General features: G+C 34.2%; 1 non-coding gene across 1 annotated transcript; it reads right to left on the bottom strand.

Moving 5' to 3' along the window:
- Positions 1 to 182,057: 182,057 nt before the first annotated feature.
- Positions 182,058 to 182,164, bottom strand: LOC139869886 (small nucleolar RNA R71). The gene has a single exon (XR_011766464.1). It is a non-coding gene; the product is annotated as a small nucleolar RNA R71 (small nucleolar RNA).
- Between the last annotated feature and the right edge of the window lie 106,194 nt (positions 182,165 to 288,358).

Here is a 288,358-nt window from a genome sequence, read left to right as displayed (position 1 = left end):
ATTCAAAGATGATTAAATGGGTTCGTTGTGGTGTTGTGTTGATGGAGGTGTTCGTTGAAGTTGAAATAGAAAGGGATTATGGCTGCAACATCTTTTCATGAATGAATTAAACTGGGAATTACAATACAACGAATCAGAAAAAATAATAATCATAATCGTATGTAGGTGTGTGTAGTGACCCGAACTTTTCCATGTTTATATATATTAATTGAGATTGATATTTACATGATTAAATCTTTCCAACATGTTAAGCAATCAAACTTGTTAAGACTTGATTAATTGAAATATGTTTCATATAGACAATTGACCACCCAAGTTGACCGGCGATTCACGAACGTTAAAACTTGTAAAAATGACATGACGATTTATATATGGATATACATATGGTTAACATGAGATTATGATAAGTAAGTATCTCCATAAGTATATTAACAATAAGTTATATACATATAAACAAGACTACTAACTTAAGGATTTCGAAACGAGACATATATGTAACGATTATCGTTGTAACGACATTTAAATGTATATATATCATATTAAGATATATTAATATATCATAATATCATGATAATATAATAATTTAACATCTCATTAGATATAATAAACAATGGGTTAACAACATTAATTGAGATCGTTAACTTAAAGGTTTCAAAACAACACTTACATGTAACGACTAACGATGACTTAACGACTCAGTTAAAATGTATATACATGTAGTGTATTTAGATGTATCAAAATACTTTTGAAAGACTTCAAGACATATATCAAAACACTCATACTTAACGAAAATGGTTACAGTTACTTTCCCATTCTTTTCTTTCATCAAGAATTCTAGTCGTATTCTTACCCGTATTATACACAGCTTCAAAACGTATTTACTATGGGTATATACCAATAGGAACTAGCATGAGATTCCACTCTTGATTATGTCATGTATGACTAATCAATTTTAACTTCTACCATGAGCTAGTCAACTAACTAGAACTCCTTTTAACCCCACTCACCACTCACCAATTACCACTCATCATTCACTCAATTTCACTTCCAATTCTCTTTCTAATTCTCTCTCAACACACACACACACACTATTATGAATGTATTTTTCCAGTAGTTAATCATCATCTTTATCAAAAATCACTTCAAGAATCAAGCTATAATCATCATAGGAAGAACACTTCAAGAACACTTCAAAAATCCCTTCAAGTTTACTAATTTACTTCCAAGCTTTCTAATCCATTCCAAGTAATCATCTAAGATCAAGAAACCTTTGTTATATACAGTAGGTTATCTTTCTTATTCAAGTTAATATTCATATTCAAACTTTGATTCAATTTCTATAACTATAAACTATCTTAATTCGAGTAAAAATCTTACTTGAACTTGTTTTTGTGTCATGATCCTACTTCAAGAACTCTCAAGCCATCCAAGATCCTTTGAAGCTAGATCATTTCTTGTCACTTCCAGTAGGTTTACCTACTAAACTTGAGGTAGTAATGATGTTCATAACATCATTCGATTCATATATATAAAACTTGTAGCGACCCGACCAAATCGTCGGTGACGGCGCCGCTAACTTAGGTCCCGTTACGTGGTCGTAGTCCCTATATGAGACTAGTTTGACCAAAATTATGTCGCATTCTTTTGAAACGTATCATGCTTGCAAAGTTTAGTTTACAAAACCGTTTGACGACAAGTTTAAGTTTACAAGAGTATAAAGTATAAATGAAATAACTTGCGACATAATTAGTTTAAAATCGCGGTTGCTATAAATAGCGTAAGTATGTAAACAAAATGTTTGAATCCAAAGGTGCTATCACTAGCGTATGTATGTATGTATGCTTGACCCCAAGCAAGAAATCAGAGTGTATGCATGCATGCTTAACTCCAAGCAAGTATGAGTGTACGCGGAAGCATGTATCAAATAGCCAAGTATGAACCTGAGAAACATATAGAAAACTGTCAACGAAAAACGTTGGTGAAATCATAGGTGTTTTAGTAAACGTTGTATTTGAACCACAAGATTTAGTATAAGATGATTATCAAAATCATTTGCATTCCAAAGTTGTTGTTTGTATCCCGGGCACCCAATTATCAAACTTAACTATTTTGCACCCTTTGCGCAGTGTTAGAACATACACTAGACCCAAAAATATATTTCATCCGCTAACGGTAGCGAACCGTCCGAATGAGGCTCGTCAAGCCCATGTGATCACATAATATAAGTTCACGTTTACACCCTGCAAGTGTAACTAATGATAATTGAATTGAGGCTTTTTGTTCAAACCCGTACGTGGAATGTTCGTTTTCGTACTTGTGTTCAAGTGTAAAAGTATGATACGTATATGTTTCTCATCCCATAGTTTAAAGCATAAAAGTTGTTGAAAGATGGGACTATGATCTCACCTCGAGTGCACTAGTATAAAAGTACTTCACAAAGTAAACGTGTGTATGAAAGTTGCTTAGCCTTGACCTAAACAAGTAAGTTGTATCAATAACGGTAAACACGATAGGTTAAAGATGTTTAATTAGTCATATGGCTCGTTACGACTCGATTATGTAGCATGTGAATCAAATTGTCAAGTTTCATGCAAGATACAAGTACAGAAACAAGTTAGGAAGGTTGCATAATCATTTGGTTAAGTTTGACAAAAAGTCAAACTTTGGTCGGTCAAAGTCAACGAAAGTCAACACGTTCGGGTCGGGTCCCGAACTATTTTTCTGAGGTTTTTATTCATATATATACATGTTAGAACAAGTCTCATGTGAATCGGAGGTCCATAGTGTGCCAAACATTTTTCGTATTTTGACCAAAAAGGTCAGAAACCAAACACGGCTATTGCCGCGCCGCGGCCAGAGGTGTCGCGCCGCGACATTAGGCGTGGCCTGGTACCTGGTCAGTTTCAAAAGTTCAAGTCTTGATCCAAAATTCAATTTAGCACAAAACGCAAACCGTAAACACTTAGAATACGCATCTTATATCATTGGAAAGCTCTTTTGACAAGGAATACAATTAACTACCTTTCACAAGCAAAAACATCAATTACAATAACCGAAAACTCGTCAATTGATCAAGAAAGGTTTATTTTCAAAGTTTCAAGTTCGTAAAACGTATTTTATGATTCGGGAATCCAATTTACACATACGATATGCCGTTTCGAAGGTAATTAAGCATACATTGCATCTAAACACTTACTAACAACATTAACAAGCATTCAACGCATCAAAAGTTCATTTCAAAGTCTATCAAACCCTAACCAAAATTCACAAAAATCAATAATCATGTGTTTGAAGTTTTCTTAATCAACCTACGCATCAAAACGAAGCTAGTGATACTAGTAACACAATTAAAACATGAACTTTAACAATCAAACAACATTTAATCTTCCAAAATGCAAGATTAAGCAAACTCATTTCAAATGTTCAAACTAGTTACTCAAAACAACAAATCGAGCAAACAAAATATATATTCATGTTACACACGAGCCATAGACACTAACTAACACCATTTCAAGTATAAAAACACGAATTTAGAGAAAATCTAGAGTTTTAGAAATGTTACCCAAACTTGATGAAATTGGTACCAAAATGTAGAGGATGAAGAGAGGATCACAAAAATGTAATTTGTTTTGATGTTTGCTTCTCCAGTCGGATTTAGATGATGAATTTGTGAGTTGGGTGTTTGAGTTCATGAAAGGGAAGTAGAGAGAAAAGAGGAAGAAGGTGGGAGGTGAAATGAATGGATGGATAAGGTGGGTTGACTAGTTGACCTAGTCAACTAGTTTGCCCACTTGGCAACCTCGGTCCCTCAAGTTCCAAAGCGGGTGCGGGAATTAACCAAACGAATATTTTAAAAACGCTCGAGTAAACGAGTGATGTTATCATTAAATAACGGGAAAATTAAGAACGTTGGTCAACGGAAACTACGAATTTAAATAACGAAAGGTATTATTTAAAAAAAAAGATAGTGTTAAAAATAAATTTAACGGAAAAACGCGGGATGTTACAAAACTATCTTATTCGAAGGTTTAAACTCGTAATCACTAGAACATAGTTTAGTTAATTCTAAACTTGTTCACAAACAAAAGTTAATCCTTCTAACTTGACTTTTAAAATTAACTAAACACATGTTCTATATCTATATGATATGCTAACTTAATGATTTAAAACCTGGAAACACGAAAAACACCGTAAAACCGGATTTACGCCGTCGTAGTAACACCGCGGGCTGTTTTGGGTTAGTTAATTAAAAACTATGATAAACTTTGATTTAAAATTTGTTATTCTGAGAAAATGATTTTTATTATGAACATGAAACTATATCCAAAAATTATGGTTAAACTCAAAGTGGAAGTATGTTTTCTAAAATGGTCATCTAGACGTCGTTCTTTCGACTGAAATGACTACCTTTACAAAAACGACTTGTAACTTATTTTTATGACTATAAACCTATACTTTTTCTGTTTAGATTCATAAAATAGAGTTCAATATGAAACCATAGCAATTTGATTCACTCAAAACGGATTTAAAATGAAGAAGTTATGGGTAAAACAAGATTGGATAATTTTTCTCATTTTAGCTACGTGAAAATTGGTAACAAATCTATTCCAACCATAACTTAATCAACTTGTATTGTATATTATGTAATCTTGAGATACCATAGACACGTATACAATGTTTCGACCTATCATGTCGACACATCTATATATATTTCGGAACAACCATAGACACTCTATATGTGAATGTTGGAGTTAGCTATACAGGGTTGAGGTTGATTCCAAAATATATATAGTTTGAGTTGTGATCAATACTGAGATACGTATACACTGGGTCGTGGATTGATTCAAGATAATATTTATCGATTTATTTCTGTATATCTAACTGTGGACAACTAGTTGTAGGTTACTAACGAGGACAGCTGACTTAATAAACTTAAAACATCAAAATATATTAAAAGTGTTGTAAATATATTTTGAACATACTTTGGTATATATGTATATATTGTTATAGGTTCGTGAATCAACCAGTGGCCAAGTCTTACTTCCCGACGAAGTAAAAATATGTGAAAGTGAGTTATAGTCCCACTTTTAAAATCTAATATTTTTGGGATGAGAATACATGCAGGTTTTATAAATGATTTACAAAATAGACACAAGTACGTGAAACTACATTCTATGGTTGAATTATCGAAATCGAATATGCCCCTTTTTATTAAGTCTGGTAATCTAAGAATTAGGGAACATACACTCTAATTGACGCGAATCCTAAAGATAGATCTATTGGGCCTAACAAACCCCATCCAAAGTACCGGATGCTTTAATACTTCGAAATTTATATCATATCCGAAGGGTGTCCCGGAATGATGGGGATATTCTTATATATATGCATCTTGTTAATGTTGGTTACCAGGTGTTCACCATATGAATGATTTTTATCTCTATGTATGGGATGTGTATTGAAATATGAAATCTTGTGGTCTATTGTTACGATTTGATATATATAGGTTAAACCTATAACTCACCAACATTTTTGTTGACGTTTAAAGCATGTTTATTCTCAGGTGAATATTAAGAGCTTCCGCTGTTGGATACTAAAATAAGGACGAGATTTGGAGTCCATGTTTGTATGATATTGTGTAAAAACTGCATTCAAGAAACTGATTCCGATGTAACATATTTGTATTGTAAACCATTATGTAATGGTCGTGTGTAAACAGGATATTTTAGATTATCATTATTTGATAATCTACGTAAAGCTTTTTAAACCTTTATTTATGAAATAAAGGTTATGGTTTGTTTTAAAAATGAATTCAGTCTTTGAAAAACGTCTCATATAGAGGTCAAAACCTCGCAACGAAATCAATTAATATGGAACGTTTTTAATCAATAAGAACGGGACATTTCAGTTGGTATCCGAGCGTTGGTCTTAGAGAACCAGAATTTTGCATTAGTGTGTCTTATTGAGTTTGTTAGGATGCATTAGTGAGTCTGGAATGCGACCGTGTTTACTTGAAAAATGATTGCTTAACAAATTTTGTTGGAAACTATATATTTTTAACATGTGAATATTATGTGATATATTAATCTCTTAACGCGTTTGATATTATGTGATAGATGTCTACCTCTAGAACAAGTCCCATTGACTCACCTAATAATAATGAAGAGTCAAATGTAAATTGGAATGATTCGTGGACTGATTCACAAGTTCCCGAAGAGGAACCGGAAGAAGAGTCGGAACCAGAAGAATAATCGGAACCGGAAGAAGAATCAGAACCGGATGAAGAAATAGAACCGGTGGGGGAAATAATAAAACGGTTAAGTAAAAGAAAAACCTCAACCAACCGACCAAGGTTAATTATGGTCAATGGTGTTTCCGCTAAGGAAGCAAAATATTGGGAGGATTACCAATTCTCCGATGAATCGGATTCTGACGAGAATTCCGATGATGTTATAGAAATTACCCCAACTGAATTTAAAAAGGCAAAAGGAAATAATAAGGGAAAGGGCATAAAAATAGAGAAATCTAATTCCAACCCCGATGAACTTTATATGTATCGTCAACCCCCGAAGTCCTTAAGTTGTAACAATGACCCGGGAACCTCTAAAACACCAGGTTTTTCTAAACCAATGTGGAAAACGACGGCTCGTATTAGGAGAACATCATATATCCCTAGAAACTTGGCAAAACGAACCAAAATCGAAGAAGAAGAAACAAGCGAGTCGGAATAAGATAGTTGTATTCGTGTGGTGTAATATATGTAATATAGTGTGCTTATGCTTTATGATATATGTAAAAATTGCTTGTATTAATAAGTATTTTTTTTATGAATCTAACTCTTGTCTATTTTACAGTATAAAAACACAAAATGGATAGACAACCCAATATTTTAAGAGACCTACCCGGAGACATGATTGATGAAATCTTGTCTAGAGTCGGTCAGAATTCTTCGGCACAACTATTTAAGGCGAGATCAGTTTGTAAGACATTCGAAGAACGTTCCAAGAATGCCTTGGTTTATAAAAGGCTTTCGTTCGAAAGATGGGGGATATCACATTGGGAAATCCATAAGTTACGATGTGTTTACTTTGACGCATATATTGCGGGGAACCCAAATGCTATTTTACGCAATGGGTTAAGAAATTATTTTGACTCAATATATCCGAATATTGGACTTCGTGATTTAGAAAAAGCGGCTAACATGCAACATAAAGAAGCATGTTATGCTTACGGATTTGTAATGTTCGCTTCTCACCAAAGTGAGAACAAGAACATCGGCCTACAACTATTAAACAAAACTTTCCCACAAGTGACGGAGTCGGTAATTGGGGTAAGAAATGAGGTTTTTAGATTGTTACGGGACTGGTGGACATTACGTAACCCTCGTCCCTTTGACAACGTTACAACACGCTGTCTTATTAACGGCCATAACGGTTATGTTCCATAAGACCAAGGATGGGAAGTAATCCTAGTAAAACCAGAATGCATGACTTGTTTCTGGACGTATGAATTACGTGTCTTTATTGCCTTTGCTGAACGACTTGTGTACTAGCTAGAATTATCTTCACAACCATCTTGTATCAAATTTATTGTGTGCTATATTTCATGCTATATGTAAAATAAGCGGTATTGTAAGTTTGTAAAATATTGTGTAAAAGTTTGAACGCGAAATATTATTATAATCAGTTTTTCATATAGAATTGTAGTAGTTGAATTGTATATTAGCTACTAAGTATGAACTTAACGGGTAGGTACTATCCGAATTTAAACTTATAAAACGCTAATATGAAGAAAAAGCTTTTATAAATGAGTTCATATTATGCTACGGAATACTATTAACTACTCTTAATATTCTGTATGATTAACTTGTTCCATTTGACTATTTTGAAGGAAATGGCACCGACTACCGACACACCGTGAATATGAATGAAGAGGAATTCCGTACTTTTCTAGCTTCAAACATAGCCGCAGTACAGGCTGCGCTACATACCAACAATAACCTTGGATCTAGCAGTACAGGAAATCGTGTAGGATGCACCTACAAAGAATTCACTGCCTGCAAACCCTTGGAATTTGATGGAACCGAAGGACCGATCGGATTGAAACGGTGGACCGAGAAGGTCGAATCGGTGTTTGCCATAAGTAAGTGTACTGAAGAGGACAAAGTAAAGTACGCTACGCATACCTTCACAGGTTCTGCGTTAACAAGGTGGAATACCTATCTAGAGCAAGTGGGACAAGACGATGCGTACGCACTACCGTGGTCAGCATTCAAGCACTTGATGAACGAGAAGTACCGTCCCAGTACCGAGGTCAATAAACTCAAGACAAAACTTAGAGGGTTACGAACCCAAGGATTTGATATTACCACGTACGAAAGACGATTCACAGAATTATGCCTATTGTGTCCGGGAGCACTCGAAGATGAGGAAGAGAAGATCGACGCGTTTGTGAAAGGATTACCGGAAAGAATCCAAGAAGATATAAGTTCACACGAGCCCACCTCCATACAACAGGCATGTAGAATGGCTCACAAACTAGTGAACCAGATTGAAGAAAGAATTAAAGAACAGACTGCTAAAGAGGCCAATGTGAAGCAAGTCAAAAGAAAGTGGGAGGAAAACGGTGATAAGAATCACCAATACAACAACAACAGCAATTACAACAATAATCGCAACAATTATCCCAACAATCGCAACATCAATCGCAACTACAACAAACGGCCCAACAACAACAACAACAACAACAACAACAACAACAACTACAACAATCATCCCAACAACAATAATAACCGCAACAACAACAACAATCAGAAGCAGCTATGCCAAAGGTGTGAAAAGTATCACTCGGGGTTCTGCACCAAATTTTGCAACAAGTGTAAAAGAAACGGTCATAGCGCGGCGAAGTGTGAGGTCTACGGACCAGGGGTTAATAGAACGAAAGGAACAAATGGTGTCGAAACGAGTAATGGCGGAGCAAGTAGTGTCGGAGCAAGTTATGCCAATGTAGTTTGTTATAAATGTGGAAAACCGGGCCACATTATTAGAAATTGCCCGAACCAGGAGAACACGAATGGACAAGGCCGCGGAAGAGTTTTCAATATTAATGCGGCAGAGGCACAGGAAGACCCGGAGCTTGTTACGTGTACGTTTCTTATTGACAATAAATCTGCTTACGTTTTATTTGATTCGGGTGCGGATAGAAGCTATATGAGTAGAGATTTTTGTGCTAAATTAAGTTGTCCATTGACGCCTTTGGATAGTAAATTTTTACTCGAATTAGCAAATGGTAAATTAATTTCAGCAGATAATATATGTCGGAATCGAGAAATTAAACTGTTAGTGAAACATTTAAGATTGACTTGATACCAGTAGAGTTAGGGAGTTTTGATGTGATAATCGGTATGGACTGGTTGAAAGAAGTGAAAGCAGAGATCGTTTGTTACAAAAATGCAATTCGCATTATACGAGAAAAAGGAAAACCCTTAATGGTGTACGGAGAAAAGGGCAACACGAAGCTACATCTTATTAGTAATTTGAAGGCACAAAAACTAATAAGAAAAGGTTGCTATGCTGTTCTAGCACACGTCGAGAAAGTACAAACTGAAAAAAAGAGCATCAATGATGTTCCTGTCGCAAAAGAATTTCCCGATGTATTTCCGAAAGAATTACCGGGATTACCCCCACATCGATCCGTTGAATTTCAAATAGATCTTGTACCAGGAGCTGCACCAATAGCTCGTGCTCCTTACAGACTCGCACCTAGCGAGATGAAAGAACTGCAAAGCCAATTACAAGAACTTTTAGAGCATGGTTTCATTCGACCAAGCACATCACCGTGGGGAGCTCCTGTTTTGTTTGTCAAGAAGAAAGATGGTACATTCAGGTTGTGTATCGACTACCGAGAGTTGAACAAACTTACCATCAAGAACCGCTACCCACTACCGAGAATCGACGACTTATTTGATCAACTACAAGGCTCGTCTGTTTATTCAAAGATTGACTTACGTTCCGGGTATCATCAAATGCGGGTGAAAGAAGATGATATTCCAAAGACTGCTTTCAGAACACGTTACGGTCATTACGAGTTTATGGTCATGCCATTTGGTTTAACTAATGCACCAGCTGTGTTCATGGATCTTATGAACCGAGTGTGTGGACCATACCTTGACAAGTTTGTCATTGTTTTCATTGATGACATACTTATTTACTCAAAGAATGACCAAGAACACGGTGAACATTTAAGAAAGGTGTTAGAAGTATTGAGGAAGGAAGAATTGTACGCTAAATTTTCAAAGTGTGCATTTTGGTTGGAAGAAGTTCAATTCCTCGGTCACATAGTGAACAAAAAAGGTATTAAGGTGGATCCGGCAAAGATAGAAACTGTTGAAAAGTGGGAAACCCCGAAAACTCCGAAACACATACGCCAGTTTTTAGGACTAGCTGGTTACTACAGAAGGTTCATCCAAGACTTTTCCAGAATAGCAAAACCCTTGACTGCATTAACGCATAAAGGGAAGAAATTTGAATGGAAGGATGAACAAGAGAAAGCGTTTCAGTTATTGAAGAAAAAGCTAACTACGGAACCTATATTGTCATTGCCTGAAGGGAATGATGATTTTGTGATTTATTGTGACGCATCAAAGCAAGGTCTCGGTTGTGTATTAATGCAACGAACGGAGGTGATTGCTTATGCGTCTAGACAATTGAAGATTCACGAGCAAAATTATACGACGCATGATTTGGAATTAGGCGCGGTTGTTTTTGCATTAAAGACTTGGAGGCACTACTTATATGGGGTCAAAAGTATTATATATACCGACCACAAAAGTCTTCAACACATATTTAATCAGAAACAACTGAATATGAGGCAGCGTAGGTGGATTGAATTGTTGAATGATTACGACTTTGAGATTCGTTACCACCCGGGGAAGGCAAATGTGGTAGCCGATGCCTTGAGCAGGAAGGACAGAGAACCCATTCGAGTAAAATCTATGAATATAATGATTCATAATAACCTTACTACTCAAATAAAGGAGGCGCAACAAGGAGTTTTAAAAGAAGGAAATTTAAAGAATGAAATACCCAAAGGATCGGAGCAGCATCTTAATATTCGGGAAGACGGAACCCGGTATAGGGCTGAAAGGATTTGGGTACCAAAATTTGGAGATATGAGAGAAATGGTACTTAGAGAAGCTCATAAAACCATATACTCAATACATCCTGGAACGGGGAAGATGTACAAGGATCTCAAGAAACATTTTTGGTGGCCGGGTATGAAAGCCGATGTTGCTAAGGTCAAAGCTGAGCATCAGAAACCATCAGGTCTACTTCAACAACCCGAAATCCCAGAATGGAAATGGGAAAACATTACCATGGATTTCATCACTAAATTGCCAAGGACTACAAGTGGTTTTGATACTATTTGGGTAATAGTTGATCGTCTCACCAAATCAGCACACTTCCTGCCAATAAGAGAAGATGACAAGATGGAGAAGTTAGCATGACTGTATTTGAAGGAAGTCATCTCCAGACATGGAATACCAATCTCTATTATCTCTGATAGGGATGGCAGATTTATTTCAAGATTCTGGCAGACATTACAGCAAGCATTAGGAACTCGTCTAGACATGAGTACTGCCTATCATCCACAAACTGATGGGCAGAGCGAAAGGACGATACAAACGCTTGAAGACATGCTATGAGCATGTGTTATTGATTTCGGAAACAGTTGGGATCGACATCTACCATTAGCAGAATTTTCCTACAACAACAGCTACCATTCAAGCATTGAGATGGCGCCGTTTGAAGCACTTTATGGTAGAAAGTGCAGGTCTCCAATTTGTTGGAGTGAAGTGGGGGATAGACAGATTACGGGTCCGGAGATTATACAAGAAACTACCGAGAAGATCATCCAAATTCAACAACGGTTGAAAACCGCCAAAAGTCGACAAAAGAGCTACGCTGACATTAAAAGAAAAGATATAGAATTTAAAATTGGAGAGATGGTCATGCTTAAAGTTGCACCTTGGAAAGGCGTTGTTCGATTTGGTAAACGAGGGAAATTAAATCCAAGGTATATTGGACCATTCAAGATTATTGATCGTGTCGGACCAGTAGCTTACCGACTTGAGTTACCTCAACAACTCGCGGCTGTACATGACACTTTCCACGTCTCGAATTTGAAGAAATGTTTTGCTAAACAAGATCTCACTATTCCGTTAGATGAAATCCAAATCAACGAAAAACTCCAATTCATCGAAGAACCCGTCGAAATAATGGATCGTGAGGTTAAAAGACTTAAGCAAAACAAGATACCAATTGTTAAGGTTCGATGGAATGCTCATAGAGGACCCGAGTTCACCTGGGAGCGTGAAGATCAGATGAAGAAGAAATACCCGCATCTATTTCCAGAAGATTCGTCAACACCTTCAACAGCTTAAAATTTCGGGACGAAATTTATTTAACGGGTAGGTACTGTAGTGACCCGAACTTTTCCATGTTTATATATATTAATTGAGATTGATATTTACATGATTAAATGTTTCCAACATGTTAAGCAATCAAACTTGTTAAGACTTGATTAATTGAAATATGTTTCATATAGACAATTGACCACCCAAGTTGACCGGCGATTCACGAACGTTAAAACTTGTAAAAATGACATGACGATATATATATATGGATATACATATGGTTAACATGAGATTATGATAATTAAGTATCTCCATAAGTATATTAACAATAAGTTATATACATATAAACAAGACTACTAACTTAAGGATTTCGAAACAAGACATATATGTAACGATTATCGTTGTAACGACATTTAAATGTATATATATCATATTAAGATATATTAATATATCATAATATCATGATAATATAATAATTTAACATCTCATTAGATATAATAAACAATGGGTTAACAACATTAATTGAGATCGTTAACTTAAAGGTTTCAAAACAACACTTACATGTAACGACTAACGATGACTTAACGACTCAGTTAAAATGTATATACATGTAGTGTATTTAGATGTATTAAAATACTTTTGGAAGACTTCAAGACATATATCAAAACACTCATACTTAACGAAAATGGTTACAGTTACTTTCCCATTCTTTTCTTTCATCAAGAATTCTAGTCGTATTCTTACCCGTATTATACACAGCTTAAAAACGTATTTACTATGGGTATATACCAATAGGAACTAGCATGGGATTCCACTCTTGATTATGTCATGTATGACTAATCAATTTTAACTTCTACCATGAGCTAGTCAACTAACTAGAACTCCTTTTAACCCCACTCACCACTCACCAATTACCTCTCATCATTCACTCCATTTCACTTCCAATTCTCTTTCTAATTCTCTCTCAACACACACACACACACTATTATGAACGTATTTTTCCAGTAGTTAATCATCATCTTCATTAAAAATCACTTCAAGAATCAAGCTATAATCATCATAGGAAGAACACTTCAAGAACCCTTCAAAAATCCCTTCAAGTTTACTAATTTACTTCCATGCTTTCTAATCCATTCCAAGTAATCATCTAAGATCAAGAAACCTTTGTTATATACAGTAGGTTATCTTTCTTATTCAAGGTAATATTCATATTCAAACTTTGATTCAATTTCTATAACTATAAACTATCTTAATTCGAGTAAAAATCTTACTTGAACTTGTTTTTTTGTCATGATCCTACTTCAAGAACTTTCAAGCCATCCAAGATCCTTTGAAGCTAGATCATTTCTTGTCACTTCCAGTAGATTTACCTACTAAACTTGAGGTAGTAATGATGTTCATAACACCATTCGATTCATATATATAAAACTATCTTATTCGAAGGTTTAAACTCGTAATCACTAGAACATAGTTTAGTTAATTCTAAACTTGTTCGCAAACAAAAGTTAATCCTTCTAACTTGACTTTTAAAATTAACTAAACACATGTTCTATATCTATATGATATGCTAACTTAATGATTTAAAACCTGGAAACACGAAAAACACCGTAAAACAGGATTTACGTTGTCGTAGTAACACCGCGGGCTGTTTTGGGTTAGTTAATTAAAAACTATGATAAACTTTGATTTAAAAGTTGTTATTCTGAGAAAACGATTTTTATTATGAACATGAAACTATATCCCAAAATTATGATTAAACTCAAAGTGGAAGTATGTTTTCTAAAATGGTCATCTAGACGTCGTTCTTTCGACTGAAATGACTACCTTTACAAAAATGACTTGTAACTTATTTTTCCGACTATAAACCTATACTTTTTCTGTTTATATTCATAAAATAGAGTTCAATATGAAACCATAGCAATTTGATTCACTCAAAACGGATTTAAAATGAAGAAGTTATGGGTAAAACAAGATTGGATAATTTTTCTCATTTTAGCTACGTGAAAATTGGTAACAAATCTATTCCAACCATAACTTAATCAACTTGTATTGTATATTATGTAATCTTGAGATACCATAGACACGTATACAATGTTTCGACCTATCATGTCGACACATCTATTTGATAATCTACGTAAAGCTTTTTAAACCTTTATTTATGAAATAAAGGTTATGGTTTGTTTTAAAAATGAATGCAGTCTTTGAAAAACGTCTTATATAGAGGGCAAAACCTCGCAACGAAATCAATTAATATGGAACGTTTTTAATCAATAAGAACGGGACATTTCAGTGTGTGTGTCAGGTCACGATCAGAAGCATCAAACAGAAAAGAAAGTAGTGTTAGTATTGATATTTGAACAAAACAGATAGAAGCCAGAAGATAGAATAGGTTCAATGATGGACTGTTGTGGTGGTTTGTAGAAACAGAAAATGATATGGCAGGTGACGGTTCAAGGTGAAAACAGAATTAGGAGGGAAAAAGAAGAGAGAAAGGATGAGAGAGATGGAGGTAAGGTGGTTTTCCTAGCGGTGGTTCGATTGTGGTTGTATAATCATAGTGTTGAAGTGGGTTTCAAGAGGTTAGTGAAGGTGGTGATGACGGTTGTCGAATAATTAAGAAAACACGAGGGTTTTAAAGTTGATCAGTAACAAGAAACATAATTGTTGTTGTAGCTGCAAAAGGAGATCGAAAGTGGTTGTTGACATGGTGGCTAGTGGTGATTCTTGTGGTGTTCGTTTGAACGGAAAAAGAAACGTAGGTTGGTTATGGTGATGGGGTTTCTCAATGGTGGTTCAACATCACAGAAAAACAAACGTAGTAATAATCATCGAGATGGGTTTCGGTTTTTGGGTTTTGTTTGATCAGAAATAGAAATCAGATAGAAATGGTTCGATAGTGATAATTGAGTGGTTTTGAGATGTTAGTCTAATAGAGGATAGAATAAATAAATGATAGATGGTGGGTTTGAAGATGTGTACAGCATATGTAGCGTGTATGCATATATGAAAATTATAATATGATAAAGTAACCAACAGAACTTTTAATCAACTCAATTCACATGTTTCAAATAGTAAAGTATTGTAATTAGTTAATAATCTCAATCATGAAAATTAGCAGCCGGTGTTTGTTTCTGTATTCCATGTTGACATGTTTTCAAATATCATTTATAATTATAATATTATTAATAATTAATAGTAATAATAATCAATAATAAATTAATAACTTAATATTTAAAGAACGTTCAGTAATCATTTTAGTCATAAAATGCGCGAAACATGATCGAATAGGATCGTTTATTATTTATTTTATTATACTTACAAGCTCGCAACTTATTTAATATCAATTAAAATAATGTACATGTGTTATTGTTGTTTACTAAAATAAATTCAAAACAATATATGTACATTCGATATACTTTACATATATATACATATAAATATAAATATATTTATATATATATATATATATATATATATATATATATATATATATATATATATATATATATATATATATATATATATATATATATATATATATATATTTTAATAATAAATTTTATTATATCTTCTTATTATTTTATTTTACAAAATTAATTCTATTAACTAGAGAATATAATATTTTAAATTATATTTCAAATTATTATTTATATATACATACACACATATCTATTTACAATTAATTGTTCTTGAATCGTCGAGAACAGTCGAGGGTAATTGCATACATGATAATAGTTCAAAGGTTAACTGATTCCATGTACACAGTTCAAAAATTTTGGAGACTTAACATTACAGATTTTGCTTATCGTGTCGAAATCAATATAAGATTAAGTTTAAATTTGGTCGAAAATTCCCGGGTCGTCACAATATATATTAACATATATGATTAACAGGTAATAACAATCAATCTCGTTTGTATATATTAATTATATATTACTTATTTAAAATAGTAATGTAATATTTATATAATTATTATATATGTATTTGATATATTTTTATATAAATAACTTTTGGTTTGTTAAAATAATGACCTTAATAATACTAAAATAGTGTTAATAATAATAATAATTATATTTAAAAATGACAATATCAATTTTGATAATAATACTAGTCATTTTATTTGTAGTAATAATAATAATGATAATAATAATATTAGTAATAATGATATTAGTAATAATTTACTTACTATAATCATATTAATAATATTAAGTGTTAATTAGTCACACTAATAATTATAATACTAATAATAATAATCAAATCAAATTAATAATAATACTAATGATAATAATTATAATAATAATAACAATAATAATAATAATAATTACAATAATAATAATAATAATAATAATAATAATAATAATAATAATAATAATAATAATAATAATAATAATAATAATAATAATAATAATAATAATAATAATAATAATAATAATAAATGGGACTACCTTTGAAGAAGCAAAAAAAAATAAATGTCCAAGCCTAGAATCAAACCCGAGACCACTCCTTAACCCAACATACCCTTAACCATCTGCTCCGACCGTCTTATTCTGTTTTAATTTCCTTCCTAAACTATGTAACCCGAAAACTGTTTTAATCTGTCAATTACTCTTGTTTCAGCCCAAGTTTGCAAATCCATATAAAACTTAAGTGGCCCAAACATTAAACCGATCCATTTATCAGTTTATGTTGACCCATGATAAATTTTCAAGGGTTCAGTTCATTATCCTCATCATAATTTAATATCATCGATTCATTATCATTGATCGATCATCATCATCATCTTTATCGTTAATCATTAGTACATCACCATCGTCATTATCATAATCACACTGTATCATCTTCTTCTTCCTTATTCATCATCTTCTCAAATGGGTTTCAAAGTTTTTGGGTTTATAAACCGTAAAAAGAAACAGAAACAGAAAATAACTACTCGTAGCAGCTGTAGTTTGCAGTTTAAAGGGGTGAAGATGTCGGTTGTTTGGGCTGTAAAACAAACGACGGTGGTGGCTGTTATTCTGGACAGAAAACAGAAACGATTTTTAGCTGCACAATGATGATTGCAGTGGTGTTTGAGATGGCTTGTCCGATTAATAGAAACAAATACCGAAATAGTTGGGTGGTGTTTTTAGGTGGATCAAAAACAGAAAAAGAAATCGAGTACTTGGTAGTTTTCGTGAAAGGATAGAAACATATTAAAAGATAGAGAGTATAGAGAGAGAAGGAAAGAGATTGAGAGGTGGTGTATCATGAAGTTGCGGTGGTGACTGTGAAGGTGTAGGGTTGTGATGGTTCAATGAGGATTCAAGTAATCTTCATATAACAATAACCGAAGCAAGAATGATTCGATAGTGATGGTTTCGTGTTAGTAGGAGGTGGTGGTCTATAATGATTTGAGGGGATGGTTGTGTGTAGATGGAGTTGAGGGTTGGTTCACGAAGAATGCAGGTAGAAGATGGTTCGTTTTCGTTGATATGTGAATTCCCTATGGATATACATATATGTTATGTATATATAGATTAAGAGATCTTTTAGATATAGATATTGATAATTGGCAGACAAAAGAAAAACATACTTTAATAATTAATATTAATATATTATAAAAAAAATCATAAATCAACTATCATAAGAATTGGAACGTGATCAAATAGTACAGCATTCTGAATTCTTGTTTTATCCTACCGACAGTTTTCACGGACTGTGTTATATCGTGACCATTGCTAAAAAGTTAGGATATAAAAGTGTTCCTAAAAATCCTAAATTTTTAGATTAACTATATTTAATTATTTCACTCATTAACTGTTTGAAACCTGATCAAAAAGGTTCGGTAATTATTTATTTTCTGTACCAAATAACATGTACGGAGTACTAAAATTTAAACTAAAAAGATAAAAATATTCTTGAAAAATCTAAAATCTTCGTAATCAATTTACAGTCCAACTTTTATTTCAATCCTTCATGAACATATACAATATCTAAATTAAAATTAACAAAACATCAACTGAGTGTTACTGACATTTACTAATTAAGCTCGAAATTATTCATTTTCTGTTATAAGACATAAAAAAGTGGCCGATAAATTTGTACATAAAGTCAAAAAGCAAATCCTATTTGATATCTCATGAATGAATTGTACAGTGAAATTTGAGTAGTATAAATAAGGATCGATGAATGTAAATCAAATGTACCAAAAAATTATAATATACTCTCTCCCTCTCTTTTATCTTCTAATAATCAATAGCCTACAGTCAAGAACCAGACCACTAAAGGTAGTTATACTGCTAAATTATAACACGTTATCAGCACGATTATCTCAACATTTATACTAAATATGGTTGGCCATGCCACCTAACTAATATATGGTCGGTTATACCACCTAAATGATATATGGTCGACACTGTCGCCTAATTTACATTTATGTTATCTAACATTTATTTATGTATACTAACATTTACATTTATGTTATCTAACATTTATTTATGTATACTAACATTTACAGTTATGTTCACTAACATTTATATTTATGTTATATATGGTCGGTTATACCGCCTGAATTATATTTCTGTAATCTAACTCTTATTAACTTCACTAACATTTATATTTATGTTATCTAACATTTATGATTACTTATGCAATTAATCATTATTTATTTCATGCATACTAATGTTTATTTTTATTTGAGCCTTCGGGGTCACACACATATACACCGAGACGTCAAATAAAATATATATATGATGTATATATATTACTCAAGTAACAAAATAGTAAATCGAAATTAATTCATTTACTATTCATATGAATAGTAAATGAAACGAAATTAATTAATTTACTATTCACATGAAAGTGATATGATAAAAATTATTAATTATAAGTTACATAACATACCCCTAAAGTATTTGAAAAATACGACTTTTTAAATACATAAGATTTTCAAAATCAACAAGTTGATAAATTGATCTCATATATATACTCCGTATCTTTTTGAAAGATTTTGTCTTTTGTTTTTTTTTTCTTTACGTATGATATAAAAAAAAATCTTGTCCTTTATATTACTCATACGCGTTTTGATATAGTGACTTTATTCGTTAACGTCAACTAACGACGTTACAATGGTCATATATACATAACGATTGTTAACGTCAACTGACGACGTTACAACAACTATATTTTTCAAATATAAATTAAACATCCCCGTTTTCACATTTTCACAAATCAATCTTCATTTTCTCAAATTACTACTCTCAAATTTTTTTTAAAAAAATATGATTAACTCAAGGATGATTTTTCCTACTGTATTGGTCATAATAGCTATCATCCTTGTTGCTTGTACACCATTAGATGAACCTATATTTTATCCTTCCCTTATGATTTTATTATTTGTAATCATACCATTATTCCTTTGTTTGCTACTTATGAATCTAAACTAATTCTAATTTCATGTTGTTATTTGTCTATGAAAAAATTTGATTATGATTATGATTTATGTTGTTCATCTTTCTGAAAATAGAAAATGTCTAACTTATCAAAGCTTGAGTTTGATGCCTTAGACGTATCGGGAACAAACTACACATCATGGGTTATGGACGTAGAAATAAATCTTGGATCATTGGGTATTCTAGAAACTTTAAAAGAAAACAATACTTGTTCCGATCAAGATAAATTAAAATCAATTGCTTTTATTCGCAAACATATTGATACCACCTTAAAACATATGTTTCTCACTATCAAAGATCCACATGTTTTATGGGAAAGTATCAAGAGTAGATTCGATAATCAAAAGGAAATATTACTCCCAGCTGCGAGGGAAGAATGGAGAAATCTAAGGTTCCAAGATTTCAAAAGGGTATGTGAATACAGCTCGGCCATGTTCAAGATCCGTTCAAAGCTTCAATTCTGTGGTCAAGAAATAAGTGATGCTGATATGATGGAGAAAACTTTCTCCACAATGCATTCTGCAAACATAACTGTGCAAGAAAATTTAAGATTGCAGAATTATAAAACTTTTTCCAAACTTCAAACTTATCTCTTAGTTGCAGAAGTTAATAAAGAATTACTGATGAAAAATCAAGAATCTCGTCCTACCGGTGTGCTAGCATTTCCTGAAGCTAATGTTATTAACAATAATAATAATAAAAGAAGAAATGCACATGGACGAGGGCGTGGACAAGGTCGTAGCCATATTGGCCAAAACCATCATCATGGAAATTACCATAACAATAATAAAAATCATAATTATGTTCGAAATTACACTTATGGTAATGGTCGTAGTGGTGGTCGTGGTCATGGTCGTGGTGGTCGTGGTCGTGGACAAAGAAATAATAATCCACAAAATTATAAAATCCAAACACCATACAATCCCACAAATCACAATGTTGAAGAAGGCTCTTCAAAGAATGTTGAAGATTCTTGTTACCGATGTGGTAAAATTGGCCACTGGTCTAAAAACTGCCGAACAAATCAACATTCTGTTAATCGGTATCAAGAATCCCTAAAGGAAAAAGGAAAAGAAGTAAATCTTGTGGATGACCTTGATACAAAAATCACTGAACCAACTTGTGACTACTTTAATGAATAAATTTCTAATATCTATATATATAGATATCCTATTATATGTTCTCGTTAAATAAATGGTTGTAGATTTTCAATCTACATCATATCTAGTTTACTACATATTTCCTTATTATATGCTATCGTTTGTAACATGTTTTGAATGTAATATATTGATGAATTATGTACTCATTATTTGTTTCTCATATATTTTTTTTAAAGTTCACGATGTATACTGCCGGAGTAAGAAATCAGTCAAATGGGGGATATATTTGTATTGCAGCAGTGGTGCTACTCACACCATACTCAAATCTAAAAAATATTTCACAGACTTGAAAGCAACGGAAGGAACTATACATACTATATCAGGTCCTGTGGACTTAATAAAAGGAATGGGAAAGGGAAAATTCATGTTACCAAATGGTATGAATTTTATGATAAATAATGCCTTATTTTCTCCCATGTCAAAGAGAAATTTGTTAAGTTTCTCTGACATATACCAAAATGGATATGATTATCAGTCAGTGACAACAGAAAATGAAAAATATTTAAGTATCACTGACAAGAATCGTGTAATTGAAAAACTACCAAGACTTCATTCTGGTTTACATTATACACATATAAATGTACCTGAAGTAAATGTGGTAGTTAAAGAAAAATCATGTGATCCTGTAATGATCAGTTTGTGGCATGAGAGATTAGGCCACCCAGGATCAACAATGATGAAACGAATAATACAAAATACACATGGACATCCATTGGCGGATCAAAGGATCCCTCATGATGCACTTATCCCATGTACATCATGCTCACTTGGAAAGTTGATAATAAGACCATCACCTCTTAAGGTTGAAAAAGAATCACCAATGTTTCTTGAAAGAATTCAAGGTGATATATGTGGACCAATTCATCCACCATGTGGACCATTTAGATATTTTATGGTTCTAATAGACGCATCTAGTAGATGGTCTCATGTTTGTCTATTATCAAGTCGAAATATGGCATTTGCAAAATTTCTTGCTCAAATTATTAAATTGAGAGCACATTTCCCTGATTATACTATTAAAAGGGTGAGACTAGATAATGCCGGTGAGTTTACGTCTCAAGCATTTAATAACTTTTGCATGTCTATTGGGATTATTATTGAACATCCCGTTGCCCATGTGCATACACAAAATGGTTTAGCTGAATCATTAATTAAATGATTGCAACTAATAGCTAGACCATTGATAATGCGAACAAAACTCCCAGTATATGTATGGGGCCATGCAATTTTGCATGCTGCATCATTGATTCGCATTAGACCAAGTGCAAGTCATACATATTCTCCCTTGTAACTTGCTTTTGGCCATCAGCCAAATATTTCCCACCTTAGAACATTTGGTTGTGCGGTTTATGTCCCTATCACACCACCACAACGCACTAAAATGGGTCCTCAAAGAAGGATGGGAATATATGTTGGATATGAAACATCTTCAATAATAAGATATATTGAACCCATGACGGGTGATGTTTTTACAGCACGTTTTGCTGATTATCACTTTAATGAAACATTATTCCCTAGATTAGGGGGAGAAATAAAAAATAAAGAAAATGATGTTTCATGGTGTGAACCTCAATTAATGTATCTTGATCCTCGCACAAAAGAATGCGAGACCGAAGTTCAAAAAATAATGCATATGCAAGAACTTGCGAATAAATTGCCGGATGCATTTACAGATACAAAAAGAGTGACTAAATCATATATACCAGCAGCAAATGCTCCAGCTCGAATTGAAATTCCAAAAACTGGCAATAATGTCAGTCTTGAGTCTTTGCCACGCCAAAAACGTGGGAGACCAATTGGTTCCAAAGATAAAAATCCTCGAAAAAGAAAATCAGCTGATAATAAGGTAAAAGAAAGTGTTCAAGAAGAACTACAAATCAATACTCCTTCTGCAGAGGAGATTGATGATGTCAATACGGAATTTTCAATCAATTATGCACATTCAAAAATATTATGGAACCGAAATGAAATGAAAAATCTTGATGAGATATTTTCATATAATGTTGCATATGACATCATGAATGATGATGATGATGATCCAGAACCAAAATCTGTCATGGAATGTCAAAATAGACATGATTGGGATCATTGGAAAGGAGCAATACGAGCCGAATTTGAATCGCTCAATAAAAGAAAAGTTTTCGGATCTATCATTATCACACCTAAAGATGTGAAACCTGTGGGATATAGATGGGTTTTTGTGCGAAAAAGAAATGAGAAAAATGAAGTTACAAGGTATAAAGCTAGACTTGTAGCTCAAGGTTTTTCTCAAAGACCAGGAATTGATTATGAGGAAACTTATTCTCCTGTTATGGATGCAATTACTTTTAGATACTTAATCAGCCTGGCAGTTTCTAAAAATTTAGAAATGCATCTTATGGATGTTGTGACTGCTTATCTTTATGGATCACTTGATAGTGATATATATATGAAGATACCTGAAGGATTTAAGGTATCAGAAGCAACCAATGCAAAACCCAAAGAAATGTACTCAATCAAGTTACAAAGGTCTTTATATGGGTTGAAACAATCAGGTCGCATGTGGTATAAACGATTAAGTGATTACTTGATAAGCAAAGGGTATACTAATAATCTTATTTGCCCATGTGTTTTCATTAAGAAAACAACATCTGGATATGTGATCATAGCTGTTTATGTTGATGATCTTAATATCATAGGTAAAAATAAAGAGATCCATGAAGCCATTCAACTTCTAAAGAAAGAATTTGAAATGAAAGATCTCGAAAAAACCAAGTATTGCCTTGGTTTACAAATTGAACATATGCCTAATGGTTTACTTGTACATCAAACAACATATACTGAAAAGATTTTAAAACGTTTTCATATGGACAAGGCAAAACCATTAAGTACTCCTATGGTTGTTAGATCACTTAATGTTGACACTGATCCATTTCGTCCCTGTGAAGACCATGAAGATATCCTGGGACCAGAAGTACCATATCTTAGTGCAATTGGAGCTCTTATGTATCTTACAAATTGTACAAGACCTGATATTTCTTTTGCAGTTAATTTGTTGGCAAGGTTCAGCTCAGCTCCTACCAAAAGACACTGGAATGGGATCAAACACATATTTCGATACCTTCGAGGAACTACTGATTTAGGATTATTTTATTCTAACGAATCAAAACAAGATTTGGTTGGTTATGCAGATGCAGGTTATTTATCTGATCCACATAAAGCTAAATCTCAAAATGGATATGTATTCCTAAATGGAGGTACCGCAATATCATGGCGTTCTCAAAAACAAACACTTGTTGCAACATCATCAAATCATGCCGAAGTGATTGCATTACATGAAGCTACTCGGGAATGTTTTTGGTTGAGATCAATGACACAATTCATTACTGATTCTTGTGGACTGGAACGCGATAAAAGTCCAACAACTATCTATGAAGATAATGCAGCTTGCATAGCACAGATGAAAGAAGGGTATATCAAAAGTGACCGAACAAAACACATACCTCCTAGATTCTTCTCATACACTCAAAATCTCATTAAGGACAACCAGATTGAAATGAGATATGTGCAGTCCAGCAAAAACTCTGTTGATCTTTTCACGAAAGCACTTCCAACTGCTATTTTCAGAACACACGTTCATAACATTGGCACGAGACATGTTCAAAAGATGTAACAACTGAAGCAATGTCTACTTGAGGGGGAGTCAATTCCATGCTGCACTCTTTTTCCCTTAGCTAAAGTTTTTTCCCACTGGGTTTTCTTTAGCAAGGTTTTTAACGAGGCAGTAACTTATAGTTGATCTCCAACAAAATAAAATTGTCGTCCAAGGGGGAGTGTTATAAGACATAAAAAAGTGGCCGACAAATTTGTACATAAAGTCAAAAAGCAAATCCTATTTGATATCTCATGAATGAATTGTACAGTGGAATTTGAGTAGTATAAATAAGGATCGATGAATGTAAATCAAATGTACCAAAAAATTATAATATACTCTCTCCCTCTCTTTTATCTTCTAATAATCAATAGCCTACAGTCAAGAACCAGACCACTAAAGGTAGTTATACTGCTAAATTATAACATTTTCCATTTACTCTCTCTCTAAATATAATCAATTTTAAATAACAAGTTTTATCACATAAATATATATTATATATTTTTAAACAAATAGATTTAATATTATTTTATATATTTACAAGTAGTATTTATATACATATTTGCATATATATATATATATATATATATATATATATATATATATATATATATATATATATATATATATATATATATATATATATATATATATATATATATATATAATAAAAGTTTTCATTATATCGCATATTATTTTACATATTTATTTCCAACAATTAACTCATATATTATTTCAAATAATATTTCAAATTATTATGTATATATATATATATATATATATATATATATATATATATATATACATGTATCTATTTACAATTAGTTGTTCGTGAATCGTCGAGAATGGTCGAAGGTCAATGAATACATGAACACAGTTCAAAGTTTTTGAGACTCAATATTACAGACTTTGCTTATCGTGTCAAAGATAATGAATCGTATCGAGAGTTTGGTTTAAAATTAGTCGAAATTTTCCGGGTCACTACACACTCGCCAAGTGTACTTTTAGGGGGTATTATTATTATTACGTTAAGTTAGTTACCGGGTGCCCACGGATAAGCATATACTTTTCTTACAATTAGAATACGAAATCTCGTAGTCTACATTACATTACTGAATACAAACTATAGCTCACCAACATTCGTGTTGTCTTTTAAGCGTGTATTTCTCAGGTGCTTAGACGTTGTTGCTTCCGCTATTAGACTTGCAGTCTTGGTGTTATAGACTTGCTGTTACAAAACCGCTGTGTTAGGATTCCGCTGTGTAAGTAACTAGAGGGGGTGAATAGTTACTTAATGGTTTCTTAAAACTTTTTCGAAATCTTTAGTTATTAAAGGATAGATTTTAAGTTTGAAACCGTTCGTGTTTGTTAATGCAAGTATGTAAAGAATGTAAGTGCACAAACATAAGGATTTATAGTGGTTCGGGAGGATGTTAACTAATCCTCCTTAATCCACTCCCCAATTCTACGAATTGAGAGTTTTCTTCACTATGATACCCCAAACCCGGTGGAGTGTCCGAATACAACACTTGCTCCTCGATAAGCCACTACTTATGAACCTTTACGTCCCTTTGAAGAATTCACAAACACCAAATGCTCTTACCACAAGATCCTAATGCTCTAGCCTAGTGAAATCACAACTACCTTCTAGATCCCTTTAAGAAGATAGCTTACAAGTAAACTTATAGCTAAGCTTACAATCACTCATAGTTCTTTAATAAGTAACACCAACTTAATTCCCAATAGAATTGATCAACTTCCTAGATCCCTTTAAGGAAGTTGGATCATTAAGCAAGATGGTGTTTCCTATCATAAGAACTATCTAACTTCCTTGACCCTCTAAGGAAGTTTCTTACAAATTAAACTTAAAGATACAAATGATAAGTACAAAGTTTACATTTCAATTCTACTTAGTGTAAGTAGAATCTCTCTTTCTCTCTTATAATCTCTCCATAGATATGTGCTTGAGGCTTGGGAGATCAGTAGATATGACTTTGAAAGAATGTTGGAAAGAGGTGGTCTTCTAGTTTGGCAAAGAGGTGTATTTATATTCCAAGAAAAACTTGACAGACAAAACTGCGGTCGAAGCACGGTCGACTGTGCGGGTGACCGTACAACTTCTGTCAGCATTTCAACATATCTGTTAGAGCTCCTTTTTCTTTGAATTTTTGGATTCTTTACCCAATATAGAGCCTTTAAAATATGCTTAATACACCTAGAAGTTAACTCCATTACCCCTTTGATCTTGGACATATGCATGGAGGTTGACATGTGCTAGCTAAAGAGGAAAGTCCAACGTCCTTTACCATTGTCATTGATTTCCTAATAAGGTAAATGCAGATTTTTGTCCCTTGACAAACCACTAGCATCCAAACTTCATTCTCCAAAACTTTAAACCCTTGTCTTCATATTTGATGGAAGTATCTTGTCTATTGGAACCTTGTTACAACTCCATTAAACTAGTTTGAGAACACTTTGACTAGTTGCACTAATCACAAAGATACATCACTACATTTCAAACCTCATACCCATGTCTTCACCAACTTGTCTTTTCTTTGATGGAAGTATCTTGCTCTTTGGAACATTGTTACATCTCAAATGAACTAGTTTGAATCTAGTTAGAACTTAATGATCCTTGTAACAACCTTGAATAGCTTGAACTAATTACATTTACATACATACAATGGTACTTAAAACTAATGGGAGAGCACCTCTTTAATTGGGACTTTGATGACCATTATTAGTATGTATTTAAATGACATTTTGTAACACTTGAAAAGTAAAACTCTTTTGTGTTTAATCTTATTTGAGCTTAAAATGTCATTAAGATGTCGTTAGGTGTGATTAGTAAAAAATTAACATCTTTTGGTTCAAAACTCTTTTGAAATCAAAGAAGGCAACTATTATAAGTATGTTTAAAAAGGTTTTATAAATTATAGATGCCTCAAAGTGGTCTAACTTAAAGTGGATGAATTTTGTAACGGAGAAAACTGCGGTCGAACTGCGGTCGACCGTGATGTTAGCCGTAGATTGACAGTTTTAGAAAAACTTAAAATCGTTGGTACAGGACATCCACGGTCAGGTCCACGGTCGACCATGGTGAAACCGCATAGTACTTTTACCAAGTTAATTATTTATGTATTGGTCTTTTGCTAGAGATAGTGTAGGCTTATGAACTCATGTCGTCTTACATATGATTAAGCACTTATCTCTATTGTGTCATCATCAAAACAAAGTGAATAACTTTTGAATACTATAATTGGATTCTCAACCAACATTCTCCCCCTTTTTGATGATGACAAACATATGAGTAAGTGTTTACTTATGTAAGCCGACATAAGTGTTAACATCACTTACCATACACTTTCTCCCCCTTTTGTTGAAGCAAAAAGGTTAGCTCCCCCTGGAAATAAGCGCGTCCTAGAGTAATGCTCCCCCTTGAATCTTACGTAGCGGTAGATGATATAGCTCCCCCTTGAAATGTTCAATATAAGACTCATAGAAAAGAGGATTAGTCCACACATAAGTCATAATATCAAGTAAGGAGTGAAATGAATTCAACGAGCTGGATAAACCTTCAATCAAGGGTTAGTGCACACACATAATAATATATAGTAAGCATAACAATTATTGTGCGTCATACATAACTACGATAGTGGAGCAAGCACTTTAACCAATATATGTAATCGTTAGAGAGCATGTAAGATCCAAAGTGCGTATAAACCACCACATATCAGAGTTAATGAATATTATAGCATGAATGTGCGATATAACATGTAGTGAGCAAAAGTCTTAGTATATCATGCAACATTATCATTAAGCACCAACATTGCTCTACTAGTTCTACAAATTTCAGGCATGAATAGAAGCAATTAGGTTTAAACAAGCATGTAGATCCATATAGCATAATATGGTATACATATTGCACATAGCACAATGTGGAAACATAAGTGAGAGTAGCATGCAAAAGATAATATACATGAGATCATTTTTTAATCAAATATTCATGCATAACAATCATATTTATAAGCTTAGATGCTAGAGCATGTATGAAAGAAAGTAGGTTCAAACAAGCATGTTAAAACATAACATAGCATGGCAAACAAGTAAGAGTAGCTCACGTAATCATATCATGCAACACTATAGATACCGTCATAGTAGTTTCAAACAAGCATGTAAGGTCACAAGCATGGCATACATATGACACATATCATAAGCATAGTATGTCAAACATATTACACATAATATAGGCATAGCATGTAAGAACACAAGTAAGAGTAGCATGTAGTGACCCGAACTTTTCCATGTTTATATATATTAAATGAAATTGTTATTTACATGATTAAGTGTTTCCAACATGTTAAGTAACCAAACTTGTTAAGACTTGATTAATTGAAATAGGTTTCATATAGACAATTGACCACCCAAGTTGACCGGTGATTCACGAACGTTAAAACTTGTAAAAACTATATGATGACATATATATGATTATATATATAATTAACATGATATTATGTTAAGTAAGTATCTTATTAGGTATTTTAACAATGAGTTATATACATAAAATTGAGTTATTGAATTAAGAAACTCGAAACGATATATATAACGATTATTGTTATAACAACGTCTTACTAAATACATATGAATCATATTAAGATATTGATACACTATGTTTAATCATGATAAATGATAAGTAAACATGTCATTAAGTGTATTAACAATGAACTACATATGTAAAAACAAGACTACTAACTTAATGATTTCGAAACGAGACATATATGTAACGATTATCGTTGTAACAACATTTAACTGTATATATATCATACTAAGATATATTAATATATCATAATATCATGATAATGTAATAATTTAACATCTCTTTAGATATAATAAACAATGGGTTAACAACATTTAACAAGATCGTTAACCTAAAGTTTTCAAAACAACATTTACATGTAACGACTAACGATGACTTAACGACTCAGTTAAAATGTATATACATGTAGTGTTTTAATATGTATTCATACACTTTTTAAAGACTTCAAGACACTTGTCAAAATACTTCTACTTAACAAAAATTCTTACAATTACATCCTCGTTCAGTTTCATCAACAATTCTACTCGTATGCACCCGTATTCGTACTCGTACAATACACAACTTTTAGATGTATGTACTATTGATATATACACTCCAATGATCAGCTCTTAGCAGCCCATGTGAGTCACATAACACATGTGGGAACCATCATTTGGCAACTAGAATGAAATATCTCATAAAATTACAAAAATATTAGTAATCATTCATGACTTATTTACATGTAAACAAAATTACACATCCTTTATATCAAATCCATATACCAACGACCAAAAATACCTACAAACACTTTCATTCTTCAATTTTCTTCATCTAATTGATCTCTCTCAAGTTCCATCTTCAAGTTCTAAGTGTTCTTCATAAATTCTACAAGTTCTAGTTTCATAAAATCAAGAATACTTCCAAGTTTACTAGCTCACTTCCAATCTTGTAAAGTGATCATACAAACTCAAGAAATCCTTGTTGTTTACAGTAATATATCATTATAAATCAAGGTAATACTCATATACAAACTTTAATTCAATTCCTATAACTATAACTATCTTAATTCGAGTGATAATCTTACTTGAACTTGTTTTCGTGTCATGATTCTACTTCAAGAACTTTCAAGCCATCCAAGATCCTTTGAAGCTAGAACATTTCTTGTCACTTCCAGTAGGTTTACCTACTAAACTTGAGGTAGTAATGATGTTCATAACATCATTCGATTCATATATATAAAACTACCTTATTCGAAGGTTTAAACTTGAAATCACTAGAACATAGTTTAGTTAATTCTAAACTTGTTCGCAAACAAAAGTTAATCCTTCTAACTTGACTTTTAAAATCAACTAAACACATGTTTTATATCTATATGAAATTCTAACTTAATGATTTAAAACTGGAAAATACGAAAAACACCGTAAAACCGGATATACGCCGTCGTAGTAACACCGCGGGCTGTTTTGGGTTAGTTAATTAAAAACTACGATAAACTTTGATTTAAAATTTGTTCTTCTAGGAAAATGATTTTTCTTATGAATATGAAACTATATCCAAAAATCATGGTTAAACTCAAAGTGGAAGTATGTTTTTCAAAATGGTCATCCAGACGTCGTTCTTTCGACTGAAATGACTACCTCTTAAAAATACGACTTGTAACCAGGACCGGCTAAGGCTATGGGCGAATCGGGCGACGGCCCGGGGCATCACGCTGTTAGGGGCATCATTTCGAAAAAAATTATTAATACCCATAGTTTAAACTTCATAAAGATATATGTTTGCGTAACTGTTAGGGGGCATTTTATAATTATTTCGCTCGGGGCATGCAAAAACTTTGACCAAAGTTTGACCAGCCCTGCTTGTAACTTATATTTTCAACTATAAAACTATACTTTTTCTGTTTAGATTCATAAAATAGAGTTTAATATGAAACCATAGCAATTTTATTCACTCAAAACGGATTTAAAACGTAGAAGTTATGGGTAAAACAAGATTGGATAATTTTTCTTGTTGTAGCTACGTGAAAATTGGTAACAAATCTATATTAATCATATCCTAGCAAACTTATATTGTATTACATGTATTCTAATATATTATGTAATCTTGAGATACCATAGACACGTATGCAAATGTTTTGACACATCATATCGACCCATCTATATATATTATTTGGAACAACCATAGACACTCTATATGCAGTAATGTTGGAGTTAGCTATACAGGGTTGAGGTTGATTCCAAAAATATATATACTTTGAGTTGTGATCTAGCCTGAGACGTGTATACACTGGGTCGTGGATTGATTCAAGATAATATACATCGATTTATTTATGTACATCTAACTGTGGACAACTAGTTGTAGGTTACTAACGAGGACAGCTGACTTAATAAACTTAAAACATTAAAACGTATTAAAAATGTTGTAAATATATTTTGAACATATTTTGATATATATATGTACATATTTGTTATAGGTTCGTGAATCGACCAGTGGCCAAGTCTTACTTCCCGACGAAGTAAAAAATCTGTGAAAGTGAGTTATAGTCCCACTTTTAAAATCTATTATTTTGAGATGAGAATACATGCAGTTTATAAATGTTTTACAAAATAGACACAAGTAATCAAAACTACTTTCTATGTTGGATTATCGAACCGAATATGCCCCTTTTTATCTTGGTAGCCTAAGAATTAGGGAAATGGCCCCTAATTGACGCGAATCCTAAAGATAGATCTATTTGGCTTAACAAGCCTCATCTGAGTTACGAATGCTTTAGTACTTCGATTTATCATATCCGATGAGAGTCCCGGAATGATGGGGATATTCTATATGCATCTTGTTAAGGTCGGTTACCAGGTGTTCAACATATGAATGATTTTTATCTCTATGCAGTTTGCGAAATGCCTGATATGAGATGTGTTATAAAAATAAAATCTTGTGGTCTATTATTATGATTTGATAATATGTAGGTTAAGCCTATAACTTACCAACAATTTTGTTGATGTTTTAAGCATGTTTATTCTTAGGTGATTATTAAGAGCTTCCGCTGTTGCATACTAAATTAAGGACAAGATTTGGAGTCCATGCTTGTATAATATTGTTTAAAAACTGCATTCGAAGACTTATGTTGATGTGTAATATTATTGTAAGCCATTATGTAATGCTCGTGTGAAAAATGCTATATTTTAGATTATCATTATTAGATAATCATCGTAATATTTTAAAGGTTATGGTTTGTTCTAAAATCGAATGCAGTCTTTGAAAAACGTCTCATATAGAGGTCAAAACCTCGCAACGAAATCAATTAATATGGAACGTTTATAATCAATATGAACGGGACATTTCATAGCATGCTGAAGCTAATATACGTAATCATGCATAACGATCTAAATTATATATAAGCTTAAAACATGCATGAGGTACATCTATTTAACATTATGAGCATATTAGTTGAAGCATGTCAAGAAATGGTGATCAATAGGGCCGATATGATAATTCAAAACATTATCCACATGATAAGTTATCATTTAAAAATCATTCACTAAGTTTCAGGTTATTCAACTAAGAGCATATATCTTTGTATACTTAGTGATGAACATATGTATAAACTAAGCATATATATCATGTTAATATTTCACTTATCATGTAATGATCAAAGCTAAATTGGTGTTCAAATAATCACTTATTAGGTTGACTAGTCCAATTTTAGCAAGAGGATGCACACATATATGAGTTTCGGAAGAAGTGGTAACTTAATCGAGGAAAGTTTGTTTCATCATTAAGCCTTGAGCACATGATCTTTCAATTTCTATAAACTCGACTTTGGTAGTAGAGAGAGAGCTACAAGTGTTTGTTCCTTTGAGAGCCAAAAGATTATGCATAAACTAACTAATGCACATACACCACTCTTCTAAATAGTAGCTATCCATCATTACTCGAATCTCCAAGGCACATGATATTCATGATGTATAGAACCCTTTAGATTTCTCTAAAGATCCTTTTAACGGCTCAAAAGTGTGACATATCGGGACTTTCCTTTGCATGGGTGATAAGCTTAACAATGCGTTGAAGTTTCGCATGTATTGTTAGAAATATTTGCAAGCATATGATTCAAGAATAATATTCATCATGGTAATCACATGTCACATCAAAACAAGCAATCATGCATAGTAAGCTCAATTAAAATTCATACTACAAGTGAGTAGCAATCATGCATAACAAATAAGTAATCATGATAGTCAAATATAGGCATGTTCCATAGTATGAATATTGATGAGAAAATGCGTAAACTAAATAACTAGATTAAGTAGGTATTTGACTTGTAAATTACGATCAACATGATATATGTTAAGTCACTACTTATTTAGTCATTTATTCAAATATAGCTCAAGATTGCACTTAAATGATATAGCGTAACAAGCAATCACATAACTCATGGTAAGCTAGCTAATATCAAAGTATTATTTAGCACTCAACAAATATGATTTAAGAGAATTATCATGGTAAGCTAGCTAATATCAAAGTATTATTTAGCACTCAACAAATATGATTTAAGAGAATTATCATCATGTAGAGATATGTTAACTTGACTACTTATAATGTTAACTAGTTAAAATTTTCGATGTATCTTAGTTAACAATTTGGAGTGTTATATTGGATCGTGAGTATAAAAATATTCATGCATAATTTTTCAACATGTTAATAAATCATAAGCATGTAAGCACATAAGCATGATGAAAAATATAAGGCATGTTAGATGTAACAAATATTAAGCACAATGCCCTCACAAATAAGATTCAATTAGCAAGTTAATGAGACTAAAGTGTGTAGTATAACAACTAACAAGGTGATTTTAACCAAAATTGGTTCGAAAGAGATAACTCAAGTTGTCAAGCATGAAGATCATATGAGCATGCGAGTATGACAAGTAGATTTGCATATATACGAACACATAAGCATACAAATATGGTATGTAGATGTTGCATACATACTTATACAAGCAATGAACACATATATGGTACATATAAGAGTTGCAGTTTACACCTAGTATATAATGAGCGGAAGCCTAGAGTGTAAAGTATACCATAAAGCATTTCAAGTATATTTCAAACTTATCATCCATGAGTTCAAAGAACTTGTCACAAGGAAAATGGTTGATTAGATCAATAACCAAGTAATTAACATTTTATTCTCATGCTTCTTAGCAAATAATGTATTGCAAACTTTTACCATTTCACACACATGATCAAGCAAGTATGTCCTAAGTCTATCAAGATTTTCAAGATGCAAAGATATAACCTTTTCATGTATCTTCGATTAATCCTTAAAGCTACTTGGACGTCTATTTAGACCTAGTTAGGTTTTTTTTTTCTAAAGAGTATCCTAGAGATGTACCTACCTTTAGAGTCACACCTACATCTTTGAGTGAAAATCTAGAATTCATTTCCATAGGTGTGTCTAATACCTTAGCACTTATCATACCAAAACTTTAAGTGTATTCATTAGGTTGATTTATAAGAATGCTATCTTAGAGTTACTTTGATTCATGAGTTGAGTAAGGCTTTCAGAACATTCATTATTCTTTCATTAATCTCATTGCGTGTAAGTTTAAGACTTAAGAAGATAGTTTAAATAAACATTTGTGTGGGGTAAGATTATCTAACTCTTTGACGTATAAAAGATTGGAGAAACTTTTCATTTAACTCATTTGTTCGAGGTGTTCCTTTGACACAAACCTAATCCTAGTTTACAATTTAAGAGCACGAATCATTCTTAAAGTTTTCTAACCTCATTTATCCGAATATGTCTAAGTGTGTTTTAAATACTTCAACAACTCAACAAACGCTTATGCGTTTAGCTAACAATTTTTATCAATGACTACTACTCAAGCAATTTGTACAAGAATAATATCTTATAAGTGTTAGCCTAGAATGAGTTCTATCATCAAAAAAAAAAAAAATGTTTCTCATTAAGCGTAGATGATAGAAATCATATACAACCCATTTAGTAAGACTACAAAGTTGAACTTTGTAAATCTATACTATACCTAGAAAAAAGAGAACTTAGACTACATACTTAAAATCTAATTTGACTCCTATTGATGTCTCCTAAGATTTGTTTAACATGATTCTCTTTGCTATCATTGTTTATCAAATATTCACTTTGTTGAAGCAAACTAATGAGAATGATTTTTTTAACACTTTAGCTCACTTAGTGATCATCATATATTGCTTTTAGGTAGATCTCTAATGATTAGTTTCATGATCGCGTGATCTAATCTTTTATGCCATCAAATTGAAAAACATATGTTGACATATTTTTATCTTTTCACCAATTTTACTTGTAAGCATGTAAGACGTTCTATCTAATTGTAACATGTTTTCTTAAATGGAATATGACTTTAACTAGCATGTTAAGATATTTGCATATTAAACACTTATAGAGATCAAATAGCACACTTTTAAGACTATCTCATTTGTAAGTAAAGTTACCTCCACCGATGATCATTCCTCAAATATGTCCATTCAATATTACGTCACCATCATCATGTTCTTTGTGTTTGGTGTGACATATTTATCATGGATATGTGTCATGAGTGCTTGTGATAACATCATCTTCCACCAAACCTACAACTTCTTAGAGACATAAAATATGGCACCCAATGTTTGTTGGGTCCGAGATTATTAGCATCAAATATTCTCACGATAACTCATCTTTGTACCTTTCTCAAAGAGTAGACTATTGTTCTTTTAGACATGTTTATATTTTAAATTTCGACAAACCAATTTCATGTCTTGATTGAGAATAATTGATCTTGTACGCTTATAGTTGTTTAAAAGTCACTAACACTTATGGGTTGAAAACTTAACCTTTTAAATGAGTGTCGTTTAATGACGATAATTAGCTTCACATTAGCAAATGTTTTAATCTTACCAATAAACAATGTAAAACTAATATTGTAATCATTTTAAAATGATTCAACATCTAAAAGTGTCAAACCACGGCCGATCATAAAATTGCGAAAGCACATTTTGATCAGAGCCTATGCAGTCGATCCACGGTCAACCGTAGGTTCGACCGCCTACAGGTTTAACATTATGTTGAGCTTTATCAAGTGTGTTTTCGAAAAACTTGTGATAGGTTCACTCAAGGTGTCTTTCATTTGGTATCTTTAAAAATTACTTTTACTATATCACCACTTTTTGTCATTTTTGAAGAAAGGTAATTCTTTTTCTTGTTCAAAATATTCATAAGCTAGTGATTCTAGTTTCAAATTATTATTATTATCCCTAAGTAACCTTTTGTTTGATTATATGGGTTTCGAGAATGCTTATTAAGATACTTAGAGTCTAATCTTAGACATTATGTCTATCACTTAAGGCTTTAAGATGTGTGACAACCTACATATTCTAGCATGTAAGATTAATTAGTCAAGCATACATCAAGTAATCACCAATGTCATTTTTCATGCAAGGATTCAAGGCACAAGTAATTTCAATTATCTATACATTGCATTGACCTAAGTTTCATGGAAAGTTTCAATGCGCTTCTATTGTGTACACTATAGTTGTGATTTTGACCCAACCCCACATTTTTCTTTACATACTTTATTTTTCAAAAATTAAATTAGTTTAAAAAAATGTTTCTTTGTTCAAGCTTTTCTTTTTAATCATAGTTTTGTTACTTATCACAACATATAGAGTACACAAATATTGAATAGACTAGAAATAAGCAAGCTTACCTCACCATGTGAATGGTGGTATTTTTCCTCAAAGTAATGGATGTAAGTTTGAGTATTCGGGTTCGATTCTTGACTCCACATCACGCAAGTGTATTGAAGTTGCTTCTCATATGTAAATTTTCATCGTGATTCAAGACTAACTCATCCAAGATCTCTTTTGCATTTTCCAAACAAGTAAAGTTTAGTTCCAAGATCTTTGACTCGGGTTTTTGCACAAAATGAGTTTTTGACTCAAGCAAAAACGTTTTTAGAGCAAAGATTCGAGCAACCACTCTGATACCAATTGTAAGTAACTAGATGGGGGTGAATAGTTACTTAATGGTTTCTTAAAACTTTTTCGAAATCTTTAGTTATTAAAGGATAGGTTTTAAGTTTGAAACCGTTCGTGTTTGTTAATGCAAGTATGTAAAGAATGTAAGTGCACAAACATAAGGATTTATAGTGGTTCGGGAGGATGTTAACTAATCCTCCTTAATCCACTCCCCAATTTTACGAATTGAGAGTTTTCTTCACTATGATACCCCAAACCCGGTGGAGTGTCCGAATACAACACTAGCTCCTCGATAAGCCGCTACTTATGAACCCTTACGTCCCATTGAAGAATTCACAAACACCAAATGCTCTTACCACAAGATCCTAATGCTCTAGCCTAGTGAAATCACAACTACCTTCTAGATCCCTTTAAGAAGATAGCTTACAAGTAAACTTATAGCTAAGCTTACAATCACTCATAGTTCTTTAATAAGTTACACCAACTTAATTCCTAATGGAATTGATCAACTTCCTAGATCCCTTTAAGGAAGTTGGATCATTAAGTAAGATGGTGTTTCATATCATAAGAACTATCTAACTTCCTTGACCCTCTAAGGAAGTTTCTTACAAAGTAAACTTAAAGATACAAATGATAAGTACAAAGTTTACATTTTAATTCTACTTAGTGTAAGTAGAATCTCTCTTTCTCTCTTATAATCTCTCCATAGATATGTGCTTGAGGCTTGAGAGATCAGTAGATATGACTTTGAAAGAATGTTGGAAAGAGGTGGTCTTTTAGTTTGGCAAAGAGGTGTATTTATATTCCAAGAAAAACTTGACAGACAAAACTGCGGTCGAAGCACGGTCGACCGTGCGGGTGACCGTACAACTTATGTCAGCATTTCAACATATCCGTTGGAGCTCCTTTTTATTTGAATTTTTGGCTTCTTTACCCAATATAGAGCCTTTAAAATATGCTTATTACACCTAGAAGTTAACTCCATTACCCCTTTGATATTGGACATATGCATGGAGGTTGACATGTGCTAGCTAAAGAGGAAAGTCCAATGTCCTTTACCATTCTCATTGATTTCCTAATAAGGTAAATGCAGATTTTTGTCCCTTGACAAACCACTAGCATCCAAACTTCATTCCCCAAATCTTTAAACCCTTGTCTTCATCTTTGATGGAAGTATCTTTTAGTGACCCGAACTTTTCCATGTTTATATATATTAATTGAGATTGATATTTACATGATTAAATGTTTCCAACATGTTAAGCAATCAAACTTGTTAAGACTTGATTAATTGAAATATGTTTCATATAGACAATTGACCACCCAAGTTGACTGGCGATTCACGAACGTTAAAACTTGTAAAAATGACATGACGATATATATATATGGATATACATATGGTTAACATGAGATTATGATAAGTAAGTATCTCCATAAGTATATTAACAATGAGTTATATACATATAAACAAGACTACTAACTTAAGGATTTCGAAACGAGACATATATGTAACGATTATCGTTGTAACGACATTTAAATGTATATATATCATATTAAGATATATTAATATATCATAATATCATGATAATATAATAATTTAACATCTCATTAGATATAATAAACAATGGGTTAACAACATTAATTGAGATCGTTAACTTAAAGGTTTCAAAACAACACTTACATGTAACGACTAACGATGACTTAACGACTCAGTTAAAATGTATATACATGTAGTGTATTTAGATGTATTAAAATACTTTTGGAAGACTTCAAGACATATATCAAAACACCCATACTTAACGAAAATGGTTACAGTTACTTTCCCATTCTTTTCTTTCATCAAGAATTCTAGTCGTATTCTTACCCGTATTATACACAGCTTCAAAACGTACTTACTATGGGTATATACCAATAGGAACTAGCATGGGATTCCACTCTTGATTATGTCATGTATGACTAATCAATTTTAACTTCTACCATGAGCTAGTCAACTAACTAGAACTCCTTTTAACCCCACTCACCACTCACCAATTACCACTCATCATTCACTCCATTTCACTTCCAATTCTCTTTCTAATTCTCTCTCAACACACACACACTATTATGAACGTATTTTTCCAGTAGTTAATCATCATCTTCATCAAAAATCACTTCAAGAATCAAGCTATAATCATCATAGGAAGAACACTTCAAGAACACTTCAAAAATCCCTTCAAGTTTACTAATTTACTTCCAAGCTTTCTAATCCATTCCAAGTAATCATCTAAGATCAAGAAACCTTTGTTATATACAGTAGGTTATCTTTCTTATTCAAGGTAATATTCATATTCAAACTTTGATTCAATTTCTATAACTATAAACTATCTTAATTCGAGTAAAAATCTTACTTGAACTTGTTTTTGTGTCACGATCCTACTTCAAGAAATTTCAAGCCATCCAAGATCCTTTGAAGCTAGATCATTTCTTGTCATTTACAGTAGGTTTACCTACTAAACTTGAGGTAGTAATGATGTTCATAACATCATTCGATTCATATATATAAAACTATCTTATTCGAAGGTTTAAACTCGTAATCACTAGAACATAGTTTAGTTAATTCTAAACTTGTTCGCAAACAAAAGTTAATCCTTCTAAATTGACTTTTAAAATTAACTAAACACATGTTTTATATCTATATGATATGCTAACTTAATGATTTAAAACCTGGAAACACGAAAAACACCGTAAAACCAGATTTACGCCGTCGTAGTAACACCGCGGGCTGTTTTGGGTTAGTTAATTAAAAACTATGATAAACTTTGATTTAAAAGTTGTTATTCTGAGAAAATGATTTTTATTATGAACATGAAACTATATCCAAAAATTATGGTTAAACTCAAAGTGGAAGTATGTTTTCTAAAATGGTCATCTAGACGTCGTTCTTTCGACTGAAATGACTACCTTTACAAAAATGACTTGTAACTTATTTTTCTGACTATAAACCTATACTTTTTCTGTTTAGATTCATAAAATATAGTTCAATATGAAACCATAGCAATTTGATTCACTCAAAACGGATTTAAAATGAAGAAGTTATGGGTAAAACAAGATTGGATAATTTTTCTCATTTTAGCTACGTGAAAATTGGTAACAAATATATTCCAACCATAACTTAATCAACTTGTATTGTATATTATGTAATCTTGAGATACCATAGACACGTATACAATGTTTCGACCTATCATGTCGATATATCTATATATATTTCGGAACAACCATAGACACTCTATATGTGAATGTTGGAGTTAGCTGTACAGGGTTAAGGTTGATTCCAAAATATGTATAGTTTGAGTTGTGATCAATAATGAGATACGTATACACTGGGTCGTGGATTGATTCAAGATAATATTTATCGATTTATTTCTGTATATCTAACTGTGGACAACTAGTTGTAGGTTACTAACGAGGACATCTGACTTAATAAACTTAAAACATCAAAATATATTAAAAGTATTGTAAATATATGTTGAACATACTTTGATATATATGTATATATTGTTATAGGTTCGTGAATCAACCAGTGGCCAAGTCTTACTTCCCGACGAAGTAAAAATCTGTGAAAGTGAGTTATAGTCCCACTTTTAAAATCTAATATTTTTGGGATGAGAATACATGCAGGTTTTATAAATGATTTACAAAATAGACACAAGTACGTGAAACTACATTCTATGGTTGAATTATCGAAATCGAATATGCCCCTTTTTATTAAGTCTGGTAATCTAAGAATTAGGGAACAGACACCCTAATTGACGCGAATCCTAAAGATAGATCTATTGGGCCTAACAAACCCCATCCAAAGTACCAGATGCTTTAGTACTTCGAAATTTATATCATATCCGAAGGGTGTCCCGAAATGATGGGGATATTCTTATATATATGCATCTTGTTAATGTCGGTTACCAGGTGTTCACCATATGAATGATTTTTATCTCTATGTATGGGATGTGTATTGAAATATGAAATCTTGTGGCCTATTGTTACAATTTGATATATATAGGTTAAACCTATAACTCACCAACATTTTTGTTGACGTTTCAAGCATGTTTATTCTCAGGTGATTATTAAGAGCTTCCGCTGTCGCATACTTAAATAAGGACGAGATTTGGAGTCCATGCTTGTATGATATTGTGTAAAAACTGCATTCAAGAAACTTATTTTGTTGTAACATATTTGTATTGTAAACCATTATGTAATGGTCGTGTGTAAACAGGATATTTTAGATTATCATTATTTGATAATCTACGTAAAGCTTTTTAAACCTTTATTAATGAAATAAAGGTTATGGTTTGTTTTAAAATGAATGCAGTCTTTGAAAAACGTCTTATATAGAGGTCAAAACCTCGCAACGAAATCAATTAATATGGAACGTTTTTAATCAATAAGAACGGGACATTTCAGTTGGTATCCGAGCGTTGGTCTTAGAGAACCAGAATTTTGCATTAGTGTGTCTTATCTAGTTTGTTAGGATGCATTAGTGAGTCTGGACTTCGACCGTGTTTACTTGAAAAATGATTGCTTAACAAATTTTGTTGGAAACTATATATTTTTAACATGTGAATATTATGTGATATATTAATCTCTTAACGCGTTTGATATTATGTGATAGATGTCTACCTCTAGAACAAGTCTCATTGACTCACCTAATAATAATGAAGAGTCAAATGTAAATTAGAATGATTCGTGGACTGATTCACAAGTTCCCGAAGAGGAACCGGAAGAAGAGTCGGAACCGGAAGAAGAATCGGAACCGAAAGAAGAATCGGAACCGGATGAAGAAATAGAACCGGTGGGGGAAATAATAAAACGGTTAAGTAAAAGAAAATCCTCAACCAACCGACCAAGGTTAATTATGGTCAATGGTGTTTCCGCCAAGGAAGCAAAATATTGGGAGGATTACCAATTCTCCGATGAATCGGATTCCGACGAGAATTCCGATGATGTTATAGAAATTACCCCAACTGAATTTAAAAAGGCAAAAGAAAATAATAAGGGAAAGGGCATAAAAATAGAGAAATCTAATTCCAACCCCGATGAACTTTTTATGTATCGTCAACCCCCGAAGTCCTTAAGTTGTAACAATGACCCGGGAACCTCTAAACCACCAGGTTTTTCTAAACCAATGTGGATAACGACGGCTCGTATTAGGGGAACATCATATATCCCTAGAAACTTGGCAAAACGAACCAAAACCGAAGAAGAAGAAACAAGCGAGTCGGAATAAGATAGTTGTATTCGTGTGGTGTAATATAAGTAATATAGTGTGCTTATGCTTTATGATATATGTAAAAATTGCTTGTATTAATAAGTATTTTTTTTATGAATCTAACTCTTGTCTATTTTACAGTATAAAAACACAAAATGGATAGACAACCCAATATTTTAAGAGACCTACCCGGAGACATGATTGATGAAATCTTGTCTAGAGTCGGTCAGAATTCTTCGGCACAACTATTTAAGGCGAGATCAGTTTGTAAGACATTCGAAGAACGTTCCAAGAATGCCTTGGTTTATAAAAGGCTTTCGTTCGAAAGATGGGGGATATCACATTGGGAAATCCATAAGTTACGATGTGTTTACTTTGACGCATATATTGCGGGGAACCCAAATGCTATTTTACGCAATGGGTTAAGAAATTATTTTGACTCAATATATCCGAATATTGGACTTCGTGATTTAGAAAAAGCGGCTAACATGCAACATAAAGAAGCATGTTATGCTTACGGATTAGTAATGTTCGCTTCGCACCAAAGTGAGAACAAGAACATCGGGCTACAACTATTAAACAAAACGTTCCCACAAGTGACGGAGTCGGTAATTGGGGTAAGAAATGAGGTTTTTAGATTGTTACGGGACTGTTGGACATTACGTAACCCTCGTCCCTTTGACGATGTTACAACACGCTGTCTTATCAATGGCCATAATGGTTATGTTCCACAAGACAAAGGATGGGAAGTAATCCTAGTAAAACCAGAATGCATGACTTGTTTCTGGACGTATGAATTACGTGTCTTTATTTCCTTAGCTGAACGACTTGTGTACTAGCTAGAATTATCTTCACAACCATCTTGTATCAAATTTATTTTGTGCTATATTTCATGCTATATGTAAAATAAGCGGTATTGTAAGTTTGTAAAATATTGTGTCAAAGTTTGAACGCGAAATATTATTATAATCAGTTTTTCATATAGAATTGTAGTAGCTGAATTGTATATTAGCTACTAAGTATGAACTTAACGGGTAGGTACTACCCGAATTTAAACTTATAAAACGCTAATATGAAGAAAAAGCTTTTATAAATGAGTTCATATTATGCTACGAAATACTATTAACTACTCTTAATATTCTGTATGATTAACTTGTTCCATTTGACTATTTTGAAGGAAATGGCACCGACTACTCGACACACCGTGAATATGAATGAAGAGGAATTCCGTACTTTTCTAGCTTCAAACATAGCCGCATTACAGGCTGCGCTACATACCAACAATAACCTTGGATCTAGCAGTACAGGAAATCGTGTAGGATGCACCTACAAAGAATTCACTGCCTGCAAACCTTTGGAATTTGATGGAACCGAAGGACCGATCGGATTGAAACGGTGGACCGAGAAGGTCGAATCGGTGTTTGCCATAAGTAAGTGTACTGAAGAGGACAAAGTGAAGTACGCTACGCATACCTTCACAGGTTCTGCGTTAACATGGTGGAATACCTATCTAGAGCAAGTGGGACAAGACGATGCGTATGCACTATCGTGGTCAGTATTCAAGCACTTGATGAACGAGAAGTACCGTCCCAGAACTGAGGTTAATAAGCTCAAGACAGAACTTAGAGGGTTACGAACCCAAGGGTTTGATATTACCACGTACAAAAGACGATTCACAGAATTGTGCCTATTGTGTCCGGGAGCATTCGAAGATGAGGAAGAGAAGATCGATGCGTTTGTGAAAGGATTACCGGAAAGAATCCAAGAAGATATAAGTTCACACGAGCCCGCCTCCATACAACAGGCATGCAGAATGGCTCACAAACTAGTGAACCAGATTGAAGAAAGAATTAAAGAACAGACTGCTGAAGAGGCCAATGTGAAGCAAGTCAAAAGAAAGTGGGAGGAAAATGGTGATAAGAATCACCAATACAACAACAACAGCAATTACAACAATAATCGCAACAATTATCCCAACAATCGCAACATCAATAGCAACTACAACAAACGGCCCAACAACAACAACAACAACAACAACAACAGCAGCAACAACTACAACAATCATCCCAACAACAATAATAACCGCAACAAAAACAATAATCAGAAGCAGCTATGCCAAAGGTGTGAAAAGTATCACTCAGGGTTCTGCACAAAATTTTGCAACAAGTGTAAAAGAAATGGTCATAGCGCGGCGAAGTGTGAGGTCTACGGACCAGGGGTTAATAGAACGAAAGGAACAAATGGTGTCAGAACAAGTAATGGCGGAGGAAGTAGTGTCGGAGCAAGTTATGCCAATGTAGTTTGTTATAAATGTGGAAAACCGGGCCACATTATTAGAAATTGCCCGAACCAGGAAAACACGAATGGACAAGGCCGCGGAAGAGTTTTCAATATTAATGCGGCAGAGGCACAGGAAGACCCGGAGCTTGTTACGGGTACGTTTCTTATTGACAATAAATCTGCTTACGTTTTATTTGATTCGGGTGCGGATAGAAGCTATATGAGTAGAGATTTTTGTGCTAAATTAAGTTGTCCATTGATGCCTTTGGATAGTAAATTTTTACTCGAATTAGCAAATGGTAAATTAATTTCAGCAGATAATATATGTCGGAATCGAGAAATTAAACTGGTTAGCGAAACATTTAAGATTGATTTGATACCAGTAGAGTTAGGGAGTTTTGATGTGATAATCGGTATGGACTGGTTGAAAGAAGTGAAAGCAGAGATCGTTTATTACAAAAATGCAATTCGCATTATACGAGAAAAAGGAAAACCCTTAATGGTGTACAGAGAAAAGGGCAACACGAAGCTACATCTTATTAGTAATTTGAAGGCACAAAAACTAATAAGAAAAGGTTGCTATGCTGTTCTAGCACACGTCGAGAAAGTACAAACTGAAGAAAAGAGCATCAATGATGTTCCCATTGCAAAAGAATTTCCCGATGTATTTCCGAAAGAATTACCGGGATTACCCCCACATCGATCCGTTGAATTTCAAATAGATCTTGTACCAGGAGCTGCACCAATAGCTCGTGCTCCTTACAGACTCGCACCCAGCGAGATGAAAGAACTGCAAAGCCAATTACAAGAACTTTTAGAGCGTGGTTTCATTCGACCAAGCACATCACCGTGGGGAGCTCCTGTTTTGTTTGTCAAGAAGAAAGATGGTACATTCAGGTTGTGTATCGACTACCGAGAGTTGAACAAACTTACCATCAAGAACCGCTATCCACTACCGAGAATCGACGACTTATTTGATCAACTACAAGGCTCGTCTGTTTATTCAAAGATTGACTTACGTTCCAGGTATCATCAAATGCGGGTGAAAGAAGATGATATTCCAAAGACTGCTTTCAGAACACGTTACGGTCATTACGAGTTTATGGTCATGCCATTTGGTTTAACTAATGCACCAGCTGTGTTCATGGACCTTATGAACCGAGTGTGTGGACCATACCTTGATAAGTTTGTCATTGTTTTTATTGATGACATACTTATTTACTCAAAGAATGACCAAGAACACGGTGAACATTTGAGAAAGGTGTTAGAAGTATTGAGGAAGGAAGAATTGTACGCTAAATTTTCAAAGTGTGCATTTTGGTTGGAAGAAGTTCAATTCCTCGGTCACATAGTGAACAAAAAAGGTATTAAGGTGGATCCGGCAAAGATAGAAACTGTTGAAAAGTGGGAAACCCCGAAAACTCCGAAACACATACGCCAGTTTTTAGGACTAGCTGGTTACTACAGAAGGTTCATCCAAGACTTTTCTAGAATAGCAAAACCCTTGATTGCATTAACGCATAAAGGGAAGAAATTTGAATGGAATGATGAACAAGAGAAAGCGTTTCAGTTATTGAAGAAAAAGCTAACTACGGCACCTATATTGTCATTGCCTGAAGGGAATGATGATTTTGTGATTTATTGTGACGCATCAAAGCAAGGTCTCGGTTGTGTATTAATGCAACGAACGAAGGTGATTGCTTATGCGTCTAGACAATTGAAGATTCATGAACAAAATTATACGACGCATGATTTGGAATTAGGCGCGGTTGTTTTTGCATTAAAGACTTGGAGGCACTACTTATATGGGGTCAAAAGTATTATATATACCGACCACAAAAGTCTTCAACACATATTTAATCAGAAACAACTGAATATGAGGCAGCGTAGGTGGATTGAATTATTGAATGATTACGACTTTGAGATTCGTTACCACCCGGGGAAGGCAAATGTGGTAGCCGATGCCTTGAGCAGGAAGGACAGAGAACCCATTCGAGTAAAATCTATGAATATAATGATTCATAATAACATTACTACTCAAATAAAGGAGGCACAACAAGGAGTTTTAAAAGAGGGAAATTTAAAGGATGAAATACCCAAAGGATCGGAGAAGCATCTTAATATTCGGGAAGACGGAACCCGGTATAGGGCTGAAAGGATTTGGGTACCAAAATTTGGAGATATGAGAGAAATGGTACTTAGAGAAGCTCATAAAACCAGATACTCAATACATCCTGGAACGGGGAAGATGTACAAGGATCTCAAGAAACATTTTTGGTGGCCGGGTATGAAAGCCGATGTTGCTAAATACGTAGGAGAATGTTTGACGTATTCTAAGGTCAAAGCTGAGCATCAGAAACCATCAGGTCTACTTCAACAACCCGAAATCCCGGAATGGAAATGGGAAAACATTACCATGGATTTCATCACTAAATTGCCAAGGACTGCAAGTGGTTTTGATACTATTTGGGTAATAGTTGATCGTCTCACCAAATCAGCACACTTCCTGCCAATAAGAGAAGATGACAAGATGGAGAAGTTAGCACGACTGTATTTGAAGGAAGTCGTCTTCATACATGGAATACCAATCTCTATTATCTCTGATAGGGATGGTAGATTTATTTCAAGATTCTGGCAGACATTACAGCAAGCATTAGGAACTCGTCTAGACATGAGTACTGCCGATCATCCACAAACTGATGGGCAGAGCGAAAGGACGATACAAACGCTTGAAGACATGCTACGAGCATGTGTTATTGATTTCGGAAACAGTTGGGATCGACATCTACCGTTAGCAGAATTTTCCTACAACAACAGCTACCATTCAAGCATTGAGATGGCGCCGTTTGAAACACTTTATGGTAGAAAGTGCAGGTCTCCGATTTGTTGGAGTGAAGTGGGGGATAGACAAATTACGGGTCCGGAGATTATACAAGAAACTACCGAGAAGATCATCCAAATTCAACAACGGTTGAAAACCGCCCAAAGTCGACAAAAGAGCTACGCTAACATTAAAAGAAAAGATATAGAATTTGAAATTGGAGAGATTGTCATGCTTAAAGTTGCACCTTGGAAAGGCGTTGTTCGATTTGGTAAACGAGGGAAATTAAATCCAAGGTATATTGGACCATTCAAGATTATTGATCGTGTCGGACCAGTAGCTTACTGACTTGAGTTACCTCAACAACTCGTGGCTGTACATTACACTTTCCACGTCTCGAATTTGAAGAAATGTTTTGTTAAAGAAGATCTCACTATTCCGTTAGATGAAATCCAAATCAACGAAAAACTTCAATTCATCGAAGAACCCGTCGAAATAATGGATCGTGAGGTTAAAAGACTTAAGCAAAACAAGATACCAATTGTTAAGGTTCGATGGAATGCTCGTAGAGGACCCGAGTTCACCTGGGAGCGTGAAGATCAGATGAAGAAGAAATACCCGCATCTATTTCCAGAAGATTCGTCAATACCTTCAACAGCTTAAAATTTCGGGACGAAATTTATTTAACTGGTAGGTACTGTAGTGACCCGAAATTTTCCATGTTTATATATATTAATTGAGATTGATATTTACATGATTAAATGTTTCCAACGTGTTAAGCAATCAAACTTGTTAAGACTTGATTAATTGAAATATGTTTCATATAGACAATTGACCACCCAAGTTGACCAGCGATTCACGAACGTTAAAACTTGTAAAAACGACATGACGATATATATATATGGATATATATATGGTTAACATGAGATTATGATAAGTAAGTATCTCCATAAGTATATTAACAATGAGTTATATACATATAAACAAGACTACTAACTTAAGGATTTCGAAACGAGACATATATGTAACGATTATCGTTGTAACGACATTTAAATGTATATATATCATATTAAGATATATTAATATATCATAATATCATGATAATATAATAATTTAACATCTCATTAGATATAATAAACAATGGGTTAACAACATTAATTGAGATCGTTAACTTAAAGGTTTCAAAACAACACTTACATGTAACGACTAACGATGACTTAACGACTCAGTTAAAATGTATATACATGTAGTGTATTTAGATGTATTAAAATACTTTTGGAAGACTTCAAGACATATATCAAAATGTAGTGTATTTAGATGTATTAAAATACTTTTGGAAGACTTCAAGACATATATCAAAACACCCATACTTAACGAAAATGGTTACAGTTACTTTCCCATTCTTTTCTTTCATCAAGAATTCTAGTCGTATTCTTACTCGTATTATACACAGCTTCAAAACGTACTTACTATGGGTATATACCAATAGGAACTTGCATGGGATTCCACTCTTGATTATGTCATGTATGACTAATCAATTTTAACTTCTACCATCAGCTAGTCAACTAACTAGAACTCCTTTTAACCCCACTCACCAATTACCACTCATCATTCACTCCATTTCACTTCCAATTCTCTTTCTAATTCTCTCTCAACACACACACACACTATTATGAACGTATTTTTCCAGTAGTTAATCATCATCTTCATCAAAAATCACTTCAAGAATCAAGCTATAATCATCATAGGAAGAACACTTCAAGAACACTTCAAAAATCCCTTCAAGTTTACTAATTTACTTCCAAGCTTTCTAATCCATTCCAAGTAATCATCTAAGATCAAGAAACCTTTGTTATATACAGTAGGTTATCTTTCTTATTCAAGGTAATATTCATATTCAAACTTTGATTCAATTTCTATAACTATAAACTATCTTAATTCTAGTAAAAATCTTACTTGAACTTGTTTTTGTGTCATGATCCTACTTCAAGAACTTTCAAGCCATCCAAGATCCTTTGAAGCTAGATCATTTCTTGTCACTTCCAGTAGGTTTACCTACTAAACTTGAGGTAGTAATGATGTTCATAACATCATTCGATTCATATATATAAAACTATCTTATTCGAAGGTTTAAACTCGTAATCACTAGAACATAGTTTAGTTAATTCTAAACTTGTTCACAAATAAAAGTTAATCCTTCTAACTTTACTTTTAAAATTAACTAAACACATGTTCTATATCTATATGATATGCTAACTTAATGATTTAAAACCTGGAAACACGAAAAACACCGTAAAACCGGATTTACGCCGTCGTAGTAACACCGCGGGCTGTTTTGGGTTAGTTAATTAAAAACTATGATAAACTTTGATTTAAAAGTTTTTATTCTGAGAAAATGATTTTTATTATGAACATGAAACTATATTCAAAAATTATGGTTAAACTCAAAGTGGAAGTATGTTTTCTAAAATGGTCATCTAGACGTCGTTCTTTCGACTGAAATGACTACCTTTACAAAAACGACTTGTAACTTATTTTTCTGACTATAAACCTATAATTTTTCTGTTTAGATTCATAAAATAGAGTTCAATATGAAACCATAGCAATTTGATTCACTCAAAACGGATTTAAAATGAAGAAGTTATGGGTAAAACAAGATTGGATAATTTTTCTCATTTTAGCTACGTGAAAATTGGTAACAAATATATTCCAACCATAACTTAATCAACTTGTATTGTATATTATGTAATCTTGAGATACCATAGACACGTATACAATGTTTCGACCTATCATGTCGACACATCTATATATATTTCGGAACAACCATAGACACTCTATATGTGAATGTTGGAGTTAGCTATACAGGATTGAGGTTGATTCTAAAATATGTATAGTTTGAGTTGTGATCAATACTGAGATACGTATACACTGGGTCGTGGATTGATTCAAGATAATATTTATCGATTTATTTCTGTATATCTAACTGTGGACAACTAGTTGTAGGTTACTAACGAGGACAGCTGACTTAATAAACTTAAAACATCAAAATATATTAAAAGTGTTGTAAATATATTTTGAACATACTTTGATATATATATATATATATATATATATATATATATATATATATATATATATATATATATATATATATATATATATATATATATATATATATATATATATATTGTTATAGGTTCGTGAATCAACCAGTGGCCAAGTCTTACTTCCCGACGAAGTAAAAATCTGTGAAAGTGAGTTATAGTCCCACTTTTAAAATCTAATATTTTTGGGATGAGAATACATGCAGGTTTTATAAATGATTTACAAAATAGACACAAGTACGTGAAACTACATTCTATGGTTGAATTATCGAAATCGAATATGCCCCTTTTTATTAAGTCTGGTAATCTAAGAATTAGGGAACAGACACCCTAATTGACGCGAATCCTAAAGATAGATCTATTGGGCCTAACAAACCCCATCCAAAGTACCGGATGCTTTAGTACTTCGAAATTTATATCATATCCGAAGGGTGTCCCGGAATGATGGGGATATTCTTATATATATGCATCTTGTTAATGTCGGTTACCAGGTGTTCACCATATGAATGATTTTTATCTCTATGTATGGGATGTGTATTGAAATATGAAATCTTGTGGTCTATTGTTACGATTTGATATATATAGGTTAAACCTATAACTCACCAACATTTTTGTTGACGTTTCAAGCATGTTTATTCTCAGGTGATTATTAAGAGCTTCCGCTGTCGTATACTTAAATAAGGACGAGATTTGGAGTCCATGCTTGTATGATATTGTGTAAAAACTGCATTCAAGAAACTTATTTTGTTGTAACATATTTTTGTTGTAACATATTTGTATTGTAAACCATTATATAATGGTCGTGTGTAAACAAGATATTTTAGATTATCATTATTTGATAATCTACGTAAAGCTTTTTAAACCTTTATTGATGAAATAAAGGTTATGGTTTGTTTTAAAATGAATGCAGTCTTTGAAAAACGTCTCATATAGAGGTCAAAACCTCGCAACGAAATCAATTAATATGGAACGTTTTTAATCAATAAGAAAGGGACATTTCGTATCTTGCCCATTGGAACCTTGTTACAACTCCATTGAACTAGTTTGAGAATACTTTGACTAGTTGCACTAATCACAAAGATACATCACTACATTCCAAACCTCATACCCATGTCTTCACCAACTTGTCTTTTCTTTGATGGAAGTATCTTGCTCTTTGGAACATTGTTACATCTCAAATGAACTAGTTTGAATCTAGTTGGAACTTAATGATCCTTGTAACAACCTTGAATAGCTTGAACTAATTACATTTACATATATACAATGGTACTTAAAACTAATGGGAGAACACCTCTTTAATTAGGACTTTGATGACCATTATTAGTATGTATTTAAATGACATTTTGTAACACTTGAAAAGTAAAACACTTTTGTGTTTAATCTTATTTGAGCTTAAAATGTCATTAAGATGTCGTTAGGTGTGATTAGTAAAAAATTAACATCTTTTGGTTCAAAACTCTTTTGAAATCAAAGAAGGCAACTATTATAAGTATGTTTAAAAAGGTTTTGTAAATTATAGATGCCTCAAAGTGGTCTAACTTAAAGTGGATGAATTTGGTAACAGAGAAAACTGCGGTCGAACTGCGGTCGGCCGTGATGTTAGCCGTAGATTGACAATTTTAGAAAAACTTAAAATCGTTGGTACAGGACATCCACGATCAAGTCCATGGTCGACCATGGTGCAACCGCATAGTACTTTTACCAAGTTAATTATTTATGTATTGGTCTTTTGCTAGAGATAGTGTAGGCTTATGAACTCATGTCGTCTTACATATAATTAAGCACTTATCTCTTTTGTGTCATCATCAAAACAAAGTGATTAACTTTTGAATATTATAATTGGATTCTCAACCAACACGCTGCATTATTTAGAGATGTCTCAATCAAGAAACTTTTATCTTGCATTCACAAATTATGTTATTTTAATAATGGCTTGTAACGACATTTGTGTCACGTTATCTTTTGTAAAACATTATTCTTTTTGAATGCAAAACTTGTTTTAAAACAGCATGTAGTATTGTACCGTGTAATGGACCTGTTGTTAACGATTCGTACATGATGGTTTTGTACGGGGCGTCACAGTGTTAGACAAGGCGATCAGCTTTCGCCGTTTCTTTTCATAATCGGGCGGAAGGTTTAAATGTGTTGACAAAAAAGGATGTGAGTAATAATAAGTTCATTGGTGTATGAATTGGCACCGATAAGGTTTCTATCTCACACCTCCAATATGTGGATGATACGATATTCTTTGGTGAATGGAGTATAAAAAATCTTCACAACCTCTTTAAACTTCTCAAGTGTTTTGACCTTACATTGGGACTAAAGGTAAACTATCTCAAAAGCGTTTTATTCGGGGTTGGTGTCGAAAAAGCAGAATTTGAGAATATGGCTTCGATGTTTGAATGTAACACTGGATCCTTTCCTTTCACTTATCTTGGGCTTCCGGTTGGTGGTAAAATTAATAATTTGGAATGTTGGAATCCGGTTTTAGATAAATTATCGAAAAAGCTCCCGGATTGGAAGACACATTCGGTGTCTTATGGTGGACGCTTGACTCTTGTAAAATCGGTGTTAAATTTCCGTGTCCCGCTATGTGTGGTAAAAAAAACTTGAGTGTGTAAGGCGTTCTTTTTTTAGGGGGCGGGTCGGGTTCTAACTCTAAAATTTCATGGGTAAAATGGGAAGAAACCCTTCTTCCTTTCAAGAAAGGACGCTTAAATTTAGGGTCATTAAAAAGAAAAAACCTAGCTTTGATTGGCAAGTGGTGGTGGAGGTTTAAAACCGAAACCTCCTCTTTGTGGGTCAAAGTTATTTCGAGTATTTATGGGTCTTCGTGGGGACTTGCACCTTCTTTTGATAATAATGCATTTTCTTATAATTTGGTGTGGACTAATATAATAAAAGCAGGGAAATGTATTGATGAACTTGGGATTACATTTAGGAATATTTTTGTCAGGTATATTGGAGACAGGGCTTCAATATCGTTTTGGAATGATCTTTGGCTTGGGAACGTTGTCCTAAAAAATCGGTTTAAACGTCTTGCGTACCTTGAGACTGATTTGAATGCTTCGGTAGGTTCAAGAATCATGCGCATCGGATTAGAATGCATATTTAACTGGAGCTGGGTTCGAGAGCCATCGGTTCGGGCGTATGACGAGCTTGCTGAGTTGTTAGTGCTGCTGAATTCGGTTACTCTGGATCCTGAAAATGCCGACACTTGGATATGGTCAACGAGCAATAATGGTATACTCAAAACCAAGACTCTTTCGGATTTAATTGATGCAAAACTCCTTCATTTAAGCCCCTCTTCTTCGGGTACTATTCGTAATAATCCAGTGCTAAAATAAATTGAGGTGTTTGTTTGGAGGACATCAAAAGGAAGAATCCCGATTTTGGTAGAAAAGATAAAAGGGGTCTCGACCTACACTCGGTTCGTTGTCCAAACTGTGATGATGATTCCGAAAGCATTAACCACTCCCTTTTATTTTTTGAAAAAGTGCGGGACATATGGGCAAAAATTTTCGATTGGTGGGGTGTTATGCACCCCGCGAATTTGAGTTTGAAGAGTCTATTAGAAGGTAACTCGGGGCAATTTGGGTCGGATGTGGCTAAAAGCATATGACAAGCGGTAATATGGACGTGCGTGTATTTAATTTGGAAAAATCGGAATGAGAAGATCTTTAAAAATAAAAGTTGGACGTTCCGGTTGCGGTGTGCGAAATACAAGTTAAAAGTTTTGATTGGGTTGTGAAAAGATGCAAGGCGAAAGCTATCGATTGGAATAGTTGGCTTCATTTCTCCGCAAATTATTTCATCTTAGCTTTTTATATTAAATTGTATATAGTGCGCTTAATGTTGCCATCTTGGCATCTTTCGTGATTGTAATTGTTGCGAGCATGAGTAGTTGCTTGCATTGAGCTCTACCTTTTCGTCTCTTATAACATAAATATATAAATTTGTTTGCCTTTAAAAAAAAATAGTTAACCTATGCCCTATTAGTAAACATTTTAGTAATTGTTTACTCTGTAGCAAGGTTGCAAAATTCGCTATTCGGGGATTAATCGGTCGAAATTTTGGAAGGATTAATCGGCGATTCGCGGAATAATTGGAGATTAATCGGATTGTACTGTATACATTTAAATATTAAATTTTAAAAATAATATGTGTAACTATAGAAAAAAAATCATAAATATAATAATTTTTAACATAACTGTCCAAAATTGTTTATTTTCCTTCAAACTATAAAATTCTAGTTTAAATTCATGTTAAAATGTTAACCAATTGTTACTTTGGCTGACTTTGATTACCAAATTAAATTTTGATCCAACAATTGATGTTGATCGTTTAATTAAACGGATTTTTGAAAATCGGAACAGATTGCTTATAAAAATGATTAATTGGAGATTAATCGACGAGTAATCGAATTTTTTATAACACTGCTCTGTAGTGTGCACTTTAAATATTGAATAAAAGGTAAAAATTTACTTGGTAAAATAAATAGATAAAAAAACACATATTGACAACATGGTTTGTTTCTAACGATATGCATTTTCAGTAAAATCCAACGTCCTATGACATTCTATTAATAGTCCCTTTGTCTTCTCCTAATGCTGGGGAACAATGAACAAAAAATGATAAGTATATAAAGCCAATTAATCAAACAAAACACGAAAATCATATTCAGACTTCATCTTTATAAAAAGTGTAACATCACATAACACCAATTAGATTGTTCCAAAATCAAGGATTTTGCAGTACGTAGTATTTACTCTTATTTGCTCCCTAACCCCACCCTACACTAGGCCTACTCCCTATTTATTTATGTTGAAAAAAAATATTTTTATCTTTTTTTAAATTTTTTTAAAAATATTTAAAAAAAAAAACTTTTTTTTAAATTTAGTCTTGTCATTTTCAATTCATCTGCCCACACCCAAAACCAAAGGGCCCCCTTACGCTTTACTAGTTGTAACATATATAGTACTACTTGTATTAACAATAAAAATTTCAACAGTACGGTTTAGGTTTATCATAAAGCTTTGATTTTATAAACAATACAATACGAAGATACCCCTTCTTCACTGGACCACCTATTCTGCGTTTTAAACTATACTTCTTTCAATTTGCACCCCAATAAATAAAATTGACCGCTTTAATCTTACGGAGTATCATTCAATAATTTATTGCTAGTAAAAATTCATCAACCATGTACAACAACTATCTTGACTCTTGGTCAAGCTGATGTTGCATTTATTGTAAACACTAAATTAAACTTTGAGACAAGTTATTTAGGTTTAAACATCTTTTGTTATACTATGTTATAAGTTGTATCATATCAATTTTTTTTACACGAGTGGCCATAACATATCATCTAATACAAACTTTTCCTTTTACATATCACAAGTTAATTTAAACACATTGAGTTGATGAGACAATCACATTCAATACGGAGCTTGGATACGATTCCCCGACCATAGATCCATAAATCAGAAGTAGTAGCAAGCAAATATGAGAAGAATCAAATTGGACCACGTGTAGGGTTGATTTTGGATTATAGATTTTTAAACGGTGATGATGATGTGTCAAGCTCGCATACCATCAGCATTCACTCTAAATATCCCAACATTTTATTACTTTCAACTCTATATTACATTTGATTGTCTAAATCTTACCTCTTTATACCTTACATATGTTGAATTGAATATTGTTATGTAACGTATCTAAATAGTAATAATCAATTAACAAAAAATAGTGTAGCGCGCATTCCTTCTTATCGATGTTATCTTTAGTACATAGATCATATCTTACAATCATATCTTAACTTAACAATGGTCCCAAATGTTATAAATTGTTCTGCAACAAATAGTGCAGAAAATAGTCCGTTATGAAAGATATATATACGTCAATTATTGAAAGCTGAGCTTCATAAATAAAGAAAATAATTAAATGGCATTGTTTGGAATCTCACAATAAAACCAATCACGCATGGAATGTGTTGTGATGTTGTGCAATTTTGTTTTCTTGATAATTGACTGCAAATTATACTATCCTGAATTCTTCATGTCTGGTTTCAATCATCATATATTTGCTACACAGATATATTGGACCCATTCACATCAATGCCTGCTTAGCTATCTGGCTTGTAACAGGTGCGAGTTAACGACTAAATGTTGACGATTACTAAATTATTGTATGGATTAATGGATAGGGTCGGACCTATTTGCAGGCTGGATATATGTCCCTGCATATACATACCCCAAGGCCGTAAAAAAAGTTTAAACTTTAGTTATGGAAAATTTTTACATTAAATCTTTGAGTGTGTTGTGTTGAAGATAATTAGTTAATGGGTGTCTTTCATAAAAAATAAAAAAACTAATTTATGCATATAAGTCTGAACATCTTTCTATCACTAATGATTTTTAAAGTATTAAAGAATTCATGTCATTATATGTAGGACATGTCTTTGAACTAAAAATTACTCCGTATAAGACATCTTGTTGGACCACCTATGAAACTATTAAAACTTGTTAAGTAAAGAATACTAGAAAAAAGGCCATAAATGGACTAGAAAAAGGCTTTACCCTTACTAAGATTGTTGGAAGAATAAACTAAGAAAATTATCTCGTTATCGTGGTTTTATTAAAAAAAACTTGTTCAATCCTTTATATTTTTTATTTATGCGGATAGTCCTTTATATAGTAACTTGTTTCTTGTTTAGTCCTTTAAACTACCGGGCGTTAAATAATTTGGTTATCTTTTCTTATTCCTTGATTAGTCCTTTTCTACATATTATTTTCTCACGTAGTCCTTTAGCATGAATGATAATGGAACTACGTACGTGCTTTGTGCTTTGATAAAGTGATTGTAATCGTCTTTTTGGTTTATATATCCAGTTTCCATTTCCTAATCTCGTGCATGTAGCGTACTTATATTACTTTTAGAAAAGCTTGTAAATTTATTATTGTATAACATTTGTAAATTTAATGTACTCCGTGTTATTTAGGACTTCTTTTGGGTAAAAAACCAGAAATTTATATAAACAAAAGGAACTTCAATAAAAAGATGAAGACCTAACACAACAAGATAAAAAAAAACCCGGCAAACAACGCCCGAAACAAACAACCACCTAACTAACTGAAACTAAACAAACGAAACTCCTAACCAAAACAACAACCTACAAAGGGGAAGGAAACACACAACGAGCAAACAAACATACTAACAATCTGATCACAAAAGACAAACGTCCAAACAAAATAAACGGCACACAAGCCAACCAAACCAAAGGAAACAAAAAACCGGACTTCAAGTCACAACACTTCAACGTTGAATTATCTCATCTCCTTCCCGTGAATTTTCCTTCACTTAGTTTTTTCAGGTTTAGGATTCGTCTTCGAACTAATATTCTTTCCATCAACTCAACACTCGTTAAAACCTTTCATAGCCTCTTCGAAAAAATTAATGATACTATTTATTTACTATTAAAAAATTCATCGTTAAATTTTGGTCACTATACGATAGTTGTAATCAAACAAATGGTCACTATAAAGACAAATTTTAATTTTTTTTATTTCTAATAATATTTTGTGACGGATTTATAGTATTTTATTTATTTAATTAATTTTTTTTTTTTTGGAGAGCTGGAATTTCATTATTAGCCTGCAAGAAGCGAGCAACAAATTACAAGAGTAGCAACAAATTAACAAGAAGCAACAAATTAAGCCACTATGCCTAAAGCATGAAACCAGGACTGTAACATACAATGGCCCCTTTCGGATTTAATCTCCAAATATCAAAGTGAATTTGCACCATTTTTTTATCTATTAACCAACCATAAGTATGTCAACGCCTTAAGGTATGCCATAGGATCTTCATTACGAATAGATTGTCTTGACTCCAATGTAGTATGCACGAGTTTGTTTCGCCACTTCCAAATTAACCACATAAGAGTAAACCTTGCAGCTACGAAAGCTTTATTCCCGTTATCGAACCAAGTTGATAACTAGCTGCACTTAGAGCAATATTGCTTAAAACATGAGGAGGTAACTCATTAATCTGCCATCAAGAGAGAAGATGTGACTAACCTATTTTGATCACTAACTTGACTTTGTGACTAATTTAGTGTTATTAGTGAGAAATAGTCTTTGTTACCAAAGCCCTTTTTCTTGTATTGTTATTATTCATAATCACGATGAAAATTAATTATTTTTTGAATATATATATATATATATATATATATATATATATATATATATATATATATATATATATATATATAGAGAGAGAGAGAGAGTATATATATATATATATATATATATATATATATATATAGAGAGAGAGAGAGAGAGAGAGAGAGAGAGAGAGAGAGAGAGAGAGAGAAGCTTGTTTGTTTAATCTAAGAACATACTTACGGAAATTAATTTAGAGGACAAAGTAGATAAAATGATAAGTAGAAAAGAACTAAACAAGAGATAATAGAAAACCTAAATATTCGTCAGTATAAATGATCAAACAAGAAACGGTTTTTAAAATAAAGGACTATCCAGACACATAAAAAATGTAAAGGACTAAACACTTTTTTTGGACAGAACTACAAGGACTAATGACATAACTTTCTCATAAACTAACAAATATATTAAAATTTAGCGCGGAATATTGACCGGCAAATTATGAGGAATATTCATTTGAGTCCATAAATTAAGTTGAGATTCAAGGAACCAATGAGAGCGCGACATGTGTCGCGAAAATCACATGTGATTGAAAAAAAATTCAAAAAATTTTTTTCGAAAAATTTTTTTTTCGAAATTTTTTTTTAAATTTTTTTTAAAATTTTTTTTTTACAATCACAGGTGATTTACCTGCACAATCACATGTGATTGAATTGTACAATCACATGTGATTGGATTTGCTATTCATAATCACATGTGATTGGGTTTACAATCACATGTGATTGACATGCATAATCACATATGATTTAAAAAAAAAAAATTCGAAAAAAAAATTTCGAATAAAAATTTCAAACAAAAGAAATTTTTTTTAACTCTTTTTTTCAATCACATGTGATTTTCGCGCCACATGTCGCGTTCTTATTGGTCCCTTTATTTTCAAGCAAATTTATGGATGCAAGTGATTACAACTCGGCAAATTATACACAAGAACTAAAGAGAAGTTGAGATTCAAGGGACCAATGAGAGCGCGACATGTGTCGCGAAAATCACATGTGATTGAAAAAAATTCAAAAAAAAATTTTCGAAAAAAAATTCAAAAATTTTTTTTCGAAATTTTTTTTTATATTTTTTTTCGAATTTTTTTTAAAAATTTTTTATTTATTTTTTTTACAATCACATGTGATTTACCTGCACAATCACATGTGATTGAATTGTACAATCACATGTGATTGGATTTGCCATGAATAATCACATGTGATTGGATTTACAATCACATGTGATTGACATGCATAATCACATATGATTTAAAAAAAAAATTCGAAAAAAAAATTCGAAAAAAAAATTTTGAAAAAAAATATTTAAAAAAAAAAATTTCGAATTTTTTTTTCCCAATCACATGTGATTTTCGCGCCACATGTCGCGTTCTCATTGATCCCTTTGTTTTCAAGCAAATTTATGGATGCAAGTGATTACAACTCAAGAACTAAAATATCAAACCTTTCATAAACCGAATAAGTAAGAAAAAACATGTACAAACAACATTGTGGCAGAGCTGAACGAGATTAAGGGTGAAAGAAAATTCTTGACGTGTAAAGTATAAACAGGTATATCGATAAAGTTTTTCTTATTAGACTATCCGGAGAAGTATAGTATTACTCAGATGTACGCAGTCTAACCAGATTACTGTATGACAGCTTTCGACCATTTTCCCTTAAACTCCAAAATATGATGTCAGTGAGGTGTGAACCTAATAAATCTTATCAAGTAAATTGTTAATATGCAGATATTACAAACATTCATCTACATTTTGTTAGTATTAAAATGTTATATATGCGGCCTAACTTGATTATTCTTTTACTTATTACGGCCCATTTTTTTGAAATCTCAAGATATGTTACTTGTTAGATTTAAATCTAAGAACTCTCACACCACTCCCTATCTTAACTGAACTTCTCTCTTCTACATCACCACAAAAAACATTAACATTCATTTAAGAAAAAAATACCATTGTTGATCCTCAAAGTTTGTACAAAAAAATCAATATGGGACCTAAAGTTTAAGTCGGTCATGGTTGATCTCATGTTCTAAACACTGTGCACGAATGGTCCCAAAGCTATATGCTCGTTACTCCCCACCAGTTAAGTCTAACATGTGATGTACACAAGCCAGGCTTTGTTTTATCTTTAAGCTTAAAACTCATTAGCCCGCGTAACTCCACATTACTCGATATTTTACCCTGTCCTATTTACTCTAACTAGTTTAGGGTATTTAGGTTAACTTTGACCGGTACTTCGACGCTGATCATACACCACCTAGAAACGTAAGAAAAATATTGTCTACATTACGTTCCACTACAAGAAAAATGAGGACGGGCGACGAAGGCTTTTTGCGGCGATGAGATGTCGCCACTAATAACCCACTAAACGACAAAATTTTCAGTCTTTTGACCAAAGTTGTGGGTCCCCCAAACAATTGTGGCGATGATTTTTTACACATCGCCGTAAATAAATTACTGGATTTTCTTTTTTTCATTTTTTTCACATTAATTCTGGTCAAATGTTGAAAATTCATTCCCGAGGCGTATCGTCCCAAATAGTGCGCCATAAATAGACGTCGTCTTATTTTTAGGGCTAAATTTTCCTTCCGTACTAGTTCCCGCTAAATTTTACCTCCCTAAATAATTCCACCGACACTCATCGCCGCAAATGGTGTGCCGCAAAAAGTGGATTACAGATTCTATATATTTAGAACAACGTACATACTAATGATAAGAATATGAAAATGGTTAGATGTCAATGTGGTAAACTTGATGTTATCAAAACATCATGGTCAGATCTTAATCCTGGTCGACTATTCTATGGTTGTCCTGATTATCCGGTATAATTATATTTATTATAGTTTATGAATATGATTGATTACGAAATATTAATATTATCAACTAATTTCGTTTTTTTATTTATAGTTATCTACTTGTGATTGGATTGGATGGCATGATCCACCTATGTGTGATAGGGCTGTGCAGATTATACCTGGATTGTTAAGGACAAAGAATAATCTTGATGTTGGATTCAAGATTTCACACAATCAAGTTAGAAGAATGAAGCTGATGTTGATTAGTAGTTGCGTAGTATTTGTTTTATTTTTAATGGTAAGTTAGTTAAGTTAATTAATTTAATTAAGTTGTTTTCAGTTTTCATTTGTGTAATGTTGTATTTGTATTAGTTGTATGGAAGTTTTAAGTTATTTTCAAGTCCGTTTATATAATGTTGGATTTATATTAGTTAAATGAAAACGTTAAGTTTGGTATTATTTGTAACGTTTTTATTAGTATAATTAAAACACATTTTAAATAAATACATTGAATACAAATTTCATACAAACGATGAACATTAAATTAATATCATACAAAGTTACTGAATTAAACATACATTTCAACGACAAACATTAAATGAAGATCATACAAAGTTACTAAAATTTAAAAATACTAATAATGACGAGGATGACTACGAGCATCCGACCTAGTCGACGAAGTTTTTGAACTTGAGCTCGATGCTGCAGAAGTTTCAGCAACGAAGGAAATGTCGATAGGTAACGTAGTTATCGGTAGTCGTCCCACAGAACCATCAACCAAACCAATATTAGTAAATAAACGGTTCAGAAACGCTCAGTATGGAAGATGTCTTGTGTAGTGACCCGAACTTTTCCATGTTTATATATATTAATTGAGATTGATATTTACATGATTAAATGTTTCCAACATGTTAAGCAATCAAACTTGTTAAGACTTGATTAATTAAAATATGTTTCATATAGACAATTGACCACCCAAGTTGACCGGTGATTCACGAACGTTAAAACTTGTAAAAACTATATGATGACATATATATGGATATATATATATATAGTTAACATGATACTATGATAAGTAAACATATCATTAAGTATATTAACAATGAACTACATATGTAAAAACAAGACTACTAACTTAATGATTTTTAAACGAGACATATATGTAACGATTATCGTTGTAAAGACATTTAATGTATATATATCATAATAAGAGATATTCATACATGATAATATCATGATAATATAATAATTTAAAATCTCATTTGATATTATAAACATTGGGTTAACAACATTTAACAAGATCGTTAACCTAAAGGTTTCAAAACAACACTTACATGTAACGACTAACGATGACTTAACGACTCAGTTAAAATGTATATACATGTAGTGTTTTAATATGTATTTATACACTTTTGAAAGACTTCAATACACTTATCAAAATATTTCTACTTAACAAAAATGCTTACAATTACATCCTCGTTCAGTTTCATCAACAATTCTACTCGTATGCACCCGTATTCGTACTCGTACAATACACAGCTTTTAGATGTATGTACTATTGGTATATACACTCCAATGATCAGCTCTTAGCAGCCCATGTGAGTCACCTAACACATGTGGGAACCATCATTTGGCAACTAGCATGAAATATCTCATAAAATTACAAAAATATGAGTAATCATTCATGACTTATTTACATGAAAACAAAATTACATATCCTTTATATCTAATCCATACACCAACGACCAAAAACACCTACAAACACTTTCATTCTTCAATTTTCTTCATCTAATTGATCTCTCTCAAGTTCTATCTTCAAGTTCTAAGTGTTCTTCATAAATTCCAAAAGTTCTAGTTTCATAAAATCAAGAATACTTTCAAGTTTGCTAGCTCACTTCCAATCTTGTAAGGTGATCATCCAACCTCAAGAAATCTTTGTTTCTTACAGTAGGTTATCATTCTAATACAAGGTAATAATCATATTCAAACTTTGATTCAATTTCTATAACTATAACAATCTTATTTCAAGTGATGATCTTACTTGAACTTGTTTTCGTGTCATGATTCTGCTTCAAGAACTTCGAGCCATCCAAGGATCCGTTGAAGCTAGATCCATTTTTATCTTTTCCATTAGGTTTATCCAAGGAACTTAAGGTAGTAATGATGTTCATAACATCATTCGATTCACACATATAAAGCTATCTTATTCGAAGGTTTAAACTTGTAATCACTAGAACATAGTTTAGTTAATTCTAAACTTGTTCGCAAACAAAAGTTAATCCTTCTAACTTGACTTTTAAAATCAACTAAACACATGTTCTATATCTGTATGATATGCTAACTTAATGATTTAAAACCTAGAAACACGAAAAACACCGTAAAACCGGATTTACGCCGTCGTAGTAACACCGCGGGCTGTTTTGGGTTAGTTAATTAAAAACTATGATAAACTTTGATTTAAAAGTTGTTATTCTGAGAAAATGATTTTTATTATGAACATGAAACTATATCCAAAAATTATGGTTAAACTCAAAGTGGAAGTATGTTTTCTAAAATGGTCATCTAGACGTCGTTCTTTCGACTGAAATGACTACCTTTACAAAAACGACTTGTAACTTATTTTTCCGACTATAAACCTATACTTTTTCTGTTTAGATTCATAAAATAGAGTTCAATATGAAACCATAGCAAATTGATTCACTCAAAACGGATTTAAAATGAAGAAGTTATGGGGAAAACAAGATTGGATAATTTTTCTCATTTTAGCTACGTGAAAATTGGTAACAAATCTATTCCAACCATAACTTAATCAACTTGTATTGTATATTATGTAATCTTGAGATACCATAGACACGTATACAATGTTTCGACCTATCATGTCGACACATCTATATATATTTCGGAACAACCATAGACACTCTATATGTGAATGTTGGAGTTAGCTATACAGGGTTGAGGTTGATTCCAAAATATATATAGTTTGAGTTGTGATCAATACTGAGATACGTATACACTGGGTCGTGGATTGATTCAAGATAATATTTATCGATTTATTTCTGTACATCTAACTGTGGACAACTAGTTGTAGGTTACTAACGAGGACAGCTGACTTAATAAACTTAAAACATTAAAATATATTAAAAGTGTTGTAAATATATTTTGCACATACTTTGATATATATGTATATATTGTTATAGGTTCGTGAATCAACCAGTGGCCAAGTCTTACTTCCCGACGAAGTAAAAATCTGTGAAAGTGAGTTATAGTCCCACTTTTAAAATCTAATATTTTTGGGATGAGAATACATGCAGGTTTTATAAATGATTTACAAAATAGAAACAAGTACGTGAAACTACATTCTATGGTTGAATTATCGAAATCGAATATGCCCCTTTTTATTAAGTCTGGTAATCTAAGAATTAGGGAACAGACACCCTAATTGACGCGAATCCTAAAGATAGATCTATTGGGCCTAACAAACCCCATCCAAAGTACCGGATGCTTTAGTACTTCGAAATTTATATCATATCCGAAGGGTGTCCCGGAATGATGGGGATATTCTTATATATGCATCTTGTTAATGTCGGTTACCAGGTGTTCACCATATGAATGATTTTTATCTCTATGTATGGGATGTATATTGAAATATGAAATCTTGTGGTCTATTGTTACAATTTGATATATATAGGTTAAACCTATAACTCACCAACATTTTTGTTGACGTTTTAAGCATGTTTATTCTCAGGTGATTATTAAGAGCTTTCGCTGTCGCATACTTAAATAAGGACGAGATTTGGAGTCCATGCTTGTATGATATTGTGTAAAAACTGCATTCAAGAAACTTATTTTGTTGTAACATATTTGTATTGTAAACCATTATGTAATGGTCGTGTGTAAACATGATATTTTAGATTATCATTATTTGATAATCTACGTAAAGCTTTTTAAACCTTTATTGATGAAATAAAGGTTATGGTTTGTTTTAAAATGAATGCAGTCTTTGAAAAACGTCTCATATAGAGGTCAAAACCTCGCAACGAAATCAATTAATATGGAACGTTTTTAATCAATAAGAACGGGACATTTCAGTTGGTATCCGAGCGTTGGTCTTAGAGAACCAGAATTTTGCATTAGTGTGTCTTATCGAGTTTGTTAGGATGCATTAGTGAGTCTGGACTTCGACCGTGTTTACTTGAAAAATGATTGCTTAACAAATTTTGTTGGAAACTATATATTTTTAACATGTGAATATTATGTGATATATTAATCTCTTAACGCGTTTGATATTATGTGATAGATGTCTACCTCTAGAACAAGTCTCATTGACTCACCTAATAATAATGAAGAGTCAAATATAAATTGGAATGATTCGTGGACTGATTCACAAGTTCCCGAAGAGGAACCGGAAGAAGAGTCGGAACCGGAAGAAGAATCGGAACCGGAAGAAGAATCGGAACCAGATGAAGAAATAGAACCGGCGGGGGAAATAATAAAACGGTTAAGTAAAAGAAAATCCTCAACCAACCGACCAAAGTTAATTATGGTCAATGGTTTTTCCGCCAAGGAAGCAAAATATTGGGAGGATTACCAATTCTCCGATGAATCGGATTCCGACGAGAATTCCGATGATGTTATAGAAATTACCCCAACTGAATTTAAAAAGGCAAAAGAAAATAATAAGGGAAAGGGCATAAAAATAGAGAAATCTAATTCCAACCCCGATGAACTTTATATGTATCGTCAACCCCCGAAGTCCTTAAGTTGTAACAATGACCCGGGAACCTCTAAACCACCAGGTTTTTCTAAACCAATGTGGAAAATTACGGCTCGTATTAGGGGAACATCATATATCCCTAGAAACTTGGCAAAACGAATCAAAACCGAAGAAGAAGAAACAAGCGAGTCAGAATAAGATAGTTGTATTCGTGTGGTGTAATATATGTAATATAGTGTGCTTATGCTTTATGATATATGTAAAAATTGCTTGTATTAAATAAGTATTTTTTTATAAAGCTAACTCTTGTCTATTTTACAGTATAAAAACACAAAATGGATAGACAACCCAATATTTTAAGAGACCTACCCGGAGACATGATTGATGAAATCTTGTCTAGAGTCGGTCAGAATTCTTCGGCACAACTATTTAAGGCGAGATCAGTTTGTAAGACATTCGAAGAACGTTCCAAGAATGCCTTGGTTTATAAAAGGCTTTCGTTCGAAAGATGGGGGATATCACATTGGGAAATCCATAAGTTACGATGTGTTTACTTTGACGCATATATTGCGGGGAACCCAAATGCTATTTTACGCAATGGGTTAAGAAATTATTTTGACTCAATATATCCGAATATTGGACTTCGTGATTTAGAAAAAGCGGCTAACATGCAACATAAAGAAGCATGTTATGCTTACGGATTAGTAATGTTCGCTTCTCACCAAAGTGAGAACAAGAACATCGACCTACAACTATTAAACAAAACGTTCCCACAAGTGACGGAGTCGGTAATTGGGGTAAGAAATGAGGTTTTTAGATTGTTACGGGACTGTTGTACATTACGTAACCCTCGTCCCTTTGATGACGTTACAACACGCTGTCTTATCAACGGCCATAACGGTTATGTTCTACAAGACCAAGGATGGGAAGTAGTCCTAGTAAAACCAGAATGCATGACTTGTTTCTGGACGTATGAATTACGTGTCTTTATTGCCTTTGCTGAACGACTTGTGTACTAGCTAGAATTATCTTCACAACTATCTTGTATCAAAGTTATTGTGTGCTATATTTCATGCTTTATGTAAAATAAGCGGTATTGTAAGTTTGTAAAATATTGTATAAAAGTTTGAACGCGAAATATTATTATAATCAGTTTTACATATAGAATTGTAGTAGTTGAATTGTATATTAGCTACTAAGTATGAACTTAACGGGTAGGTACTACCCGAATTTAAACTTATAAAACGCTAATATAAAGAAAAAGCTTTTATAAATGAGTTCATATTATGCTACGAAATACTATTAACTACTCTTAATATTCTGTATGATTAACTTGTTCCATTTGACTATTTTGAAGGAAATGGCACCGACTACTCGACACACCGTGAATATGAATGAATAGGAATTCCGTACTTTTCTAGCTTCAAACATAGCCGCAGTACAGGCTGCGCTAAATACCAACAATAACCTTGGATCTAGCAGTACAGGAAATCGTGTAGGATGCACCTACAAAGAATTCACTGCCTGCAAACCTTTGGAATTTGATGGAACCGAAGGACCGATCGGATTGAAACGGTGGACCGAGAAGGTCGAATCGGTGTTTGCCATAAGTAAGTGTACTGAAGAGGACAAAGTAAAGTACGCTACGCATACCTTCACAGGTTCTGCGTTAACATGGTGGAATACCTATCTAGAACAAGTGGGACAAGACGATGCGTACGCACTACCGTGGTCAGCATTCAAGCACTTGATGAACGAGAAGTACCGTCCCAGAACCGAGGTCAATAAGCTCAAGACAGAACTTAGAGGGTTACGAACCCAAGGATTTGATATTACCACGTACGAAAGACGATTCACAGAATTGTGCCTATTGTGTCCGGGAGCATTCGAAGATGAGGAAGAGAAGATCGACGCGTTTGTGAAAGGATTACCGGAAAGAATCCAAGAAGATATAAGTTCACACGAGCCCGCCTCCATACAACAGGCATGTAGAATGGCTCACAAACTAGTGAACCAGATTGAAGAAAGAATTAAAGAACAGACTGCTGAAGAGGCCAATGTGAAGCAAGTCAAAAGAAAGTGGGAGGTAAACGGCGATAAGAATCACTAATACAATAACAACAGAAATTACAACAATAATCGCAACAATTATCCCAACAATCGCAACATCAATCGCAACTACAATAAACGGCCCAACAACAACAACAACAACAACAACAACAGCAACTACAACAATCATCCCAACAACAATAATAACCGCAACAACAACAACAATCAGAAGCAGCTATGCCAAAGGTGTGAAAAGTATCACTCGGGGTTCTGCACCAAATTTTGCAACAAGTGTAAAAGAAATGGTCATAGCGCGACGAAGTGTGAGGTCTACGGACCAGGGGTTAATAGAACGAAAGGAACAAATGGTGTCGGAACGAGTAATGGCGGAGCAAGTAGTGTCGGAGCAAGTTATGCCAATGTAGTTTGTTATAAATGTGGAAAACCGGGCCACATTATTAGAAATTTCCCGAACCAGGAGAACACGAATGGACAAGGCCGCGGAAGAGTTTTCAATATTAATGCGGCAGAGGCACAGGAAGACCCGGAGCTTGTTACGGGTACGTTTCTTATTGACAATAAATCTGCTTACGTTTTATTTGATTCGGGTGCGGATAGAAGCTATATGAGTAGAGATTTTTGTGCTAAATTAAGTTGTCCATTGACGCCTTTGGATAGTAAATTTTTACTCGAATTAGCAAATGGTAAATTAATTTCAGCAGATAATATATGTCGGAATCGAGAAATTAAACTGGTTAGTGAAACATTTAAGATTGACTTGATACCAGTAGAGTTAGGGAGTTTTGATGTGATAATCGGTATGGACTGGTTGAAAGAAGTGAAAGCAGAGATCGTTTGTTACAAAAATGAAATTCGCATTATACGAGAAAAAGGAAAACCCTTAATGGTGTACGGAGAAAAGGGCAACATGAAGCTACATCTTATTAGCAATTTGAAGGCACAAAAACTAATAAGAAAAGGTTGATATGCTGTTCTAGCACACGTCGAGAAAGTACAAACTGAAGAAAAGAGCATCAATGATGTTCCCGTCGCAAAAGAATTTCCCGATGTATTTCCGAAAGAATTACCGGGATTACCCCCACATCGATCCGTTGAATTTCAAATAGATCTTTTACCAGGAGCTGCACCAATAGCTCGTGCTCCTTACAGACTCGCACCCAGCGAGATGAAAGAACTGCAAAGCCAATTACAAGAACTTTTAGAGCATGGTTTCATTCGACCAAGCACGTCATCGTGGGGAGCTCCTGTTTTGTTTGTCAAGAAGAAAGATGGTACATTCAGGTTGTGTATCAACTACCGAGAGTTGAACAAACTTACCATCAAGAACCGCTACCCACTACCGAGAATCGACGAATTATTTGATCAACTACAAGGCTCGTCTGTTTATTCAAAGATTGACTTACGTTCCGGGTATCATCAAATGCGGGTGAAAGAAGATGATATTCCAAAGACTGCTTTCAGAACACGTTACGGTCATTACGAGTTTATGGTCATGCCATTTGGTTTAACTAATGCACCAGCTGTGTTCATGGACCTTATGAACCGAGTGTGTGGACCATACCTTGACAAGTTTGTCATTGTTTTCATTGATGACATACTTATTTACTCAAAAAATGACCAAGAACACGGTGAACATTTGAGAAAGGTGTTAGAAGTATTGAGGAAGGAAGAATTGTACGCTAAATTTTCAAAGTGTGCATTTTGGTTGGAAGAAGTTCAATTCCTCGGTCACATAGTGAACAAAGAAGGTATTAAGGTGGATCCGGCAAAGATAGAAACTGTTGAAAAGTGGGAAACCCCGAAAACTCCGAAACACATACGCCAGTTTTTAGGACTAGCTGGTTACTACAGAAGGTTCATCCAAGACTTTTCCAGAATAGCAAAACCCTTGACTGCATTAACGCATAAAGGGAAGAAATTTGAATGGAATGATGAACAAGAGAAAGCGTTTCAGTTATTGAAGAAAAAGCTAACTACGGCACCTATATTGTCATTGCCTGAAGGGAATGATGATTTTGTGATTTATTGTGACGCATCAAAGCAAGGTCTCGGTTGTGTATTAATGCAACGAACGAAGGTGATTGCTTATGCATCTAGACAATTGAAGATTCACGAACAAAATTATACGACGCATGATTTGGAATTAGGAGCGGTTGTTTTTGCATTAAAGACTTGGAGGCACTACTTATATGGGGTCAAAAGTATTATATATACCGACCACAAAAGTCTTCAGCATATATTTAATCAGAAACAACTGAATATGAGGCAGCGTAGGTGGATTGAATTATTGAATGATTACGACTTTGAGATTCGTTACCACCCGGGGAAGGCAAATGTGGTAGCCGATGCCTTGAGCAGGAAGGACAGAGAACCCATTCGAGTAAAATCTATGAATATAATGATTCATAATAACCTTACTACTCAAATAAAGGAGGCGCAACAAGGAGTTTTAAAAGAGGGAAATTTAAAGGATGAAATACCCAAAGGATCGGAGAAGCATCTTAATATTCGGGAAGACGGAACCCGGTATAGGGCTGAAAGGATTTGGGTACCAAAATTTGGAAATATGAGAGAAATGGTACTTAGAGAAGCTCATAAAACCAGATACTCAATACATCCTGGAACGGGGAAGATGTACAAGGATCTCAAGAAACATTTTTGGTGGCCGGGTATGAAAGCCGATGTTGCTAAATACGTAGGAGAATGTTTGACGTGTTCTAAGGTCAAAGCTGAGCATCAGAAACCATCAGGTCTACTTCAACAACCCGAAATCCCAGAATGGAAATGGGAAAACATTACCATGGATTTCATCACTAAATTGCCAAGGACTGCAAGTGGTTTTGATACTATTTGGGTAATAGTTGATCGTCTCACCAAATCAGCACACTTCCTGCCAATAAGAGAAGATGACAAGATGGAGAAGTTAGCACGACTGTATTTGAAGGAAGTCGTCTCCAGACATGGAATACCAATCTCTATTATCTCTGATAGGGATGGCAGATTTATTTCAAGATTCTGGCAGACATTACAGCAAGCATTAGGAACTCGTCTAGACATGAGTACTGCCTATCATCCACAAACTGATGGGCAGAGCGAAAGGACGATACAAACGCTTGAAGACATGCTACGAGCATGTGTTATTGATTTCGGAAACAGTTGGGATCGACATCTACCGTTAGCAGAATTTTCCTACAATAACAGCTACCATTCAAGCATTGAGATGGTGCCGTTTGAAGCACTTTATGGTAAAAAGTGCAGGTCTCCGATTTGTTGGAGTGAAGTGGGGGATAGACAGATTACGAGTCCGGAGATTATACAAGAAACTACCGAGAAGATAATCCAAATTCAACAACGGTTGAAAATCGCCCAAAGTCGACAAAAGAGCTATGCTGACATTAAAAGAAAAGATATAGAATTTGAAATTGGAGAGATGGTCATGCTTAAAGTTGCACCTTGGAAAGGCGTTGTTCGATTTGGTAAACGAGGGAAATTAAATCCAAGGTATATTGGACCATTCAAGATTATTGATCGTGTCGGACCAGTAGCTTACCGACTTGAGTTACCTCAACAACTCGCGGCTGTACATAACACTTTCCACGTCTCGAATTTGAAGAAATGTTTTGCTAAAGAAGAACTCACTATTCCGTTAGATGAAATCCAAATCAACGAAAAACTTCAATTCATCGAAGAACCCGTCGAAATAATGGATCGTGAGGTTAAAAGACTTAAGCAAAACAAGATACCAATTGTTAAGGTTCGATGGAATGCTCGTAGAGGACCCGAGTTCACCTGGGAGCGTGAAGATCAGATGAAGAAGAAATACCCGCATCTATTTCCAGAAGATTCATCAACACCTTCAACAGCTTAAAATTTCGGGACGAAATTTATTTAACGGGTAGGTACTGTAGTGACCCGAACTTTTTCATGTTTATATATATTAATTGAGATTGATATTTACATGATTAAATGTTTCCAACATGTTAAGCAATCAAACTTGTTAAGACTTGATTAATTAAAATATGTTTCATATAGACAATTGACCACCCAAGTTGACCGGTGATTCACGAACGTTAAAACATGTAAAAACTATATGATGACATATATATGGATATATATATAGTTAACATGATACTATGATAAGTAAACATATCATTAAGTATATTAACAATGAACTACATATGTAAAAACAAGACTACTAACTTAATGATTTTTAAACGAGACATATATGTAACGATTATCGTTGTAAAGACATTTAATGTATATATATCATATTAAGAGATATTCATACATGATAATATCATGATAATATAATAATTTAAAATCTCATTTGATATTATAAACATTGGGTTAACAACATTTAACAAGATCGTTAACCTAAAGGTTTCAAAACAACACTTACATGTAATGACTAACGATGACTTAACGACTCAGTTAAAATGTATATACATGTAGTGTTTTAATATGTATTTATACACTTTTGAAAGACTTCAATACACTTATCAAAATACTTCTACTTAACAAAAATGCTTACAATTACATCCTCGTTCAGTTTCATCAACAATTCTACTCGTATGCACCCGTATTCGTACTCGTACAATACACAGCTTTTAGATGTATGTACTATTGGTATATACACTCCAATGATCAGCTCTTAGCAGCCCATGTGAGTCACCTAACACATGTGGGAACCATCATTTGGCAACTAGCATGAAATATCTCATAAAATTACAAAAATATGAGTAATCATTCATGATTTATTTACATGAAAACAAAATTACATATCCTTTATATCTAATCCATACACCAACGACCAAAAACACCTACAAACACTTTCATTCTTCAATTTTCTTCATCTAATTGATCTCTCTCAAGTTCTATCTTCAAGTTCTAAGTGTTCTTCATAAATTCCAAAAGTTCTAGTTTCATAAAATCAAGAATACTTTCAAGTTTGCTAGCTCACTTCCAATCTTGTAAGGTGATCATCCAACTTCAAGAAATCTTTGTTTCTTATAGTAGGTTATCATTCTAATACAAGGTAATAATCGTATTCAAACTTTGGTTCAATTTCTATAACTATAACAATCTTATTTCAAGTGATGATCTTACTTGAACTTGTTTTCGTGTCATGATTCTGCTTCAAGAACTTCGAGCCATCCAAGGATCCGTTGAAGCTAGATCCATTTTTCTCTTTTCCAGTAGGTTTATCCAAGGAACTTAAGGTAGTAATGATGTTCATAACATCATTCGATTCATACATATAAAGCTATCTTATTCGAAGGTTTAAACTTGTAATCACTAGAACATAGTTTAGTTAATTCTAAACTTGTTCGCAAACAAAAGTTAATCCTTCTAACTTGACTTTTAAAATCAACTAAACACATGTTCTATATCTATATGATATGCTAACTTAATGATTTAAAATCTAGAAACACGAAAAACACCGTAAAACCGGATTTACGCCGTCGTAGTAACACCGCGGGCTGTTTTGGGTTAGTTAATTAAAAACTATGATAAACTTTGATTTAAAAGTTGTTATTCTGAGAAAATGATTTTTATTATGAACATGAAACTATATCCAAAAATTATGGTTAAACTCAAAGTGGAAGTATGTTTTCTAAAATGGTCATCTAGACGTCGTTCTTTCGACTAAAATGACTACCTTTACAAAAATGACTTGTAACTTATTTTTCCGACTATAAACATATACTTTTTCTGTTTAGATTCATAAAATAGAGTTCAATATGAAACCATAGCAAATTGATTCACTCAAAACGGATTTAAAATGAAGAAGTTATGGGTAAAACAAGATTGGATAATTTTTCTCATTTTAGCTACGTGAAAATTGGTAACAAATCTATTCCAACCATAACTTAATCAACTTGTATTGTATATTATGTAATCTTGAGATACCATAGACACGTATACAATGTTTCGACCTATCATGTCGACACATCTATATATATTTCGGAACAACCATAGACACTCTATATGTGAATGTTGGAGTTAGCTATACAGGGTTGAGGTTGATTCCAAAATATATATAGTTTGAGTTGTGATCAATACTGAGATACGTATACACTGGGTCGTGGATTGATTCAAGATAATATTTATCGATTTATTTCTGTACATCTAACTGTGGACAACTAGTTGTAGGTTACTAACGAGGACAGCTGACTTAATAAACTTAAAACATTAAAATATATTAAAAGTGTTGTAAATATATTTTGAACATACTTTGATATATATGTATATATTGTTATAGGTTCGTGAATCAACCAGTGGCCAAGTCTTACTTTCCGACGAAGTAAAAATCTGTGAAAGTGAGTTATAGTCCCACTTTTAAAATCTAATATTTTTGGGATGAGAATACATGCAGGTTTTATAAATGATTTACAAAATAGACACAAGTACGTGAAACTACATTCTATGGTTGAATTATCGAAATCGAATATGCCCCTTTTTATTAAGTCTGGTAATCTAAGAATTAGGGAACAGACACCCTAATTGACGCGAATCCTAAAGATAGATCTATTGGGCCTAACAAACCTCATCCAAAGTACCGGATGCTTTAGTACTTCGAAATTTATATCATATCCGAAGGGTGTCCCGGAATGATGGGGATATTCTTATATATGCATCTTGTTAATGTCGGTTACCAGGTGTTCACCATATGAATGATTTTTATCTCTATGTATGGGATGTATATTGAAATATGAAATCTTGTGGTCTATTGTTACAATTTGATATATATAGGTTAAACCTATAACTCACCAACATTTTTGTTGACGTTTTAAGCATGTTTATTCTCAGGTGATTATTAAGAGCTTCCGCTGTCGCATACTTAAATAAGGACGAGATTTGGAGTCCATGCTTGTATGATATTGTGTAAAAACTGCATTCAAGAAACTTATTTTGTTGTAACATATTTGTATTGTAAACCATTATGTAATGGTCGTGTGTAAACAGGATATTTTAGATTATCATTATTTGATAATCTACGTAAAGCTTTTTAAACCTTTATTGATGAAATAAAGGTTATGGTTTGTTTAAAAATGAATGCAGTCTTTGAAAAACGTCTCATATAGAGGTCAAAACCTCGCAACGAAATCAATTAATATGGAACGTTTTTAATCAATAAGAACGGGACATTTCATCTTGTTTATGAATAATGAAGCTCATTCATTCGGGAAGCGACCAAATGAGCAATATTTGCTTTAGTATTATGAGTCATGTACCAGTGAAGATAGGTTTCAGTCATTGACAAACGATTGACATCTGGTTCACGATCGTACATGTTACTCCCTGATAATTGAATTTCTTATAGCAATTTTAGGATGAAGATATTCGTCAAGGATGCCCGTACGCACTATGGTATTGTATGGAATACAAGTAGGGTGAGACAACCCGTCCTAATCTATAAGGACGAATACAATAACATATGGTTACATTGCGAGGTAATTGACCTCTATATGATACAGTTTACAAACATTGCATTCGTTTTAAAAGACAAACTTTCATTTACATCAAAAGTTGACAGGCATGCATACCATTTCATAATATCCAACTATAAATGACCTAATCTGTCATTTATTTAATAATATTCTTTATTGAACTCAACGACTTGAATGCAACGTCTTTTGAAATATGCCAAGAGTGACTCCAAGTAATATCTTTAAAATGAGCAAATGCACAGCGGAAGATTTCTTTAATACCTGAGAATAAACATGCTTTAGAGTGTCAACCAAAAGGTTGGTGAGTTCATTAGTTTATCATAATCATTCATTTCCATCATTTTAATAGACCACAAGATTTTCAGATATTTAATTGTACACGTAACCCGAGTACAAAATAATACGCGTAACCCGCGAATTAAAAATTATTCATATGGTGAACGCTTGATAACCGAACTAACAGGATGCATATAGAATATCCCCATCATTCCGGGACTCTCATCGGATATGATAATCGAAGTACTAAAGCATTCGTAACCCGAATGGGACTTGTCAAGGTCCATAGATCTATCTTTAGGATTCGCGTCAATTAGTGGCAATTATAATAAACACTAATTCTTAGGCTACCAAGCTAAAAAGGGGCATATTCGATTTCGATAATCCAACCATAGAATGTAGTTTTGATTACTTGTGTCTATTTCGTAAAACATTTATAAAACAGCGCATGTATTCTCAGTCCCAAAAATATATATTGCAAAAGCATTTAAAAAGGGAGCAAATGAAACTCACAATACAATATTTTGTAGTAAAAATATTCATACGACGATACTGAACAATGCAGGGTTGGCCTCGGATTCACGAACCTATATCATTTGTATATATATATTAAAACATATAATCGTAACTGAATAAATTTATTTATTATATCTTTAATTTTATATATTATGTATATTTAATTTGTGTATATATATTCAAAATGGTTAATATTTATATAGTTATATTAATATATCCATATTTATATACATAATTATTTAATGTTATATTTAAAAATCGATAGTTTGTTATTTGTAAGTATTTATATAAATAATATTAATAGGTTATATATATAGTTATGTGAAATTTAATATAATTATAGTATATGTAATAAGTATATTTTATGTACAAAATATTTATGTGCTTAAAAAGGTAGCTTTTGATATTAATAATGATAATATTAATAATCATTTTACTTAATAATAATACTTATATTGATAATAATATTAGTAATAACAATAATAATTATAATAATTATAATTGTAACTAGGGTTATGATAATAATAATAATAATAATAATTGGTAACTAATACTTATATTAGTAATAATAACAGTAATGACTAATATTCATAATACTTACTAATAATAATACTAATAATAATAATAATTCTAATACTTAATGATAATAATAATAATAACAATAATGATAATAATCCTAATCATAATAATACTTATATTGATATTAATAATACTAATAATAACATTAATAATACTTAATGATGTTACATAATAGAAAAATGATAATAATAATAATAATCATAATATTACTAATACCTAATAATAATAATTGATAATTACTACTTATATTATTAATATTAATAACAATAATAATTAATATACTAATATTAATAACAATAGCAATAATAATCATATTAATAGTAATAATAATAATAATAATAATAATAATAATAATAATAATAATAATAATAATAATAATAATAATAATTAATATTAATAAGTAATAATAATAATAATAATAATAATAAATACATAAAGGCTACCTCAAAGGAATGATTTTCCAAAAAAAAAAAAAAACACAGCCCATGCCCGGGCTCGAACCCTCGACCTCTCGTTAACCGACCCAACACCCAAATCATCCAAGCTCTCCTGTTTTTCTGATTAACTCACTGACCCAAAACAACTTAACCCGTTTATTCCTGTGTTTATATCCTTTTTCTTTCAAAATTAACCAAGGTTCAAATCACACCAATGAATTAATTATGGGATTTGGGTATTAAAAAGAATCATATACATTCGTTTTGATGAATTGAATTAATACAAAAAATGAAACAGACAGCAGAAGCTGTTACGAAGAAAAATAAATAAATAAATAAACTCAAAATCAAATTCGATCTTTTTGAATGTTTTAGGCTATACTTATAACACAAAAAAGTTTTCAAATCATTGTTAGAAACTATCTGAATCGTTAATTTGAATTAAAACATCAAAACGATTACAAATTTTACTATGAACAGATTATTTGACTTTTTTGAAAATCGACTTTGACTCCAAAATTCAAGTTCGTTATAAAGATTTGAGAGTTGAGATTTTGTGGATAGATTCAATAAAAGATTTCTAATCTATCTGCATTTTTACTTTTTGAAATTGAATGAAAAATAGAGTCTTTTGAAAAATCAACCCAAAACAGGGCAGGCGGCTGTTTTTCGAGTTTTTTTTTTGTTTTAATTCAATCACTTTGAAGCTGTAAATGGTAATTGAAATTTTTAGTTGGTAATGTGACATTTTTTGGTGTCATTTACACTGAATGTGATTGAATTTTATAGCATCTTAAGTCGACAGAATTATTAATCAGTAATTAAATAAAAAAAATAAAAGTAGAAAAGGATTGGGAACTGATGATCGAATCTCGACTGGTAATAATATTGGAGACAATAACAAAAATCAGATACAGTTTGACAAGGATGTAAAACAGATTCTGATTTCCAAATCCATATATACGTTTTTTACATATTTAATATTAATAAATAATTAAATAGATTAATAATAATAATAATATTAATAATGATAATAATTTTATAAGTAATAATAATAATAATTAATAATAATATTATCAATAATGTTAATAATAATAATTTATAACAATAAACATGATATTATTAATGAATATATCATAATGTAAATATTGATTTTTATTTTAATGGGTATTATAAAAATAATAATAATAATAATAATCTTAATAATAACTAAGATCAAAATTTTACCCCTAATTACAATAATAATGATATTACTAATAATAACAATAATATTAGTAATTAAATGTATCCTATTTCATATATATATATATATATATATATATATATATATATATATATATATATATATATATATATATATATATATATATATATATATATATATATATATATACATATAATAATAATACTGATATTAATATTACTAATAATAATGAAAGTAATAACAAAAATAATAATATAACAACTATAATTTAATTTGTAATTTCATATATTAATATTACATTTTACTAATTATGTAATATATAATAATTATATTATATATGCAATACATATAATATTTATATCTTTTATATATACTCCAATATATATATCATAATACTTCTTTATAGAAATCATATATATATATATATATATATATATATATATATATATATATATATATATATATATATATGTATATATATATATATATATATGTTTTAATAGTTACTTAATCATTCTATTTATTATTTTACGTCTTTAATTCAAATGTTTATTTTATAATTTCAAATTATTATATATACTTATATTTATATAAATATACATATTTATTTACAAACAATTATTCGTGAATCGTCGGGAATAGTCAAAGGTTAAGATAAATACATTAAAACAGTTCAAAAATTTTGAGACTCAGTATTACAAACTTTGCTTATCGTGTCTAAATCACATAAAGATTAAGTTTAAATTTGGTCTGAAATTTCCGGATCATCACAATACCTACCCGTTAAAGAAATTTCGTCTCGAAATTTGATTGGGATGGTCATGACTGACAATAAGTATGTTTTCATGACGCATACAACCTGAAAATTATTGTTTTATCATCAGCGAGTAATATGGATAAAACAAATTCAATTTTTTTTTGAAGAGTACGAGTGAAGCTATCACAAAAGAGTGAAAATGAGTAAAGGCAGGTTCATCTTAACCGATGACGTAGTCACGGTTGATTTCCGGAATTCAAGGAATTTAGAGAAAATCTTCGTAATAAGATTTGGTTCTTCGGTAATTAAATAAATTAGGATCTCTTTAATTGAATGCGATAATCTGTCTTGATTGCTTTGTCTGATATTTCACTATAAATGAACTTCTTTCGTTTCCTTTATATTTTGGAGATCCATACTTTTGTTTTCTTTTCCCGACTTTAAGTCAAGTGAATAATGATTCAGAATTCGTAGGTATGAAGTTTCGAATGAACATGACTGATGTTCTAAGAGAGAGATTATAATAGCACGATCTTGATTGGTTAAATTACTAGAGTTCAAGAGAAAATATAGGACTATCAGGAAGATATGTTCTCGATATGTTTAGAGATTAGATAGAATGTAAGAGTCGTGTAACATGGCACATGATGACGTTATAGTCTGTGAATCATTACATTCCATTAGTAACTCAGCATGACTTACTGTAATATAATCACGTTGATCAAGTGTCATTATATTATACTAACTCATGCTTCAGTGCCTAACACTACTTCAAAAACATTCATATTTTAAGTTCAAATTTTCAGAATTTAGAAACTAAAACAGTTTCCTTTCTGACGTAACACTGATATCGTGAAGAGATAAATGATTTCAGATATGAATAGTTATGAAAATACCTTCAGAAATATCAAGGATATTTTAATGAAAGATACGATGATATCTTAGAATTTATAATATCGATGGATGATGAAGAAGATTGTCCACAAGGATTTAGAGTAAGGAGCAAGGTATTCGTTAAAGACTTCAGTAGATACTGAATCATTTGGATTCTTTGAAAGCAGGTTTAGTATTTGTGATTTGTCCACAACCTCCTTCATGGTTTGCTCAATCCGTTTTCCAGTTTCAACTTTTCTGAGCTTTGCCAACATATTATTATTTATCATCAAACTTTCGACGGTTAAAGTCGTTTACAGTTTTTGCTGCTTCATTCAGCTTTTTTAACATTCTGAGTATTGATGCGCAGACTGGGTGCTTTTCAGAATTTCAGAATGGAAGGTCATAATTCTAAGAGATAAAGGTTATATTTATACATATAACTATTGATGTAGACATGCTGCGAGATTTCAAAATACTGATTTGCTAATTCCCGGTAATAGATGTGGTGATTCTCGTTATAAGATGTGGATGAGTATATGAATAGGTTTTAACGAACAAATATAATGGTTCTTCGGAGAGACTTAAGCCAATGAGTAATGAAGTTGCTAGTAAGTTTACTGCTAATGTGTTGAAATATAAATGGTTCTCCGGTAACGATGATGAAGGGGTAATCTTTATAATAAGGTTTATTCGAATGAAAAATTGAAGCTGATTTGCTGGAGATGTGACAAAATTGGCTAATTTGACAAAGAATTGCAATGTTATTTTCGGTAATAGCAATGGCAAAGGAGCTAGTACAGATACGTGTTAAACGTTTACTTAGGTTCAGAGTGTTTTCAGGTGCATAACTATATGCATCAATCTTTTCTTGCGTAGATGAAGTACGATTAGTTCATCCTCTCGATTGAGGTGTTTTCAAGAAGCATGAAAGGTTTGAACGCAGATTGTAATCGTCAAGATACAAATGAGGTTTAAGATGAAATCAAGTGGCAAACTTGAAGAAATGTTTAGTTTCATATGTTGTAATCAATATTTTAATTCATTTTAATTGTTCAATGTTAGTAATCCACTGTTAGTAGTCCACAGTTAGTAATTCAATAATTCATATGTAGCTTAATATATAATATTCGAATTAATTAATACGTATCGTGACCCATTGTATACATGTCTCAGACTCGATCACAACTCAAAGTATATATATTATTTAGAATCAACCTCGACCCTTTATATGCTAACTCGAGCATTACCGCGATATAGAGTGACTTACGGTTATTGCAAATAATATATATAGATGACGTTGATATGATATGTCAAAACATTGTATATGTGTCCCGATTTATCCGATGATATTTAAAGTGCGTAAAGTAAATAACAGAAATTAAATGACGATAAATGAAATTGCGAGAATTAAAATTGCGATAAATAAATTGCGATAAATAAATGTAATAAGGAATTAACAGTTAGCTAGGATTTTGTTAGCGTGGTTTCTTAACAAAATTTCTCATAGTTAATTTGTTTGTTGCTAACAAATTTTATTTTTGTCCAATATTTTCTTCATTATGCCACTTGTTGAATTCTGATAAGTCAAAATCCAAATATGAAATTGAATGAAAATGGTTAATCTGTGGTGAACGGATTCATATATCTGTGGATGTAAGTAGGATAGTAAATGACTGTTGAATCAGATTCGAAGAATGTATAGTGTAACTTATTAAAGTGAAATCTAAATATTCCTCGGGTATTACCTACCCGTTAAAATATTTTCACCATTAACAGTTTGTACAAAAGAATTTTTAATTACAATCTTTATGAAAACATATATACATATATATTTTCTTCAGATGTAATCATGGATTTAATGAGTTAATATAATATTAATCTCATTTTCTTTTCGGTTTGAGCTAGAATAAATAATCTCTAAGACTTTGGAGATTACATAATCGCCACAGAATGTTTCTCCAATGATGTTATAGATTAATACTTCATCGGTTGTTGTTGTTGGTACTCCTTGGTATCTATGGTGCGTATGACGTTGATACTCGAGGTACAGATTGTGAGGTTGAGGTGTGGGATGCGGATGTTGCTGTTGGTGGTGGTGATGGTACTGTTGGTGTTGTTGATGGTGGTACTGTTGCTGCCGGTGCTGCTGCTGGTGCTTTTAACCTTTGCACTAAATTCTCCAAAGCTACTACCCGAGCGCGAAGCTCGTTGACTTCTTCTATTACACCGGGATGATTGTCGGTTCGGACGAGTGGATGAATAAGGTCTAGAATTTGAGATAATATATAGTCATGATGAGATACCCTGGAAATGAGAGAGAAAATAGTATTACGAACAGGTTCGCCGGTAAGTGCTTCAGATTCTTCACCAAGAGGGGAATGTGCGGGATGGAAGGGGTCACCTTCTTCTTGTCTCCAATGATTAAGTAGGCTACGAACCCATCCCCAATTCATCCAGAATTAATGATGGCTGGTTGGTTGATCCATTCCGGTTACACTATCTTCGGAGTTCAGGTAAATATCCATATCAGAATAGCTGTCGGAGTTTAAGGAGTTTGAACTAGATACGGAATCCATCTTGTATAATTAGGGAGATGATTTATGATTTGAAATAGATTATATAATTTAGATTGGTACTCTTCAATACATAATTTACATATCTATATATAATACCAAAATTCGATAAATCACGGAGGAATCTTCGGAAGATATCAAGAAAAGTTTATAGTAACAGATATGCTAAGATATGAATTCGTCTGTACACTGTGTATGCAATAAATGCATAAAAATGTGTCTAGACTTAAGGATGATAAGCATGTAATTTCCGACAAAGAATGATACGCAAAACTTTTTTTGATATGCAGACACGGTTGAAGTCTAAACTTACTAATGCATCTTAATAACTATCCGTTAGACACAGTAATGCAAGACCTGGTTCGCTAAGACCACCACTCTGATACCACATGAGACGACTCGTCCTAATCCATAAGGATGAATACAATAACATATGGTTACATTGTGAGGTAATTGACCTCTATATGATACAGTTTACAAACATTGCATTCGTATTAAAAGAAAATGTAACATCCTATTTTTGGTTCAGCATGTGGGACGCCGTCCAAAGGGCTGGGACGCTGTCCAAGTTCAAAAGGCGGGGCGCCGTCCAGATGTTGGGACGCCGTCCAGAACAACTGGCGGGCCAGCTGTTGGTTTTTGATATTTTAAGAAGGGTATTTTTGTACTTTTACACAATGGAACGAGTTTAAGGCCTTTAGATCAGTTTTGGTGGAGCCATTACTCCACTTACACCAACCTCATCTTCTTCACTTCATTATAGAGAGAGAGAGAGAGAGTGATTCCTAGAGTGAGAGAGCTCAAGCAAAGGAGGAAGAAGCTATTTTCGGGTCTTACCTCGTGTGTTAAAGTTGTTCATCTAGTTGCTAGCTACACGGTGATAGTAGTGGTAAATCCTAATCTCCATTTTCTTACTTAATTAGTGTTAAATGGTTAGGGTTTGGGTTAGGGTTGAATATAAAACCCGTATGTGACGATTTTGGGGATTTTGGGTAAAGATGGTTCATGAAAGACTCAAGACTTACTAACCTAGGGTTTTAAAGTCATAATTGGTGTTAAGGAGTCTTAAAGATTTAATAAATCGCTAGCTCACTTGTGTTGTTAGTTGATAGTGTTATTAGGGTTCAGGGTTGACTTGAAATGGGTCAAATGGGTGAGTTTGACCTAGCGGGTTAAAATGGGTATGAAAATACCCTAGTTATGTATGATGAGAGTCTTAGAACCTTAATTATTATTCTTTAGTGATTTGTTGAGGAGTTGGACCTTAAATTGGCGATTTTAGGGCAAATGGGTCATAAATACCCATTTGGGTCATAAATGCACTAGTTAGGCTAGTTGGTGGAAAGTCCGACTTACTATGTGTATTAATTGAGAGTTAATTGTGTTAGGTGACTCGCTTTGAAGGATTCAAGTTGTTATTGGAAATCTCGCCTAGACGACAAGGCGAGTGTGATAATGCTAAAAACGAACATATATTTCATAGCATTATTCCTCAAGAAAGACAAGCTTTTAGTTGCAATTGTTCTATTTACAAGAGATATTCGTTTAAATAATAAAAGGTGAAGACAAAAGACAGATTCGACGAATTGAAGACGCAAACGACCAAAAAGCTCAAAAGTACAAAAGACAATCAAAAAGGTTCCAATTATTGATAAGAAACGTCTCGAAATTACAAGATTACAAGATTCAAAACGCAAAGTACAAAATATAAAATTGTACGCAAGGACGTTCGAAAATCCGGAACCGGGACCAGAGTCAACTCTTAACGCTCGACGCAACGGACTAAAAATTACAAGTTAACTATGCATATAAATATAATATAATATATAATTAATTATATTAATTATATATATATATTATATATATATATTATAAAACCGTCGGCAGAGAAACTCCAAGGGTGTGAGCTGTAAATACATTCTCCGCGACTCGCGGAGTTTGAAGAGGATTTTGCCGCGAGTCGCGGAGCCCCAAAAATCAACTCTGGCTATAAAGCAAACCGAATTCTGATCAAAATTTCATATTCTATTTCTCTCTTCTCTCATATATACGTAAAATATATATATATAATTTATATTTTAATTTTAATTTTAATTATAATTCTAATAATAAGGGTATGTTAGCGAATGTTGTAAGGGTGTAAGTCGAAACTCTGTCCGTGTAACGCTACGCTATTTTTAATCATTGTAAGTTATGTTCAACCTTTTTACATTAATGTCTCGTAGCTAAGTTATTATTATGCTTATTTAAAACGAAGTAATCATGATGTTGGGCTAATTACTAAAATTGGGTAATTGGGCTTTGTACCATAATTGGGGTTTGGACAAAAGAACGACACTTGTGGAAATTAGACTATGGGCTATTAATGGGCTTTATATTTGTTTAACTAAATGAAAGTTTGTTAATGTTAATATAAAGATTTACAATTGGGCGTCCCTATAAATTACCATATACACTCGATCGGACACGATGGGCGGGGTATTTATATGTACGAATAATCGTTCATTTAACCGGACACGGGAATGGATTAATAGCCACTAGAATAATTAAAACAGGGGTGAAATTACATTCAAGGGTAATTGGTGTAATTGTTAACAAAGTAGTAAAACCTTGGTTTACACGCAGTCGATAACCTGGTGTATTCATTAAACAAAGTATTAAAACCTTGTTACAATTCGAATCCCCAATTAGTTGGAATATTTAACTTCGGGTATAAGAATAATTTGACGAGGACACTCGCACTTTATATTTATGACTGATGGACTGTTATGGACGAAAACCAGACGGACATATTAAATAATCCAGGACAAAGGACAATTAACCCATGGGCATAAAACTAAAATCAACACGTCAAACATCATGATTACGGAAGTTTAAATAAGCATAATTCTTTTATTTCATATTTAATTTCCTTTATTTTATATTTAATTGCACTTCTAATTATCGCACTTTTATTTATTGTTATTTAATCGCACTTTTAATTATCGTACTTTTTAATTATCGCAATTTTATTTTATCGCACTTTTATTATTCGCAATTTCATTATCGTTATTTACTTTACGCTTTAATTTAAGTCTTGTATTTATTTTATATTTTACATTAGGTTTTAACTGCGACTAAAGTCTTAAAATCGACAAACCGGTCATTAAACGGTAAAAACCCCCCTTTATAATAATAATATTACTTATATATATATTTGTATTTTTATAAAAGTAAACTAATATAGCGTTGAGCTTTGTTTAAAGATTTCCCTGTGGAACGAACCGGACTTACTAAAAACTACACTACTTTACGATTAGGTACACTGCCTATAAGTGTTGTAGCAAGGTTTAAGTATATCCATTCTATAAATAAATAAATATCTTGTGTAAAATTGTATCGTATTTAATAGTGTTTTCTGCTAAAATTAATAACTATTTTATATACACCTCGCATAATATCAAGTATTTTTGGCGCCGCTGCCGGGGACACTCTTAAACGCCGGAAGCGCAACGCTAATATAAAAAAAAAAAGATTTTTAGTTAACTTTTATTAAAATTCGTTTTTGTAAAAATACGTTTTAAAAATTCAAAAATATAAAAAGAAAAACAAAAATATAAGTATTTTTAAGATTTTGTTAAATATTTAAGTTTTATAAGTTTCTTTATTTTTATTTTAGTTTATAAAAATATAAGTTTTAATATCTTTTATTTAATTAAAAAATTAAAAACAGAAAATAAAAAAAAAAAATAAATAAAGAAAAACGCGTAAAAATTCAAACCTGTCAGCTGAATTCTGGAACCCCGCGACTCGCGGGGTTTGATGCAATAAATGCCGCGACTCGCGGAGCCTTTCTGACAGGCGACAAAAAGCCCTAATTTAGCATTAATTACGGGTATTAATTAATTATTATTATTATTTAACCCTAATAATTATTATTATTATTATTAGTTTTATTTTAACTTTTACTTTTTAATTAATTTGTATTTTTAGTTTAATTAATTTATTTAAATTGTAAAATTAGTAGTTTTATTAAATAAATAAAATAAAAATAATATTTTTATAAAAATTGTACTTTTTACAACTTTTTATATATTTTTATATTTTGTCCCTTTTTAATCGTTGTAGCGTAATATTTGTATTTTTTGCTCATATTTAATTTTAAACTTAGTTTTTGCTATAGTTATTTTTACTCCTAGATTTTTAGGCTTTGCCGTAGAATTCCTTAAGTGCTTTTTCTTTAGACTAAGATTTAGGTGCTTTAGAATTTTGCGACGCCTTTTTAAGTTTTAGTTTCTTTTTAAGTTATTTCCATTTGGGATTTAGTTTTTCCTGTAAGCTTTAATATTTTTTACTATGTATCAATTATCATTCCAATTAGTAATTTCAATTTGCGATTATAATTTTAAGTTAGTTGTAGTAATAAGATTAGGTTAGTTAAGTATTTTTAAGTTGTTATAAGTTTCTTTTATTTTTCCGTCACCTTTTATTTTTCAACCATTTTTTCTTTTTCAACCTTTTTCGACGAACTCTTTTTCTCTCTTATTTCTCGCTATTCTAGTTTTTAGGACATAGATTTTTATTCTACTTCTTATCTAAATTTCTTAAAATTACGAAAATTTATTTTAAGTGGTTAAATTGATAGACATCAAAATTTTCTGGTTCGTAGTAATAGTTGGATTTGTACGTGGACCGGGTTATTGGAGCCAAACAGTCCTCAATTATATTGAGACCAAACGAATCCTGCCCCTCTGCTGCATCTTTTGGCTATTCGAAACGTGGGCAAAATCAGAAAAGTCTATTGATTGGATAACTTATTATAATTTTTCTTTCCTTTTTAAAACTAATAGGATATTCAGTGAATGCACCGAGCAAGACGTTCACCAACTTTTGTACGTTCACCACCTGTAACTAGATCAAGACATTTAGCAAATATAACCGCCGTTGATTTTTCTTTAGAATCGTCATCCAGTAGACCAAGTACTTCAGTTCAAATTTTCGATAATCCATTTTTTGAACCCGACCTCACAATTGAGAATCCGGAGAATATTCAGGAACGGTTCGTAGATCCTGAACCATTAAACTTTCCTCCGGAACCACCAATCATTCAAACAGAGATTGTTGAGGAACGAACCATTAAATCAGAATCATCTAGTGATACCGATTCAACAAATTCAATTATGGAGAATCTGGAACCTTTAAGTATGGAAGACCGAATGAGAGCTAAACGCACTGGCCAAGGTCACGCAATTACTCATCCAGACATTAATGCGCCAGATTATGAAATCAAAGGACAAATTCTACACATGGTGACTAATCAATGCCAATTTAGTGGTGCGCCGAAGGAAGATCCAAATGAACATCTACGTACCTTTAATAGGATCTGCACACTATTTAAAATCCGAGAAGTGGAGGATGAACAGATATATCTCATGTTATTTCCCTGGACTTTAAAGGGAGAAGCCAAAGATTGGTTGGAATCGTTACCTGAAGGGGCGATTGATACATGGGATGTTTTAGTTGACAAATTTCTTAAACAATTCTTTCCTGCATCTAAAGCCGTAAGACTTCAAGCAGAAATTGTTACGTTCACACAGAAACCAAATGAAACTCTATATGAGGCGTGGACAAGATATGGAAAGTTATTAAGAGGATGTCCGCAACATGGTTTAGACACCTGTCAAATAGTACAAATATTCTACCGAGGATGCGACATCACTACAAGGAAAGACATAGATATAGCAGCTGGTGGTTCTATTATGAAGAAAACCGAAACTGATGCTTACAAAATTATTGATAACACTGCTTCCCACTCACATGAGTGGCACCAAGAAAAAGACATCATTAGATCATCTAAAGCAGCTAGAGCCGATTCTAGCCATGACTTAGATTCCATTTCCGCAAAGATAGATGCTGTGGAGAGACGAATGGAAAAGATGACTAAAGATATTCACTCAATACGAATTAGTTGTGAGCAGTGTGGAGGACCACATTTGACAAAAGATTGTCTCAGTATTGAATTAACAATGGAACAAAGAGAGAATATTTCATACATAAACCAAAGGCCTGGAAATAATTATCAGAATAATTATCAACCGCCAAGACCGATTTACAATCAAAACCAGAATTATAACCGAAATATTCCATACAACAACCAACAAGGTCCTAGCAATCAACAAGTATCCAATAATACTTACAACCAGCAAAGACCGAATTTTCAAAACAAACCACCACAACAAACCGATGATAAAAAGCCGAATTTAGAAGATATGATGACGAAGCTAGTTGAAACTCAAACGCAGTTTTTCACATCTCAAAAACAAACTAATGAACAAAATGCTCAAGCATTTAGAAATCAACAAGCTTCTATTCAAAATCTGGAACAAGAAGTGAGTAACCTAGCAAGGTTAATAGGTGAAAGAAAACCGGGAAGTCTACCTAGTGATACAAATGCTAACCCCCGGAATGAAACAGCTAAAGCTATTACCACAAGAAGTGGTACAACACTTAAACCACCTGAAATACCTGTAACTTCTGATGAAACTATTCCTACTCCACAAGAACCACAACCTGACCAAGATAAGGAAAAAGAACCGGTAGTTGAAAAGGTTAATGAAAATAACACAGTTAAGGATAAACCTTATGTTAAACCATACCAACCACCACTTCCTTATCCGAGTAAAATGAAGAAAGAAAAACTTGAAGCCGAGCAATCCAAATTCTTGGATATGTTTAAACAGATAAATGTAAATCTTCCTTTCATTGATGTGATTTCAGGAATGCCAAGATATGCTAAATTCTTGAAAGATCTAATCTCAAATAGAAAGAAAATGGAAGAACTCTCGGCTGTTACTATGAATGCTAATTGTTCAGCAGTGCTGTTGAATAAGATACCAGAAAAACTATCTGATCCAGGAAGTTTCACAATTCCATGTTTTCTGGGTAGTCTTAGTTCAATAGAAGCATTGGCAGACTTAGGTGCTAGTATAAATCTAATGCCGTATTCACTATACACTAAACTAGACCTTGGAGAATTGAAACCAACCAGAATAAGCATACAACTAGCCGATAGATCAATAAAATATCCTAGAGGGATAATGGAGAACATGCTAGTTAAAGTTGGTACTTTAGTATTTCCAGTAGATTTTGTTGTTTTGGACATGGAAGAAGATTCTCAAGTTCCTCTCATATTAGGAAGACCATTCTTAAACACGGCTAAAGCAATGATAGACGTGTTCGGTAAGAAACTGACCCTAAGTATAGAGGATGAGAGTGTTACCTTTTCAGTTGATAGAGCAATGCAACAACCACAATCTGCAGATGATACATGTTATTATATTCAAACTATAGATGCACATGCAGAATTATTAGAAGAATTTCCAGAATTACAAGGAACAGGAGAATGTTCTTTAGGAGAAGGTAATGAACCAATTGATGAAGCTGAAATGTTAGCTACACTTATAGCTAATGGATATGAACCAACAACAGAAGAAATTCAAATGCTAAAAGAAGAAGACAGATATCGATATAAATCATCGATAGAAGAACCTCCGAAATTAGAGTTAAAGCCACTTCCAAACCATTTGGAATATGCTTATTTACATGGTGAATCTGAATTACCTGTAATAATATCGTCTTCTCTTACTGAAAATGAGAAATCACAACTCATTTCTGTGTTGAAAGCTCATAAACCAGCCATTGCATGGAAGATTCATGATATTAAAGGAATAAGTCCTTCGTATTGCACACATAAAATCCTTATGGAAGAGGGTCATAAAACGTATGTGCAACGCCAACGAAGACTAAATCCTAATATGCAAGATGTAGTTAAGAAAGAGATTATTAAACTGCTAGATGCAGGTTTGATATATCCAATCTCTGATAGTTCATGGGTAAGCCCAGTTCAATGCGTACCTAAGAAGGGTGGCATGATTGTCATTACAAATGAGAAAAATGAGCTTATTCCTACTAGGACTGTAACAGGATGGCGTGTATGTATTGATTATAGAAAATTAAATGACGCCACCAGAAAAGATCACTTTCCCTTACCTTTCATAGATCAAATGTTGGAAAGATTAGCCGGAAATAGTTACTATTGTTTTCTAGATGGATTTTCCGGATATTTTCAAATTCCAATAGCACCCGAGGACCAAGAGAAAACCACATTCACGTGCCCTTATGGTACTTTTGCTTACAAACGCATGCCATTTGGACTTTGTAACGCCCCTGCAACCTTTCAAAGGTGTATGATGGCGATTTTTCACGACATGATAGAAGAATGCATGGAAGTATTCATGGATGACTTTTCAGTCTTCGGTGATACATTTAAATCATGTCTAGTTAATCTGGAACGAATGCTAATTAGATGCGAAAAATCAAATCTAGTACTTAATTGGGAGAAATGCCATTTCATGGTTAAAGAAGGCATCGTTCTTGGACATAAAATTTCAAAAGAAGGAATTGAAGTGGATAGAGCTAAAGTAGATGTAATTGCTAAACTTCCACATCCCACCAATGTTAGAGGAGTTAGGAGTTTTCTAGGGCATGCCGGCTTTTACCGACGTTTCATAAAAGATTTTTCTAAAATTGCCACTCCTATGAATAAACTCCTAGAAAAGGATGCGCCATTCATCTTTTCAGATGAGTGTATCAAATCTTTTAATATTCTTAAAGAGAAACTCACTAATGCACCAATCATGATAACACCAAATTGGAATCTACCATTTGAACTAATGTGCGATGCAAGTGATTTTGCAATGGGAGCCGTTTTAGGACAAAGGATTGAAAAACGATTTCAACCTATATATTATGCTAGTAAGACATTACAAGGAGCACAAACGAACTATACAACTACTGAAAAAGAACTCCTTGCTATTGTCTTTGCTTTTGACAAATTTCGATCATATCTCGTTCTAGCAAAAACGGTGGTCTATACCGACCATTCTGCTCTTAGATACCTATTTTCAAAACAAGATGCTAAACCAAGATTAATCCGTTGGATCTTACTCTTACAAGAGTTTGATATTGAAATCCGAGATAAAAGAGGAGCAGAAAATCTCGCCGCTGATCATCTTTCTCGTCTTGAAAATCCCGAATTAGAAGTTCTAAATGAATCAGCCATACAAGACAACTTTCCTGATGAATATCTATTGAAGATAGATTATAAAGAAATCCCATGGTTTGCAGACTATGCAAATTATTTAGTATGTGGATTCCTTGAAAAAGGATTATCGTACCAAAGACGAAAGAAATTCTTCAGTGATATAAAACACTATTTCTGGGAAGATCCACATCTGTTTAAAAGTTGTCCCGATGGAATAATACGCCGATGTGTATTTGGAGATGAAGCTAGTAAAATTTTAAACCATTGTCACACAGGACCAACAGGAGGGCATTATGGGCCTCAACTAACAGCAAGAAAAGTTTATGAAGCTGGATTCTATTGGCCTACAATTTACAAAGACGCACACCTTCTTTGCAAATCCTGTGATGCATGTCAAAGGGCCGGAAAAATAAGTCAACGTGATGAAATGCCACAAAATGTCATCCAAGTATGTGAAGTATTTGACATTTGGGGTATTGACTTTATGGGTCCATTTCCAAAATCTCATAATAATCTATATATACTCGTAGCCATTGATTATGTATCTAAATGGGCGGAAGCACAAGCTCTCCCAACTAACGATGCACGAGTTGTAGTCAACTTTTTAAAACGTCTTTTTGCAAGGTTTGGAACACCGAAAGCTTTAATAAGTGATCGGGGTACTCATTTCTGTAATAATCAACTTGAGAAAGTTCTTAAAAGATATGGAGTAACTCATAAAATCTCCACCGCATATCATCCACAAACAAGTGGACAAGTTGAAAATACCAACCGAGCTTTAAAACGTATTCTAGAGAAAACTGTAGGATCAAATCCGAAGGAATGGTCCATTAAATTGGAGGATGCACTCTGGGCTTTTAGAACAGCCTACAAAACTCCAATTGGAACCACACCTTTTAGACTTGTTTATGGAAAAGCATGTCATCTTCCAGTAGAAATTGAACACAAAGCATTTTGGGCTTTGAAGACATGTAATCTTGATTTACATGAAGCCGGACGTCTACGATTAAGTCAACTAAATGAATTAGAAGAATTAAGACATGAAGCATACGAAAATTCGTTAATCTATAAAGAAAGAACGAAGAAATGGCATGATAAAAGAATCAGAAGTTCAAAAGAATTTAAAGAAGGAGACAGAGTTCCTCTTTTCAATTCACGATTCAAGCTATTTCCTAGAAAATTGAAATCAAGATGGTCTGGACCATTCATAGTCAAAAGAGTTTTCCCATACGGAACGATAAAATTAATAAATTCAAATGGGATTGAATTTAAAGTTAATGGTCACAGAGTTAAACATTACATACATGGTCCGATGGAAGTCGACAACGAAGTTAATCACAATTTCGACACCACAGCTAACTAAGTGTGGGGAGAATCAAGTCTTTAAAGGATAATATATATTTCTGTTAGAGTTAGATTGTCTGTTTTCGTGTAAATCTCGAAAATGGAACCCGAATGGTCTTTCCCTAGCAGACCCTAAAGAACTAGTCTTCTCCCCCCATTCTGAATTTTTATTTTTTTTAGGTTTTTACGAAATGAAGACTGCCTGTGAACTAAACCATGGTCTAATGCTACACGCTTTGATCACTAAACGAAATAATGACATACTACCGAGTGAAATAGTATCAGTAATCAGAGAAAGAATGGACGGAGTTAGAAAAGAATCCAGATGCGAAGATAATAAGTTACAATTTGGTAAAGGAAAATCAAAATCCGCAGCAAAAAGAAGAGCACGACACCTAGAACGATGTCACAAATGCGAAAAATGGTCACATGGAGGTAAATGTTCAAATAATCAAACCTATTCAAATACCGAATTTGTTACTTTATGCAGAGACGGACCGTTCATATGTTTAGAAGAAAAGACACTGAATGCTCGAGGTTACGCCTATGTAGCCATGGAAAATCAATTAAACCGACTATCTTATGAATGGGATAGATCATATAACTAAGAAATCTATTTCACAGGTATGTCTGTACAGTTTTTATTTTTATTTTTATTTTTAACCTTTTGATAATAAACGCTAATTTGTTCGCTAAAAAGTATTAAATTGGTATTGAATAAAATTAGGTTTGGCGACCGAAATTATTGATATCATTCAAAAATTTATTACATCACTGCGAAATTTAACGTTTATTCTTAAGGTATAAATATCTTTAATCAATCAACCCAAAATATTTCAAAAATTCGTCATGAGTTAAATTAGGTCTTGAAACCGAAATTACTTTACCGAAAAGAGGGGCGCATATTTTTGATAATATTTGATTGATTAAAGTGGGATAAAAAGACAAAAAGATTTTTAATTTTATTTTTACCATGTTTTTAATCTTAATATTTAAATCTTAAATTAATATTGTAAACTTTGTAAAAACAATATATTTTAAAATTGTAAATATTTGAAAAATTAATATAAATTTGGAGTGAATTTATAATATGAATTTTTAAATTAAGTTTGGTGTGAATTTTTAAAATATTAATTTTTAAATTTATGCATTTCAAATTTTAAGTTTGGTGTGAATTTTTAAATAATAATTTTGAATTTTATATTTAAGTTGTGTGAATTTAAAAACAAAAAATTTACTTTATCTCATTAAGTTAAAAATATGATTTTTAAAATTCGTCGTAAGTTGAAGACTAGGTCTTTGAACCGAAATTGCTTTACCCAAGGGAGGGACGAGAACTTTTATTATCATTATTTTTAATCTTATTGAATTAAAGTATGCCAAAAACATTGAAAAAACCCAAAAATCTTAGCTTTTAAAACAATCGCTACAAAAAGACAAATTTTAAAATTTTGTCGAAGGACGGACTAGGACATCGATCCGAAACGACCTCGTCCTAAATAACAAGGGAAACAAAATTTTAAAATTAAGTACTTAATTGTTTCAAAAGTTAATGATTATAAAAAAAAAAAAAAAAAAAAAAAACAACTCCGCGACTCGCGGAGTTTGGAGGGTTAATCTCCGTGACTCGCGGAGGGATCAAAACCCAGAAAAAAAATAATAAACACCCGAACTGATCAGTCCACAACCACCCAAAAACACTGCGAAATACAGCTCGAAAAAACTGCGAAAAACCCGAAAAACACTCCCAAAAATCCCAATTTTTAACCGTTAATCACCAAATTTTTTGCTAAAATCATGTTGAGAAGGATGCTATCTAAGAATTACTCAAGAAAAACGGTAAATTTCTACACCTAAACACCATTTAATTCAAAATTTGGTGTTCTTGAGCTATTTTTTCCCCAATTTGATTTTGATGCTTTTTAGTGTAATTAAGCTTAAATTGTTTATGTATTATGCTTGTATAACCTAGATTGATGCTGTTTAACATGATTAGAAGCCTTAAACTTCAAATTTTGAATAATCTAGGGTTTGTGTTCTTGAGCAAATTTGGGGCTTTTTGATATAAACAGGTTATGGCCGATTTTTGTCATGAATTGTTGCTAAATTGAGTAGTGTAACATGTCTAGGTAGTTAAATAATCCAAACTTTGAGCCTAAACATGATTTTGAGAATTAAAGTGGACTTTTTCAAGTCTAAAATTCATAAACTTGATTTTTGAAAAATAATGCCATTTGAGACTTGTTTAATTGCTAGTAATGATTATTTTGACATGTTATTTGAGTTGAATGCTTATGAACTTGGCGAACATTTTCGTATATGCTTATTTGAAAAAGTGTAGATTTGATAAAAATGTGAAAATGAGCTTAAGTTTGATATAAATTGATAATGTCATTGTAATTATTTTGATTGATGATTTTGCTGACACTAATGCATATTTGGATGCACAAAAATTGTGTTTGATGTGTTTTGCAGAATGAAAGGGGTGAATCTTCATCCCAAGCCCGCAATGCTCCTGCTGAGAATTTGGAACAACAGGAGGTGGATAACTACTACAAGCAGGATATACCTCATCCAGTCATGACCTTTTCCGATATGCATTTGGAAGAGTTGCACCCGAACCTGAGATTTGACAGACTTTGGATAGATTATCCAAAATATCAACGGGGTTTGCATACTCTTCATTCTAAGGTTGTTGAGGTACCGAGGGTCATAGAATGGGGACCCTTAGAAGCTGTAGAATTGGCCGGGCCAATTAGGGAATTACTTGTACAGAGGTATGGTAATTCTTCTTTTAATGACTGGATATGTTTATTCACCATACGTAGACCTGTATATAAAGTATGGTGTGAAGAATTGTTATGTAGTATAGAGTTGAATGATCGGGTAGCTAGTTTAACCGATCGTTCTTTTATTAGATTTTTGTTAGGCGGTTCGATGCGCCACATGTCTTTACTGGACATGGCTCAGGCTTTACGTATATATACGCCTGAGGAGTTAGCGTCTGCCGATTGTAGAGGATTGATACTAAACGGTAGAAAGATAGATGAAAATTTTGATACACACGGTGTGTGGAGTCAAATGACAAGCCATCACCGTTTCAAAGGGGAAAATTACTCTTATTTGGATATAGATAGAGCCGAATTAAGAGTGATACATAGGTTTTTAGCTAATTCGATTACACAAAGGGGTAAAAACAAGGAAAAAGTAAATGAACAGGATTTGTTTTACCATATGTGTATTCGAGACCCACAAAGCGCTGTAAGTATACCATATTGTGTGGGTTATTATTTATCAGCTATGGTTCGGAGGATGCGACCACATAGCATAATAGGAGGTGGTATTTTTATTACTTTGATTGGTGAATATCTCGGTGTGGATATAAGTCGGGGGGGATTATTACTAGAAGAGCCGGAACCCCGCGATACTATAGGTTTAAATGTATACCATGGTGCGAAAGTTTTGAAGAGGCGAAATAACGCCGCAGTACGATACCATGGTAGACATCCACAGGTGGAGAGAAACCAGCAGCAAGGTAATGTAGGAGGGGGGAATGAGATGCAAGAAATGCATAGGTTTATAGCTTCTCAGGAATACGAAAATGCTAGACAGAGAGCATTTGAAGATTGGCAAGTTCATCAGAACCAGATCATAGCTCATTGCCAACATATAGGTAGAAACTATATTCCTACACCGAAACCCGTCTTCCCTCCTTGGTCTATAGAGATGCAGCCACCATATCCTACGTATGACCCTGCCGAAGCATTCTATAGCACTTATGGTTTTGCCTGGAACCCCTATTGGTACCAATATCATCCTTAGTTTACTTATTATTATTTTTTTTATTTTGTAATTTGTAATTATTGATACATTTAATATTTTTGTTAATATTGTAATCATTTTTATAATTATCTAACTTTTATTCTTAGATTTTAATAATTTTTGAATGTGGGGTAATATACCAAACTTCAAAAATATGTATATATGTTTGCAGTTTATCTTATGTACACAACAGGGTAAAACAACGCATTTTCAAAGACTGGCATTAAGTTCAGCAAAAGCAACTAATTTTGACGACAAGATGCAAAATATATGTGAAATAACAACAAGACGGAATGAACAAATGATGTGCACCATTTATCATTCAGCAAACAAACGCCAATATATTTGGAAACTTTGGTAAAAATTTAATCATTTTCACACAAATCACCCTCAATAATTTAAATTGTTACTGATTTCTTGCAAATGAGGGCATTGCAAGATCTTAAGTGTGGGAAGGGGTTAAATTCTTTCGGATTTTAAAAATTTTTTTACTTTATACACTTGGTTACCATTAAAAATACTAGTAAAGCAGTAGTTGTATTAGAATCTAGTGCTCTCTGATAAAAAAGAACAGCCCTAGTCTTATATACTGACTACCCAATTCTAGTAAAATTTTTCAAAATTTTCAATTAAATGAATTCAAAATCATGTTTATACATATTTATGAACGATAAAACTAGGTTTTAACACCGAAATTATTGTTATCTCAGAAAGAACATAAATTAAGAAACAAACTAAAATGTCAAAATTAATTTAAAATGGAATAGAGGACGATAAAAAGAAAAATTAAAAGCCAAGTGTGGGAAAATTTACCAAGTTATCTTAAACATATGTCACATATATCTGTAACAAATAACTGAAAATACTTTTGCTTTGAACTAAACTAAACTGTTTTACCCAATGAAAGAAAAGAAGAGATGGATCTACACGATGAATCAATTCCATCATTAAAAGGAAGTAAAGTCTTCCGAAAAAGAAACGCGCTTCTTGATTTAGGTCATGAAGTTGTCGTCCAGACCAGCTGTAGGTTGACGAAAAATCTAGAAAAGTCATCACTAAAATCAGCAGGAAATCCACGGACCTCAGCATTAAACAGGGTCGCCAAGTGGTCAGATTTATCCTAACCATGAGAAGGATTTATCTCGTATAATGGGGGGGCACCATGCAAATTAGCTGGATAAGACTAATAAATCAGATCCCCAGAAAGGATAATCTCCTTAAAGATTAAAAATCAGCTTTTAAGACTGATATTACTCAATCCTAGAGATTGACCTTAAAGATTGAGAATTCAAACTCATGGAATTCAATGATATCTAAACTCGAGCTTAAACGAGAAAATATTTTGATCAAAATTACAAACCGATTTGTTTTCTGAAAACCCTATTTTCAATGCGTTCATTACCATTGAACGTAAAATCCTAGGAATTCACCTGGAATTCATTAGGTCACCTGAACTAAATCGGGTGTCAACCGTAAGAACGGTGGTTGCATAGTGGTCAAAGACAGGACCTTGTGCCAGGCCGAAAAATTATAAGGGTGAGCTTTACTATTGCTCCTACCAAGGATAGTAATTGCGTCCGACACGTTATAGACCATAATCAAAAGCATGTCACGGGACATTGCCTTAACAGTTGCTTGTTCAACGCTTTCCTTTACAACCAGACGGTAGTTTGCCGAAAGGTAATATACGGAACAAGTAAACTGGACGTGTTGCTTTCCTAATACAAGGTTAGCAAGTGGGTGACACAAAACCGCAAGTTTGAGCTAAAATTTTCAAATCTGAAACCCACCAAACCCACAAAAATATTTTGCAAACACCGGTAAAGGGTTATTCCGGAAAACTTATCTAGGGTAAAAACTAGATTTAATTTTCAAAAGATCAAATGTTTTCATAAAGATCCAATTTCCTTAATGGATCTAAATTTTTATAGTCATGTGGGACTGTAAACCATATCGTTACTACCATTGTTTATACCGCCGTATAGAAATCACTGATGTACAAAGTGTGAAGAATAAAGAAGTGATTCTAGTATTTCAAGACGATATTGCTTGAGGACAAGCAACGCTCAAGTGTGGGAATATTTGATAATGCTAAAAACGAACATATATTTCATAGCATTATTCCTCAAGAAAGACAAGCTTTTAGTTGCAATTGTTCTATTTACAAGAGATATTCGTTTAAATAATAAAAGGTGAAGACAAAAGACAGATTCGACGAATTGAAGACGCAAATGACCAAAAAGCTCAAAAGTACAAAAGACAATCAAAAAGGTTCCAATTATTGATAAGAAACGTCTCGAAATTACAAGAGTACAAGATTCAAAACGCAAAGTACAAAATATAAAATTGTACGCAAGGACGTTCGAAAATCCGGAACCGGGACCAGAGTCAACTCTTAACGCTCGACGCAACGGACTAAAAATTACAAGTTAACTATGCATATAAATATAATATAATATATAATTAATTATATTAATTATATATATATTATATATATATATATTATAAAACCGTCGGCAGAGAAACTCCAAGGGTGTGAGCTGTAAATACATTCTCCGCGACTCGCGGAGTTTGAAGAGGATTTTGCCGCGAGTCGCGGAGCACCAAAAATCAACTCTGGCTATAAAGCAAACCGAATTCTGATCAAAATTTCATATTCTATTTCTCTCTTCTCTCATATATACGTAAAATATATATATATAATTTATATTTTAATTTTAATTTTAATTATAATTCTAATAATAAGGGTATGTTAGCGAATGTTGTAAGGGTGTAAGTCGAAACTCTGTCCGTGTAACGCTACGCTATTTTTAATCATTGTAAGTTATGTTCAACCTTTTTACATTAATGTCTCGTAGCTAAGTTATTATTATGCTTATTTAAAATGAAGTAATCATGATGTTGGGCTAATTACTAAAATTGGGTAATTGGGCTTTGTACCATAATTGGGGTTTGGACAAAAGAACGACACTTGTGGAAATTAGACTATGGGCTATTAATGGGCTTTATATTTGTTTAACTAAATGAAAGTTTGTTAATGTTAATATAAAGATTTACAATTGGGCGTCCCTATAAATTACCATATACACTCGATCGGACACGATGGGCGGGGTATTTATATGTATGAATAATCGTTCATTTAACCGGACACGGGAATGGATTAATAGCCACTAGAATAATTAAAACAGGGGTGAAATTATATTCAAGGGTAATTGGTGTAATTGTTAACAAAGTAGTAAAACCTTGGTTTACACGCAGTCGATAACCTGGTGTATTCATTAAACAAAGTATTAAAACCTTGTTACAATTCGAATCCCCAATTAGTTGGAATATTTAACTTCGGGTATAAGAATAATTTGACGAGGACACTCGCACTTTATATTTATGACTGATGGACTGTTATGGACGAAAACCAGACGGACATATTAAATAATCCAGGACAAAGGACAATTAACCCATGGGCATAAAACTAAAATCAACACGTCAAACATCATGATTACGGAAGTTTAAATAAGCATAATTCTTTTATTTCATATTTAATTTCCTTTATTTTATATTTAATTGCACTTCTAATTATCGCACTTTTATTTATTGTTATTTAATCGCACTTTTAATTATCATACTTTTTAATTATCGCAATTTTATTTTATCGCAATTTTATTATTCGCAATTTCATTATCGTTATTTACTTTACGCTTTAATTTAAGTCTTGTATTTATTTTATATTTTACATTAGGTTTTAACTGCGACTAAAGTCTTAAAATCGACAAACCGGTCATTAAACGGTAAAAACCCCCCTTTATAATAATAATATTACTTATATATATATTTGTATTTTTATAAAAGTAAACTAATATAGCGTTGAGCTTTGTTTAAAGATTTCCCTGTGGAACGAACCGGACTTACTAAAAACTACACTACTTTACGATTAGGTACACTGCCTATAAGTGTTGTAGCAAGGTTTAAGTATATCCATTCTATAAATAAATAAATATCTTGTGTAAAATTGTATCGTATTTAATAGTGTTTTCTGCTAAAATTAATAACTATTTTATATACACCTCGCATAATATCAGAGTGGAATGATTATATATGTGTGTATATAATGTATTTACTTGTACGAGATTCGATGTGGGTTTAAGTTCGGGCGGTCGATACCACATCGGGTCAATATATGATATGGATTTAAGTTTGGGCGTTCGATGCCATGTCATGTATGTGTGTGGGCGTGTAGCGTGGGTTTAAAGTTCGGGCATTCGATACCACATTACACGTGACGGGTGGGTTTAAAGTTCGGGCGATCGATACTACTCCGGGATTAGTGTTATAATTTGTTGTGCACTAACGGTTGTTGGGAACAACGATGAGAAATTCGAAGTACCATTCCCGTGTACTATTGGTTAACCATGGTTATGTGTTTGTTATGGGGTATTTATATTATTCGGGTTATATTTGCTATTGTTCGTGCTAGCTTGTGGACTTGGAGATTTAGCGTTGTACCTTACGTTGGTATGTAATTTATAATGCTTGTATGTATATGTATAATTATTGCATTCACTAAGCGTAAGCTTACCCTCTCGTTGTTTACCTTTTTAGGATCCGGCTTGGATAAGGGCAAAGGTATTCGCTTGGACTAGTGGCTCTCGGGGGTTTTAGCTATTGGAAAGTTCGGCCAAGATTTAGGTAGTTTAAAGCCAAACACCATGCTCTAGATGTCGTTTGGTATTTAAACTTTTGTGGTCGAAACTTATATTTTTGGAACGAAATTGTAAAACGGGTCATTGTGGGCCCGGTGATGTAAACTTGGCTTTTATTGTGGAAATCTCTTAGTTTTACTTATATTGATGCGTTGTGATAATTGGTTTGGTTGAAAAGTGTCGGGAAGCGGGTTTTTCGTTCCCGCATAAAAGCAATCAGATCACTAAGTTTTAGTTCATTGGGACGCCGTCCCAGTATTAATGGCTGGACGCCGTCCAGATGGTCTGTCCAGCAAATTTTTTTATTTTTTTTTGTTTTGTGTCGTGTTTTTGGTATAATGAGGGTTGGGTTGTTACAAGTGGTATCAGAGCATTGTCTAAGGGATTTAGGTGCTTTGAGATAGGCGCCTAGACTTAGACTTTTGTTTTGTGGAATTATATGCGGGACTTGTAGGACTACGGGTCGGTGCGGGGTTTGATTAGTTCTTTGATGCATATGTTGACTAACTATGCTATATTATGATGTTACTAATCGTGTGTTATTGTTTTAAACATCGAACAAGATGGTTGTGATACGTTTGAGCATGGCACGGCATGTGAGCGTAATAGTGACTCGCGACCACTATTACGGTTGCAAGTCAAGTCAAGCAAGGATGTGCGACAAGTATCGAGCTAGATGTGGTGTGTGTGCGGTCATATACATAGGTATATATGTGTATTAAATTGTTGGTGATGTCTAATCCATTTTTAATCTTTAGAATGAAGACGAGAAACGGAACGAATACGAATGGCAATGGTGGTCCCTCTCATGTGGAGGAAGATGAGATGACTACCAAGATTGTGACCGCTTTAGAAAACTATGTTTCGGTTTTCTCACGAAGGGTTAAACAAATATTCGAAGAGTCGGTTTCGGAACAAATTGTCGATATGATTCAAGAACGGATGACTAATGCCGTTAAAGAAGAAGTTGAAAGGAGGTTTCCTAGACCTCAAAATGTGGGCGAGTTGGAGTTTAGCTATAAGAACTTCTTGGCAACTAAGCCTCCTCACTTTCACGGGGATCCCGACCCCATGAAGAGTGCGGCTTGGATTTCCGATGTTGAAGGTTGATTTCGCACGACCGAGTGCCCTCCCGAAAAGAAAACAAGGCTTGCTACTAGTTTGTTAAGGGGCCATGCTAAAGATTGGATCGATGGCAAGATTGATATGGTGGGTGATGCGGCTTTTGTAGGGTTATCTTGGGCGGATTTCAAGAATGAGTTTTTCCTTGAATATCATACGCAAGCGGATCTTTCTAAATTGCGCAACGAGTTAAGGAACATGCGTCAAGGGTCTTTGGACCTAAACACTCTCAAAACCAACTTTCTCGCTAAGGCGCGCTTTTGCCCCGAGTATGTGGGGAATGATCAATTGTTATTGGAAGACTTTCATGCGACCCTTAGGGATGATTTGAAGGGTAAAATTAGTATTGGTCATGTTGAGACTTTTGCTAAGCTTTTGGCGGTGGCAAAGGGGTTTGAAGCGCAAGCTCCGAGTCCGGTTAGTTATGCGCCAAGTAAACGAAAGTTTGAAGCTTCTAATTTTTCGAACAAGAAGAGTAAAGGAGCTTCCGAAAGTGTGGGTAGTGTAAAGAAGGGTGCTTCTAGTGGTCACATGGTCACTTGTTTCAATTGTGGGCAAAAAGGTCACTACTCTCGTGATTGCCCAAAACCGCGTACTAATGTGATCACATGTTTCAATTGTCAACAAGAAGGGCACCGAAAGTCGGAGTGCCCCGAACTCCGAAATGATCAAGTTAAGAGAATGGAAAAGGCGGCGGGGTCAGCTAGGGGACGTAATTATTTGATGACCAATGACGAAGCCAAGCAATCCAATGAAGTCGTTTCAGGTACTTTCATGGTTAACTCAAATCCGGCAAGGATTCTATTTGATAGCGGTGCAAATTTATCGTTTGTGTCCCCAAAATTTGTGCCTAAGCTTAATAAACCGTTAGCTAAGTTAAGTCGTCCGGTAGAAGTCGAAATAGCGGATGGCAAGACGGTGCTAGTGGTTGATGTGTGTAAAAATTGTAATGTTGTGTTTGGATCTGAGAACTTTAAAATTGATCTCATTCCGATGACGTTGGGTGATTTTGATATCGTGGTTGGTATGGATTGGCTCGATCATAATAGAGCCGATATTGCGTGCCATGAAAAAGCTATTCGTGTGAAGACCCCAAGTGGGGGAGAGTTAATCATTCATGGTGATAAACGTAGAAGACTTGTACCGGTATGCACTTTTGCACGGGCACGTCGTTTCCTTGTTAGTGGTGGCATGGCTTTCCTTGCCCATGTTGTTGATACTCGTGATGAGCCACCACCCATTCGTGAAATTCCGGTGGTAAGTGAATTTGAAGATGTTTTTCCGGATGAGTTACCGGGTGTTTCAGCGAAAAGACAAGTCGAATTTCGCATTGAGTTGGTTCCGGGAGCTACTCCCATTGCTAAAACTCCTTATCGTTTAGCACCGACGGAAATGGAAGAATTGTTGAATCAAATTCAAGAGTTACTTGAGAAGGGTTTTATTCGACCGAGTGCTTCGCCATGGGGTGCTCCGGTTTTATTCGTGAAAAAGAAGGATGGAAGTATGCGTATGTGCATTGATTATCAGGAGTTGAATAAAGTGACGATCAAGAATCGTTATCCATTGCCTAGGATTGACGATTTGTTTGACCAACTCCAAGGTGCAACGAATTTCTCAAAAATTGACCTACGGTCCGGCTATCACCAAATGCGGGTCCATGAGGAAGATATTGAGAAAACGGCCTTTCGAACGCGTTACGGGCATTTTGAATTTGTGGTTATGCCTTTTGGTCTTGCGAATGCACCGGCGGCATTCAAGGATCTTATGAACCGAGTGTGCCAACCTATGTTGGACAAGTCGGTAATTGTGTTCATTGACGATATTCTTGTCTATTCTAAGAGCATGATGGAACATGAACACCATTTACGCGAAGTATTGAAGACGTTGAGAAAAGAGAAGTTGTATGCTAAATTCTCAAAATGTGAATTTTGGCTAAGGGAGGTTCAATTCCTTGGCCATATCGTGAACAAGGATGGTATTCAAGTGGATCCGGGGAAGATAGAGACGGTGAAGGATTGGGGACAACCGACTACGCCTACGAAAATCTGAAGTTTTCTCGGATTGGTCGGTTATTATCGTCGGTTTATCCAAGACTTTTCCAAGATTGCTTCGCCATTAACTAAGTTGACAAGGAAGAATACGTGATTCAATTGGGAGAACGAGCAAGAAATCGCTTTTCAATTGTTGAAAAAGAAATTGTGCAAAGCTCCGGTCTTAGTATTGCCGGAAGGTGTGGATGATATGACGGTCTATTGTGATGCTTCTTTGAATGGGCTCGGGTGTGTTCTAATGCAACGAGGTAAAGTCATCGCTTACGCCTCTCGCCAATTAAAGGAACATGAAAAGAGATACCCGACTCATGATCTCGAATTAGCGGCGGTGGTCCATGCTTTGAAAATTTGGCGCCATTACTTGTATGGTGTCAAGTGTATGCTTTATTCGGATCACAAGAGTTTGAAACATCTTTTTGATCAACGGGATTTGAATTATCGTCAATGTAGATGGATGGATGTGGTGAAGGATTATGATTGTGAGATACTTTATCATCCGGGCAAAGCGAATGTGGTCGCGAATGCGTTAAGCCGAAAGAGTCACCACCCGGCGTTACGATTGGGATTGTTACGTATGATTATCACTAACGATTTTCTTGAAAAACTCGGTGTGATTCAAATAGAGGCTTACGTTCACAACAAGCATACGGAATGAATTGTGGGGCAATCGGAATTCATTACGATGGGTTCGCGTGGTTTATTGTCTTTTCAAGAAAGAGTGTGGGTGCCTAGGATGGGTGATTTCCGAAAGGTGCTTCTTGATGAGGCACACAAGTCTAAGTATTCTATACATCCGGGTGCGACAAAGATGTACCATGATTTGAAGAAAGATTATTGGTGGCCGGGCATGAAACGCGACGTTGTTAAGTATGTTGAGCAATGCGTCACGTGTTTGCAAGTTAAAGCCGAACACCAAAAGCCGTATGGTAAGTTGCAACCGCTAGAAATTCCGATGTGGAAGTGGGGGCGTATTACCATGGATTTTATTACCAAGTTGCCGAAAACGGCAAGAACCCAATTTGACACTATTTGGGTGATTGTCGATAGATTGACGAAGAGTGCGTTGTTTCTTCCTATTAAAGAAGCAATTTCGTCGGAGGCACTCGCGAAGATGTTCATTAAAGAGGTGATATCGAGACATGGCATTCCCGCGTCTATTGTTTCGGATCGGGACACGCGTTTCACTTCTCGGTTTTGGAAGAAGTTTCATGAAGACATGGGTACGATGGTGAATATGAGTACGGCGTATCATCCTCAAACGGATGGGCAAACCGAACGTACGAATCAAACATTGGAGGATATGTTACGTGCGTGTATTATTGATTTTGGCGGTAGTTGGGATGAACATTTGCCATTGGTGGAATTCTCGTACAATAATAGTTTTCACTCTAGTATTGGAATGCCACCATGTGAGATGTTATACGGTAGGAGGTGTCGAACCCCAATTTGTTGAGATGATGTGGGTCAAAGGGAAGTCGGGAGCACCGACTTGGTATTAGAGACAAATAGAAAAATCGATATGATTCGGGCTCGTTTAAAGGCAGCGCAAGATAGACAAAAGTCTTACGTCAATAAACGTAGGCGACCGATCGAATTTGAAGAAGGAGATATGGTGATGCTTAAGTTTTCGCCATGGAAGGGTATTATTCGGTTTCGAAAATGGGGAAAGTTAGCTCCTCGGTTTATTGGGCCATTTAAGATTTTGGCTCGTATTGGTGAAGTTGCTTATCGGTTGGAATTACCCCAAGAGCTTGCGGGGATCCATAATACATTTCATGTTTTCCATCTCCGTAAGTGTCTTGCGGATGATTCTTCATGGATGCTACTAGATGAGATCGAGTTAAACAACAAGTTGGAGTATGTCGAAGAGCCGATTGCTATACTTGATGAAAAGGTGAAAATGTTGCGTAACAAAGAGGTGAGGACTTTTAAAGTCCAATGGCGTCGTAGTAAAGGTTCCGAGTTTACGTGGGAACCCGAAGAGTTTGTGTTGGTTTATCTTCCTACGTGTCATGTGGCGTGGATTGCGAGGACGCAATCCGGTTCAAGTGGGGGAGAGTTGTAACATCCTGTTTTTGGTTCAGCATGTGGGACGCCGTCCAAAGTGCTGGGACGCCGTCCAAATTCAAAAGTCGGGACGCCGTCCAGATGTTGGGACGTCGTCCAGAACAACTGGCGGGCCAGCTGTTGGTTTTTGATATTTTAAGAAGGGTATTTTGGTACTTTCACAATGGAACGAGTTTAAGGCCTTTAGATCAGTTTTGGTGGAACCATTACTCCACTTACACCAACCTCATCCTCTTCACTTCATTATAGAGAGAGAGAGTGATTTCTAGAGTGAGAGAGCTCAAGCAAAGGAGGAAGAAGCTATTTTCGGGTCTTACCTCGTGTGTTAAAGTTGTTCATCTAGTTGCTAGCTACACAGTGATAGTAGTGGTAAATCCTAATCTCCATTTTCTTACTTAATTAGTGTTAAATGGTTAGGGATTGGGTTAGGGTTGAACATAAAACCCATATGTGACGATTTTGGGGATTTTGGGTAAAGATGGTTCATGAAAGACTCAAGACTTACTAACCCAGGGTTTCAAAGTCATAATTGGTGTTAAGGAGTCTTAAAGGTTTAATAAATCACTAGCTCACTTGTGTTGTTAGTTGATAGTGTTATTAGTTGAAATGGGTCAAATGGGTGAGTTTGACCTAACGGGTTAAAATGGGTATGAAAACACCCTAGTTATGTATGATGAGAGTCTTAGAACCTTAATTATTAGTCTTTAGTGATTTGTTGAGGAGTTGGACCTTAAATTGGCGATTTTAGGGCAAATGGGTCATAAATACCCATTTGGGTCATAAATGCACTAGTTAGGCTAGTTGGTGGAAAGTCCGACTTACTATGTGTATTAATTGAGAGTTAATTTTGTTAGGTGACTCGCTTTGAAGGATTCAAGTTGTTATTGGAAATCTCGCCTAGATGACAAGGTGAGTGGAATGATTATATATGTGTGTATATAATGTATTTACTTGTACGAGATTCGATGTAGGTTTAAGTTCGGGCGGTCGATACCACATCGGGTCAATATATGATATGGATTTAAGTTCGGGCGTTCGATGCCATGTCATGTATGTGTGTGGGCGTGTAGCGTGGGTTTAAAGTTCGGGCGTTCGATACCACATTACACGTGACGGGTGGGTTTAAAGTTCGGGCGATCGATACCACTCCGGGATTAGTGTTATAATTTGTTGTGCACTAACGGTTGTTGGGAACACCGATGAGAAATTCGAAGTACCATTCCCGTGTAGTATTGGTTAACCATGGTTATGTGTTTGTTATGGGGTATTTATATTATTCGGGTTATATTTGCTATTGTTCGTGCTAGCTTGTGGACTTGGAGATTTAGCGTTGTACCTTGTGTTGGTATGTTATTTATAATGCTTGTATGTATATGTATAATTATTGCATTCACTAAGCGTAAGCTTACCCTCTCGTTGTTTACCTTTTTAGGATCCGGCTTGGATAAGGGCAAAGGTATTCCCTTGGACTAGTGGCTTTCGGGGGTTTTAGCTATTGGAAAGTTCGGCCAAGATTTGGGTAGTTTAAACCCAAACACCATGCTCTAGATGTCGTTTGGTATTTAAACTTTTGTGGTCGAAACTTATATTTTTGGAACGAAATTGTAAAACGGGTCGTTGTGGGTCCAGTGATGTAAACTTGGCTTTTATTGTGGAAATCTCCTAGTTTTACTTATATTGATGCGTTGTGATAATTGGTTTGGTTGAAAAGTGTCGGGAAGCGGGTTTTTCGTTCCCGCATAAAAGCAATCAGATCAGTAAGTTTTAGTTCATTGGGACGCCTTCCCAAATCCTTGGACGCCGTCCCAGTATTAAAGGCTGGACGCCGTCCAGATGGTCTGTCCAGAAATTTTTTTTTTTTTTTTTTTTTTTTTTTTTTGTTTTGTGTTGTGTTTTTGGTATAATGAGGGTTGGGTTGTTACAGACAAACTTTCATTTACATCGAAAGTTGATAGACATGCATACCATTTCCTAATATCCAACTATAAATGGCCTAATCTGTCATTTATTTAATAATATTCTTTATTGAACTCAACGACTTGAATGCAACGTCTTTTGAAATATGCCATGAATGACTCCAAGTAATATCTTTAAAATGAGCAAATGCACAGCGAAAGATTTCTTTAATACCTGAGAATAAACATGCTTTCAAGTGTTAACCAAAAGGTTGGTGAGTTCATTAGTTTAACATAATCATTCATTTCCATCATTTTAATAGACCACAAGATTTCCAGATATTTAATTGTACACGTAACCCGAGTACAAAATAATACGCGTAACCCGCGAATTAAAAATCATTCATATGATGAACGCTTGATAACCGAACTAACAGGATGCATATAGAATATCCCCATCATTCCGGGACTCTCATCGGATATGATAATCGAAGTACTAAAGCATTTGTAACCCGAATGGGACTTGTCAAGGTCCATAGATCTATCTTTAGGATTCGCATCGATTAGTGGCAATTATAATAAACATTAATTCTTAGGCTACCAAGCTAAAAAGGGGCATATTCGATTTCGATAATCCAACCATATAATGTAGTTTCGATTACTTGTGTCTATTTCGTAAAACATTTATAAAACAGCGCATGTATTCTCAGTCTCAAAAATATATATTACAAAAGCATTTAAAAAGGGAGCAAATGAAACTCACAATACAATATTTGTAGTAAAAATATTCATACGACCATACTGAACAATGCAGGGTTGGCCACGGATTCACGAACCTATATCATTTGTATATATATTAAAACATATAATCGTAACTGAACAAATTTATTTATTATATCTTTAATTTTATATATTATGTATATGTTATTTCTGTATATATATTCAAAATGGTTAATATTTATATAGTTATATTATATACATAATTATTTAATGTTATATTTAAAAATCAATAGTTTGTTATTTGTAAGTATTTATATAAATAATATTAATAGGTTATATATATATATATATATATATATATATATATATATATATATATATATATATATATATATATATATATATATATATATATATATATATATATATAGTTATGTGAAATTTAATATAATTATAGTATAAGTAATAAGTATATTTTATGTACAAAATATTTATCTGCTTAAAAAGGTAGTTTTTGATATTAATAATGATAATATTAATAATCATTTTACTTAATAATAATTCTTATATTGATAATAATATTAGTAATAACAATAATAATTATAATTATAATTGTAACTAGGGTTATGATAATAATAATAATAATTGGTAACTAATACTTATATTAGTAATAATAACAGTAATGACTAATATTCATAATACTTACTAATAATAATACTAATAATAATAATAATTCTAATACTTAATGATAATAATAATAATAATAACAATAACGATAATAATCCTAATGATAATAATACTTATATTGATATTAATAATACTAATAATAACATTAATAATACTTAATGATGTTACATAATAGAAAATGGATAATAATAATAATCATAATATTACTAATACCTAATAATAATAAATGATAATTACTACTTATATTAGTAATATTAACAACAATAATAATTAATATACTAATATTAATAACAATAACAATAATAATCATAACAATAATAATCATAATAATAATAATAATAATTAATATTAATAAGTAATAATAATAATAAATAAATAAATACATAAAGGCTACCTCAAAGGAATGATTTTATAAAAAAAAAAAAGACAGCCCATGACCGGGCTCGAACCCTCGACCTCTCGTTAACCGACCCAACACCCAAATCATCTAAGCTATCCCGTTTTTCTGATTAACTCACTGACCCAAAACAACTTAACCCGTTTATTCCTGTGTTTATCTCCTTTTTCTTTAAAATCAACCAAGGTTCAAATCACACCAATGAATTAATTATGGGATTTGAGTATTAAAACAGAATCCTATACATTCGTTTTGATGAATTGAATTAATAAAAAAATGAAACAGACAACAGAAGCTGTTACGAAGAAAAAAAATAAATAAATAAACTCAAAATTAAATTCGATCTTTTTGAATGTTTTAGGCTATACTTATAACACAAAAAAGTTTTCAAATCGTTGTTAGAAACTATCTGAATCGTCAATTTGAATTAAAACATCAAAACGATTACAAATTTTACTATGAACAGATTATTTGACTTTTTTAAAAATCGACTTTGACTCCAAAATTCAAGTTCGTTATAAAGATTTGAGAGTTGATATTTTGTGGATAGATTCAATAAAAGATTTCTTATCTATCTGCATTTTTACTTTTTGAAATTGAATGAAAAATCGAGTCTATTGAAAAATCAACCCAAAACAGGGCTGGCGGCTGTTTTTCGAGTTTTTTTGTTTTGTTTTAATTCAATCACTTTGAAGCTGTAAATGGTAATTGACTATTTTAATTGGTAATGTGACTCGTTTTGGTGTCATTTACACTGAATGTGATTGAATTTTATAGCATCTTAAGTCGACAGAATTATTGATCAGTAATTAAATAAAAAAAAAAAAGTAGAAAAGGATTGGGAACTGATTTTGGTTGTTTGTGATGATCGAATCTCGACTGGTAATAATATTGGAGACAATATCAAAAATCAGATACAGTTTGACATGGATGTAAAACAGATTCTGATTTCCAAATCCATATATACGATTTTTACATATTTAATATTAATAAATAATTAAATAGATTAATAATATTAATAATAATAATAATTTTATAAATAATAATAATAATAATTAATAATAATATTATCAATAATGTTAATAATAATAATTTATAATAATAAAAATGATATTATTAATGAATATATCATAATGTTAATATTGATTTTTATTTTAATGGGTATTATAAAAATAATAATAATAATAATAATAATAATAATAATAATAATAATAATAATAATAATAATAATAATACTAATAATAATCTTAATAATAACTAAGATCAAAATTTTACCCCTAATTACAATAATAATGATATTACTAATAATAAAAATAATATTAGTAATTAAATGTATCCAATTTCATATATATATATATATATATATATATATATATATATATATATTATATACATATAATAATAATATTGATATTAATATTACTAATAATAATGAAAGTAATAACATAAATACTAATATAACAACTATAATTTAATTTGTAATTTCATATATTAATATTACATTTTACTAATTATGTAATATCTAATAATTATATTATATATGCAATACATATAATATTTATATCTTTTATATATACTCCAATATATATATCATAATACTTCTTTATATATATATATATATATATATATATATATATATATATATATATATATATATATATATATGGGCAGGATCAATGGGGAAGTAACCAATCGGGGGGAAGCGGGGGGAAGCAAAAAAAAAAATTTCGTTTTTTTTGAAATTTTTTTTCCGGCATCAAGATCACACGAAAATATGAACATTTATGAAATGTCCCGTTCTTATTGATTAAAAACATTCCATATTAATTGATTTCGTTGCGAGGTTTTGACCTCTATATGAGACGTTTTTCAAAGACTGCATTCATTTTAAAACAAACCATAACCTTTATCTCATCAATAAAGGTTTAAAAAGCTTTACGTAGATTATCAAATAATGATAATCTAAAATATCCTGTTTACACGCGACCATTACATAATGGTTTACAATACAAATATGTTACAACGAAATAAGTTTCTTGAATACAGTTTTTACACAATATCATACAAACATGGACTCCAAATCTTGTCCTTATTTTAGTATGCAACAGCGGAAGCTCTTAGTATTCACCTGAGAATAAACATGCTTTAAACGTCAACAAAAATGTTGGTGAGTTATAGGTTTAACCAATATATATCAAATCGTAATAATAGACCACAAGATTTCATATTTCAATACACATCCCATACATAGAGATAAAAATCATTCATATGGTGAACACCTGGTAACCGACATTAACAAGATGCATAAATAAGAATATCCCCATCATTCCGGGACACCCTTCGTATATGATATAAATTTCGAAGTACTAAAGCATCCAGTACTTTGGATGGGGTTTGTTAGGCCCAATAGATCTATCTTTAGGATTCGCGTCAATTAGGGTGTCTGTTCCCTAATTCTTAGATTACCAGACTTAATAAAAAGGGGCATATTTGATTTCGATAATTCAACCATAGAATGTAGTTTCACGTACTTGTGTCTATTTTGTAAATCATTTATAAAACCTGCATGTATTCTCATCCCAAAAATATTAGATTTTAAAAGTGGGACTATAACTCACTTTTACATATTTTTACTTCGTCGGGAAGTAAGACTTGGCCACTGGTTGATTCACGAACCTATAACAATATATACATATATATCAAAGTATGTTCAAAATATATTTACAACACTTTTAATACATTTTGATGTTTTAAGTTTATTAAGTCAGCTGTCCTCGTTAGTAACCTACAACTAGTTGTCCACAGTTAGATGTTCAGAAATAAATCGATAAATATTATCTTGAATCAATCCACGACCCAGTGTATACGTATCTCAGTATTGATCACAACTCAAACTATATATATATTTTGGAATCAACCTCAACCCTGTATAGCTAACTCCAACATTCACATATAGAGTGTCTATGGTTGTTCCGCAATATATATATATAGATGGGTCGACATGATAGGTCGAAACATTGTATACGTGTCTATGGTATCTCAAGATTACATAATATACAATATAAGTTGATTAGGTTATGGTTGGAATAGATTTATTACTAACTTTCACGTAGGTAAAATGAGTAGTTTTTATCAATCTTGTTTTACTCGCCATTTCTTCGTTTCTAATCCGTTTTACGTGATTCCAGTGGCCACAGTTTCGTATTGAACTTAACTTTATGAATCTAAACAGAAAAATTATAAGTTTATAGTCGGAAATACAAGTTACAAGTCGTTTTTGAAAGAGGTAGTCATTTCCGTCGAAAGAACGACATCTTGATGACCATTTTGAAAAACATACTTTCACTTTGAGTTTAACCATGATTTTTGGATATAGTTTCATGTTCATAAGAAAAATCATTTTTCCAGAAGTATAGCTTTTAAATCAAAGTTCTTCTTAGCTTTTAATTATCCCAACCAAAACAGCCCCCGGTTTTACTACGACAGCGTATATCCAGTTTTATGGTGTTTATCGTGTTTTCGGGTTTTAAATCATTAAGTTAGCATATCATATAGATATAGAACATGTGTTTAGTTGATTTTAAAAGTCTAGTTAGAAGAATTAACTTTATTTGCGAACAAGTTTAGAATTAACTAAACTATGTTCTAGTGATTACAAGTTTATAACGTTGAATAAGACAGCTTTTTATGTATGAATCGAATGATGTTATGAACATCATTACTACCTCAAGTTCCTTGGATAAACCTACTGGAAATGAGAAAAATGGATCTAGCTTCAAAGGATCCTTGGATGGCTTGAAAGTTCTTGAAGCAGAATCATGACACGAAAACAATTTCAAGTAAGATTTCCACTCGAAATAAGATTGTTATAGTTATAGAAATTGAATTAAAGTTTGAATATGATTATTACCTTGTATTAGAAATATAACCTACTGTAAGTAACAAAGGTTTATTAATCTTGGATGATTACTTGGAATGGATTTAGAAAACTTGGAAGTAAACTTGCAATCTTGGAAGTATTCTTGATTTTATGAAACTAGAACTTTTGGAATTTATGAAGAACACTTTGAACTTGAAGATAGAACTTGAGAGAGATCAATTAGATGAAGAAAATTGAAGATTGAAAGTGTTTGTAGGTGTTTTTGGTTGTTGGTGTATGGATTAGATATAAAGGATATGTAATTTTGTTTTCGTGTAAATAAGTCATGAATGATTACTCATATTTTTGTAATTTTATGAGATATTTCATGCTAGTTGCCAAATGATGGTTCCCACATGTTTTAGGTGACTCACATGGGCTGCTAAAAGCTGATCATTGGAGTGTATATAGTAAAAGCTGTGTATTGTACGAGTACGAATACGGGTGCATACGAGTAGAATTGTTGATGAAACTGAACGAGGATGTAATTGTAAGCATTTTTGTTAAGTAGAATTATTTTGATAAGTGTCTTGAAGTCATTCAAAAGTGTATGAATACATATTAAAACACTACATGTATATACATTTTAACTGAGTCGTTAAGTCATCGTTAGTCGTTACATGTAAGTGTTGTTTTGAAACCTTTAGGTTAACGATCTTGTTAAGTGTTGTTAACCCAATGTTTATAATATCAAATGAGATTTTAAATTATTATATTATCATGATATTATGATGTATAAATATCTCTTAATATGATATATATACATTAAATGTCGTTACAATGATAATCGTTACATATATGTCTCGTTTCAAAATCATTAAGTTAGTAGTCTTGTTTTTACATATGTAGTTCATTGTTGATATACTTAATGATATGTTTACTTATCATAATATCATGTTAACTATATATATATCCATATATATGTCATCATATAGTTTTTACAAGTTTTAACGTTTGTGAATCACCGGTCAACTTGGGTGGTCAATTGTATATATGAAACCTATTTCAATTAATCAAGTCTTAACAAGTTTGATTGCTTAACATGTTGGAAACACTTAATCATGTAAAATAACAATTTCATTTAATATATATATATATAAACATGGAAAAGTTCGGGTCACTACAGTACCTACCCGTTAAATAAATTTCGTCCCGAAATTTTAAGCAGTTGGAGGTGTTGACGTATCTTCTGGAAATAAATGCGGGTATTTCTTCTTCATCTGATCTTCTCGTTCCCAGGTGAACTCGGGTCCTCTACGAGCATTCCATCGAACCTTAACAATTGGTATCTTGTTTTGCTTAAGTCTTTTAACCTCACGATCCATTATTTCGACGGGTTCTTCGATGAATTGAAGTTTTTCGTTGATTTGGATTTCATCTAATGGAATAGTGAGATCTTCTTTAGCAAAACATTTCTTCAAATTCGAGACGTGGAAAGTGTTATGTACAGTCGCAAGTTGTTGAGGTAACTCAAGTCGGTAAGCTACTGGTCCGACACGATCAATAATCTTGAATGGTCCAATATACCTTGGATTTAATTTCCCTCGTTTACCAAATCGAACAACGCCTTTCCAAGGTGCAACTTTAAGCATGACCATCTCTCCAATTTCAAATTCTATATCTTTTTTTTAATGTCAGCGTAGCTCTTTTGTCGACTTTGGGCGGTTTTCAAACGTTGTTGAATTTGGATGATCTTCTCGGTAGTTTCTTGTATTATCTCCGGACCCGTCATCTGTCTATCCCCCACTTTACTCCAAAAAATTGGAGACCTGCACTTTCTACCATAAAGTCCTTCAAACGGCGCCATCTCAATGCTTGAATGGTAGCTGTTGTTGTAGGAAAATTCTGCTAACGGTAGATGTCGATCCCAACTGTTTCCAAAATCAATAACACATGCTCCTAGCATGTCTTCAAGCGTTTGTATCATCCTTTCGCTCTGCCCATCAGTTTGTAGATGATAGGCAGTACTCATGTCTAGACGAGTTCCTAATGCTTGCTGTAATGTCTGCCAGAATCTTGAAATAAATCTGTCATCCCTATCAGAGATAATAGAGATTGGTATTCCATGTCTGGAGACGACTTCCTTCAAATACAGTCGTGCTAACTTCTCCATCTTGTCATCTTCTCTTATTGGCAGGAAGTGTGCTGATTTGGTGAGACGATCAACTATTACTCAAATAGTATCAAAACCACTTGCAGTCCTTGGCAATTTAGTGATGAAATCCATGGTAATGTTTTCCCATTTCCATTCCGGGATTTCGGGTTGTTGAAGTAGACCTGATGGTTTCTAATGCTCAGCTTTGACCTTAGATCACGTCGAACATTCTCCTACATATTTAGCAACATCGGCTTTCATACCCGGCCACCAAAAATGTTTCTTGAGATCCTTGTACATCTTCCCCGTTCCAGGATGTATTGAGTATCTGGTTTTATGAGCTTCTCTAAGTACCATTTCTCTCATATCTCCAAATTTTGGTACCCAAATCCTTTCAGCCCTATACCGGGTTCCGTCTTCCCAAATATTAAGATGCTTCTCCGATCCTTTGGGTATTTCATCCTTTAAATTTCCCTCTTTTAAAACTCATTGTTGCGCCTCCTTTATTTGAGTAGTAAGGTTATTGTGAATCATTATATTCATAGATTTTACTCGAATGGTTTCTCTGTCCTTCCTGCTCAAGGCGTCGGCTACCACATTTGCCTTCCCCAGGTGGTAACGAATCTCAAAGTCGTAATTATTCAACAATTCAATCCACCTACGCTGCCTCATATTCAGTTGTTTCTGATTAAATATGTGTTGAAGACTTTTGTGGTCGGTATATATAATACTTTTGACCCTATATAAGTAGTGCCTCTAAGTCTTTAATGCAAAAACAACCGCGCCTAATTCCAAATCATGCGTCGTATAATTTTGTTCGTGAATTTTCAATTGTCTAGACACATAAGCAATCACCTTCGTTCGTTGCATTAATACACAACCGAGACCTTGCTTTGATGCGTCACAATAAATCACAAAATCATCATTCCCTTCTGGCAATGACAATATATGTGCCGTAGTTAGCTTTTTCTTCAATAACTGAAACGCTTTCTCTTGTTCATCCTTCCATTCAAATTTCTTCCCTTTATGCGTTAATGCAGTCAAGGGTTTTGCTATTCTGGAAAAGTCTTGGATGAACCATCTGTAGTAACCAGCTAGTCCTAAAAACTGGCGTATGTGTTTCGGAGTTTTCGGGGTTTCCCACTTTTCAACAGTTTCTATATTTGCCGGATCCACCTTAATACCTTCTTTGTTCACTATGTGACCGAGGAATTGAACTTCTTCTAACCAAAATGCACACTTTGAAAACTTAGCGTACAATTCTTCCTTCCTCAATACTTCTAACACCTTTCTCAAATGTTCACCGTGTTCTTGGTCATTCTTTGAGTAAATAAGTATGTCATCAATGAAAACAATGACAAACTTGTCAAGGTATGGTCCACACACTCGGTTCATAAGGTCCATGAACACAGCTGGTGCATTAGTTAAACCAAATGGCATGACCATAAACTCGTAATGACCGTAACGTGTTCTGAAAGCAGTCTTTGGAATATCATCTTCTTTCACCCGCATTTGATGATACCCGGAACGTAAGTCAATCTTTGAATAAACAGACGAGCCTTGTAGTTGATCAAATAAGTCGTCAATTCTCGGCAGTGGGTAGCGGTTCTTGATGGTAAGTTGTTCAACTCTCGGTAGTCGATACACAACCTGAATGTACCATCTTTCTTCTTGACAAACAAAACAGGAGCTCCCCACGGTGATGTGCTTGGTCGAATGAAACCACGCTCTAAAAGTTCTTGTAATTGGCTTTGCAGTTCTTTCATCTCGCTGGGTGCGAGTCTTTAAGGAGCACGAGCTATTGGTGCAGCTCCTGGTACAAGATCTATTTGAAATTCAACGGATCGATGTGGGGGTAATCCCGGTAATTCTTTCGGAAATACATCGGGAAATTCTTTTGCGACGGGAACATCATTGATGCTCTTTTCTTCAGTTTGTACTTTCTCAACGTGTGCTAGAATAGCATAGCAACCTTTTCTTATTAGTTTTTGTGCCTTCAAATTACTAATAAGATGTAGCTTTGTGTTGCCCTTTTCTCCGTACACCATTAAGGGTTTTCCTTTTTCTCGTATAATGCGAATTGCATTTTTGTAACAAACGATATCTGCTTTCACTTCTTTCAACCAGTCCATACTGATTATCACATCAAAACTCCCTAACTCTACTGGTATCAAGTCAATCTTAAATGTTTCGCTAACCAGTTTAATTTCTCGATTTCGACATATATTATCTGCTGAAATTAATTTACCATTTGCTAATTCGAGTAAAAATTTACTATCCAAAGGCGTCAATGGACAACTTAATTTAGCACAAAAATCTCTACTCATATAGCTTCTATCCGCACCCGAATCAAATAAAACGTAAGCAGATTTATTGTCAATAAGAAACGTACCCGTAACAAGCTCCGGGTCTTCCTGTGCCTCTGCCGCATTAATATTGAAAACTCTTCCGCGGCCTTGTCCATTCGTGTTCTCCTGGTTCGGGCAATTTCTAATAATGTGGCCCGGTTTTCCACATTTATAACAAACTACATTGGCATAACTTGCTCCGACACTACTTGCTCCGCCATTACTCGTTCCAACACCATTTGTTCCTTTCGTTCTGTTAACCCCTGGTCCATAGACCTCACACTTCACCGCGCTATGACCATTTCTTTTACACTTGTTGCAAAATTTGATGCAGAACCCCGAGTGATACTTTTCACACCTTTGGCATAGCTACTTCTGATTGTTGTTGTTGTTGCGGTTATTATTGTTGTTGGGATGATTGTTGTAGTTGCTGCTGCTGTTGTTGTTGTTGTTGTTGTTGTTGTTGTTGTTGTTGTTGTTGGGCCGTTTGTTGTAGTTGCGATTGATGTTGCGATTGTTGGGATAGTTGTTGCGATTATTGTTGTAATTGTTGTTGCTGTTGTATTGGTGATTCTTATCACCATTTTCCTCCCACTTTCTTTTGACTTGCTTCACATTGGCCTCTTCAGCAGTCTGTTCTTTAATTCTTTCTTCAATCTGGTTCACTAGTTTGTGAGCCATTCTACATGCCTGTTGTATGGAGGCGGGATCGTGTGAACTTATATCTTCTTGGATTCTTTCCGGTAATCCTTTCACAAACGCATCGATCTTCTCTTCCTCATCTTCGAACGCTCCCGGACACAATAGGCACAATTCTGTGAATCATCTTTCGTATGTGGTAATATCAAATCCTTGGGTTCGTAACCCTCTAAGTTCTGTCTTAAGCTTATTGACCTCGGTTCTGGGACGGTACTTCTCGTTCATCAAGTGCTTGAATGCTGACCACGGTAGTGCGTAAGCATCATCTTGTCCTACTTGCTCTAGATAGGTATTCCACCATGTTAACGCAGAACCTGTGAAGGTATGCGTAGCGTACTTCACTTTGTCCTCTCCAGTACACTTACTTATGGCAAACACCGATTCGACCTTCTCGGTCCACCGTTTCAATCCGATTGGTCCTTCGGTTCCATCAAATTCCAAAGGTTTGCAGGCAGTGAATTCTTTGTAAGTGCATCCTACGCGATTTCCTGTACTGCTAGATCCAAGGTTATTGTTGGTATGTAGCGCAGCCTGTACTGCGGCTATGTTTGAAGCTAGAAAAGTACGGAATTCCTCTTCATTCATATTCACAGTGTGTCGAGTAGTCGGTGCCATTTCCTTCAAAATAGTCAAATGGAACAAGTTAATCATACAGAATATTAAGAGTAGTTAATAGTATTTCGTAGCATAATATGAACTCATTTATAAAAGCTTTTTCTTCATATTAGCGTTTTATAAGTTTAAATTCGGGTAGTACCTACCCGTTAAGTTCATACTTAGTAGCTAATATACAATTCAACTACTATAATTCTATATGAAAAACTGATTATAATAATATTTCGCGTTCAAACTTTTATACAATATTTTACAAACTTACAATACCGTTTATTTTACATAAAGCATGAAATATAGCACACAATACAAGATAGTTGTGAAGATAATTCTAGCTAGTACACAAGTCGTTCAGCAAAGGCAATAAAGACACGTAATTCATACGTCCAGAAACAAGTCATGCATTCTGGTTTTACTAGGACTACTTCCCATCCTTGGTCTTGTGGAACATAATCGTTATGGCTGTTGATAAGACAGCGTGTTGTAACGTCGTCAAAGGGATGAGGGTTACGTAATGTCCAACAGTCCCGTAACATTCTAAAAACCTTGTTTCTCACCCCAACTACTGAGTCCGTTACTTGTGGAAATGGTTTGTTTAATAGTTGTAGCCCGATGTTCTTGTTCTAACTTTGGTGAGAAGCGAACATTACTAACCCGTAAGCATAACATGCTTCTTTATGTTGCATGTTAGCCGCTTTTTCTAAATCACGAAGTCCTATATTCGGATATATTGAGTCAAAATAATTTCTTAACCCGTTGCGTAAAATAGCATTTGGGTTCCCCGCAATATATGCGTCAAAGTAAACACATCGTAACTTATGAATTTCCCAATGTGATATCCCCCATATTTCGAACGAAAGCCTTTTATAAACCAAGGCATTCTTGGAACGTTCTTCGAATGTCTTACAAACTGATCTCGCCTTAAATAGTTGTGCCGAGGAATTCTGACCGACTCTTGACAAGATTTCATCAATCATGTCTCCGGGTAGGTCTCTTAAAATATTGGGTTGTCTATCCATTTTGTGTTTTTATACTGTAAAATAGACAAGAGTTAGATTCATAAAAAAATACTTATTAATACAATCAATTTTTACATATATCATAAAGCATAAGCACACTATATTACATATATTACACCACATGAATACAACTATCTTATTCCGACTCGCTCGTTTCTTCTTCTTCGGTTTTGGTTCGTTTTGCCAAGTTTCTAGGGATATATGATGTTCCCCTAATACTAGCTGTCGTTTTCCACAACGGTTTAGAAAAACCTGGTGGTTTAGAGGTTCCCGGGTCATTGTTACAACTTAAGGACTTCGGGGGTTGACGATACATATAAAGTTCATCGGGGATGGAATTAGATTTCTCTATTTTTATGCCCTTTCCCTTATTATTTTCTTTTGCCTTTTTAAATTCAGTTGGGGTAATTTCTATAACATCATCGGAATTCTCGTCGGAATCCGATTCATTGGAGAATTGGTAATCCTCCCAATATTTTGCTTCCTTGGCGGAAACACCATTGACCATAATTAACCTTGGTCGGTTGGTTGAGGATTTTCTTTTACTTAACCGTTTTATTATTTCCCCCACTGGTTCTATTTCTTCTTCAGGTTCCGATTCTTCTTCCGGTTCCGATTCTTCTTCCGGTTCCGACTCTTCTTCCGGTTCCTCTTCGGGAACTTGTGAATCAGTCCACGAATCATTCCAATTTACATTTGACTCTTCATTATTATTAGTTGAGTCAATGGGACTTGTTCTAGAGGTAGACATCTATCACATAATATCAAAAACGTTAAGAGATTAATAGATCACATAATATTCACATGTTAAAAATATATAGTTTCCAACAAAATTTGTTAAGCAATCATTTTTCAAGTAAACACGGTCGAAGTCCAGACTCACTAATGCATCCTAACAAACTCGATAAGACACACTAATGCAAAATTCTGGTTCTCTAAGACCAACGCTCGGATACCAACTGAAATGTCCCGTTCTTATTAATTAAAAACGTTCCATATTAATTGATTTTGTTGCGAGGTTTTGACCTCTATATGAGACGTTTTTCAAAGACTGCATTCATTTTAAAACAAACCATAACCTTTATTTCATCAATAAAGGGTTAAAAAGCTTTACGTAGATTATCAAATAATGATAATCTAAAATATCCTGTTTACACGCGACCATTACATAATGGTTTACAATACAAATATGTTACAACGAAATAAGTTTCTTGAATGCAGTTTTTACACAATATCATACAAACATGGACTCCAAATCTTGTCCTTATTTTAGTATGCAACAGCGGAAGCTCTTAGTATTCACCTGAGAATAAACATGCTTTAAACGTCAACAAAAATGTTGGTGAGTTATAGGTTTAACCTATATATATCAAATCATAACAATAGACCACAAGATTTCATATTTCAATACACATCCCATACATAGAGATAAAAATCATTCATATGGTGAACACCTGGTAACCGGCATTAACAAGATGCATATATAAGAATATCCCCATCATTCCGGGACACCCTTCGGATATGATATAAATTTCGAAGCACTAAAGCATCCGGTACTTTGGATGGGGTTTGTTAGGCCCAATAGATCTATCTTTAGGATTCACGTCAATTAGGGTGTCTGTTCCCTAATTCTTAGATTACCAGACTTAATAAAAAGAGGCATATTCGATTTTGATAATTCAACCATAGAATGTAGTTTCACGTACTTGTGTCTATTTTGTAAATCATTTATAAAACCTGCATGTATTCTCATCCCAAAAATATTAGATTTTAAAAGTGGGACTATAACTCACTTTTACAGATTTTTACTTCGTCGGGAAGTAAGATTTGGCCACTGGTTGATTCACGAACCTATAACAATATATACATATATATCAAAGTATGTTCAAAATATATTTACAACACTTTTAATACATTTTGATGTTTTAAGCTTATTAAGTCAGCTGTCCTCGTTAGTAACCTACAACTAGTTGTCCACAGTTAGATGTACAGAAATAAATCGATAAATATTATCTTGAATCAATCCACGACCCAGTGTATACGTATCTCAGTATTGATCACAACTCAAACTATATATATATTTTGGAATCAACCTCAACCCTGTATAGCTAACTCCAACATTCAAATATAGAGTGTCTATGGTTGTTCCGCAATATATATATAGATGGGTCGACATGATAGGTCAAAACATTGTATACGTGTCTATGGTATCTCAAGATTACATAATATACAATATAAGTTGATTAGGTTATGGTTGGAATAGATTTATTACTAACTTTCACGTAGGTAAAATGAGTAGTTTTTATCAATCTTGTTTTACTCACCATTTCTTCGTTTCTAATCCGTTTTGAGTGATTCCAGTGGCCACGGTTTCATATTGAACTTAACTTTATGAATCTAAACATAAAAAGTATAAGTTTATAGTCGGAAATACAAGTTACAAGTCATTTTTGAAAGAGGTAGTCATTTCCGTCGAAAGAACGACATCTTGATGACCATTTTGAAAAACATACTTTCACTTTGAGTTTAACCATGATTTTTGGATATAGTTACATGTTCATAAGAAAAATCATTTTTCCAGAAGTATAGCTTTTAAATCAAAGTTCTTCTTAGCTTTTAATTATCCCAACCAAAACAGCCCCCGGTTTTACTACGACGGCGTATATCCAGTTTTATGGTGTTTATCGTGTTTTCGGGTTTTAAATCATTAAGTTAGAATATCATATAGATATAGAACATGTGTTTAGTTGATTTTAAAATTCTAGTTAGAAGGATTAACTTTATTTGCGAACAAGTTTAGAATTAACTAAACTATGTTCTAGTGATTACAAGTTTATAACGTTGAATAAGACAGCTTTTTATGTATGAATCGAATGATGTTATGAACATCATTACTACCTCAAGTTCCTTGGATAAACCTACTGGAAATGAGAAAAATGGATCTAGCTTCAAAGGATCCTTAGATGGCTTGAAAGTTCTTGAAGCAGAATCATGACACGAAAACAATTTCAAGTAAGATTTCCACTCGAAATAAGATTGTTATAGTTATAGAAATTGAATTAAAGTTTGAATATGATTATTACCTTGTATTAGAAAGATAACCTACTGTAAGTAACAAAGGTTTATTTATCTTGGATGATTACTTGGAATGGATTTAGAAAACTTGGAAGTAAACTTGCAATCTTGGAAGTATTCTTGATTTTATGAAACTAGAACTTTTAGAATTTATGAAGAACACTTAGAACTTGAAGATAGAACTTGAGAGAGATCAATCAGATGAATAAAATTGAAGATTGAAAGTGTTTGTAGGTGTTTTTGGTCGTTGGTGTATGGATTAGATATAAAGGATATGTAATTTTGTTTTCATGTAAATAAGTCATGAATGATTACTCATATTTTTGTAATTTTATGAGATATTTCATGCTAGTTGCCAAATGAAGCTTCCCAAATGTGTTAGGTGACTCACATGGGCTGCTAAGAGCTGATCATTGGAGTGTATATACCAATAGTACATACATCTAAAAGCTGTGTATTGTACGAGTACGAATACGGGTGCATACGAGTAGAATTATTGATGAAACTGAACGAGGATGTAATTGTAAGCATTTTTATTAAGTAGAAGTATTTTGATAAGTGTCTTGAAGTCTTTCAAAAGTGTATGAATACATATTAAAACACTACATGTATATATATTTTAACTGAGTCGTTAAGTCATCGTTAGTCGTTACATGTAAGTGTTGTTTTGAAACCTTTAGGTTAACGATCTTGTTAAGTGTTGTTAACCCAATGTTTATAATATCAAATGAGATTTTAAATTATTATATTATCATGATATTATGATGTATAAATATCTCTTAATATGATATATATACATTAAATGTCGTTACAACGATAATCGTTACATATATGTCTCGTTTCAAAATCATTAAGTTAGTAGTCTTGTTTTTACATATGTAGTACATTGTTGATATACTTAATGATATGTTTACTTATCATAATATCATGTTAACTATATATATATATATATCAATATATATGTCATCATATAGTTTTTACAAGTTTTAACGTTCGTGAATTACCGGTCAACTTGGGTGGTCAATTGTCTATATGAAACCTATTTCAATTAATCAAGTCTTAACAAGTTTGATTGCTTAACATGTTGGAAACACTTAATCATGTAAAATAACAATTTCATTTAATATATATATAAACATGGAAAAGTTCGGGACACTACAATTTAGAAGAGACACTTCGTGATGAATGTTATTATTTAGGCGGGAAAACGATCAACAAAAATAACATTCAAGATAACATTGTTCGTGAAGAATATGAACGTTTTTTTTCCATGTTTTGTGAAGTAAAATTTAGCCCGATTTAGAGTTTAGGGTTTAGGGTTTAGGGTTTGGTGTTTTGGGTTTATTCCATAAACCCAAAACACCAAACCCTAAACCCTAAACCCGAAACCCTTAACTCTAAACCGTTCGTGTTAAAAACTCAATCTAAATCCTAAATCTAAACCCTAAACCCTAAATTTCTAAACCCTAATATCTAAACCCTATAAACCCTAATATCTAAACCCTAATATCTAAACCTCAATAGCTAAAACCTCAAAATACGTTCGAAAAACACGATAATTGTTATATATTACTTCTTCGAGCGTTTTTCCGCCAAAATAAAAACATTTATCACAAAGTGTCTCTACTAAATGTTCATATTTTCATCTCATCTATAATGTCCGTGAACAAAGTTTTTTCAAAAAACGAAAAAAAAAAGTTTTTGCTTCCCCCCGAATGGTTACTTCCCTCTTGATCCTACCACTATATATATATATATATATATATATATATATATATATATATATATATATATATATATATATATATATATATATATATATATATACATATATGTTTTAATAGTTACTTAATCATTCTATTTATTATTTTACGTCTTTAATTCAATTGTTTATTTTATAATTTCAAATTCTTATATATACTTACATTTATATAAATATACATATTTATTTACAAACAATTGTTCGTGAATCGTCGGGAATAGTCAAAGGTTAAGATAAATACATTAAAATAGTTCAAAAAATTTGAGACTCAGTATTACAGACTTTGCTTATCGTGTCGAAATCACATAAAGATTAAGTTTAAATTTGGCCGGAAATTTCCGGGTCATCACATACGGCATACAAATATGGTCATTTGATGTGGTGGAATACCCTCAGGAAGAGCTTGAAGTTCTTCACTGGGATAACAGACATTTCTACCACCAAATGATATGCCTAATAGCTCACCGAATATACTGGTGTAGCCATTCAAAGATTAAAAATTTCAGTACTTGTTCATCAGTGAATTCAAAGTTGGAATAGAATTCACACGAGTATAAGAAAAAAGAAGTTATCAACTAAAAGGAAAAAAAGCCAATTCATTCTTCTAAATTCATGCCCGATCTATGGAAATTCTTCCAGATTGACTTCACGACCTTCACTAATAGGTCTATCGATCATTCTAGATCGGTTGTACTGAATGAGTCTTGTTGGATTTCTTGGTGGTGTGTATGGATTATAGGGGATTCATAGTGTAATATTGAGAGAGAATTGAATGGCTAGATATTAATCAAATGGGTGCATGTGGCTACTCTTTAAATAGACATAAACTGCCACAAAGAGTTTCTCGCTCAAGATTTCCCACTAAGAGTTTTCTGCCAAGAGTTTTCCGCCAAGAGTTTCCCGCCTAATTAGTTGATAGGTAGTGTCGTTATTGGATGACAGTTTAGTATAACATAAACATAGATGTTAACTAGATACTTAAACTACTTTAACTTTTCATTTCATCCAACTAGAAACTAGAACTGAAACTAGAAACTGAAACTAGAAACTGAAACACATATGTTAACTGGAAAATTAAACTAATGTTGTAGTATACTAATGTTGTGATGAGTGAAGGTGTTATATAGAAGGGCATTACCCGCCCGTCATTTACCACCAAAAGATTCCCGCTCGTCATTTACCACCAAAAGTTTCTTGCCCGTCATTTCCCATCAAATGACGATGTAATGTAATCGTGATTAGTAATAGTGATATGTAACTAGAAACTGAAAAACGATGTAATTTAATTGTGTAATGTAATGGTGATATGTAACGTCGTAATATAAAGGTTTAATGTGACGGCATAGTAATTATATTTATGTATTATTATCTGTATAACTTATATTAATAACCTTTTTATAATTATATGATGTTAATTTATCTAATGTATATTATTATTTGTATATAACAAGTTTTGAGTTCAGCCGCACGCTGCGGTGACGGACCTCTTATATTATATTATATATATATATATATATATATATATATATATATATATATATATATATATATATATATATATATATATATATATATATATATATATATATATATATATATATATATATATATATATATATATATATATATATATAACTTAATTATTCAACTTTTCGTTGTATACAACTAATGCTTTGAATTAAATACTAAAACGTTAATAAGCATAACAAAATCAAAAAGAAAATATGTTTCTAATTAATAATTAAATCCAACATAATTTGAATATTTTTGTTATTTAATAGTCAAGTGTGGGAGTAGAAAAACAAATGTGTAGAAAAAGAAAAATATTGTAAAGATAATGAGAAAAAAAGAAGGCATATAAATATTATAAAAATGTTATATTAAAAGAGAATTTAAAAATATAAGAATGCAGTTGGATGACTGAATTAAAAATAAAAAAATATTAAGAGTGCATTATGAAATTATTTTAAAAAGAGGGATTAATGTTTAAAAGAGTAAAAAACTAAGATAAGAGAAATAGTAGAGAAGATATGCGGGACTTAAACCATTGACCATTTGATCAATAATAAATGCGTTGAACCATTGCTCCACTCTTTCATTTAGTATAAAACTTATGATAGTTGGTATATAAAGGTTAAAAACATCGATTTTCAAATTAAATCAACTGAAATTTTACTGTTGTAAGACCCGAAACTCGATTGTACATAATATATGTATATATTGAAATGGCTACTGAATTCGTGTCTGGAGGAATGCGCGGCGCACATTTGTCTGCGCGGCGCGCAGATGCTGCTGACATCTCACTTCGTTATTCTTTATTTTAAAGTGGGTATTTTGGTCTTTTCACATTAGATCCGGTTTGAGGCCACAAAACTGATAGGATCTTATCCATTTCTCATTTACACTCATCCACCAACCTCATCCTCATCTCCTTCAAGTAGAGAGAGACTAGAGAGAGAGGTGTTTAGTGAAGCTTTTCAAGTGGGTTTTACTAGATCGGGTTTAATCTTTCGTGTTTCTACCTTCTAGCACCTCTTTAAGTGTTGTGGTAACTCCTTAAACCTAATTTTGTGAATTAATTGTGTTTAGTGTTCATATTTGGATCTTGCAAGTAATTAAACCCTAGATTTGGTAAAATTGGGGGTTTATGGTTTGGGTGAAAGTGTAAGTAACTTAAAATTGGTGACTTTGAATTAGTTGATGAAACTACTAATAAAATGGGTTAATCTTGGTTAAAGTTCACTAATGAACTTGATTAACTAGTGATTTGGAGAATGAGGCTTACAAGTTTAGGGTTTGACCCATTATTAGGTCAAAATGGGTTTTTGGGTCAAAAAGTGCACTAGCATGAACTTGATGACCTAGTGATGTATAATATTGGGTGAATTAAAGCCTTGATCATTAGCTTTAGTGATTATTGCTGTTTAGGGCCTAAGGGTGGCGTTGTTAGTGTAAATGGGTAACATTTGCACTAAGTGTCTAATTGGGCTGGCTGAGATTTCCATTTAGATAGGTTTTGATTTATGTTAATGTAATAGGTGATTGCATTGACGGTTGAGGAGCTCATTGTGCGTACTTTCACTCTTCGGTTAAAAGGTGAGTGGAATATTTATACATGTATGTATATAGTGTATTTATTTGTGTGCTATGGTATGAACCACATAGCCGGTAGTGCTATGGTATTTATTGGTATTTATTTGCGAATGTTCTATGATGTGAACCACGGTGCCGGTAGCATCATGGTACGTATGTTGTAGTGTGAACCACGGATCCGGTAGCACTATAGCACGAGTTGTTAAGGTGTGAACTACGGAGCCGGTAGCGCCTTAGCGTGAGTATGACTCAAGTTGTGATGTGAACCACGGAGCCGGTAGCATCATGACAATTGCGTATGGTGTGAACCATGGAGCGGTAGCACCATGACGCAAGTATGGTTAACCATATGGTTTGTGTGTGTGTGTGTGTTATTTATTTAGCATATTATATTGCGGTGAATATGTGCTATTAGTGATGCTAGCTTGTTGTGAATTGTGAGTAGTGTAGCATTATTCGTTGTTAATGCATGGTTGTAGAATTGCTAGCTCGCATGCGGTATTTGTGTAAGTGTTTGTAAATAAGTATAATATATATGTATATGTATAATTGTTACATTCACTAAGCGTTTTGCATACCCTCTCGTTGTTTACCTTTTTAGGCTCCGGCGTGGATAAAGGCAAGGGTATACGTTTGGATTAGAGATCTCCCACTTTTGCTATGATAGTGGATGCTTTTGTGATTCGACCTAGGTTTGGGGTAGTTTAATCCCAAACACCATGCTCGTCTTTTGTTTGGTATTTAAACTCGTGGGTCGAAAATATTGTTGGTGATTTACCATCGTACCCTTTTCGTAAACTCGTAACCATTTAATTTAGTTAAATTATATTGGTCGGAAACAAATTAATGTCTTAAGTGATTTGTGTTTGGAAAGCTTTGGTTTTCTACATGTAAACCCTTGGCAACTACTTTTGTGTACTAAAGTGCGCCACACAAATATAAGCGTGCCACACAAATGGGCAAATGCAGATGTCTGCTGCCAGTCACAGGTTCTGACTTCATTCCGTGCCTTAGCAGGCGCCGCGCAAATGGATGCGCACCACGCATCTGGGGCTGGCTAGAATTCTTGCTATTTAAAAAACAAAAAAAGAGTGTATTTTCTCGTATAACGTTTTGAGTAGTTACAAGTGGTATCATAGCATGACCTAATGGATTTAGGTGACTTGAGATAGGTGCCTAGACTTAGACTTTAATGTGTGCGTCTTATGCGGGACTTGTAGGATGCGGGTCGGACCGGGATTGGTTAGTGCCTAAGCTTAGGCGAACTAACTATGCGATGATTATATTGTATTGTGTGCAATTGTTGAGCAAAATAGTCGTTGTACTAGCAAGTTGATGCGGCGTGCTCGCGTAACAATGATTAGCTACCATTGTTACGGGTTCAAATCATGTCAAACATGTGATGTACGACGAATGTTGAGCAAGATGAGATGGTGTTATGTGTGAAACGTTTTCATGTGTGACGTTATTTAACCTATTCCATTTATAGCATGAAGACAAGAAACGATCACGATAATGGAAGTACGAGTGAAGAGAGTGACTTCACGGCTAAAGTTGAGTCCATCTTGAAAAGTCACAATGCGGAATTTCTCACGAATGTCAAGAAGGTCTTCCAAGAATCGGTTGATGAGCAAGTGACTGATATGATAAAGTTGCAAATAGGTGCTATCATCCAAGAGGAGTTTGATAAGAGGTTCCCCAAATCGCAAGGGATATATGTTGAAAATGATGCGGGTGATGTGGGAAGGTGGGATTTCCTCTACAAGAACTTCAAAATTTCTCAACCTCCCACCTTTGATGGCAAAAGAGACCCACTCAAGAGTGCTCGTTGGATCTCCGACATGGAGGGGGCTTTTCACACTAGTGAATGCCCTCTTGATAAGAAGACGAGGTACGGAAGTAGCATGTTGAGGGGTGATGCAAAGTTGTGCTGGGACGCAAAAATTCAAGTTTATGGTGAAGATCAAAGTAAGAGTTTGACTTTGGATGAGTTTAAGGTTCTTCAAGCAGTACCGAACTTCGATCGATCTTTCGAGGGTTAAGGACGAGTTGCGTGCTTTGAGGCAAGGGTCAATGGATTTGAACACTCTCAAGTCCACTTTCTTATCGAAGACCTAATTTTTCCCGGAGTATGTAGGTAATGATCATATGTTGATGGAAGACTTCTATCGAACCTTGAATGAAAACTACCAAGAGAAGATTAGTAGGGGTTCGGTAAAATTTTTCGATGAGTTGTTTGATATAGCTAAGGGCTTCAAGTTGCTTGCTCCGAAAAAGAGTGACTTCGCTTTTAGCAAATGAAAGTTTGAAGCTACTAGCCATTCCAACAAGAAGAGTAGGGGTGCGACCGAGAGCGTCGGTAGTGTGAAGAAGGGTGCTTCTGAGGGTTTTGGATGAAATGTCCCGTTCTTATTGATTAAAAACGTTCCATATTAATTGATTTCGTTGCGAGGTTTTGACCTCTATATGAGACGTTTTTCAAAGACTGCATTCATTTTTAAAACAAACCATAACCTTTATTTCATAAATAAAGGTTTAAAAAGCTTTACGTAGATTATCAAATAATGATAATCTAAAATATCCTGTTTACACACGACCATTACATAATGGTTTACAATACAAATATGTTACATCGAAATCAGTTTCTTGAATGCAGTTTTTACACAATATCATACAAACATGGACTCCAAATCTTGTCCTTATTTTAGTATGCAACAGCGGAAGCTCTTAGTATTCACCTGAGAATAAACATGCTTTAAACGTCAACAAAAAATGTTGGTGAGTTATAGGTTTAACCTATATATATCAAATCGTAACAATAGGCCACAAGATTTCATATTTCAATATACATCCCATACATAGAGATAAAAATCATTCATATGGTGAACACCTGGTAACCGACATTAACAAGATGCATATTTAAGAATATCCCCATCATTCCGGGACACCCTTCGGATATGATATAAATTTCGAAGTACTAAAGCATCCGGTACTTTGGATGGGGTTTGTTAGGCCCAATAGATCTATCTTTAGGATTCGCGTCAATTAAGGTGTCTGTTCCCTAATTCTTAGATTACCAGACTTAATAAAAAGGGGCATATTCGATTTTGATAATTCAACCATAGAATGTAGTTTCACGTACTTGTGTCTATTTTGTAAATCATTTATAAAACCTGCATGTATTCTCATCCCAAAAATATTAGATTTTAAAAGTGGGACTATAACTCACTTTCACAGATTTTTACTTCGTCGGGAAGTAAGACTTGGCCACTGGTTGATTCACGAACCTATAACAATATATACATATATATCAAAGTATGTTCAAAATATATTTACAACACTTTTAATATATTTTGATGTTTTAAGTTTATTAAGTCAGCTGTCCTCGTTAGTAACCTACAACTAGTTGTCCACAGTTAGATGTACAGAAATAAATCGATAAATATTATCTTGAATCAATCCACGACCCAGTGTATACGTATCTCAGTATTGATCACAACTCAAACTATATATATTTTGGAATCAACCTCGACCCTGTATAGCTAACTCCAACATTCACATATAGAGTGTCTATGGTTGTTCCGAAATATATATAGATGTGTCGACATGATAGGTCGAAACATTGTATACGTGTCTATGGTATCTCAAGATTACATAATGTACAATACAAGTTGATTAAGTTATGGTTGGAATAGATTTGTTACCGATTTTCACGTAGCTAAAATGAGAAAAATTATCCAATCTTGTTTTACCCATAACTTCTTCATTTTAAATCCGTTTTGAGTGAATAAAATTGCTATGGTTTCATATTGAACTCTATTTTATGAATCTAAGCAGAAAAAGTATAGGTTTATAGTCGGAAAAATAAGTTACAAGTCATTTTTAAAAGGTAGTCATTTCAGTCGAAAGAACGACGTCTAGATGACCATTTTAGAAAACATACTTCCACTTTGAGTTTAACCATAATTTTTGGATATAGTTTCATGTTCATAATAAAAATGATTTTCCCAGAATAATAACTTTTAAATCAAAGTTTATCATAGTTTTTAATTAACTAACCCAAAACAGCCCGCGGTGTTACTACGACGGCGTAAATCGATTTACGGTGTTTTTTCGTGTTTCCAGGTTTTAAATCATTAAGTTAGCATATCATATAGATATAGAACATGTGTTTAGTTGATTTTAAAAGTCAAGTTAGAAGGATTAACTTTTATTTGCGAACAAGTTTAGAATTAACTAAACTATGTTCTAGTGATTACAAGTTTAAACCTTCGAATAAGATAGCTTTATATGTATGAATCGAATGATGTTATGAACATCATTACTACCTCAAGTTCCTTAGATAAACCTATTGGAAATGAGAAAAATAGATCTAGCATCAAAGGATCCTTGGATGGCTTGAAAGTTCTTGAAGCAGAATCATGACACGAAAACAATTTCAAGTAAGATTTCCACTTAAAATAAGATTGTTATAGTTATAGAAATTGAATTAAAGTTTGAATATGATTATTACCTTGTATTAGAAAGATAACCTACTGTAAGTAACAAAGGTTTCTTGATCTTGGATGATTACTTGGAATGGATTTAGAAAACTTGGAAGTAAACTTGCAATCTTGGAAGTATTCTTGATTTTATGAAACTAGAACTTTTGGAATTTATGAAGAACACTTAGAACTTGAAGAGAGAACTTGAGAGAGATAAATTAGATGAAGAAAATTGAAGAATTAAAGTGTTTTTAGGTGTTTTTGGTCGTTGGTGTATGGATTAGATATAAAGGATATGAAATTTTGTTTTCATGTAAATAAGTCATGAATGATTACTCATATTTTTGTAATTTTATGAGATATTTCATGCTAGTTGCCAAATGATGGTTCCCACATATGTTAGGTGACTCACATGGGCTGCTAAGAGCTGATCATTGGAGTGTATATACCAATATTACATACATCTAAAAGCTGTGTATTGTACGAGTACGAATACGGGTGCATACGAGTAGAATTGTTGATGAAACTGAACGAGGATGTAATTGTAAGCATTTTTGTTAAGTAGAAGTATTTTGATAAGTGTCTTGAAGTCTTTCAAAAGTGTATGAATACATATTAAAACACTACATGTATATACATTTTAACTGAGTCGTTAAGTCATCGTTAGTCGTTACATGTAAATGTTGTTTTGAAACCTTTAGGTTAACGATCTTGTTGAATGTTGTTAACCCATTGTTTATTATAACAAATGAGATGTTAAATTGTTATATTATCATGATATTATGATATATAATATATCTTAGTATGATATATATACAGTTAAATGTCGTTACAACAATAATCGTTACATATATGTCTCGTTTCGAAATCATTAAGTTAGTAGTCTTATTTTTACATATGTATTTCATTGTTAATACACTTAATAACATATTTACTTATTATTTAACATAGTTAACCAAGTGTATCAATATCTTAATATGATTCATATGTACCTAGTAAGACGTTGTTATAACGATAATCGTTATATATATCGTTTTCGAGTTTCTTAAATTAATAGTCTCATTTTTATGTATATAACTCATTGTTAAAATACCTAATGAGATACATACTTATAATAAAATCATGTTAACTATATATATAACCATATATATGTCATCGTATAGTTGTTACAAGTTTTAACGTTCGTGAATCACCGGTCAACTTGGGTGGTCAATTGTCTATATGAAACCTATTTCAATTAATCAAGTCTTAACAAGTTTGATTGCTTAACATTTTGGAAACACTTAATCACGTAAATAAAAATTTCATTTAATATATATATAAACATGGAAAAGTTCGGGTCACTACAGTACCTACCCGTTAAATAAATTTCGTCCCGAAATTTTAAGCAGTTGGAGGTGTTGACGTATCTTCTGGAAATAAATGCGGGTATTTCTTCTTCATCTGATCTTCACGCTCCCAGGTGAACTCGGATCCTCTATGAGCATTCCATCGAACCTTAACAATCGGTATCTTGTTTTGTTTAAGTCTCTTAACCTCACGATCCATTATTTCGACTGGTTCTTCAATGAATTGAAGTTTTTCATTGATTTGGATTTCGTCCAATGGAATAGTGAGATCTTCTTTAGCAAAACATTTCTTCAAATTTGAGACGTGGAAAGTGTTATGTACAGCCGCGAGTTGTTGAGGTAGCTCCAGTTGGTAAGCTACTGGTCCGACACGATCTATAATCTTGAATGGTCCAATGTACCTTGGATTTAGTTTCCCCCGTTTACCAAATCGAACAACGCCTTTCCAAGGTGAAACCTTAAGCATGACCATTTCTTCAGTTTCAAACTCTATATCTTTTCTTTTACTGTCCGCGTAGCTCTTTTGTCGACTCTGGGCGGTTTTCAATCTTTGTTGAATTTGGATGATTTTCTCAGTAGTTTCTTGTATTATCTCCGGACCCGTAATCTGTCTATCCCCCACTTCACTCCAACAAATCGGAGACCTGCACTTTCTACCATAAAGTGCTTCAAACGGTGCCATCTCAATGCTTGAATGGTGGCTGTTGTTGTAGAAAAATTCTGCTAACGGTAGATGTCGATCCCAACTGTTTCTGAAATCAATAACACAAGCTCGTAGCATGTCTTCAAGCATTTGTATCGTCCTTTCACTCTGCCCATCAGTTTGTGGATGATAGGCAGTACTCATGTCTAGACGAGTTCCCAATGCTTGCTGTAATGTCTGCCAGAATCTTGAAATAAATCTGCCATCCCTATCAGAGATAATAGAGATTGGTATTCCATGTCTGGAGATGACTTCCTTCAAATACAGTCGTGCTAACCTCTCCATCTTGTCATCTTCTCTTATTGGCAGGAAGTGTGCTGACTTGGTGAGACGATCAAATATTACCCAAATAGTATCATAACCACTTGCAGTTCTTGGCAATTTAGTAATGAAATCCATGGTAATGTTTTCCCATTTCCATTCCGGGATTTCAGGTTGTTGTAGTAGACCTGATGGTTTCTGATATTCAGCTTTGACCTTAGAACACGTCAAACATTCTCCTACATATTTAGCAATATCGGCTTTCATACCTGGCCACCAAAAATGTTTCTTAAGATCCTTGTACATCTTCCCCGTTCTAGGATGTATTGAGTATCTGTTTTTATGAGCTTCTCTAAGTACCATTTCTCTCATATCTCCAAATTTTGGTACCCAAATTCTTTCAGCCCTATACCGGGTTCCGTCTTTCCGAATATTAAGATGCTTCTCCGATCCTTTGGGTATTTCATCCTTTAAATTTCTCTCTTTTAAAACTCCTTATTGCGCCTCCTTTATTTGAGTAGTAAGGTTAGTGTGAATCATTATATTCATAGATTTTACTCGAATGGGTTCTCTGTCCTTTCTGCTCAAGGCGTCGGCTACCACATTTGCCTTCCCCGGGTGGTAACGAATCTCAAAGTCGTAATCATTCAACAATTCAATCCACCTACGCTGCCTCATATTCAGTTGTTTCTGATTAAATATGTGTTGAAGACTTTTGTGGTCGGTATATATAATACTTTTGACCCCATATAAGTAGTGCCTCCAAGTCTTTAATGAAAAAACAACCGCGCCTAATTCCAAATCATGCGTCGTATAATTTTGTTCGTGAATCTTCAATTGTCTAGACACATAAGCAATCACCTTCGTTCGTTACATTAATACACAACCGAGACCTTGATTTGATGCGTCACAATAAATCACAAAATCATCATTCCCTTCAGGCAATGACAATATAGGTGCCGTAGTTAACTTTTTCTTCAATAATTGAAACGCCTTCTCTTGTTCATCCTTCCATTCAAATTTCTTCCCTTTATGCGTTAATGCAGTCAAGGGTTTTGCAATTTTGGAGAAATCTTGGATGAATCTTCTGTAGTAACCAGCCAATCCTAAAAATTGACGTATATGCTTCGGAGTTTTTGGGGTTTCCCACTTTTCAACGGTTTCAATCTTTGTCGGGTCCACCTGGATACCTTCTTTGTTCACTATGTGACCGAGGAATTGAACTTCTTCCAACCAAAATGCACACTTTGAAAACTTAGCGTACAGTTTTTCTTTCCTCAATACTTCTATCACTTTTCTCAAATGTTCTTCGTGCTCTTGATCATTCTTTGAGTAAATAAGTATGTCATCGATGAAAACAATGACAAACTTGTCAAGATATGGCCCACACACTCGGTTCATAAGGTCCATGAACACAGCTGGTGCGTTAGTCAATCCAAATGGCATAACCATAAACTCGTAATGACCATAACACGTCCTAAAAGCAGTTTTTGGAATATCATCCTCCTTTACTCGCATTTGATGATATCCAGAACGTAAATCGATCTTCGAATAAACCGACGAGCCTTGTAGTTGATCAAATAAGTCGTCAATTCTCGGCAGTGGATAACGGTTTTTGATGGTAAGTTTGTTCAACTCTCTGTAGTCAATACACAACCTAAATGTACCATCCTTCTTCTTGACAAACAAAACAGGAGCTCCCCATGGTGATGTGCTTGGTCGAATGAAACCACATTCTAATAGTTCTTGCAGTTGGCTTTGCAGTTCTTTCATCTCGCTGGGTGCGAGTCTATAAGGAGCACGAGCTATTGGTGCAGCTCCTGGTACAAGATCTATTTGAAATTCAACAGATCGATATGGAGGTAGTCCCGGTAATTCTTTCGAAAATACATCGGGAAATTCTTTTGCGACGGGAACATCATTGATGCTCTTTTCTTCAGTTTGTACTTTCTCGACATGTGCTAGAACAGTATAGCAACCTTTTCTTATTAGTTTTTGTGCCTTCAAATTACTAATAAGATGTAGCTTCATGTTGCCCTTTTCTCCGTACACCATTAAGGGTTTTCCTTTTTCTCGTATAATGCGAATTGCATTTTTGTAACAAACGATCTCTGCTTTCACTTCTTTCAACCAGTCCATACCGATTATCACATCAAAACTCCCTAACTCTACTGGTATCAAGTCAATCTTAAATGTTTCGCTAACCAGTTTAATTTCTCGATTCCGACATATATTATCTGCTGAAATTAATTTACCATTTGCTAATTCGAGTAAAAATTTACTATCCAAAGGCGTCAATGGACAACTTAATTTAGCACAAAAATCTCTACTCATATAGCTTCTATCCGCACCCGAATCAAATAAAACGTAAGCAGATTTATTGTCAATAAGAAACGTACCCGTAACAAGCTCCGGGTCTTCCTGTGCCTCTGCTGCATTAATATTGAAAACTCTTCCGCGGCCTTGTCCATTTGTGTTCTCCTGGTTCGGGCAATTTCTAATAATGTGGCCCGGTTTTCCACATTTATAACAAACTATATTGGCATAACTTGCTCCAACACTACTTGCTCCGCCATTACTCGTTCCGACACCATTTGTTCCTTTCGTTCTGTTAACCCCTGGTCCGTAGACCTCACACTTCGCCGCGCTATGACCATTTCTTTTACACTTGTTGCAAAATTTGGTGCAGAACCCCGAGTGATACTTTTCACACCTTTGGCATAGCTGCTTCTGATTGTTGTTGTTGTTGCGGTTGTTATTGTTGTTGGGATGATTGTCGTAGTTGTTGTTGTTGTTGTTGTTGTTGTTGTTGTTGTTGTTGTTGTTGTTGTTGTTGTTGTTGTTGTTGTTGTTGTTGTTGTTGTTGTTGTTGTTGTTGTTGTTGTTGTTGTTGTTGTTGGGCCGGTTGTTGTAGTTGCGATTGATGTTGCGATTGTTGGGATAATTGTTGCGATTATCATTGTAATTGTTGTTGTTGTTGTATTGGTGATTCTTATCACCGTTTTCCTCCTACTTTCTTTTGACTTGCTTCACATTGGCCTCTTCAGCCGTCTGTTCTTTAATTCTTTCCTCAATCTGGTTCACTAGTTTGTGAGCCATTCTACATGCCTATTGTATGGAGGCGGGCTCGTGTGAACTTATATCTTCTTGGATTCTTTCCGGTAATCCTTTCACAAACGCGTCGATCTTCTCTTCCTCATCTTCGAACGCTCCCAGACACAATAGGCACAATTCTGTGAATCGTCTTTCGTACATGGTAATATCAAATCCTTGGGTTCGTAACCCTCTAAGTTCTTTCTTGAGCTTATTGACCTCAGTTCTGGGACAGTACTTTTCGTTCATAAAGTGCTTGAATGCTGACCATGGTAGTGCGTACGCATCATCTTGTCCCACTTGCTCTAGATAGGTATTCCACCATGTTTACGCAGAACCTGTGAAGATATACGTAGCGTACTTCACTTTGTCCTCTTCAGTACACTTACTTATGGCAAACACCGATCCGACCTTCTCGGTCCACCGTTTCAATCCGATCGGTCCTTCGGTTCCATCAAATTCCAAAGGTTTGCAGGCAGTGAATTCTTTGTAGGTGCATCCTACACGATTTCCTATACTGCTAGATCCAAGGTTATTGTTGGTATGTAGCGCAGTCTGTACTGCGGCTATGTTTGAAGCTAGAAAAGTACGGAATTCCTCTTCATTCATATTCACGGTGTGTCGAGTAGTCGGTGCCATTTCCTTCAAAATAGTCAAATGGAACAAGTTAATCATACAGAATATTAAGAGTAGTTAATAGTATTTCGTAGCATAATATGAACTCATTTATAAAAGCTTTTTCTTCATATTAGCGTTTTATAAGTTTAAATTCGGGTAGTACCTACCCGTTAAGTTCATACTTAGTAGCTAATATACAATTCTATATGAAAAACTGATTATAATAATATTTCGCGTTCAAACTTTTATACAATATTTTACAAACTTACAATACCACTTATTTTACATAAAGCATGAAATATAGCACACAATAACTTTGATACAAGATAGTTGTGAAGATAATTCTAGCTAGTACACAAGTCGTTCAGTAAAGGCAATAAAGACACGTAATTCATACGTCCAGAAAAAAGTCATGCATTCTGGTTTTACTAGGACTACTTCCCATCCTTGGTCTTGTGGAACATAACCGTTATGGCCGTTGATAAGACAGTGTGTTGTAACGTCGTCAAAGGGACGAGGGTTACGTAATATCCAACAGTTCCGTAACAATCTAAAAACCTCATTTCTTACCCCAATTACCGACTTCGTCACTTGTGGGAACGTTTTGTTTAATAGTTGTAGCCCGATGTTCTTGTTCTCACTTTGGTGAGAAGCGAACATTACTAACCCGTAAGCATAACATGCTTCTTTATGTTGCATGTTAGCCGCTTTTTTCTAAATCACGAAGTCCTATATTCGGATATATTGAGTCAAAATAATTTCTTAACCCGTTGCGTAAAATAGCATTTGGGTTCCCCGCAATATATGCGTCAAAGTAAACACATCGTAACTTATGGATTTCCCAATGTGATATCCCCCATCTTTCGAACGAAAGCCTTTTATAAACCAAGGCATTCTTGGAACGTTCTTCGAATGTCTTACAAACTAATCTCGCCTTAAATAGTTGTGCCGAGGAATTCTGACCGACTCTAGACAAGATTTCATCAATCATGTCTCCGGGTAGGTCTTTTAAAATATTGGGTTGTCTATCCATTTTGTGTTTTTATACTGTAAAATAGACAAGAGTTAGATTCATAAAAAAAAAATACTTATTAATACAAGCAATTTTTACATATATCATAAAGCATAAGCACACTATATTACATATATTACACAACACGAATACAACTATCTTATTCCGACTCGCTCGTTTCTTCTTCTTTGGTTTTGGTTCGTTTTGACAAGTTTCTAGGGATATATGATGTTCCCCTAATACGAGCCGTCATTTTCCATATTGGTTTAGAAAAACCTGGTGGTTTAGAGGTTCCCGGGTCATTGTTACAACCTAAGGGCTTCGGGGGTTGACGATACATATAAAGTTCATCGGGGTTGGAATTAGATTTCTCTATTTTTATGCCCTTTCCCTTATTATTTTCTTTTGCCTTTTTAAATTCAGTTGGGGTAATTTCTATAACATCATCGGAATTCTCGTCGGAATCCGATTCATCAGAGAATTGGTAATCCTCCCAATATTTTGCTTCCTTGGCGGAAACACCATTGACCATAATTAACCTTGGTTGGTTGGTTGAAGATTTTCTTTTACTTAACCGTTTTATTATTTCCCCCACCGGTTCTATTTCCTCCTCCGGTTCCTCCTCTTCCGGTTCTGATTCTTCTTCCGGTTCTGATTCTTCTTCCGGTTCCTCTTCGGGAACTTGTGAATCAGTCCAATATATATTCGACTCTTCGTTATTATTAGGTGAGCCAATGGGATTTGTGCTAGAGGTAGACATCTATCACACAATATCAAACATGTTAAGAGATTAATATATCACATCATATATACATGTTAATAATATATAGTTTCCAACAAAAATGTTAAGCAATTATTTTTAAAGAAGACACGGTCGAAGTCCAGACTCACTAATGCATCCTAACAAACTCGATAAGACACACTAATGCAAATTTTCTGGTTCTCTAAGACCAACGCTCGGATACCAACTGAAATGTCCCGTTCTTATTGATTAAAAACTTTCCATATTAATTGATTTCGTTGCGAGGTTTTGACCTCTATATGAGACGTTTTTCAAAGACTGCATTCATTTTTAAAACAAACCATAACCTTTATTTCATAAATAAAAGTTTAAAAAGCTTTACGTAGATTATCAAATAATGATAATCTAAAATATCCTGTTTACACACGACCATTACATAATGGTTTACAATACAAATATGTTACATCGAAATCAGTTTCTTGAATGCAGTTTTTACACAATATCATACAAACATGGACTCCAAATCTTGTCCTTATTTTAGTATGCAACAGCAGAAGCTCTTAGTATTCACCTGAGAATAAACATGCTTTAAACGTCAACAAAAAATGTTGGTGAGTTATAGGTTTAACCTATATATATCAAATCGTAACAATAGGCCACAAGATTTCATATTTCAATATACATCCCATACATAGAGATAAAAATCATTCATATGGTGAACACCTGGTAACCGACATTAACAAGATGCATATTTAAGAATATCCCCATCATTCCGGGACACCCTTCGGATATGATATAAATTTCGAAGTACTAAAGCATCCGGTACTTTGGATGGGGTTTGTTAGGCCCAATAGATCTATCTTTAGGATTCGCGTCAATTAGGGTGTCTGTTCCCTAATTCTTAGATTACCAGACTTAATAAAAAGGGGCATATTCAATTTCGATAATTCAACCATAGAATGTAGTTTCACGTACTTGTGTCTATTTTGTAAATCATTTATAAAACCTGCATGTATTCTCATCCCAAAAATATTAGATTTTAAAAGTGGGACTATAACTCACTTTCACAGATTTTTACTTCGTCGGGAAGTAAGACTTGGCCACTGGTTGATTCACGAACCTATAACAATATATACATATATATCAAAGTATGTTCAAAATATATTTACAACACTTTTAATATATTTTGATGTTTTAAGTTTATTAAGTCAGCTGTCCTCGTTAGTAACCTACAACTAGTTGTCCACAGTTAGATGTACAGAAATAAATTGATAAATATTATCTTGAATCAATCCACGACCCAGTGTATACGTATCTCAGTATTGATCACAACTCAAACTATATATATTTTGGAATCAATCTCGACCCTGTATAGCTAACTCCAACATTCACATATAGAGTGTCTATGGTGGTTCCGAAATATATATAGATGTGTCGACATGATAGGTCGAAACATTGTATACGTGTCTATGGTATCTCAAGATTACATAATGTACAATACAAGTTGATTAAGTTATGGTTGGAAGAGATTTGTTACCAATTTTCACGTAGCTAAAATGAGAAAAATTATCCAATCTTGTTTTACCCATAACTTCTTCATTTTAAATCCGTTTTGAGTGAATCAAATTGCTATGGTTTCATATTGAACTCTATTTTATGAATCTAAGCAGAAAAAGTATAGGTTTATGGTCGGAAAAATAAGTTACAAGTCGTTTTTAAAAGTTAGTCATTTCAGTCAAAAGAACGACGTCTAGATGACCATTTTAGAAAACATACTTCCACTTTGAGTTTAACCATAATTTTTGGATATAGTTTCATGTTTATAATAAAAATCATTTTCCCAGAATAAAAACTTTTAAATCAAAGTTTATCATAGTTTTTAATTAACTAACCCAAAACAGCCCGCGGTGTTACTACGACGGCGTAAATCCGGATTTACGGTGTTTTTTCGTGTTTTCAGGTTTTAAATCATTAAGTTAGCATATCATATAGATATAGAACATGTGTTTAGTTGATTTTAAAGGTCAAGTTAGAAGGATTAACTTTTATTTGCGAACAAGTTTAGAATTAACTAAACTATGTTCTAGTGATTACAAGTTTAAACCTTCGAATAAGATAGCTTTATATGTATGAATCGAATGATGTTATGAACATCATTACTACCTCAAGTTCCTTGGATAAACCTATTGGAAATGAGAAAAATAGATCTAGCTTCAAAGGATCCTTGGATGGCTTGAAAGTTCTTGAAGCAGAATCATGACACGAAAACAATTTCAAGTAAGATTTCCACTCGAAATAAGATTGTTATAGTTATAGAAATTGAATTAAAGTTTGAATATGATTATTACCTTGTATTAGAAAGATAACCTACTGTAAGTAACAAAGGTTTCTTGATCTTGGATGATTACTTGGAATGGATTTAGAAAACTTGGAAGTAAACTTGCAATCTTGGAAGTATTCTTGATTTTATGAAACTAGAACTTTTGGAATTTATGAAAAACACTTAGAACTTGAAGATAGAACTTGAGAGAGATAAATTAGATGAAGAAAATTGAAGAATAAAAGTGTTTGTAGGTGTTTTTGGTCGTTGGTGTATGGATTAGATATAAAGGATATGAAATTTTGTTTTCATGTAAATAAGTCATGAATGATTACTCATATTTTTGTAATTTTATGAGATATTTCATGCTAGTTGCCAAATGATGGTTCCCACATGTGTTAGGTGACTCACATCGGCTGCTAAAAGGTGATCATTGGAGTGTATATACCAATAGTACATACATCTAAAAGCTGTGTATTGTACGAGTACGAATACGGGTGCATACGAGTAGAATTGTTGATGAAACTGAACGAGGATGTAATTGTAAGCATTTTTGTTAATTAGAAGTATTTTGATAAGTGTCTTGAAGTCTTTCAAAAGTGTATGAATACATATTAAAACACTACATGTATATACATTTTAACTGAGTCGTTAAGTCATCGTTAGTCGTTACATGTAAATGTTGTTTTGAAACCTTTAGGTTAACGATCTTGTTGAATGTTGTTAACCCATTGTTTATTATAACAAATGAGATGTTAAATTGTTATATTATCATGATATTATGATATATAATATATCTTAGTATGATATATGTATAGTTAAATGTCGTTACAACGTTAATCGTTACATATATGTCTCGTTTCGAAATCATTAAGTTAGTAGTCTTATTTTTACATATGTATTTCATTGTTAATACACTTAATAATATATTTACTTATCATTTAACATAATTAACCAAGTGTATCAATATCTTAATATGATTCATATGTACCTAGTAAGACGTTGTTATAACGATAATCGTTATATATATCGTTTTCGAGTTTCTTAAATTAATAGTCTCATTTTTATGTATATAACTCATTGTTAAAATACCTAATGAGATACATACTTATAATAAAATCATGTTAACTATATATATTACCATATATATGTCATCGTATAGTTTTTACAAGTTTTAACGTTCGTGAATCACCGGTCAACTTGGGTGGTCAATTGTCTATATGAAACCTATTTCAATTAATCAAGTCTTAACAAGTTTGATTGCTTAACATGTTGAAAACACTTAATCATGTAAATAACAATTTTATTTAATATATATATAAACATGGAAAAGTTCGGGTCACTACATTGGACCCAAGTGTTATAATTGTGGACGACTAGGGCGCATGGCTCGTGATTCTACGAACCCATCTTTGACACCCAAAGTCACTTGTTATAACTGTCAAAAGGAAGGGCACCGAAGGACAGAATGTGTGATGTCCCGTACTAAATCAACATGTACGGACCATCAACAACAAGATCATTACAAGGTCAAACACTATATGTTGTTTCAAAAGAAGTTTGCATTCATAAGAAAAGGTGATGTCTTAACCAACATCAAAAGTTTTACAACCCAAAGTATGCTTCTATGAATAGAAACAAGTAATAATAGTACGTGACTCAATGGTCGTTACAAATCATTGTTTCAACAGTAATAAAGTTTGAATGCAAATAAACGTTTCATGCGAAGACATCTCTAATAAGTGCAGCGGCAGTCTACAAAGCATGACAACTACAGCCGAAGCAAGCAAACCTTAAGCACCTGAGAAAAACATGCTTAAAAACGTCAACATGAATGTTGGTGAGCTATAGTTTGTTCGTAATCAGTAATGTAATGTAGCCCACGAGATTTCAGTGCTTCAACCAGCAGTTTAAATCAGTAATTCAAATCAGTATGATAAAGTATATGTTTAGGGCACTTGGTAACTAACTTAACGTAAGTAACACCCCCTAAAAGGACACATGGCGAGTGCGTAAGTTTACGAAGTATTAAACACCCGTTAAATGCTAGCGCGACTAGCCCGAGTGGGGATGTCAAACCCTGTGGATCCATATCTAAGATTCGCATTCACCGGTTCAAAAACCAATGACTAAACGTTACCGAGATAAGGGGAAAGTTTATGCCGTTGTATAACCCACACATATATAAAGTTTAAGTACTCGTGCCTAGTATGTAAAACGTAAAATGCGCATGTATTCTCAGTTCCTAAAATAGTTTAAGTAAAAAGGGAATGCTATAACTCACAGTGAAAAGTAGTAGTAAAGTTGAGTCTGGAAAAGTAAGCAAGTATGTTGTCGAATAGGTCCTCAACCTAAGTCAAAAGTTACTAAGTCAGTAAATCGTTCCCAAAGGTTTAAAAGTATGTAAATTAGGTCTTAAGTATCATCATCATTCATCATTAAACAAAAATTATAAGGTAAGTTTCATTCAAGAAAAGAGTTTGAAACAAAGGCTGACTTCATTCAGTCGCCACGGCCTCTATACAAACTGAATTGAGGTGAAACCAGTGTCCATGGCTCTGTATGTGAGTCCTTTAGTTGCTATAAAAATTCTAGAACCAAACTCGTCTTCGTTTGACCGTGGCGACGGTCTAAGTGCGAGTAGGTTAGAATTTTCAGCACAACGTTAAAAGGACATAGTGACATTCGCAGGGTCATAAATCCTAAACCGTAACTCTTATTAAGATGAGTCTTAAATGAAAAGTCATATACATGAACTAAGAAAACTGAAAATCAACTTTACATTTGCCCAGGTGGTCTGATCAGTTCCAGAAACAGTAGCTAAAGGTGTTCCGGTGGGTTCTTGGTGCTTGATGCTCATCACGGTTCCCATCCTTGATGCTTGTAGCTTCAAGTGTACAACTCGTTGATGTGTTTACATCATCTTTACCAAGTTTTGACCATAATAACACTAGTGTATGTCTAAGGTATGTAGCACAACTCAATTAAGTGTTGTAAGTAGTTTGATGAACCAAGGTTACATCAAGATCTTAGATCCAACACATACATGAGTTCTAATAATAATAATAAGCTATAAACTTGAAAGTAAACTAAATAAACAAGATCTTAAGTTGTAGAACATAGTTCTTAGTTAGATCTTGAAGATCCTAGACCCAAAAGTCTAGATCTAAAGTTCTTAAGTTAGATCCTAAGTTACAACACTTAAATCTTTACTTTAATGAAACTATAAGTTATGAAACTTAGACTTTCACCTTGTAAAGTGTATGTAAGCTCATAAGCTCTTGTTTACAATAACATAAGTAGACCATAAGCTATAGAAACTTAGATCTTTCATAAGTATATGAAGTTATAACTAGAAAGTTATACTTCCATGTTCTTGAACTTACAAAGTTAACTTTAGTTCAAGAAAAATGAGATCAAGATCAACTAGTAATACTTGACCAACCAACACAAGAATCACGAAATTAAACATGTACAAAATGAAGAAATAAATGAAATCTACAAGTAATAAGTTCATGGTTGTTCATACTTTTAAAGATTCAAGCCAAGGCTTTGATCTTTAAGAAAGTAAACCTTAAGTTTACAACATGAACTCAAGTATGATTATAACTCATGAACTTTAAATCTTTTAAAACATTAAGTGTAGAACCATAACTCGAAAGTTTAGGTTCTTGTAAGTTCTTGTATGAACAAGATGATATGAAGAATAAACTAGAAAGTTTGATTCTTACAACTAGTAAGTAAATGATGTTTTCGCTAAGGGGTATAAAATACTATTAAATTTTACAAGGAAATACTATTAAATACGATACAATTTTACACAAGATATTTATTTATTTATAGAATGGATATACTTAAACCTTGCTACAACACTTATAGGCAGTGTACCTAATCGTACAGTAGTGTAGTTTTTAGTAAGTCCGGTTCGTTCCATAGGGAAAAAAAATCTTTAAACAAAGCTTAACGCTATATTAGTTTAATTTATAAAAAATACAAATATATATATATATATATATATATATATATATATATATATATATATATATATATATATATATATATATATATATATATATATATATAAGTAATATTATTATTATAAAGGGGGGTTTTTACCGTTTAATGACCGGTTTGTCGATTTTTAAAACTTTAGTCGCAGTTAAAACAAAATGTAAAATATTAAATAAATAAAAGACTTAATTTAAAGCGTAAAGTAAATAACGATAATGAAATTGCGATAAATAAAAGTGCAATTAAATACAATAACAATAAAATAAAGTGCGATAATTAGAAGTGCAATTAAATATAAAATAAAGGAAATTAAATATGAAATAAAAGAATTATGCTTATTTAAACTTCCGTAATCATGATGTTTGACGTGTTGATTTTAGTTTTATGCCCATGGGTTAATTGTCCTTTGTCCTGGATTATTTAATATGTCCATACGGATTTGTCCATAATAGTCCATCAGTCATAAATATAAAGAGCGAAAGCCTTCGTCAAATTATTCTTATTCCCGAAGTCAAATATTCCAACTAATTGGGGATTCGAATTGTAACAAGGTTTTAATACTTTGTTTAATGAATAAACCAGGTTATCGACTGCGTGTAAACCAAGGTTTTACTACTTTGTTAACAATTACACCAATTACCCTTGAATGTAATTCACCCCTATTTCAACAAGTCTATTAACTATTAATCCAGTTCTGTGTCCGGTAATATGAATAATTATTGGTATTTATAGATATCCCGCCCACCGTACCCAGTCAAGCGTATGTGTTTATATATAAATACGTCAAATTATAAGTTTGTATATTAAATTAACAAGGTATTGTTTAGTTAATATAAAACCCATTAATAGCCCATAGTCTAATTTCCACAAGTGTCGTTTTTTTATCCAAACCCCAATTATGGTACAAAGCCCAATTACCCAATTTTAGTAATTAGCCCAACATCATGATTACTTCGATTTAAATAAGCATAATAATAACTTAGCTACGAGACATTAAATTAAAAAGGTTGAACATAACTTACAATGATTAAAAATAGCGTAGCGTTACACGGACAGAATTTCGACTTACACCCTTACAACATTTGCTAACATACCCTTATTATTAGAATTAAAATTAAAATTAAAATTAAAATATAAATATAAATATTTACATATACATATATAGAGAGAGATTGATTATGGATAATAAAAACGATCAAACTGCGTTGCCTTTTATAGGGATTTGAGTCTAGGGAATCTCCGCGACTCGCGGCCCTTTCCTTCTTCAAACTCTGCGAGTCACGGAGTTTGTTTTTACAGCTCACCAAGCCTTGGCTCCTAGCTTGTCGACGGTTTATATAAATAAATATAATATATAAATAATTTTAGTAATTATTTAAATATTATATTATATTTATGTGCATAGCTGACTTGTAATTTTTAGTCCGTTGCGTCGAGCGTTGAGAGTTGACTCTGGTCCCAGTTTCGGATTTTCGAACGTCCTTGCGTACAATTTAATATCTTGTACTTTGCGTTTTGAAACTAGTACTCTTGTAATTTTGAGACGTTTCTTATCAATAATTGGAACCTCTTTGATTGTATTTTGTAATTTTGAGCTTTTTGGTCTTTTGCGTCTTCAATTCGTCGAATCTGTCTTTTGTCTTCACCTTTTATTATTTAAACGAATATTACTTGTAAATAGGACAACTTCAACTAAAAGCTTGTCTTTCTTGAGGAATAATGCTATGAAATATATGTTTGTTTTTAGCATTATCAGTAAACAACAACAACAAAGAATAAGTAACAAAGCAAGTAAATGATGATGATATGGATGTTTAAGTTTCAGTTTTAAGACAAGAAAAGGAAGAAGAAAGTTCATGTTACTTACAGTATTTGAGAGAAAAGAAATGAGAGAAAGTTGAGAGAAAAGTGTAGTAAGTTGTGTGTGTAAAATGAAATGAAGCTAGTGAATAAGTAATACAAAAAAAAAAAAAAAAAAAAAAACTTGAACCTCCCTCCTCCCCATGTTGGCCGACGGTCAAGGCTTCCCAAAAGGGGAAGGTCCAAATCTACTTTCATTTGTTGGAGAAAGGTGTGAGCTAGAAGAAGAAATAAAGCTAAATGGTTATGAGAACAAGGTGTAAATGTGTAAGCAACTAGATTCCTTACTAATGTTAATTAATCCATGCTTTCATTAATAAATCACTAGCTTAATGATGGGCTAACTAGTCCATTAAGAGAAGTAGAGTGGGCTTCTAAGTCCATGTTCATTAATAAAGGCCCAAGTTCAAGTATGTAATTAATTAAACAAAGCCCAAGTAATTAACTACTAACCTTAGTTAATTAAAAATGATTAATAATAATTAATCATGAATGTAAATAATATCCAAAATATTATTCGTGAAAAGTACGTGTGTCACAAAGACGAGTCGGGACATGTAAAGTCATGTACGGTGTTAAGTCCATTAAGGTAACTAGTAAGCATTAGTAAACACTAAGCCTAATTAAATAAGCCCTTAAGACAAGTAATTGTTATAATAAATAACAATCAAGTTTACGAGGTCACAATATTCCAATTACGACAAAGGTTTAACGTGTACCAAGTACGTATCTCGTTTAAAACGATAAGTGACACCAACGGTCGTAAAAGCATTCGGGGATCAAGTTAAGTGATCTCACACTTAATAGCACATAGTAAGATATTAACGAAAGTAATTAATCATGATTAAAGATCCCAGAGCATAAGCTAGATCAGTACGAACAAATACGCAGTTTCGTGAAAGCACAAAGCACAAAAAGTAAATCGAAAAAGCCGGGTCGTTACAGAATGTCCCGAGTTGCGGAATGATGAAGTCAAAAATCTTGAAAAGGTGGCGGGTACGGCTAAGGGACACAATTATTTGATGACTAATGATGAAGCCAATCAATCCAATGAAGCTGTCTCAGGTACTTTCATGGTTAACTCCAATCTAGAAAGGATACTATTTGATAGCGGTACTGACTTATCATTTGTGTCTCTAAGGTTTGTACATAAGCTTAATAAACCGCTAGTTAAGTTAAGTCATCTGGTAGTAGTCGAAATAGCGGATGGTAAGACGGTGTTAGGGGTTGATGGGTGTAAAAATTGTAATGTTGTGTTTGGTGCCGAAACCTTTAAAACCGATCTTATCCCGATGACTTTGGGTGAGTTTGATATCGTTGTTGGTATGGATTGGCTCGATCGTTATAGAGCTGATATTGTATGCCATGAGAAGTTTATTCGTGTAAAGACCCCAAGTGGGGAGAGGTAATTATTCATGGTGATAAGCGGAGGAGACTCGTACTATTATGCACTTTTGCACAGGCACTTTGTCTACTTAGTGGCGGTGGTATGGCTTTTCTTGCCCGGGAAGAGCCACCATCCATTCGTGATATTTCGGTGGAGAATGAATTCGAAGACGTTTTTTTCCGATAAATTACCGGGCGTTCCATAAAGATAAGTTGAATTTCGCATTGAGTTAGTTCCGGGGGCTACCCCCATCGCTAAAACACCTTATCATTTAGCGCCGACAGAAATGCAGGAGTTGTTAAACCATACCCAAGAGTTGCTTGAAAAGGGTTTTATCCGACCGAGTGCTTTGCCATGGGGTGCTCCGGTTCTGTTCGTACAAAAGAAAGATGGTAGTATGCGGATGTGTATCGATTATCGGGAGTTGAAAAAAGTGACTAATGGTACGTATATCCGCATGACTACGTGGATTACGCATCCAAAGCCCTGAACCGCACACTAATTGCCACGTACAACATATGACACGGGTATAGCCACACTCCATGCGATTATACCATCTGATGTGAGTTTCGTATACTTGCATAAGGGTCCAGTACACTCTAGAAGAATGTACGGTATAATTAATTCGGATTCTTTTCCTTAAATAACAAAAGTTAGCTAGGATGAGATCTTATTTAATTAGGGAAGAGATTCTATCGAAACCCTAATTCGTGAGCCTATAAATACATATCTCATAAACCCTAAAAACAGTCTCGATTACTCATACGTAACAAATAACATATATATCATCATCGTACGAACAAGCTTCATACGATCTAAAATGTAAAGACTTTCAGGTATGTCTCGAACTATAAAACCTTCATGTCTTTGGGCCACTCAACCCCGTATGCTGGGTTGTTGGTGGACTCTCAAATTAGCCACCTTGTCGGAATTGAAACAATACCGATGTGGGTTATCCACGACTAAGTTTTGGAGGTTCGAATATTGTTAGTCCTTAAACCCTATCATGCACTCAAGCGTAGGTTCACCTTGACCTCGTGAAAATATGCTTGATCATTTGGCGCCATCCGTGGGACCGGTTATATAAACAAATAAGATTGACATTCATATTGAATATATAATTCCTTATCTGTCTTTTCCATAAAATGTTTTTGTTTAAATTAATCGGTCAATTTCAGGTTATTCGCCTAATTAAAATCAATGGCGGGCAACAAAGGTTCAAAGCCATCTTTTTTGACATTCCCAGGTCAACGAACACCTGTGCAAATGTCAAAACAGGCATTTACGGTGGAAGGGAAAAAGGTGTCAAAACCCCCTTCAACAGATGCTATCCTAATGGGACTGACAAGCGTTGAAATCACGAAAGCAGTTCCTCCAACTGTGGATGAGGAAGAAAGCGAGTGGCTACAGAACGTTGGGGAATATACATCCCCAGGAGTAGAAACTAGCTACATCCGTTTCAAAGAAACGGAAACTGGACGCATGAAGTCTCCAGAAAAAATAAGTTTCGGATCTCCAGCAAACCCTAGCTATATACGTTCTAAAGAAGCAGATGCTGGGGATGAATCCCCGCAAGGAAATGTCAAGTTAATGGCAAAAACTACGTATGTAGGAACAATCCCAATTATCAAACGATAGAACCGGGAACCCAAACTTTAAGGGTTACCCTGGCAAGCGTACAGGAAGGAATTAGGAGAATGGGTTTGAGAAACCTGGATGGTTCATACATAGCTTCATATGATCTAAAACGTAAAGACTTTCAGGTATGTCTCGAACTATAAAACCTTCATGTCTTTAGGCCACTCAACCCCGTATGCTGGGTTGTTGGTGGACTCTCAAATCGGCCACCCTGTCGGAATCAAAACGATACCGATGTGGGTTATCCACGACTAAGTGTCGGAGATTCGAATATTGTTAGTCCTTAAACCCTATCATGCACTCAAGCGTAGGTTCACCTTGACCTCGTGAAAATATGCTTGATTAGTGACAATTAAGAATCGTTATCCATTACCTCGGATTGACGATTTATTTGATCAACTCCAAGACGCGACTTATTTTTCTAAAATTGACTTACGGTCAGGTTATCACCAAATGCGGGTCCGTGAGGAAGATATTGAGAAGACGGCCTTTCGAACTCGTTACGGGCATTTTGAATTTGTGGTGATGCCTTTTGGTCTTACGAATGTGCCTGCGACATTCATGGTCCTTATTAGTCGGGTGTGCCAAGCTGTGTTGGACAAGTCGGGAATTGTGTTCATTGATGACATACTCGTTTACTCTAAGAGTGTGGAGGAACATGAATATCATTTTCGTGAGGTGTTGAAGACATTACAGAAGGAGAAGTTGTATGCTAAATTCTCCAAGTGTGAATTTTGGCTAAGGGAAGTGCAATTCATTGGCCATATTGTGAATGAAGAAGGTATTCAAGTAGATCCGGGGAAGATAGAGGCGGTAAAGGGTTGGGGACAACCGACTACACCTACGGAAGTTCGAACTTTTCTCGGATTGTCCGGTTATTATCGTCGGTTTATCCAAGACTTTTTCTAAAATCTCTTATCCATTGACAAAGTTGACTAGGAAGAACGTGAGATTTAATTGGGAAAATGAGCCAGAAATAACTTTCCAATTGTTGAAAGAGAAATTGTGTCAAGCTTCGGTGTTGGTGTTGCCGGAAGGAATTGAAGATATGACGGTTTATTGTGACGCCTCAATAAATGGGCTCGGGTGTGTTCTGATGCAACGGGGTAAAGTCATCGCTTATGCCTCTAGACAATTAAAGGAATACGAAAAGAGATATCTGACTCATGATCTCAAATTGGTGGTGGTGGTTCATGCGTTGAAAATTTGGTGCCATTACTTGTATGGTGTCAAGTGCACGATTTATTCGGATCATAAGAGTTTGAAACATCTTTTCGATCAACGAGATTTGAACAATCATCAACGTATATGGATCGATTTGTTGAAAGATTACGATTGTGAGATACTTTACCATCCGGGTAAGGCGAATGTGGTTGCGGATGCGTTGAGTCGAAAGAGTCAATATCCGGCGATACGAGAGGGATCGCTACGCATGAATATTACTAACGATTTCCTTGTAAAGCTTGGTGAGATTTAAATTGAAGCTTTTGTAAACAATAAGCGTGAAGAAAAAATTATGGGGCAAACGGAGTCTATTACCTTAGGCCCGCATAGTTTGTTGTCCTTTCAAGGTAGAGTGTGGGTGACAAAAATGGGTGGGTACCAACAAGTGCTACTTGACGAAGCACATAAGTCAAAGTACTCCATTCATCTGAGTGCGACAAAGATGTACCTTGAGAAGAAAGAGTATTGTTAGCCCGGAATGAAACGTGACATGCTTAAGTATGTCGAACAATGCGTTAAGTGTTTGCAAGTTAAGGCCGAGCACCAAAAGCCGTATGGTATGTTGCAACCGTTAGAGATCCCGAAATGGAAGTGGGAGCACATTACCATGGATTTCATTACAAAGTTACCAAAGCGGCGAGAACTCAATTTGATACAATTTGGGTGATAGTTGATCGGTTAACGAAAAGTGCATTTTTTCCCATCCGGGAGACGATATCGTCGGAGACGCTATCAAAGTTGTTTATTAAGGAAGTGATATCGAGACATGGGGTTCATATATCTATTGTTTCGGATCGGGATACTCGTTTTACATCTCGATTTTGGAATAAGTTTCACGAAGATATGGGTACACAATTGAAGATGAGCACGGTGTACCATCCTCAAACGAATGGTCAAACCGAATGTACGAATCAAACGTTGGAGGATATGTTACGGGTGTGTGTTATTGATTTTGGTGGTAGTTGGGATGAGCACTTGCCTTTGTGGAATTCTCATACAACAATAGTTATCATACTAGCATCGGGATGCCACCTTATTAAATACTTTATGGGCGAAGGTGTTGAAATCTGATTTGTTGGGGTGAGATAGGACAAAAGGAGATCGGGAGTACCGATTTGGTTGTAGAGACGAATATTAAAATTGAGATGATTCTGGCTCGACTGAAAGCGGCACAAGATAGAAAAAATTTTATGCCGATAAACATAGGCGACCGATTGAGTTTCAAGAAGGCGACATGGTGATGCTAAAGGTTTCACCGTGGCAAGGTATTATTCGGTTTCGAAAACGGGGAAAGTTAGCTCCTTGGTTTATTGAGCCTTTCAAGATCTTGAATCGTGTTGGTGAAGTTGCTTACAAATTAGAGTTACCCGAAGAGCTTGTGGAGATTCATAACACATTCAATGTTTCCCAACTCCGTAAGTGTCTTGCGGATGACTTGACGTGGGTGCCGTTGGATGAGATTTTTTGGAACAACAAGTTGGAGTATGTCGATGAACCAATGGCTATTCTTGATGAAAAGGTCAAAATGTTGCGTAACAAAGAGGTAAGGACTTTTAAAGTCCAATGGCGACATATAAAGGGTTCCGAGTTTACGTGGGAATCCGAAGAGTTTGTCTTGGTATATCTCCCTGCTTGTCATGCAGATTGGATTGCGAGGACGCAATCCGAATCAAGTGGGGGAGAGTTGTAAGACCTGAAACTCGATTGTACATAATATATGTATATATTTAAATGGCTGCTGAATTCGTATATGGGGGAATGCGCGGCGCGCAATTGTCTGCGCAGCGAGTAGATGCTGCTGACAGCTCACTTCGTTATTCTTTATTTTAAAGTGGGTGTTTTGGCCTTTTCACATTAGATCCGGTTTGAGGCCACAAAATCTGATTGGATCTTATCCATATCTCATTTACACTCATCCACCAACCTCTTCCTCATCTCCTTTAAGTAGAGAGAGAGACTAGAGAGAGAGAGGTGTTTAGTGAAGCTTTTCAAGTGGGTTTTACTAGATCGAGTTTAATCTTTCTTGTTTCTACCTTCTTGCACCTCTTAATGTGTTGTGGTAAGTCCTTAAATCGAGTTTTGTCAATTAATTGTGTTTAGTGTTCATATTTGGGTCTTGCAAGTAATTAAACCCTATATTTGGTAAAATTGGGGGTTTATGGTTTGGGTGAAAGTGTAAGTAACCTAAAATTGGTGACTTTGAGTTAGTTGATGAAACTACTAATAATATGGGTTAATCTTGGTTAAAGTTCACTAATGAACTTGATTAACTAGTGATTTGGAGAATGAGACTTACAAGTTTAGGTTTTGACCCATTATTAGGTCAAAATGGGTTTTAGGGTCAAAAAGTGCACTAGCATGAACTTGATGACCTAGTGATGTATAATATTGGGTGAATTAAAGCCTTGATCACTAGCTTTAGTGATTATTGGTGTTTAGGGCCTAAGCGTGGCGTTGTGAGTGTAAATGGGTAACATTTGCACTAAGTGTCTAATTGGGCAGGTTGAGAGTTCCATTTAGATAGGTGTTGAAATATGTTAATATAATAGGTGATTGCATTGACGGTTGAGGAGCTCATTGTGCGTACTTTCACTCTTCAGTTAAAAGGTGAGTGGAATAATTATACGTGTATGTATATAGTGTATTTATTTGTGTGCTATGGTATGAACCACGGAGCCAGTAGTGCCATAGCATGTGCGAATGTGCTATGATGTAAACCACAGAGCCGGTAGCATCATGGTACGTATGTTGTAGTGTGAACCACGGAGCCGGTAGCACTAAAGCACGAGTTGTTAAGGAGTGAATCACGGAGCCGGTAGCGCCTTTGCATGAGTATAACTCAAGTTGTGATGTGAACCACGGAGCCGGTAGCGCCATGACGCGAGTATTGTTAACCATATGGTTTGTGTGTTGTTTATTAGCATATTATATTGCGGTGAATATGTGCTATCAGTGATGCTAGCTTTTTGCGAATTGTGAGTAGTGTAGCATTATACGTTGTTAATGCATGGTTGTAGAATTGGTAGCTCGCATGCGGTATTTGTGTAAGTGTTTGCAAATAAGTATATAATATATGTATATGTATAATTGTTGCATTCACTAAGCGTTTTGCATACCCTCTCGTTGTTTACCTTTTTAGACTCCGACGTGGATAAAGGCAAGGGTATAAGTTTGGATTAGAGATCTCCAACTTTTGCTATGATAGTGGACGCTTTTGTGATTTGACCTAGGTTTGGGGTAGTTTAATCCCAAACACTATGCTTGTCTTTTGTTTGGTATTTAAACTCGTGGGTCAAAAATTTTGTTAGTGATTTAAGGGCCATCGTACCCTTTTTGTAAACTCGTAGCCAGTTGATTTAGTTAAATTATATTGGTCGGAAATGAATTAATGTCTTAAGTGATTTTTGTTTGGAAAGATTTGGTTTTCTACATGTAAACCAATGGCAGCTACTTTTGTGTACTGAAGCGCGCCGCGCAAATATAAGCGCGCCGCACAAATGGGCAAATGCAGATGTCTGCTGCTAGTCACAGGTTTTGACTTCATTCCGTGCCTTAGTACGCGCCACGCAAATGGATGCGTACCGCGCATCTGGGGTTGGCCAGACTTCTTGCTATTTAAAAAAAGAGTGTATTTTCTCGTATAACGTTTTGAGTCGTTACAACTGTTCATTCATTTACCAAATGAATATATAGATAATGTATAACTAATTATAATCATAATCGTTTAATTTATATTTTACAACGTATAATTAATATAATTATTAACATAACTTTTGTAATATAAATATTTAAATATTTTTTAATTAATTTTGGTACAATTAAACTTTTATTAATTAAAACTAACGGTGTTAGAAAAGTATACAAATTATATTATTAATAAGAAAATAACGAGTATTAGCGGCGAGCATCGCCTCAAAAGGTGAATTCCCCAACAGGTTGCAAATAGGTTGCACAAAATTGGTCACAAACAGGTTGCGAAGAAACGCCCGAATTACCGGGTGGGAAGATGCAAAAACAGCAGAATCCTACTGCAGATACAGCATGTATCTGCGGTGATGATCGCCTCTAATAGTAATGAATCACCTCAATAAGTTGCACAAAATTTAAGATTTTAGTCTACAAAATACAGCGATGATCGTCGCAGAAACTCATCCCAATTAGTCAACGACAGCAACGACGAAACGGTTCCCACTGTTACATCACCGCAAATGGTCGTCGCAAAAAAAATTGTTTCTTTTTTTCTTTTATTTAACAAAATGTGGGTCCTACTCTCTATTGTCACAAAGAACTGTCGCAAAAGACCTTTCACGGCAAACATTAGGAGTCGAGGTATTTGTGGCAATTTTTAGGGCCTTATGCGGTGCTAAAAATCGCCTCAAATGGGCCGATTCCCTGTAGTGTTAGTAGGTAGTATGGATGATGGCATCGTGCGTGACTTTGCAAGTTTTAACTAGCAATGATATATGATCGGAATTTGCTAACACATTTATGACAACCTTTGTTACCAAACTAAGATATCGCACTATCAAGTATGACCAATATAAAAAAATTATGATCATACCTTGAAAAACATGTCAGAAAAATATTATAAGTGATTTGAGAAACCCAGACCAATTTCTCAAGTTCTTATTGATGTAAAATAGGTTGAAGCAATGATATGTTCCTTGTCTTAAAGTTAAGAGCAAATGAAAATGCAACACACACATGATGAGAACATTAAAACGTTTGAGGATTGTTCACACCATTTAGAGCATGCAGAAGATCGGATTAAGCCTGGTAAATCTCACATGGAGGTGCATGTGGCAACATGCTCTAAAAATGCTTCTGGACATAAGTGTAGTTTTCATCACCATATGTGTTAAAAAAAATAAGTTCAACCAAAGGCCAAACACCAACCATCATGGCAAGGAAACACGTATCTCCAAGAAGGTGAACATTAAAAAGGTTAATGTTACAATTTTGGCAGCAAAGAGCATTTTGCTCATGATTATCTTGAGTCTAAAAAAGTACATTCTTACAATGCTTATGTTAGCAAGATTTGTGTTGCTAATTCTGTTTACTTAACTAATTCACAACCTTTGTGGATTGTAGACTCAAACGCAATAAACCATGTAACATAGGACAAAGACACTTTTGTAGAATTTTATCGGGTTTCAAATGGTGCTATGTAGATCTATTTAGGAAATAACTCAATCGTTGCTGATCAAACCAAAATCGTCTTGTATGAGTAGATTTCGGGTTTGAGTGCTTGATTTAGGAGAAATAGAGAGTCGAATGTTTTAACTCCAATAATTGTGCAAACCCCGATTTAGAATCTGGATTCCAAGGGCATAAAACAATCGATTGAATTAGCCTTATTCGATCGGAATCGAATAAGCTAATATCTAAGAGTGAGGATTAATTCCGACGATGATCGTAGCACTGGCCGGAATTGGTTAACGACTGGAGTGATGTTACCGCAATTGATTTGGGCGGAGTAACATTAATGCATCCAGTGTTGTGTAAATGAAAGATCTTGTTTACGTATTTATAGATGTTTAGGAGGGAATGGTGACGTGGCACATGTCCCTTTCATGGTAGTAACGAACTTTGTCAATCTTGAGGGGTGACGTGGCACCTGAAATGTCCCGTTCATATCGAATATAAACGTTTCATATTAATTGATTTCGTTGCGAGGTATTGACCTCTATATGAGACGTTTTTCAAAGACTGCAATCGTTTTTAAAACAATCCATAACCTTTATTTTATCGATAAAGGTTTTAAAACCATAACGTAGATTATCAAGTAATGATAATCTAAAAGATAACATTTTTCACACGACCATTACATAATGTTTTACAATAATATTACACATTGATTTAAATCTCCGAATGCAGTTTTTAAACAACGTCTCATATAGAGGTCAATACCTCGCAACGAAATCATTTAATATGAATTGTTTATATTAGATATGAATGTGACATTGTATACGTGTCTATGGTCTATCAAGATTACATAATATATGTTAGACTACATGTATAATACAATATAAGTTAGTTAAGTTATGGTTAGTATAGATTTTTTACAAAATTTCACGAAGCTAAAACAAGCAAAATTATCCAATTTTGTTTTACCCATAATTTCTTCGTTATAAATCCATTTTGAGTGAATCAAGTTGCTATGGTTTCATAATGAACTGAAATTTATGAAACTAAACAGAAAAAGTATAAGTTTATTGTCGGAAATACAGGTTACAAGTGGTTTTTGAAAGAGGTAGTCATTTTCTTCGAAAGAACGACATCTTGATGACCATTTTGAAAAACATACTTCCACTTTGAGTTTAACCATGATTTTTGGATATAGTTTCATGTTCATATGAAAAATCAATTTCCCAGAAGAACAATTCTTAAATGAAAGATTATCATAGTTTTTAATTATCCAACCCAAAACAGCCCCCGGTTTTACTACGACAGCGTATGTCTGATTTTACGGTGTTCTTCGTATTTCCTGGTTTTAAATCATTAAGTTAGCATATCATACAGATATATAACATGTGTTTAGTTGATTTTAAAAGTTAAATTAGAAGGATTAACTTAGTTTGCGAACAAGTTTAGAATTAACTAAACTATGTTCTAGTGATTACAAGTTTAAATCTTCGAATAAGATAGTTATATATATATGAATTGAATGATGTTATGAACATCATTACTACCTCAAGTATAGTAGGTAAATCTAATAGAAATGATGAGAATTTAACTTGAGCTTCAAAGGATCTTTGATGGCTTGGAAGTTCTTGAAGTAGAATCATGACACAAAAATAAGTTCAAGTGACATTATTACTCGAATTAAGATAGTTATAGTTATAGAAATCGAATCAAAGTTTGAATATGAGTATTACCTTGAATAAGAAAGATAACCTACTATAAATAACAAAGGTTTCTTGATCTTAGATGATTACTTGGAATGGATTTGAATGCTTGGAAGTAGACTTGCAAACTTGAAAGTGTTCTTGAAGTTTTCTTGAGTAGTTGTTTTGTAAGTTGTTTTATGTTTGAATTTTTAAGCTAGATTGATGTAGATTTTGATGAAGATGATGAAGAACACTTAGAACAATATGAGAGAACTTGAGAGAGAGTAGTTTGATGCATGAAGGTTGGAATCAAAATGTGTTTGGTGTTGGTGCTAGTTCACGTGAAGTATGAGTCAAAATATAGGCTCCATAAGTTTGTAATTTTGTGAGATATTTCATGCTAGTTTTCAAATGATGGTTCTCACATGTTTGATGACTCATTAAGGGCTACTAAGAGCTGATCATTGAAGTGTATATACCAATAGTATGTACATCTAGGAGCTGGGTATTTTACGAGTACGAATACGGGTGCATACGAGTAGAATTATTGATAAAAATGAATGAGAATGTAATTTTAAGTATTTTTGTTAAGTAGAAGTACTTTGATATGTGTCTTGAAGTCTTTCAAAAGTGTATTGATACATCTTAATACACTACATGTATATACATTTTAACTGAGTCGTTAAGTCATCGTTAGTCGTTACATGTACGTGTTCTTTCAGAACCTTTAAGTTAACGATTTTGTTAAATGTAATTAATCCCATTGTTATTATATCTAATGAGATGTTAAATTATTACATTATTATGATAACATGATGTACTAATGTATCTTAATATGATATATGAATATTAAGACGTTATTACAACGATAATCGTTACGTATAGATATCGTTTTGAATTTCTTAAGTTAGTAGTCTTGTTTTATGTATAAGGTTCGTTGTTAATATACATAATGAGATACTTACTTATCATTTCATCATGTTAAACATATATATATGTTCATATATATAATATCATGTCATATACAAGTTATAACGTTCGTGAATCATCGGACAATCTGGATGGTCAAACGTTAACACAAAATCCGTTTCAATTAAACAAGTCTTAAAAAGTTTGATTGCTTAACATGTTGGAAACATTTATTCATGTAAATATTAATCTCATATAATATATAATCATGGAAAAGTTCAGGTCACTACAGCACTTGTCCTTTTCGTGAATAACAGATCCTAACGAACTTCCCTAGATTTGCAGGCTGACGTGGCATGCAACTTACTTGCATGCTCGTTTCATTATCAGGTGATCATTCCGGGACTGAGCATCTTTTCCGGGATAGTGCACTTTCTCCGGGATAGTGCAGTTTCTCCGGGACAACGTGCTTATCCCGGGAGAATATCTTCGTGTCTTGTTGGAATGCCGTGATGGTACTGACGGCAGGTTGATTTCGGTTAAGGCATCACGGTGCTCTCAGTCTAGCTGGGTGGGTCTTTGCCAAACACTTGGGAAGTGTTTCTTCACGGTTATGATTATGATGACTGGCTTCACAACACTTGATTATGATTGTCATGACCGGCTGTATGGTGCCGGTTGTGGGTATGTCATCTGGGTTCTCGGTCTTGCCATTTTCCCGGCGTGGTAAAATTCCCGGGATGACGTCAGACGGATGTCGATAAAAGAAGTACGCATTCCGAGATGCGTAGTACCGGGTAGGATTTTTGCCGAGACGCTTGCCTCTCAAAACAGATGATGGTAGCCTGAACATTTACCGTCATCAAACTTACTAGACAAGGCCACACTTTCTGATTGGATGTGCATTTAATGTTTGTCAGCGTGAAAAGTCAGTTTCTGCAAATGAGCCTCCTTTTTATGCTTTTTCCTTTTATCGATGTCTTGGAACATTTTCCAAGGGGTAATTGTATACCACTTTCATCATTACTTCTTGTTTCCTTTGTGGCTATAAATAGCTTCGCTTTTCTCCTGAGTTTTGCACTTTTTACTTCCAACTATTCTACATTTCTGTTCTTCAATACTACTTCACTTTTGTAAATTCTCAGCCTTCGAAAGTTGCCTTTCGATGTTATGAATAATCCTTTTGCTTGTTTAGTTATTGATGTTGTTGTTGTTGTTGATGCCCGATGGACGGCGTTGCCGCTATTTACTGAGTCATGTTACCCACAACATTGGTGAGCATTTGGGTTTTTCCTTTTCTGTCTTCTCTTCTTGTGCGACCTTCTTATTGCTGTTTTGTTTTGTTTCAGGCTTCGATTTGGATCTGAAGATTTGTTTCGAATCCTTGAATTTTTCAGAACGTATTCCGCCTTTAACTGCGGATAGATTGGAGACAACCGAATGCCGATGGTCGTTCGATGTATCTTATGTCATCCTACTAGTCGCTGGGTTGTTGGATCTTCCGGGCTCGAGGGACACAATTCGTTTGCGCTTAGATAACGATTTGCTATGCACATCTCTTGTGAACGAAAGTTGTTTCGTGTGCTTGCGGTTGATTTCGAGACTGGAATTACGACCTGTGTGGCTATCGGACACTCGCCTGTCTTGCGATCTTCCCAATACCAGCCGGGCCATGTTGGTGATTGCTCGTTGAGAGCTTTTGATTTCTTTCAACATATGTGCCCATTTTTTACTTCTTCTTGGGAACGAGCTTTTGACAGGTTATGCGCGAGAGTTTCTATTTGTTTGTATAAGATTCATTTGATGTATTTGTGTTGCAACCATAGGTTGTTAGGGTTTGCGACTTCTATACGTGTAGCTTTCATGTTGATTAATGAAATAAACTGCGTTTGTCTCTTGTCTTGAAATAAACTTCTATGCATTGTATTGGTCACGTATACGCTTGACGGATTGTCTTTATAATCCATGATGCCTGATGGCTCTTGCGAATTTAATCTTTAAGATTTTTCGAGGGCAAATTTGGGCTTACCGGGAGGGTTGGGGTTGTCCGATCGTTCTCCGAATTTAATGTCAACTATGATGTCTACGGAGTTTTCGTTTCTAAGGGGTTTTTTCCCGGATATGTTGGGATTTATTTCCGCCCTATCTGTCGATTAAAGTGTGAGCTGCTTGGGTCTGAGCTCTCGCAGCTTTTGCCCCTTTATCTTGTCAACTTTAATTAGGGAAAGCAGAATGTCACGACCTGGGAGTCTATTGCTCGGGATTTGTGAGTGACGCTGAAGGCTGCTTTCGGAGAGTCTGACCGCTCGTAGTCTAAGCTTCCATCTTTCCTGAAAAAGATGCATGGTTTCGTCATCTGTGACGGGGCCACTGGGTTCGTTCTTGTAGTGCCTTGTAGCTATCGGTGAGTTTGTACGAACGCACTATCTCGGATTTGACTTTATTCTTAATCTAGGGATGGATAGTAAGGTCAGAGTGGATGCCTTTCAGGAGGCTCGTATGGCACAGGTAGCGGTGAATACCTGGTTTAAATATCGTAGGAATTTGTACACCAAGGAGAGTACGATGGTCAACCAGTTTTTAGAATTCAATTGTGTTATTCTATCGGGCAGTTGCGTTACATCCGGGGCATGTATCGTGGATGTCAATTTTTGTAACAGTTGTCCCGTTGTAGTTTGTGTACTTTTGGTGAAACTTGTAATGAATCATGTATAGCTAATGAAATTTTTGATTTCAAGTATTTTGCATCGATTTTTTCTTGAGTTGAACTAGTTCATATCTTCATATATATGTCTAGAATACATTTGTGTTAGTTTTGGCGTGTACACCGTGCAGTCACGCGTGTTTATGCCATCTACTCATTGGCCGTTTATCAGTATAAACTTGTACCGACGAGGGCTAGACAATCACCTCTTAAGGGAGTATAAAATAACTAGTGTGGGACTTACGTGGATGCCGGAATCCGTCTGCCGCTAAACGGTTATTAATATATGAACATCGTTTGTAAATAACGTACTGAACAAGTTATTTTAAATGGTAAAATGCTTTTATTCATTCCTGAAAATGAAAAACATACATAGGTTCTTTATTAAAAAGAGACATAAACATCAAGATAGCCGTAAGTTGAAGTGATTAGTTTCAGTCACGGTATCCATCTAAATTGAAGTGTAGCATCTAGCCACTTTTGTTTCCCTTAGCGGACGTTCCATCTCGGTTGGAGCTTTCACGACTGTCTGGCCTGGAACGTTTTGGTGCCCGACTAAGGTGTTCAGTTGTTCCATGGTTATTGATAAATTGTTCTTCCCACCCCGACCGATAGCGCCGGCCGGCGCTTCCGCTTCCGTTCTTGTAAGAGTTAGTTGGGCTCTTTTTGTTGGAGTATGATGCTGGAGGGAAGTAACTTAGCCGTTTAAGCACTGACACATGTTTTTCTTCCAAGATGTGCGGTGTTTTACTGGCTTGTGTTCTTCGTGTGACTTGAGTATTGCCTCTTACCGGGAAAGGCTGTTGGGTCGATTCGACTGTAGCCACACCTTTCCGGGTTGGAAATTTAAGCAAGCCGTGAGCAGTGGAGGTTATGGCGCTAAACTTTCTAAAGAAGTTTCTTCCCAAGATCACATTTGTGGTGGTGACAGATTTGACCACATAAAAGTTAATGACCTCACTACGGAGGTAGGGCTGTATGCCTACCATCACTGTTGCTTTGAGTCTTCCTATAGGTTCTTCAGTAGAGCCCACAAATCCAGAGATAATGGGGTTGGAGTGCCTCATTTTTTACCGACATATTTTGGGAGTTGGGAAAGACAATGGGCGTACAAGACATCAACCTCACTCCCAGTGTTAGTGTACATTTCCTGGACACGAAAGCTGTTGATCAGGCCGTCAATCACCATAGGTTCTTCCCGAGTGTATCGTTTCGGTAACCTAGGGAATGTGATTGCCGCATCTCTCTAGGGGTCGAGCTCATCTTTTTCGATACTAATCATGTTGATTACAACTTTATCTTTCGCCTTCTCACGTTTCTTACCGTCTTCCTTCTGCCAACTGAATGTTTTGTTGGGGTCGGCCTTCTTACCACGTGTTCGTGGGTTCGAGTCCCACAGATGGCGCCATTTGATCAAACCAAAATCGTCTTGTATGAATAGATTTCGGGTTTGAGTGCTTGATTTGGGAGAAATAGAGAGTCGAATGTTTTAACTCCAATAATTGTGCAAACCCTGATTTAGAATATGGATTCCAAGGGCATAAAACAATCTATTGAATTAGCCTTATTCGATCGGAATGGAATAAGCTGATATCTAAGAGTGAGGATTAATTCCGACGATTAACGGAGCACCGACCGGAATTGGTTTAACGACTGGAGTGATGTTACCACAATTGATTTGGGCAGAGTAACATTAATGCATCCAGTGTTGTGTGAATGAAAGATCTTGTTTACGTATTTATAGATGTTTAGGAGGGAATGATGATGCGGCACATGTCCCTTTCAGGGTTGTAACGAACTTTGTCAATCCCGAGGGGTGACGCGGCAACTATCCTTTTCATGGGGAATAACAGATCCTAACGAACTTCCCTAGATTTGCGGGCTGACGTGACATGCAACTTGCTTGCATGCTCGTTCCGTTATCAGGTGATCATTCCGGGACAGGATAAATCTGACCACATGGCGACCCTGTTTGATGCTGAGGTCCGTGGATTTCCAGCCGATTTTAGTGATGACTTTTCTAGATTTTTCGTCAACCTACAGCTGGTCTGGACGACAACTTCTTGACCTAAATCAAGAAGCGTGTGTCTTTTTCGGAAGACTTTACTTCCTTCAAATGATGGAATTGATTCATCGTGTAGATCCATCTTCCTTTCAAATATATTACAGTAAATCGAGTAAAATAGTTTAGTATCGTCCAAAACAAAAGTACCTGCAATAATCTTGTACAAAATATGTGATAAATGTTTTAAAGAACTTGGTAAATTCTTCCCACACTTAGTTTCTTTCTTTGCCTTTTTATTCTCCTTTATTCCATTTTAAATGAATTCAAGCGTTTTGGGTTGTTTCTCAATTTATGTCCTCGAGGTAACAATAATTTCGGTATTAACACCTAGTTTTCATCGTTCATAAATATGTATAAACATTATTTTGACTTCATTTAATTGAAAATTTTTCAAATTTTCACAAAATTTGGCAAATAAACCAAGTATAAACCTGAGAGAATTTATAACCCTTCCCCACACTTAAGATCATGCAATGCCCTCATTTGCATGAAATCAGACTATAATTTAAATTCATGAGGGTGATTAGCGTAGAAAAGTGATTAAAAATACCGAGTTTGTAATTACAAAGCTCGTCGAATGATAGATGGCGCCTCATCGTTCATTCCTTCATTTGTTATATCATATTTGTTGTTTTGCGTCTTGTCATCAAAATTAGTACCTTTTGCTGAACTTTAATGACAGTCTTTGAAAGTGCGTTGTTTTACCCTGTTTTGTACATAAGATAAAATACAAACATATATATATATTTTTGAAGTTTGGTTTATAACCCCACTTTTCAAAAATTTATAAAGTATAATATTTTTGGCATACTTTAAATCAATAAAATTAAAAATAATGATAACAAAATTTGTCGCCCCGCCCTCGGGTAAAGTAATTTCGGCTTAATGACCTAGTCTTCAACTCACGACGAATTTTAGAAATCATTTTTTCAACTTAATGAATTAAAGTAAATTTTGTTTTTAAAATCACACAAAAAACTTAAATTTGAAAAGAATATTAATTTCATATAAAACCTACAAAACAAAAAAAAATTCAGAATGGAGGGAGAAAACTAGTTCTTTAGTGTCTGCTAGCGGAAAAGACCAATCGGATTCCATTCTCGGAACTACACGAGAACAGAACAACTAACTCTTGACAGCATTTTCTTTTTAGAACATTTGAATCTCCCCACACTTAGGTAGCTGTGGTGTCGAAATTGTTATTAGCTTCATCGTCAATTTCTCTTGGTCCATAATCAACTTGCATATCCGTGACTTTTTCTTTAAGCCATTGGTCGGATTCATGTGTTATATCCACAATTTCAATTAGCTTCGCCTTTTCTTTAGGCGACAGATTGGATACTAATCGGTTACATAACTTAAAGTTCCCCTTGGTTCTAGCATCGCGAATCCGTTTAATAAGTTTCTTCATTGAACTATTAATAACGGGATCATTTAATTTCGTATCAACAACGGGGTTCTTTGTTATCAAGTCATCATTAGGCATTACTTCATTTTCCCCACACTTACGCGTTTTATTATTGTTAAGCACTACCGTTGGAGTTGGTAAAACAACATGGTTCTTACCAATCGTTTTTGCTGGTTCAACGATTTTGGTTGGTGGAGATTTAGACTTTCGAATCATAAAGGTGATCGATTTGTCACCTCTACTAAGTGTCATTCTATCGTTTCTTACATCAAAGAACGCCCCGGTGGACGCTAAGAATGGTCGACCTAAAATTAGAGGAATGTTTGGGTCCTCTTCTATGTCAATGACAATGAATTCGACTAGAAAGGTTAAATTACCTACTTGAATGGGTAGGTTGTCAGCAATTCCAACTGGGTGCTTAATGGTTTGATCAAAGATTCGAACACTCATATCCGTTGGAGTTAACTCACCTACACCTAATCTCTTATATAAGGAAAGAGGCATAACACTCACATTTGCACCTAAATCTGCTAGTGCATCATACATGACACAATCACTAAGTAGACAAGGAACAATAAATTCACCCGGATCACCTACCCTAGGTGGAGGTTTTGGTGGAACTGTATTCACCGGGTTTATCTTTACGGTTTTTGTTTCTTGTACTTTCTTATTCTTTTTCTTCTTCTTCTTTCCAGAGGTATCACAATCTTTATTACCTATCACTTGCTCATACTCAACTCCTTTTCTTGGAAACGGGATGGGTGGTTTATATGGTGCCACCACTAGCTTTACATACTCTGGTGGTGGTGGTGTAACTTCTTCATTTTTACTCTCATATAAAACCTTCCCATCTTTCGGAGCTGGTTTTTCAGAATTTGTTGAAACCATGTTAACATTCTCATTCCGAGGATTTGCTTCAGTATTACTCGGTAGCTTTCCTTGTTCCCTTTCACTCATCATGCTAGCAAGAGTACCTACGTGTTTTTCTAGATTCAAAATGGAAGCTTGTTGAGTTCTTAATGACTGATCAAACCTCTCATTCGTTTGGGTTTGAGATGTAATAAATTGTGTTTGAGATTCCATTAGCTTTGCCATCATTTCTTCTAGATTTGGCTTTTTCTCTTCGATTTGTTGTGGTGGTTTATACAAGCCATGTCTTTGTTGATTGAAAGTGTTAGTTTGAGTTGGTTGGTTATTTGGACCTTGTTGGTTGTACGAGTTTTTGTTTGGTCCATTTGGATTGTAAAGAATGTTTTGATTTCGATTGAAGTTTAGCCTTGGTAGTTGATAATTATTTTGATAATTATTTCCAGGCCTTTGGTTCATATAGGAAACATTCTCTCGTTGTTCCATCGTTGGTTCAATGTGACAATCTTTCGTTAAGTGTGGTCCACCGCATTGCTCACAACTGATTCGTATTGCGTGAATGTCTTTATTCATCTTTTCCATTCTTCTTTCGAAAGAATCTATTTTTGCGGAAACGGAATCAAAGTCAGGGCTAGAATCGGCTCTAGCCGCTTTAGATGAACGATATATATCTTTTTCTTGGTGCCACTCATGAGAGTGGGATGCTGTGTTATCAATGATCTTGTGAGCTTCGGTTGCGGTTTTCTTCATAATGGAACCACCAGCTGTTATATCGATATCTTTTCGTGTAGCAACGTTGACACTTTGGTAGAATATTTGTACTATTTGATAAGTATCTAAACCATGTTGAGGACATCCTCTCAACATCCTTCCGAATCTTGTCCACGCCTCATATAATGTTTCATTTGGCTTTTGCGCGAACGTAACAATTTCTCCTTGAAGTCTTACGGCTTTGGATGCCGGAAAGAATTGTTTAAGAAATTTTTCAACTAAAACATCCCATGTGTCAATCGCCCCTTCAGGTAACGATTCTAACCAATCTTTGGCTTCTCCCTTTAAAGTCCAGGGAAATAACATGAGATATATCTGTTCATCTTCCACATCTCGGATTTTAAATAGAGTACAAATTCTATTAAACGTACGAAGGTGTTCGTTTGGATCTTCATTTGGCGCACCACTGAATTGGCATTGGTTAGTCACCATGTGTAGGATTTGTCCTTTGATTTCATAATCTGGCGCATTAACATTTGGCTTAATAATGGCGTGACCTTGGCCCGTGCGTGTAGCTCTCATTCGATCTTCCATACTTAGAGGTTCTAGATTTTCCATGATAGGAAGTGTTGTATCCGAATCACTAGAGGTTTCTGATTTAATGGTTTCTTCCTCAACAATCTCTGTTTGAATGATTGGTGGTTCCGGAGGAATAATTAGTGGATCAGGGTCTCGGAATTGTCCCTGAGTATTCTCCGGATTCTCAATTGTGAGGTTTGTTTCAAAAACTGGGTTATCGGAAATTTAAGTTTGAGTACTTGGTCGACTGGATGACGATTCTAAAGAAAAATCAACAGCGGCGATATTTGTTAGACGATGTCTTGATCGAGTTAAAGGTGGTGAACGTATGACCGGCGGCGAACGTCTTGCTCGGTGCATTCACAGAATATCCTATTAGTTATAAAAATAATAAGAAAAACTTATATAAGCTATCCAATTAATAGACTTTTCTGATTTTTGCCCACGTTTCGAATAGCCAAAAGATGCAGCAGAGGGGCAGGATTCGTTTGGTCTCAATATAATTGAGGACTGTTTGGCTCCAACAACCCGTTCCACGTACAAATCCAACTATTACTACGAACCAGAAAAATGTCAACGTCTATTAACTTAACCACTTAAATAATTTTTCTTTCCGTTTGGAGAATTAGATAAGAAGTAGAAAAAAAAATTCTATATCCTATAACTAGAGCGTCGAGAAATAAGAAAGAAAAAGATTGCGCGTCGAAAAGTGTCGAAAAATAAAAAAAAATTGAAAAATAGGCGTCGAAAAATAAAAATAAGAAAGTAGCGCGAAAAACGGCGTCGCAAAACTCTAAAGCACCTAAATCTTAGTCTAATGAATAAGCACTTAAGGGATTTTACGGCAAAGCCTAAAAATCTAAATCTAAACTAAGGCAAATAATAGTAAGGAAAACTACTCTTAGTGAATTTTAATTTTTATGCTAGAAAGTTACTAAGTCTATAAAATTTTTTTTTTTTTTTTTTTTTTTTATAACTGGCTTGGACAGTAGTCTCTTGTCTCACACTCCCCTCTCTAAATTAGATATTTATATGTGTTTGATTCCTAATTGTGTTTTAGCATGTAGAAATACAATTTTTTTTTTTTTTTTTTTTTAACTTACGTTGAGAACTCAACAACTCCAACAATTGAAATTAACTAATAGAGTATGTTTATAAGGTGGTGATGTATCCTAACTACTTTATTTGAAGCCAAAAATTAAGGAAGACCCCATGATGTATTACTCAAATGCGTGATTAGTGGAACAATGTCTAGTCCATGTCATGTTTCCATAAACCATATCATAATTGCTAGAAAAAATCGACTATTGCTCTCGTGTTTTTTTTTTTTTTTTTTTTAATAATCAAGTGGTGATACATGAGTGGAACTTTTGGCCAAAAGACGAGTAACAATCATTTATTTGTGGTTAAAAGCATTATCACTTTGCCATATTAATAATGGATCAAGTTGTAACTTATTTAAACCGAAAGACAAAGAAAGACAAAGAAAGACAATGAGTTTGTGATATTGTGGTTAGGCTTTTTTTTTTTTTATTTTTTTTTAAATACAAAATATTTTTACAAAATTAGATATAAGAAATATAGCGTAAAAATATAGCGTTTCGCCAGGTCCCCGGCAGCGGCGCCAAAAACTTGATGTGTGTCGCGAGGGGTACGAAATAGTGTTTATTTTTAATACGAAATTCGACGAAATTTTACACAAGTTTTATTATTTTTATGGATGGGAAATACCTAAACCTTGCTACAACACTTATAGGCAGTGTACCTAATCGTACTGTAGTGTAGTTTTTAGTAAGTCCGGTTCGTTCCACAGGGACGCAGTGAAGTTTAACACTATATTTTTACACACAATATTTGTAAAAAATACAAAAATATATATATGTACTAGTAGTATTATTATTGTTAAAATGGGGGTTTTACCGTTTAGTGACCGGTTTGTCGATTTTAAATAAAGCGTAAAAATAAATGACGATAAAATAAATTACAGAATTTAAATTGCGATAAAGTAAATGACAGAAAATAAAATGACAGTAAATAAAATTACAGTAAATAAAAGTACGGTAAAAAAATACAATAAAACAATTATGCTTATTTAAACTTCCATAATCATGATGTTTGACTTTTTGATTTTAATTTAGTCCAATGGGTTAATTGTCCTTTGCCCTGGAGTATTTGAAACCTATATGGTTTTTGTCCAAAATAGTTCATCGGTCATAATTATAAATTGCTCGGCAAATTAGCCTTATTCCCGAAGTCAAATATTCCAACTAATTAGGGATCCGAACTGTAACAAGGTCTTAATACTTTGTTAACAATTACCCCAAGTGCCCTTGAATGTAATCCACCCCTGTTTTATTGGTCCATGAATATTAATTTACCCACTTGGCCATAGTGAATAATAAATTACCCAACCCAAATAATTAATTAAACGATTGTAAAGGATGTCGAATAAACGTCACTAAATAGGACATCCATAACCATTTAATAATTTATTCAGATTAATTAATTTGAAGATAGGTTCGACAGGCTCCCCTGAGTTGTCACCCAATTTAGACAATACCCCCCATCTATTAATTGTCCATGGTCCAAAGTCCACAAGTGTCGGTCTTTTGTCCATATCCTAATTATGGTACAAAGTCAAATAGTCCCGTCTTAATTTAGTCCAACATCACGATTACTTCGGTATTAAATAAGCATAATAACGGCTTAGCTACTAGACATTAAATTAAAAAGGAAAGACATAACTTACAGTGGGTATTAATATCGTAGTATTACACGGGCAGAGTTCTGACTTAAAACCCGTAAATAATTTGTATCATAACTAAATTACATTTATTATTAAACTTAAAATTAAAATTTATAATATAAATATATATTATACGTTTACATTAAGAAAGAGAGAGAGATTGAAGATTGAAAATGGATGAATTGAAAAATGGGATGCCTAACATCACGATTAACAAGGCCTTTTATAGGCAAAGTTTAATTTGAATTTTCACTTATGACCCCTGAACTATGCTCAATTAACAACTTTTTATTATTTTATATTATTCTTACTATGAATTATTTAAATATTATATTTTATTCTTGTGCATAGTTGACTCGTAATTTTTACACCGTTGCGTCGAGCGTTGAGAGTTGGTTCATGTCCCGGTTCCGGATTTTCGAACGTCCTTGCGTACTATTTTATATCGTGTACTTTGCGTTTTGTAACTTGTACTCTTGTCATTTTTAGACGTTCCTCATCAATAATTTGAACCTTTTTGATTGTATCTTGTACTTTTTAGCATTTTGGACTTTTTTGTCTTCAAATCTTCGTTTTCGCCTTTTGTCTTCGCACTTATTAAATATAAACGAATATTACTTGAAAATGGAACAATTGCAACTAAAAACTTGTCATTCTTGGGGGATAATGCTATGAAATATATGTTCCTTTTTAGCCTTATCAACCAACTTGATTGTGTGATTAATTATATGCATAATGTAATAGGTACGTTACATTAAAGGTTGCAAGCTTGATCTCTCATTCACCGAAGGCGTTAAGGTGAGTGGAATAATTATATATATATATATATATATATATATGCGTAAATAGTGTATTTGCTTGCGGGCTTGTGGTTAGTGTTATCCGGACGTGTGGATTCACTATAGTGATATCCGAGCGTGTGGATTCACTACTCTTTTGTGCGATGAGACCACATGTACGTGAAGGGTGGTTCGGTAAGTGCGGACGTCCACCTAGGGGGTTAGTGTACACTAACGGTCACTGTGCGAGTACCAACGGTCATTGTGCGAGTAACGTTCCCTTATGTGTGTTATGGTTAACCATGGTTATGTGTGATAGTTTTAGCATATCAAATTGTGAACTATATGTTATTGGTAATGCTAGCTTTTTGAAATTTCGGATATCTAGTTTTGCATTGTGATTGCATAGTTGCTAAATTGCTAGCGCGTGTGCGGTATTGTGTAAATGTTTGCAAGTAAGTAGATTATATGTGTATATGTATAATTATTGCATTCACTAAGCGTTTGCTTACCCTCTCATTGTTTACTCTTTTTTTTAGGCTCCGGCGTGGACAAAGGAAAGGGTATATGTTTGGACTAGCGATCTCCCTTATCGATTATGCTATAAAATAGCTTTTGAAGTTCGACCTAGGTTTGGGTAGTTTAATCCCAAACACCATGCTCGGGTTTTGTTTGGTAATTAAACTTGTTGGTCGAAACTTATATTTTGAAGTGTAAATGGGTGAATGATGCCTGGTGGTCAAATACTTGAACGGGAGTCTTAAAACTTGTAAACTTTGCTTATTTATGTGGCGTGAAGCCCTTTTGAAATGTTTGTTATCGTATTCGCGGAAATTGGCACTTATGTAAATTTTGTTAAGCTGGAATCAGCTCCAGGGTGTTGCCGCGCCGCGACACCTTTGGGGCGCGCCGCGACATTAAACGCATTTTGGTAATGGTCTTTTGATGGGTTCTGACCTTCAAATTACGTTATGGACCGCGCTGCGGCTAATGATGGTGTGCCACGATCAGGCGCAGTCATCAACACCATGTTTTTAAAAAATATATATATATATTTTTGTGATGTTTAACGGGTTGGGTCGTTACAAGTGGTATCAGAGCATGGTCTAAGGGATTTAGGTGACTTGAGATAGGTGCCTAGACTTAGACTTTATTTTGTATGCGTTTTATGCGGGACTTGTAGGAGACGGGTCGGACCGGGATTGGTTAATGCTTAGGTTTATGTGAACTAACCTTGCGCTAATTGTTTTATGTTGTGTTTGCAATCATCGAGCGAGATAGACGTTGTACTAGCAAGTTAACGCGACGTGCTCGCGTAACAATGACTAGCTACCATTGTTACGGGTTCAAATCGGGTCAAACAAGCGATGTACGACGATTGTTGAGCAAGATGGGGCGGTGAGGTGTATATGTATATTTATGTCATGTCTTTTCGTTCATCGTTTAACCTATTCTGTTTTATAGAATGAAGATGAGAAGCGGGCATGATACCGAAAATGGAGGCCCGAGCGAGGACTCCGAATTCACGATCAAAGTTGAGGCCATCTTTAAAAAGCAAAAAAAAGCGGAATATCTCGACGATGTCCGAAAGGTTTTCCAAGAATCGGTTGATGGGCAAATAACCGAGTTAATCAATGAGCGAATGAATGCCGCGATCGAAGAGGCATTAGAAGCTAGAAACATTTATCCTCGGGGCGAAGGGGGTGATGGTAATGGTGGATATGGAAGGTGAGACTTCCATTACAAAAATTTTAAGGATGCTCAACCTCCTATGTTTAATGGGGTAAGAGATCCGTTGAAGAGTACATGTTGGATCTACGACATCGAGGGGGCTTTCCGTACCGCAGAATATCCTCCCGAGAAGAAGACGAGGTATGGTTCTAGCATGTTGCGTGAGGAGACGAAGTTGTGGTGGGATGATAAAATTCAATTGTATGGTGAAGAACAATACATGAGTTTGTCGTGGGAAGTGTTTAAAAAGGAGTTCTTTGTCGAATATCGAACTCAAGCTGACCTAAACACAATCCGGGACGAGTTGCGCGATCTGCGACAAGGTTCGATAGACTTGGTTACTCTCAAGTCTACTTTCTTGTCAAAGACTCGTTTTTGTCCGAAGTACGTTAGTGATGACTGAATGTTGATGTTAGATTTCTATCGCACTTTAAATGATGAGTTGAAACGTAAGATTAGTCGGGTAATGGCTAAGTCTTTTGAAGAGTTGTATGAGTTGGCTCGGGGTTTTGAACCGGAAGTTCTAAAAAGAAGTGATTTCTCTTTCTCTAAGAGAAAATTAGAAGGTTCGAGTCATTCGAGTTTTTCAAGCAAGAAGAACAAGAAGGGTTCCGAGAGTGTTAATAGTGTGAAGAAAGGTGGTTTTAAATAATTCAACCCTCGGTGTTATAATTGCGGGCAATACGGGCATCTATCTCGTGATTGCACGAACCCGGCGATAACCAAATTCACTTGTTTTAATTGTAATAAAGAAGGACAACGGAAGTCGGAGTGTCCCGATTTGTGCACCGATCAGGTTAAAAGGCTAGAGAAAGCGACGGGAACGGCGAGGGGACGAAATTATTTAATGACCAATGATGAGGCTAAGCAATCCAACGAAGTTGTCTCAGGTACTTTCATGGTTAACTCTAATCCGGTAAGGATACTATTTGATAGCGGTGCTAATTTATCGTTTGAGTCCCCGCGATTTCTGTCTAAGCTTAATAAGCCACTAGCTAAGTTAAGTCATCCGGTAGAAGTTGAAATAGCGGATGGTAAGACAGTGCTAGGGGTTGATGTTTGTAAAGATTGTGATGTTGTGTTTGGTACCGATACGTTTAAGATCGATCTTATCCCGATGATTTTGGGTGAGTTTGATATTGTTGTTGGTATGGATTGGCTCGATCATTATAGAGCCGATATTTCATGCCATGAAAAGTCTATTCGTGTGAAGACCGCTAGTGGGGGAGAATTAATTATTCATGGCGAGAAACGAAGAAGACTTGTGCCATTATGCACTTATGCAAGGGCACGTCGTTTTCTTAGTAGTGGTGGCATGGCTTTTCTTACCCATGTAGTTGATACTCGTGAAGAGCCACTATCCATTCGTAAAATTCTGGTGGTTAATGAATTCAAAGACGTCTTTTCGGACGAATTATCGGGTGTTCCGGCGAAAAGACAGGTTGAATTTCGCATTGAGTTGGTTCCGGGTGCTACTCCAATTGCTAAAACTCCTTATTGTTTAGCACCAACGGAGATGCAAGAGTTGTTAAATCAAACCCAAGAGTTGCTTGAAAAGGGTTTTATCCGACCAAGTCCTTCGCCATGGGGCGCTCCGGTTTTATTCGTGAAGAAGAAAGATGGTAGTATGCGGATGTGCATCGATTATCAGGAGTTGAATAAAATGACGATCAAGAATCGTTATCCATTACCTCAGATTGACGATTTGTTTGATCAACTCCAAGGCGCGACTTATTTTTATAAAATTGACTTACGGTCTGGCTATCACCAAATGCGGGTCTGTGAGGAAGATATCGGGAAAACGGCTTTTCGAACGCGTTACGGGCATTTTGAATTTGTAGTAATGCCTTTTGGTCTTACGAATGCACCGGCGGCATTCATGGATCTTATTAACCGAGTGTGCCAACCTATGTTGGACAAGTCGGTAATTGTTTTCATCGACGACATTCTTATCTATTCTAAGAGCATGAAGGAACACGAACGTCATTTGCGCGAAGTGTTGAAGACGTTGCAGAAGGAGAAGTTGTATGCTAAACTTTCAAAGTGTGAATTTTGGCTAAGGGAAGTTCAATTCCTTGGTCATATTGTGAACAAAGACGGTATTCAAGTAGATCCAGGGAAGATAGAGACGGTGAAGAGTTGGGAGCAATCGACTACACCTACGGAAATCCGAAGTTTTCTCGGATTGGCCGGTTATTATCGTCGGTTTATCTAAGACTTTTTAAAAAAATGATTCTCCTTTGACGAAGTTGGCGAGGAAGAATGTGAGATTCAATTGAGAGAACGAACAAGAAATTGCTTTTCAATTGTTAAAAGAGAAATTGTGTCAAGCTCCGGTATTAGTGTTGCCGGGAGGCGTAGAAGATATGACGGTTTATTGTTGATAGTGCTATAAATGAACATATATTTAGTATCAATATCCTTCCAATATGTAAAGTATTTAGTTGTAATTGTTTTATTTTAAGTTGTAATCGTTTATATTAAATAAACGCGAAGACAAAAGGCGAAAACGAAGATTTGAAGACGCAAACGTTCAAAAAGCTCAAATGTACAAGATACAATCCAAGTGGTTCAATTTATTGATAAGAAATGTCTAAAAATGACAAGAGTACAAGTTGTGAAACACAAAGTACAAGATATTAAATTATACGAAAGGACGTTCAAAAATCCGAAACCGGGACCTGAGCCAACTATCAACGCGCGACGCAACGGACCTAAAATTACAAGTCAACTATGCACAAGAATATAATATAATATATATATAATTATATAAATTTTATATATATATATATATATATATATATATATATATATATATATATATATATATATATATATATATATATATATATATATATATATATATATATATATATATATTTATTAAATTATGTCGACAAGCTAGAAACAAAGCAAAACGGCTGGATCCAGGGTGGCCATACGATCGCATGGCTAGAAGGCAGCAATTCCATGCGATCGCATGGATGAAAATTCCAGGCCAGGTCCTATAAATGCAACGAATTCTGGCCGAGTTCTTGACACAAAAATATCAATCTCTCTTCTCTATATGTAATATATTTATATTATAATTAGAATTTTAATTTAAGATTAATAATAAATTATGGTTTAGTTGGGTTATTGTAAGGAATGTTTTACGGGTTTTAAGTCGAAACTCTGTCCGTGTAACGCTACGCGATTAATCACCACTGTAAGCTATGTTCTTCCTTTATAAATTAATGTCTCGTAACTAAGTTATTATGCTTATTTGAGTCGAAGTAATCGTGATGTTAGACTAAAAATTAAGATTGGGTTATTAGATTTTGTACCATAATTAACGTTTGGACAAAAGACCGACACTTGTGGACATTGGACTATGACTATTATTAGATAGGGGGTATTGTCTAATTGAGCGACAACTCATTGGAACCTGTCGAACCTATCTTCAAATTAGTTAATCTAATAACTATTAAAATGATTATGTATGTTCTATTTAGTGACGTTTATACGACATCTTTTACGATCATTTAATTAATTATTCGGGTTGGTTAATTGATTATTCATTCTGATCAAGTGGGTAAATTAATATTCATATCTCATTAAAACAGGGGTGGATTACATACAAGGATAATTGGTGTAATTGTTAACAAAGTATTAAAACCTTGGATTACGCGCAGTCGATAATCTGGTGTAATTATAAACAAAGTATTAAAACCTTGTTACAGTTCGAATCCCTAATTAGTTGGAATATTTGACTTCGGCAATAAGGTTAATTTGACGAGCATTTTATAATTATGACAGATGGACTATTATGGACAAAGACCAGATAGGTATCAAATAAATCCAGGACAAAGGACAATTAACCCAGATAAATAAATTAAGATCAAAACGTCAAACATCATGGTTACGGAAGTTTAAATAAGCATAATTGTTTTATTTCATATTTCATCGTACCTTTATTTACTGTCATTTTAATTACTGCAATTTACTTTATCGCAATTTAAATTCTGTCATTTATATTATCGTCATTTATCTTTACGCTTTATTTAAAATCGACAAACCGGTCATTAAACGGTAAAAAACCCCCTTTTTATAATAATAGTAATAATAATAATAATAATAATAATAATAATAATAATAATAATAATAATAATAATAATAATAATAATAATAATAATAATAATAATAATAATAATACGACTTATATATAAATATATATATTTATACAAATATAATTGTTTAAAAATATAGCGTTAAACTTGGCTAGTTCCCTGTGGACGAACCGAACTTACTAAAAACTACACTACTCTACGATTATAAATGTTGTAGCAAGGTTTAGGTATATCCACTCTATAAATAAATAAATAACTTGTGTAAAATTGTATCGTATTTAATAGTATTTCGTAACAAAAATATAACTATTTGGTATACACCTCCGCTCACACATCAAGTTTTTGGTGCCGCTGCCGGGGAACTAAGTGAAAAACGTTATATTTTATTAAAAATAGATTGTTGTAAAAATATTTTATTTCTTATTTCGTAAAATATTTTGTATAAGTGTTAAAAAAATTAAAAAGAAAAAAAAATATAAAAATATAAATATTTTTAAAATTTTATTTTACATATATAAAATTAAAAAGTATTTTTATTTTATTTTTAGTTTTTAAGTTTGTTTTTATTATTTTGTAAAAATTAAAAATCAAATAAATATATAAATTATATTTGGGCCGAAGCCTGTTAAAAGGCCGGATGGATTCAGGAATTCTTGGGTCATGCGATCGCATGAGCCAGTAGACTAAAATTCATGCGGTTGCATGGATGACTGGTCTGACACACATCCTAGGTAATTAATACGCAGTTAGGGTTTTATATTAATTATTATTATTATTAAACCTAATTAGGGTTTTTAGTTAATTAATATATATTTATTTCTAGTTTTAATATATAATTTGTAATATTAAGTTTAATTATTATTATTAACCATATAAATTAATACTTTTATAAAATAATAATATAAAAATAATATTTTTGTAAAATTTGTAATATTATCATTTTTATTTCTTTTTATAAAGTGTATATTTTAATCGTTTAATTCGTAAAATTGTGTATTTATCGTTCGTAACTAGTTTTAAGATATAGTTTTTGCCATAGTAGCTCTAGATTTTTAGGCTTTGCCGTAAAAACCCTTAAGTGCTTTTTCTTTAGACTAAGATTTAGGTGCTTTAGAATTTTTCGACGCCGTTTTAAGATTTTAGTACTTTTTAAGTTATTGCCGTTTTGGATATAGAATTCCTTTTAAGCTTTAATACCTTTAGGCGCAACTTTTTAGATTTAGTTTTTAGACTTTTAAGTTTCAACGTTTTTCTTTCTTATTTTTATTTTTCGACCTTTTACTTTTCGACGTTTTTCGACGCGCTCTTTTTGTTTCTTATTTCTCGAAGCTCTAGTTTTTAGGACATAGAATTTTCTATTTCTTCTCTAAAATTTTAAAACGAAAGTTTATTTTAAGCGGTTAAATTGATAGACATTCAAAATTTTCTAGTTCGTAGTAATAGTTGGATTTGTTAGTGGCGAGTTGTGGGCTTCCGATTTAAAGGGTCCTAGCTACCTGCTGCATCTGTTGGCTATTCGAAATGTGGGCAAAATTAGAAAAGTCTATTAATTTGATAATTATATAATTTTTATTTTTTTAACTAATAGGATATTCAGTGAATGCACCGAGCAAAACGTTCACCACCTGTAACTCGATCAAGACATCTAGCCAACATTGTCGCCATTGATTTTTCTCTAGAATCATCATCAAGTCGACCAAGTACTCCAATTCAAATTTCTGATAATCCATTTTTTGAACCCAACCTCACAATTGAGAATCCAGAGGATATTCAGGGACAATTCAGAGATCCTGAACCACTAATCATTTCTCCGGAACCACAAATTACTCATCCAGAGATTGATGATGAAGAAACCATTAAATCAGAATCCTCTGGTGATTCAGATTCAACAAATTCAATTATGGAAGTAACAGAACCTCTAAGTATAGAAGACCGAATGAGAGCCACACGCACGGGACAAGGTCACGCCATTATTAAGCCAGATATTAATGCACCGGATTATGAAATCAAGGGACAAATCCTACACATGGTAACTAATCAATTCCAATATAGCAGTACGCCAAAAGAAGATCCAAACGAACATCTTTGAACCTTTAATAGGATTTGTACTCTATTCAAAATCAGAGAAGTTGAGGATGAACAGATCTATCTCATGTTATTTCCCTGGACTTTAAAGGGAGAAGCCAAAGATTGGTTAGAATCGTTACCTGAAGGGGCGATTGATACATGGGATGTTTTAGTTGAAAAATTTCTTAAACAATTCTTTCCAGCATCTAAAGCCGTGAGACTTCAAGGAGAAATAGTTACGTTCACACAAAAGCCAAATGAAACTTTATATGAAGCATGGACAAGATTTGGAAAGTTATTGAGAGGATGTCCGCAACATGGTTTAGACACTTATCAAATAGTAAAATATTTTACCAAGTATGCGACGTTGCTACACGAAAAGACATCGACATAACAGCTGGTGGTTCCATTATGAAGAAAACCGCAACTGAAGATTACAAAATTATTGATAACACAGCCTCCCACTCGCATGAGTGGCACCAAGAAAAAGATATTTTCGTTCATATAAAGCGGCTAGAGCCGATTCTATCCATGACTTTGATTCTGTTTCCGCAAAAATAGATGCTTTCAAGAGACGAATGGAAAAGATGAATAAAGATATTCACGCAATACGAATCAGTTGTGAGCAATGCGGTGGACCACACTTAACGAAAGATTATCACATCGAACAAACCATGGAACAACGTGAGAATATTTCCTACATGAACCAAAGGCTGGGAAATAATTATCAAAATAATTATCAACCGCTAAGGCCAAACTTTAATCGAAATCAAAACATTCTTTACAATCCAAATGGACCCAACAATAACTCATACAACCAACAAGGTTCGAATAACCAACCAACTCAAAACAACACTTTAAATCAACAAAGACCTAGCTTGTATAAACCACCACAACAAACCGAAGAGAAAAAGCCAAATTTAGAAGAGATGATGGCAAAGCTAATGGAATCTCAAACATAATTTATTACATCTCAAACCTAAACAAATGAGAGGTTTGATCAATCATTAAGAACTCAACAAGCTTTCATTTTGAATCTAGAAAAACACGTAGGTACTCTTGCTAGCATGATGAGTGGGAGGGAACAAGGAAAGCTACCGAGTAATACTGAGTAAATCCTCGGAATGAGAATGTTAATATGGTATCAACAAATTCTGAAAAACCAGCATCAGAAGATGGGAAGGTTTTAGATATGAGTAACAATGAAGAATTTACAACACCACCACCCGAGTATGTAAAACCAGTGGTGGCACCATACAGACCACCCATCCCGTTTCCAAGAAAAGGAGTTGACTATGAGCAAGTAATAGGTAATAAAGTTTGTGACGCCTCTGGAAAGAAGAAGAAGAATAAGAAAGTACAAGAAACAAAAACCGTAAAGATAAACCCGGTGAAGACAGTTCCACTAAAACCTCCACCCTGGGTGGGTGATCCGGGTGAATTTATTATTCCTTGTCTACTTAGTGATTGTGTCATGTATGATGCACTAGCAGATTTAGGTGCAAGTGTGAGTGTTATGCCTCTTTCATTATATAAGAGATTAGGTGTAGGTGAGTTAAGTCCAACAGAGATGAGTGTTCGACTCTTTGATCAAACCAATATGCACCCAGTTGGAATTGCTGACAACCTACCCGTTCAAGTGGGTAATTTAACCTTTCTAGTCGAATTCATTGTCATTGACATAGAAGAGGACTCAAACATTCCTCTAATTTTAGGTCGACCATTCTTTGCATCCACCAGGGCGTTATTTGATGTACGAGAGGGTAGAATGACACTTAGTGATGGTGACAAATCGGTCACCTTTGTGATTCGAAAGACTAAATCTCCACCAACCAAAACGGTTGAACCAGCAAAAGCGATTGGAAAGAACCACATTGTTTTACCAACTCCAACGGTAGTGCTTAACAATAATAAAACGCCTAAGTGTGGGGAAAATGAAGTAACACCTAATGATGACTTGATAACAAAGAACCCCGTTGTTGATATGAAATTAAATGACTCCATTATTAATAGTTCAATGAAGAAACTTATTAAACGGATTCGCGATGCTAGAACTAAGGGGAACTTTAAGTTATGTAACCGGTTAGTATCCAATCTATCGCCTAAAGAAAAGGCGAAACTAGTTGAATTTGTGGATGTTACACAGGAATCCGACCAATGGCTTAAAGCAAAAGTTACAGATATGCAAGTTGATTATGGTCCAAGAGAAATTGACAATGAAGTTAACCACAATTTTGACACCACAGCTACCTAAGTCTGGGGAGATTCAAATGTTCTACAAAATAATGTTGTCTTGGGTTAGTTGTTCTGTTCTCATGTAGTTCCGAGAATGGAATCTGATTGGTCTTTTCCGCTAGCAGACACTAAAGAACTAGTTTTCTCCCCCCATTCTGAATTTTTGTTTTGTATGAAATTAATATGCATTTTTAAATTTAAGTTTTGTGTGAATTTAAAAACAAAAATTACTTTATTTCATTAAGTTTAAAAAATGATTTCTAAAATTCATCGTAAGTTAAAGACTAGTTCATGGAACCGAAATTGCTTTACTCGAGGGCGGGGCGAAAAATTTTGTTATCATTATTTTTAATTTTATTGATCTAAAGTATACCAAAAAAAAAAACCCAAAAATCTTTGCTTTTAAAACAATCACTTTAAAAACGACAAATTTTAAATTTTGTCGAGGGACGGACTAGGTAAACATACCGAAACTACCTAAAGTAAAAGGAAACAAAATTTTAAAAAAAAAATATTCGTTTAAATTGTTTTAATAAATAAAGGTTTTATATATAAAAAAATATATATATATAATAAAAAAATATATATATATATATATATATATATATATATATATATATATATATATATATATATATATATATATATATATATATATATATATATATATATATATATATATGTTTATATTTTATGTACAAAACAGGGTAAAACATCATATTTTCAAAGACTGACATTAAGTTCAGCAAAAGCTACTAATTTTAACGACAAGACGTAAAATTTCAAATGTGATATAACACAATATGTTTGCAAACTGGGTATTTTTAATCACTTTTCTACACTAATCACCTTCATGAATTTATAATTATAGTCTGATTTCATGCAAATGAAGGCATTGCATGATCTCAAGTGTGGGGAAGGGTTATAAATTCTCTCGGGTTTACACTTAGTTTATTTGCCAAATTTTGTGAAAATTTGAAAAGTTTACACTTAGTTTATTTTCCAAATTTTGTGAAAATTTGAAATTTTTTTCAATAAAATGAATTCAAAATCATGTTTATACATATTTATGAACGATAAAACTAGGTTTTATTACCGAAATTATTGTAACCTCGGAGAGAACATAAATGAGAAACAACCCAAAACGCTTGAATTCATTTAAAATGGAATAGAGGAGAATAAAAAGGCAAAGAAAAAAATAAATAAATAAAAGCTAAGTGTGGGAAGAATTTACCAATTTCTTTAAAACACATATCACATATTTGGTACAGATTATTGCAGGTACTTTTGCTTTGGACTAAACTAATCAGTTTTACCCGATTTATTGTAATACCTTAGAAAGAAAGATGGATCTACACGATGAATCAATTCCATCATTAAAAGGAAGTAAACTCTTCCAAAAAAGACACGCGCTTCTTGATTTAGATCAGGAAGTTGTCGTCCAGACCAATTGTAGAGTCTACGAAAAACCTTGAAAAGTTTTCTCGAAAATCAGCTGGAAATCCACGGACCTCAGCATCAAACAGGGTCGCCAAATAGTCAAACTTATCCTAACCATGAGAGGATCTGTCTCGTAAAATGGGGAGGGCGCCGTGTAAATTAGCTTGATAAGACTAATGAATTAGACCTCCAGAAAGGATAATCTCCTTAAAGATTAAAAATCAGCTTTTAAGCCTGATATTACTCAATCCTTGAGATTGACTTTAAAGATTGAGAATTACAAACTCATGGAATTCAATGATATCTAAACTCGAGCTTGAACGAGAAAATATTTTGATCAAATTAAAACCGATTTGTTTTCTGAAAACCTATTTTCAATGCGTTCATTACCATTGAACGTAAAATCCTAGGAATTCACCTGGAATTCATTAGGTCACCTAAACCAAATCGGGTGTCAACAGTAAGAACGGTGGTTGCATAGCATGGTCGAAGACAGGACCTTGTGCCAGACCGAAAAACTATAGGGTGATTTTTACTATTGCTCCTACAAAGGATAGTAATTGCATCCGACACATTATAGACCATAATCAAAAGCATGTCACGGGACATTGCCTTAACAGTTGCTTGTTCAACGCTTTCCTTTACAACCGGATGGTAGTTTACCGAAAGGTAATATACTGAGCAAGTATACTGGACGTGTTGCTTTCCCAATACAAGGTTAGCAAGTGGGTGACACAAAACCAAAAGTTTTGAGCCAAAATTTTCAAATCTGAAACCCACAAAACCCACAAAAACAATTTCGCAAACACCGATGATGGGTCAAATCAGAAAACTTATCTAGGGTAAAAACTAGAATGAATTTTCAAAAGATCAAATATTTTCATAAAGATCCAATTTCCTAAAGAATCTAAATTTTCATAGTCATGTGGGACTGTAAACCACATCGTTACTATCATTGTTTATACCGCTGTATCAAAATCACTGATGTATAAAGTGTGAGAATAAAAAAATGATTCGAGTGAAGTGTGATTTTATTTCAAGTTATGTATTGCTTGAGGACAAGCAACGTTCAAGTGTGGAGATATTTGATAGTGCTATAAATGAACATATATTTAGTATCAATATCCTTCCAATATGTAAAGTATTTAGTTGTAATTGTTTTATTTTAAGATGTAATCGTTTATATTAAATAAATGCGAAGACAAAAGGCAAAAACGAAGATTTGAAGATGCAAACGTCCAAAAAGCTCAAATGTACAAGATACAATCCAAGTGGTTCAATTTATTGATAAGAAACGTCTAAAAATGACAAGAGTACAAGTTGTGAAACGCAAAGTACAAGATATTAAATTATACGAAAGGACGTTCGAAAATTCAGAACCGGGACCTGAGCCAACTATCAATGCGCAACACAATGGATCCAGGGTGGCCATACGATCGCATGGCCAGAAGGCAGCAATTCCATGCGATCGTATGGATGAAAATTCCAGGCCAGGTCCTATAAATGCAACGAATTCTGGCCGAGTTCTTGACACAAAAATATCAATCTCTCTTCTCTATATGTAATATATTTATATTATAATTAGAGTTTTAATTTAAGATTAATAATAAATTATGGTTTAGTTGGGTTATTGTAAGGAATGTTTTACGGGTTTTAAGTCGAAACTCTGTCCGTGTAACGCTACGCGATTAATCACCACTGTAAGCTATGTTCTTCCTTTTTAAATTAATGTCTCGTAACTAAGTTATTATGCTTATTTGAGCCGAAGTAATCGTGTTGTTAGACTAAAAATTAAGATTGGGTTATTAGATTTTGTACCATAATTAAGGTTTGGACAAAAGACCGACACTTGTGGACATTGGACTATGACTATTATTAGATAAGGGTATTGTCTAATTGAGCGACAACTCATTGGAACCTGTCGAACCTATCTTCAAATTAGTTAATCTAATAATTATTAAAATGATTATGTATGTTCTATATAGTGACGTTTATACGACATCTTTTACGATCATTTAATTAATTATTCGGGTTGGGTAATTGATTATTCATTCTGATCAAGTGGGTAAATTAATATTTATATCTCATTAAAACAGGAGTGGATTACATACAAGGATAATTGGTGTAATTGTTAACAAAGTATTAAAACCTTGGATTACGCGCAGTCGATAACCTGGTGTAATTATAAACAAAGTATTAAAACCTTGTTACGGTTCGAATCCCTAATTAGTTGGAATATTTGACTTCGGGAATAAGGTTAATTTGACGAGCATTTTATAATTATGACAGATGGACTATTATGGACAAAAACCAGATAGGTATCAAATAAATCCAGGACAAAGGACAATTAACCCAGATAAATAAATTAAGATCAAAACGTCAAACATCATGGTTACGGAAGTTTAAATAAGCATAATTGTTTTATTTCATATTTCATCGTACCTTTATTTACTGTCATTTTAATTACTGTAATTTACTTTATCGCAATTTAAATTCTGTCATTTATATTATCGTCATTTATCTTTACGCTTTATTTAAAATCGACAAACCGGTCATTAAACAGTAAAAAACCCCCTTTTTATAATAATAATAATAATAATACGACTTATATATAAATATATATATTTATACAAATATAATTATTTAAAAATATAGCGTTAAACTTGGCTAGTTCCCTGTGGACGAACCGGACTTACTAAAAACTACACTACTCTACGATTAGGTACACTGCCTATAAGTGTTGTAGCAAGGTTTAGGTATATCCACTCTATAAATAAATAAATAACTTGTATAAAATTGTATCGTATTTAATAGTATTTCGTAACAAAAATATAACTATTTCGTATACACCTCCGCTCACACATCAAGTTTTTAGCGCCGCTGCCGGGGAACTAAGTGAAAAACGTTATATTTTATTAAAAATAGATTGTTGTAAAAATATTTTATTTCTTATTTCGTAAAAATATTTTGTATAAGCACTTATGAGATTTGAATTATCGTCAACGTAGATGGATAGATGTGGTAAAGGATTATGATTGTGAGATACTTTACCATCCGGGTAAGGCGAATGTGGTCGCGGATGCGTTGAGTCGAAAGAGTCAACATCCGGAGATATGAGTAGGATCGTTACGCACGATTATTACTAACAATTTTCTTGTAAAGCTTTGTGAGATTCAAATTGAAGCTTTTATTAACAACAAGCATGAAGAATGAATCGTGGGGCAAACGGAGTTCATTACGTTAGGCCCGCATGGTTTGTTGTCCTTTCAAGGAAGAGTGTGGGTGCCTAGAATGGGAGATTACCGACAAATGCTACTTGATGAAGCACATAAGTCAAAGTATTCCATTCATCCGGGCACGACGAAGATGTATCTTGATTTGAAGAAAGAGTATTGGTGGCCGGGTATGAAACGTGAGGTTTTTAAGTATGTTGAACAATGCGTCACGTGTTTGCAAGTTAAAGCTGAACACCAAAAGCCGTATGGTATGTTACAACCACTAGAAATCCCAAAATGGAAATGGGAGCACATTACCATGGATTTCATTACCAAGTTACCAAAGAAGGCGAGAACCCAATATGATACGATTTGGGTGATAGTCGATCGAATAACGAAAAGTGCTTTGTTTCTTCCCATTCGGGAAACGATATCGTCAGAGACTTTGTCAAAGTTATTTATTAAAGAAGTGATATCGAGACATGGGGTTCCTATATCTATTGTTTCGGATCGGGATACTCGTTTCACATCTCGATTTTGGAATAAGTTTCATGAAGATATGGGTACACAACTGAGAATGAGCACGGCGTACCATCCGCAAACGGACGGTCAAACTGAACGTACGAATCAAACATTGGAGGATATGTTACGGGCATGTATTTTCGATTTCGCTGGTAGTTGGGATGAGCACTTGCCATTGGTGAAATTCTCGTACAATAATAGTTATCATGCTAGTATCAGGATGCCACCTTATGAGATGCTTTATGGGCGAAGATGTCGGACTCCTATTTGTTGGGGTGAAGTGGGACAAAGGGAAATCGGGAGTACCAATTTGGTTTTAGAGACGAATAACAAGATTGAGATAATTCGGACTCGATTGAAGGCTGCGAAAGATAAACAAAAATCTTATGCCGACAAACGTAGGCGACCGATTTAGTTCCAAGAAGGTGACATGGTGATGCTTAAAGTTTCGCCATGGAAGGGTATTATTCGGTTTCGAAAATGAGGAAAGTTAGCTCCTCGGTTTATTGGGCCATTTAAAATTTTAGCTCTTGTTGGTGAAGTTGTGTATCATTTGGAATTACCCGAAGAGCTTGCGGGGATCCACAATACATTCCATGTTTCCCATCTCCGTAAGTGTCTTGCGGATGATTCTTCATGGGTGCCATTAGACGAGATTGAGCTAAACAACAAGTTAGAGTATATTGAGGAGCCGATTTCTATACTCGATGAAAAGGTGAAGAGATTGAGAAATAAAGAAGTGAGAACTTTTAAAGTTCAATGGCGTCGTAGTAAAGGTTCCGAGTTTACTTGGGAGCCCGAAGAGTTTGTTTTAGTGTATCTTCCTGCTTGTCATGCGGCTTGGATTACGAGGACACAATCTGAGTCAAGTGGGAGAGAGTTGTAAGACCCAAGTTCGAATAGTACATAATTGTATATATTGTTGAAGCTGTCGGTAACAGTTCCAGCATGGGGCCGCGGCACAACCAATAGGTCCGCGGCGCAGCCAACGTCAGATGATGATTATTTTGCTTTATTTAAATTGAACGTGGGGCATTTTGGTCTTTTCACTTGAGGCCAGATTTAAAGCCACTAAAAGGCTGGTTGGAGTCTTTAGTTCACATCCACCAACCTTATTATCTCTCCCATTCAATTTTAGAGTGAGAAACACTTTGAGAGAGAGAGAGAGAGAGAGCTCAAATCAAGGAGGAGGAAGTTGATTTTGGGCCAAAGCGCGTGTATTAAAGTTGTTCATCTATCCACTAGCTACGTTTTGATTGTAGTGGTATGTCTTAACCTTGATTTCCTTAATTTAACTTGTTAAGGGTTAGGGTTAGGGTTTGGGTTAGTGTTAAGCATAAAACCCATATTTAGTGATTTTGGGTGTTCTTGAGTAAGATTGAGCCATGAGGACTCAAAAATGACTAACCTAGGGTTTTAAAGTGTTAATTGGTATTTATGAGTCTTAATGGTAGTTAATCACTAGCACACTTTGGGGTTAAAGTAAGTGGGTGTTATTTGGGCATGTTGGCGACCCAAATGGGTGTGTTAACCTTGAAATGGGTCAAACGAGTCTTGGGTGACCTAGGTTGTTAAATATGTACAAAAATATGATAACCTTGTGTTAAAAAGTGTGTTAAGATCATACTTGTCTAGTGTTAAGGTTTTGGGCGAAGTTGACCTAATATTATGGTTAAGAGTGCAAATGGGTCGAAAGTTGCACCATGGATCAAAATGACACTAGGATGGTGAATGAGTTGGTTGACCAACTTGATTGTGTGATTGATTATACGCGTAATGTAATAGGTACGTTACATTGAAGGTTGCAAGCTTGATCTCTCATTCACCGAAGGCATTAAGGTGAGTGGAATAATTATATATATGCATATATAGTGTATTTGCTTGCAGGCTTGTGGTTAGTAATATCCGGACGTGTGGATTGACTATAGTGCTATCAGGGCATGTGGATTCACTACTCTTTTGTGCGATGGAGACCACATGTACGTGAAGGGTGGTTTGGTAAGTGCGGACGTCCACCTAGGGGGTTAGTGTACACTAACGGTCACTATGCGAGTACCAACGGTCATTGTGCGAGTGTCGTTCCCTTATGTATGTTATGGTTAACCATGGTTATTTGTGAAAGTTTTAGCATATCGAATTGTGAACTATATGCTATTGGTAATGCTAGCTTTTTGAAATTTCGGATATCTAGTTTTGCATTGTGATTGCATAGTTGCTAAATTGCTAGCTCGTGTACGGTATTGTGTAAGTGTTTGCAAGTAAGTAGATTATATGTATATGTATAATTATTGCATTCACTAAGCGTTTTCTTACCCTGTCATTGTTTACTCTTTTTTTTGGCTTCGACGTGGACAAAGGAAAGGGTATACGTTTGGACTAGCGATCTCCCTTATCGATTATGCTAGAGAATAGCTTTTGAAGTTTGACCTAGGTTTGGCTAGTTTAATCCCAAACACCATGCTCGGGTTTTGTTTGGTAATTAAACTTATTGGTTGAAACTTATATTTTGAAGTGTAAATGGGTGAATGATGCCTGGTGGTCAAATACTTGAACGGGAGTCTTAAAACTTGTAAACTTTCTTATTTATGTGGCTTGAAGCCCTTTTGAAATGTTTGTTATCGTATTCGCGGAAATTGGCACTTGTGTAAATTTTGTTAAGCTAGAATCAGCTCCAGGGTGTTGCCGCGCCGTGACCCCTTTGGGGTACGCTGCGACATTAAACGCGTTTTGGTAATGGTCTTTTGATGGGTTCTGACCTTCAAATTACGTTATGGGCCGCACCGCGGCCAATGATGGCGCGCCGCGATCAGGCGCAGTCATCAACACCATGTTTTTTAAAAATATATATATATTTTTGCGATGTTTAACGGGTTGGGTCGTTAAAAGTATCATAAATAAACAATATTTTACTAATATTGCAAGTCTATTACATATGAAATGAAATGTCCCGTTCATATTGATTATAAATGTTCCATATTAATTGATTTCGTTGCGAGGTTTTGACCTCTATATGAGACGTTTTTCAAAGACTGCATTCATTTTTAAAACAACCATAACCTTTATTTTATCAATAAAGGTTTCAAAAGCATTACGTATATTATCAAATAATGATAATCTAAAATATACTGTTTACACACGACCATTACATAATAGTTTACAATAGAAATATATTACATCGACATATGTTTCTTAAATGCAGTTTTTACACAATATCATACAAACATGGACTCCAAATCTTGTCCTTATTTTAGTATGCAACAGTGGAAGCTCTTAGTATTCACCTGAGAATAAACATGCTTTAAACGTCAACAAAAATGTTGGTGAGTTATAGGTTTAACCTATATATATATATATATATATATATATATATATATATATATATATATATCAAATCGTAACAATAGACCACAAGATTTCATATTTCAATACGCATCCCATATATAGAGATAAAAATCATTCATATGGTGAACACCTGGTAACCGACATTAACAAGATGCATATTTAAGAATATCCCCATCACTCCGGGACACCCTTCGGATATGATATAAATTTCGAAGTACTAAAGCATCCAGTACTTTGGATGGGGTTTGTTAGGCCCAATAGATCTATCTTTAGGATTCGCTTCAATTAGGGTGTCTGTTCCCTAATTCTTAGATTACCAGACTTAAAAAAAGGGGCATATTCGATTTCGATAATTCAACCATAGAATGTAGTTTCACGTACTTGTGTCTATTTTGTAAATCATTCATAAAACCTGCATGTATTCTCATCCCAAAAATATTAGATTTTAAAAGCGGGACTATAACTCACTTTCACAGATATTTACTTCGTCGGGAAGTAAGACTTGGCCACTGGTCGATTCACGAACCTATAACAAATATGTACATATATATCAAAGTATATTCAAAATATATTTACAGCACTTTTAATACATTTTGATGTTTTAAGTTTATTAAGTCAGCTGTCCTCGTTAGTAACCTACAACTAGTTGTCCAACGTTAGATGTACAGAAAAAAATTGATATATATTATCTTGAATCAATCCACGACCCAGTGTATACATGTATCAGGCTAGATCACAACTCAAAGTATATATATTTTTGGAATCAACCTCAACCCTGTATAGCTAACTCCCTCATTACTGCATATAGAGTGTCTATGGTTGTTCCAAATAATATATACACATGGGTTGATATGATATGTCAAAACATTTGCATACATGTCTATGGTATCCCAAGATTACATAATATATTATAATACATGTATAATACAATATAAGTTAGCTAGGATATGATTAATATAGATTTGTTACCAATTTTCACGTTGCTACAACAAGAAAAATTATCCAATCTTGTTTTACCCGTAACTTCTTCATTTTAAATCCGTTTTGAGTGAATCAATTTGCTATGGTTTCATATTGAACTCTATTTTATGAATCTAAATAGAAAAAGTATAGGTTTATAGTTGGAAATATAAGTTACAAGTCGTTTTTGTAAAGGTAGTCATTTCAGTCGAAAGAACGACGTCTAGATGACCATTTTAGAAAACATACTTCCACTTTGAGTTTAATCATGATTTTTGGATATAGTTTCATGTTCATAAGAAAAATCATTTTCCCATAAGAACAACTTTTAAATCAAAGTTTATCATAGTTTTTAATTAACTAACCCAAAACAGCCCGCGGTGTTACTACGACGGCGTATGTCCGGTTTTACAGTGTTCTTCGTGTTTCCAGGTTTTAAATCATTAAGTTAGCATATCATATAGATATAGAACATGTGTTTAGTTGATTTTAAAAGTCAAGTTAGAAGGATTAACTTTTGTTTGCGAACAAGTTTAGAATTAACTAAACTATGTTCTAGTGATTACAAGTTTAAACCTTCGAATAAGATAGCTTTATATGTATGAATCGAATGATGTTATGAACATCATTACTACCTCAAGTTTTCTGGATAAAGCTACTGTAAATTAGAAAAATGGATCTAGCTTTAAAAGATCCTTGGATGGCTTGAAAGTTCTTGAAGCAGAATCATGACACGAAAACAAGTTCAAGTAAGATTTCCACTCGAAATAAGATTGTTATAGTTATAGAAATTGAATCAAAGTTTAAATATGAGTATTACCTTGTATTAGAAAGATATCTTACTGTAAATAAGAAAGATTTCTTGAGGTTGGATGATCATTCTACAATATTGGAAGTAAGCTAGCAAACTTGGAAGTATTCTTGATTTTATGAAACTAGAACTTGTAGAATTTATGAAGAACACTTAGAACTTGAAGATAGAACTTGAGAGAGATCAATTAGATGAAGAAAATTGAAGAATGAAAGTGTTTGTAGGCTTTTTTGGTCGTTGGTGTATGGATTAGATATAAAGGATATGTAATTTTGTTTTCATGTAAATAAGTCATGAATGATTACTCATATTTTTGTAATTTTATGAGATATTTCATGCTAGTTGCCCAATGATGGTTCCCACATATGTTAGGTGACTCACATGGGCTGCTAAGAGCTGATAATTAGAGTGTATATACTAATAGTACATACATCTAAAAGCTGTGTATTGTACGAGTACGAATACGGGTGCATACGAGTAGAATTGTTGATGAAACTGAACGAGGATGTAATTGTAAGCATTTTTGTTAAGTAGAAGTATTTTGATAAGTGTCTTGAAGTCTTTCAAAAGTGTATGAATACATATTAAAACACTACATGTATATACATTTTAACTGAGTCGTTAAGTCATCGTTAGTCGTTACATGTAAGTGTTGTTTTGAAACCTTTAGGTTAACGATCTTGTTGAATGTTATTAACCCAATGTTTATAATATCAAATGAGATTTTAAATTATTATATTATCATGATAATATGATGTATGAATATCTCTTAATATGATATATATACCTTAAATGTCGTTACAACGAAAATCGTTACATATATGTCTCGTTTCAAAATCATTAAGTTAGTAGTCTTACTTTTACATATGTAGTTCATTGTTAATATACTTAATGATATGTTTACTTATCATATTATCATGTTAACTATATATATATCCATATATATGTCATCATATAGTTTTTACAAGTTTTAACGTTCGTGAATCACCGGTCAACTTGGGTGGTCAATTGTCTATATGAAACCTATTTCAATTAATCAAGTCTTAACAAGTTTGATTGCTTAACATGTTGGAAACACTTAATCATGTAAATAACAATTTCATTTAATATATATAAACATGGAAAAGTTCGGGTCACTACTGTACCTACCCGTTAAATAAATTTCGTCCCGAAATTTTAAGCAGCTGGAGGTGTTGATGTATCTTCTGGAAATAAGTGCGGGTATTTCTTCTTCATCTGATCTTCTCATTCCCAGGTGAACTCGGGTCCTCTACGAGCATTCCATCTAACCTTAACAATTGGTATCTTGTTTTGCTTAAGTCTTTTAACCTCACGATCCATTATTTCGACGGGTTCTTCGATGAATTGAAGTTTTTCGTTGATTTGGATTTCATCTAACGGAAGAGTGAGATCTTCTTTAGCAAAACATTTCTTCAAATTCGAGACGTGGAAAGTGTTATGTACAGCCGCGAGTTGTTGAGGTAACTTAAGTCGGTAAGCTACTGGTCCGACACGATCAATAATCTTGAATGGTCCAATATACCTTGGATTTAATTTACCTCGTTTACCAAATCGAACAAAACCTTTCCAAGGTGCAACCTTAAGCATGACCATCTCTCCAATTTCAATTTCTATATCTTTTCTTTTAATGTCGGCGTAGCTCTTTTGTCGACTTTGGGCGGTTTTCAACCGTTGTTGAATTTGGATGATCTTCTCGGTAGTTTCTTGTATTATCTCCGGACCCGTAATCTGTCTATCCCCCATTTCACTCCAACAAATTGGAGACCTGCATTTTCTACCATAAAGTGCTTCAAATGGCGCCATCTCAATGCTTGAATGGTAGCTGTTGTTGTAGGAAAATTCTGCTAACGGTAGATGTCGATTCTAACTGTTTCCGAAATCAATAACACATGCTCGTAGCATGTCTTCAAGCGTTTGTATCGTCCTTTCGCTCTGCCCATCAGTTTGTGGATGATAGGCAGTACTCATGTCTAGACGAGTTCCTAATGCTTGCTGTGATGTCTGCCAGAATCTTGAAATAAATCTGCCATCCCTATCAGAGATAATAGAGATTGGTATTCCATGTCTGGAGACGACTTCCTTCAAATACATTCGTGCTAACTTCTCCATCTTGTCATCTTCTCTTATTGTCAGGAAGTGTGCTGATTTGGTGAGACGATCAACTATTACCCAAATAGTGTCAAAACCACTTGCAGTCCTTGGCAATTTAGTGATGAAATCCATGGTAATGTTTTCCCATTTCCATTCCGGGATTTTGGGTTGTTGAAGTAGACCTGATGGTTTCTGATGCTCAGCTTTGACCTTAGAACACTTCAAACATTCTCCTACGTATTTAGCAACATCGACTTTCATACCCGGCCACCAAAAATGTTTCTTGAGATCCTTGTACATCTTCCCCGTTCCAGGATGTATTGAGTATCTGGTTTTATGAGCTTCTCTAAGTACCATTTCTCTCATATTTCCCAATTTTGGTACCCAAATCCTTTCAGCCCTATACCGGGTTCCGTCTTCCCGAATATTAAGATGCTTCTCCGATCCTTTGGGTATTTCATCCTTTAAATTTCCCTCTTTTAATACTCCTTATTATGCCTCCTTTATTTGAGTAGTAAGGTTATTGTGAATCATTATATTCATAGATTTTACTCGAATAGGTTCTCTGTCCTTCCTGCTCAAGGCGTCGGCTACCACATTTGCCTTTCCCGGGTGGTAACGAGTCTCAAAGTCGTAATCATTCAACAATTCAATCCACCTACGCTGCCTCATATTCAGTTGTTTCTGATTAAATATGTGTTGAAGAATTTTGTGGTCGGTATATATAATACTTTTGACCCCATAAAAGTAGTGCCTCCAAGTCTTTAATGCAAAAACAGCCGCGCCTAATTCCAAATCATGCATCGTATAATTCTGTTCGTGAATCTTCAATTGTCTAGACGCATAAGCAATTACTTTCGTTCGTTTCATTAATACACAACCGAGACCTTGCTTTAAGGCATCACAATATATCACAAAATCATCATTCCCTTCAGGTAATGACAATATAGGTGTCGTAGTTAACTTTTTCTTTAACAATTGAAACGCTTTCTCTTGTTCATCTTTCCATTCAAATTTCTTCCCTTTATGCGTTAATGCAGTCAAGGGTTTTGCTATTTTGGAGAAATCTTGAATGAATCTTTTGTAGTAACCAGCCAATCCTAAAAATTGACGTATATGCTTCGGAGTTTTTGGGGTTTCCCATTTTTCAACGGTTTCGATCTTTGCCGGGTCCACTTGGATACCTTCTTTGTTCACTATGTGACCGAAGAATTGAACTTCTTACAACCAAAATGCACACTTTGAAAACTTAACGTACAGTTTTTCTTTCCTCAATACTTCTAGCACTTTTCTCAAATGTTCTTCGTGCTCTTGATCATTCTTCGAGTAAATAAGTATGTCATTGATGAAAACAATGACAAACTTGTCAAGATATAGCCCACACACTCGGTTCATGAGGTCCATGAACACAGCTGGTGCGTTAGTCAATCCAAAAGGCATAACCATAAACTCGTAATGACCGTAACGCGTCCTAAAAGCAGCCTTTAGAATATCATCCTCCTTCACCCTCATTTGATGATATCCAGAACGTAAATCGATCTTCGAATAAATAGACGAGCCTTGTAGTTAATCAAATAAGTCGTCGGTTCTCGGTAGTGGGTAGCGGTTCTTGATGGTAAGTTTGTTCAACTCTCTGTAGTCAATACACAACCTAAATGTACCATCCTTCTTCTTGACAAACAAAATAGGAGCTCCCCATGGTGATGTGCTTGGTCGAATAAAACCATGTTCTAATAGTTCTTGCAGTTGGCTTTGCAGTTCTTTCATCTCGCTGGGTGCGAGTCTATAAGGACCACGAGCTATTGGTGCAGCTCCTGGTACAAGATCTATTTGAAATTCAACAGAACGATGTGGAGGTAGTCCCGGTAATTCTTTCGGAAATACATCAGGAAATTCTTTTGCGACGGGAACATCATTGATGCTCTTTTCTTCAGTTTATACTTTCTAGACGTATGCTAGAACAGCATAGCAACCTTTTCTTATCAGTTTTTGTGCCTTCAAATTACTAATAAGATGTACCTTCGTGTTGCCCTTTTCTCCGTACACCATTAAGGGTTCTCCTTCTTCTCGTACAATGCGAATTGTATTTTTATAACATACGATATCTGCTTTCACCTTCTTCAGCCAGTCCATGCCAACTATTACATCAAAACTCCCTAACTCTACTGGTATCAAATCAATCTTAAATATTTCGCTACCCAGTTTAATTTCTCGATTCCGGCATATATAATCTGCTGAAATTAATTTACCGTTTGCTAATTCGAGTAAAAATTTACTATCCAACGGCGTCAATGGACAACTTAATTTAGCACAAAAATCTCTACTCATATAGCTTCTATCCGCACCCGAATCAAATAAAACATAAGCAGATTTATCGTCAATAAGAAACGTACCCGTAACAAGCTCCGGGTCTTCCTGTGCCTCTGCCGCATTAATATTGAAAACTCTTCTGCGGCCTTGTCCATTCATGTTCTCCTGGTTCGGGCAATTTCTAATAATGTGGCCCGGTTTTCCACATTTATTACAAACTACATTGGTATAACTTGCTCCGACACTACTTGCTCCGCCATTACTCGTTCCGACACCATTTGTTCCTTTCGTTTTATTAACCCCTGGTCCGTAGACCTCACACTTCACCGCGCTATGACCATTTCTTTTACACTTGTTGCAAAATTTGGTGCAGAACCCCGAGTGATACTTTTCACACCTTTGGCATAGCTGCTTCTGATTGTTGTTGTTGTTGCGGTTGTTATTGTTGTTGGGATGATTGTTGTAGTTGTTGTTGTTGTTGTTGTTGTTGGGCCGTTTGTTGTAGTTGCGATTGATGTTGCGATTGTTGGGATAGTTGTTACGATTATTGCTGTAATTGTTGTTGTTGTTGTTGTATTGGTGATTCTTATCACCGTTTTCCTCCCACTTTCTTTTGACTTGCTTCACATTGGCCTCTTCAACCGCCTGTTCTTTAATTCTTTCCTCAATCTGGTTCACTAGTTTGTGAGCCATTCTACATGCCTGTTGTATGGAGGCGGGCTCGTGTGAACTTATATCTTCTTGGATTCTTTCCGGTAATCCTTTCACAAACGTGTCGATCTTCTCTTCCTCATCTTCGAACGCTCTCGGACACAATAGGCACAATTCTGTGAATCGTCTTTCGTACGTGGTAATATCAAATCCTTAGGTTCATAACCCTCTAAGTTCTGTCTTGAGCTTATTGACCTCGGTTCTAGGACGTTACTTCTCGTTCATCAAGTGCTTGAATGCTGAGTACGGTAGTGCGTAAGCATCATCTTGTCCCACTTGCTCTAGATAGGTATTCCACTATGTTAACGCAGTACCTGTGAAGGTATGCGTAGCGTACTTCACTTTGTCCTCTTCAGTACACTTATGGCAAACACCGATTCGACCTTCTCGGTCCACCGTTTCAATCCGATCGGTCCTTCAGTTCCATCAAATTCCAAAGGTTTGCAGGCAGTGAATTCTTTGTAGGTGCATCCTACACGATTTCTTGCACCGTTAGCTGCATTGCTAGATTCGGAGTTATTGTTGGTATGTAGCGCAGCCTGTACTGTGGCTATGTTTGTAGCAAGAAAGGTACAAAATTCCTCTTCGCTCATATTCATGGTTTGTCGAGTAGTCGGTGCCATTTCCTTCAAATAGTCAAATGAAACAAGTTAATCATACAGAATATTAAGAGTAGTCAATAGTATCTCGTAGCAAAATATGAACTCATTTATAAAAAGCTTTTTCTTCATATTAGCGTTTTATAAGTTTAAATTCAGGTAGTACCTACCCGTTAAGTTCATACTTAGTAGCTAATATACAATTCAACTACTACAATTCTATATGAAAAACTGATTATAATAATATTTCGCGTTCAAACTTTTTCACAATATTTTACAAACTTACAATACCGCTTATTTTACATATAACATGAAATATAGCACACAATAACTTTGATACAAGATAGTTGTGAAGATAATTCTAGCTAGTACACAAGTCGTTCAGCAAAGGCAATAATGACATGTAATTCATACGTCCAAAAACAAGTCATGCATTCTGGTTTTACTAGGACTACTTCCCATCCTTGGTCTTGTGGAACATAACCGTTATGGCCGTTGATAAGATAGCGTGTTGTAACGTCGTCAAAGGGACGAGGGTTATGTAATGTCCAACAGTCCCGTAACAATCTAAAAGAAGCATGTTATGCTTACGGGTTAGTAATGTTTCTCATCCCAACTACTGAGTCCGTCACTTGTGGGAACGTTTTGTTTAATAGTTGTAGCCCGATGTTGTTTTTCTCACTTTGGTGAGAAGCGAACATTACTAACCCGTAAGCATAACATGCTTCTTTATGTTGCATGTTAGGCGTTTTTTCTAAATCACGAAGTCCTATATTCGGATATATTGAGTCAAAATAATTTCTTAACCCGTTGCGTAAAATAGCATTTGGGTTCCCCTCAATATATGCGTCAAAGTAAACACATCGTAACTTATGGATTTCCCAATGTGATATCCCCCATCTTTCGAACGAAAGCCTTTTATAAACCAAGGAATTCTTGGAACGTTCTTCGAATGTCTTACAAACTGATCTCGCCTTAAATAGTTGTGCCGAGGAATTCTGACCGACTCTAGATAAGATTTCATCAATCATGTCTCCTGGTAGGTCTCTTAAAATATTGGGTTGTCTATCCATTTTGTGTTTTTATACTGTAAAATAGACAAGAGTTAGATTCATAAAAAAAATACTTATTAATACAAGCAATTTTTACATATATCATAAAGCATAAGCACACTATATTACATATATTACACCACACGAATACAACTATCTTATTCCGACTCGCTCGTTTCTTCTTCTTCGGTTTTGGTTCGTTTTGCCAAGTTTCTAGGGATATATGATGTTCCCCTAATACGAGCCGTCATTTTCCACATTGGTTTAGAAAAACCTGGTGGTTTAGAGGTTCCCGGGTTATTGTCACAACTTAAGAAATACGGGTGTTGACGATACATATAAAGTTCATCGGGTTTGGAATCAAATTTCTCTATTTTTATGCCCTTTTCCTTATTGTTCTCTTTTGCCTTATTAAATTGTGTTGGGGTAATTTCTATAACATCATCGGAATCCTTGTCGGGATCTGATTCATCGGAGAATTGGTAATCCTCCCAATACTTTGCTTCCTTGGCGGAAACACCATTGACCATAATTAACTTTGGTCGGTTAGTTGAGGATTTTCTTCTACTTAACCGTTTTATTATTTCCCCCACTGGTTCTGATTCTTCTTCCGGTTCCGATTCTTCTTCCGGTTCCGACTCTTCTTCCGGTTCCTCTTCGGGAACTTGTGAATCAGTCCACGAATCATTCCAATTTACATTTGACTATTCATTATTATTAGGTGAGTCAATGGGACTTGTTCTAGAGGTAGACATCTATCACATAATATCAAACACGTTAACAGATTAATATATCACATAATATTCACATGTTAAAAATATATAGTTTCCAACAAAATTTGTTAAGCAATCATTTTTCAAGTAAACACGGTCAAAGTCCAGACTCACTAATGCATCCTAACAAACTCGATAAGACACACTAATGCAAAATTCTGGTTCTCTAAGACCAACGCTCGGATACCAACTGAAATGTCCCGTTCATATTGATTATAAACGTTCCATATTAATTGATTTTGTTGCGAGGTTTTGACCTCTATATGAGACGTTTTTCAAAGACTGCATTCATTTTTAAAACAACCATAACCTTTATTTTATCAATAAAGGTTTCAAAAGCATTACGTAGATTATCAAATAATGATAATCTAAAATATACTGTTTACACACGACCATTACATAATGGTTTAAAATAGAAATATATTACATCGACATATGTTTCTTAAATGCAGTTTTTACACAATATCATACAAACATGGACTCCAAATCTTGTTCTTATTTTAGTATGCAACAGCGGAAGCTCTTAGTATTCACCTAAGAATAAACATGCTTTAAACGTCAATAAAAATGTTGGTGAGTTATAGGTTTAACCTATATATATATCAAATCGTAACAATAGACCACAAGATTTCATATTTCAATACGCATCCCATACAAAGAGATAAAAATCATTCATATGGTGAACACCTGGTAACCGACATTAACAAGATGCATATTTAAGAATTTCCCCATCATTCCGGGACACCCTTCGGATATGATATAAATTTCGAAGTACTAAAGCATCCAGTACTTTGGATGGGGTTTGTTAGGCCCAATAGATCTATCTTTAGGATTCGCGTCAATTAGGGTGTCTGTTCCCTAATTCTTAGATTACCAGACTTAATAAAAAGGGGCATATTCGATTTCGATAATTCAACCATAGAATGTAGTTTCACGTACTTATGTCTATTTTGTATATCATTTATAAAACCTGCATGTATTCTCATCCCAAAAATATTAGATTTTAAAAGTGGGACTATAACTCACTTTCACATATTTTTACTTCGTCGAGAAGTAAGACTTGGCCACTGGTCGATTCACGAACCTATAACAAATATGTACATATATATCAAAGTATATTCAAAATATATTTACATCACTTTTAATACATTTTGATGTTTTAAGTTTATTAAGTCAGCTATCCTCGCTAGTAACCTACAACTAGTTGTCCAACGTTAGATGTACAGAAAAAAAATTGATATATATTATCTTGAATCAATCCACGACCCAGTGTATACACGTCTCAGGCTAGATCACAACTCAAAATATATATATTTTTGGAATCAGCCTCAACCCTGTATAGCTAACTCCCTCATTACTGCATATAGAGTGTCTATGGTTGTTCCAAATAATATATACACATGGGTCGATATGATATGTCAAAACATTTACATACGTGTCTATGGTATCCCAAGATTATATAATATATTAGAATACATGTATAATACAATATAAGTTAGCTAGGATATAATTAATATAGATTTGTTACCAATTTTCACGTTGCTACAACAAGAAAAATTATCCAATCTTGTTTTACCCATAACTTCTTCATTTTAAATCCGTTTTGAGTGAATCAAATTGCTATGGTTTCATATTGAACTATATTTTATGAATATAAACAGAAAAAATATAGGTTTATAGTTAGAAATATAAGTTACAAGTCATTTTTGTAAAGGTAGTCATTTCAGTCGAAAGAACGACGTCTCGATGACCATTTTAGTAAACGTACTTCCACTTTGAGTTTAATCATGATTTTTGGATATAATTTCATGTTCATAAGAAAAATCATTTTCCCTGAAGAACAACTTTTAAATCAAAGTTTATCATAGTTTTTAATTAACTAACCCAAAACAGCCCGCGGTGTTACTACGACGGCGTATGTCCGGTTTTACAGTGTTCTTCGTGTTTCCAGGTTTTAAATCATTAAGTTAGCATATCATATAGATATAGAACATGTGTTTAGTTGATTTTAAAAGTCAAGTTAGAAGGATTAACTATTGTTTGCGAACAAGTTTAGAATTAACTAAACTATGTTCTAGTGATTACAAGTTTAAACCTTGGAATAAGATAGCTTTATATGTATGAATCGAATGATGTTATGAACATCATTAATACCTCAAGTTTTCTGGATAAAGCTACTGAAAATGAGAAAAATGGATCTAGCTTTAAAGGATCCTTGGATGGCTTGAAAGTTCTTGAAGCAGAATCCTTGGATGGCTTGAAAGTTCTAGAACGGTTCCTTCACCTCTGGCACCTTGAGAGCCTTGGAAAAAATGGCGGGGATGAGGACGCAAAGCTCTTGAAAATCATTCGCTGCCTTCTTATTGGCAGCAGACAGCTCTTGGTTCTGGGTGATGAGGAGGTCCTTACTTGCTTTCTTCTCGGCCAGCTCTTTATACGCCGCCTCCAGATCCTTCAGCGCGGTCTGCTCCTTTTCGGCACGCACGACCATTTCTTTGATAGCCCTTTGTGCCTCCCTTAGGGCCTGCTGCTTTTGCCCTTCTGCCTCGACAACGGTCTGCTTGACCCTCTCCAGCTCCTCCCTGATCTTGACAATCTCGACAGTCAGCTCTTTACCATTGGTTTCGGCGCGACGGGCGCGTTGATCCAGTTCAATGGTCCACTGAATCTCGTCACGGGTCAGCGCCAAACCCTCATAGATATGTTATACTCTGGCACGGCGGGCAGCGCTATCAGGCATTCGCCTGACTTCATCGTAGAGGATCGAATGGTAGATCTGTTGCAGGTACTCATATTGCGACAGTGCGTCGCTGTAGGATACGTTCCACATAGTCTCCAAGTGGCAGAAGGTAGGCTACTTCCCAAAGCCAGGAGAGTAAGGCTCCTCCAGGGAAGTGGAGTGTTGACCGGACGCACCGTCGGAGCCTGAGATTGTTAGTTTATCTCTCCGATGCCTTTCCATGGGCGTCGGAGGAATCTTGAAGATGGACGGTGGGGACTTCCATGCGTAACCCTGGAGAAATAACAAACTTGATTAGTTTCACCCATTGAGATTCTGGTGACGTATTGGGGTTATTATCAGGGTTTTCAAAATACCCACCTTTGCTGGGAATCCCCTCAGAATTTTTTAAGTTACCCTCTGCAACTTCGCGGGCTGTTTTCTTCTTTTTGTGACCGCCAGCTGGGACGGTCACTTTGGGGGGAGACGGTGGCGTTTCTGCTGTTGTTACTGCTCCGGTTGAAGTGGGGGAACATCAACGGAAATAGGATCGGGATTGGTCGCATGAGTTGAGCCGGTTGTATGTTGTTCACTGAAAACGTTGGTGGAATAACCAGCTAAAACGCCTCCATCCTTCAAAGGATGGTCTTCTGGAAGATTGGCCTTGGGAAACCTCTTGAAGGATACACCTTCAAGATTGGGGTGGGGGGGGAGAACTCTGTTAAACTCCATCTCTGCAAAAGATTATATGGGGTTAGAAAAATTGTATGAACATAATACTTACAAATTTAAAGACGTTACGGCACGAAGAGCATACCCCTTTCGTCGCATAGGATCAATGGCACCCTGTCATTTCACGGCCAATAATGCTGAACGTTGCAAAGTTTCAGCATCACCTCACCGTAAGGGTGCATCTCGAGCGTGGCATCCTTACATAAATTGAACAACTCCTGCTCTCCCTGGTCGAGGTCTGGAGTCTTGGAGACATCAGGTTGACGCACAAAATGCCATTGCGCGAGGTGGGCACGCCCTTCGTCCAGCAAGTCGGTATGAGCGAAGAAAAACATGCCCCTCCAATCGTGGAGGGATAGAGACTTCTTGGTGGTGAAGTTACACTTTTTCTCGAAAGTGTACCACCCTTTTCCCGACGAAGTAAGTTTGAACGTTGCTCGGAACACGTTCAAACTCGCTGGTCTATTTTGTCCCCTGAAGAACATCTCAAAAATAGTAACACGCTGAAACGCATGTGGATGTAATTGTGAAACGCCAATATGATATTGCTCTAATACAGACACTATAAACGGGCTTAATGATATTGGTCTAATACGCAACCGCCTTCCAATATAGTGTAAAATAATGTTGCGATGGCTCATCGGTACGCTGCCCGGGAATCGCAACCATCGTAGGTACGTCTCGCAGTACCGGATATTTGTCTATGAATTTCTCCATCTGCTCCGACGTAACGGTTGTATTTTCGGTACCTACATTCGCCTTAGACATTTTTACATTTGTTTACCTTCGAAAATAAGTGGCACGCGTGTCAAGAAACTAAAGAAGAAATTATTTAAATACTTAGGAGGCGGAGAGAAAGGTGTAAAAATAAAGAGGTAAAAACGTTGTATTTATAGAGCAAACTTACCGTGGGCCCGAATTGTGGGCTTTGATCCTGATCGAACACGTGTCCTGGGAAGGCCGATTCACAGCCGTTGGATTTGCGGCGTTTCATTGTTACAGCTGTAAAAATGATGATTGTTGACATCATCCCCTAGTAGGACCTATGGGGGAACATGATTTGACGATTTCGGCGTGTCAGTAATGATGGTCGTTTATAATATTTTACTCTTCTTAGTTTGGTTACAATCAAAGGTAATTTGATTCCAACCAAACTGGGGGGACTTAATGACGTACGTCCCGCCATGGCGTCACGTGTGACGCATGGCGTAACTCCTAACTGTACACGGATTCTTTAACTCCTTGGCTAACAGAACTATTAAGTCAACCTCGCCTTCAAACCACGGTTATCCTTACGCTACGCCACCCATAGCGTACCGTTAATGACACTTGACTTGGTTTACTCAGCTATAACAACCCGAAAAATTTCGACTAAATTCAAACCTAACTTTGACCAGTTCTGAAAATTCACGAACAAATGATTAAAAAAAAAGATATTAAAATATATATGCTTGTATATATACATCATTTACAACCATTATGATTAACAGTATTATAATTATTATTATTAATAATTATCGTTATCATTAATATAATTACTAATATATTATTAATATTATTAGTATTAGTATTAGTACTTAACATTTATATTAATATAATGAAATATCATTATCTTTAATATCAATATTATTAATACCATTATAAAACAACTTATTAAAATTTTCATTAATACAATTATTATTATTATTATTATTATTATTATTATTATTATTATTATTATTATTATTATTATTATTATTATTATTATTATTATTATTATTATTATTATTATTAACATCATTATTAAAAATTATTATTATCATTATCATTTATATGAATTATTAGTATTTTGTTATTATAATTAATATATATAATTTTTATTAGTATTAGTATTATTATTAATATAATAATTATTAATTAGTATTATTTATTTAATTGTAGTAGTAATTAAAAATAAAAAGTGCAGATACCAAAATTAGGTTATAACTTTATCTGTTTTTTTTATTTTAATCCTTCATACATTATGATCGATCCAGTAACCACTACAAAACATATCGACCTAATTCTGGTTCTTGCTTTTGCATTTTTTTTTTAGTTTTTATTTTTTTTTATATTTTATGATCGTAATTGCATTATAAAAACAATCCTAACCAGTATTATGTAATGTCATTCAATCTCACATTATCAATTAGGTAATATAAGTAGTACCAGTTGTTTGAACAAATTCACACAGAGATTATTTATTTATTTTTTTATTTATTTTTTTTCTGTTCAATACCTCTGTTACGTTTTTATTTTTTTTTAAAACTTGAATTCGAATCATTTTTCAAATTGTGTTAATGTCATGTTGTTAGGAGTCATCTTAGTAAACTAACTGAAAAGTTTGAGCTTCCAATTCATTAAAACGGTTGTGAATTTGCGATTCAAAGTTTAAATCTCAAAAGTCAAACGTTTGTTCAATCAAGAAATTCGAATTCGTTTTTAATGTTTCAGTTAAATTGACAATTCCAAAAGATTTTAGGATGGATTAGAAACACATTTCATGTTATAATTACAAGCTAAAACAATCTAGAAATCAAAATCAAGATTTTATTTTTTTTAAAAGTCGCGACAGCAGTAGCAGCTTAATATTTTTTTTGTTGTTATTTTTTTTTTAACAAAAGTATTCATTAAAGGATGTTTATAATTAAGTTTCAAATCTTAATTTAAATCTAAACTTATTATTATTCGATCACGATTTGTTTCCTGTCGAATTGATTATGTTGATGAAGAAGAAGATGAAATAAAGAATCAGGTTAAATATATTCAAGTTATATATTTAAACAGAAAAACAGAAACAGCACAATGGTCTTGTGAGTGTTTGGGTATTCGAGAGATCGTGGGTTCGAGTCCCGTCCTGGGCATATTTTTTTAGAAAAGCTTTTAAAGGTAGCTTTCTTTATCATTATTATTATTGTTATTATTATTAGAATTATAATTATGATCACTATTATTATTATAATTTTAATTATTATTATTATTAGTATCATAACTATTATAATTATTATTATTACTAATAAAAAGTTACCATGTATTATTATTAACATGATTAAAATTAAAATTATAATTACCATTATTATTGTTACTACTAAAATTATTGTTACTAGTATTAAAGTATTATTATTAAAAATATTATCTTCATTAAAAACTACTACTATTATAATTATTATTATCCCCATAAGTATTATTATTATTAATTATTAACATTATCATTTTTATTATTAAATATTATTATTAGTAGTATTACTATTATCATTTTTACAAAAATTAACATTTTTACTATCATTAAAACTATATTATTATTATTATTATTATTTTTAAAACCTTATTATGATTATTATCATTTTTACTATTAGTATTATTATTGTTATTACAAAATAATACAACTCTTTATACTTTATCATTATTAAAATTATTTTTATCAAACAAATACTTATACATAGAACATATATATAAACGTATATATTTATATATAAATATATAACAATTAAATAATATATATATATATATATATATATATATATATATATATATAAACTTATTCGATTACGAGTATATGTGTTAATATATATATATACTTGATATAGGTTCGTGAATCCAAGGACAACACTGTACTTGTTCAGTTCCATCATACGCATAATTACCACAAATTATCGTATCGTATAGTGAGTTCATCTGCTCCCTTTTTATATATTTTTGGGCTGAGAATATATGCGCAACTTTTATAACTGTTTTACACGTATCAACTATTAAACTGTGATATGTTGGGCTATGACCAGCAAGTCCCCAACCAACAAGTATAAACGATAACTTGTACGGGGCAAACTTGAAAGTCTAGTCTAAATATCAGTACCAACTATTAAACTGTGATATGTTGGGCTATGACCAGCAAGTCCCCAACCGACAAGTATAAACGATAACTTGTACGGGGTAAACTTGAAAGTCTAGTCTAAATATCAGTACCAACTGTTAAACTATGCTATACCCGGCTATCTCCGACTAAGTCCCTACAGTGATATTTTTAATTGCAGCGGCATTCTTAATTATTGGGGATAGGCCTATCGGGAGTAACGTCCCCAATACATTTGACTAAGTCTTTGTATTACTTGATAATGAAATTAAAACGACAAGGACAGAACAACTTGTCACGGGGCAAACGACGTTTAGTCTAAATATCACGCACTGGCATAACTTTTTGATCCTGCGGGAGATCAACTTGACTGGATCTGAGTGATCTACTTATGAAAAAAAAATCTTATGGTCTAACACTATTAATGAAATCATTATTTATTACAAACCTATGAACTCACTCAACCTCGTGTTGACTTTTTAAGCATGTTTATTCTCAGGTACTTAAATATTGCTTCCGCTGTATACCTACTGCTTTGATGATGATTGCTTGCTATGCTTGGAGTCTTCATCACATATCATATCAATTAAAGACATATTTATCTTCCGCTGCAAAACTCAACAAAACATCTCATGTAGAGTCGTTCTCGTTTATACAACTGTGATTTGATATAATTAGACACAAATACCCCAGGCCCTATTTGGGGGTGTCACAGATTGGTATCAGAGCAAGTTGTGTAGAGAACCAGGATTGCATTTTATGTGTGCCTTATACAATTAGGTACCTTAGCAATGTAGGACTACAACTTTCTCTGACCATAATACCTTTAATTGTTGCCTTTAACTGTTAAATGCTACATTATGCCTTAGAAACTATTCTTATTAAATTCTTTAATTTTTCTTAGAATGCTGAGCCAATCTGAGAACTCTGTCTACTCTCCAATTATGCCACCACATTCAAATGCGACACCTATTGATTCTGCTGACTCTGGCTCTAATCATTCACCGGTATCCAAACCAACGAGTACTTCTGAATGGGAAGCTATTCAAAGCCTTCCTAACTACAATGGTGACTACTCAGGCTACGAGCCCGAAAAAGATCCTATTGAGGAATCGTCTAAAAACTTATCTCTAAAGAGAAAGCAAACCGAAACCGCTACTGCTGATGAAGCCGGTCCATCAAAAAGGGCTAGCTCACCATCTCGTGAAAACATCGCTCAGATAGAGGCGCGTCTAAATAACCTAGAGAAAGAAAACAAAATCTTAAAAGAAATCATCATAAAATCCTTCGAAACTCGAACCGAAAGGCTAGAAGAACTTGTAAAGTATAACACAGAAAAAGTGATGGAGAAGGTGATGAAAGTAAAGGACGATGAAGAACGCAATACCCGCTGGGGAAAACAATCGCTTGCCTATTTGAGAGAAGATGTTGACATTAGATTTAAGATGGAGGAAGACCACATGAATAGTCAACTTTCTATGAGGGACAACATGTACCATGTAATCAACAATGATGTTTCTAATCTTTATGGTAACCTCGAGTATCTTTGTGAGGAACAAAAGGAGAAGAACGACAAGTTTGAGAAGTTTATGAAGGAGGTTGAGGACGAGAAGAAGAAATATGAAGACTACTTCAATCTTAATATTTCCTAGTTATTTTTCCTATTTTCTATCTATGTAAAGGCTAGGCCTTAAACTATTTCTATCTCTGGATCGTGTAATAAGAAGGCTTGTTTAAAGCCTCAATAAAATAAAGTGTTTCGTTTATATCATATTCATCTTTATTCCACTTAATTTTTTTATGACCTATCAGATTTATCAAACTTCTATACACCCTTATGTTATTGAAGATAATGATTCGTCCACAAGCTCCTGCTACTCCAAACACTCACGTATCTTATGCCTTTATGCATCGGTTTGCGAATCAGAAAATGTCACTGGGTTATTACAGTATACGAATTGAAATTCTTTAATCAACATCTGATTACAAACTTATTATTTATAATCTCAACACGTCATACCACCATTATTATATATATGGATGACACATCATATCTTATCATGTCTATCCCAGTAAACTTTGTCTACCACTTTTCCTAAATTTCCTTCGTAAATTACGGAAATCTTTTTGCTATAAATACGTATTCAAGGATACGAATATATCATTCAGTATTCAATACCCATTTCATATCAAACCCTATTCCAAACACATAATATGAATTTCTCTAACTCCTCGAGCTCCTACGGCAGCGTAACCGGAACAAACGAACCAATCAGCCATCATCTATTCTGGATAAATTAGGGATGGGTTCGTAGCCGACTCAATCAATGGTGGCAAGAAGAAGGTGATCCCTTCCACCAACCGAATTCACCTCTTGGAGAAGAACCTGAAGCACTTACCGGCGAACCAGTTTGGAACACCATTTTCTCTCTTCTTTCCAGGGTATCCCGTCACGAATATATAATATTGAAGATTTTAGATCTTATTCACCCCCTTGTTCCAACCGCCAATCATCCCAGAATAGTAGAAGAAGTCAACGAGCTTCGCGCTCGAGTAGTTGCTCTGGAAAATCTGGTGCGAAACCTACGAACACCAGCAGCAGCACCTGCAGCATGACCAGTACCACCAGTACCATCAATAACAACATCCGCATCCCACGCCTCAACATCACACTCGGTACCTCGGATATCAACATCATACGCCCCAAAGATACCAAGGAATATTAGCAATAAAGAGTTAAGATGTATTGACTCATTCTTCGTGAAGAATTATATATATATATATATATATATATATATATATATATATATATATATATATATATATATATATATATATATATATATATATATATATATATATATATATATATATATATATATATATGATTTGGAACAATAATAAATCTTTTCGTAATAAGCAATTACGTGAGAATCTCAACTAGTATGTACTACTTGGTTAATTTATATCACTAATATGCTATGATGTACACCCTTCGTTAATGACTTAACAATTGTTAATCACTGCTTCAACACAATAAACTCCATTTCATAATAAGTCAAGTGTAACGATGAATGTATTGATTCATAACTTCATTAGCGAAATATTTCGCGACAATTATGAAATCTCTAAGGTTTTGGAGATTATTTACTCTCGTTCCAAACCGCAAATCAGATGAGTTTAATATATATTAACTCATTAAATCCATGATTACATCTAAAGAATACATATATGAACGTATATCTTCATAAAGATTGTAAAATTCTGTTGTACAAACTTTTAATTGTGAAAATATTTTAACGGGTAGGTAATACCCGAGAAATATTTACATCTCACATTAATACACTGTACATTCTTCAATTTCGATTTATAAATCATTAATTATACGCACTACCTTCACAGTGATACACAATCATTTTCATACAAATTTAATTACACATTCTGAAATTAACATATCAGAATCTAAGTAAAGCTTTAGCAGGTGTTATCTTCCTAAAGATCACTACAATCACGAATTATATTCATTTGTATTCTGCGATGAATTATCACATCAAACCACCGAAATTATCATTCACTTTTAAAATCAATAATGCCTATTCGTTAACCATTAGATTCATTAACGATTACAATCAGCGTTTAATCATCTAAAAATAAAATTTCTTGAAACCATCTCGGATTGATAACCAATGATTCAGATATGGTAGCATTAAATGTAGAGGAAACAAAAGAATTTTCCTCGTCATTGGATCTTAGAAATTCTAAGATATCACCGTATCTTTCGTTATAAATATCCTCTATATTTCTGAAGATATCTTCATAACGATTCTTGACCGCAATTAACTGGCTCCTTGCGATATCTTTATCACATCATAAAGGAAACTGTTTTAGTTTCTATATTCTGTAAAATTCAAGTTTAAATTATGAATGATTTGAAGTAGTGTTGGGAATTGAAGCATGAGTTAGTATAATATAATGACGCCAGGCCAACGTGATTATATTACAGTAAGTCATGCTAAATTTTTAATGGCAGATGATGATTCATAGACTTTATAATCATCATTTGCCATGTTACACTGCTCTTACATTTAAACTCTAAAACATATCAAGAAAATATTTTTCTTGATGATTCGGTCTTTTCCGGATATTCTGGTAATTTGACAAATCAAATCGTGCTATTTCATTTCCTTTCTACTTTGTATATTATGATTATTCGAAACTTCATACCTATGAATTCTGGACCATTACTCGCTTTACTTAGAGTCAAGAGGAGAACAAAAAGTCAAAGAGCTTCGACATATAAGGGAAAATATAAAGCCCGATAACGACACCGAAATTACAAACCGTGTATATCAATGCGTATAGTAATATAAAGACACGGGAGAACTAAAAACACAATAAATCCTAGAGCATAATAGAAGTAAACAGACTCCTCTGGTGGGAGTTGGAAAAGAAGGATGATTGTGGCGATAACCAATATAAAGTCAAGAACAAGAACTGGATTGAGCATATTAACAAAACTTTTGAAAGTATGAATTGAGAAAGAAAGTAAAGAAGTGGTAAAGATAATGAAACGGAAGAAGCTAATTTATAGCAAAAATTCCAGAAACAACAATCGAGGAAATTCACCGCATTTAATTAAAGAAAATCCTAATTTCCGTAATTACCGGAAAATCAAATCTTATAAAGATTTTGAAGATTTCTTTAATTCCTTGAAACCCGGAAATCAATCGTGACTACGTCAAAAGTTAAAGCGAACATTTAATTTTCTCATTTACTCTTTTGCGATAGCTTTGTTTATACTTTTTCTATAATCGAATCGTTTTATCCATATTATTTCATGTAGATAAAACTCTATTTCCCAACTCATATTCATCATTACAATATTCATGTTGTAAACAATGACGATCTCTATCAAATTTCATGATTATGATTTTCATGAACTCCTCTCTATTTTGTCTACTCTAATATTGTGGCATAAACGCTCAAGGCTTAAATGAGCTCAATATTATTCATAACACATTTCATGTATCCAATTTACTGAAATGACTTGCATAACATCATCATTTTGAATGAACTCTGCATTAATGATAAAATGCACTTCGTAAAAGAACCTATAGAGATTATGGTTTGTATGACTTAAACGCTTGAAACAAAACAATATTCTATCCGTTGGAAAACACGCAAGGCCCCGAACATACCTGGGAACGTGAAGACCAAACAAAATGTAAATATTCTCGTCTATGTACGAACAATGCCGACTGATGGCAACAACTAAATTTCGGGACGAAATTTCTTTTAACGGGTAGGTACTATAACAACACGGAAAATTTTGACTAAATTCAAACCTAACTTTGACCAGTTCCGACGATTCACGAACAAACGATTAAAAAAAAGATATGAAAATATATATGCGTGTATATATACATCATTTACAACCATTATGATTAACAGTATTATAATTATTATTATTAATAATTATCGTTATCATTAATATAATTACTAATATATTATTAATATTATTAGTATTAGTATTAGTACTTAACATTTATATTAATATAATGAAATATCATTATCATTAATATCAATATTATTAATACCATTATAAAAAAACTTATTAAAATTTTCATTAATACAATTATTATTATTATTATTATTATTATTATTATTATTATTATTATTATTATTATTATTATTATTATTATTATTATTATTATTATTATTATTATTATTATTAACATCATTATTAAAAATTATTATTATCATTATCATTTATATGAATTATTAGTATTTTGTTATTATAATTAATATATATAATTTTTATTAGTATTAGTATTATTATTAATATAATAATTATTAATTAGTATTATTTATTTAATTGTAGTAGTAATTAAAAATAAAAAGTGCAGATAACAAAATTAGGTTATAACTTTATCTGTTTTTTTATTTTAATCCTTCTTACATTATGATCGATCCAATAACCACTACAAAACAGATCGACCTAATTCTGGTTCTTGCTTTTGCATTTTTTTTTAGTTTTTATTTTTTATTTTTATATTTTATGATCGTAATTGCATTATAAAAACAATCCTAACCAATATTATGGAATGTCATTCAATCTCACATTATTAATTAGCAAATATAAGTAGTACCAGTTGTTTGAACAAATTCACACAGAGATTATTTATTTATTTATTTATTTTTTTCTGTTCAATACCTCTGTTATGTTTTTATTTTTTTAAAAACTTGAATTCGAATCATTTTTCAAATTGTGTTAATGTCATGTTATTAGGAGTCATCTAAGTAAACTAACTGAAAAGTTTGAGCTTCCAATTCATTAAAACGATTGTGAATTCGCGAGTCAAAGTTTAAATCTCAAAAGTCAAACGTTTTTTCAATCAAGAAATTCGAATTCGTTTTTAATGTTTCAGTTAAATTGAAAATTCCAAAAGATTTTTGGATGGATTAGAAACACATTTCATGTTATAATTACAAGCTAAAACAATCTAGAAATCAAAATCAAGATTTTATTTTCTTTAAAAGTCTTGATAGCAGTAGCAGCTTAATATTTTTTTTGTTGTTATTTTTTTTTAACAAAAGTATTCATTAAAGGATGTTTATAATTAAGTTTCAAATCTTAATTTAAATCTAAACTTATTATTATTCGATCACGATTTGTTTCCTGTCGAATTGATTATGTTGATGAAGAAGAAGATGAAATAAAGAATCGGGTTAAATATATTCAAGTTATATATTTAAATAGAAAAACAGAAACAGCACAATGGTCTTGTGAGTGTTTGGGTATTCGAGAGGTCGTGGGTTCGAGTCCCGTCCTGAGCATATTTTTTTAGAAAAGCTTTTAAAGGTAGCTTTCTTTATCATTATTATTATTGTTATTATTATTAGAATTATAATTATGATCACTATTATTATTATGATTTTAATTATTATTATTATTAGTATCATAACTATTATAATTATTATTATTACTAATAAAAAGTTACCATGTATTATTATTAACATGATTAAAATTAAAATTATAATTACCATTATTATTGTTACTACTAAAATTATTGTTACTAGTATTAAAGTATTATTATTAAAATTATTATCTTCATTAAAAACTACTACTGTTATAATTATTATTATCCCCATAAGTATTATTATTATTAATTATTAACATTATCATTTTTATTATTAAAAATTATTATTAGTAGTATTACTATTATCATTTTTACAAAAATTAACATTTTTACTATCATTAAAACTATATTATTATTATTATTATTTTTAAAACCTTATTATGATTATTATCATTTTTACTATTAGTATTATTATTGTTATTACAAAATAATACAACTCTTTATACTTTATCATTATTAAAATCATTTTTATCAAACAAATACTTATACATAGAACATATATATAAAAGTATATATATATAAATATATAACAATTAAATAATATATATATATATATATATATATATATATATATATATATAAACTTATTCGATTACGAGTATATGTGTTAATATATATATATACTTGATATAGGTTCGTGAATTCGAGGACAACACTGTACTTGTTTGAAAGGACCCGTTCATATATATTATAAACGATTCACAATAGTTGATTACATCGCGAGGTATTTGACCTCTATATGATACATTTTACAAACATTGCATTCGTTTTTAAAAGACAAACTTTCTTTACAACGAAAGTTGATGGCATGCACACCATTTAATAATACATCCAACTATAATTGACATAATAATAATCTTGATGAACTCAATGACTCGAATGCAACGTCTTTCAAAATATGCCATGAATGACTCCAAGTAATATCCTTAAAATGAGCTAATGCACAGCGGAAGATTTCTTTAATACCTGAGAATAAACATGCTTTAAAGTGTCAACCAAAAGGTTGGTGAGTTCATAGGTTTATCATAACAATCATTTCAATATATTAATAGACCACAAGATTTTCGTTTATAAATATATGTACACTCGCAAGTGTATAAAAGTATTCTATAAGTTGTAGGCACTCGGTAACAAGCCTTAACGTTCATGTTTTACCCTCTGAAGTACACCAGATCAGGTGTGTTTAAAATAACCTCGAAGTACTAAAGCATCCCATAGTCAGGATGGGGTTTGTCAGGCCCAATAGATCTATCTTTAGGATTCGCGCCTACCGTACAAAGACAAGTAGTTTAATGTTACCAAGCTAAGGGTATATTTCTGGTTTAAACCCACGTAGAATTAGTTTTAGTACTTGTGCCTATTTCGTAAAACATTTATAAAAACAGCGCATGTATTCTCAGTCCCAAAAATATATATAAAAGGGAGCAAATGAAACTCACCATACTGTATTTCGTAGTAAAAATACATATAACGTCATTTAACAAGTGCAAGGTTGGCCTTGGATTCACGAACCTATATTAATTATATATATTTATATGTTGGTCAATATTTGTCTAACAATTTTTGGTCAAGTCATAGTGTACCACAATCCTAATGCTCGAGACTAATATGCAAAAGTCAACAAAAGTCAACTTGACTCAAAATGACTTCTAAAATTTATACGTGTTTATTATATAACTTAACTATAGTCGTTTTATATATTTAAATATATTTATTAGATTTTATAATAATAAAAGTCATTTATTAATAAAAATTTATATTAACGTTTATATATAATAAAATATACTTTTATATATCTTAAGTAGTAAAATTTATAAAGTTCACTTAATATCGTAAAACTATAGTGGTAAGTATTATTAATGTAATTATATTACGCGTGATGAAAAATATCTTTGTATCCCCTATTTATTTGATAAAATAATATTGATCATAATAATAATAAGTAAAAGTTGTATTATTTTGTAATAATAATTATTATTATTCTATAACAATATTTATATTTACTAAAAATGGTATTATGATAAAATGATAATACTAACATAATAGTAATAATGATATTTTATAATAACAATGATATTTTTATTAAAATAATAACGACGATAGTAATAATAATCATTTTAACAATAATACTAAAATTCAGTTGACTATAACTTCTAATCCGTTCATCGAAACCATTCGATATCTAAATGAAAAGTTCTTAATTTTTCGCTAGCTTTCCAATGACATGCATATCATATACCCTATCTCAGTAGCATATGTATCTAATTCAGGATTCAACAAACCTATCTAAGGACAATATCGAATGTACAAGCATGCATAATCCTATATACTCGAGCACTAGTCAGGGATACACTATTGATATATAAAAGTTAAGTTATGAGTGCTCACGTATCAATATTGAGATTCAATATTGCAGGACAGTACGTAGACGCAACGGAGATGATAAACACTAGATTGACCTCACGAGCATGCCCATGAACCATACCCATCACCTCCATAGCTATAACCCATAATTTCCTTAGCTTCGACTCATTCAAAAAACTATTTTGAAATCACTCGGACATCACTCCGTCGTAATATTTTATGTATACTAATAATATCTTGAAATAATACAGAGCAAATATATATATATATATATATATATATATATATATATATATATATATATATATGTAAATCGATTGAGAGAGTTTAGAGAAATATATTTTCAAGTTTCTATGAAATAATGAAACCTATTGAATTCTATTTATAATAGATTTTTGAATTATTAAAGTGAATTATTAAAGTATGAATTATTAAAGTGAATTATTAAAGTATGAATTATTAAAGTGAATTATTAAAGTATGAATTATTAAAGTGAATTATTAAAGTATGAATTATTAAAGTGAATTATTAAAGTTAAAGTAAAGTAAAAGTAAAGTAAAGGTAAAGTTAAAGTATAGTAAAAGTATAAAAACTATGTATGTATAATACGCGTATAAATATATATAATATTAATTTAAATCGTTATATATATTTAATGAAATAAAATATAAATATCGTTATATTTATTATACTGGTTAAGTAATGAGTTGTCAAAAGTGATTCTAGATATTTATAAAAGTTATATACGTTTTAATAATAAAGTTCTTTTTAAACTGAAAATGTTTTTGTACGTTTGAAAATAGATTAATAGAATATTATAGAAACCAATTTTCCACTAGCTTTTGTCTAACTTTCGTAAATGACACTTTTTATTTTTATTTATAAATAGCTTTACAAATTATTCCGAATATCGTTAAGAGGAATATATTTTCTCAAATCATAATGGACCTCTCAACAGAGACTTGTAATCATAATTCAATGTTTCTGATAATTCAATCATTTAATATATTTTTTTTAATTTCGTCGATAATCATATTGAAACAAATATGTTCATATAAAGCATTATACATTTAAATACTTTGTTGACATTTTCAATTTATAACATATACACATATACATACATATTCATATATGTTCATTTAATGGTTCGTGAATCATTGGAATTTGGTCGAGGTTTAAATGAATGTATAAAGATAGTTTAAAATCCTTGAGATTTAACTTAACAAACTTTGCTTATCATGTCGGAATAATATAAAGATTAAAGTTTAAATTTGGTCAGAAATTTCCGGGTCGTCACAGTACCTACCCGTTAAAGAAATTTCGTCCCCGAAATTTGATAGAGGTCGTCATGACTAACAATGAGAATGTTATTATAACGATTATAGAGTTTTATCATGTTCAAGAAGAATGGATAAAATAATTCGATTACTCGAAGCGTGTGAGTGAAGTTATCATAAATGAATGAAATAAGATAATAGTGATTCGTCGTATCTTTTGACGTCATCACGATTGATCTCCGAAATGAAAATCTTTGTTATCTATATTGGATATGATTATTCGGCGATTAAGGAACTTATGATCCTCTTCGAATTAATGCGATAATCCATTTTGATTTCTCTGTCAGATATTTCACTATAAATCCACCTCATTTGTTTTCTTACAACTCACACCTTCTCAACTCATATTTTAAAGTATTTGTCAATATGCTTCATCCAGTGCTGATTCTTGATATACTCCTCACTTTCATATCTGTCGCTCTTCTTTTTCATCTGCCTCTGGAAGAATCTATTTACTTCTACTATACTCTTGGTTTTATAGTGTTTTTAGTTCTCCCGTGTCTTTATATTGCTATATGCATTGATATATACGGTTTGTGATTTCTGGGTTGTTGTTGGGTTTTATATCTTCCCTTATATTTCAAAGTCCTTGCTTCTTCTATAATCATTGGCATCCACAGTTAATGCTCTCTTCTATTTGCTATGATTTATACTCCCATTTCTAGTTCGGAGCTTTGTCCTTTCGTTTCTTCTTCTTGCGATTAAGCACCGCTTGTAATAGTCCAGAATTCGCAGATATAAATTTCGGAATGAACATTGTTATTGTTCTAGGAAGAAAATTGTAATGGCACGATCTTGACTTGTCAAATTACCAGAATACCTCAGAAAAGGCCGAATCATCAAGAAATATTTTCTTGATATTTAGAGATCAAAGAGAATACAAGAGTCGTGTAACATAGCACATGATGACGTTATGATCTGTGAATCATCATGTTCCATTTAGAAACTCAGCATGAATTACTGTAATATAATCACGTTGATCAAGTGTCATTATATTATACTAACTCATGCTTCAGCTCCCAACACTTCTTCAAGAATATTCCTATTTTAAATTCAATATTTTTTTTTAGAATTTAGAAACTAACACAATTTCTTTTTATGTTGTAACGCAGATATTGCGAAGAGATAAAAGATTTCAGATAAGAATAGTTGTGAAAATATCTTCAGGAATATCGAAGATATTATAATAAAAGATACGATAATATGGATGATGAAGAAGATTTGTCTGTGAAGGTTTAGAATAAGAAGTAAGGTGTTTGCTAACGATTTCAGTAGACACTGAATCATTTGGATCCTTTGAAGGCAGGTTTAGTCTTTGTGATTTATCCACAGCCTCCTTCATGGTCTGCTCAATCCGTTTTCCAGTTTCAAACCTTCTCTTTTTCTCAGCTTTACCACCATACTATTCTTTATCATCAAACTTTTAACTGTTAAAGTCGTTTACAGTTTTTGCTGCTTCATCAGCATTTTTCGAATTTCGGAGAACTAGTTCATATTTTGGGATGTTTTTCAGAAAATTCACATTCGAAGTATGTAAGTCTAGGAGATAGACGTTATATGTATAACTTTTGACGTAAAATTGTCGCGAAATTCAAAATACTGATTGCTAATTCCTAGTAGTTGGTGTGACAATTATTGTTACAGGATGTAGGTGAGTACATGATGGGGTTTTAATGAATAAGTATAGTGGCTTTTCGGAGAGGCTTAAGTCGAAGGTTAATGAAGTTGTTGATAAGTTTACTGCTAATGTGGCGAGATATGAAAGGTTCCCCAGTAACAATGATGAAGGGGTAATTGTTATAATAAGGTTTATTCGTATATATAAATGAAGGTGATTTGCTGGAGCTGTGACAAAACTGTCTATTTTGGAAAGAGAATGAAAAATTATATTTGGTAATAAATATCAAAGGATCTGACACGGATACGTGTTAAACTATAACTTTGGTTTCAAGAGCTTTTCAGATGCATGACAGTGGGTAATATGTGGTTGGATCATCATCTCGCATGTCTTTAGGAATTTTGAAGTGTTTGAACACATATTGTAATTGTTAATATACATATGATGTTCTAAGATTTTGAATGATACAAATATTTTTGTGAGTTCCATGAATAGAAATGAGGTTCTAGGACAGTTTTGAAGTCAAAGTATAGTTTTGAAAGATGTAGGAATCTAAGAGTGATGATTTCGGTTATATCTTGAATCGAATTATGAGATTTCAAAATTAGAATATGTAATTAGATTTTGAATGAGTATGGTTGTTTTGATTTCTATAAAAGAATGTATATTGTTGTGAAAATAGGGAGTATAATGGATGATTTGATGAATCAGATTCGAAGAATGTAACATATTAATTGTGAATTTATATATCTCTCGGGTATTACCTACCCGTTAAAAAAATTTCACAATTAATATTTTGTACAAAAGAATTTTATTACAGTCTTTATGGAAATATATATGTGTATATTTCTTCAGATGTAATATTGATTTAATGAGTTAATATTAAATTAAACTCATTTGATTTATGGTTAAGGCTAGGATAGATAATTTCTAAACTTTAGAAATTACATAATCGCCGTAGAATGTTTCTCCAATGAAGTTATGAATCAATACTTCATCGTTGTGGTATTCCTTGGTATCTACATGGCGTATGACGTCGATGCTCGTGGGACAGATTGTGAAGTTGAGGTTTGTGATGCGGTTGTTGTTGGTGGTGGTAATGGTACTGTTGATGTTGTTGATGGTGGTACTAGTTATGCTGCTGGTGCTGCTGCTGGTGTTTGTAACCTTTGCACCATATTCTCCAAAGCCACTACCCGAGCGCGAAGCTCGTTGACTTCTTCTATTACACCGGGGTGATTGTCGGTTCGGATGAGCAGATAAATAAGATCTAGAATTTGGTGTATTATATAATCATGACGAGATACTCTGGAAATGAGAGAGAAAATGGTGTTTCGGACAGGTTCGCCGGTAAGTGCTTCAGGTTCATTGCCAAGGGGGCAATGTGGTGGATGAAAGGGATCACCTTCTTCTTGTCTCCAATGGTTAAGTAGATTACGAACCCATCCCCAATTCATCCAGAATAGATGATGGCTAATTGATTGATCCATTCCGGTCACGCTGCTTTCGGAGCTCATGTGGAAATCCATATCGGCATATCTGTCGGAATCCGAGGAACTCGAACTGGTTGAGGGATCCATCTTGTATGATCAGGGAAAGAATTTTTGGTATGAAATAGATTGTAGAATTTAGATTTGGTATTCTTCAATACATAATTTACATATGTATATATAATACCAAAATCCCATAAATTACGGAGGAATTTACGTGATATGTCAGGCAAAGTTTACAGTAACAGATATGCTAAGATATGGATTAGCAGATACGCTAAGATATGAATTTTGTCTATACACTATTTATGCAATCAATGCAGTAAGACGTGTCTAGACTAAGAATGATAAGCAGGCAATTCCGACAAAAATGATAAGCAAAAATTTTGACATGCAGACACGGTCGAAGTCCAGGCTCACTAATGCATCCTAACGACTATCAGTTAGACACACTAATGCAGACCTGGTTCGCTAAGACCACCGCTCTAATACCAACTGAAAGGACCCGTTCATATATATTATAAACGATTCACAATAGTTGATTACATCGCGAGGTATTTGACCTCTATATGATACATTTTACAAACATTGCATTCGTTTTTAAAAGACAAACTTTCTTTACAACGAAAGTTGATGGCATGCACACCATTTGATAATACATCCAACTATAATTGACATAATAATAATCTTGATGAACTCAATGACTCGAATGCAACGTCTTTCAAAATATGCCATGAATGACTCCAAGTAATATCCTTAAAATGAGCTAATGCACAGTGGAAGATTTCTTTAATACCTGAGAATAAACATGCTTTAAAGTGTCAACCAAAAGGTTGGTGAGTTCATAGGTTTATCATAACAATCATTTCAATATATTAATAGACCACAAGATTTTCGTTTATAAATATATGTACACTCGCAAGTGTATAAAAGTATTCTATAAGTTGTAGGCACTCGGTAACAAGCCTTAACGTTCATGTTTTACCCTCCGAAGTACACCAGATCAGGTGTGTTTAAAATAACCTCGAAGTACTAAAGCATCCCATAGTCAGGATGGGGTTTGTCAGGCCCAATAGATCTATCTTTAGGATTCGCGCCTACCGTACAAAGACAAGTAGTTTAATGTTACCAAGCTAAGGGTATATTTCTGGTTTAAACCCACGTAGAATTAGTTTTAGTACTTGTGCCTATTTCGTAAAACATTTATAAAAACAGCGCATGTATTCTCAGTCCCAAAAATATATATAAAAGGGAGCAAATGAAACTCACCATATTGTATTTCGTAGTAAAAATACATATAACGTCATTTAACAAGTGCAATGTTGGCCTTGGATTCACGAACCTATATTAATTATATATATTTATATGTTGGTCAATATTTGTCTAACAATTTTTGGTCAAGTCATAGTGTACCACAATCCTAATGCTCGAGACTAATATGCAAAAGTCAACAAAAGTCAACTTGACTCAAAATGACTTCTAAAATTTATACGTGTTTATTATATAACTTAACGATAGTCGTTTTATATATTTAAATATATTTATTAGATTTTATAATAATAAAAGTCATTTATTAATAAAAATTTATATTAACGTTTATATATAATAAAATATACTTTTATATATCTTAAGTAGTAAAATTTATAAAGTTCACTTAATATCGTAAAACTATAGTGGTAAGTATTATTAATGTAATTATATTACGCGTGGTGAAAAATATCTTTGTATCCCCTATTTATTTGATAAAATAATATTGATCATAATAATAATAAGTAAAAGTTGTATTATTTTGTAATAATAATTATTATTATTCTATAACAATATTTATATTTACTAAAAATGGTATTATGATAAAATGATAATACTAACATAATAGTAATAATGATATTTTATAATAACAATGATATTTTTATTAAAATAATAACGACGATAGTAATAATAATCATTTTAACAATAATACTAAAATTCAGTTGACTATAACTTCTAATCCGTTCATCGAAACCATTCGATATCTAAATGAAAAGTTCTTAATTTTTCGCTAGCTTTCCAATGACATGCATATCATATACCCTATCTCAGTAGCATATGTATCTAATTCAGGATTCAACAAACCTATCTAAGGACAATATCGAATGTACAAGCATGCATAATCCTATATACTCGAGCACTAGTCAGGGATACACTATTGATATATAAAAGTTAAGTTATGAGTGCTCACGTATCAATATTGAGATTCAATATTGCAGGACAGTACGTAGACGCAACGGAGATGATAAACACTAGATTGACCTCACGAGCATACCCATGAACCATACCCATCACCTCCATAGCTATAACCCATAATTTCCTTAGCTTCGACTCATTCAAAAAACTATTTTGAAATCACTCGGACATCACTCCATCGTAATATTTTATGTATACTAATAATATCTTGAAATAATACAGAGCAAATATATATATATATATATATGTAAATCGATTGAGAGAGTTTAGAGAAATATATTTTCAAGTTTCTATGAAATAATGAAACCTATTGAATTCTATTTATAATAGATTTTTGAATTATTAAAGTGAATTATTAAAGTATGAATTATTAAAGTGAATTATTAAAGTATGAATTATTAAAGTGAATTATTAAAGTATGAATTATTAAAGTGAATTATTAAAGTATGAATTATTAAAGTAAATTATTAAAGTTAAAGTAAAGTAAAAGTAAAGTAAAGGTAAAGTTAAAGTATAGTAAAAGTATAAAAACTATGTATGTATAATACGCGTATAAATATATATAATATTAATTTAAATCGTTATATATATTTAATGAAATAAAATATAAATATCGTTATATTTATTATACTGGTTAAGTAATGAGTTGTCAAAAGTGATTCTAGAAATTTATAAAAGTTATATACGTTTTAATAATAAAGTTCTTTTTAAACTGAAAATGTTTTTGTACGTTTGAAAATAGATTAATAGAATATTATAGAAACCAATTTTCCACTAGCTTTTGTCTAACTTTCGTAAATGACACTTTTTATTTTTATTTATAAATAGCTTTACAAATTATTCCGAATATCGTTAAGAGGAATAGATTTTCTCAAATCATAATGGACCTCTCAACAGAGACTTGTAATCATAATTCAATGTTTCTGATAATTCAATCATTTAATATATTTTTTTTTAGTTTCGTCGATAATCATATTGAAACAAATATGTTCATATAAAGCATTATACATTTAAATACTTTGTTGACATTTTCAATTTATAACATATACACATATACATACATATTCATATATGTTCATTTAATGGTTCGTGAATCATTGGAATTTGGTCGAGGTTTAAATGAATGTATAAACATAATTTAAAATCCTTGAGATTTAACTTAACAAACTTTGCTTATCATGTCGGAATAATATAAAGATTAAAGTTTAAATTTGGTCAGAAATTTCCGGGTCGTCACATTGTTCAGTTCCATCATACGCATAATTACCACAAATTATCGTATCGTATAGTGAGTTCATCTGCTCCCTTTTTATATATTTTTGGGCTGAGAATACATGCGCAACTTTTATAACTGTTTGACACGTATCAACTATTAAACTGTGATATGTTGAGCTATGACCAGCAAGTCCCCAACCGACAAGTATAAACGATAACTTGTACGGGGCAAACTTGAAAGTCTAGTCTAAATATCAGTACCAACTATTAAACTGTGATATGTTGGGCTATGACCAGCAAGTCCCCAACCGACAAGTATAAACGATAACTTGTACGGGGTAAACTTGAAAGTCTAGTCTAAATATCAGTACCAACTGTTAAACTATGCTATACCCGGCTATGTCCGACTAAGTCCCTACAGTGATATTTTTAATTGTTGCGGCATTCTTATTTATTGGGGATAGGCCTATCGGGAGTAACGTCCCCGATACATTTGACTAAGTCTTTGTATTACTTGATAATGAAATTAAAACGACAAGGACAGAACAACTTGTCACAGGGCAAACAACGTTTAGTCTAAATATCACGCACTGGCATAACTTTTTGATCCTGCGGGAGATCAACTTGACTGGATCTGAGTGATCTACTTATGAAAAACAAATCTTGTGGTCTAACACTATTAATGAAATCATTATTTATTACAAACCTATGAACTCACTCAACCTCGTGTTGACTTTTTAAGCATGTTTATTCTCAGGTACTTAAATATTGCTTCCGTTGTATACCTACTGCTTTGATGATGATTGCTTGCTATGCTTGGATTATTCATCACATATCATATCAATTAAAGACATATTTATCTTCCGCTACAAAACTCAACAAAATGTCTCATGTAGAGTCGTTCTCATTTATACAACTGTGATTTGATATAATTAGACACAAATACCCCAGGCCCTATTTGGGGGTGTCACATCAGCTGTCCGCCCGTCCGATAAATTAGGAGAATGTGGAGTAGGTAGTGGGCATGATTAGAGGATTCCAGGAGTGGTAATCGTGGGTTAGTGGGCTGATGGTAGTTATTCTTGGTAACCGTCAATCTTATACATATAAATACTAACCATAATCAAGCATTTAACGATAAATTAACATACACTTACCATTGCTGATCACTCTTTTAAGTTCACCTTGGTGGCTCGGCAAAAGTCAACCACCACAACACCCCTCATATCCATCACGTCTTCCGGAGGAACCCCTTCCGAAGGTTAGTCATTTTACATCACTGCACTCAAGTCAATTTTGGCTTGATCACATGACCTAATTTTCAGTATGAATAGTTTGCGTACTACACAATAGTTTTTCTCGAAATATATAAAGTATATCAAATTCGTTTATATGCGAGGTAAAATGTTCAATATACTTTCATTACACACCCACAAACTAATACATTTTCAACATAGAGTTAACTAGAAAAATACCAGCCCGCGCGATGCGGCGGGATTTTTTGGATTGCGTATTCATATTTAACGTAGCGTTATGTATTTACAGATTTAAAAACGCGTTGCTACAGGTATGTTTGGAAACACGTGGTAGTACATAGAATACCTAATGGACTCCGCGTTTTTAACTCCAGAAAAATCACATAAATAAGGGAACGGAACCATCGATATGATGTGGTTAGTTAGGTTGTTTATTATACGTGCACGTATATGTGAAAAATATCCCGAAATATTTAGCGTATTATAAAAACAGTGCGTTTTGCGCATAACTAGTTACGTTGTGTTCGTAAATATATTTCATGTTGAACGATGAAGTCGGATAAATTTAACTCGCGGCGAGCGAGAAGATATGGACCGTTGAAAATTCGGGTGGATTTTGTTTAAGTTAATTTAATAAAATAACAAATTTGCGATTTTTACCCTGAAAGATTTGAAAAGTTAATATAGTTTAGGTTTTTTTTTTTTTTTTTTTTTTTTTTTAAGTTGGTGATGTCGTTTTGATGTTGGTGAAACGATTAAAGTTCGGATGTGTTTTAGTATATAGGATTAAATTAAATTAAATTAAATAACTGATCATGCATATTCTAACCGTAGGGTTTAATATGCCTGCTCAATACATAAAGAGGGGTTTAAGGATCTTAGAACGTGGCTCTCCGGTCCGGCTACCGTGAATAACCCTGGCCGACATGACGATGTCGGCGGGGTGGCCAAGTGATTAAGTCCACCTTCGATAACGGTCGTCGACCAAGAGGCCCCAAATAAGGTCGTAGGTACTAGCTTACAAAAGACTAACCTGTTAACCTTGAAAGGATGCTGAATGATGCTGTTTTACGTGATGTGTATCGTATGTGATGGTTACGTAATGTGCCGTGAGTGGTGAATGATGATTAGGGTTTGTATTTATAGGCAAACCCTAATTCTAGAACCGTCCCAGATCATGATAATCTCATCCATAACTGACTCCCCCGAATCACGGATATAATTATGGAAAAGATATTTACTTAACAGCTAAGCAACCGCCGTACCGGGAACAAAGGCATTCGCACGCCGCATACCGCATACAAGAACACGCATACGCATAATAATGATTGCCCGCATACATATGTGGTGCGCCTGCGGGTTGAGGTATCATTATGTCCCCCCAGTTTGATGTTATATGGCGTGAGGCGTATGATATCAAACTATTAAGCGAAAAAGAAAAAACAAGAAAACGGCTAGCCTTTAATATTCCGCGTGCGTCTCGATGCCATAAATGCCTGTCACAATCGCAGAAGCCCATTCGGCTGACATGACATAAAGTGGCAGTGTGGCAGGCGCGTGCCAACCACGCGCGTATATGTAATCATACCCAACTGGCATCCACGCGCGTAAATAAAATGCTACTCGTCGATTGCGTTACACGTGTACATCCATGATCACACCACTCCATCCCATGACCCTCAATCTTCCATATAAATAGCCCATTTTCCAGCTCACTTCCACTTTCTTGCATCAAGCTTCCTCGTTACGCTGCCAATTTGAATTCCGGTCAAAAATCAAACATTCCGGCCACCATTTAAAGGTTAGTATTCATCCGATTATTCCTAGAAAATGACTAAAGCTAACGAGACGTATGTAGATAGCGTAGAGTCTGTTATAGAGCAGAAGCACATAGATTACTTAGTGAAACAGTACCCCCCTTAGCCAAGTACAATTCGGTGCCCCCTTTGTCCAATCAGCGAGCCCACGAGCCACCGAAGAAAAAGGTGGCTATTTACGAACATGCTTTTAAGCATGGCAACTTTAGGGTTCCTCCCACCGATTTCTTTCTGGGCGTGCTAGATTACTCTAAGGTCGGATTAGGTCAGTTACATCCTTATGCTATAGGAAAAATAGTCTTGTTCGAGATGTGGTGCGTTGCACTCAACATAGTGCCCCTGGTGAAGGTGTTTTGCCATTTATACCGACTAGCCAACCACCACAAATCGTGGTTCACCTTCTTCGCTCGTCAAAACTTCACCAAGACCCCAAAATCGAATGCGGAGAATTGGAAAGAGACATTCTTTTTCATCGACCAAACTGTGGTGAGTACAAACTTCTCGCAAACGCTGATATGGTTCGAGAAAGTGGAGAAGGATGTAAACAAGACCCCCACCTTGAATGACGATGAAAGGAAACTATTAGCGGAGTGTGCAAACGCACAGCTAGTGCATCGATCATATGGGAACGTGATGCTGCGGCTAGGGGACATATCCGCACATTGGCTATGGGAGGATGTGCGCCCAGCCATAGTCGGACCGGATGGAAAGGGTAGGGATAGTATAATCACGTACTAAACTGTTTTTGTATGTATATTAACTAACGCATGCGCGTATCTTTGCAGAAATGAGGATGAAGAAGGTGCTGACTGCGGAAGAGATTGCGGGAATCTCCTTCCGCAAGCAAGACGTGAACGTACAGCTAGAGCAGGAGAAAGCTAGTGAAAACGCGGAGCAATCGCCTGCAGCATCTGGAAACAAACGCAAAGCAGCTGAGACCTCTGCGGCTCAGCAGAAGAAGAAGAAGATGACTCCCAAATAAAGGGAGGACATGCGGAATGATAACTTTGTTCCAATCGAGCCACGCTCCGCAGAACTACTTCCCCCCATTACTGGTAAGCGTCCATTCCTTGCGCGTTTACCGCATACTAAAGTTCACATTATAACTATTTACTGATATGCAGAGCATGTGGAGGAGACGCAGCCGTCCACCCCGCGGGTCAACCCCGATCTCCAAGCTACCGCCACATCAAAGGATAAGACAATACACGTGGATTCCGATTCCACACCAACTCCTCCGCAAGGTAGCTTCCGCCTTGCCAACCTTAGCCAACTCACACAATCTTCTGCGGAAAATGCCGCAGAGCAGTCTGCGTTCCTGCAGCAAATCTTTCCGGCCGAATTCCGCGAGCAACTGGCTGCTCTACCGTTTAACCAGGCGCACAATGCCTTCATTCAAAACGGTCTAGTATTTTTCGGCATGTTTGCGGATCAGGCCCGCCGCTCTTCCAGCATATACCAGCTAGCTTTACGCAAAGACGTAGAGCTAGGGCTACTGCAGGCGGGTGTAGATCAGGTCAAGAAGGATAAGGATGCTGCTGAGGAGGCGCGCAAGGCGGTTGAGTCGACCGCGAATGAAACCAAAACTGCGCTGATTGAGGAAAGAAAAAAGAGCCGTGAGCTGGTTGGTGCGGTTGAGCAGGCGAAGGGGGATGCAGAAAGTTTACGGTCGGAGCTTGAGAAAGTGACGAGGGAAAGGGATGACGCGGTAACCAACCGCGAACTGGAAGATGCGGATCTAGCGAAGCTGCGCACCGCACTCCCTACCATTGCGCAAAAGGTGATGGACTCAGAGCCTGTGTCCGACAAGTTCAATACCTACGTTGATGCGGTTAGGGACCATGAAATCAACAAGGCTGTGCAGGAGGTTATCCAAGCTTGCGGTCTAACACCGCCGTTCCCGGACATCGTTCAAAAGAAGCTAAAAGAGGGAACGGCTGCGGCGTTAATGGAGGCGGAAGAAGCCATCAAGTCCATCCTTATCCCCCTAATCAACGCATTTGCTGCGGACTCGAACATGTCAATCGATGGGTTTTTGAAGGAGGATTATTAGTGTTGGATTGCGCCGTAAGTCCTATGCTTAGGCAGGTATTTGTATTTTTGCAGCCCTAAGTCCCGTGTTGGGCAGGCGTTACAAACAATTACCTCTTATGTAACAACTTAATTTGCTGTATATATATTTCTGATATGCATGCGTAGTGTGTTTATTTGTTTATATATCGCGAATCAAAACAAAATGTGAACCGCATGCCCATGCGTATAGTTAACCAAAACTCATGCGTATGCGGATGGTACTGCGTAAAATAAACCAATACTTTAACAATTTATCCTTAACAATTTAGACTCAGAAGCTACTGCGTTTTTGCTTTGTCATGTACTAGAGGTGCACGGTAGCTGTATGGTAAGCAACGCAACTAAAAAAAAGCCAATGTCTTTATGCTTAAGAGTTCCTCAAGCAAACCAATGTGAGAGCAATTACGCACAAGCAAACCAATGCTTGTAATTTTTTAAGTCGACTTTGCAGCCATCTAGTCTGCGTGGCGCTTGGCTAGGGGAAAACCAATTCCCTTTGCCTACCGTTAGCGTCTAGCCTTGTAACCAAACAGGCTTCTGCCGCACGGGGGCTAGAGGACACCCCTTAAGTAGGCAGGAACTGCATACAAAAAGATTTAAACAACAAAAGTATGCGCGAGTAAATATTTAATTGGCATTAATCACAATTACAACCGCGACACATCCAAACGGACGGAAATTACATAGAAAAAATAATGTGCTACAATAAACTGGAGTGATCAGGTCCACCTAGCTACATATAACATTTTTTTAATAACGTCGCATGCCAAGTGCGTTTCACAGGTTTTCCATCTAATGTCTCGAGATGGTACGCCCCGGTATTGTTTGCCTTCGCTACCCTGTATGGACCTTCCCAACGGGGGCCCAGTTTCCCAATATCTTCCGCATGACTTGCGTCCTTCTGACGCCAAACCAAGTCACCGCACTTGTAAGAGCGCGAACGCACACGCTGATTATAGTACTTTGCAATTTTTTGCTTGTTATTTGCTTCGTTGACAGCCGCAGAGAGTCTGCGCTCTTCCAGCAAATTAAGATTTTCCCGCAAAGCTTCAGAGTTATTTTGCTCATCAAAATTTTGTATGCGAAACGCTGGTACCCCAATTTCTGCAGGTACAACAGCTTCTGATTCATAGACCAAACTGAACGGGGTCTCACCAGTGCTTGCTTTGGGTGTTGTTCTATGCGCCCATAAAACCTTCGGTAGTTCATCCACCCAACCAACGCGACCATGACCCAACCTAGCTTTGATTCCAGCTACTATATCCCGGTTGGTGACTTCGCACTGGCCATTCGCCTGCGGAGGCGCAACAGATGTAAAAGTTTGCTTAATATTAAGCTCCGCGCACCAGCTGCGAAAAGGGTCACCCGCGAACTGCGTACCGTTATCACTAACAATTTTGTTTGGTATACCAAATCGACAGACGATGTCTTCCCATACAAAATTTCGCACCCTTTTTCCTGAGATTGCTGCCAGCGGTCTCGCTTAGACCCACTTTGTGAAATAGTCGATTGCAACAATCAAGAATTTGATGTTTCCTGCGTGTGCAGAATGTGCGTAAGGTACTGATGTGAGTAACATGTTTAGAAAATAAATGATAAAATTACCTCGACCTTTTGGGAATGGTCCGACTATGTCGATTGCCGATTTGCAGAATGGCCACGGTGAGGAGACTGGTATCATTGGATGCGCAGGTGCTCTGCTAATAGGTGCATGTATTTGGCATGATTCACATTGCTTAACTATGCGCGCAGTATCCGCATACATGGTGGGCCAATAATATCCTAGCCGCATTATTTTTGACACAATGGACCTGTGCTCCGAATGGAGTGCGCATGCACCTTCATGCACCTCGCGTACAACTTCCTCTGCCTCTTTCGGGCCAATGCACCTTAAGTGCGGTCCTAAATAATTCTTTCGATATAGGACGTCACCCTCAAGGGCATACAGCGGTGCCTTAACGCGGACTTTCTTTGCATCAGCAGAATCCGCAGGAGATGTGCCATCCCGCAGAAAAGCCACGATGGGCGTCATCCATGTTGAGCTTGATTCCTCAACTGGTGCCACTAAAGGCATCATAACAATGGATTTCGCACTGAGTTCTTCTATTAGAACCTTCTTCCCCAAATGATCAAAAGCCAAGGCAGCCAGTTTGCTTAGCGCATCCGCTTTCTTATTTTGCCCCCGCATTACGTGGGAGATTTGAAAAGCTTCAAATTGGTCAGTGAGGTTGTGAACAAGCGATAGATATTGCTGCATGGCTATGTCATGCGCTTCGAAATCTCCGCTGACCTGACTGCATACTAGCTTTGAATCCACATATGCGTACAAAATTTTAACATTTAACTTATGCGCAATGCGCATACCTGCTAACAGAGCCTCATACTCTGCTTCGTTGTTCGTAACAGCAAAATTAAACCGCAGTGCGTATGTATGCTCTTCGCCATCTGGACCTGTTAAAATTACACCCGCACCTGCACCAGATGCGCTGCACGCACCATCGGTGTACAATTCCCATGGTGACAAAGTTGGTGCAGGTGGATCCTGATGTTCTGCTGATGCCTCGACATCCGCAGGTAATTCTTCTAGGTAATCAACAAGTATTTGACCCTTAACCGCACTGCGCGAAGAAAAATTTATTTCATGTTCACCTAATTCAACTGCCCACTTAGCCAGTCGGCCAGAAATCTCAGGCTTGTATAACACCTGAAAGAAAAATGATTGCGTTAGTCAATGCGGTAACCCCGGTCATTGCCGCAAAGTAGGTGCTTATCAACCTGTTTGATTGGTTGATCAGTTAGAACCACGATTGGATGTGCTTGAAAATATCGGCGCAAACACCGCGCCGTATGGACCAGCGCATATACAAGCTTTTCTATTGGTGAGTAGTTTACTTCGCTTGATGTCAGCGTCTTGCTTACGAAGTAGACCGGCATTTGCGTCTGAGAAAAACCTCGGTCGTTAAATTTCTACGATATAAATAAAGCATGTAAATTAATGGATTACCTTTCCGCGATCTGCGATGAGGACTGAGCTGACAGCTTCCTTCGATGCCGCGAGGTACAGCGTTAGCGTTTCTCCTGATACTGGCGCAGTAAGTGTTGGTAATTCTGCAAGCACCTTTTTCATCTCCTGAAAGGCTGATTCTGCTTCCTGAGTCCATACGAAGTCTTTTTTCTTCAAACAATTTTTCAAAGTATTGAAGAATGGTAACTGTCGTTCTGCGGTTTTCGACAGAAACCGTACGATAGCCGCAAGCTTCCCCGTTAGACTCTGCACATCTTTCTTTGTCTTCGGAGATGGCAAATTATCAATGGCTTCAATCTTTTTGGGATTGGCCTTGATACCCCGCGCTGTCACCACATGACCTAAAAACTTGCCTTCCTCTTCCCCAAAACTACATTTAAGCGGGTTAAGCTTCATGTTGATCCTGCGCAGAGATGCAAATGTTTCCAGGATGTCCGCGAGCATGTCTTATTCGGTGTTACTTTTAATTACCAAGTCGTCGACGTACGCTTCAATATTTCTACCGATTTGGTGCTTGAATGCTGCGTCAATTACACGCTGATAGGTCGCGCCCGCATTCTTTAAACCGAAAGGCATCTTCGTGTAACAATAAATACCCTGCGGTGTATGAAAAGCAGTCTTGTCCTCATCTTCCGCAGCCATTAAGATTTGGTGATAACCCTTGTATGCGTCCAAAAAACACTTGTACCTAAATCCCGACAGTGATTCTACCTTCCAGTCTATCTCCAGGAGAGGGTAGTTGTCCTTAGGACATGCCTTATTAATGTCTTTGAAATCAACGCACATTCGCCAGTTACCGTCAGCCTTTTTTACCAACACAGGATTTGCAACCCATGTCTGATAACGCACTTCCCGCAGAATGTTTGCTTTGACAAGGTTGTTCACCTCTGCGCACGACCAATCACTGCGGTCTAGAGCCATATGCCGCTTCTTTTGCCTAACGGGTGTCAATGATGGATTAACGTTTAACTTATGTTCCGCAATATCTTGCGGAACCCCGGTCATGTCTGACTCGCGCCATGCGAAAATATCTGCGTTAGCTGACAATATTCCATGCAACTTGCCCTTTGTTTCGGCTGACAAGCTTGCACCGATTTTAATTCGCTTATCTGGATGCAAGCGATTTGCTATTACTGCACAGTTTACAAGTTGCTCTTCTACGCTAGGAGCGCTTACAGACACGACAGATCCACACAACTCGGTTGCTTGATGTAACGCAACTGTGGTGATGCCTCCTACTGTGGGAAACTTAATCAAACCATGCACTACCGATGGTATGATGTTGAAACGCCGTATGAAGTTTCTCCCTAGCAGTGCGTTATATCGTGAAGTTGAACGAACCACATAAAAATTGACCAATTCATGTCTGATCATTTGCGAGTTCCTGTCATTCGCAAGCTCTATCATTAATTCTATCCGGCCTAGCGGCCACGAGTTTTCTCCGAAAAACCCTGATAGCGTAATATCAGGCTGGCATAACTGTGCTTTGACTTCTGCCGGGAGGAAACGATAACAATGCTCATACATAATATCGACACCGCTGCCAGTGTCAACATGCATGCGCTTAATCTGGATTCCGCAATTAGAGATGCGACACTTGATGATAATGGGCTCATTAATTGTATCAATTGACATTACAGGAGGGAAAGTGATTGGGAGAAGCTCATAATCCTGGTGATCATTGTACTTTCTCCGCTAGCTGATTTTCTCTGCGTCAACCATGTTAATGGTTAAGTCGGCATTTTTCGCTTTGTCAACTTTCTGCCACGCGAAAGTCTTAGACTTCGAAGCCTCTTCTGCGGCCTTTCCCTTATCCTTTTTAGGTGGTTTTAGATGATCCAATTTGCCCGCGCGAAGCGCTTCCAGAACCGGTTCCATCAAGTTTTTACACCGATTGGTGTCGTGACCATAATCGTCATGAAATTCACAATACTTTATTTTGTCTCGCTTGCCAAATTCTGTAAGCGGATTTGGAACCGCGAAGGTCGCGCATACTGGCTCCGTTGCCAAAATTTCCTTGGGCGTTTTGGACAAACTTTTGAACTGCGCATAGTTCTGATTATTGATGCCGCGCTGATTATTGTTTCGATAATTGCCACTTGATTTTCCTTTATCATTCCTGATAGGACCACCGCTAGGATACCTTCCGCGAGAGTTGTTACCACGATTTTGATCGCGCGAACGATCATCATCGTCCTTCCTCTCGTTGCGTGAGCTAGCTGTTGGGATGTCATTATCTTCGCCACTCCGCATATAGTCGTGGCATTCATTAAGCGCCTCAGCATAAGTTGTTGGGACTGTATGGCACAGACGCCTTACCAGTGTTGGATGACGTTCTGAGTTTATACCATGTATGAGTCCGGAAATCTGTTGCTCTGGTTTGAGATCTGGTATACGCAGGCACTCATTAGTATACCTTGTGAGAAATTCGCCCAAAGATTCCTTGGACTTCTGCACGATGTCATGGCATTCAATGTGAGTGCGCTTGCGTGGTCTCTGATTCTGATATTGCAGTAAAAACTTTGTCCGCAGATCCATAAACCCGGTAATACTACCCGCCGGCAATTTATTAAACCACTCACGAGCAATACCATGAAGTGTCATAGGAAATATCTGACACGTAACCAGATCCACCCAGCCCTGAGTGCGCATTGCGCCCTCGAAACGCTGTAAAAAATCATCTGGGTCGGTCAGGCCATTGTAAGTACCCAACGTGCTAGGTATCTTTGGTGCTGATGGAAACGGATATTCGGTTATATGCGGAGGAAACTTGTCAAAGGTAGTCGGTAGCTCGAAGGGTGGTTTAACAGGATCCCCTTTCAAGTTCGCAAAGAAACGCTTCATCATGTCCTGAACAAAGTCAGGTTGTGAAAATAAATGAACCATATCAGGAGGTGCGGCCTGCATGAATTGACTTGCAAGATTTGCCTGCCCTTGAACATTTTGCCAAGGTTGACCCTGCATCTGCGGATATAACCAAGGCTGCTGCGTTGGAAAAGAGGGATGACTTGAAGACGCAGAGTACACAGGTGGTTGTAAAGGAAGCGAAACATGTGGCGCAGATATCTGCGAAACCTGAGGATACACACTTAAAAGCCCAACTGTATGCACTGTGCTTTGCTGATGTGCTGTTATCGGCGCCCAATGAGAGTTTGTATCTGGGATGACACCAAACCCCCAACTATTAAGTAAAGCCTGCGCATCCGCAGGAGTTAAAAATTGCGAAACTGGGCGCGGTGGTTGCCAAGGTTGCAACGGTGTAAATGACGAATTCTGCTGAATGCTCTGCGTATGCAGAGGTATTGAAACAGTGGTACTGTAAATAGGTACCTGTCCGCAGCAAACCACATGCGGCCCCGTTGTTCCACCGCTAGTGCCTACCAAGATGACCCTGGGATCCACTGACGAAAAGTCCAACTGCGTGGTTGTGACTGGTGAGTTTGCTCTTGGCGGTGTAACCCCGTCTGAATATATCGGCTTGTACCTCTGAAAGGGTTCGCCGGATATAGGTGGAGGGTACATCGTGTACCCCGCCTGAATAGCCGCCCCCGTAGTCATAACCGGTGTCTGTTGACTACCAGACGGTGCGTTCTGAACATCTGTTTGGGTATGTTCCGATGATTCCTCGGAAGTCATGATACTGTTAAAGAAAAAATTCAAAAATTTTGTAAATAACGAGTCATACAATTCAAAACCTTAAAAGAAAAAGCAATTAAACAGTCTTGAATGAGTTCGGCTCTCAATGAAAGCACCACTTGATCATGCATATTTTAACCGTAGGGTTTAATATGCCTGCTCAATACATAAAGAGAGGTTTAAGGATCTTAGAACGTGGCTCTCCGGTCCGGCTACCGTGAATAACCCTGGCCGACATGATGATGTCGGCGGGGTGGCCAAGTGATTAAGTCCACCTCCGATAACGGTCGTCGATCAAGAGGCCCCAAATAAGGTCGTAGGTACTAGCTTACAAAAGACTAACCTGTTAACCTTGAAAGGATGCTGAATGATGCTGTTTTACGTTATGTGTATCGTATGTGATGGTTACGTAATGTGCCGTGTGTGGTGAATGATGATTAGGGTTTGTATTTATAGGCAAACCCTAATTCTAGAACCATCCCAGATCATGATAATCTCGTCCATAACTGACTCCCCCGAATCACGGATATAATTATGGAAAAGATATTTACTTGACAGCTAAGCAACCGCCGTACCGGGAACAAAGGCAGTCGCACGCCGCATACCGCACACAAGAACACGCGTACGCACAATAATAATTGCCCGCATACATATGTGGTGCGCCTGCGGGTTGCGGTATCATTAATAACACATTAAATAAGAAGTTAATTACTGGTTTCAATAAATCAAATAATAGTATGGAGGTTTCAGTGATTTGATTAATCACTCATTAATTGTGATTAATAGATTTTTTCATGGCATTGGGGGTTTCACTCTTGAAACATTATTATGTTATGAAACTCGAAAGGATAGATTTCTTTATCGGTGTTCTAAACATCTATTCTTTCACTTACATTACTAGTAATTCGTATGCCTCGGATCTTTATTTTTTAAATCATCTTTCTCTAAGCAACATTATCCTCTACACCTACACGAATATAATTGGATTTAAATGATTCGTCATACTACATACAACTCTACAAATAAATCAACTATCATGACTACTATTGTGTGTAAGATGTTGGTTTGATGCATACCGAATGAGATGCCCCATTTGAAATTAGGCCTTGATTATGCCGTACTCTATAGAGTCTATACTATACATTATGACATTGACTATAATTTAGAGCATTACATATTCACTCTCTTGTGGCATATATTAATATAATGGTAAAGTGGAAAAATATTTATTGAATACCCCATTAAATCTAGCTACAAACTTGGCTAAACTGATTAAGATTTAAGATCTCCGCCAATCACGCCACACATAAAAAAAACCAAAAGGACTAAATAGTATGTATCCACAAGTTTAGGTATTCAAGAAGTATCATTGTTTATGACCATAAAGTCACATAAAAAAAATCAAGAGGTGAAGCTGTAAACATTATGATGCAAAAAAAGCCAAATTCATAATTGACTTTGAAGTGGTATTTTAAAGTTGTAACAAGAGAGATAAAAAGCACATGGCTACACCTCTTCTTGTCTCTTTTGATGCCACTAAGTCTATGGCAATTTTCTAAAATTGTGAATAATTTGAGTTTAGAAATCAAGGCATTTTCAATGATGTATAAACAAATGAGATCTCTAAATATTTAATATCCATAGTTCTCGGAAATAAACACCCATTTGGGCATGGGTCCAATAACTTAAAATTGATAACAACATCATAGTGTGTTGGTCAAGAAAGAAACTTGTTTTTTATAAAATTGGTTGGTATCACTAAATTGGGAAGATTTCAATGCTTAACTAGTTGATAATAGAGTAATGCAATTTCATTACCCAATACTCTTAACTTCTCTAGATGATGAACCTTATTTTATTCCAAAAACTTTTTTTTGTTAATCATTGACAAAAAAGGAAATAACTTGTTTTATAACAATAATTTAATTTAGTTAACGAATGAATTCGATTCATTCCAATTTTATATTTAATAATTAAATTATTTAGTTGCCTGTCAAGCATATCGTTTATTCACATTTTTAGATGCATAACCAAGTTTATACTATATATGTAATGTAATATGTAATACTCCCTCCGTCCCAATTTAATAGTTCACAGACAAAAGGGCACACGGTTTTAGAAAATCCCACTAACTTCATTTATCCACCAATGAAATCCACCAATTAAATATCTCCTTTCCTTTTTATTTATGAAAGTGGACTATTAATTTAGGACATCTCAAAATAGAAAAACATGACTATCTAATTGGAACGGAGGGAGTATATGTAATTTGGTGTCACTTAGTTAATAATGTTAGTGAAGTGGTCTAAAATGAACCCCCTAATTGAGTGGGTTGCAAGTTATTATATATAACATAGTAGCATACTAGTAACAATTGAGTCAAACATCATAATCAATGCTTCTCATCTCTCTCTTGTTGTTGGAAATCATCATACCATCCAAATCTCTACATTAATAAATCGAAAAATCAATAATAATGGTTAATACTAGTAAATACGTAACATCATGATATGTTAGTCTAGGTGATTCGTTGTCAACGTTTGATTGGTTTGTCGTGGGTTTTGCTACTTGGATAGTGTTACCAAATTCTCATAATTGGATGAAAATAACACATTTGCGCTGCAGTGGCAAATCTATTCGATACTTTAAAATTGTTTATTTGCCTTTTTAATATTATTGTTTTGTTCCAATCTGAACTTTTGCGATTTCGCTGTTTGAACTGCCAGAAGTGTAAGATAATAAGTTAAACCCAAGCCGATTGTGGTCTTAAGTTCGTTAGGGTTTACATGTTTATTAGGGTTTCAGTATGTACTATATATATATATATATCCTATGAGTATTGAATAATATGCACGGGTTTCATTTTGTAACAACCTTTACTGAATATTATTGTCACCGAAATCTCACAATTCAGTGAATCTGACACCAATGAGCTACAATGACTAATCCATTCGGTACTTCTTACCGAATTATACTGTTACAGAATTTTTTTGGTTCGGCTACAGTCATTTATGTTCGGTAACAGTGACACCGAATTTTACTGTTACCGAATCAGTTTGGCAATTCCATTCGGTGAAATTCAACATATTTTGGGAGTTGACCGACTACATCAACCAATTCTAAAATGATGACTTTATTCCACAAATTCATCATTTTGGAGAGAAAGAAAATATGATTGATGTTCGAGTATAAATTTTGTATAAGTGATAGCACAGAACTCGTGCCATAACATAAAAATATTATTGCTTTTTTAAAAGGGAAGCAAGGAGAATGAAAAGAAAACCCTTCATTACCGGGCAGTTTAAAGATCATCAATAGCAATCTGAGGTAGCCAACACTGGGGAGTTTATAATAAAGATCTAGTTTAGTGATCTTGTGCTTCAAAAGTTCCCATTGTACTTTGAAAGACCCGAATATTTTATTGTACAGACGTGTAAATAGGATACTTGAAGTGTGGGATGCATTGTGTATTTAAACAGAGGTCAGATTCTGCCCAGACCCTTGTGCGCGCCGCGCAAGGGTATGTGTGCGCGCCGCGCACTGCTGCTGTTGGCAGATTCCTGCTTTTTAAATTAAAGTTTAATGAAGGGTATTCTTGTCTTTTCATATGGGGACGAGTTAGGGCATTAGAGGCCAGATTGGATGGTAGTTGAAACACTCTTAACTTTATCACCAACCACATCATCTCTTCCAAATTCAATTTCTAGAGTGAGAAGCCCTTTGAGAGAGAGAAAACTCAAATCAATGAGGAAGAAGTTGATTTCGGGCCAAACCGCGTGTGTTAAAGTTGTTCATCTAATCACTAGCTACGTTGTGATTGTGGTGGTAAGCTCTAACTTTGATTTTCTTATTTTAATTTGTTTAAGGGTTAGGGTTTGGGTTAGTGATGAACATAAAATCCATATTTGGTGATTTTGGGTGTTCTTGGGTAAGATTGAGTCATGAGGACTCAAAGATGACTAACTAGGGTTTTGAAATGATAAATGGGCTTATGAGTCATAATTGGTTAGTTAATTACTAGCACAGCTAGTTGTTAAGTAAATAGGTGTTATGTGGGTTAGTGGATGACCCGAAATGGGTGTGTTGACTTTGAAATGGTAAAATGGGTAACAATTGACCTAGTTGGGAAAGATGGGTATGAAATACCCTAATTGTGTATTAGTTAGTGTGGTTGGACATTAATCACTAGCTTTTAGTGATTTGTGATGGTCTTGACATTAAATGAACGGTTTTGGTGTAAATGGGGCATTTAATGCATTTAAGTCATTAAATGCACATGAGTAAATTGTTGGTATTTAGTCCAACTAGTTTGTGTGTTGATTGAGTACTTATTGTATTAGGTACTTTGCTTTGAAGCTTTCGGAAGTATAAAACCGTCACTGAATCGTTAAGGTGAGTGGAATAATTATATACGTATGTATATGATTTATTTTCTTGTGGGGTATGGGTTAAAGTTCGGGGTTGACGATACCATATCCTAGAGTATATTGTTTGTTCGTTTTGATGAGGGTTTAAGTTCGATGTTGACGATACCTCATGTATTGCTTTAAAGTTCGATGTTGACGAAGGCATACCACTATTGTAGTGATGTTTGTTTGATGAGGGTTTAAGTTCGATGTTGACGATACCTCATATGTGGGTTTAAGTTCGATGTTGACGATACCACATTTATTAGGACGAATGGGGATTAAGTTCGATGTTGACGATACCATTCGTAGGGCTAGCCTTGGGATTTGAATAACTAATAGATGTTGTGAACATCGATGTTTGTGTATTGTGTTGTAGCATATTGTATTGTTTGCGTTATATGCTATTGTTATACTAGCTTATGATATCGAGGACTTAGCGTTATACATTATGAAGGTATGCTAATTACATTGCTAGTATGTATGCGGATTTTGTATAAGCGTTTGCAAGTAAGTAAGTTATATATGTGTAAGACTCCAATAATTATGGCACACAGAGTTTTAAATGATGTACGTTTAGTGGGCAAGCATTGTGTAATTAAACAAAGTTCAGATTCTGCCCAAACATGGGTGCGCGCCGCGCACCATAAGGTGTGCGCGCCGCGCACATGCCCAGCGACAGAATTCTGCCTTTTTCTATTTTAAGTTTAATGAAGGGCTTTTTGGTCTTTTCACTTGAGGCCGGATCTCAGGCCTTATCAGCTGGTTTGGATCCACTTTTGGATCATTTTCACATCCATTCATCACTCTCAAGTATCTTAGAGAGAGAGGGAGAATTCTAGTGAGAGAATTGGGGTTTTGGAGAGGAAGGAGCTTGAATTGATCAAAGTCTCGGGTTTTAAAGTTGTTCACCTCGTTCCTAGCTTCGTTTTGGTTGTTGTGGTAAGTTCTAACTCCGAATTTCATTGTTTGATTTTGATATTCAAGTTAGGGTTTGAACTTAAATTGTTAATAAACCCATTTAAACTCATGAAGTGAGTTTAGTGTTGCTTGTAATCGGGTATATTATTATTGTTGGTGGATTTTGGGTTGGTGAACAAATTGGTTATGATTAGGACTTGTAATTGGGTTTAATCACTAGGTTTAGTGATTATGGAAGTATTGGAACCCTTTTTGTGTGTTTGAAAGACTAATTTTGGAATTGAGTCAAAATTAGGGTTTTTGGGTGATTTTGAGATTGATAAGTGTTTAACACTTAAGATTGGGTTCATTGGCATATTAGGACCATTGTCACTAGTGTTAGTGATTATTGGTTAGTTTGGGCGCGTTTTGTGTTTGTTAGTGCAATTGGTCGAATTTGCACTAAGTGTCGAATTGAGTTGGTTGTAAATCCACTCTAAGTGTGTTGTTGTAATTGTGATAATGGAATAGGTACTTTCCATTGACGAGTTGCGGATTACTTGGAAGCATTCATCAAGACGACAAGGTGAGTGTTAATATCCTATGTGCATATGTATGTGTAGGATGGGTGCGGGTCGGGTGAAGTGGTTCTCAGTTATAGAGCTCACTTCAAATATAGGTGGATTTTTATGGACTTGTGTAATAGGTCCAATTGGCACGGTTGTGCATTTTGGTTGACCACCGTTGGCGAGTTGCACACTTGTGTGTACGATATCACATGGATTGTGATTTGGAGTTATAACCCCGACGGCGTGGGTTATGGAGTGGGAAATGAATATCGGTTTGCTCGTATGCATAATATTTTGAGTAGTGAATCTCGTGTAGTGCGAATTCATGATGACTCGGGTTGTTCGGTCATCTTGTTGATGAGGTAGTGAATCTCGAGTTGTGCGAATTCACTAAGGCTCGGGTAGTTCAGCCAACCTCGGTTGTTGAATTGGTGAAGAAGTGAATATCGGGTTGTGCGAATTCACTAAGGCTCGGGTTGTTCGGCCAATCTTCGTTATGGTATTTGGTTCTCGGTATTGGGTTAAGGGGTTAACCTTGGACGTTTATATATTGTTATATATATATATATATATGTATATATACATATATATATATATATATATATATATATATATATATATATATATATATATATATATATATATATATATATATATATATATATATATATGTATATATTGATGTATTGTTGTGATGTAGCTAACCCTCCGGGTGTAGCTATTTGGCGTTGTTCACATCGTCGTTGGTGAACTTATGTTTGTGGTTGTATCTTTAGCTCGTTGCTTAGTGATCGTACGGTATGCTTAGACTAGCTTGCCTTTATGCTTGGATGCTTCGGTATGCGGTATTTAATTATTTGTGTGGCGTATCCATTTTATGCATATATATGTATGTAGTATATTTTCACTCACTAAGCGTTAGCTTACCCTCTCGTTGTTTACATTTTTATAGATTGCATGGATGCGGTGGCTCGGGTAAGCGGGAACTAGTGGACTCGCATAGTTGCTTTAGAAGATCTTGCTTTTGGATTGATTAGGATTGGGTAGCGTATCCCCAATCGCCATGCTCGGTCTTTATTTTGTATTAAAAATCATGTAGTTGAAAACTTGTATTTTGTACGAAAGTCGTAAAACGGCCGATGTGGGCCCGGTCTCGTAAAACTCATTTTATTATTGGAACGTGTTAGTTTTAACTAATATAAATTGTTGTGAAGAGCGTTTGGTCTAAAAGTGTCGTGAAGCAAGAGATCTTTTTGCGAAAATTGGAAAAAGTGGACAGCGGGCTTCCAGGCCCTGTGCGCGCCGCGCACAGGTGTGGGTGCGCGTCGCGCACCCCATCTGGACAGCTCAGTTTTAAATTTTTTTTATGCTGCGTTTTTGGTCGGTTAACGGGCTGGGTTGTTACAAGTGGTATCAGAGCATGGTCTAAGGGATTTAGGTGACTTGAAATAGGTGCCTAGACTTAGACTTTTGTGTGTGCTTATTTGTTGCGGGACTTGTAGGAGTACGGGTCGGAATAGGTTATAGTTAGTGCCTTGTTTGTAGGTGGACTAACGTTTATATTAGTAATGTGGATATTATTAATATATTATTGTGTTTCGGTGTAATTCTCGCGTGTGTTTATATCGCGTAGAATTTTGTTTGTGTTTGTTTATATCATCGAGCGAAGCGGTCATTGTACTAACGAGTTGATACGGCGTGTGTGCGTAATAAGGACTTGCAAACCTTATTACGGGTGCAAATCGTGTCTAACAAGTGATGTACGACGAGTGTTTAGCAAGATGGGGCGGTGTGGTGCGTATGGTTTTATACGTTCGTGGACTAATCGTTTTGCATTCTTTAGAATGGCGACGCGAAACGATATCGAGACGAATGACGAGGAGTTTAATACTAGAGTTGCGGCCGCCGTTGCGGAGCAAATGGGTGCGTTGGAAGAAAGAATGGATAGGAGGTATTCCGAATTTCAGAGTAGTAGTGAAATGGAGCGTTGTCTTAAGAGCTTCATGAGGACTAAACCTCCGATGTAAGATGGGAAACCGGATCCCTTGGTAAGCACCACTTGGATCTCGGATGTCGAAGGGTGTTTTCGCACGATTGAATGTCCTCCCGAGAAGAGGACAAGGCTCGCTACTAGTTTGTTGCGGGGTAGAGCAAAGGATTGGTTGGATGGTAAGATTGATCTTGTCGGTGGTGAACTGTTTATGGTGTTATCATGGGACGAGTTTAAGAGGCAATTCTTCGAGGAGTTCCGGACTTCAGCCGGTTTGTCGGAAATGCGAAATGAGTTGCGAAATTTGCAACAAGGATCGATGGACTTGAATACTCTAAAGACGACCTTTATGTCGATGGCTCGTTTCTGCCCGGAGTATATTGGGAATGATCGGATGTTGATGGAAGATTTCTATCGGACGTTGAATGATGATTTGCAGGGCAAAATTAGAATTGGCCAAGTGAACTCGTTTGTGGAGTTATTTAACATGGCTAGGGGTTTCGAATCACATTCGCGATCGAAAGCTAGGGAGCTTTCAAGTAAAAGAAGGGTTGATTCGTATGGTGCTCCAAGTAAGAAGACTAAGGGCCCAGGTGCTAGTATGGGTAATGTGGAGAAAGGTTCGACGAGTTCTCGTGCGCCTAGATGTTTCAAGTGTGGTGTTAGGGGCCACAAGTTGTGGGAATGCACAATGCCGAAGAGTGATGACGGAATGTGCTACTATTGTCATAAAGAGGGACATCGCAAGCCGGATTGTCCCGAGTTGGCGGCGGCGAATGCTGCAAGGAGACGTTGAGGTACGTTTCGTTTTAATAAATATGCCCTTTTGGATATTTATTATGTGTCGTTGTGTACGAATTTGTTGAAAGCATTTGTGTTGTGCATATTTTGTTATGGGTGACGTTCCTAGTGGAACTACCCTATGGTGACGTTTGATTTGGTGGACGAAGGGCGTAAGACTTGGTGCAACCAAGCATTCCTTAGTATTGAGAAATGTTCTACCAAGCCTTGAGAATGGGCTTTGGTGTTCGGACGTTAGAGCATGTTTGCTCTCGTGTTGAAATTGATGAACCGTGAGGTTCGTCGGGTGGTTGGAACCTTTGAGATCGAGTGTTTTGGATCTCGATGTATGTGGTAATGGAGTCTACATGACGCGACATTAGGTGCCTCTTTCATACCTACTAGCGTAGTGTTCGACTCCGATGGTGTTTCGGTTACATTGTGCTTAGGGTACCGGAGAGAAACCCTTAGGTACATGAGTGACAGGGTGAAATTTGACAACCTAAAGCAATTGGATGATTGCGAGAGTATGGTTTGTGTAATCGTGGTACACTTTTCGTTCAAGTGTTTAAGGATTGGTTAAAATCCTTCGTGTGCTCAAGGTTGGAGCAAGATTTGGTGATGGGTCGTGTGAACCCAAATTGTGGGTAAAGTCTACCTTTGGTAGCATTGTACGGTTGTACGAGTTGTGGATATGGAACGTAGCTCCAAGTGGGGGAGTTACACTCCCGCACGAGGAGACCTTAGGGTGAGAATTCGGATAATGCTTATGGTAGATCCGAAAATTTTGTTGGGACCTAGTTTTGGTCGATTTGTGGTAGAGTACAATTTCGATTAAATTGTACTTATGGTTTTGGATGTAAATTATCACCGAGGTGATAGTGTGGTAATCTCGTTGAGAGATAATGGACGTGTTTGACGAGCAAGGTGAAATCCCTCAGCTAAGGGATGTGTGTGTTGGATTCTCTTGTAGAGAATTATTGTTTTGTGCCTATGTTCGATATAGGTGGTTCTTGCTCGATTGTGTGGATGGTTAGTGGTATCCGTTAGGGTTCACTATAGTGTAGCAGAGCGCAATGTTGCACTACTCGTTGTTTGAGGCCAAAAGTGAGTATGAGATTGGTGAAGCATGACCTTCGGGGTCCGCTGACTTCATCATGGTATTGTTGATTGGTGACCTTCGGGGTCCGCTGACTTCATCATGGTATTGTTGATTGGTGGAGCATGACCTTCGGGGTCCGCTGACTTCATCATGGGAGTAGTGTTATGTCGGCATGGTATAACATTATCGGGAAATGTGAGTACCGGTGGGAAATGCGAGTACCATTCCTTGCGTGTTGTTTGGGACGTGAATATCGAATTGTTCGTATTCACAATGTTTCGGGTTGTACGATTGTCCCTGTTGGTTGGACTCATAGTTTGAGGTAGTGAATGTCGGGTAGTTCGGATTCACTAAGGCTCGGGTTGTACGGCCATCCTTGGTTATACTATGTGGTGGAGGTAGTGAATATCGGTTTACGCGTATTCACGATGACTCGGGTTGTGCGGTTATTTTGTTGTGGGATATATGGATTGGGTTGGTGAATTTCGGGTTGTGCGAGTTCACTAAGGTTCGGGTTGTTTCGACCATCCTCCATATGTGTTTAGGCTCGGGTTGTTTCGGCCATGTCGTGTTGTGTGATCTATCGATTGTGTTATACACCGATGGTGGGGTCGTAAGGACCATGTGGTGTGATCTATCGGTTGTTTTATACGCCGATGGTGGGGTCGTGAGGACCATGTTGTGGGATCAGTGATGCGATAGCCGTGTTTCGCTCACATGTTGCTACAGGTGTGACGATAGTCGATTTGCACACCTTGGGTTTAGCGTTGCATTAGTCGTTTCGGGCGCTATCGGTTTTAGTCGTTGTTATGATGTTACGGTAGTTGTGTATTGGTTGTGTTGCGCACTACAAGGGATGTTTCGTGATTAGTGTTATCCTTAAGGATTCGTTTGGTTCGGTCTTCATCGTTTCGGGTTGTTGACCTAAGGTTGAGACTTGGTTGCTTTTAGCCTTGTACTCGGTAAGGGTACGCTAAGGGATTGATATCTCGGTAAGAGATTGGACGAGTTTTCCCGAAGTGAGGGAATGAGCAAGTGTTAGTGCTCGGATTTGCGGATTTGATAAATCGCGGTGACGATTTAGTTGTTAGGCAATTCATTGGGAAGAATTGCTTAGGAAAGTCGGATTGGGACTTATGTTTGAGGACCGTGGAGTGTGGTCCGTTTGGTTAAGTGAAGAGGATCACGAGGACGTGATCGATTCTAAGTGGGGGAGAGTTGTAAGACTCCAATAATTATGGCACACAGAGTTTTAAATGATGTACGTTTAGTGGGCAAGCATTGTGTAATTAAACAAAGTTCAGATTCTGCCTAAACATGGGTGCGCGCCGCGCACCATAAGGTGTGCGCTCCGCGCACATGCCCAGCGACAGAATTCTGCCTTTTTCTATTTTAAGTTTAATGAAGGGCTTTTTGGTCTTTTCACTTGAGGCCGGATCTCAGGCCTTATCAGCTGGTTTGGATCCATTTTTGGATCATTTTCACATCCATTCATCACTCTCAAGTATCTTAGAGAGAGGGAGAATTCTAGTGAGAGAATTGGGGTTTTGGAGAGGAAGGAGCTTGAATTGATCAAAGTCTCGGGTTTTAAAGTCGTTCACCTCGTTCCTAGCTTCGTTTTGGTTGTTGTGGTAAATTCTAACTCCGAATTTCATTGTTTGATTTTGATATTCAAGTTAGGGTTTGAACTTAAATTGTTAATAAACCCATTTAAACTCATGAAGTGAGTTTAGTGTTGCTTGTAATCGGGTATATTGTTATTGTTGGTGGATTTTGGGTTGGTGAACAAATTGGTTATGATTAGGACTTGTAATTGGGTTTAATCACTAGGTTTAGTGATTATGAAAGTATTGGAACCCTTTTTGTGTGTTTGAAAGACTAATTTTGGAATTGAGTCAAAATTAGGGTTTTTGGGTGATTTTGAGATTGATAAGTGTTTAACACTTAAGATTGGGTTCATTGGCATATTAGGACCATTGTCACTAGTGTTAGTGATTATTGGTTAGTTTGGGCGCGTTTTGTGTTTGTTAGTGCAATTGGTCGAATTTGCACTAAGTGTCGAATTGAGTTAGTTGTAAATCCACTCTAAGTATGTTGTTGTAATTGTGATAATGGAATAGGTACTTTCCATTGACGAGTTGCGGATTACTTGGAAGCATTCATCAAGACGACAAGGTGAGTGTTAATATCCTATGTGCATGTGTATGTGTAGGATAGGTGCGGGTCGGGTGAAGTGGTTCTCGGTTATAGAGCTCACTTCAAATATAGGTGGATTTTTATGGACTTGTGTAATAGGTCCAATTGGCACAGTTGTGCATTTTGGTTGACCACCGTTGGTGAGTTGCACATTGTGTGTACGATATCACATGGATTGGGATTTGGAGTTATAACCCCGACGGCGTGGGTTATGGAGTGGGAAATGAATATCGGTTTGCTCGTATTCATAATATTTTGAGTAGTGAATCTCGGGTAGTGCGAATTCATGATGACTCGGGTTGTTCGGTCATCTTGTTGATGAGGTAGTGAATCTCGGGTTGTGCGAATTCACTAAGGCTCGGGTAGTTCGGCCAACCTCGGTTGTTGAATTGGTGAAAAAGTGAATATCGGGTTGTGCGAATTCACTAAGGCTCGGGTTGTTCGGCCAATCTTCGTTGTGGTATTTGGTTCTCGGTATTGAGTTAAGGGGTTAACCTTGGACATTTATATATTGTTATATATATATATATATATATATATATATATATATATATATATATATATATATATATATATATATATATATATATTGATGTATTGTTGTGATGTAGCTAACCCTCCGGGTGTAGCTATTTGGCGTTGTTCACATCGTCGTTGGTGAACTTATGTTTGTGGTTGTATCTTTAGCTCGTTGCTTAGTGATCGTACGGTATGCTTAGACTAGCTTGCCTTTATGCTTGGATGCTTCGGTATGCGGTATTTGATTATTTGTGTGGCGTGTCCATTTTATGCATATATATGTATGTAGTATATTTTCACTCACTAAGCGTTAGCTTACCCTCTCGTTGTTTACATTTTTATAGATTGCATGGATGCGGTGGCTCGGGTAAGCGGGAACTAGTGGACTCGCATAGTTGCTTTAGAAGCTCTTGCTTTTGGATTGATTAGGATTGGGTAGCGTATCCCCAATCGTCATGCTCGGTCTTTATTTTGTATTAAAAATCATGTAGTTGAAAACTTGTATTTTGTACGAAAGTCGTAAAACGGCCGATGTGGGCCCGGTCTCGTAAAACTCATTTTATTATTGGAACGTGTTAGTTTTAACTAATATAAATTGTTGTGAAGAGCGTTTGGTCTAAAAGTGTCGGGAAGCAAGAGATCTTTTTGCGAAAATTGGAAAAAGTGGACAGCGGGCTTCCAGGCCCTGTGCGCGCCGCGCAGAGGTGTGGGTGCGCGCCGCGCACCCCATCTGGACAGCTCAGTTTTAATTTTTTTTATGCTGCGTTTTTGGTCGGTTAACGGGTTGGGTTGTTACAATATGTATATGTATAATTATTGCATTCACTAAGCGTTTTGCTTACCCTCTCGTTGTTTACCTTTTTATATAGGCTCTGGCGTGGACAAGGGTAAGGGCGTTCGTTTGGATTAGTGATCCCACTTTGTTTGTTAGGAGATGCTTTTTGGATGTGTTAGCTTTTGAAGTTTGACCGAGATTTGGGTAGTTTAACCCCCAAACATCATGCTCTAGTGTCATTTGGAATTTAAACTAGTGTGGTCGAAACTTACATTTTGTATGAAACTCGTATTTCGGCCATATGTGGGCCCGGTTCGTAAAACTTGTTTTATTATTGAAACGTGTTAGTTTTACATATTAGAACATGTTGTGAAAAGCGTTTCGTCTAAATATGTCGGGAAATGGGAGATCTTTATTTGAAAAACTGCAAAACCGGACAGAAGCTGATGAAGCCTGTGTGCGCCGCGCACAAGGGGTGTTGCGCGCCACGCACCCCATTGTAAAAAAAAAAGTTTTTTTTTGTTTACTGTTTCGGATGGATATTGGGTTGGGTTGTTACATACTTTGAGGGGGAGCTTCTAGAATTTCGGATGTTCGTCTCAAGACAAGCAAATTCAAGAAAGTCACAATGGATATCTAGGGGGAGGTTGTTTTATAAAAATCGCCCGAGATAGATGTAGGTGATAGAAAAGACCGTTGAAGATTCAAAAATAGAAAGATTTAAGTTCTTCAGCAACGACACGTACATTATACACTTAGGGAGATTGTTATATTATCATTTCCATTTGTGTGATTGTTGTATGTTTTTCATAAGAAGATATTTTTGAAACACAATCAACTCATGGGGGAGATTGTTGGAATTATGAAAATGAGTTAATTGTGTTTCTATGCCTTAGAGTTAGGTGGTATAGATAAGTGTTACGTATACCACCCCATGCCTTCCTAACTTAGTGTTGATAGCCATTGAATTGTAGAGATGTCCAAAAAGAGCCGTGGAATACACTATGACTATTTAACTAATGCTCTCTAGACATTCATGGCTTATTCATGTATATTCATACCACATTCATGATATTCATACATATAAGGTGCTAACACTACTCATGGCATCAGCCATTGACTCTTCGGATAGGTACATTAATACTCTATATAGATAGTTTATTGGAAATATGATAGTTTTTCCCTTTGTCCAAAACTATGCAACGTTTAGTGAAAATTTAGAATCGAAAAGATAATGATGAAATCTAAGAGATTTTTTTCTCTCTTCAAATTTTCCATTGAACGTGGGTTAATAGATGTCTTGGAAGGTGTCCCATGGATGATTAGAATGGTGCCTATAATCTTTTGATAATGCTAAAAACGAACATATATTTCATAGCATTATTCCCCAAGAAAGACAAGCTTTTAGTTGCAAATGTTCTATTTACAAGTGATATTCGTTTAAATATTAAAAGGTGAAGACAAAAGACAGATTCGACGAATTGAAGACGCAAACGACCAAAAAGCTCAAAAGTACAAAATACAATCAAAGAGGTTCCAATTATTGATAAGAAACGTCTCGAAATTACAAGAGTACAAGATTCAAAACGCAAAGTACAAGATATTAAATTGTACGCAAGGACGTTCGAAAATCCGAAACCGGGACCAGAGTCAACTCTCAACGCTCGACGCAACAGACTAAAAATTACAAGTCAACTATGCACATGAATATAATATAATATATAAATAATTCTTAAAAATTATATATATATTATATTAATATTTAAAATCGTCGGCAAGAAAGAAGCCAAAGCTGTTGAGCTGGAATTTCAAACTCCGCGACTCGCGGAGTTTGAAGGCAAAAAATGCCACGAGTCGCGGAGTTCCCCTGGACTCAATTCCCTATAAAAGCAAACGCAGTTTGATCGCAAAAACCATCCATAATTCAATCTCTCTATATATGTATACGTAAATATATTTATATTTATATTTTAATTTTAATTATAATTATAATTCTAATAATAAGGGTATGTTAGCGAATGTTGTAAGGGTGTAAGTCGAAATTCTGTCCGTGTAACGCTACGCTATTTTTAATCATTGTAATTTATGTTCAACTTTTTTAATTTAATGTCTCGTAAGCTAAGTTATTATTATGCTTATTTAATCCGAAGTAATCATGATGTTGGGCTAATTACTAAAATTGGGTAATTGGGCTTTGTACCATAATTGGGGTTTGGACAAAAGAACGACACTTGTGGAAATTAGACTATGGGCTATTAATGGGCTTTATATTTGTTTAACTAAATGATAGTTTGTTAATGTTAATATTAAGATTTATAATTGGACGTACCCATAAATTACCGTATACACTCAATCGGACACGATGGGCGGGATATTTATATGTACGAATAATCGTTCATTTAACCGGACACGGGAATGGATTAATAGCCACTAGAATTATTAAAACAGGGGTGAAATTATGTACAAGGACACTTGGCATAATTGATAACAAAGTATTAAAACCTTGGGTTACACTCAGTCGACATCCTGGTGTAATTATTAAACAAAGTATTAAAATCTTGTTACAGTTTAAGTCTCCAATTAGTTAGAATATTTAACTTCGGGTATAAGGATAATTTGACGAGGACACTCGCACTTTATATTTATGACTGATGGACTGTTATTGACAAAAACCAGACGGACATATTAAATAATCCAAGACAAAGGACAATTAACCCATGGGCATAAAACTAAAATCAACACGTCAAACATCATGATTACGGAAGTTTAAATAAGAATAATTCTTTTATTTCATATTTAATTTCCTTTATTTTATATTTAATTGCACTTCTAATTATCGCATTTTTATTTATTGTTATTGTATTTAATTGCACTTTTAATTATCGTACTTTTTAATTATCGCAAGTTTATTTTATCGCACTTTTATTATTCGCAATTTCATTATCGTTATTTACTTTACGCTTTAAATTAAGTCTTTTATTTATTTAATATTTTACATTTTGTTTTAACTGGGACTAAAGTTTTAAAATCGACAAACCGGTCATTAAACGGTAAAACCCCCCCTTTATAATAATAATATTACTTATATATATATATTTGTATTTTTATAAAAGTAAAATAATATAGCGTTAAGCTTTGTTTAAAGATTTTCCCTGTGGAACGAACCGGACTTACTAAAAACTACACTACTGTACGATTAGGTACACTTCCTATAAGTGTTATAGCAAGGTTTAAGTATATCTATTCTATAAATAAATAAATATCTTGTGTAAAATTGTATCGTATTTAATAGTATTTCCTTGTAAAATTTAATAGTATTTTATACCCCTTAGCTTTAACTATCAAGTATTTTTGGCGCCGCTGCCGGGGATAATCTAGCTTAAAAGCCGAAAGCGCAATGCTAATAAAAAAAAAACGCGTCAAATTAAAAACTGTACCAGAGTTGAATTTTGGAACCCCGCGACTCGCGGAGTTTGCAGCTTCAAATACCGCAACTCGCGGAGCCTCCCTGACACAAGTGACAGAACCCTAATTTCGCATTAATTACGGATTTTATTATTATTATTATTATTAATAAACCCTAATTAGTTTAATTATTATTATAATTAGTTTAAGTTTTTAAATTAAATTGTATTTTAAATTTTAATTAGTTTTAAATAAATTAATAGTTTTATAAAATAAATAATATAAAAATAATATTTTTATAAAAATTGTAATTTTTACAACTTTTTGTATATTTTTATATTTTGTCCTTTTTTAATTGTTTTAGCGTAACTTTTGTATTTTTCGCTCGTATTTAGTTTTAATTCATAGTTTTTGCCATAGTTATTTTTTTATTTATAGATTTTTAGGCTTTGCCGTAAAATCCCTTAAGTGCTTTTTCTTTAGACTAAGATTTAGGTACTTTAGAATTTTGCGACGCCTTTTTAAGTTTTAGTTTCTTTTTAAGTTATTGCCATTTGGGATATAGTTTTTCTTGTAAGCTTTAATATTTTTAGACACCTTTTACCTATGTATCAATTATCATTCCAATTAGTAATCTCAATTTGCGATTATAATTTTATGTTAGTGATAGTAATAAGGTTGGGTTAGTCGAGTGTTTTTAAGTTCTATAAGTCATTTCTTTTTATTTCTTATTTTCCTACGCCTTTTATTTTTCAACCCTTTTCTTTTTCTTTTTCCGACGCACTCTTTTTCTTTCTTATTTCTCGCTATTCTAGTTTTTAGGACATAGATTTTTTTTTCTACTTCTTATCTAAATTTCTTAAAATTACGAAAATTTATTTTAAGTGGTTAAATTGATAGACATCAAAATTTTCTGGTTCATAGTAATAGTTGGATTTGTACGTGGACCAGGTTATTAGAGCTAAACAGTCCTCAATTATATTGAGACCAAACGAATCCTGCCCCTCTGCTGCATCTTTTGGCTATTCGAAACGTGGGCAAAATCAGAAAAGTCTATTAATTGGATAACTTATATAATTTTTCTTTCCTTTTAAAAACTAATAGGATATTCAGTGAATGCACCGAACAAGACGTTCACCACCTTTTGTACGTTCACCACCTGTAACTAGATCAAGACATTTAGCAAATATTACCACCGTTGATTTTTCTTTAGAATCGTCATCCAGTCAACCAAGTACTCCAGTTCAAATTTCCGATAATCCATTTTTTGAACCCGACCTCACAATTGAGAATCCGGAGAATATTCAGGGACGATTCATAGATCCTGAACCACTAAACTTTCCTCCGGAACCACCAATCATTCAAACAGAGATTGTTGAGGAACGAACCATTAAATCAAAATCCTCTAGTGATTCCGTTTCAACAAATTCAATTATGGAGAATCTAGAACCTTTAAGTATGGAAGACCGAATGAGAGCTAAACGCACTGGCCAAGGTCACGCAATTACTCATCCTGACATTAATGCGCCAGATTATGAAATCAAAGGACAAATTCTACACATGGTGACTAATCAATGTCAATTTAGTGGTGCGCCGAAGGAAGATCCAAATGAACATCTTCGTACCTTTAATAGGATCTGCACACTATTTAAAATCCGAGAAGTTGAGGATGAACAGATATATCTCATGTTATTTCCCTGGACTTTAAAGGGAGAAGCCAAAGATTGGTTGGAATCGTTACCTGAAGGGGCGATTGATACATGGGACGTTTTAGTTGAAAAATTTCTTAAACAATTCTTTCCTGCATCTAAAGCCGTAAGACTTCAAGGAGAAATTGTTACGTTCACACAGAAACCGAATGAAACTCTATATGAGGCGTGGACAAGATTTGGAAAGTTATTAAGAGGATGTCCGCAACATGGTTTAGATACCTGTCAAATAGTACAAATATTCTACCAAGGATGCGACATCACTACAAGGAAAGACATCGATATAGCAGCTGGTGGTTCCATTATGAAGAAAACCGAAACTGATGCTTACAAAATTATTGATAACACTGCTTCCCACTCACATGAGTGGCACCAAGAAAAAGATATCGTTAGATCATCTAAAGCAGCTAGAGCCGATTCTTGCCATGACTTAGATTCCATTTCCGCAAAGATAGATGCTGTGGAGAGACGAATGGAAAAGATGACTAAGGATATTCACTCAATACGAATTAGTTGTGAGCAGTGTGGAGGACCACATTTGACAAAAGATTGTCTCAGTATTGAATTAACAATGGAACAAAGAGAGAATATTTCATACATAAACCAAAGGCCTGGAAATAATTATCAGAATAATTATCAACCGCCAAGACCGATTTACAATCAAAACCAGAATTATAATAGAAATATTCCATACAACAACCAACAAGGTCCTAGCAATCAACAAGTATCCAACAATAATTACAACCAGCAAAGACCTAATTTTCAAAACAAACCACCACAACCCGATGATAAAAAGCCGAATTTAGAAGATATGATGACAAAACTAGTTGAAACTCAAACGCAGTTTTTCACATCTCAAAAACAAACCAATGAACAAAATGCTCAAGCATTTAGAAATCAACAAGCTTCTATTCAAATCTTGGAACAAGAAGTAAGTAACCTAGCAAGGTTAATAGGTGAAAGAAAACCGGGAAGTCTACCTAGTGATACAAATGCTAACCCCCGGAATGAAACAGCTAAAGCCATTACCACAAGAAGTGGTACAACACTAAAACCACCTGAAATACCTGTAACTTCTGATGAAATTATTCCTACTCCACAAGAACCACAACCTGATCAAGATAAGGAAAAAGAACCGGTAGTTGAAAAGGTTAATGAAGATAACACAGTTAAGGCTAAACCTTATGTTAAACCATACCAACCACCACTTCCTTACCCGAGTAAAATGAAGAAAGAGAAACTCGAAGCCGAGCAATCCAAATTCTTGGATATGTTTAAACAGATAAATGTAAATCTTCCTTTCATTGATGTGATTTCAAGAATGCCTAGATATGCTAAATTCTTGAAAGATCTAATCTCAAATAGAAAGAAAATGGAAGAACTCTCGGCTGTTACTATGAATGCTAATTGTTCAGCAGTGCTGTTGAATAAGATACCAGAAAAATTATCTGATCCAGGAAGTTTCACAATTCCATGTTTTCTGGGTAGTCTTAGTTCAATAGAAGCATTGGCAGACTTAGGTGCTAGTATATATCTAATGCCGTATTCACTATACGCTAAACTAGACCTTGGAGAATTGAAACTAACCAGAATAAGTATACAACTAGCCGATCGATCAATAAAATATCCTAGAGGGATAATGGAGAACATACTAGTTAAAGATGGTACTTTAGTATTTCCAGTAGATTTCGTTGTTCTGGACATGGAAGAAGATTCTCAAGTTCCTCTCATATTAGGAAGACCATTCTTAAACACGGCTAAAGCAATGATAGACGTGTTCGGTAAGAAATTGACCCTAAGTATAGAGGACGAGAGTGTTACCTTTTCAGTTGATAGAGCAATGCAACAACCGCAATCTGCAGATGATACATGTTATTATATTCAAACTATAGATGCACATGCAGAATTATTAGAAGAATTTCCAGAATTACAAGGAACAGGAGAATGTTCTTTAGGAGAAGGAACTGAACCAATTGATGAAGTTGAAATGTTAGCTACACTTATAGCTAATGGATATGAACCAACAACAGAAGAAATTCAAATGCTAAAAGAAGAAGACAGATATCGATACAAATCATCGATAGAAGAACCTCCGAAATTAGAGTTAAAGCCACTTCCAAACCATTTGGAATACGCTTATTTACATGGTGAATCTGAATTACCTGTAATAATATCGTCTTCTCTTACTGAAAATGAGAAATCACAACTCATTTCTGTGTTGAAAGCTCATAAACCAGCCATTGCATGGAAGATTCATGATATTAAAGGAATAAGTCCTTCGTATTGCACTCATAAAATCCTTATGGAAGAAGGTCATAAAACGTATGTGCAACGCCAACGAAGACTAAATCCTAATATGCAAGATGTAGTTAAGAAAGAGATTATTAAACTGCTAGATGCAGGTTTAATTTATCCAATCTCTGATAGTCCATGGGTAAGCCCAGTTCAATGCGTGCCTAAGAAGGGTGGCATGACTGTCATTACAAATGAGAAAAATGAGCTTATTCCTACTAGGACTGTAACAGGATGGCGTATATGTATTGATTATAGAAAATTAAATGACGCCACCAGAAAAGATCACTTTCCCTTACCTTTCATTGATCAAATGTTGGAAAGATTAGCAGGAAATAGTTACTATTGTTTTCTTGATGGATTTTCTGGATATTTTCAAATTCCAATAGCACCCGAAGATCAAGAGAAAACCACATTCACGTGCCCTTATGGTACTTTTGCTTACAAACGCATGCCATTTGGACTTTGCAACGCCCCTGCAACCTTTCAAAGGTGCATGATGGCGATTTTTCACGACATGATAGAAGAATGCATGGAAGTTTTCATGGATGACTTTTCAGTCTTCGGTGATACATTTGAATCATGTCTAGTTAATCTGGAACAAATGCTGATTAGATGCGAACAATCAAATCTAGTACTTAATTGGGAGAAATGCCATTTCATGGTTAAAGAAGGCATCGTTCTTGGTCATAAAATTTCAAAAGAAGGAATTGAAGTGGATAGAGCTAAAGTAGATGTAATTGCTAAACTTCCACATCCCACCAATGTTAGAGGAATTAGGAGTTTTCTAGGGCATGCCGGTTTTTACCGACGTTTCATAAAAGATTTTTCTAAGATTGCCACTCCTATGAATAAACTCCTAGAAAAGGATGCTCCATTCATCTTTTCAGATGAATGTATCAAATCTTTTAATATTCTTAAAGAGAAACTCACTAATGCGCCGATCATGATAACACCAAATTGGAATCTACCGTTTGAATTAATGTGCGATGCAAGTGATTTTGCAATGGGAGCCGTTTTAGGACAAAGGATTGAAAAACGATTTCAACCTATATATTATGCTAGTAAGACGTTACAAGGAGCACAAACAAATTACACAACTACTGAAAAAGAACTCCTTGCTATTGTCTTTGCTTTTGACAAATTTCGTTCATATCTCGTTCTAGCAAAAACGGTGGTCTATACCGACCATTCTGCTCTTAGATACCTATTTTCGAAACAAGATGCTAAACCAAGATTAATCCGCTGGATCTTACTCTTACAAGAGTTTGATATTGAAATCCGAGATAAAAGAGGAGCAGAAAATCTCGCCGCTGATCATCTTTCTCGTCTTGAAAATCCCGAATTAGAAGTTCTAAATGAATCGGCCATACAAGACAACTTTCCTGATGAATATCTATTGAAGATAGATTATAATGAAATACCATGGTTTGCAGACTATGCAAACTACTTAGTATGTGGATTCCTTGAAAAAGGATTATCGTACCAAAAACGAAAGAAATTCTTCAGTGATATAAAACACTATTTCTGGGAAGATCCACATCTGTTTAAAAGTTGTCCAGATGGAATAATACGCCGATGTGTATTCGGAGATGAAGCTACTAAAATTTTAAACCATTGTCACACAGGACCAACAGGAGGGCATTATGGGCCTCAACTAACAGCAAGAAAAGTTTATGATACTGGATTCTATTGGCCTACAATTTACAAAGACGCACACCTTCTTTGCAAATCCTGTGATGCTTGTCAAAGAGCCGAAAAAATAAGTCAACGTGATGAAATGCCACAAAATGTCATCCAAGTATGTGAAGTATTTGACATTTGGGGTATTGACTTTATGGGTCCATTTCCAAAATCTCATAATAATCTCTACATTCTCGTTGCCATTGATTATGTATCTAAATGGGCGGAAGCACAAGCTCTCCCAACTAACGATGCACGAGTTGTAGTCAACTTTTTAAAACATCTTTTTGCAAGGTTTGGAACACCGAAAGCTTTAATAAGTGATCGGGGTACTCATTTCTGTAATAATCAACTTGAGAAAGTTCTTAAAAGATATGAAGTAAGTCATAAAATCTCCACCACATATCATCCACAAACAAGTGGACAAGTTGAAAATACCAACCGAGCTTTAAAACGTATTCTAGAGAAAACCGTAGGATCAAATCCGAAGGAATGGTCCATTAAATTGGAGGATGCACTCTGGGCTTTTAGAACAGCCTACAAAACTCCAATTGGAACCACACCTTTTAGACTTGTTTATGGAAAAGCATGTCATCTTCCAGTAGAAATTGAACACAAAGCATTTTGGGCTTTGAAAACATGTAATCTTGATATACATGAAGCTGGACGTCTACGATTAAGTCAACTAAACGAATTAGAAGAATTAAGACATGAAGCATACGAAAATTCGTTAATCTATAAAGAAAGAACGAAGAAATGGCATGATAAAAGAATCAGAAGTTCAAAAGAATTTAAAGAAAGAGAGTTCTTCTTTTCAATTCACGATTCAAGCTATTTCCTGGAAAATTGAAATCAAGATGGTCTGGACCATTCATAGTCAAAAGAGTTTTTCCATACGGAACGATAGAATTAATAAATTCAAATGGGATTGAATTTAAAGTTAATGGTCACAGAGTTAAACACTACATAGATAGTCCGATGGAATTCGACAATGAAGTTAATCACAATTTCGATACCACAGCTAACTAAGTGTGGGGAGAATCAAGTCTTTAAAGGATAATATGTATTTTTGTTAGAGTTAGATTGTCTGTTTTCTTGTAGTTCTCGAAAATGGAACCCGAATAGTCTTTCCCTAGCAGACCCTAAAGAACTAGTCTTCTCCCCCCATTCTGAATTTTTATTTTTTTAGGAAATGAAGACTGCCTGTGAACTAAGCCATGGTCTAATGCTACACGCTTTGATCACTAAACGTAATAATGACACACTTCCGAGTGAAATAGTATCAGTAATCAGAGAAAGATTGGACGGAGTAAGAAAAGAATCCATATGCGAAGATAATAAGTTACAATTTGGTAAAGGAAAATCAAAATCCGCAGCGAAAAGAATAGCACGACACCTAGAAAGATGTCACAAATGCGGAAAATGGTCACATGGAGGTAAATGTTCAAATAATCAAACCTATTCAAATACCGAATTTGTTACTTTATGCAGAGACGGACCGTTCATATGTTTAGAAGAAAAAACACTGAATGCTCGAGGTTACGCCTATGTAGCTATGGAAAACCAATTAAACCGACTATCTTATGAATGGGATAGATCGTATAACTAAGAATACTATCTCACAGGTAAGTCTGTACAGTTTTTATTTTTATTTTTATTTTTAACCTTTTGATAATAAACGCTAATTTGTCCGCTATAAAGTATTAAATTGGTATTGAATAAAATTAGGTTTGGCGACCGAAATTATTGATATCATTCAAAAATCTATTACATCACTGCGAAATTTAACATTTATTCTTAAGGTATAAATATCTTTAATCAATCAGCACAAAATATTTCAAAAATTCGTCATGAGTTAAATTAGGTCTTGGAACCGAAATTACTTTACCGAAAAGAGGAGCGCATATTTTTGATAATATTTGATTGATTAAAGTGGGATAAAAGCCAAAAAGATTTTTAATTTTATTTTTACCATGTTTTTTTAAAATTATTATATAAATTTTAAATTAATATTGTAAACTTTGTAAAATCAATATATTTAAAATTGTAAATATTTGAAAAATTAATATAAGTTTGGTGTGAATTTATAATATGAATTTTTAAATTAAGTTTGGTGTGAATTTTTAATTTTTAAAATATGAATTTTATTTTTATGCATTTTAAATTTTAAGTTTGGTGTGAATTTTTAATATTAATTAAGAATTTTATATTTAAGTTGTGTGAATTTAAAAACAAAAATTTACTTTATCTCATTAAGTTAAAAATATGATTTTTAAAATTCGTCATAAGTTGAAGACTAGGTCTTTGAACCGAAATTGCTTTACCCGAGGGAGGGACGAGAACTTTTATTATCATTATTTTTAATCTTATTGAATTAAAGTATGACAAAAACATTAAAAAACTAAAAAAAAATCTAAGCTTTTAAAACAATCGCTACAAAAAGACAAATTTTAAAATTTTGTCGAGGGACAGACTAGGACAACGATTCGAAACGCCCTCGCTCCTAAAGGAAAACAAAATTTTTAAAATTAATTACTTAATTGTTTTAATTAGTATAAGATATAAAAAAAAAAATTCAAACTCCGCGACTCGCGGAGTTTGAAGGGTTAAACACCGCGACTCGCGGAGGGACCAAAACTCAAAAAAAAATAAAAACGTAATCAGATCAGTATCCTCACTCCCCACACCACAAAACTGCGAAATAACACCCGAAAAAACCCGAAAAAACACCCCCAAATTCACAATTTTTGACCGTTAATCATCAAATCTTTTACTAAAATCATGTTAAGAAGGATGCTATCAAGGAATTACTCAAGAAAAATGGTAAATTTCTACACCTAAACACCATTTAATCCGAAAATTAGTGTTCTTGAGCAATTTTTTCCCCAATTTGATTTTGATGCTTTTTAGTGTAATTATGCTTAAATTGTTTATGTATTATGCTTGTATAACCTAGATTGATGCTATTTAACATGATTAGAAGCCTTAAACTTCAAATTTTGAGTAATCTAGGGTTTGTGTTCTTGAGCAAATTTGGGGCTTTTTGATATAAACAGGTTATGGCCGATTTTTGTCATGAATTGTTGCTAAATTAAGTAGTGTAACATGTTTAGGTAGTTAAATGATCCAAACTTTGAGCCTAAGCATGATTTTGAGAATTAAAGTGGACTTTTTCAAGTCTAAAATTCATGAACTTGATTTTTGAGAGATAATGCCATTTGAAACTTGTTTAATTGCTAGTAATGATTATTTTGACATGTTATTTGAGTTGAATGCTTATGAACTTGGCGAACATTTTCATATATGCTTATTTGAAAAAGTGTAGATTTGATGAAAATATGAAAATGAACTTAAGTTTGATATAAATTGATCATGTCATTGTAATTATTTTGATTGATGATTTTGCTGACACTAATGCATATTTGGATGCACAAAAATTGTGTTTGATGTATTTTGCAGACTGAAAGGGGTGAATCTTCATCCCAAGCTCGCAATGCTCCTGCTGAAAATGCAGAACAACAGGAGGTGGATAACTACTACAAACAAGATATACCCCATCCAGTCATGACATTTTCTGATATGCACTTGGAAGATTTGCACCCGAACCTGAGATTTGACAGACTTTGGATAGATTATCCAAAATACCAAAGGGGTTTGCATACTCTTCATTCTAAAGCTGTTGAGGTACCTAGGGTCATAGAATGGGGACCATTAGAAGCTGTAGAATTGGCCGGGCCAATTAGGAAATTACTTACACAAAGGTATGGTAATTCTACTTTTAACGATTGAGTACGGTTATTCAACATGCGTAGACCTGTATATAAAGTATGGTGTGAAGAATTGTTGTGTAGTATAGAATTAAATGATCGAGTAGCTAGTTTAACCGATCGATCTTTTATTAGATTTTTGTTAGGAGGTTCGATGCGCCACATGTCTTTACTAGACATGGCTCAGGCTTTACGTATATATACTCCTGAGGAGTTAGCATCTGCCGATTGTAGAGGGTTGATATTGAACGGTAGGAAGATAGACGAAAATTTTGATACGCATGGTGTATGGAGTCAAATGACAAGCCATCACCGATTCAAAGGGGGAAATTACTCTTATTTGGATATAGATAGAGCAGAGTTAAGAGTAATTCATAGGTTTTTAGCTAATTCGATTACACAAAGAGGTAAGAATAAGGAAAAGGTAAATGAACAGGATTTGTTTTACCATATGTGTATTCGAGACCCACAAAGCGCTGTAAGTATACCTTATTGCGTGGGTTATTATTTATCAGCTATGGTTAGGGGGATGAGACCGCATAACATAATAGGAGGTGGTATATTTATTACTTTGATTGCTGAATATCTCGGTGTGGATGTAAGTCGGGGGGGATTACTAATCGAAGAACCAGAACCCCGAGATACAATAGGTTTAAATGTATACCATGGTGCGAAAGTTTTGAAGAGGCGAAATAACCCCGCAGTACGATATAATGGTAGACATCCACAGGTTGAGAGAAACCAACAGCAAGGTAATGTAGGAGGGGGAAATGAAATGGCAGAAATGTAAAGGTTTATAGCTTCACAAGAGTATGAAAATGCTAGACATAGAGCATTTGAAGATTGGCAAGTTCATCAAAACCAAATCATAGCTTATTGCCAACATATAGGTAGAAACTATATTCCTACTCCATCACCCATATTCCCTCCCTGGTCTATAGAGATTCAACCACCGTATCCTACGTATAACCCAGCCGAAGCATTTTATAGCACCTATGGTTATGCATGGAACCCCTACTGGTATCAGTATCATCCCTAGTCTACTTAGTTTTTTTATTTATTTTATTATTTGTAATGTTAATACATTTAATACTTATGTTAATATTGTAATAGTTTTTAAATTTTCTAACTTTTATTATTAGATTTTAATAATTTTTGAATGTGGGGTAATATACCAAACTTCAAAAATATGTATATATGTTTGCAGTTTATTTTATGTACACAACAGGGTAAAACAACGCATTTTCAAAGACTGGCATTAAGTTCGGCAAAAGCAACTAATTTTGACGACAAGATGCAAAATATATGTGAAATAACAACAAGACGGAATGAACAAATGATATGCACCATTTATCATTCAGCAAGCAAACACAAATATGTTTGGAAACTTTGGTAAAATTTAATCATTTTCACACAAATCACCCTCAATAATTTAAATTGTTACTGATTTCTTGCAAATGAGGGCATTGCAAGATCTTAAGTGTGGGAAGGGGTTAAATTCTTTCGGATTTTAAAATTTTTACTTTATACACTTGGTTACCATTAGAAATACTAGTAAAGTAGTAGTTGTATTAGAATCTAGTGCTCTCTGATAATAAAGAACAGCGCTAGTCTTATATACTGACTACCCAATTCTAGTAAAATTTTTCAAAATTTTCAACTAAATGAACTCAAAATCATGTTTATACATATTTATGAACGATAAAACTAGGTTTTAACACCGAAATTATTGTTACCTCGGAAAGAACATAAATTGAGAAACAAACAAAATTTTAAAATTCATTTAAAATGGAATAGAGGACAATAAAAAGGAAAATAAAAGCCAAGTGTGGGAAAATTCTCCAAGTTATTCAAAACATATGTCACATATTTTTGTACAAATAACTGAAAATACTTTTGCTTTGGACTAAACTAAAAAGTTTTACCTGATTTACTGTAATGAAAGATGGATCTACACGATGAATCAATTCCATCATTTAAAGGAAGTAAAGTCTTCCGAAAAAGAAATGCGCTTCTTGATTTAGGTCAAGAAGTTGTCATCCAGACCTGCTATAGGTTGACGAAAAATCTAGAAAAGTCAACACTAAAATCAGCAGAAAATCCACGGACCTCAGCATAAAACAGGGTCGCCAAGTGGTCAGACTTATCCTAACCATGAGAGGATCTATCTCGTAAAATGGGGAGGGTACCGTGCAAATTAGATGGATAAGACTAATGAATCAGATCCCCAGAAAGGATAATCTCCTTAAAGATTAAAAATCAGCTTTTAAGACTGATATTACTCAATCCTAGAGATTGACCTTAAAGATTGAGAATTCAAACTCATGGAATTCAATGATATCTAAACTCGAGCTTGAACGAGAAAATAGTTTGATCAAATTATAAACCGATTTGTTTTCTGAAAACCCATTTTCAATGCGTTCATTACCATTGAACGTAAAATCCTAGGAATTCACCTGGAATTCATTAGGTCACCTGAACCAAATCGGGTGTCAACCGTAAGAACGGTGGTTGCATAGCATGGTCAAAGACAGGACCTTGTGCCAGACCGACAAATTAAAAGGGTGAGCTTTACTATTGCTCCTACAAAGGATAGTAATTGCGTCCGACACGTTATAGACCATAATTAAGAGCATGTCAGGGGACATTGCCTTAACAGTTGCTTGTTCAACGCTTTCCTTTACAACCGGACGGTAGTTTACCGAAAGGTAATATACGGGACAAGTAAACTGGACGTGTTGCTTTCCAAATACAAGGTTAGCAAGTAGGTAACACAAAACCGCAAGTTTTGAGCTAAAATTTTCAAATCTGAAACCCACCAAACCCACAAAAATATTTTGCAAACACCGGTGAAGGGTTATTCCGGAAAACTTATCTAGGGTAAAAGCTAGATTTAATTTTCAAAAGATCAAATGTTTTCATAAAGATCCAATTTCCTTAAAGGATCTAAATTTTATAGTCATGTGGGACTGTAAACCATATCGTTACTACCATTGTTTATACCGCCGTATAGAAATCACTGATGTACAAAGTGTGAAGAATAAAGAAGTGATTCTAGTATTTCAAGACTATATTGCTTGAGGACAAGCAACGCTCAAGTGTGAGAATATTTGATAATGCTAAAAACGAATATATATTTCATAGCATTATTCCCCAAGAAAGACAAGCTTTTAGTTGCAAATGTTCTATTTACAAGTGATATTCGTTTAAATATTAAAAGGTGAAGACAAAAGACAGATTCGATGAATTGAAGACGCAAACGACCAAAAAGCTCAAAAGTACAAAATACAATCAAAGAGGTTCCAATTATTGATAAGAAACGTCTCGAAATTACAAGAGTACAAGATTCAAAACGCAAAGTACAAGATATTAAATTGTACGCAAGGACGTTCGAAAATCTGGAACCGAGACCAGAGTCAACTCTCAACGCTTGACGCAACAGACTAAAAATTATAAGTCAACTATGCACATGAATATAATATAATATATAAATAATTCTTAAAAATTATATATATATTATATTAATATTTAAAATCGTCGGCAAGAAAGAAGCCAAAGCTGTTGAGCTGGAATTTCAAACTCCGCGACTCGCGGAGTTTGAAGGCAAAAAATGCCGCGAGTCGCGGAGTTCCCCTGGACTCAATTCCCTATAAAAGCAAACGCAGTTTGATCGCAAAAACCATTCATAATTCAATCTCTCTATATATGTATACGTAAATATATTTATATTTATATTTTAATTATAATTTTAATTATAATTCTAATAATAAGGGTATGTTAGCGAATGTTGTAAGGGTGTAAGTCGAAATTCTGTCCATGTAACGCTATGCTATTTTTAATCATTGTAAGTTATGTTCAACCTTTTTAATTTAATGTCTCATAGCTAATGTGACGATTGCTCCAAATCCATATGGACGAACACGTCATTCATTGATTTCATTGCGAGGTATTTGACCTCTATATGATACGTTTTGTAAACATTGCATTCTTTTGAAAAGGCATACCATAAATGAATATTTAAATCAAAGGTTTTCGACATCTGATGATTTCTACATATAGACAATCATCGTATATAATAGTTTACAATAGTACTTCCATTGACAATGCAGTCAAAATAAGGTACATGATGATGAATTGGTGAATGCAACGTTTTCTTGAAAAATATGCCATATAAGACTCCATGCACATAGTTTGTCTATCATATAAGCAAACAGCGGAAGACTTCTAGGGAACCTGAGAATAAACATGCTAACAAGTGTCAACACAAAGGTTGGTGAGTTCATAGTTTTAATGTTTCATATAATCTGTATATAAAGGTGGATCACAAGATTTCAGTTGTTTCATCCAGAAACGTTTATCAAAATATTCTACGAAATTGAGCACCTTGGTAACTAAACTTTAACGTATATATAATTTATACCCTTTGTATAATCATCTTAATAATACACACAAACCAACGTGTACGCTTCTCAAATAGCATACGTCCGTTAAAAGGCTAGCGCTCTAGCTCGGACGGGGATATCAAGCCCTATGGATCCATATACAACTACTCGCGCCCACCAGTTCTTATAACTGGCAGTTACTAGTTACCAAAGCTAAGGGATTTTCGGTTCAAACTCGGTGTAGAATTTAGTATGTACTTGTATCCATTGCGTTTAATATAAAGTGCATGTATTCTCAACCCAAAAATATATATTGCAAAAGCATTTAAAAAGGGAGCAAATGAAACTCACGCATATAAATATTGTAAATCAGTTAATAAAGCATTTGCATGTATTCTCAGCCCAAAAATGTAGAGAGTAAAAGGGATCATATGAAACTCACCTTAGCAGCACATAAGGTCATTTACCAAAAAGTGACCGAAACTCGGAATGCAAAATTAACCGTAGATCTCAACCTATAGAATATACGTTGATCAATACATGTCTAATAAGCTAGGTTGGGTCATAGTGTATCACAATCCTAATGCTCGATATTGACATACAAAAGTTATCAAAAGTCATTTCAAAAAGTCAACCTAACCCAATATGATCTTTTAAAATCTATACTACAGTTTGAATGATCATGGTAATTGAAAATAGTTTAACATTTCACGTGGTTTCCCAATTCTTGAATAATTAGACTATAGTTTTATAAAGCTTTAAAATATGATAAAACGGTCAATTTTGACAATTGTTCAACAAATCGAGACGTGCCTTATATAGAAATTAATTTACTCGATTAGTAATATTTGAAAATCCAAATTATCAATCTTATAAACAAGTTGTTTAAATATCAATTGCAGATTCAAAAGCAATTTCAATTAATGTTAATCATAATTCAATTGTCCATATCTTTTAATTCGTTCATCGAAATTACGCGATCTCTAAATGAAAAGTTATTGATTTTTCGCCAGCTTTCCAAAAACATGCATATCATATACCTTATATCAGTAATATATGTATTAAATTCGTGATCTATTATAAACTATTTAATGACAAAATTAATCGTACTAGCATGCATAATCCTATATACTCGAGCACTAGTCAGGGATACACTATTAATATATAATAGATAAGATATAAATGCTTACGTATCAATATTGTGATTCAATATTGTAGAAAAGTACGTAGACGCAACAGAGATGATAAACACTAGTTTGACTCACGAGCAAAACCCTCGAACAATACCCATAACCTCCTTAGTAATAACCCATATTTTCCTTAGCTCTATCCCGCTTGAAAACCCATTTTGAAAGTAACACGCTCATGACCTCGTCGTAGTATTTTATATATAATACTAATTAATAATAATACTACTAATAATATTAAGATTAATAATAATATTAATCTTAATAATAATAATAATAATAATAATAATAATAATTATAATAATAATTATAATAATAATTAAATAACATAAATACGAAGTAATATATTATCAGAAGAGGAAATGTGCCACAAATGAACCAAAACGTCGAAATTTATAGACTTTGGCCTGTCCCCCTTAGCCATGCGATCGCATGGAAGTTGTGAGGGGAAACCATGCGATCGCATGGTCCCTTTTTACAGGTCACATTCGTTTGTTTTTATCTTCGTCGACATATTTAAATATTACGTAAATTCGAATATTAAAATTTTAAAAAGTCGTATTTATTAAATACTTCAGGGGTATTCTATGTAACTTATAATTAATAATTTCTATCATGTCGTTTTCATGTGAATAGTAAATGAATTAATTTAAATTCAACTATTTAAGCTACACGTTGTACGTTGTGCTTTACAAATTGTACATTATTAATTTAACTTCGTTTCTTAAAAAAAATTACAAAAATTATATCATAAAAATAAAATGACTTAATACGTAAAATTTTTAATTTGAAATAGCATCGTTTAATAGTAAATTTTTAATCATTTCGTATATAAATATTATTCGCATGATTCCGTATATATCGAAAACCCTTATATTTATTAAAATATGTATATAATACATGTTATGACGTTCGTGAATCGTTGGACAAACAGGGTGGTCAACCGTTATATATAAAAAAATCATTTTTAAAAGTTTTAAAACTTGTCAAAATTCATTGCTTATCATGTCGAAAATATTAAATCATATAGAGAATTGGTTTAAATAAGTCGAAATTTTCCGGGTCATCACAGTACCTCCCCGTTAAAGAAATTTCGTCCCGAAATTTGAGTGAGGTCGTCATGGTTAACAATAAAAATGTTTTTATGACGAATATGAGTTGATAAATAGAATTTCTATCACCGTTGAATAATATGGATAAAACAATCCAATTACTCGAAGCGTATGAGGGAAGTTATCGTAAAAGAGTGAAATGGAGAATAGATATGCGTCTTATCTCTTGACGTAGTAACGATTGATTTCCGAAATTTAAAGAATAGAAAATCTTCATAATCTAAATAAGATTTGATTCTTCGGTAATTGCGGAAATTAAGATTTCCTTTGATTAAATGCGTAATCTGCCTCGATTGCTATGTCTGATATTTCGCTATAAATTAACCACTTCCGTTTCATTATTTTCACCACTCCTACATCTTCTTCCTTATTTCATACTTCCAAAAGATTGTGAAATGCTTAATCCAGTTCTGATTCTTGATATACTCCTAACTTTTATATCTGTCATTCTTCTTTTTCATCTAACGCCAGAGGAAGTTATTTTCTTCTACCATTACCTTGGGGTTATAGTGTTTTTCATTCTCCCTTGTCTTTATATTGCTATACGCATTGATATACACGGTTTGTAATTTCGGGGTTGTTATCGGGCTTTATATTCTCCATTATATTTCGGAGCTTCATGCTTTCGTTTTCTCTTCCTGACCTTAAGTCAAGCGAATAATGGTCCAGAATTCGTAGGCATGGAGTTTTGGATGAACATAGTTAATGTTCTGAGAAGGTAATCGTAATGGCACGATCTTGATTTGTTAAATTACCAGAATATCCGGAAAAGACCGAATCATCAAGAAATATATTTTCTTGATATATTTAGAGATTATACAGAATGAAAGAGTTATGTAACATGATTTATGATGAGGGTGAGATCTGTGAACCTTTATCACGTTTCATTAGAAACTCAGCATGACTTACTGTAATATAATCACGTTGATCAAGTGTCATTATATTATACTAACTCATGCTTCAGCTCCCAACACCACTTCAAAAATATTCATATTTTAAACTCGAAGGTTTCAAAATTTAGAAACTAAAATAGTTTCTTTTATGATGTTACACAGATATCGCAAGGAGAAAATTGATTTCCGATAAGAATGACTATGGAATTATCTCCAGAAATATGGAGGATATTTATAATGAAAGATACGATGATATCTTAGAATTTCTAATATCAGAGGATGATGAAGAATATTGTCTGCAAGGGTTTAGATTCGGAGGCAAGGTATTCGTTAATGGCTTCAGCAGATACTGAATCATTTGGATTCTTTGAAGGCAGGTTTATTCTTTGTGATTTATCCACAGCCTCCTTCATACTTTGCTCAATCCGTTTTCTAGTTCCAAACCTTCTATTTTTCTCAGCTTTACCACCATACTATTCTTTATCATCAAACTTTTGACTGTTAAGGTCGTTTACAGTTTTTGCTATTTCATCAGCATTTTTCCAAAATTCGGAGAACTAGTTTCGCAGTTTGGGGTGTTTTTCAGAAACTTCACATTCGAAGTATGTAAGTCTAGAAGATAGACATTATATGTATATATATATAACTGTTGGCGTAGAATTGCTGCGAAATTCAAAATACTGGTTGCTAATTCCCGGTAGTTGTTATGGCAATTATTGTTACAAGATGTGGATGAGTACATGATAGGGTTTTAATGAGTATAATGATTTTTCAGAAGGTCAAGGATTAATGAAGTTGTTGGTAAATTTACTGCTAATGTGGTGGAACATAAAAGGTTCCCCGGTAACAAAAACGTATATGTCAAGGTTACAATAAGGTTAATCTGAAAAGTCAAAGTTGACTGGTTGAAAGTGTGATAAAACTGGATACTTTGAAAAGGATGGCAAGATTATTTTTGATATTAACAACGCTAAAAGATCTTGCACAGTTTTGAAGTCAAAGTATAGCTTTGAAAGATGTAGAGATCTATGGATGATGTCACTGATTCAGAGTTATGACTTGGATTCTGATCCGTCAATATCAGAATATGTAATTGAATTTGTATGAAGATGATTGTATATCTTTGTGAGCATTGTTAATAATTTTTGAATCAAAGTTGAAGAATGTACAGTGTAACATATTAATTGCGAACTTAAATATTTCCCGGGTATTACCTACCCGTTAAAGATTTCACAATTAATACTTTGTACAACAGAATTTTTATTACCGTCTTTATGAAAATATATGTATGTATATTTTCTTCAGATGTAACACAGATTTAACGAGTTAATATCATATTAAGCTCATTTAATTTTCGGCTTGACTTAGAAATGATTAATCTCTAAAACATTAAAGATTACATCATCTTTGTGGAGTATTTCGCTAATGTAATCAATACTTCATTATTTATTCTTATTCCTCGGTGAAGGATGTTGATGCTCGTGGAATTTTTTTTTTTTTGTGAACCTTACAAGGCACAGATGATGTTTTCTGGAATGTTTTGAGTACATCGAAAATGAAAATGTAAAATCAATTATGTAATTGAATAATACACTTGGTTTATTATGAAATGGAATTCATTAAGTTGAAATAGAGATTGTAGTTAACAATGGTTAAGTTGTTAAGGAAGGATGTACATCATTGCATATTAGTAATATGAACTAACCGAGTAGTACCTACCAGTTAAGATTCACGCGTAATAGCTTAGTACGAAAAGATTTATTTTGATTTCAAATTTCATATATATTAAATATACATAAAATTTCATCGGTTATTGTTGCTGGTATTTCTTGGTAACTACTGTGCGTATGATGTTGATGCTCGTGGAACAGATTGTGAAGTTGAGGTTTGCGATGCGGATGTTGCTGGTGGTGGTAATGGTACTGTTGGTGTTGTTGTCGATGTTACTGTTGATGCCGATGATGATGTTGGTGCTTGTAACCTTTGCACCGTATTCTCCAAAGCCACTACCCGAGCGCGAAGCTCGTTGACTTCTTCTACTACACCGGGATGATTGGTGGATCGGACGAGCGGATGAATAAGATCCAGAATTTGAGAGAGTATATGATCATGACGAGATATTCTGGAGATGAGAGAGAAAATGGTGTCTCGAACAGGTTCGCCGGTAAGTGCTTCAGGTTCTTCACCAAGAGGGCAATGTGGTGGATGGAAGGGATCGCCTTCTTCTTGTCTCCAATAATTAAGTAAGCTACGAACCCATCCCCAATTCATCCAGAATAGATGATGGCTAATTGGTTGATCCATTCCGGTTACACTGTCTTCGGAATTCAGGTAAATATCCATATCGGAATAGCTGTCGGAGTTTAAGGAATTTAAACTAGATACGGGATTCATCTTACACGATTAGATAAAGGATTTTTGGTATGAAATGATTTTTGGGTATCGGATGATATTCTAATTACATAGAATACCAATATATAGTACAAGGGATCCCGCAAATTACGGAGAAATTTTTGAAAGCTGTCAGGTAAAGTTGACAGTAACAGATATGCTAAGATATGAAATTTGGTCTATACACTATCTATGCAATCAATGCAATAAGACGCGTTTAGACTTAAGATGATAGACATGTAATTTCCGATAAGAAATGATAAGCAAAACTTTTGACATGCAGACACAGTCGAAGTCCAGACTTACTAATGCATCTTAACAACTATCAGTTAGACACATTCATGCAAGACCTGGTTCGCTAGGACCAATGCTCTGATACCAACTGTGACGATTGCTCCAAATCCATATGGACGAACACGTCATTCATTGATTTCATTGCGAGGTATTTGACCTCTATATGATACGTTTTGTAAACATTGCATTCTTTTGAAAAGGCATACCATAAATGAATATTTAAATCAAAGGTTTTCGACACCTGATGATTTCTACATATAGACAATCATCGTATATAATAGTTTACAATAGTACTTCCGTTGACAATGCAGTCAAAATAAGGTACATGATGATGAATTGGTGAATGCAACGTTTTCTTGAAAAATATGCCATATAAGACTCCATGCACATAGCTTGTCTATCATATAAGCAAATAGCGGAAGACTTCTAGGGAACCTGAGAATAAACATGCTAACAAGTGTCAACACAAAGGTTGGTGAGTTCATAGTTTTAATGTTTCATATAATCTGTATATAAAGGTGGATCACAAGATTTCAGTTGTTTCATCCAGAAACGTTTATCAAAATATTCTACGAAATTGAGCACCTTGGTAACTAAACTTTAACGTATATATAATTTATACCCTTTGTATAATCATCTTAATAATACACACAAACCAACGTGTACGCTTCTCAAATAGCATACGTCCGTTAAAAGGCTAGCGCTCTAGCTCGGACGGGGATATCAAGCCCTATGGATCCATATACAACTACTCGCGCCCACCAGTTCTTATAACTGGCAGTTACTAGTTACCAAAGCTAAGGGATTTTCGGTTCAAACTCGGTGTAGAATTTAGTATGTACTTGTATCCATTGCGTTTAATATAAAGTGCATGTATTCTCAACCCAAAAATATATATTGCAAAAGCATTTAAAAAGGGAGCAAATGAAACTCACGCATATAAATATTGTAAATCAGTTAATAAAGCATTTGCATGTATTCTCAGCCCAAAAATGTAGAGAGTAAAAGGGATCATATGAAACTCACCTTAGCAGCACATAAGGTCATTTACCAAAAAGTGACCGAAACTCGGAATGCAAAATTAACCGTAGATCTCAACCTATAGAATATACGTTGATCAATACATGTCTAATAAGCTAGGTTGGGTCATAGTGTATCACAATCCTAATGCTCGATATTGACATACAAAAGTTATCAAAAGTCATTTCAAAAAGTCAACCTAACCCAATATGATCTTTTAAAATCTATACTACAGTTTGAATGATCATGGTAATTGAAAATAGTTTAACATTTCACGTGGTTTCCCAATTCTTGAATAATTAGACTATAGTTTTATAAAGCTTTAAAATATGATAAAACGGTCAATTTTGACAATTGTTCAACAAATCGAGACGTGCCTTATATAGAAATTCATTTACTCGATTAGTAATATTTGAAAATCCAAATTATCAATCTTATAAACAAGTTGTTTAAATATCAATTGCAGATTCAAAAGCAATTTCAATTAATGTTAATCATAATTCAATTGTCCATATCTTTTAATTCGTTCATCGAAATTACGCGATCTCTAAATGAAAAGTTATTGATTTTTCGCCAGCTTTCCAAAAACATGCATATCATATACCTTATATTAGTAATATATGTATTAAATTCGTGATCTATTATAAACTATTTAATGACAAAATTAATCGTACTAGCATGCATAATCCTATATACTCGAGCACTAGTCAGGGATACACTATTAATATATAATAGATAAGATATAAATGCTTACGTATCAATATTGTGATTCAATATTATAGAAAAGTACGTAGACGCAACAGAGATGATAAACACTAGTTTGACTCACGAGCAAAACCCTCGAACAATACCCATAACCTCCTTAGTAATAACCCATATTTTCCTTAGCTCTATCCCGCTTGAAAACCCATTTTAAAAGTAACACGCTCATGACCTCGTCGTAGTATTTTATATATAATACTAATTAATAATAATACTACTAATAATATTAAGATTAATAATAATATTAATCTTAATAATAATAATAATAATAATAATAATAATAATAATAATAATAATTATAATAATAATTATAATAATAATTAAATAACATAAATACGAAGTAATATATTATCAGAAGAGGAAATGTGCCACAAATGAACCAAAACGTCGAAATTTATAGACTTTGGCCTGTCCCCCTTAGCCATGCGATCGCATGGAAGTTGTGAGGGGAAACCATGCGATCGCATGGTCCCTTTTTACAGGTCACATTCGTTTGTTTTTATCTTCGTCGACATATTTAAATATTACGTAAATTCGAATATTAAAATTTTAAAAAGTCGTATTTATTAAATACTTCAGGGGTATTCTATGTAACTTATAATTAATAATTTCTATCATGTCGTTTTCATGTGAATAGTAAATGAATTAATTTAAATTCAACTATTTAAGCTACACGTTGTACGTTGTGCTTTACAAATTGTACATTATTAATTTAACTTCGTTTCTTAAAAAAAATTACAAAAATTATATCATAAAAATAAAATGACTTAATACGTAAAATTTTTAATTTGAAATAGCATCGTTTAATAGTAAATTTTTAATCATTTCGTATATAAATATTATTCGCATGATTCCGTATATATCGAAAACCCTTATATTTATTAAAATATGTATATAATACATGTTATGACGTTCGTGAATCGTTGGACAAACAGGGTGGTCAACCGTTATATATAAAAAAATCATTTTTAAAAGTTTTAAAACTTGTCAAAATTCATTGCTTATCATGTCGAAAATATTAAATCATATAGAGAATTGGTTTAAATAAGTCGAAATTTTCCGGGTCATCACAGTACCTCCCCGTTAAAGAAATTTCGTCCCGAAATTTGAGTGAGGTCGTCATGGTTAACAATAAAAATGTTTTTATGACGAATATGAGTTGATAAATAGAATTTCTATCACCGTTGAATAATATGGATAAAACAATCCAATTACTCGAAGCGTATGAGGGAAGTTATCGTAAAAGAGTGAAATGGAGAATAGATATGCGTCTTATCTCTTGACGTAGTAACGATTGATTTCCGAAATTTAAAGAATAGAAAATCTTCATAATCTAAATAAGATTTGATTCTTCGGTAATTGCGGAAATTAAGATTTCCTTTGATTAAATGCGTAATCTGCCTCGATTGCTATGTCTGATATTTCGCTATAAATTAACCACTTCCGTTTCATTATTTTCACCACTCCTACATCTTCTTCCTTATTTCATACTTCCAAAAGATTGTGAAATGCTTAATCCAGTTCTGATTCTTGATATACTCCTAACTTTTATATCTGTCATTCTTCTTTTTCATCTAACGCCAGAGGAAGTTATTTTCTTCTACCATTACCTTGGGGTTATAGTGTTTTTCATTCTCCCTTGTCTTTATATTGCTATACGCATTGATATACACGGTTTGTAATTTCGGGGTTGTTATCGGGCTTTATATTCTCCATTATATTTCGGAGCTTCATGCTTTCGTTTTCTCTTCCTGACCTTAAGTCAAGCGAATAATGGTCCAGAATTCGTAGGCATGGAGTTTTGGATGAACATAGTTAATGTTCTGAGAAGGTAATCGTAATGGCACGATCTTGATTTGTTAAATTACCAGAATATCCGGAAAAGACCGAATCATCAAGAAATATATTTTCTTGATATATTTAGAGATTATACAGAATGAAAGAGTTATGTAACATGATTTATGATGAGGGTGAGATCTGTGAACCTTTATCACGTTTCATTAGAAACTCAGCATGACTTACTGTAATATAATCACGTTGATCAAGTGTCATTATATTATACTAACTCATGCTTCAGCTCCCAACACCACTTCAAAAATATTCATATTTTAAACTCGAAGGTTTCAAAATTTAGAAACTAAAATAGTTTCTTTTATGATGTTACACAGATATCGCAAGGAGAAAATTGATTTCCGATAAGAATGACTATGGAATTATCTCCAGAAATATGGAGGATATTTATAATGAAAGATACGATGATATCTTAGAATTTCTAATATCAGAGGATGATGAAGAATATTGTCTGCAAGGGTTTAGATTCGGAGGCAAGGTATTCGTTAATGGCTTCAGCAGATACTGAATCATTTGGATTCTTTGAAGGCAGGTTTATTCTTTGTGATTTATCCACAGCCTCCTTCATACTTTGCTCAATCCGTTTTCTAGTTCCAAACCTTCTATTTTTCTCAGCTTTACCACCATACTATTCTTTATCATCAAACTTTTGACTGTTAAGGTCGTTTACAGTTTTTGCTATTTCATCAGCATTTTTCCAAAATTCAGAGAACTAGTTTCGCAGTTTGGGGTGTTTTTCAGAAACTTCACATTCGAAGTATGTAAGTCTAGAAGATAGACATTATATGTATATATATATAACTGTTGGCGTAGAATTGCTGCGAAATTCAAAATACTGGTTGCTAATTCCCGGTAGTTGTTATGGCAATTATTGTTACAAGATGTGGATGAGTACATGATAGGGTTTTAATGAGTATAATGATTTTTCAGAAGGTCAAGGATTAATGAAGTTGTTGGTAAATTTACTGCTAATGTGGTGGAACATAAAAGGTTCCCCGGTAACAAAAACGTATATGTCAAGGTTACAATAAGGTTAATCTGAAAAGTCAAAGTTGACTGGTTGAAAGTGTGATAAAACTGGATACTTTGAAAAGGATGGCAAGATTATTTTTGATATTAACAACGCTAAAAGATCTTGCACAGTTTTGAAGTCAAAGTATAGCTTTGAAAGATGTAGAGATCTATGGATGATGTCACTGATTCAGAGTTATGACTTGGATTCTGATCCGTCAATATCAGAATATGTAATTGAATTTGTATGAAGATGATTGTATATCTTTGTGAGCATTGTTAATAATTTTTGAATCAAAGTTGAAGAATGTACAGTGTAACATATTAATTGCGAACTTAAATATTTCCCGGGTATTACCTACCCGTTAAAGATTTCACAATTAATACTTTGTACAACAGAATTTTTATTACCGTCTTTATGAAAATATATGTATGTATATTTTCTTCAGATGTAACACAGATTTAACGAGTTAATATCATATTAAGCTCATTTAATTTTCGGCTTGACTTAGAAATGATTAATCTCTAAAACATTAAAGATTACATCATCTTTGTGGAGTATTTCGCTAATGTAATCAATACTTCATTATTTATTCTTATTCCTCGGTGAAGGATGTTGATGCTCGTGGAAATGATAAGCAAAACTTTTGACATGCAGACACAGTCGAAGTCCAGACTTACTAATGCATCTTAACAACTATCAGTTAGACACATTCATGCAAGACCTGGTTCGCTAGGACCAACGCTCTAATACCAACTGTGACGATTGCTCCAAATCCATATGGACGAACACGTCATTCATTGATTTCATTGCGAGGTATTTGACCTCTATATGATACGTTTTGTAAACATTGCATTCTTTTGAAAAGGCATACCATAAATGAATATTTAAATCAAAGGTTTTCGACACCTGATGATTTCTACATATAGACAATCATCGTATATAATAGTTTACAATAGTACTTCCGTTGACAGTGCAGTCAAAATAAGGTACATGATGATGAATTGGTGAATGCAACGTTTTCTTGAAAAATATGCCATATAAGACTCCATGCACATAGCTTGTCTATCATATAAGCAAACAGCGGAAGACTTCTAGGGAACCTGAGAATAAACATGCTAACAAGTGTCAACACAAAGGTTGGTGAGTTCATAGTTTTAATGTTTCATATAATCTGTATATAAAGGTGGATCACAAGATTTCAGTTGTTTCATCCAGAAACGTTTATCAAAATATTCTACGAAATTGAGCACCTTGGTAACTAAACTTTAACGTATATATAATTTATACCCTTTGTATAATCATCTTAATAATACACACAAACCAACGTGTACGCTTCTCAAATAGCATACGTCCGTTAAAAGGCTAGCGCTCTAGCTCGGACGGGGATATCAAGCCCTATGGATCCATATACAACTACTCGCGCCCACCAGTTCTTATAACTGGCAGTTACTAGTTACCAAAGCTAAGGGATTTTCGGTTCAAACTCGGTGTAGAATTTAGTATGTACTTGTATCCATTGCGTTTAATATAAAGTGCATGTATTCTCAACCCAAAAATATATATTGCAAAAGCATTTAAAAAGGGAGCAAATGAAACTCACGCATATAAATATTGTAAATCAGTTAATAAAGCATTTGCATGTATTCTCAGCCCAAAAATGTAGAGAGTAAAAGGGATCATATGAAACTCACCTTAGCAGCACATAAGGTCATTTACCAAAAAGTGACCGAAACTCGGAATGCAAAATTAACCGTAGATCTCAACCTATAGAATATACGTTGATCAATACATGTCTAATAAGCTAGGTTGGGTCATAGTGTATCACAATCCTAATGCTCGATATTGACATACAAAAGTTATCAAAAGTCATTTCAAAAAGTCAACCTAACCCAATATGATCTTTTAAAATCTATACTACAGTTTGAATGATCATGGTAATTGAAAATAGTTTAACATTTCACGTGGTTTCCCAATTCTTGAATAATTAGACTATAGTTTTATAAAGCTTTAAAATATGATAAAACGGTCAATTTTGACAATTGTTCAACAAATCGAGACGTGCCTTATATAGAAATTCATTTACTCGATTAGTAATATTTGAAAATCCAAATTATCAATCTTATAAACAAGTTGTTTAAATATCAATTGCAGATTCAAAAGCAATTTCAATTAATGTTAATCATAATTCAATTGTCCATATCTTTTAATTCGTTCATCGAAATTACGCGATCTCTAAATGAAAAGTTATTGATTTTTCGCCAGCTTTTCAAAAACATGCATATCATATACCTTATATTAGTAATATATGTATTAAATTCGTGATCTATTATAAACTATTTAATGACAAAATTAATCGTACTAGCATGCATAATCCTATATACTCGAGCACTAGTCAGGGATACACTATTAATATATAATAGATAAGATATAAATGCTTACGTATCAATATTGTGATTCAATATTATAGAAAAGTACGTAGACGCAACAGAGATGATAAACACTAGTTTGACTCACGAGCAAAACCCTCGAACAATACCCATAACCTCCTTAGTAATAACCCATATTTTCCTTAGCTCTATCCCGCTTGAAAACCCATTTTAAAAGTAACACGCTCATGACCTCGTCGTAGTATTTTATATATAATACTAATTAATAATAATACTACTAATAATATTAAGATTAATAATAATATTAATCTTAATAATAATAATAATAATAATAATAATAATAATAATAATAATTATAATAATAATTATAATAATAATTAAATAACATAAATACGAAGTAATATATTATCAGAAGAGGAAATGTGCCACAAATGAACCAAAACGTCGAAATTTATAGACTTTGGCCTGTCCCCCTTAGCCATGCGATCGCATGGAAGTTGTGAGGGGAAACCATGCGATCGCATGGTCCCTTTTTACAGGTCACATTCGTTTGTTTTTATCTTCGTCGACATATTTAAATATTACGTAAATTCGAATATTAAAATTTTAAAAAGTCGTATTTATTAAATACTTCAGGGGTATTCTATGTAACTTATAATTAATAATTTCTATCATGTCGTTTTCATGTGAATAGTAAATGAATTAATTTAAATTCAACTATTTAAGCTACACGTTGTACGTTGTGCTTTACAAATTGTACATTATTAATTTAACTTCGTTTCTTAAAAAAAATTACAAAAATTATATCATAAAAATAAAATGACTTAATACGTAAAATTTTTAATTTGAAATAGCATCGTTTAATAGTAAATTTTTAATCATTTCGTATATAAATATTATTCGCATGATTCCGTATATATCGAAAACCCTTATATTTATTAAAATATGTATATAATACATGTTATGACGTTCGTGAATCGTTGGAAAAACAGGGTGGTCAACCGTTATATATAAAAAAATCATTTTTAAAAGTTTTAAAACTTGTCAAAATTCATTGCTTATCATGTCGAAAATATTAAATCATATAGAGAATTGGTTTAAATAAGTCGAAATTTTCCGGGTCATCACAGCTAAGTTATTATTATGCTTATTTAATCCGAAGTAATCATGATGTTGGGCTAATTACTAAAATTGGGTAATTGGGCTTTGTACCATAATTGGGGTTTGGACAAAAGAACGACACTTGTGGAAATTAGACTATGGGCTATTAATGGGCTTTATATTTGTTTAACTAAATGATAGTTTGTTAATGTTAATATAAAGATTTATAATTGGACATACCCATAAATTACCGTATACACTCAATCGGACACGATGGACGGGATATTTATATGTACGAATAATCGTTCATTTAACCGGACACGGGAATGGATTAATAGCCACTAGAATTATTAAAATAAGGGTGAAATTATGTACAAGGACACTTGGCATAATTGATAACAAAGTATTAAAACCTTGGGTTACACTCAGTCGACATCCTGGTGTAATTATTAAACAAAGTATTAAAATCTTGTTACAGTTTAAGTCCCCAATTAGTTGGAATATTTAACTTCGGGTATAAGGATAATTTGACGAGGACACTCGCACTTTATATTTATGACTGATGGACTGTTATGGACAAAAACCAGACGGACATATTAAATAATCCAGGACAAAGGACAATTAACCCATGGGCATAAAACTAAAATCAACACGTCAAACATCATGATTACGAAAGTTTAAATAAGCATAATTCTTTTATTTCATATTTAATTTCCTTTATTTTATATTTAATTGCACTTCTAATTATCGCATTTTTATTTATTGTTATTGTATTTAATTGCACTTTTAATTATCGTACTTTTTAATTATCGCAAGTTTATTTTATCGCACTTTTATTATTCGCAATTTCATTATCGTTATTTACTTTACGCTTTAAATTAAGTCTTTTATTTATTTAATATTTTACATTTTGTTTTAACTACGACTAAAGTTTTAAAATCGACAAACCGGTCATTAAACGGTAAAACCCCCCCTTTATAATAATAATATTACTTATATATATATTTGTATTTTTATAAAATTAAAATAATATAGCGTTAAGCTTTGTTTAAAGATTTTCCCTGTGGAACGAACCGGACTTACTAAAAACTACACTACTGTACGATTAGGTACACTTCCTATAAGTGTTATAGCAAGGTTTAAGTATATCCATTCTATAAATAAATAAATATCTTGTGTAAAATTGTATCGTATTTAATAGTATTTCCTTGTAAAATTTAATAGTATTTTATACCCCTTAGCTTTAACTATCATCTTTATTGAGGGAGAATGTGGGTTAATACAGGAATATACTTAATGAATATACTAATCTTAATCCATATAATAATAAGTATTTTGATAATGACATACGCACATAGCTAGAGGTGATGGTAGACATCTTGACATAAACATACAAGTTCACTAATCCACACTTACTCTAGCAAAAGACCAAAACCAAACAAAGCTTAAAATAATTATGTGGGTTTCACGGTTAGGTCCACGGTCGACTGCAGGTCAGACCGTGGAACCTTGCACCCAGGTTTGTGAAACCAGGTGTGCACGGTCGACCCCATGGTCAACTGTGGGTCGACCGTAAAAGGTTATGTCCTAATTTCCATTGATTTTAGTTTGACCACTTTGGGGCATCTATAATTTATGAAACCTGTTTAAACATGCTTAGAATAGTAATTCATACCCAAAGGAGTTTTGGTCACTAAAAAACTAATCTTGGTTAATCACGGCTAATGACACGTTAAGGACGATTAAGCCTTGATTAAGGATAACACATAAGTGTTATAGGAAAACATGTACATCTAAAATGTATCTAGACATACTTAGGATGGTCATCAAGTCCCAACCAAGAGTTGCTCTTTCCTTGTACATGTGTTGGACATTAACGTATACTTATACATTAATCTTGCAAATGTCACTTTGCAAGTAAAACTTACATAGCCTTAGTTCAATGCTATGTTATAACTATATGTTTAATCCTAGATTAATTAGTGATCTCTTGCTAGTCATTACATGAATATTACTTGACTACTTGCTATTAATACATGTGTATAATTTGACTATGTGCTAAATGATAAATGCTAAGTAGTTTTGTAATATGTATATGTATGAACCTTTTCTTTCTATGTGTCACAAGTTGGAAGTTCATCAACTTGTATTTGGACTACTTCAATATAAGCTTATGCTACTTGGATAATGCTTAATATGTCAAAATCTTGCAATCTTAAAAGATAATAAAAATCATTAACACACATAGGTTTTCTTATGTCTAAAATCAAGATCAAGAGTGGTCTAGACTTGATTTGCTTGATGTCTTATAACATGCTTAATTGACATTACTTGTTTAAGTTGTTAAGACATCATAAACACACTTAATTAATTCATAGATAAGTTTAAACTTGAATACTAGCATGCTTTGTTATTAAAGTGGATTGTTATCATCAATGACATGTTGACCAACCAATAGGGCTTTATCAATTGTGTTAGTTACAAACAAAAGATTATAACAAAACTGAGATTGTCTCAAATGATTATCATGACTTATATCCAAGAATGTTAGACTTTCCACATTAAGCATGACAAGTCACTATCAATGCAATACATCCAAGGTAAATGAATATTTAATGCATATAGTACTTGTATAGGATGTTGGATATATTTTATAGGTGTTAAATGAAGTAAAGATTCCAAAGATTAATGTTCAAACCTTATTCAAACGGCTATACAACGGATAGGTGTTTTGGACTGGACCGCGTGCGGTTGACTCACGGTCGACCGTGGTCCAAGCCGCAGCAACGGCTATTTTTTTTTATCTCTCCATATAAATAGCAATACTTGGAGAACTTTGAAGACTTGGACCTCTTGCATGCAACAACTCAAAATCATCAGAGAATCACAAGTACATAACACTTATACATATAATTGTGATTAGCAAGAGAAGTTCTATAATCTCATAGATTCTAGAAGGGGTTGTAAACTTACTTTCAAATTACTATCTTTGTGAGTTTACATAGTGTTGTATTAATTCTTAGGATTGTCATCACTAGAAAGGATGAGTCTTCGTACTTTGTAATTGAAAGCATATGCTAGCTTAGCTATCATCTTCTTTAAAGGGAACTAGGAAGTTGATTAATCCCATTAGGGATTAATACTTGTCCAAGGTGAAGACAAGTTGATCTAAGTTGGAGGTAATCTTTCAAAGAGATAGAAGGATTAGGTTTGTTGTCTAAGGAGAAGTACGAGGCTTGTAAATCGGATCTCCAACGAATTTGGAGAAAGGTGCATAGTGAAGCAAAACTCCCGATTAGTGAATCGGGGAGTGGATTAAGGTGAATTAATTAACATCTACCCGAACCACTATAAATCATTGTGTTTATGTTCTTTACTTTACATTTCGCATTATTACTGTAAAGACCCGTCCTTAACCATCCGGACGATATCTTCAGCATTTGGTTCCATTGCGATGATCGACTCCAAGTAATGTCTTTAGTATGAGCAAATGCACAGCGGAAGACTTAATTTATACCTGAGAATAAGCATGCTTTAAAATGTCAACATAAAGTTGGTGAGATATATAGGTTTGATGCTAGCAGCGTTATAACTATGGACCACAAGATTTCATATTTATAAACATAATACACTCGCAAGTGTATGAAAAGCATTCTAAGTTGTGGGCACCCGGTAACTAGCCTTAACAAGAGTGTGTACCCCTGAGTTATAATAATATGTGCACCGAATCAAGTGCGTTCTGTTAACCTCGAAGTACTAAACACCCGTTCTTCTAGTTTACTAGAACAACATCTGGGTGGGGGTGTAAAACCCGATAGATCTATCTTTAGGATTCGCGCCTACCAGTTCATAAACCAATAGTTAAAGTTACCAAGCTAGGGGATTTTTGATTCAAACCCATGTAGAACGTAATTTTAGTCACTTGTATCCATAACGTAAATCATTTATAAAAACAGCGCATGTATTCTCAGCCCAAAAATATTTAAAGTTTAAAAGAGGACTATATACTCACCTAATGTATTTTGTAGTAAAAATACATATAACTTCATTAAACAAGTGTAGGGTTGGCCTCGGATTCACGAACCTATATCATTTGTATATTTATTAACACATGTGATGGTAATCAAAGAATTACACCTATTATTTATATAATATTTATGTATTTGTAGTTTATATAGAATTTATTATTGCATTTTGTCTATATATTATATCTTAATTTTAAACTATATGTATGTTTGTTTTGTATATACATATAAAAATATGTTAATATATTTAATATATAGTTATAGGTATTATAATTATGTATAAATCTTTATTTGTTATAGTATAATAATAATAATGTAAATGATAAAAAAAATAGAATGATAGTTTTAATAATTATTAGAACTTTAATAAAATAATACAATAAATAAATCTGATAATAAAAATAGTATTACTAATAAGAATAATAATATTGATAAAGCTAGAAATAATAATCTTGTTATACAGTACTAGTTTTAACAAAAGTGATAAGTTCATAATTTATGTTTCCTTCACTAATGTTGTTATTAATAATAATAATAATAATAATAATAATATTAATAATAATAATAATAATAATAAAAATTTTAATAAAATGAAAATTTCAATAATAATGATACTTTAATGAATATAATTATGATAACATTAATAATAGTAATGATAATAATAATAACAATGATAACAATAATAATAATAATAAAATAAGAGGATTTTACCCTTTGAAAAGCTTTTATAAAAAGAGTGCCCAAGACGGGAATCGAACCCATGACCACTCCCAAACCCATTAACACTTACAACCACTCGGCCAGATCTGTTTTTCTGATTAATGAAGAACACCCATTTACTTTAACCCGTTTTCTGTCTTCCCTCTTTCTACTTCTTCTTCTATATTTTGTTCAAACCCACCATAATCAAACTCACATGTTAATCAGTTATTTAAACGATTTCGGACTTTATAAAGAGAAATGATAAGTGATTAGATAGATTGAAAAGAAGAAAACAAAAACAAAAAAAAATTAAAAAAAACGAAAGGGGAACCCCCTGTATACCGTCGCTGTTTCCATGGAAGAACAAGATTTTGATTTTCGAGATAGAGGCCTTTTTAACTGAAACTTTATACATGAAGTAGGTAGTAAATCATTCAAGAAAACTTTCTGAATCGATTTTTGAACTTGAAACACCCACACCAATTCGAATTTTAAAGAAGAAAAATCAGTTGACTTTTTGAATTTACGGTTTGACTTCAAAATTCTAGCTCAATATCAAGAATTGGGAGTTGAGGTTTTGCAGATAGATTCAATAAAAGATTTATAACTTTTCTGCATTTTTACTTTTTGAATTATGATGCGAATTTTAAATATGACTGTAAAGTGAAAGAAACAAGGAACGGGTTCTGGGTCTTGTCCCTTTCTGTTTCGGTTTAATATATTTTTTTTTATAAAGTCCATTAAGATTAATGTTTGTTGATATCTGAAGTGTTAAAGAGAAATTAGGGTGGTTTCATGTTACCTGCAAAGTGATCGATTTTTTTTTATAACCAAAGAACTTCACTGTAGGTTTTTCATTAGGTAAAAATAATAGTTTGATTTTGATTAATAACAGATTTTGTAGGTTAGTGTTTTGGAATCCACTGTA

The sequence above is a fragment of the Rutidosis leptorrhynchoides genome, chromosome 9 (genome assembly GCF_046630445.1).
Source record: "Rutidosis leptorrhynchoides isolate AG116_Rl617_1_P2 chromosome 9, CSIRO_AGI_Rlap_v1, whole genome shotgun sequence".
In the NCBI taxonomy this organism is placed as follows: Eukaryota; Viridiplantae; Streptophyta; class Magnoliopsida; order Asterales; family Asteraceae; genus Rutidosis; species Rutidosis leptorrhynchoides.
Note: the sequence above shows the minus strand (reverse complement) of the source record. Positions and strands in the feature narration are given on the sequence as shown.